This window comes from Brachyistius frenatus, unplaced genomic scaffold, assembly GCF_029030835.1.
Source record: "Brachyistius frenatus isolate BFR_SWC_R1_liver_20210118 unplaced genomic scaffold, ASM2903083v1 Contig_132, whole genome shotgun sequence".
NCBI classification, from domain to species: Eukaryota; Metazoa; Chordata; class Actinopteri; family Embiotocidae; genus Brachyistius; species Brachyistius frenatus.
In genome coordinates this window covers 372,364-659,218 of record NW_027210731.1, presented here as the reverse complement: position 1 = coordinate 659,218, position 286,855 = coordinate 372,364, and the positions used below count along the sequence as shown (strand labels likewise).

The 286,855-nt window shown below is 42.4% G+C and overlaps 14 protein-coding genes, 1 long non-coding RNA gene and 1 pseudogene across 26 annotated transcripts in view; 8 read left to right on the top strand and 8 right to left on the bottom strand.

Moving 5' to 3' along the window:
- The window catches only part of xpnpep1 (X-prolyl aminopeptidase (aminopeptidase P) 1, soluble), an 11,677-nt gene extending 834 nt beyond the window's left edge, over positions 1-10,843 (top strand). The window contains exons 1-20 of one of the 2 annotated variants that reach the window (XM_069714611.1): positions 1-354; positions 681-805; positions 1,156-1,219; positions 1,672-1,776; positions 2,222-2,314; positions 2,728-2,871; positions 4,365-4,460; positions 5,233-5,314; positions 5,869-6,079; positions 6,822-6,911; positions 7,010-7,060; positions 7,387-7,445; positions 8,164-8,241; positions 8,355-8,426; positions 8,623-8,683; positions 8,823-8,892; positions 9,536-9,709; positions 9,921-9,997; positions 10,204-10,302; positions 10,555-10,843. The exon at positions 1-354 is cut by the window's left edge and continues 458 nt beyond it. In XM_069714611.1, the coding sequence (XP_069570712.1) occupies positions 689-805; positions 1,156-1,219; positions 1,672-1,776; positions 2,222-2,314; positions 2,728-2,871; positions 4,365-4,460; positions 5,233-5,314; positions 5,869-6,079; positions 6,822-6,911; positions 7,010-7,060; positions 7,387-7,445; positions 8,164-8,241; positions 8,355-8,426; positions 8,623-8,683; positions 8,823-8,892; positions 9,536-9,709; positions 9,921-9,997; positions 10,204-10,302; positions 10,555-10,674 (1,863 nt within the window). In that variant the 5' untranslated portion in view covers positions 1-354; positions 681-688 and the 3' untranslated portion in view covers positions 10,675-10,843. The remainder of the gene's footprint in view (positions 355-680; positions 806-1,155; positions 1,220-1,671; positions 1,777-2,221; positions 2,315-2,727; positions 2,872-4,364; positions 4,461-5,232; positions 5,315-5,868; positions 6,080-6,821; positions 6,912-7,009; positions 7,061-7,386; positions 7,446-8,163; positions 8,242-8,354; positions 8,427-8,622; positions 8,684-8,822; positions 8,893-9,535; positions 9,710-9,920; positions 9,998-10,203; positions 10,303-10,554) is intronic. The other variant, XM_069714612.1, reaches the window with a different exon arrangement.
- Positions 10,844-11,258: 415 nt separating this feature from the next.
- Positions 11,259-13,569, bottom strand: LOC138630351 (uncharacterized). 2 transcript variants are annotated; one of them, XM_069714619.1, is made up of 3 exons: positions 13,414-13,569; positions 13,217-13,313; positions 11,259-12,500 (listed from the first exon to the last, which is right to left on the bottom strand). In XM_069714619.1, exons 1-3 carry the CDS (start codon positions 13,517-13,519, stop codon positions 12,155-12,157), a joined length of 549 nt encoding a protein of 182 aa, XP_069570720.1. In that variant the 5' UTR covers positions 13,520-13,569; the 3' UTR covers positions 11,259-12,154. The 2 variants fall into 2 exon arrangements, with proteins under 2 accessions (XP_069570720.1, XP_069570722.1); XM_069714621.1 differs by having other exon boundaries at positions 11,259-12,380.
- A 57,210-nt stretch (positions 13,570-70,779) lies between these two features.
- Positions 70,780-85,108, top strand: cxcl12b (chemokine (C-X-C motif) ligand 12b (stromal cell-derived factor 1)). Its single transcript, XM_069714622.1, has 4 exons — positions 70,780-70,965; positions 73,520-73,637; positions 79,832-79,915; positions 81,987-85,108. Exons 1-4 carry the CDS (start codon positions 70,899-70,901, stop codon positions 82,024-82,026), a joined length of 309 nt encoding a protein of 102 aa, XP_069570723.1. The 5' UTR covers positions 70,780-70,898; the 3' UTR covers positions 82,027-85,108.
- A 28,198-nt stretch (positions 85,109-113,306) lies between these two features.
- Positions 113,307-117,055, top strand: hmox2a (heme oxygenase 2a). Its single transcript, XM_069714587.1, has 7 exons — positions 113,307-113,356; positions 114,238-114,355; positions 114,436-114,553; positions 114,940-115,107; positions 115,294-115,617; positions 115,745-115,877; positions 116,369-117,055. The coding sequence occupies exons 2-7, from the start codon at positions 114,264-114,266 to the stop codon at positions 116,494-116,496; spliced, it is 963 nt and encodes a 320-aa protein (XP_069570688.1). The 5' UTR covers positions 113,307-113,356; positions 114,238-114,263; the 3' UTR covers positions 116,497-117,055.
- Positions 117,056-119,615: 2,560 nt separating this feature from the next.
- Positions 119,616-121,439, bottom strand: tmem186 (transmembrane protein 186). Of its 2 annotated transcripts, none has more exons than XM_069714553.1 (2): positions 121,352-121,439; positions 119,616-120,483 (listed from the first exon to the last, which is right to left on the bottom strand). In XM_069714553.1, exons 1-2 carry the CDS (start codon positions 121,358-121,360, stop codon positions 119,830-119,832), a joined length of 663 nt encoding a protein of 220 aa, XP_069570654.1. In that variant the 5' UTR covers positions 121,361-121,439; the 3' UTR covers positions 119,616-119,829. The 2 variants fall into 2 exon arrangements, with proteins under 2 accessions (XP_069570654.1, XP_069570655.1); XM_069714554.1 differs by lacking the exon at positions 121,352-121,439 and adding an exon at positions 121,087-121,223.
- A 242-nt stretch (positions 121,440-121,681) lies between these two features.
- gde1 (glycerophosphodiester phosphodiesterase 1) lies at positions 121,682-128,387 on the top strand. 2 transcript variants are annotated; one of them, XR_011311631.1, is made up of 6 exons: positions 121,682-121,951; positions 122,880-123,055; positions 124,108-124,213; positions 124,979-125,071; positions 126,608-126,881; positions 127,092-127,180. XR_011311631.1 is itself a non-coding variant. In XM_069714552.1 (6 exons), the coding sequence occupies exons 1-6, from the start codon at positions 121,682-121,684 to the stop codon at positions 127,237-127,239; spliced, it is 1,005 nt and encodes a 334-aa protein (XP_069570653.1). In that variant the 3' UTR covers positions 127,240-128,387. The 2 variants fall into 2 exon arrangements, 1 of the variants encoding a protein (XP_069570653.1); XM_069714552.1 differs by having other exon boundaries at positions 126,608-126,819; positions 127,092-128,387.
- A 2,613-nt stretch (positions 128,388-131,000) lies between these two features.
- Positions 131,001-137,038, top strand: mcrip2 (MAPK regulated corepressor interacting protein 2). Of its 2 annotated transcripts, XM_069714584.1 has the most exons (6): positions 131,001-131,300; positions 131,455-131,624; positions 131,791-131,860; positions 133,385-133,518; positions 135,146-135,253; positions 136,750-137,038. In XM_069714584.1, exons 2-6 carry the CDS (start codon positions 131,570-131,572, stop codon positions 136,818-136,820), a joined length of 438 nt encoding a protein of 145 aa, XP_069570685.1. In that variant the 5' UTR covers positions 131,001-131,300; positions 131,455-131,569; the 3' UTR covers positions 136,821-137,038. The 2 variants fall into 2 exon arrangements, with proteins under 2 accessions (XP_069570685.1, XP_069570684.1); XM_069714583.1 differs by having other exon boundaries at positions 131,001-131,624.
- A 675-nt stretch (positions 137,039-137,713) lies between these two features.
- On the bottom strand, positions 137,714-151,304 carry slx4 (SLX4 structure-specific endonuclease subunit homolog (S. cerevisiae)). The gene is given in 16 exon segments (XM_069714600.1): positions 137,714-138,095; positions 138,876-139,181; positions 139,728-139,827; positions 140,330-140,990; positions 140,993-142,622; positions 143,446-143,615; positions 143,913-144,059; positions 144,573-144,772; positions 145,887-146,121; positions 147,178-147,473; positions 148,065-148,288; positions 148,821-149,051; positions 149,217-149,424; positions 150,444-150,480; positions 150,482-150,965; positions 151,285-151,304. Coding segments are annotated over 15 exon segments (5,211 nt in total). The 5' UTR covers positions 150,878-150,965; positions 151,285-151,304; the 3' UTR covers positions 137,714-137,725.
- Positions 151,305-152,491: 1,187 nt separating this feature from the next.
- On the bottom strand, positions 152,492-190,580 carry crebbpa (CREB binding protein a). Of its 4 annotated transcripts, none has more exons than XM_069714638.1 (31): positions 189,577-190,580; positions 177,915-178,621; positions 173,585-173,764; positions 172,700-172,967; positions 170,209-170,322; positions 168,590-168,865; positions 168,227-168,326; positions 167,936-168,070; positions 167,698-167,815; positions 167,384-167,555; positions 166,995-167,057; positions 166,349-166,470; positions 165,760-165,972; positions 165,046-165,375; positions 164,571-164,750; positions 163,994-164,165; positions 163,298-163,416; positions 162,936-163,175; positions 162,534-162,622; positions 161,454-161,534; positions 160,934-160,990; positions 160,322-160,399; positions 160,139-160,206; positions 159,026-159,176; positions 158,118-158,264; positions 157,896-158,009; positions 157,605-157,770; positions 157,274-157,441; positions 156,907-157,068; positions 156,350-156,628; positions 152,492-156,132 (listed from the first exon to the last, which is right to left on the bottom strand). In XM_069714638.1, exons 1-31 carry the CDS (start codon positions 189,662-189,664, stop codon positions 153,880-153,882), a joined length of 7,410 nt encoding a protein of 2,469 aa, XP_069570739.1. In that variant the 5' UTR covers positions 189,665-190,580; the 3' UTR covers positions 152,492-153,879. The 4 variants fall into 4 exon arrangements, with proteins under 4 accessions (XP_069570739.1, XP_069570742.1, XP_069570740.1 ...); XM_069714641.1 differs by having other exon boundaries at positions 165,046-165,372; XM_069714639.1 differs by having other exon boundaries at positions 172,700-172,964.
- Positions 190,581-191,500: 920 nt separating this feature from the next.
- Positions 191,501-224,556, bottom strand: adcy9 (adenylate cyclase 9). The gene is made up of 11 exons (XM_069714601.1): positions 222,646-224,556; positions 205,883-206,082; positions 205,354-205,461; positions 204,902-205,176; positions 204,058-204,160; positions 202,669-202,886; positions 201,847-202,006; positions 199,390-199,532; positions 198,988-199,017; positions 197,428-197,704; positions 191,501-196,992 (listed from the first exon to the last, which is right to left on the bottom strand). Exons 1-11 carry the CDS (start codon positions 224,537-224,539, stop codon positions 195,964-195,966), a joined length of 4,437 nt encoding a protein of 1,478 aa, XP_069570702.1. The 5' UTR covers positions 224,540-224,556; the 3' UTR covers positions 191,501-195,963.
- Positions 224,557-224,663: 107 nt separating this feature from the next.
- LOC138630348 (transcription factor AP-4-like) lies at positions 224,664-258,256 on the bottom strand. 2 transcript variants are annotated; one of them, XM_069714616.1, is made up of 8 exons: positions 257,789-258,256; positions 254,840-255,005; positions 254,523-254,621; positions 253,638-253,808; positions 252,791-252,937; positions 252,425-252,595; positions 251,461-251,658; positions 224,664-224,682 (listed from the first exon to the last, which is right to left on the bottom strand). In XM_069714616.1, the coding sequence occupies exons 1-7, from the start codon at positions 257,875-257,877 to the stop codon at positions 251,503-251,505; spliced, it is 999 nt and encodes a 332-aa protein (XP_069570717.1). In that variant the 5' UTR covers positions 257,878-258,256; the 3' UTR covers positions 224,664-224,682; positions 251,461-251,502. The 2 variants fall into 2 exon arrangements, with proteins under 2 accessions (XP_069570717.1, XP_069570716.1); XM_069714615.1 differs by lacking the exon at positions 224,664-224,682 and having other exon boundaries at positions 248,656-251,658.
- LOC138630321 (sarcalumenin-like) lies at positions 231,401-247,437 on the bottom strand. Its single transcript, XM_069714578.1, has 8 exons — positions 247,373-247,437; positions 239,793-240,881; positions 238,287-238,379; positions 237,362-237,457; positions 236,137-236,253; positions 235,127-235,360; positions 234,070-234,419; positions 231,401-233,003 (listed from the first exon to the last, which is right to left on the bottom strand). Exons 1-8 carry the CDS (start codon positions 247,428-247,430, stop codon positions 232,503-232,505), a joined length of 2,538 nt encoding a protein of 845 aa, XP_069570679.1. The 5' UTR covers positions 247,431-247,437; the 3' UTR covers positions 231,401-232,502.
- Positions 258,257-259,447: 1,191 nt separating the features above from the next.
- mvb12a (multivesicular body subunit 12A) lies at positions 259,448-265,900 on the bottom strand. 3 transcript variants are annotated; one of them, XM_069714580.1, is made up of 11 exons: positions 265,812-265,900; positions 265,430-265,529; positions 263,657-263,746; positions 262,522-262,605; positions 262,285-262,384; positions 262,061-262,190; positions 261,166-261,306; positions 260,885-260,991; positions 260,718-260,776; positions 260,538-260,582; positions 259,448-260,456 (listed from the first exon to the last, which is right to left on the bottom strand). In XM_069714580.1, exons 3-11 carry the CDS (start codon positions 263,744-263,746, stop codon positions 260,379-260,381), a joined length of 834 nt encoding a protein of 277 aa, XP_069570681.1. In that variant the 5' UTR covers positions 265,430-265,529; positions 265,812-265,900; the 3' UTR covers positions 259,448-260,378. The 3 variants fall into 3 exon arrangements, with proteins under 3 accessions (XP_069570681.1, XP_069570683.1, XP_069570682.1); XM_069714582.1 differs by lacking the exon at positions 265,430-265,529; XM_069714581.1 differs by lacking the exon at positions 265,812-265,900 and having other exon boundaries at positions 265,430-265,714.
- A 5,143-nt stretch (positions 265,901-271,043) lies between these two features.
- On the top strand, positions 271,044-271,736 carry LOC138630337 (uncharacterized). The gene is made up of 3 exons (XR_011311634.1): positions 271,044-271,264; positions 271,377-271,512; positions 271,596-271,736. It is a non-coding gene; the product is annotated as an uncharacterized lncRNA (long non-coding RNA).
- A 2,701-nt stretch (positions 271,737-274,437) lies between these two features.
- On the top strand, positions 274,438-277,119 carry LOC138630329 (pre-B-cell leukemia transcription factor 1-like; annotated as a pseudogene).
- A 1,748-nt stretch (positions 277,120-278,867) lies between these two features.
- LOC138630336 (basement membrane-specific heparan sulfate proteoglycan core protein-like) lies at positions 278,868-283,233 on the top strand. Its single transcript, XM_069714596.1, has 8 exons — positions 278,868-279,020; positions 279,726-279,872; positions 279,963-280,097; positions 280,843-281,015; positions 281,101-281,287; positions 281,370-281,549; positions 281,635-281,901; positions 282,025-283,233. Exons 1-8 carry the CDS (start codon positions 278,972-278,974, stop codon positions 282,027-282,029), a joined length of 1,143 nt encoding a protein of 380 aa, XP_069570697.1. The 5' UTR covers positions 278,868-278,971; the 3' UTR covers positions 282,030-283,233.
- Positions 283,234-286,855: the final 3,622 nt, after the last annotated feature.

The following is a 286,855-nucleotide window of genomic DNA, read 5'->3' as shown; positions in this document are numbered from 1 at the left end:
CTGATTCATCAGCACCAACTTGTAAACAACAATCGCATGCCGAGAGTGTAAGCCAATAGGGGAGCTCATCGATGGACAATACTGCGACCTGATTGGTCGGTTTGTTGAAGCGTTTTCCATCGGAGGATTGCCGCCGTGCGGTGAACGTGGGCAGTGGCAGTGAATCCACCGCTGCTCTCGCCGGCCTTTGTGTGACCCATTTCCGCTGCAATAACCTCCTAAAACAAGTGCGGACTCTAACCAGTTCGACTTCTCTTTTAATATTTAACCCTGACAGTCGCTTAATCAGCATATTATAGCAGGTTAAAGATCCAGGTGTGGACCGTGACTCTTGAACTCCACGTGAATAGTCAGGTAGGCTGCAGTCACTGTCCAGCTCTAGTAATCATTTGTCAGCATGGCTGCCCAAAAGTCAGGTAATCTAGGCGTGATCTGTGAGCGACTTTAAACACCTGTGCATGACGGCATGTCTGGGTGCTTTCTGATTAAACGGGAAGACTTTCAGCTTTTGAGATCTGTGTTTTTTGGAGTTTAAATAGATTTCTTTCATATCACGTAACGCAGAGCTATGACGCTGTCCTCATCTGAAACTTTTTCAGATTCTCCCTATTGTACGCGTTATGAAGTCTATTTGAACTTTGGATATTTTTTTAAATATTGAATATTGTTTTTCCATTCAGACACAGCCATGTCTCCAAAGATCACTGGAGAGCTGCTCAGGCAGCTTCGCCAGGCGATGAAGAACTGCAAGTATTTCTCTGAGCCGATACAAGCCTACATCGTCCCATCTGGAGACGCACACCAGGTGAGTCAATCATACACACGAGGAATATACATTTACTGAAACTTCATTTACTGACTGAAGCCGCAGCTAAACACGAACTAAGACACGCATGCTCAGTCTCGCAGAAGTGCAGCTGCTACACCGGCCTTTTTTTTTTTTTTTTTTAACTTCACATGCGTTTCACCCCCCGATCGTCTCGTCTGACCTTCATAATTAATTGTAGCCCTTTGCCCGCTGCTCCTCCCTTTTTCCCTCTCATTGCACAAGGTGGCTTTTAAAATGTCTGACGGGTTGATGGCCACTTCACGCTGATTATTAATGAAGCTGATCTCTCCCTCCCTGTGTGTCTCTGTCCTTTGTGTGTCTTTCAGAGTGAATACATTGCACCGTGTGACCGCAGACGTGAATTCATCTGCGGGTTCAACGGCTCTGCAGGTACGTTTTCTGTTCGTTGGACAGACCAGAAACTAAGTGTCTCATTTCCACCGTGGAAAAACTGGGAAAACGTGATAAACAATCATGTAGCGACATCCAACTCGGTGCTTCTCCTCTCATGTTCAACTTGTTCAGTTCAGTCGATGACGGTAGGTTTTTATTATGTTAAAGGCACTTTCAAGCAAGGTGGCTCTGCCTTCCAGTCTGACATGAGCAGAATCTGACAGCTCAGTCATCCGCAGATAGTTTATTCACTGTTGTTATTTCAGCGGTATAAACTGTATATTTTGCTTCTTGGAACAAAGCCAGCGTCTTACTTTAAAAACAACCCACAAGCACGCAGACAATAGTAGACTGACATTTTTTGCATACTTAGACATTCATTCATTGTACAAACTCGATCCAGCAAGCGTCGGCGTTTTGAAACGTTAAATCCGCTTTGTGCCGTGTAGGTACGGCCATCGTCACAGAGCAGCATGCTGCAATGTGGACTGACGGGCGCTACTTCCTGCAGGCCAGCCAGCAGATGGACAACAACTGGACCCTCATGAAGATGGGTAATGTGCCGTTTCAGTTGTACATGATCAAAATAATAACCGCCTCTCTCATTTTACATAAGCCATGAACACAAACACTGATCGTGTCTCAGTTGTGGTTATTTTTGAATGTGTTTCTTAAAGTGTAAGATTTGCAACGCAACTTCTCTAATGTAGTCTGTATTCAGAGGCAGCACAAACAGTAACATTTACATTAAACACTCATAATAAGCCATAAATCATAGCTAGTTTGTAAATCATAATTTCTTTTACCTAAATTGAGAATGGGGAACAAAAGGCTAAAAAAAAAAAAAATCTATGTTTAGACTGGCAAGACTGTCCTATTTATGTCTTTAAGACAAATATAGAAATTCATACTTTTGTTCCAGAGTGCTATGAGTCAGGCCGAGAGCACATCTGCACGTCTTTTAAGGTGTGATAGACTGTTTTCAATGATCATCTGTAGGGCTGAAGGAGACCCCCTCACAGGAGGACTGGCTGATCAGCATCCTGCCAGATAACTCCAGAGTGGGAGTAGATCCGTGGATCATTGCTGCTGGTAGGTGACCGTATTATTTTCCTGTCAGTTTTGACAAGGAACATTGGTGGAAACAGCAGAAAATGTGCTGAGGTTAACAGAAATAAAATATTACAAATTACTAAAAGACAAAACCATTTCCTGCGTATTGAGTGTGTATTTAAACCCTGCATGTAACATGATTCAGGTGTATTCCCCTGAGATTGGAAATAAATATGATCATCTTGCGCAATAAGTGAAAAATTCCTCAGCTTTCAGACATGCGCACTTTTGCTCAGTGCTGTTTTTGCATCCTGCAGAGTTCTGTTGTTAATAAAAAATAGTTTCTCACGTGTGTGTGTGTGTGTGTATATATATGTACATATATGTATGTATATATATATATCTCAACAGCTGGACCTTTGTGCCTGAACCCTCTTAATGTTGTGTTTCAGACCAGTGGAAGAACATGTCCAAGGCGCTGACCAGTGCTGGCCACTCGCTGGTAGCGTTGCAGGACAACCTGATCGACGCCGTCTGGATCGACCGCCCAGAACGACCCAGCACACAACTCCGCACCTTGGGTTTAAAGTACACAGGTCGGTGCCTGACTGCATTAACGCCATTACTGGATAAACTGTTGTTATTTTAGTCGCTGATTAGTGTTTAGTTTGAGAAAAGTACAGTGCATCCGGAAAGTATTCACAGCGCTTCACTTTTTACACATTTTGTTATATTACAGCCTTATTCCAAAATGGATTAAATTCATTTTTTTCCCTCAAAATTCTACACGCAATATCCCATAATGACAACGTGAAATACATTTTTTTGACATTTTTGCAAATCTATTAAAAATCAAAAACGAAAAAAATCACATGTTCATAAGTATTCACAGCCTTTGCCATTACACTCAAAACTGAGCAAGAACCAAGAACCCGATGGTCACTCTGACAGAGCTCCAACGTTGCTCTGTGAAGAGAGGAGAACCTTCCAGAAGGACAACCATCTCTGCAGCACTCCACCAAGCAGGCCTGTATGGTAGAGTGACCAGACGGAAGCCACTCCTCAGTAAAAGGCACATGACAGCCCACCTGGAGTTTACCAAAAGGCACCTGAAGGACTGTCAGACCATGAGAAACTAAATTCTCTGGTCTGATGAAACAAAGATTGAACTCTTTGGCCTGAATGCCAAGCGTCATGTTTGGAGGAAACCAGGCACCGCTCATCGCCTGGCCAATACCATCTCTACGGTGAAGCATGGTGGTGGCAGCATCATGCTGTGGGGATGTTTTTCAGCAGCAGGAACTGGGAGACTAGTCAGGATGGAGGGAAAGATGAATGCAGTAATGTACAGAGACATCCTTGATGAAAACCTTCTCCAGAGATCTCTGGACCTCAAACTGGGGCGAAGGTTCATCTTCCAACAGGACAACAACCCGAAGCACACAGCCAAGATAACAAAGGAATGGCTTTGGGACTACTCTGAATGTCTTTGAGAGGCACAGGCAGAACCCAGACTTGAACCCCATTGAACATCTCTGGAGAGATCTGAAAATGGCTGTGCACCGACGCTCCCCATCCAACCTGATGGAGCTTGAGAGGTCCTGCAAAGAAGAATGGGAGAAACTGCCCAAGAATAGGTGTGCCAAGCTTGTAGCATCATACTCAAAAATACTTGAGGCTGTAATTTCTGCCAAAGGTGCTTCAACAAAGTATTGAGCAAAGGCTGTGAATACTTATGTACGTGTTATATTTTCGTTCTTTATTTTTAATAGATTTGCAAAAATTTTCAACAAACTATTTTCACTTTGTCATTATGGGATATTGCGTGTAGAATTTTGAGGAAAAAAATGAATTTAATCCATTTTGGAATAAGGCTGTAACATAACAAAATGTGTAAAAAAGTGAAGCGCTGTGAATACTTTCCGGATGCACTGTATGAAGGAGTCATGAAATCTTTTTAGGCAGCACATGGGCTTTCTATACAGCAAAAAGTTCCACTTTCCTATATTTTGTAGACATTTACTGCAAGTAGCTACTCGGGTGTTTGAGGACATTAATCTGATGACGTGTTGATGTTGTCTACCTGCAGGTATTTCCTGGCAAGATAAGATCACCGCTCTGCGAGCCAAGATGACGGAGAGGAAAATCAGCTGGTTTGTGGCCACAGCGTTGGATGAGATCGCATGTACGCTGTCTTTCTTCAAAATACAGAGTGCAGCTTGTTAAAAGCTTTGTTTTGTGTGTGTGTGTGTGTGTGTGTGTGTGTGTGTGTGTGTGTAGGACATTCCACAGGCTCCGCATGTGATTCATGTCAGCGGTGTGGCATTCTAAGCCCTCACATTACAACCCTCGAGTGAACTCCGATTGAAAAGTCTTCTTGTCGAAACATAGATTTGGTCTCATTCGGGTTTTTTTTTTAGCACTTTTTTTTTTTACTCACGACCGTGTAAAACGATCAGCAGCTATAACCAAGCCGACATCACTTCTGTTACATAAGTCAGTTCTGATACACGATCACGATCCAAGGACCCTGGGATGCACGGGTGTCCCACTAGATGCCATTTGGAGCACCTCGTTCACCGTGCCTAATGAGCTCTTGTTTCTGATTGGTCGGTCTGAGAGTTTGTGTTAATTAGAGTAATGCTGATTTTGATTGCCGTCAGGTAGCATTTAGTGAAGATGGCTTAATGGGCAGATTTATAATTGAAGGGGATTCGCTTCGGCATCCACACAGGATGAATGACAGTTCAATAAAAACACTGATATTTAACACCAACCGACTTGTACTAAGGTTTCAGAAGAGACATGCAGTGTTCAAAATGGATTTTAAACTAATTATACGGTTCATTGTTAGTTCCATGGATCAGAATAAAATGAATGTCATTTTTGTTATTTCTTAAAAAAAAAAAAAATTCAAATTTTAATATTAAATAAAATATTCTGTTTTCTTTTCTCAGGGATTTTCAACCTCCGTGCTGCAGACATCGAGTACAACCCAGTTTTCTTTGCATACACCATTGTGGGGATGAACACAATAAGGTAACCACACATCATGATGCAGCAGAATACTGGTTTGATTTGTGCCATTTTTAATTACCTTGATGCTACTGATAGATGTAGAGGTTGATGAATTAGGAGACAACATTACAAACACATTTTTTTTTTTACCTCACACAGAGTCCTCATGTAATCTGTCAGATAAATATCACGTCAACACACTTTGATCACAGTCTTCAATAAATCCTGTGAAGCGGGTAATTGCCGGCAGCATTAAAGATTTGAGAAGAAAAAAGTTTGAGTGGCCACTTCAAAATTTGTACCATGTAGCACATTTCTTTCCCGGATCAAGTATAAATTCGCTATATACCGTGACCTTTGTGTACTTTTCTAATTTACATCAACACGAAGCAACCGAATTTTACATTTGCAATTGTTCGAGATTTTCTGGAATATCTGAAATATGCCCAACTTCATTCATCTTTAGAGGTGCGCATCGTTCGAAAACATTAAAACCACCAAAGTCGGAGCGGCACGGATTTCTCCGGCGCTTACCCGTCTGACTCCTTCGCTCCGCGACCCCTCCCTCTCCGCAGGCTTTTTGTGGACCTAAAGCGTCTCTCCGAGCCGGCGCTGCGAGCCCACCTGCAGCTGGACTCCCCCAGCAAACCCGAGCTGAGCGTCCAGTCGTTCCCGTACGAGTCGGTGTACACGGAGATCCAGGCCGTCTGCGCTGCCCTCGGCCCCAAGGACAAAGTGTGGATCTGTGACAAGGCCAGCTGTGCTCTCACACAAGTCATCCCGAAGGTGAGAGAACGCCACCGTACCCAACAAATATCTAACGTTGAGAAGAGGGACCATTTGTGGTGCTCGGAGCGGAAGATTCAAAGGATTGTGTCCTGACTTCATTGCGCTGCTCTTTAAAGTGAGAAAAGCTGTTGCCCGTTGGACCTCGTCATGTGACTCCTCGCGTCTGTCTGATGACACATTTGGAGGTTGTTGTAGTTGTTTCAAATCATGCTCATTCTCACAAACAACCAGTGCTGCAGGTTGTTAGTTTTCTGTGGGAGCAGGCAGCCCAGACTCAGCACTGTGTTTTTTTTTAACAAAACTAACTTCTACTTATGTTTAATTAAACCAGATATATTCTGTTTTTGTTATTCAGTTAAACCGAGACATCCTTTGATGAGAAGATTCAACCAACAGTTCATATACTGGCTCGTTAACCGAGGCAGCCGCATATTGAGCTCACTGGCAATAATTCTCTTTGCTGATGTTATTTTAATTCTATTTTTTTCTAAAGTATTATTTGCTGCTCCTCATGTGTTGTTTTGGCTTAATATTGATTTTAATTTCTTTAACTTTGTTTTAATTGTTTATTTTGTATTTACTGGCAATTCAGTAATATTTATTTTTGATACTGTGCAGCACTTTCGTCCCCGTATATTGTATTTTAAATGTGCTATATGAATAAAACTGAATTGATTTATTTTGAAGGTGACATCTGCAGCTTTTCAAACTGTAAATGTTTCCTCTTTGTTTATTTCAGGCCCACAGGACTCCGATTCCCTACACTCCCCTCTGCCTCGCCAAGGCTGTGAAGAATGCCACCGAAATTCAAGGAATGAAAATGGCCCACGTAAGAACCTCTGGATCTTCAAATCTGTAGCGCATGTCAAACTGTTTCTATAACCCTCACAAAAGATTAAAGTACATCTCGTGTACTTTTATCACCAGATCAAGGATGCAGTTGCCCTTTGTGAGCTTTTCGCTTGTTTGGAAAAGGAGGTATTTTCATAATTCTTTTCAAATTCTTCACTTTGTGATCACAGAGTTCCCACTGAACTTAAAAGGAAAATTAAACAAGGCTGTAAATTTTTTTTTACTGCATTTTATGTGCCCAGTTATACATTGATTGTCATTTGAATCCTTTAAATTACAGCTTTTGTTATTTTGACTAACCCTCCAGTTCCTTATGATTTGGAAAGACATGTGATGTTTTGTGCCAATGTGAGTTTTGGAAACTCTGTGTTCAGATGGAGGCTGTTACATAACTGAACTGCCAGCAACCCATGACTTGCTTTTTTTAAATTTTTAATTTTTTTTTTTTATAGATACCAAAAGGCACCGTGACTGAGATCTCTGCTGCTGATAAGGCGGAAGAATTGCGCAGGTGCATTTTGATTTTCCAAACAACTTCTGTTTTCATTGTTTGGTTGACGAGCTCATCCAGCTTAACTTCGAAAGCTTCCTGCTTAAAAGGCTGAAAGTTAAAGATGCTGTCTGAACTAATCTGGAGTTATCACCAGCTAGCCCCATCTAGTGGACATGGAAGTCAAACAAACTGTCTTCTGAAGGCCTAAAATGAATATGATAGGATCTGTTTGACCTACACAGCGTGTTGCCTTCAAATCTTTATCCCTCTAAAAGTGGAAAACATTAGACTAAAGTTTGGACACACCTACATATTAAAGTTTTATATATATATATATATATATATATATATATAATTTTTACTGTTTTCTATAATATAGATATATTTTTCATTTTAGGTTCCTCAAAGTAGCCACTTTTTGCTTTGTTCCCTCATACTCTGCGGAACAATACATTCCATTGATTCAATGATTGTTAAGACCAGGTTATCTGATGCAACAATCAACTTCTTGATCAAACAGCCCTTTATACATCAGAGGTGTGTTTAGGCTCATTGTTCTCCTGGAAAAATAAATAAATAAATAAATGAATTCCTCCTGTTAGTTTCCCTCAGTAGTGGTTTCTTTGCAGTAGTTTGGCCAGTTTAAACAGGGTCCTCTGAACAGTTGAGAAGGAGTTAAATGAGACTCTTGGCTGTATAACCACACAACACGACTGATGTATTGTTTCTCTTTCAGTCAACAGAAAGATTTCGTGGGCCTCAGTTTCCCCACAATCTCCAGCGTTGGGCCAAACGGCGCGATCATACATTACAGGTCAGAAAACTAATCACGCGTGTGGGTACTGTATTTGTGTAATTTGCTTCTTTTAGGTTACTTTTTATCTGTATTTTTTTTTCTTCTTCTTCTTCTTCTTCTTCTTCTTGTAGACCACTGCCTGAAACCAACAGAACCCTCAGCGTGAATGAAGTTTATCTGATCGACTCCGGAGCTCAATACATGTAAACAAGATTAATATGATGTAACAATGGCATTGGGATAACCAGCCATGTCATGCCACGTATTGATATGACTTCTCTATCTGAATATGGATGGTCATCACCTCCCATGTCTGTTAATACCATCAACACAGAAACGGTGAATGTTTATTATGCTTTACACGCATGTATATTAACATCCGTGTTCTGTCTTTGTCAGTGATGGAACCACAGACGTCACGCGTACCGTTCACTTTGGGACACCATCTGCTTTTGAGAAGGTAAATTGGGATATTTGTAAAAAAAAACGGTCTTATCTCAGGTTTAGCGTTATTCACTAAAACTATTTGAATTAGTTTTGACTGAAATGTATCCAAACCCTGACTTTATTTCTTTGTTTTTATGTTTTTCTTCCTCTAGGAATGCTTTACCTACGTACTGAAGGGACACATAGCTGTCAGCGCTGCCATTTTCCCCAACGGAACAAAAGGTGCTGTTTTCAATTCTGTCATAAAGGATACCCCTTATTAAATTGCATAAAGCATACCCGTTTTAATTCTTCCATTTTTACCTTGAAATGTTTTGATGTTGTTAAATGGTAAGGCTCAAATGATAGTTCTAGAGTATTTCTTGGATATTTCATCTGTCTTTTTTAGGAGAAAAGATCTTTTATTGTTACTCTAAAACAATAGATCAGAAGTAAACAGTCAGCATATGAAGGCAAATCAGTAACTTATCTTGTGCAGTTGGAAATTTAAGAGAAAGACCAATTACACTACAGAGACCTTCAAGCATTGAATAACTGAGATCAGTCCATTTTTAAGATCAAAATACAGCATGTCACAACGTGTCAGTTAAATCTGAGAAATAGATTCTGAGATATCACATCTGATGGAGAGAAAGTTTACTTTGTCATATATTCATTTTTACTTTTTCAGCATGTTTGGGATAAATGGAGGATCTGGGACAGTTTGTCAGGCTGGCACAGTGCATGCTAACACACAAATAAAATCGCTTAGTTTGACATTTCGGGAAAACGCTTTTCAATCGTTCAAATATTTCTGTGCAAAAGTCCATTTAAGAGCTTTTTTTTAAGTCAGATCTCTGACTCTAAACCTCCATTTCCTTCTCAGGCCACCTCTTGGACTCGTTTGCCCGTGCAGCTCTGTGGGAGTCGGGGCTCGACTACCTTCACGGTACGGGTCACGGCGTGGGCTGCTTCCTCAACGTCCACGAGGGGCCCTGCGGCATCAGCTACAAAACCTTCGCCGATGAACCCCTGGAGGCCGGCATGATCGTCAGTGATGGTACGGGACGGTTACTGTAGCTGGACTTAGAAATGTCTTAGTCTATGTGATGGACAATCAAAATACAGAGAGCAGCAAAGGTGCTTTAAGCAAAGCTAAGTTGAGTTGAGTCTTCTCGTCCAAGCTACATGCAAGCCTGAAGAGGAACCTGTCGTCTTCGCAGGGATTGAAAACAACATAAATACAAAGTTCAGTTATTTCTCCTTTCTAGAACCTGGGTACTACGAAGATGGATCTTTCGGCATTCGCATTGAAAACGTGGTCCTTGTTGTTCCAGCCAAGCCCAAAGTAGGTCGTAGAACAGAACCAGAACAAATGAATATTCCAAAATATACAGCCGAATATTTTTTACTCATTCTACATGTACTCATAACCAGTATTTAATGGCATGATACTCATTAAGATGGTTTTTTTGTGTGTTTTTTTTTTACTCTGTTATATAAGTTATCTGTATAGTTTGGGAATTTTTGTTTATTTCTCTTGTATGTGTGCAGTACAACTACAGGAACAGGGGAAGTCTGACATTTGAGCCTCTCACTCTGGTTCCCATCCAAGTCAAAATGATGAACACAGAGCTGCTCACTCAAAAGGAGGTAAGAAATTCAGCAAGACGACGTCTAATATTTTTCAATAATCAGAAACAAATTCACCCTTGTGAAATGTATCCCAACAATTTTTTTTTATTGTTAATGTGATAATCACTCGAAACACATCGAATGTAATCTACTTTATATAATCTGTAGGAACAATTCATCTGAATCCCAGATGTTCCTATTACATAAACACAGTTTAAACGGTGTCCTCGTGGTGCGACGGCTCCTGACCCTCTTTTCTCTGTCCTGCAGAGGGACTGGGTGAACGAGTACCACAGGAAGTGCCGGGAGGTGGTCGGGGCCGAGCTGGAGAGGCAGGGCAGGAAGGAGGCACTGGAGTGGCTGATCAGAGAGACCCAGCCAATCGTCTGAGGGACTCGCCCTTTAGCGACCCAATCACTGTTGCCCAGGAGCGCTGTTGATTGCTCTGCAGTGATAATCGTTTGTATTTGTCGCATTTTTCTGTCTCGCACTCGGCTTCTTTTGTAAAAGCATATCGCATCAGCAGTTTTAATAAAGATCATTCAAAAATAAAGAAAAACTTTCTGACTTTTACTGTTTGTGCCTCAAAATCAATCGGCTTTTAAAAACTGTTATAGGATCATGTGGTTTGACTTTATCCAGTGAGGTTTTTTTTTTAAACCTTACCTATTGTCCTTTACCTATGAAGATTGCAAATATATATATTGCACACACGCGCACACACACACACACACCCTCATACACTAACTGCCACTATGGTCACCTTGAGTAGAATTCATAGGCACTGGTCATGTTTATGTGTGGTGTATTAATATGTTGGTTTCAAGTTTTATATATATATATATATACATATATATATATATATATATATATATATATATATATATATATATATATATATATATATATATATATATATATATATATATATATATATATATATATATATATATATATATATATATATATATATATATTATTATACATTATCCTATACAGCTGCATACTCAAAGGTGTAGGGCCTCTTGAGCATCTTTTAAATCTGAATAAAAATCTTGCTTTCTGTTGGTCAATCCTTCAATGCACTTCTGATGTCAAGGCTTCATTTTTCTATAAGCAGCTTTTGTTTTGCACTTTCAAAGTGTAAATTAGGCAGCCGCAGTATTAAAACGGTTTCACTCTACACTTACTTGCAAGCATGCATAAATTCTGAAGTTGTTGTATAAAGGGTAATTATGTAATTTGATATTGTACTTTTATAAAGTTGGAGATTCACGAGAGTCAGATTCAAAAAAAAGAAAAACGACAGCCAATACATTCTGCTGTCCGTAGTACGGGTCAAGCTTTTAAAACACTGGGTTTCGCATAATGCGATTGTTAGCCTGCCTGCCCGTTGCTCACCTTGATTATAGTCTGGAAACCAGGTTTGCATGAAGGTTTCCTCAGTCGTCACAACCAGTGACCAGTAGAGGTGGCTAAGTGTGAACACATTAAAATCAAGTGTTTCGAAATTCACTCGAGGTCTCCGTCCATTAGGATGCTTTGACTGGAAATGATTTCCAGTGGAGCTCGGCCAAGACCCATATATTCATGTAGCGAAACCTTGTTTACCGTGACCGGGAAATGCCCACATCTTTCCACCTTCATGACCCCCGTTCGCAGAGCCAAACGAGACATACAACTTCTTTCACAAGACTGAGTAATGCTACCAAAGGTGAAGTCAACTGAATTTAAAGTTGTAAAATGGGTGGGCTGGTCTTTACTGGCCAGTACACGGCGATAACCTGGAGAGGTCAAACCTCAGACCTTTTCAGACTCAAGAAGACAAGTGTCTCTAGCTAACGTTGTTACAGCTCCTCCCTCCCACCCTTTAAAGCTGCATGTAGAACATCGGAGGGTCCAGGACGACGCCACTGCCGGGGTCGTTTGCGTACTCTTGAAAGGACAGAGGCGGTGACGGGCCAGTTTGCTCCTGTAGTCCCCGGCGGGCTTTACTGGCCCTATCCTCCTCCGCTTCCTCCTCCTTCGCTCCTACAGGCAGCGGGTTAGTGTAGATGTAATAGATCTTTGAGTTGACCTTTGTTGCCTCTTGTTTCCTGAAAAAGGCGAGAGGGTTGATGAAGCTGGTCGACCTCTTCACTGCTTTAACTGCCACGGGCTCCACCAGCTCGCCGCGGGTCACTGCACTCTCATATATGTGGGCTCTCTTTGACTGCCTGGTGAAGAAAGCAGCAGTGCACTAATGACTTTTAATTTAGGTTAAATTACATGCATCCCATATTCTACACCTTTCCTGTGTTTTAGTTGCCGTCTTGATATCCATTACGAGATATTCGGAGATTCTCTCTGGAGCTCTAATTAAGATTTTGGTTGTTTTGTGTTTATGTGTTTAAGATTCATTGAGCTCAATAACCCTCTCTTCTGATTGGCTGAATCTTTTCTGAGTGACAAGCACCCAAACCAACCCCGGGTTTGTTTTGACCCTGTAAATCGCTCCGTCCACGAGGGAATGATGGCTTTACGTTTACTTCTGCATAAAAGGTTAAAAAACAGGCGATTCTAAGGGCGAACATTTTATATTGGGAATTTGTGACATCACAAAGTCTGAACGGCACAGCTGTTGAATAAGTGCTGTGAGCATCGCTCTGTGGACACCTTCACAGTATCCACATAGTTTTTTAAAACTGCTTGGAATTATATTTTTGTGGACAGTACGGGACCTTTAAAAAAAAAAAAAAAATGCTGTCATTTTTTTAACGCGAGTAAAACAAGCATTTTGTTGGACACGATTTGATGTAACTATTCTATACATTCTCAAACAAGGAGCTACACGTACGAAGAAAAACCTCCGCAGGTCCCAGTAAAAGTTATCATCCGCAGCCATTTACAGTCATCACAGGAAATCAGAGCATGAGTGACGTGTGATCCTCACCTGCTGCGGTTGTAGCAGGCGATGATGCAGTACAGACCGGCGGCGGTAAGGGTGCACAAGGCCGAGGCAATGATGACAATGTTGAACACTTTGTATTCTGGGTAGCAGAAAAACGCAGAGTACAAAGAAGCAGTGAAACATCATTCACTCGGTCGAAGAGTGTGGTTGCAGCACCGATATGGAAAAGTATTACACACCAAACAGAGCCGTGTTCATCGCCTCGTCTTGCAGTCCCAAAGCTGTGGTCCCGTTCAGATGGAGGCCGTCTGCCATCAGCGCTCGGTCCTGTCGGGCTCCACTCATGATGCTGCCATTGGCATCCCAAACATGAACTAAAGGCTTCGCCTCTCCTCACTGGTTTCAAGAGAAACCCCGAGCCATGTGACTCAAACAGCTTGACTCAGTCGCCGTGGAGACACCCCCCTCCACCCTCCCCCCCCCCCACCCGGCCCCCTTTCTTTTGTCAACCCTCAGTTCAAGTTGGACACCCCCCCCTCTTCTGCCTCTCTGCTACTCCCCTTGTTTACTGTTCACTATTCTGTTCAGCTTTTGGGGGGTACGCTGAGGGGAAGGAGATGTTGGGCCTTTTATTCTGTTCGTTGTTTGCATGCTTCCAGCTTCCAGCACCAAAAAAAGCGAGAGAGCAAGCAAAGAGGAATTTATTTACAGTTTACCGGAAATATGTTGCTCAATGTAAATCGAAGTCTTCTGATGTCAGATGCACTCATGACACGAAGAAAAGAAGTATCGGTGCCATGTGTACTGTATATTAGTATTCAAAAGTTTGTGTACCTTTTGTACTTTTAATACAGACCGTATGGAATTCAAATGATATTGACTGTTTTCAAATAAACTTTATGTTTTTAGTGTAAAAACTTGGGGCCACTAGTTTGCTCATCACATGTTTGTTATGTTTTTACACCTGTCGTCAGTGTCCACGGGCCACTGGGTCCAAAGAGCTGTCGGAGCCAAGGACCGCAAACAAAGGCGGCATTCTCCGCGCTCCTTATGGTTCACTTCACCACGCAGCACTATGGGAGATATTGTGCAATTAGTTGAGCGTCTAATTAGATGAGTTTTTGTTTCTCTGTTTGAACAGATGAGCTGCCGCACAAAGAGAACTTGGAGAGAATTTGACATCTCTGAATGACCCTCGTGTCAACTCGCTTGTGTGTTATCGTCCTTATAGATACAGTGACGTGCAGTTTAATGTGTCCGCATTATGTTCAAACAAATGACTTATTTTGTTTCAATGAAATATCTCAATTTGACAAATGGTGCATGGCTTTGATTGGAAACAGTAACTCCATGGAAACAGTGAAGAAGTCTCTGAGTTTTAGTGTTCAGCATCATCAGAACTGCTGACGCTGCTCATCCATAAGATGCAGTGATGATTACTTAAAGTTGAAACCTGAGCTGACACCATGTACTTGATCTCAAGCAGTCATGTTTTCATAGTGTTGTTTACTTCTCTCTTTTTGCACCTGATAAAAAAAACTCTTATTGTCTCAGACTTTTGGAATTCGTTCAAGAAATGAGTGAGTGATTGGATAAGCTGCTGTACGTCACAGTCAGAAACTTCCCCAGTAAACAGCACCAACAAAGGTTAAGACCGTAGTCTTACAAATACAACCAAAATGTTGAGAGATTAGAACATATTTTTTGAGTCCATATTCTTTTAAAGATTATAAGGATGTGCTAAAAGGTAGTCTCTGAACTTATTTCCTACGGTCTGCTTCCTTTGTCATCCATCCGGCTTTATTTATGATGTGTTTGTAAGAGAAAGACAACGTTTACTTTTAGAAAAAAAACAAACACCAACAAAAAAACAAAGCAGAGAAATGTTGATCCTGACAAACTGCCACTGATGCTCGACAGAAAGCCGGTCCAGATGTTCATGAAAACATCTATCACCTTTCACACATCACTGTGGCGGATAGTCACGATACTCAGAGGCTTCAATTATAAATCTCATGTATTTTTTTGGTGAAGTTCCTCCACTAGGTGTCAGACCTCGCCTGCACGTCTGTCCCTCAGTCTCCAATAAAACATCCCGGTGGTATTCATCAGTCAGTCTGGTAGTTTGGGGTTTGAGTGACAGCTGGAGTCTTTATATTTCAAGTGAGAGTACTGGTAAAAGAAAAACAAAGCCAGAGTTATTCTGACTGATTAGGTAATCAGCCGTGACACAGGGGTTGATATATCTGCGTATTAGCCTCCTAAATGTCTTTTAAGTCTGTTTAATTCTAACATCCATCCTGGCTCTCTGCAGAGTTACTGGCACCCACATGCCCCCTTAAATCAAAACAGCTTAAGTTGGTATGGTTTATTTGAGCAGGGCGGTATGTATAAACCAACTGTGTCTGTGGCATCTATCCTGGGAAAGAGAGCGGGAATATTCCAACTGAGTGTTTCCCAGTTTCACCCTGAACTAAAATATTAACGGTGGAGGATATTACTACTTTGACCGTGGTGGTGGGAGTCGATAACTTTTACTCTTCTTGTTTGTTTTCCTTTTCTTTTTACTCAGGTTTTTATTGAGGGGACTTTCCAAGAGTATTTTAGTTTTGTTAGCAAAGGGGTAAATAAATGTCTTTGTACCTTCATCACTAACTGATGATGCTATTTAGAGCTGCGGTTTTATACTATAAAAGATGTATCTACAGTATTAAACCCTAATATTTTAAGCCTGCACATTGGACTTGATTATGAGAGGGAATTAATTTTGAAATACCGGCTGACAGGAAATGAATAAAGTGAAAAGTTTGATCCTGATCCCTCCGTGTGCTTGGTCTGACTTTGACCAAAAGTGACCTTCAGTGTTGGAAAAACCTCTCTTTACAAACAAACAAGGCTCAGTAGTCTAAACGAGATGAGAGTCATCTGCTGTAGCTCTGTGCATTTTATTAAATTGATTTTCAATTAAAATATTCTAGTTTGAACTCCTGGCCTCTTGTCCTTTTAGAGGGGGTGAAAAAACAATAACAATGTTCCTCTTTCTAAAAAGTTAGTCTGACTACACTGTACTTTTTAGACTAACTGAGTTTTACGGTGTTTCTGGTAAAATATGACAAAAGTATTTATGTACATACAACTTCATTTAACCAGGAAACGGCAAACATTGAGATGAATTAACAATGGATCACAAAACAGATGAGATCAGTACAATAAGGCCAGACAGTTGAAAGAACGGCAATGCATATGCCAATACAAAGAATATAAAACTTATTCTTAAAAATAAATACATTAAATGGAAAGATCATAATGTATCCTCTGTGTGAACCAAATAAACAGTTCGGAAATGCTGTAAACTGGATTTGCTCACAGCTAATTCAATAAACGTGACTTTTACATCGTGCAAGGAGATCGTTCCCAAAGTCGCATTTCATTATAAAAGAACATGGTGTATAAACGTATGTTATATTGGGAGGAGGGGAAGTATCTGAAAGGATGTCAGCCTTAGGAAGCGCAGAGGAGAAAAATTTGAATAGCGTTGTTAATGATCACTCGTTTTTACAGCCGATCCACAATCATCAGTGCAGCACAGTGTTCACACACTAAGAACCGTTACGCACTCAAAGTCCTCCTTTACTAACCGGCATCAGCGTTTTTTACAATTAACTTTTAGGTGTTTTTATTCACAGCATCTGACGGAGACTGAGCAGGTGACGTCTTGTTGAATGACTCAGGACTTGTTAGTCTTGTGCTCAGCGTCCTCATGATAAGTAACTATCCTCTTTTTTCAGATTTCTTTTTCTTCCTCTTGTTCCCATGCTAGTCATCCTCTTTTCACTCTAACATGATCATTCTTTTTGAAAAGTTTGATAAGGCCTGGGTTGACCGTAACATTTTACGTGGAGGAGCTCCTCAATAGAATCCTTTAGTTCCCATTTTCTTTGACTCATAAAATGCAGTTAAGTCAAATCAATCATCTCTCCTATAATCTTCCCTCCCGACTCTCTCCGACTGGCCGCTGAATTCCTGGCCATCCCTCATCGCCCGGCCTCACCCCTCCTCACCCTCGGGTCCACTCTGCTGCTCTGCCTCCCCCTCTGTGTGTTTATACAGAGGCTGGTGGGGAATTAGCGTTCTGGTGCGATCCATTTGTTCTGATGTGGTTCAGCGGGAAGGTCCTGCCTTGATTTATTACGCTTGTCAGTTAAACTTCAGGAGGTGCACTTTAACACACAAAGGCTGGGTAACCTGTGGTGGTTGCATTTTGGATTTTTATACCAGTGATCACCCAGATATGGCGACTTCTACACATGATGAAAGACTCACTGTTGATGGAGGCTCGATATATACAGTTTATAGAAAATATGAGAAAGATATACACTATGGAGGGAAATGCAATTACTATAAGGGCTCATTTTGTTAATTTAGCTTTTTTTTTCTTTCAAATGTATCATCACAGGTTGAGAAATGTCCCATATCATGTTTAAAACAAATAGCTTAAAAACATAATAGGAACCTACATTTATTTTTGGAATGATTTATAACTATATTTGGATGAAAATACTGTATAAATTTGACTGGGATCTTTTAAATGACAAACACTGCAAATTATTGTTGAATTTGCAACAATTTTAACAATTGATTGTTATTTTTTTCACAAGAATAACTTAAAATTGACTTAAAATAACTTAAGCATGAGTGAGCTTATAACCGAGATAAGATCCCTCAGATCATAACAACCCGTGCTTCAAGGAAAATGTAGTTCATAAATTAGTAATTGAGGAATAGTGGACGCTTGACTCTTCTCATTTATAACTGCACAAATACATTTTTAATTACAGTGTTTATCCACTCTTTGCACTCAGAAAGTCACGGGGCATTTCAAATAATAATATCATTATTAATATTAATGTCCATTCCGTTTATTATTTACCAGTTCAGTCAGTATCAGTACTGTTTACCAGGAAGTCCTCCGTCCATCCATTACAAACTACCAACACATTAAACAGTCGGTTGTCAAAACATTGACATCTATTTCTGACAACGCCTGAAACCAAGGAAACACCGGGGAGATTGTTTTTCTTCTTCTGTTTTGAATTTAAGACCAAATTGCTTCTTGTGATAAATGTTAAAATAATTTCCTCTCTTGGCAACGCGAAGCTGAAACCTATTTTGACAAAGAAGTCATGTTGGATTTATGTAATCTGTGAAAAGTCGTACGCTGCATATATACGTGTGATTTAATGATTCCTGCTGTCATCGCTGTTCCGTCCTATTACAAGTGAACACTGATACTGGTTTCCCTCAGTGGACGTCTGTGAAACCTGAACAAGGAGTATCAGAAAGGAGGCTCGTACATGAACCATAAAACATGCTGATCCGCTACTTCCTTGGCCCTGTCTGACCCGGAGCTTGGTACTATACCACACAGGAAACGTGCTGTGAGCCAAATCAAGTTCAGCTTATTTACAAATAGCTAAAAAAATAAAAAATAAACACAGAGGCATTAAGGAAGACGAGAAAGTTTATAGAAATGAACACCAAGAAGAACACGATGCCAGACTCTTTTAGAGTTTATATTACAGTCCATTAAAGTTCTATGGACTCAGCACAACAGAGATTTAATCTTCATTATTTAATTTCCCTTTAAAAAAAACCAAAAAAAACAAGCCTTGGTCATAAAACAATATGTAATCTCTTAATATCTAACAACATGTAGGGGTTCCAAGAATGCCCATTTTAAATCAGGGATGGCTGTATAGCTTCTGGTGCGGTTAAAGGTTTGCTGATGACCCAGTAACTCAGTATGAAGAGGAGAATGAGCAAACACTAGGAAATGGTCTGTTTCTACATATTCCTCATTATGTTAACAAGTATGTTTTTTTATATCAAAATTATGAAAACTATTAAGAAAAGGATGCTTATATTCTCAACCGGTTTTATATTCATATATAATTAGGTGTGCTCGCAGCAAAGGAGCGGCACTCGCCTACTATTGGCTCCCGGCCCGCCCTCGTTTATTAGTTTAATATTTGTGACATTATTGAAGTTTTCAGTTATTCTGGCTAATTGTGTGCGCAGGATGGAGCTATGCTGGTTGTGACACAGGTCTCGACATTCGGCACGCAAAAAGTTAATCTGTGTTCAGATCAAATGCAAAGTGATTGTTGGTTGCCGCTTGATTGCACACAAAGTGAAAAGAGAGCATGACAGCATGTCCACACGAGGTGAAAATCGTTCAGGAAATTAAACGACAAATTTGCACAAATCCCAGGCAGTTATAAATGTGCCTCATAAACGCTCACAGACCAAAAAAAAAAAAACACACGAAAAGTCTATTGGAAAGTAACAGAGAGAACGACAGCCTCTTGGTACACTGGCTGTTCGGGATGAGTAATGAGCGCACTGGCCAAATTGGTGTGAAGCATGCGAGGTGGAAATGTGCTTCGCTTTCTGTCGAGAGAGCTGTAATCCAGCAGACAATTGAAAACACCTGCGAGCGCCATACTGCCTGAAAGCCCAGAAGAAATACGAAAAGGGGTCGCTCATTGAAATCACAAAGAATTACACCCACTTACTCTTCTGGCTCACACTTGTCAAGTGTACGAGTCCTTCTCGTTTGGCCCGAGTTAACTAAACACGCTCTGATCAACTCAAATTGAACTTTCGAGACTACAAAAGCCAAATAAAGTCAGAGACTACAAAATACTCTACAACTTCCAACAATACTGTCTCATTCAGCATTGCTTCTTATTTAGAACAGAACATGAGTTGTGTGCTTGGTAGAATTAGACAATGAGGACATGAGCATCATCCGCAGTCGCTGAGTCCAGATGTTGTTAGTTAAGAAATAACAAATGGCAGCTCATAAAACCGTCCTGTTGCTATGTGTCTATTCAGGTACAGACTAACTGCTCTTTTATTGTCTTTGATTTACTGTAAGCCAGGCTACTCTTCACAGACCTGCACCACATGTACACTGATGAATAGCAAATATCATATTTCCCAAAATGACACACCGTTTCTTAAGAAAGCAATAAGATAAAATGAATTATCGATAAGTTTAATTGATCTGTAAAAACGAACTTTCCACCATCTGGAGTACCATTTACATATGTGGGAGGTAAACTGACATCCTCATTACACTGTTTAAGTCCCACAGGAGTCGCCCTTAAACTGCCACCTGCATTTTTATTCTATTGCTCAAATCCCAATGTTCATCAAACCACACTTTAATAACTCAGTATCACAGAGCTGCATCCCCCGCGCCTCATTGCTCAGCCTCATCCAGCTCTGTGCACTGTTGGCTGGTCACCAGGAGCCCGCTGCATCCCTAATCATATCCAGGCCTAATCGTCTGCCTGCCAGTAGTAAATACTGTTTGGCAAATGGGCCTCGGAGGCTGTGTGTGAGAACTGCAACACACTTGCTGTTGGTTTTTGAAAGCTCTGAGCAAATTCTGCGTCTGGGGTTTATTTTAGGCCGGGATGGTCGTCTGCGAGGGATTGCTGATGGAGGGAATTTAGCGTTTAAACGTAACAGGAGATTTATCCAAATTTAGTTATTAGGGTGAATGAATTTAAGTATCGACCACTTAGGGGAAGGAGAGGCCAGCTAATGTTTGTAAAGCTCTGTTTCTGTGAGAGGAGCAAGAGCAAGAGGAGCTGAGGAGGAACTGTGCAGATCTCGAGGGAGGTGGAAAATAAAACTGGCGCAAAAGGATCAAGGTTGCAAGACTCTTTACAGAAGCCCCAAAGGAAAACACCTGGTCGGTGCAAATTATGCTTATAGTACAATATTTAGCAAAAATCAAAAGATGTGCAACAATTTTTTTTAAATAGTAAAAAAAAAATAATAATAATAACAAAGTTGTATATTAGAGAATTTGTTTGGAAGGAAATCTGCAACATTTAGTGCAGAAGCCTTGATACATATGATGATAAAAGTCCTGCTGTTCATCCAAGTTTGTCAAAACTGTGCCCTTAAAAAGTCACTAAAGAAGGAATTCACATTAAATGTTTTTCTGCTCGAGTACATTTGACCCCCAACGTCCAGTTTGTTTGACAGGTGAGGTCGCTGTCTACTGTTCCCACACACACACAACTTAAACATGACATTGCTGTCCAATCCAACAAACATCTTCTGTCACTGCTTGGATCGAAAACCTTTCAGTTCGTTACTGACAGGTCCGCTTCTCACTCTGTCGGTGATTGAGAATTAATAGTCGTCAAGTAAATCTGCAAAACTCCTCCCTTGATTTCAGCAGCCTCCATAAAAATCTTCTTATACGCGCAGCATTTATTGACTCAAAAATAGCTCACCAACTGCATTTTTCTGAGCGTTTTGTTTGTCTCAGCATTTTTCTTTGGCACAAAAAGTCACATCGGGGAGTCATGAGCGCACTCAGACCCGACACATACGATACAATGTGAGCTCAGGCCAGCTGTAGAGTTGGGGAGGAAGAGGGTGGGGGCGGGTGGGGGCAGCCTAAGGGGGGGTGCATGCTTGCAAAACCGCTGGAGCATTCGGTTCAACGTCACGTACTGTATGTAGTCATCACGTCACCTCGAAGTAGATCAATTTCTTTAACTAAAGTGTAAATGAACATCAGACTAATGGAAACTGAAATAAAGTCCTCTTAGCTGCAGCTCTCACTAAAATTTTTTTTTTTTTTTTTTTTTTTTAAAAGTCAACAATTATCCACCACTTCAATTTACTGTAAGGTCTGAGGGAGGCTTACCCGTCTGCTCACCCGGAACTGAAGAGCGGGGCAGAGTTGGTTTGCAGATCGTTTTATTCATGCGGTCCCTCATCACATCATGCCCCTCGCTCTGATTCGGCCACGTTTAAAACCAGCAAAAACACGAGACCTTCCCATGAACTCCGGCCACCTGCCGTCTCTGCGCGCCTCTCTACAGCACAGTGGGAAAAAGGATTGCAACGTCCCTTCACTTCAGCCTCCATAACAACATTACAATATAAATATCCTGTCAGTTTAACAGACTGAGGTTAAAGGTGATGAGGTGACTGATAATTGTTGGGGTCGGGGGGAGGGTGGGGCTCAGTGGCTAAATCATAACTTTCAACTGGGTGCTTAACAAAATGCCGGCTTATGGATTCATTAACAAAAATGGAAGCGTTATAAAAATAAAAAAAAAATCCAATATGCATGTAAATAAAAGTTAGACAAAATCTAATTCCATAAAACTTTGCGTAATTATGTAAATCTACATGGTTTACATCTTTTTTTTTTTCTTTTTTTTTTCAAACTAATGCAGTTGCTCAAAGTTGTCAAACAAGAGAAAGTGCTGCTACCTAATTAGGGCAACATTTTTATTATTTAGAAACCTACTTTACATTTGTAAGTTCTTATAACGATAGAATCGTAATTTTTATAGTCAGAAAAGGTGACACATTTGCATCACTCATATCGAACCAAAAGAGGTGACGGTTTAATCAGTTTATCTGGATGAACGAAGTGTTTGTGTGGTCTTTGGCAGCTCCGACATGCAAGTCACACACACACACACACACACACACACACACACACACACACACACACACACACACACACACACACACACACACACACACACACACACACACACACACACACTCACACACACAATGTGGTTTTACTTAGTGTGAATCTGTCTCCTCGTGGACCGGACACCCACTCACTCACTTGTGTGTACTCTGTGTGTGTGTGTGTGTGTGTGTGTGTGTGTGTGTGTGTGTGTGTGTGTGTGTGTGTGTGTGTGTGTGTGTGTGTGTGTGTGTGTGTGTGTGTGTGTGTGTGTGTGTGTGTGTGTGTGGGGGGGGGGGGGGGGGGGGGGGGGGGGGGGGGGGGGGGGGGGGGGGGGGGGGGGGGGGGGACGGTCCCAGAGAGTCAATTCTGTTATCTGAACAAAGCCCATCAGACATCTATTTATCTTGGTATGTGTGACAAAGCAGAAAGGGGAGTGTAGTCAAACAGTTTCCTCAAAACAAACTCCTTCGGACAAAGCTGGTGCTGGATGGAGGAAGCCGGAGCCGGAGTCGCTGCCGAGGCCAAAGAGGCGGAGAGGAGAGGAGTGAAGAGAAAACACAAGACAAATATTGAACTAATGTAGATACATCAGTATTAGTGTGTTACATTTATATACGTTACCACGGCAGAAAAAGAGATGTGGCATGCGTGGCGAAGGATGGGAATATTTCCCGCTTCTCTCTTTCCTTTTTCTTTTTCGTTCCTTCTGCCTCAATTCATCCTCTCCTCCACGACAGCTGACAGCAGCAGATTCATCCATCCCGCGGGCAGAGGCCGCCTCCGTCGTGACCATCAACCTCTAATTTTTCCGTACTGACCTCTGGACGTGATAACACAGCTACTATCTGCAGTCCAATCAAGTCTAACTAGGTTCCTCGTTCTGAGTCTGCCTGACGAGATAAGGAAACGTTGTGCAGGAAAATGTACAGCGATGGTGTCACTCCATGAGGTAGCGATCTGAATTACACTGCGCAATGTATTTAGATTAACGAGCTATTTATCATGAATCTGAAGAAAGATGAATGGGCAGTGCACTTTGAGAGGTAAAATGTCATCAGATGAATTTTACTGTCGACCTTTCAGCAACCTGTTTAATGTCTAGGAGGAGAAAAAGTGTCTTTCGGAGGTTAAATAAAATGTGGCCCCGTAGATTACAAAAATCAAGATAGATTTTCGGACTACAGAAAGGCAGCATGTGTTTTGGCATGGATGCTCATGCAACACATTTTGATAACCTTTCATAATGTAGGTGTTGCTTTTCATAAGTCACTATAAAGTTAATTGGCCTCGGTTAATTTTGCCTGCGGTCAGACAAGTTGTACATAAAAAGCCTTTGAAAAAAAAATGATGAATGGCATTTCATACTTGTTTTACTACGCCAACATAAAGTCATCGAGCGCACCCTGGTTTACATGTTTCCAACCATTTTGCTTATAAAATAGAAACAATTATAGACAACGGTTACATCTTTTAATAGAAGTATTAGCTTGATGAAATGACTTCACTTGCAGTCTTATCATGGTGGAGATGTCTGGTTTTTACATGGCTGATCATCAATCCACAGCATAAACGTGGTTTGGCAGTCTGCCGAGATCAGGATTATACATTAGCAGGTCATTACAAGAACACTTATCTTCGCCCTCTCACCTCACTGTGATGCCTCGGAATAATGTCCAAACTGTGTGTTTTTTTTAAGGGACATTTTCCTATTATTTTATTATTATTTCCTCTATATAAGATTCACTATTATGTCTTGTATTTGTCGAGAAAAAGTGCCGGGAATAAACGCACGCATGTGCATGACGTCTCTCATTCCCTCTGCATCACATACTGACTGTTGCTTTGGACGTTGCTCAGGTGCCTCCCGCAACAGCAGCATGTACAAGCTGCCGCCAGCAGAGTTAAATGTTCCCCTCCATGTACACGTTAGAGTAACTGCATTGACCGAGATCAGCGGGAAAACCCCAGACTTCTCTGTATTTCTACAGACTACATCAATGTCAGGCCTGCGTGCTTTCGACACTCAGCAGAGGTCAATGCCACTTGACCCACCTAAGCTCCATTCAGGTAACCAACTCGTTCTCCCAATGTGGATTCCGTGGCTCCAGTTACTGACAAAAATGGCAGTGAGTGATAAACCCAACTTCACACCATTTTGCAGGAAACTTATGAGTGCCAACAAGTAAAGAAAGAAACTCGTGCTTGTAAATTCTCTAACCGGTTTGTTTGTGAAACAAGCGTAAGGATCTAAAAAAAAAAAAAAAGAAGAAAGGTAGGCAGCTTTTTAAGAAGTGGATTTAGCTTTTTACAACATTTGGACTCTACGTCAGTATATACGCATATAAACACATGACTGTGTGAGAGGAATACAAAAAAAAGGTGACAAACAGGATATACAGGATCTAAGAATGATTTCATCATGAAACGTAATGAAGCAAGAATACAAACAATACATTGTTGTCACCCGCACATAAGATAAGAAGAAGATAAAAACGTAAGAAGGAGCTGACATTTCTTTCGTAGCCAGTGGAAAAACACGTCAGCTCGTGGCCTCTTTGAGGTTTCCTCTGGCGCGACCGACGGCTCCTGGTAGAATCAAAGGTTTTTGTTCGTCACTCCACTGTGACAAGGCGACGAGCGGGCCAGACACAGACGCGCTGGATTCCAGAGTGTTCCCGTGATTATAGAGAGCAGAAACCTCTGTAAAACGATCTATTAAAGTGAACCGGATCATTCAATCAAGTCAAAATCGTTTCCACGTTGCCTTCCACGGTGCAGCGCGAAGATTCATGACCGGGACCTCCGGCTTCGTCGGGACTAAAGGCTCAAACTGTCTAAAGAAGCTATTACAATCAGATTTAATGGCACACAGGGATTAAAAGGTTTGTGAATTTGTGGAAGGAATCTACTGTATCACTGACAGGAGGACACACTTCTGGTCAGATAACACGCTCATAAAACTGCTTGTTAGATTAGATTAGCAGGAGGAGGAGACAAGATGACTAGCACCGTGTTTTTTATCTCTTTGCTGGCTTCAGCTAGAAATCGCTTACTGAACTTTGTTCACATGGAAATGATGACATGTTACAGTAAATAAGGTCACTGATTGATTGGTTTTTAGATGTCTTCTCCTGACAGGTGCTTTCTACTTGATGAATGACTGGGTGTGAATAACGAAAGTAATGAAACCATATTTTACTCAGACACTTCCCTCTGTGTTCTGTACAGTGTCGTCGTTGTTCTTTCTTGTGCAACATCTTTCTCATCTGAAAACTATTTCTATGAATCCAATTAATCACTGGAGAGAACAACATGTCACTTAACGATGACAATAAGCAGCAGGTTAACTTTTGAGGCTAATGTTAGTTTAATAAGCGGTCAACAAGGTGAGTTTTTTTTTTTTTTTTTTTACATTTTGGTAGATCTACATTATAATTGTAACATAAATTCATGTATGACTGTATGATCGAAAGAACATTTTACTCGCGTTTTTTTTTTTTTTTTTTTAAGTCTTTTCCATTTACCATTAAAAGCCATGAAAAAAATGTTCAAGATAAAATCATCTCTCATATGGTGGACTTTTTTGTCTTGCCAGCTACACGTCAGCTCCCTTTTCGTTTTGTGCCGAGGATTTTCTTAAAAGAACTTGGCATCCAGTTCTTTTGACTCAAGGCTAAAACTCATCATCCGAGAGTTCAAGTACAGCGAGGAAAAATGATCTTTGACTCACTGACAGGCTCAGAAACATCCTAGTTAGGAATGATGCGTAAATCTGTCCACCACGCACCTGAGAGAATGTACCATGAAGCTCACTTTACTGGAAGCATGTGGACAGTGTGTTTGGTCGATCTAAGATTGTTTATGTGGGTCTGTCACTTGTTCTGTTCAATGGTCCGGCTATTCGTACATCTATGACAGAAGGAGTGCGTGTCTGCTTTTAAGCGCAATTAAAATGGAGTCGTGCCCTTTTTTATTCAGCGAAGAAAAAAAGGTTTTGGCAGCAGCACCAGGAAAGATATGTGAACTATGAGGACGGAAGAAGTCAGATGAATTTTCTCAGCACTGCGGGGAGCTTCCCCTCATCTGATGTTTGAAGGTACTGTATGCAGGTGGCATTTCATTTAAAAAAAAAAAATGTTTTATCTGATTTTGTAACAGTATGAAATACCCCTAAAACAATATCAGATTCAAATCAAAGTGAACTCACAGTAGAGATTGTGGAGCCACACTGAGGACATCGAATATCCCTCCACCACAACTTCTAACTGTGTGTGTTATGTGTCGCCATTAATTGACACTCTGTGCGGAGCTGGCTGATCGCCCGATCCGGCGCTGTTGCTAAATACTCTGTGCGGCCTTCTGACCGTCATTGATCTTCCTGTTCGGCCTTCTTGTTATAAAAAAAAAAAACCAAAAAAACCGCTCTGGTGCTTTGAGCTAAATTCTAATATAGGTCATGCTAATATTACATTACATTTCATTTAGCTGACGCTTTTATCCAAAGCGACTTCGAATAGGTGCATTTCAACCATGAGGGAACAGACCCAGAACAACAAGAATCAAGAAAGTACAATTTTCTTCAAGAAAGCCAAACGACCAAGTGCTATAAGCAAGTGCCATTTTAAGCGCTACTAAAGTGCTACCTATTCAAGGTAAAGTCGGAAGATGTGTAATATGCTGCTAATATACAGGTCTAATATTTACAAATTTTGGCAGAGTTTGTGAGTGCCTTAGCATGCTGAAGTTAGCTATTTAGTACCAAATACTTTTGACTTCTTTTCAGATATGTTTTTTTTGAATGCGTTTAACCTCAAAAATAAATTCCACTCGCCATCATTGTACTGACTGGGCAGCAGAAGTCTAACCACAAATGTCAGTAAAACTGTAATTCCAACTATCTACATGACAAATAATGCAAACTCAGCACAGCAGGTTCAAACTCAGAACTTTCTTGATGTGAGGTGACATCACCACTGTGCTGCTCAATTCTCCTTTGTTCAAGCAGCTAATGCAAAACATGCATCCCATTTTTTTTTTTTAAACTGTTCATATGTTGCGGACAGTACTGACACTTCTATAATGTTTTGCAGCAGAAAACATGGCTACTAGGTCTGACATCATTTGTCATTGGGTTTGGAAAAGAACAGAAGATTTTAATGGAGAAGATCCAGACCTGGTTGCATTCTGGGAAACCTTCCACCGCCCTCCACTGGAGGGGATTTAGAGTGACGAACTATCTGACGAACATCAAATCAAAATGATTTAAAATGACATTTTTATTTGTAACTGCAGTGGAAATCTAAAATGAGCCCAGGTTTAATGCCTTAATGTAAACGATATTTTTTTCCACAATTAAAGACGTAATTCTGATTTAGTAAGGGAGTCATATTGCAGCCTATCTTAGGCCGAAAATACATTGCTAAATTTTGAGTAAGGAAACTGGCTGTTTCTTGCCATCACATGCTGAATCCCTCTGATTTATGACTTGGCTATGTGTGTCTGGTGGTTTTCTCACCAATCCTTGGCAAACCTTTTCTCTGGGAACCACAAACTTGATCTGAGAGTGACTGTGACAAATAAAGACGACCCAAGACGCATGTATTCAGAGATTGCTGGGAAAAAGATGCCGCAAGGCACTCCAGGGGGAATCATGCATGTGTGGGACACGGGAGCAGTTGCCCGAAAATAGATAAAAATAGACTTCTTGTGTGTAGATGGTCGGAGGAATGCAGCGCTCCAGGTCAACTGGTTTTCACAGGATAAACACGGGAAAGGGTCAAAGATCATGCAGAGGCACCGACCAATCTCATCATTTATACGCAGTTTTGTAAAAATTTTTTTTTTTCTTCAGGCCTCCTCCATGGAGAATGAAAGTGTCTCTGCTTTTGGCAGTCACAAATCAATGTGGTTTTTTTTTTTTTTTTTTTTAAATGAATTAATCATCCAAGGAAAGAGCGTAATAAAACCTCCTTACAAACAAGCTGCAAATGTTCAATGAAGCATCTCAATAAAAGAATGTGTTGCTTCATCATATGCTCAGATTTTCAGAAACCAACAAGCCAAACATCTGATGACTAAACACGTTGCCATGACGACCAATCAACAGTTTTTTTTCTGTTTTACCTCAGGCATTTAAAACCTCTTATATTTTACACAATGATCGAACACTGGCTACAGTCCAGCTGCCATTGATCACATGATCAGTTCAAGTCCAGGCCGTAGTGGTCAACGATAGTATAAAAAGAATTTGTAGTAAACACACAAAAAACACCTGTGTGTTGCCTTACGAGTTTGGACTAAAGTCCTCATGAACAAAGACTCTGAGTGGATCCATTTACAGGCATGACTTCAGCGCTGCATTCACCGAAGTCAGCTGTGGAATTAAAAATAACCACAAGCAGCAAATGACACAAGGCCACTGAAATGTCTCAGCACAAAAGTGATTGTCATGAACTATTTCTCTATTGTGCCAGAATACACAATGCACGGCTGCATCAAACACAGCAGACACTTTGGAAAATAGTTTGTCTTTCCCCTCGTAGACCAGCCGGCTGCTCCTGAAGACGGAGCGGGCAGCCAACTCAAACAGTGAAATCACACACTCTGCGGCTCACGGTACAGTGAGCGTACTAGTCCAAGCGTTGAGAGAAGGGAGCGAAGGACGTATCAGGTTCTCCTCCCCAGAGGTCGGACGCACCAGAGGCACTCTGCTTGTAAGGCCTCCGCCAGCTGTGCTGGGATGTGTGACGGAGCTCCTCCCCCTCTGAGATCCAGCTGCTGGCTGAAACGCTGAGGGGGGTGGAGGGGGCGGCTCCATTAAATATGAGATACCCACTATATCTTTTAACCAGCACAAATTGACTAAAATTAAGTGCAACAATAAGTTGTGCCTTATTGTAAAATTTCACCAAGTATTATTACATCATAATGTTAATAATTACATTAATTGTGCCGCCTCAACTAAATACACATGGTAAACTGGATGTTTTTAAGCCATGCGTTGAGCAGTGCATTTTAAACCTCCAGCCGTGATGGCATTTGGATGTTTTTGTGACAATTTTTTTTTTTTTTTTTTTTTTTTTTATGTGTTAGGAAAGCTGCTGATGAAACTATTAAAATGAGTAAAGCAATGCTTAATTGTTTTAAAGTTTTAAATGGTAAAATTTATTGTAGTGGAGTTGAATAAAAAAACAAACACGTTGTATTTGGTTTTGTTTTTCTAATTTGTATTATTATCAAACTACTAATTTGTTTTTATATTGGTATAGTAAGAAAAACACATCTTTAAAATAGTAGGAATGACAGTTACATACAACACGCATATCTAGAGAGAACAGACTGACACGCGACCAGAAAACTTCCCACGTGAAAGCTTGTACCCGCAAGAATGCTTTTGATTATTGGCATTAGAGGTGAAACTTGGCTTCGTAAGTTGTTAGTAAGTTGTTTTGAGGGATATTATATTTACGTTCTCAGCCTCATGCTGTGTTTTTTTTTAAAGTGGTGAAGGCCTTAGTTTTGGTTCATTTCACCAAAATGACATGGGAACACCAGAATTCAATTTGATGGTTGGTTTGTTACAATGCACAATTATATTCTGCTCCCTTCAGGTCCAGGTGCAGGTTGTCACAGTGACATTTGGCCAATGATGACGAATTACACTGTCAACTGCAGGAGAGAATGTCTCTAATAGATGCATGTTTATTCTTTTGAGTGGAAAAACAGTGATCTTTAGATCTTAATGTACTTTCTAACAACTGTACCGTCACATCCTTCAAGAATCATTCACTCAGTTATTTTCTTCTTCGTCATTAAGGGGCCTTTAACAAAGCGATAGTCGAAGCACGTATAACATTTCACGGCACTGAGCGTTTCTAATCATCACAGGACTCTAACAAGACACTTGTGATAAGACCTTTAAATCTGATCACAATCAGAGATGAAATACTGCAGCCCAAGTACGCATTTGTCTTCGTGGTGAATTTTCCACCGCTCTGCACTGAACTACTGTGACGATGAAACATGCAGCAGTGTTTGCAGAGTGCAGGTAATTGTTTTTATATTGTAGTCCAAACACGTATGCATTAATAAACATGATCATAATGCAGTCTGCCAATGTTTAAAGAATTACACATGTATCACAACATTGACTAATATTGCTAAAGCATTAAAAGGTAAGCAGAATTTTAATGAGGCTAATCTGTACTATGATATACTTGATATCCAGTTGAGTTGTTATACAAATATTTGAAATGACCCATACCTTGTTTTAAATGTAAAATCCTAATCTACAAACTGTCCAATAAGTGTAATGGAGTTAAAAGTGTACAGTATGTCCATCCAATATGCAGTGAAGCATAAACATACAAAATATTGAGGTACCTCAGGACATTACTCGAGATTAATGCGCTTGGAAGAAATGAGAATTGAACTCTTAACCTTCGTGTTGTCCTCGGGTCAAAATGACCCGCAGCTGTGTTCAACCAAGTTCTATTTTATTTTCATATTTTTTGGGATCATTGGTGACAAGGAGGCTGTGATGGTTTCTTTAAAGAATGATGACCAATGATCCCAAAAAATATGAAAATAAAATAGAACTTGGTTGAACACAACTGCGGGTCATTTTGACCCAAGGACAACACAAGGGTTAATATAACTTGTGACCTGGGGGAAACAGTGTATAAGTGTACGAGTCCCTATTGCATCCTTTTATAAGCTGTGCATTCCTGCCAACTGGCCTACAGCCACATTGTAATTCTGCACATAATTGTCAACTATAAGCAGCGTATTATAGCAACAGAGAGAGAGGACACTGTTGGTAGTCAAAGACGTCTTTTTGTTACTTTGCCAAAATGTTAAACAACAAGCTTAATGTGGTCACAGAAATTCTTTATGACTAATTGTTTAAGTGGAAGAAATACTTTGTACACAGTATGTCAGATCATTTGGCCTATGGCTTTTACTAAATGGTTTGGGCACTTTAAACAGATTTATCTGTGGTTAATGTGATCATAAATTTGCAGCCTCAGTTGGGGTGGTTTGGTTTGGCCATGACTGCTCTCCTTTCACGCTCAACTGAAACAACAAGTGCAGAGCTGCTGCAGACCCAAATGATGACTTAACTCCACTTAGAGGATTTGTTTTGAAAAGCTAAGGTCAAAGAAGGTTGTAAAAACTAAATTCCACTATGAGTTCATAGTAAGACAGGCCAAACATATCTGAAAATAAAGTTCGGGCATGAATCCACGTCACCATATTGTCAGAGGAGATGAGAGGAGCATCTATAAAATGTATCTCAAATATTTACAAATGGCTGTAGATAGAAGGAAGGGATGACGAGAGATGATTTAACTCTGGACAAGTAGGCAATCGTACAGCTCCTCACCTCCGCTGAACACAATGAGGCCTACACAAGCAGGTTTTGGGGCGAACATAAAACAGAAGTGACCCTGTGCCTTTGAGGGCTGCACTCCCACCACATCTTTCAGGCACAAGCGCACCACTCAAAACACACTCGCGCTGGAAAAACAAGGACTCTAGCAACGGGCGCTTTGAGAGTCTGGTGACGGTACGCCTCAGAAGTGCAAAGTGTTACCCCCCCAAAAAAATGTCAGCGTCGTGCCGAATGCCGTGATCAGCTTGTCAAATGTGGAGACCCGGGCTGTGTTAGTTTTATCACACACGCAGACGCACTTGGCCGAAATTGTGAACCCGGGGAGAGTTTATTATTTCTACTCAATTAACGCTCAACCCGATACTCCGAAGGGCACCTAAATGCCTCCCCTTGAATTCCACATTTTGGTGAAGTGGCTTGTTAATTATTTCCTTATCAGAGTAATTGAAGATGGCATTCGAGGGACGGTTAGCCTGGTGAGCTGTTAGCCATTCTCACTGGGGAACATCAGCCCAGCAGCTTCTGCAGTGGCCCACCACACGCGCTTCACGTTGTCTCGTAGGTAACAATTACATCGATGAATCACAGCATCAAACGTAATCTCCAATGTGTCGTGAAAGCGAAGAACATCTTGAAGTCCTCCAGACGTGCAATATCCCAGTCCCCGCGCAGCCTTTAACATTTTGGAAGAAAGCAACACGGCCATTAACTATCTCGGTATTTGGTCATGAGGTATTGATTTCACCGCGCTGTGCAGTATTTTGGGTTCAAACACAAAAGAAAATGACAGAAAAATGGAAACCAGCTGAGCTCCTCGCCCAGTTGGCATTGTAAAGCTTGTGTAAACCTTTTGCTGATGCTCGTAAGTTGAGCAGCGATAATTATACGAGGTGTAGTTGTGATCTGTGGCTTCTCATTGAAAACAATTAATGGACCTCAAGGTTTGATGAAAGCTAAATAAAGTCGTAATTACACTGACGAAGCTGCTAAGTCTTTAGACTCCAAATAAATGCAACCCATCCTGACTCGTGATGGTTAATGAGCTATTAGAGACAGTGACATAAGCAGCTGTGGTTGTGGTGCTACGGTTTACACTTTAAACCTGGATTAAGTTAGCTAAAGAGAACTAAACGCACTCTTCTATATGTTCTATCCAGTATTTTAGCTATCCCAGCTGTTTTCTCAATCCTTTTTTACTTATTTCAACTATTTATCATTTTCAACTATTTCAAGTACTGTGCTCACGTGCCAACTGGGTTTGTTGCAGTTGTAATGGCAGCATGTTGCTCATGTTGTTGCAAATAACTCAAGCTGCTGGTTAGTATGGTCAGCTTGCAATTTTGTAAAATTCCCACGATTTTCTTGCAAAAAAAAAATATATAATTAGCAGAAGGGCTGCTGAGGTACTACAGAACAAAGTAGCCTTTCCAAACAAAACTTGCTTTGTTAAGAAAAATAACTCATTTATAACCTCTCACCATCAAAACAAACTGCATGGTAGCGACCAGAAACAAACAGTACAACTGAATTACAAAAAAAACCACCAAAAAAAACACGAAATCCTCGAGGATCTGACTTTTATATCATTAAAAAAAATCAAATTAAACCAATCACGGACTTCAGATGGTTAAGCTAACTGAACTCATCTTTTCTATTAACACATTTGTTCCATAGTGTGACCTCATGCTACACTCGCTCTGACGGAGCCACCATAACAAATCTGACACTGAATGACTTTAATCTAAAAGGTAATGGAGGCCTGAAGACAGTCGACGTCCACTGAGATCGTGTCCAACCGATCTTAGCCTGCGGGACTGCAGTATGAGGGTAGATTAGGTTCCACTTACCAAATATCAGTCTGTAGATCATATCATGGCAAAACAGTCATACCAACGCTGCAGACAGACAATGGGGGCATTGATAGAAAGGGGACCCGAGGGAACTTTCTCTTTTCTTTCTCATTTTACATTCATCAAATTCACATCAATAAAGTTGCAGTGACATACTTTTTGTCTTATCTAATTTGCTTCACAGAATTACACATTTTCAAAATAAAGCTGAGATGAAAGTGTGAAAATTGGCTGAGACACTGAAATAAGCCACTGGGCTTCTCTCATTGCCCCGGTTACATTTCCTGCAGTGTTAACTATACTAGATAAACTCGAGCCAATGTTTGTCCTGCTGACCTCATTCTACTGAAAACGGGCCACACGCGCAGACTCAAACTCACATTCATAAACACGCACACACACAAGTCCAATCACGCGAACATGCAAACACGTATAGGGTCTCTTACATCAACACCCTCATGCATTCAATGCAAACACACCCAGAACAGCCTGCGTGACCGCAGTAAGGAAATAAAACATCCAGCGAATCAGAGCGGTCTCAAAGTATTAGTTTGATTGAGTCGATAAACATTTTTAAGTTCTGAATGCGGACCCGGCGGACTCTGCTTCGGGGGACAGTTGCTCTTTGGGGCCAGTTGGTTTCCATCTCACTCTTTTTCAGGATGCAGTGCACATACTGTAAACCTCAACGTGTTCCGACCCCGAGCGAGCAAAGATCGAATTTGGGGGTTGCTTAGTTTTCTTTTGTTGCTCCTTTCAAATACCACTCTTTCCAAGAGTGCAACACAACCCAGAGACCTCCTCTTCAACTTGGGATACAGTGTCCCGATGTCTCTGCCCTTTTGATAAATGACAGTCTGGAGCAGGTCACCACTCTGCAGACTGTCCTCTTGATTACCACCCAGCAGCAGCCGGCCCTGGCTCACAGAAATCCTGTTTGGGTTAATTGTTGCAAAAAAACGTAAGATCAATATGAGCGAACTCTTGGATCTCAACAGCTTGACCCATTTAGAGTCCTACAGCGAGATTTGGCAGAAATGTTTGTTTGTCCACAAATAGTGTCTTAATAAACATCCAGACAGGAAGCAGTAACAATGGACAAGAGGCCTGTTTGCTGTTCAGTCGGGACATTTTTTTGTGAGTTGATACAGCCTTTATCCCGTTTCTGTTTCCATTTAGTTGCACTTTACATCCATGTTTGTCCTGACTCATAATAGTAGTAAAGACTTTGAAGGATTGTCTACTGTCAATCAGCTTTATGCACGCGAACGCACAAGAACTCCTTTAAATATAGATGTCGCTGCAAAGAAGCTGCACATTCTTAAACATGGATGCTTCACACACCTGATAGCACAGAACATCTGCACAATCACCACAGTTTCAAGGTGGACACCCGAGGTTAGTGTCAGCAATGCAGTATCTGACAAATGTGTTAAAGCGTTCAATAATGGCCACCAAAGCGTTTTTGCAGGATGTTTTGATGTCACGGTGAAGTTGAACTTTGACCTTTTGGATAAAAAAAAACCCCCAAAAAACAGTATTATCACTTCTCCATTTTATCCTGTTTGACACTTAGGAAATTTTGTCACAATAAGTGCATGAACTATGGCCACAAATGTGTTTTATGAGGTCATTGGCCACTGAAATCTTTTCAGTTCATCCTTGAGGAAGTGTTTGAGGAAATTTCCTGAATGCGTTTGAGATAATGCGTTAATGAGAATGGGACATCCGGACGAAAAACATAATGCCTCAAGCTACGGCTGTCACTGCTGTGGATGCATACAAAAATATTAAAACCCATCTTCTTTTTTTTTTTTTTTATAGTTGCTATTCCTATTATTAGATTTAAAAAGGTTCAGTGTAAAGGATTTAGGAGATGGCAGAATAGCACACGGTCAAAAGCTATAAAAAAAAAAATCTCGGCACCCGCAGAACAAGAGAAACATTGAATTTGCACGTTTGGAGGACTTTACATTTTATTGCGAGAAACCAAAACAAAACAACAACAAAAAATCTGCAGGTGAGTGAGAGTTTAGTGCAAAAAAAAAAAAAATAATAATAATAAAAATAATAATAATAAAAAAAGCCCTCAACCGGCTGACCAGAGGTCTGACAGGGGAGCAGCGCTGTGGCAGACACGATGAGATCTACATCATGAATCAGACCAAACAGAGCCAGGAGAGGTGGAGCTCTCCCTCTGCCCAGAGTAAATAGACAAACCTGAACTTCAGGGTGGGTTTTAATGCTGCTGATTATTTAGTTTATGGTCAGCGCTCCAGGGAATGTAAAACTCACAGATTGTAATCTTGTTGTGGTATATGCTTAATCTGAATCTACGCCGCCACAGATCAGTCATCTATTTGTCTTCTGAATCAAAGAGCGGGAACTATTGTAAGTGCACTCCACTTCACCAGTGTGTTATTTTTTTGCTGGAGGCGATGATGACATGGCTGTGTTATGGTTATTATAGCTTGAGGAAATAAATATAACAGTATGTCTTTATATCGATCCAAGTGTGAGTCATTTCAGCCTGGCAGGGATTTTTAATTTTTAATTTTTAGTCTTTTTTTTGGAACATTTTGGATTTCAAACATTTTTGGAATGAATGACATTAAATCATTTTTTTGTGTTTTATAATCTCCTGATTATGTCATACAGTAGGTTTGCTCTCAAGATCAATGGCAAAAGATTAATATTGTTAAATGAGTTTCAGGATGTTTCAATTCTTTAAAGTTTTCAGCCAGTAAAACCTTTGTGATAATCCCAGCTCTAAAATACATAATGGCAGCAATGTGCTCACTTAGTAGCCATTTCCAGGACTTTAATGTCATCTCTAAAATTGAAATCTGCTAAATAAATCTTTATAGATTTTTCTTCATCCTAGAAACTTTGAAAAGACCCAAGAGCCCGTCTGACCCAAGAAGGACTATCTGACATCCATCAGAGGCCATAAATCATGATAAGTGGAATTGTTGCCTCCTAAACAGAAAAAGATTGTCCTGGCTGAGTCAAACACTTCCATATGAAATACTGTATGCATTTTTCTCTCTTTCACACACACACACACACACACACACACACACACACACACACACACACACACACACACACACACACACACACACACACAAAGAGAGTGCATGCATGAATTAGTGCACAATGTTCTACACACACTTTCACATATAAGCCACACACATGTCAGCCATCGGTGCTACGTGGGGGGGTTCTCATACCTGGCCGGGGTTCAGGCTGAACTCATAGTGTTTGATTTTGTCAGATGATTAATTGTTCATCACTGGACAATCACGCTTCATCAAACTGTCCACATCTCTGTTTGAATCAAAGATAGCTGCTTTTTATTCATCACCCATTTATCAGATCAGGACTACCATCTGTCATCTGCTGATTTTCTGACATCTTACTTGTCCGATCTCTCGTTTTCATTAAAACATTAAAACAGGGAGCGATGTGTGTCCAGGAAGCCGTTTTGGATGGATTTTCTTCTATATAAAACGTTTTCCAAGTCATCAATAGTAGGTTTTGGCACGCTTCTCTGCTGTGTTTAAATCAGCTTTAAGTTTGCGGCGTAGGTCGTAGATTTTTTTTGGGGGGGAGGGGGGAACTTGGCCCAGAACTTTATTAGATTATGTTCTGGCAGTCTTCTTGATCAACCAAGAAATGAATGTATTCTTATCACTATCCTGGGAGAATAAGGAAATTTGCCTCCCTGAACAGATGATAGATTCGTCCATGAACACACATTCACATTCACAGATGCTGGAGTGTGTCCAGTGTGTGTCTCTGGCTATATTGAATCTTAATACGGTGCTTCAGGCTGGTGCTGAATGGATCTGGGCTCATGTTTTTCAGGAGGACCCCCTTGGATTTTCCACAAAGACTTAATATTGCTTCATTAAGATGGTTATTGTTCTCTGTTTTAGAAGCTTATGGATAGGCAATACAACAACAAGCTGAATCTCTAGCTCAGTCTTTAGAGAAAATTAAAGTAACATATCGTAAATATGTGGGATAAAACCACGATAAAATGAAGACACGCATTTATTTCCAAGCTACTCCTTCATAGCTTTGTGAGCTAGTGTGTCAAATAAGCACCTTTAAAGAGCTCAGTCTGGTATGTCTTCTTTACAAGAGCAACTCACGAGTACATCCTACACGTCCCCATGAGCACCTCTTCTCTCCACCGCGAGAGCACTTCAGTCATGACATCATCCTCCATAGCAGCTCCGCTCCACTTTCTGCTCCCAAACGCACTTTAGGTTGAAATGACTTTGAGTACCAGTGGGAGAAACGGGACATTGTCATTGGCTCGGATATACACAGAGACGTGATTGGCAGCTCCACGGGAGAGCTTTCCATTTAAGTGAGCTATATTTGACCTCCGACCCCACAGGAACTACATATATCCCCAATTGACCCCAACTATCAGAGGAGCTAAAAGCTAGATCAGTAAACAGTCACGCCGGCCACACAGTGGGGGGTGAGGGGAGAGATCAGGGGTGAAAGGAAATGTGCTATTGACCAAGATCTCAGACCATACATGGTGTTTCCTGTCAGCGTTGCGGAATCAGCCAAACCCTGTGATTTTGTGCATTAAAAACAGTCTCTGTCGCATTATCATCTTCATCAACAGTATTATGTTCAACATCAAAGGAAGTCAGAAAAATTTGCAGACTCAACTGGTTTCTTAACCAGGGACTTAAGTGTCAGTCGTTGCTTAAAACGATGGTTTAGAGACAGGAAGTTCACATTTTAGCTGTCCAGTTTTATTCAAATACGTTGATAAAAAAAAATTAAATAAATTGCAAAGTAGGCAACTCATTTTGCTATCAAAATTAATATTCTTTTAAAATATGCATTTACAGTTACAGTTTTCTCTTTAGTCTTATATGTATCCAACATATTTTTAAAAGGTGTAAAAATACAGATATAGCAGAAAGCACTGCTTTAAATTTTCGGTCATGGATCAATAGATCGTTGTGTGCATGTGAATCTCCTGGTGTGACTCTATCACCCTTTAAAAACACTGGCATCCTTTGACAAGTGACACCTTGTACAAAAGATGTGTGAATTAATGGCTTTTATTAATGGGTAATAGTCGCCACCAGTGGGCCGAGATGGGTGTGATACCACAGCTGGCCATCTGGTGCCCGCCGACTTGCTCATGTGGATTTAACAGGACAATAAACAGCCTGTTGCTCCATTTCCACCGAGGAGCAATCTATGATGTGACATCAACACCACGAGAGGTGATAAAACATCCGACTTTTGCACTGACTATAAGATATTACAAGTTTGCAGCGGGGTATCTCAGTTGTTGGAGACACTCCTCCTTGTCAGAGAGCATGGCATCCAGTCCATTTGATGTCTGTGAACAGCTCAGCTCTGTTCTCACTGAATCAATGAAACTCTCACAGCTCTTTGCGTCACTGCTGGTAGAGCCAAAAGATGCATTTTCCTTCTGCATTCATATTCTAACCATTATATAGAAGAATAAACAAACCATTAACTGAAGTAAATCCTTTAATAATGTACTGTAAGAGATAAAAGATCAGACTTAAAAAAAAAACTATGGATATAAAACTAGGAAATATTACTGCAAGTGACCGTTTTTCTGTCCACGAATTAACAGGCGAATTGAAAATGAAAACTCTTTTTAAAAATAATTTTCAGGATTTGGCTTGTGACTGTACACCCCCCTCCTCCCTCTCCCCACACACACACACACACACACACACACACACACACACACACACACACACACACACACACACACACACACACACACACACACACACACACACACACACACACACACACCTCCACCCCCATATCCCACCCATCCCTGCCACCCTGATCAACCTCCATCACTGATCGTCTCACATGAACTTAAAGAATCATATTTTATGTGGCTCCACTCCATTTCCCTCTTGCTGTATGTTCGGGTCTATGTATTCCTTGTCATTTGAAACAGTATTGGGACCATGTTTTATTGTGATTTTACACTTTATATAGAAATTGATTTGACTTTTCTAACTTTTTTTTTTAAAGTCCTGACATAATTTTTAATGCCATTTTTTATCCTGTCTGTGAAACAGCTTCTAAACTTTGAGGGATAAACCAACTTTTTTTCATGAATAGATGTGGAAATGTTCTGGCCCAAGAAAAAAAAATAAAAAAAAAAAAATCAATTTTTCCTCCAATGATCTGCACTCTGCTATTTTCTGGAGTGACCTCTGATCTTTATCAATGATACAAGAATGCAATGGCTGTAAGTGGTCTTTCTGAATAAGAGCAGACATTGTTTCATTCTGTGTATCAGGTTTCCTCTCAGTACAGTCTTTCTGCGCGCACACGCACACGCACACACACACACACACACACACACACACACACACACACACACACACACACACGGTAGTAGCAGTAGCAGTTTCTGCACAGGGAAATTAATCATTTTCATAATGTAGTGCAGTTGCTTTTGTATTACGATGGCACTTCAAAATTATCACTTCAAAAAAGGCTCCACTCTATTTCTGTTTCAAATGACAAATGTAATCTTGTTACGGTATCAAACAAAATTTTAAAATGAAAACTGGTTTTCTACCATTGTAGGATTCACTTCTTTTTTTTATGTTCTGGGTCTTTTTTTGGAGTTCAGTGTCTGCAGTGAACTGTGAACTGAGAGTTTGGCATCGGCCCGAGTGAGAGATTGATAAATGAGCGCCGTGTGGATTAATGCGCTAAATGACTCCGAGATGACAGTTTGAAAAACAGTCGCCATGGCCGGTCTCCCACACACAGTATCACACACGGATCATCTAGATAACAGATCCATTACGATCACTTTGATATTATATTATTTCCTTCTTTCATTGAGGAGAGAAGTTTAATGTGAACTGCAACAGAAGAAAAACAAAGTTGAGTCAACATCTGGGTGCTGAGGTGATGACCAGTAAATGTAAACACAAAGAGGATGAATTTGGCTTCTCTGCTCATTAGACACTCAAATATTCAGAGACGGATTTTAAGCTCCAAGTTTACCACAAAATGAAGACAATCATTTATTGTACTACAAGTGATATGAACATTTATAGCCGTGTTTGTTTTCCAAAACAACATGCTGTGGGAGAGCTTGACTGTTTAATTTGCAGGACGTTTTGACCGCTCTGGACTGGCTGACAATGTTGTGCAGCCATGTGTGGAGGTAAACACACAGAGCCTCTTCCTCTCGGTGTTCTCGACTCCATCCAGACACCCCCCCCACCCCCCCCACCCCCTCACCTCTCCCTCTCCAGTTCTCTTTGGGTCGACGCAGAGAAGCATTGATCCCACTTGTTCTGGTTCACTAAGGCCTGGAATTCCCTGTTCAGATCAACAGGAAAGGAATCCTCTCTGTCCTCCCGAGACAGCTAAAAGCCTGTCTACTTTAAAGAGGGTTGGGGGTCTCATAAACCCGTCGGACCCGACGGTGTCCTTTTACCTACCTAGCTTCAGTCTCAGCACAAGAGAATTCCCGGACGCTCTTAAATGGCGGTTTATTGGCAACCTGTGAGCCCCGGGATCATCAGAGGTTTTTTACGGGTGACTAATGAAAACGTTGCTGTGGTTCGGAAGCTCCCCCACTCATCTCTCCTCACTCTTCCTTTCACCAGAGATTAGGAGACCCCAATAAACTCTCCACCCTTTCCTCACTGCTACTCCATTTGCCTCCTGCGTTCATCTCCCATGTTATCCAAGCCCAGATCAGAGTTTACAGAGGGACAACTTCAAAACATGGCCTGGTTATTTAATCAAAGCTGCCCTGTTAACTTAAACAATAATCTGAGGCTTATTGAGTGTGAGCGGTTTGGAGCCAGAAGTGACCATATTTGGACGGGCTGGGGAGGAGCGAGCGGTGGATCTGACTGATCTGATTGGAAACCCGACGACGTTACGTCCCGCCCACCGAAAGCAGAAAGCAGTGACGCTGGGAAGCCGTGTGCAACGTATGTTTGGCGTTCAAGTGGCGACGGCGTAAAAACACTTGCTAGGCAATGGCAACGTGGATCGCGTTAAAAGCTACGCAGGGTAATAATTTAGCAAGCTAACAGGCAGATAACGTAATGCAGGGAATGGAAAAGGCACAGAGGGTAAAGATGGGGCGGTTAGGAAGATGAACATTTTCATCAGACGTTGGCTGTTATTCAAGTTATGAAGACAAACTTTACATCACTAAAATTATAATGTATTACCTTAACGTCCAATGAAAAAGGATTTTTTTTTTTTTTTTTTTACTCACAATTGTTATGCTTAACATAACATTTAACCATCACATAATGAAAATGAAATGGCGATAATAAAATAATAAAAAAAACATTATCCAGAAGTTAAATGGAACAGATGAGGATCTGTTTCGTCGGATGTTTGCTTTGGATCATGAGACTGATTCAGAGTGACGAATGACACAGCATCTAAACACGGTTTAGTGTGTAGACAAATTTGATTGGATTTCACATTTATTTATTTGGCTTCCTTCCTGTCTTTCCCGGTTTGTCTTTTCCTGCCTTTTCTAAACACATAAAAATGTCTTAAAAAGCATCTTTCCACATGGCAACATGTTATTCTTGGCATTTTCACCATCTATTTTATGTTTTATGTCTTTTGGTGGTCAAACTTTATGACGGCTGACCTGGCGTAGCTCATAATGTCCATCAAAGCAAACTCGCTCCACTGTTTTCTTACCTGCACACACAAATTGGAGGTGACAGTTTTAGATGGGTAGCTAGACGTGGATCAAGGCGGTCCATTAGAGCAGCAGCTGGGGTCAGTACCACAGGTTTTCATCTCTGATTATGGTTTACATGACAGATGGTGCTGTGGCTAAATCGGCATCTATTCTACATGTGGCGTGGGAGGACTCATATTTATTAGTTTTGTCTCAGATGGGTATTTAGAATTGAAGTTTTATTGTCATTTTATCTTTTACTTTTACTGCATTTTTACTTTTGGGCTTGCCGTTGATTTAAATTTTCATTTTATGCGATTTTATTCCAACTTTATTCTATTTAATACAATTCCCAATCACTGTAAAAACAAAAAAATTCAAAATTTTAAGTGTAATTAGGAGTGAGACTATTTCAAAGAATTGTGGTTATTACATTGGTAGGTTTATTGTTATTGAACTAAAATCAAAGACAGGAAAGCAAATGCTCTTTTCTAAAATGTGTTCATGTGTAAAATTTTATTTTTCAGTAATTATATCTTCTGGTTATTTTCACCACTTAAACCTGGAATAATTTATTTTTTATTCGTGAAGCAGCTTTCATTTGGAGACCTTTGTCTGTCCACCTGATTAATATAAGTCCAATATTTACTCTGCTTCTAGTACTGATTTGTTATACTGACTTTTGAGAACAATGTGTGCATCGTTCGCAGTTAGTCGCACTAAGAAGGTAGCAGCTAGCCGCTAAAGTTGATCTGTATATTTTGTGTTTTGGTAACATACGGTGAGTTTAGGTGAACTGTTTCCCCAAAACAAACTGACCACATCTGATAACTACACTGTTGAATGCTTTAAAAGTTCCTGTTTTACCAAAACACTAAAGTTACTGGATGTAAAATCAAAAGAAGGAGCCAAAACCTGCTCATATTTTTTCGAGCTGACAGTAAATGCAAACTTAGGTGGGCAATTCTGTGTTTAACGCCTTTTACATTATAAATTCATTTAATTGTTGAAGAAAATATAGCCACTGTTTGGTGGACATTTATGAATCAATTTTAATATATTTTTTACATTAATTTTGCACCAAAATGTTGTAATTTTATTTTGAATCTTGACACCTGAAGAAACTGATTGACGACCACTGCCACACAGGTGCATCATTTTAGGCTGATTTGCAATCAACAGTATGCTTTCAGGTGCGGAAGAGCTCAGCCAGTTTGTGCTTTGGTGAATTACACTTTCACTGGATTTTTCTACATTGTTTCTCCTGAGACATAAAATTGTCTCACACGGAAGAAACACACAGGACATTAAAGAAGGATTGAAATATATATACAAAATTCAAATATACAATCTACAAAAATGTGAAAGTCTCATTCTGATTAGATGTGTTTTTTTCGAGTCAAAGAAAAGATGTAAATATTGCACGACATAAGTAACAGATTCTGTCTCAATGAGGATTAAAAGGTTTGGATAATGGCCTGCACACAAGCTTGGAGAAACAAAGCCCAAATGCATTGTGTTGATGTACAGTGGCTCCGTGTGAGGCCTAAAAAGATGGAATGATCTCCAGCTGGTGTTGAAATAGGAAGTCACTCTACCTGTTTTCTTTGCATTACAGAACAACGTAATTCTCTTCACTCTGAATGGCAACGACCTCGTTCGGGGCTTTTAGCTGAACCGTGATTTAATGTTTCGTTGAAGTTATTGCACTCATGCATGTTTCCTTACTCTCTCTGCAGCTGAAAAAATAAGTAGTGGCCTTCACTGGGAGAACATTTATTTCAAATGATATTCATTCTCCCTTGGAAACATAAGGGGAGATTCGATTTTGACAGGCATCCGTACATGTATGCTATTCATTTTGTGTATTTACAGACATACAGTAATGACTGAATTCATTTCACATGAACTCCCAAGTCCAAAGGGAATTTTGATCGGACTAGGATGATACTGTCTCCGTGGGCCTGTTTCCTCCTGTTTAAGCGGTCTCTTTGATGTCTCTGTGGGTGAATAAAATGTGGATGAAGTTAATTCATGGCCAACTCTCCAACCGACAAGCTTCCAGATCCTGTCTGTACGTGAACATCTTTAATTCTCATCCGTGTAATGAAAAAGTACAACAATCCTTTCATTGAAGAAAGATGTGAAACCAAAACACATAACTAAGAGAATTGACATATGATTAAAAGGGCCAAGGTTTAATTTCAACCCCATGAGAGGTCACACTCAAAACTGAAGCCAAACCTAATTATTACCTACTTCAAGGTAAAGTGTAAATGATAGTTGTTACACAGTTTTACACAGACATCATTTACTCTTCAAGGAAGATACACTGTACATGTTTTTATATGCTATTGCCTTCAGTTTCCGTTTGCAGTGTCAAATTGTTCTACCCTCCAAGGGAAAAATGTAATATTTTGGATAAACACATGAAAATATAATGATAATAAAAAATATTTGCTTACAGATTTTCTTTCCTCAGTCAAGTCCATAATTTATCTGTGAAGTCCTTAAATGTAGTCTGGAGTCTTTGTCTGACACACTGATTCTTCAAATACACATTTCAACATTACCTTGTTTATGCAGCAAATTGGGGTAAAATCTCTGCTTCCGTTTTAATGTTTGTTTTTACTGATTACATTACAGTATTTTACTGTTGTTTAACTAATATTTTCTGTTTTTTTAATGATTTTATATGTGTGAAGCGCTTGCTCTTTGACTGACTTGTTCTAAATTTATATCACAGAAGAGGAGAATTGGAAAAACATCTGCGTCTGTGACCGAAGCACCTCAGCGACCTACCTCCAAAGTACATCCGTCCTTAAAACGACCTATCATTTTCAACACTTCCATGCGTCTAATTTAGGATATCTGATTTGCTTTTCAACACAATACTTAAAAAAATTAAAAAAAAATACATATCCTGTGCTGCTAATAGGAAAAACTTGAATTTCACCCTGCATGTGGAGGCATGAAAATGCAGCTGCCTCTGGTACCACAGCACCTCAACCGTCTGAATGTAATCCACTCATCCATTCACTAAATCCACGATAAACACATGCCAAGCGCGTAATAACACTTTCTCTAAACGCTTGTGTGTGTCCCAGAGACTGACCCTTTGCTCCCTCTAAGTGGACCATAACTCTCATCTAAAAGTCATCTGGTGTGGTTTACAACCTGTAGGGGGTCAGAAGATGGAGCACCGTTAACTCTACTACTATCTACACCAATCAGAGCTACTCTGTAAAACTTATCAGGTGTGCGGATTAGAAAAAGTGAGAAAAGTAAAGCAAGACAAAAAAAACAACAACCCAGAAAGACAAAATAGAGACAACGGAGGAAGTAAGGGAAGAGAAACTGCAAGTATTTATCAAGCTTTCCTCTTCTAGTGAAGACGCTCAAATGCCACAAAAAAAAAAAAAAGGAAGTCGGCGACGGAATTATGTTGCAGATAAACCACATTTGTTGGTAAAGACCTTTTTCAATTGCTCAGACGTGTGTTTTGACATCATTTTAACTACAGAAACAATATTTCTTAGTGAGACGGAAACATGAATGGAGACACAGGCAGGCATCGCCTTTCCCCAAAGTGAACGCAGGGATCACTGTCAGCAGTGGTGATCTGAGACGGCACTCGGATGGACATGCTGATAGGATAAGACAGAGCTGTTGACCCGCTAGAGACACTGATATATGAACATGGCAGAGAGCTGATGGAGAGAGATTATATGTTTGGGAAGAGAAAATTAAAAATACTGAAAGACAGTTAGGGGAAGAGAGAGTTAAACGGAGGGCTCTGAGAAACATTTGAGAAAAACTGAAAGCTGTTTGAGAACTGAGACGAACTGTTTGGTACGTGAGGTGGTGAGTTGAGGGGATGGTTTGTTTAAACTCTATAAATCTCACATGCAAGAAAGAATTGAATTACATCACTGAGCTGGATCCAGAGCAGATCCAGAGCAAGTTATGCAGACACAAGGCCAGACACATCAAGTCTAATTCAAGGTCTAAACAGATGTGAAGTTTTAATGGTCTATATATTTTTTATAATTAAGAATGTAGGATTTTGATAAATGATTAGCTATTGACGTAGATGTATAATGAAAACTTCTAGTGGCTCCCTGGACTAAAGTGAATATATTAGGCTTTAAACCAAATGACAACCCACTGTGACATCACACAGTGGTCTGTGAACTATTGCTTTGAAGCCTTGAATTGGCCTTTTGGCGGTCGCCATCTTCATTTTGTTTGAGCCAGAAGGGGCCATATTTGGAGAACCTGAGAACACTATGCTGTACACCTTTCTGGGAAACCTGACTACCCTCCAGGCATGTCAATGAAAGCAGGAACTCTCCTAAACATGCCTCTCTTTGAGGCCAAATTTAAAAAAAAAAATGTAGGGAATTATTTTTAGAAGAAACCACCAAAACACTGTTTAGGAGGAGTGACTTTATCGGCATGAGGAAAAATATATGAGACAAGATAATCCTTTTTTGAATGGGAATCTACTGGTGCCAGAGGGTTTTTTGTTTTGTTTTAGCCAGCCCCTCCTGGCTCTCAGTGGTATTGCACTTTAAAGCACTTTTGCATTTGCTTCAATTTTCAGACCCAGAGACTCCATCCATTATGATGCAGTCTATTCTTTTAATCTTACATACAACATTAAAGGCCCAAACAGAGCGAATGATGTGAGTAAGTACAGGACAAAATCTTAAAATAGAGTAGTGGTAGTAGCTAATTCGCTTTTTTTTGCTTGGCATTGTATGAGCGATTGATAACATAGCATAGAGATTGAAAAAAAATGGTTAACGGGTTTAAAAAAAAAAAATCTGAGCATTCATTTCTTTAATCTGTATTAAAACCTACATGGTGTGCAATCAACAGCTACCGGCTCTATTTTCCCTTTTACAACAGAGCTAAAGGACAACTGTGTTTTCATTTGACTAGAAAACAGTCTAATGTTTAGACTTTTTAAGGCAAGGTCTTCATGTTGAATACACATAATGTTCCTCGAGCAAAACAACATCACCGCTCTGTGTGAATAAAGCCAGATATGGGTTTCCAGATTTAGTAAATGAAAGATTAGAAGGAGAAATACGTCCAGTGAAATACCTTTGCTTTACAAAAACTTCAGGGTTTCATACCTCTTCAAGGTTTTTACTGACACGCTCTTTGCCTTGTTGGTGACTGGCTCCAAAGGTATGAAGGAGACACTGTCCTAAAATGCTGCAGCAGATGTGTTACAGAGCTCATTTCCTTAACAGAATCCACACATTGTGGATTTTTACTGCGGTGCAAAGCACACCGTTAATCTTTCATGTTTACCTTTTACAGGAAAGCGGTCACAAAATGACATCTGCGCAACGAAGGCACACTTGTCCGAGTGTTACTTCAAAACCAAGGTATGTTTCGCAGATGGTCGGACGGTGAGTTGCTTTGATTCCAGTTGGCATTTCAACGGTGCAAAACAGAGCGGCTGGTAATGTACACAGAAGGGATGGTAACTATAAAGCTTTATCTTTAAACAGTGAATAGAGGTGGCCTTCACTGGCCTTTGGACCCCGGTGAGGCTAAAGACGTTCTTAATGACATTCATAAAAAGCCTGAACATCACCAAAGGCTCATTCACAGTCTGGTGCTCGAAGGTTGACCACGAACTTAGACAAATGAAAGCTCGCCCTCTTTTTCACATTTTTTTTTTTCTTCAGTGGCAGCTTCTCAGCCTTTGTGGGTCGGCCACTGGAACGAGATGTGTTTTGAATGATGGCTGTTCGTTTTTGTGAAGTGAAAATGTGCAATGAAAAGAAGGTCAAAAAAGGAATCTGCTCGCAATTTGGCTGGAGACTTCACAAAACTAACATCCTATAGAGTGGTTTCTATAGACGCCAGTGTTTTTGTCTCTGGAAGGCATGAGGTCAGACAAACTCTGGACCAACTTGGACTCCATTTGGTGGTTCTGTGTGAAGTGGTCCATGCTGACTCGTGTGTGTGTGTGTGTGTGTGTGTGTGTGTGTGTGTGTGTGTCAGGAATTAGTGAAAACTATCCTTTATAACTAACTAACTGTGCAATGAAAACTTGTGTGTTGTCTTGTAGTAATTATATGACAACATAAAACTCAATTGTCTCACATTAACTTTTCTAATACCTTTTTCTTGACACCATTTTGTCCCTACATTGGTTGCCCACCAGTCGGCCCTCAGTTCGTCACAGCCTCGACAGTTTGATCGACTTCTGTGTATTCTTGTCCTTTTTTTTAGTTTATGTTATGGCTTGCTTAACTCCTTTTTTTTTGTCTTTTCGTTTTTTTTTAGCAAGACCATAATTCCAATAAAACAGACACATATTTTCTATACATTTAGGATGTTTTTCAGTACGGTTTTTCGTAGTTTCTTGCCGGGAGTGGGTGGTGCTTGTGGTGGTGATGATGATGGTGACTTGTACTTTAGCTATAGTTGAGTTTAAAGTTTAATTCAGAGAAGAAAGTGGAGGACTTCGGTTTGTCCATTGGACTGGGGGCAGACTGGACGTCACAGCAACTCACTATCGCCTCTTGAGGTAGACAGTTGTATTACAAGATGGAGGGGGATGGGGCTAGCTGGTTAGCATGCTAATTTCAAAAAAAGGTGTTTTTGACATAACAAAAAAAAAATAGTTTTTCACATTCTGTTGAAAATTTAATTACTTGCATATAAAATGTGTAATGTCTTATTATGCAGGGGCGTGTCTACAAAACTTAGACGTTTAAGTGATGTAGAAACATTTCTTTTGTATGTTTTTTTATTGAGAAAACCAACTTCCATTTAACTCATTTCATAAACTCCAACCAGACTGGAGCTTCACTGTCATTGTCTAACTCGGCCTGCTTCTCTCTTTTCCCTCTTCCGAACCCTTCATCTTCGACTTTTTACTTTTTCTTCATTACTTTTTGAAATGAGAAATCCTAGCATAACAAAATACAGATGCAAATATTTGATGTTTTTTTTCAAAAATGTCCACAACTTTAGCCTGAAGGACATTTACAGTTTTTCTTGGCAGTTTTGTCCACTTATCAGAGAGAAATACCGGCAGCGAAGGGGTAACAGTGGATATCGGAGAGCAACGGAGGAGGCTCATGATGAGGGGATTTCAGCTCCGGGCAAACTGGCCTTTATTGAGGTGTAAAAAAGGAGCGTATAGAAGACTATAGGAGTGCAGAGCCTGTATGCCAACAGACCCCTTAATCCTCAGACATGGAGACATGACAAGACTCCCAACACTCTAAGTCTAAACTCCAGCAGATTGACAGACTGATTGAGACGTTTAGATTTGGTTCTTGTGTTTGGGCGTGTGTTTTCCCTCCAGGTTGGCGGGTACGACCTGTTTTAGGTGTAAATTCTGTGTTCAAGTGTGCCCTGTGTGCCCCGGGGGGAGTTGTCTTGGAACAAAGATTTTTCAAGAGTTCATTTCCAAAACACTGGATATCCCTTTGAGAAAATGTGTGCAGGTTCTCATTCAGCGTCTTAAAAACCACTCCCGACTGCTACCATATTCATCTTTGAATTGTTTTTTCACCTTGGAACAGTTAATATCTCGTATTGTATAGCATATATTTTAATTATCTCTCCTTTAGAACAGCTTGAAACAATACAGATCTGTTGATGTTTCAAATGATCCCTAAAACAACTTGGACCAGTTAAAGATCCAGCTGAAGGTTTTCAGTTTAAGTTAATCACAGAGGAAAGATTTTGGCACAGCAGCAAGATTAAATAAATCATTTTGGACACATAAAAATCCACAGTGAATCAACATTTTTATCACGATACTGTATCTATCTGCGGTGCAGCTGGCGCGTAAATGTAATAATCCCCAAGCAGCATCTGAATGCCTATCACTGAGCACCTCTGCTGATTAAAGCAAACATTAGAGAAAGTTAGAAATCTACTTGTTGCTGTAGAAACTGCCACATCAGTCTTGAACTGAATCGGCGAATGAAACAGATGTTCGACTACATGATTGTTCGAGATTGTACTCTTCAAAATAGGGGGAACTATTCTTTTTTTTTTTATATTTCTGGTCTCTTTTCAGTGTGAAGGATCCAATTTAATATCATTTTTGATTTTCCACCTGCCAGGTGGTTACTGGAAATACACTTTGTCAATTGTTTTGATAAGTCATCATTTGAGAAAAAGTACAGGCTGGAAAACTTGATCAGATATTACGATGAAAAGCATGCAGGGCTCTTATATTTAATCCCGCTCATGAAGTTCGGGTGAAAGAGGAAGTGAAGAGGAAGTGATGGGGGAGAGACTGGTGCTAAGTGGATTGACCCCAGTCGTCATGATTAAAGCCATAAAGATGGTTCTCCTCAGAGGTTATTAAAGGATTATAAAGGGCTGTAAAGGGTTATAAAGGACAGGTCTGGAGAAGATTAACCAACGCTGCTGCTTGAATCAACACCGGTCCACATTCCACACCACTTATTTACACACCAGATAGAGATGGAGTCGGTTTAGCTGACTCTCGAATTCAACCCAACAAGACAGTTACTTGGGAGGTTGATCTTTTGGTACTATCTGCGTCAGGAGAGAACGTTTATTTTCCAAATTTGTTCATCCAAATTGTTTTGGATTTGCATTTTCCTCGCAAAGGAAATGCCTGTTTGAAATGAGAAAAGCAGATTATGTACAAATACTCTGAAATTTTCACCCTTCATCAGATTAGCCTGGGAACTCTTATACTGTTCACAATCGGGCTTTAATTTCCATTACATATGAATGTTGCTGTCATAGTATACTGTTTGCTTTTTACACTTTTTATAGCTTTTTAATTACTTTAATTGTATTTGGCTTGATATTTGGTTTTCCTCCGTGAAATATGAAACACAAATTACCAGAAGTAACCTATTGATTATGCTTCACCTCTCTCCAGAACAACTTGCAAAGATAAATGCGGTCATGGCTCATTTTATTTTCCATTGTTAAGTTATTACAAAAGATTTTCAATAATCACTGCCCTGGACCATGAAACAAACGGAAAATCCAGAATTTGATTTAGGTCTTGGACACGTGTCACGTCTCTTTTCACACAACAAAGAAGTGCCTAAAGCCACAGATTTATCATTGTTTTTTTTTAATATAAAATAAAGCAAATTGTGTTTTATTCTAACTCATTAAATCTCTAAAATAACAGGGAAAATGTGTTTGTTTCTTTTTGGTAGGAATTTGGAATCTTCTGTGTTTCAACACAAACAGTAAAACAGAAAGTTATCAGTGTGAGAATTCCTAAAGAAAAATATGAGGGAAAGATTGCCAGAGGTAATTTTCTCCAGCTATCCCTGGAACTGCTAGCAGCGTGAGTTTCTAAAAAAAAATAATGGTAATGGAAGGAGCAATTCTCCTTACCTCCAAGTCTCATAAAAACACAAAGATATTTGTAATATAATAAATGTGGTTTCGAGAGGAGATTTAGGAGACAACCTTTAGATGAATCCTTAAATCCACCCCTGCCTACAGCATCATCCCGTGCACCAGACATGTCCAGAAGCATGAACTGAGGTAATGGGAACCAGACCTTCCTGAGCTAATCATACAAAGCTACCAGTGAAGACACAGCAGCACCATCACTCTCCCTATGTGTCACTCTCTCTTTCCTCTCCTCGTATGACAGAGGTCTGAATTTAGTCCCAGCTTTTCTCTTTTTGTGTCACTCTCACTTTCGCGCGCGCGCACACACACACACACACACACACACACACACACACACACACACACACACACACACACACACACACACACACACACACACACACACACACACACACACACACACACACACACACACACAGATTTTTGTTTTAGCCATTCATCAGTAGTTAATCTCAGTTGTCTGCTTTGAGGTGTTTTGGGGCCACGTGCTCATAATGAGAAATAGCTCCTGAGCAAACTGAAAAACAGACCACTGTGTGTGTGTGTGTGTGTGTGTGTGTGTGTGTGTGTGTGTGTGTGTGTGTGTGTGTGTGTGTGTGTGTGTGTGTGTGTGTGTGTGTGTGTGTGTGTGTGTGTGTGTGTGTGTGTGTGTGTGTGTTTGTGCGTGTGCGTGTGTGTGTGTGTGTGTGTGTGTTGGTTGGTTTCCTCGCTAGTGACCAGAGGTCTGACTTACATAAATATTTGGTCCCATAAAGGCCGTTAGTGCCGTCTTATGAATCATAAAGCTCGTTAAACAGGAGTGTAAATAAACAGTAAAGTGAGTCCTGGCGCCCCGCCGAGCTGCCTCTCCTTCCATAACTCAGTCTGAGCACCGCCCGCCGTGGACGGATAAATTAAGCCCACCACCTGAGCGACAGGTCCCACTGTGTGGCTCTCTAACCTGTTCAGCTTCAGTCAAACAGAAAACAGTAAATTATCAGAGGGCTGTTGCTCCGGTGTAAAAGTGTATAACAGCTCGTTGGAGGCTAATCTTCCGGACTTGTTTGGAAAAAAAAATTCTGACACTTGTTTTCGCAGAGGGGATTTCTTTTACAAGGTTTGTCGTTCGGAAGGAATCAAAGTTTATGATGCGTGGATGATTTGGTCATAACACAGGCCAGACGGCCACAGTGAGTGTTTGAGTGTGTGTGTATTCTAGAACGGTTTTGAAGCGCTGGTATTTATTGGAATAGTTCTATGTTTGTATAAAGAATTTACTCTTCTTTTGACCGGAGCAGTTTCTTGTAGTTGTGCCGATTAAGATCATGATTATGTGACATTTCGAGGGAATTACTTTAAATGTATTGAGTATTTCACACCCTGGCATTTCATTCATTTCTTGATTGTTTTGCTCACCTTTCAGGCCACAGAGCACCAAGCATGCTAACATGAGATGCCAATATTGCTTTTTCATTCCACAGAAACACCACAGGCTTCAGAGGTCTCTGTTACTTCAGTGATTGAGGTCTCTCTCTTTTTTTAAAATTCGGAGTTAAAAGTCATCCAAAATTCAAACAATCAATTCATGAGGAACTTTTAACGAGTCTCTGCGCCTGTTGGATGAAAATGTTGAAGAAGTACTTTTATTTGGCATCTTCAATTTAACAAAATGGGGTAATTTAAGTTTAAACTACGGAGATTTTGGAGCCTCTGGAGTCACACATCATATCCTCTTCCTCGACACGCACTGATAGACTTTGTCTCAACAAAGCACTCTCAAGTCTTCCCATCAGATCTTCTTTCTTTTCCCAGAATATCTAGTTGGAATATTTTGTTTGGCACTTTGGCACTTAGATACTTTTTCCTACAGTGCTGCTAATCAAGAAATTTAAGTTACTTTCACACATTTATAATAATAAAAAGATTTGATTAAATAAAAGGCGAAACATGTAGATATGCTGCAGTTCAGTATGAACCCATAAGACTGTTCTGGTCTTTCCATTCAGTGTCAACTGTTTCCTGCAGTGAATAACAGAGCGTTACTTTATTGATCCCAAAAGGTAAATTATTTTTTTTACTTGGTCACGTTCAGAAAGTTCAGACCACAGGGTCGGCCATTGAGCAGCACCTCTGGTACCGGAGGGGAACACAGGGTCTCGCTGAGGAACACTTCACACTTCAGCATGTCTTCTACTGGCTTAAACAAGACTACTGTGCATGAAGATTCAGCTTTTTATTTAGTCCTGTCCCCCAGAAATGATGTTTACGTCCTAATAATTGCAGCGTTAAAGGAACCGTAATGCTGTTCAGGATGCTCTTTAGGGATTTCAGGTAAAGCAATGTTGATCTGTCAGTTGGTTGGTCGGTTTAGTTCTTTGAAAAGGTTGCAATTAAAATGTTTACATGATGATGATGATGCCCCTAAGGCAAGTCGTACTATTTTGGTGATTCCCTGGATGTGTTAACACTTATGGATTGATAGAAAGCTATATGGATTGATAGAAAATTCTGTACAGACGTTCGTGGATCCCAGAGGATGAAATATTCAGTGACCCACTGACTTTTCCACTTTATATCACCAAGAGGTTGTTTTTAAGAAATATGTCTCAAAAACAATTAGATTGATTGCCATGAAACTGAAACACTCAACACCGTATTATGTTTGACGCTGCATCAATATAATACAGACGCGTCGATTTTCCTATCTGCCTGTCTTTATTGGTTTAATATGCTTTTAAGAGTTTCAAATGGTTATTTTTAGGTAACTCAAAGGGGTTGGTTACGGTTATGGAAAGACTGCAGTCTTCTGCACTTCATCCCCTGAGAAAAAACGTTCATTCTAAAAATAATCCTGGCTGCTGTTACTTTTGTAAATTGGCAAAAACAAAGTAAAACACAAATGTAAATTTAGAAGGCACCAGTTGATTCCACTGCCAAGGAACAGCGACTATTGAACTAGGAAAGCAGCCATGTTCCTTCATTGGTCAATCGACTGTATGTGATTCTAGCAAAACTCATAAAGTGTAAAAAAAAAAAAAAAAGTGTCTCTCGTTGATAAGTGAATAGTCAAGTTTATAGTCATTCATAATTCATATTTTATGATTGAATGTAAGAAACGGTTAGATTCTGGCCAGTCACTGTCATCTGGTGAAAATAAAATGACAAGCTGAGAACTTGCACTTAGGGATCTTAAAACAACAAGAGGTAGTTTGACGCCCAGGGTGCAAACACACTTTCAGCTGGACCGTGTAATCCAGGCAGCTATTTTCTTTTGCCATTCAGCGGGCATCTGTGTAAGTGGTGTCTTCGAGGCTACCGGCTCCCGTGTTAACCTCCGACATGCTCTCCTTTTGTTTGCTGCTGCACGGTTGATGAGGTGACCTCGTGAACCCTGCAGTGATTGTCTCACGCGGTTAAGTGGCTCCTGATTGTGAGCAGAGATGGGTGGTGATAATGTCTACCAGATTCTGCTGCTGTCACACACGCCGTGCATACATGCAATAGCACATAGGCACGTATTTCTACACACACACACACACACACACACACACACACACACACACACACACACACACACACACACACACACACACACACACACACACACACACACACAGACACACAGACACACTCTTTGGTCTCTATCCCAACAGTAAACAGTTTAGTGATTCACCGATGCTTCAAAATGTTTCCTGATGGCGAAGCGAGCCGCGTCAGTGATGTTGAAACACGTCAAGTGTTTTCTGGTGTGTTTATTTTGGCAGCTGCATGGAGGAAACTCATCCTCCAACGTGCATGATTTTCTGTAAATGTCCAAGACACTAACCTGAACCTCCCCTTTGCTTTGTGATCCCTGCCATTCGCAGCTTTAATATCACACTTTCAATAATTTTAGACTTTTATTTTGTTTTGTTTACGATGATGGAGGATGAGTCCTTGTACGCACGACGAGAGCGTGTTGACCAAGTCCGCAAAATAAAGCGTGTACACATGCCATCACACACTCACACACATAAAGTCCCTCACCCGTCTTCCTTCTCTCACCTCTGTATTTTTTTAATTTTATACACTTTATTAATCCCCGAGGGGAAATTTCTTCACTACAGCAGGGGGGCTCTCAGGGGGGAGATGCTGCAGCAGGCTGCCACTAGCGCGGCGCCAGGTAACCTGACCTGAGGTGCATGTTTTTGGATGATGGGAGGAAGCCGGAGAACCCGGAGAGAACCCACGCAAGCACAGGGAGAACATGCAAACTCCGCACAGAAAGGCCCAGGACCGGATTCGAACCCGGAACATTTTTTTTGCTGTGAGGTGACAGTGCTAACCACTGCAGCACCTCTGTAACCTCAGGCTCCACTATAGTGACTAGAGCTGTCAACAAACGGCTGATCCCACATGGTGAGTGTTGATTCAGTCAAAGATGTGAAAACAAACCAGGTTTCCACTCTCCTCCTCTCCTCTGTTCTCTCTCACCCTACTTTCCTATAAATCTAAATCAGTGGAGTCAAGGAAGACATGAAAGCCCGCTGCACCATGAACACAGGCTGCGATGAAAAAACAATACAATTTCTCAGTTTCAACATTCAATATGTTGTCTTTGTTCTACGTTTAATTAAATATGGGTTTACAAGATTTGCAAAATATCTAATTCTGTTATTTACATTTTACACAACCTCCCAACTTTTTGGGAAATGGGGTTGAATATAATTAAAACAACAAAGATTTTTCTGTTTTTTGGAGCTGTCAAAGGTAGGATGTAATGCAACCAAAAACAAAGGTATCAATGCTCAAACATTAGCCACTTGAAGAATTGGTACTCGGTATCTCCAGGTGCTGGAGGTATGGAGGCATCTCAAATTTCAAAGCCTGATTTCAACCGGTTTTGATCGTTCTCATGTTGTTATTGCTGCACTGGACAACTATGTTGGTACCAGACCTTTCTGGTTTGAGTTTTGAAATACTTAATTTCACCGAGAACAAATACATTCAGTGTCACCCTTTTCTTTGTCTTTACGTCATCCAATAAACCAACCAGACCAAACAGCACATTATTCAAGTTTGCAGGTATCTTTATTTTGTCTTCATCTTGCCTCTATCAAGAACATGGAAAATGATTTTGGTGCACTAACTTGCTGCAGAAATTATGTTTTAACTTAATCAACAAAAAACACAGATTTCCCATGATGATTGCCGTGGAAACTTTGTACCAATAGGCAGATCCAAGGTCAGCGCTGGACACTATTTTAGGCACATTTTATCATCTGAGGCATAGCTCAGCACTCTGGGGCTTAACAATCACAAATTGAATGGAAACTTGGTTTGGGGGGGTCTGTTTATAGAAGCTGCTGAGAAGAAAGAACAAAGACAAGGCAAGGGAATCGTCTGCGTGTCCTTTTTGACATGAAACATTATTGTGGAAATGCTTCAGAGGATTTGAAAGTACCTCTCCATTAGACCTGCTTACATTTTTCTGGTAATATGTTGTCTGTCTTTTACAATTGAGACAAGGCTCTGTCTCTAGAAAACACTGTCATTAAGGAAACATAAAAAGTGTCACAGCTCATATTGAGTCAGCATGTGTTCTGTGAAATCTCAAATCTACAAACTTAGAGATACAACAGTAGCTCTGAGTCGGCTCTGTGTATCTTGTGCCCTGAATCTGATAAGTGATGAAAACCATAGAGGCAGATGTTTTATGCAGTTGGCGGTTCAGCGATACACACAGAAACAGATTTGTTTTAGATGTGTGTGTGTGTGTGTGTGTGTGTGTGTGTGTGTGTGTGTGTGTGTGTGTGTGTGTGTGTGTGTGTGTGTGTGTGTGTGTGTGTGTGTGTGTGTGTGTGTGTGTGTGTGTGTGTGTGTGTGTGTGTGTGTGTGTGTGTGTGTGTGTGTGTGTGTGGCCTGCAGTCGTAGCTGTGGGAATTCCTGCATACTGCCTAAACAGGGAGCTAATGAAATAGACTGATACTCGCGACTGAAAAGACTGAGCGGCACAAACACGTAAAAGCATTGAAAATACAGAAACTTGGAAGAAACCTGCCCACACACACACACACACACACACACACACACACACACACACACACACACACACACACACACACACACACACACACACACACACACACACACACACACACACACACACACACACACACACACACACAGTTTCTCCCTTTCCATTGAAGCCACCTTTTGGACCATCTGCTCCTTTATTCAGCGGGGTCTCTGGCCCCGGGCCCGGCAGCGGAGGTCACCGTGTGTGCATGTGTGTCAGTGGACAATGATCCAGCTGGACAACCCCCCAAACACACTTCAAACACAGCTCGCTGAGACCTTACACCTCCACCAGACCATCGCCATCTTTCAAGACGGGTGTTAGGTGCACCGAAAGCTGAGAGAGGAGGATGGAATTTGTGTGTGTGAGATTCAGCGAATGGTAAGTGTGTGTGTCTTTGTCTCACTCACGTCACCATATCCATCCATCATTTTTTTCATACACAAGAGGATGAGGTCCTTAATAGCAGCACAGATGAGCGACTGGTCGATATAAACAGTCCTGGACTGTTAATGCCTGCTCGTCTCCCCAGAAGAACTCTAGGCTTTAATCTTATTGATTTCTGAGGGAGAAATCTGTCTGGGTGGCAGAGCTGAAAAAAACACTTACGGTTTTATTCTGTGTGTGTGTGTGTGTGTGTGTGTGTGTGTGTGTGTGTGTGTGTGTGTGTGTGTGTGTGTGTGTGTGTGTGTGTGTGTGTGTGTGTGTGTGTGTGTGTGTGTGTGTGTGTGTGTGTGTGTGTTCCTTCATGGCTCATTAATGGACAATTCCACCGTTGCCAGAACAATTGTGAAGGATTTATACCATTTCTGCCAACAGATTCTCTAAATCCTACACACTAAACAAAATGCAAACAAGATGAATAGACATCTACGGCATATATACAAGCTAACAGCGGAGATGAACCACTACTTAAACTACAAGCTACATTTCTGACTTGGATCCCTTTGCGTGCACTCATGGGCTGCTTGATGCAGTGGATAAATGGCTCCACATAGTTTATATTCTGGTATTTCAGTTGAAAGCATAAAGAGATTTATAACAAACAATTATGAAATCTTCTGTCTTAATAGCGTGAGAACTTTTAAATGGAGAGTCAGCTTAAAAACAGATATTAAAACCGCCGCATTATGTTTCCTGACTCAAAGTGAATAAATACACTCCCAAGTGAGCTGATGACATATTTGATAAAGTGGCTAATGTGTAATGTGTTCATATCATGTGTTGAGCTGAAGAGAATTTGTGTTGGACATATAGATGTATGTTTCTCTCTTGGATATCTGTTCATGTGACAGTCCACATCTGGAAGAACCGCTGTAATGTCCCTCATATTTGACCTCCTGAGGGAATGTGAGAAAGGCTTTGATTCAGCACAGGGATCAAGAGGAAACCTATGACCAACCTGTGCCACCGTTTGTAGAGGAAGGCGACACGAGGACTTTGATCTGTCACCTCACATCTAGTGTGAGGATTTATAACTTTCTTCCATCTGGGAACTATCTTACTGAGACTTCAATGGGCGGGTAAAGCTCTCTGCTTGTTATCCCTTTGTCCAGGGAGAAGAGGGAGGAGAAGGAGACCCCTGTCATGTTTTCACAGACGGGTCATAAATTGGCAATACTGAGAGGAGGGGACTCATAATAGCAGTTAATGGGTCTGCAGTAAAACGCTGAGTGGACAAAACGACCTGAGTGGCAGCAAGGTTTTAGTCTCGAAATGAAACTCAACCTGATACTGATTATAAAAATATTTAGTGTAGTAGATAATGTGATTAGGATAAACGGTAAGATTAAAAAGGGGGGATGTTTACACCAAAGCATGTCAGAAGTCTTTATATTTATTATAGAAGGCTTGTTTTGAAGTTCAGGACCTTAGAGCTATAATGGAACCAGTTTTGCCACATTATTCTTTCTTATTTCTAAAGTCTGAATATATATGGCCTACACTCAAAACATTTGCTGATTAATGTTTGATCCTTTCACCGATACTGTATTTTAGTTGGTCTGTATTTTTACAACAGTTTATCATTAATAAAAAATTTAAAAAAAAATCCCGTCATCAAACAGCACATCCCATGAGAACCACTGCTCGAGGCAAGGCATTTGTGTTTCTTCCTCTGTCTAATTTCACTCTGATGCAGCCCTTGTGTATTTAAAATAAACATGTTGTTTTCAGTTAATCACGCATTGTAGATGATGGTATGAGGAAGAAATGTGAAGCTTCAATAAACCCCTCCTTTGAAAAAAAAAAAAATGATTTCAAACTAACAACTTCAAGTTGAAATTAACTGATGTGCATGTGGTATTAAGAGTGACATTATTTAAAGGTTAGTCAAGGGGGCATATGGTGATTTTTTTTTTTTTTTTTTTTTACTCCTTCCTAAACGTAAAACCTAACAGTGAAAGTAAAAGGAATGGATTAAACTATGTTTTTTGTCTCCTTCAAAGTAAGACACAAAGGCTCTGAGCTCGCCTCGTTATTTTACTACCAATTATTAATGGAACCTCAAGTGGGGATGGGGCTACTTTGGGACCTTGGCTGGGACTGGGGCCTTTCTGTGTGGAGTTTGCATGTTCTCCGGGTACTTCAGCTTCCTCCCACAGTCCAAAGGCGTGCATGTTAGGTGCATTGGTGATCCTAAATTGCCCGTAGGTGTGAATGAATGGTTGTCTGTCATCTGTTTGTCATTCTGTGTTGACCCTGTGACGGACTGACGACCTGTCCAGGTGTACCTAGCTCATGGTGGTGGTGCATGTGTCTTCAACATTAATATCGTACTTTGCCCACAGTGACATAATATAATATTCCTTTTTGGAAAATAATGAATAACCAATATATTTCCGAAACAGAGCAGCTGGACAGATGATTCGCTAATAAATACTTCCATACGTGAACCTGCGTGAATGGTTGTACTTCTACGCATGTGGTTCGGCAGTTTGGCTGAATATGTCGAAAGGACAGCTGCTGACTTCTAGATCCTATCAACCGCTGAGTTTTCTCTGCTGACGGTGTGAACAAGCACTAATGGTGTGAAAACAAGCCCGGTGTGGTTTAAAGACGGATAGAATAAATGACTGGTAACATTAGAGGTGGCAAAGAAGGTGACAAAAAAGAAAACATTGAGTGAGATGGAGGAGTGGAGAGTGAAGACAGGGAAAATGACCAAATTACAGGGTGAAGGAGAAAACTGACAAGTGAAACAGTTTTGAAATGGAAAACAAAAAGGAAGAAACGATTCAGAGTATCCTGAATGTCTCAGATAATAGACTTCTAGATCGCACAGATTATCACCTGAGGGAAATGTTTGACACAAATGTATTTCAAGAAAAAGTTTCTTAAAAACTATCATTGCTATTTGTCACATACATGCTAGATTTGTCAGTTAAATTATGCAGACACCTGTTTGGTGAAGGTGGGTGTTATTCGCATTTCAAGAGGGGATGAACATCACTGTCCACGACCAAAGGTGGTCAGAGGTGCACCGAGTTGGGTTTTCTTTGACATTGGCGGGGCGGTGCAACGTGGATTTTTCCCTCAGGGTCAGACTGTCAACAAAGAGTTCTACTGTCAGCTTCTTAGGCATCTAAACATGAAAGGCAAACCTGAATTGTGGTGCAATGGCAACTAGGTTCTCCAACATGACCACACACACACACACACACACACACGCTTCTCGCCCGCAACAACCTGAATCCTGAATCAGTATTGGCTTTTGTTAATATTTAACCTTGGCAACAGCCTAACCCTAATTCTAACCAAGCAACCTACCACAACAACGTAACCATATCAACCACTTGTTTGGCGAGCCTTGTGTTGGCTGTGGAACAGTGTCCGCTGTTGTAGCTTTTAACAGTTTAAAAAGAGAAAGTACTGCCTGCCTCCCACTTCCCAGAGGGTGAGGTCGGGCCAGATGGGGAGCAGTGAGGAGGACTCACACTGATGCTGGCTGTCCAATCTGCCAGGGTCATGACCTCAGCCACATCTCAGCACACTGTAGATGTCCTCCCTGCCTGGCCTCGGCTCTGGCCTGGTACCACAGCGCTGCGCGGCTTGTTTGTTGTGCATCAGTCAAAAGATGCAGAGAAGCCAGCTCTGAAAAATGTGTGGATGTATTGTATCTGGTGTTTGAATTGAAGTTATGCGTGTGTGCCAAAGACAACACATTTGCTCCTGAGGTGCCAGACATACATCCCATTAAGCCCTCAGAGACCATAAGTAATTTACATCACAAAAACAGCACCCAGTCTCATTTGACTGAGCAGGTTCTGAGTTATTTCAGAGCACAACAAACTGCAGATTGAGCAAAGAGTGGGCTCAACAAAACGCTGCTGTTTGCAGAAATGTTACTATCAAAGCTGGAGCTGGAAGACGTGTGCAAGCCAAGTCAACTTTAATTTGCCAAGGCTGAACAGCTCAGCAGAGGAAAATGTTCTCTAAGACTCTGCCATGCAACCTGGTGTTTTCAATTTATCCCCTTTTTAACCCCCGAGTCCTCTTGGCCTCCATCAGCTTGAGCTTCAGACAAACAGGGAAATTAAACTTGTCAATCTGAAACAGAGCCATCAATCAGCCATCGTCATGGGATTGTTGGAGGAGGAGGGGCGAACAGATGCTACTATTAGTGTGTCTTTTCTATCAAAAATCACAGTTGTGATGTCATGAAAACTGTCACGTCCAGAAGAAGCCTTCACGGGCTGTCAGTGAGATGCGTGATAACGTTGATCATTATTGCAAAAACCATATGACTTTTGATAAATAAATATTGAAGTGTGCATATTAGCTGTAGTTCCCATGTGTTTTTGCTTTAATAGGTACACAGCTAACACATTTCAAACTTGGTTTTATTGAAATTGCACTTAAATATCCAACCAAGTAAACAGAACATCAATGACATGGTTGTTATGTCCAGGGCTACAGCTGATGGGTTAAATGTTTGCATGCTGAGTGTTAATACAAGGCTGTGTAAAAAAAAAAAAAAATAAAATAAAATTCTTATTCATCGTGTTTCAGTCTGTTTTTTGATCATTATATATGAACATGCAATCAAAACACAGTCAGCACTAGATTTCAAAACTTTGTACTTGTTACCCGGTTCACATCACGTCATAGACTGCATATAAAAAAAAACTATGTGAAAGTGCCTTAAAGTGCAATACCACCAAGGGCAATTAGGTGCTGGCCACAAAAAAACTTCTGCTCCAATAGACTCCTATTAAAAAAGCGTCACCGTCTCTCATGAAATACAAAGTCAATGCATTTTTTTCCACATGTCATCATGGTGTCGTGAGCTTAATTCACTCTTTCTGATCAGTGCTCTGGTGGTTCTTCTGAGAACAACTCCATAGTTAATTAGATATCAGCCATCAAAAAGTGATATGTTTGGTTTATTTGAAATGCCTGGGGTGCAGTCCGGTTGTTGGAATAAGTGGGCGGGCGTAGTGCCCTCGTGTTCTCCATCAGATCTACCCCTCGCTCCTGCCCAGATCTTCCAAATATGGTCGCTTCTGGCTCCAAAAATCCAAGATGCAAAACTCAAGGTTTCAAGAATCACAAATCAATGGGTGATGTCATGTTGGCTTGCCACTTGGTTCACATGCATGTATCTGCAAACAACTGCAGACACTTATGCATGAAATAATACAAATGCATCACATAGTAGCCACTATTTATTCAATTTATATTGCTAAAATTTCTTATATTTAACATTTTATAAAAATTTTGATCTTCTTTTTGCACTCCTGGAAACTGAAGCTGTTGATTGCGTTATTTTGGGTAATTTGTTTGAGGTCAATAATTTCTCACACTGTAAGCCAAAGTTTTTCTCAACTTCATGCTGATTGCTGAACAGAAACGTCAGTTCTCCATTCCTGGACCCTACAAATGACAACCTCATTGTACTGAATGATAAGTATGATTAATAAAATATGAATGGGACAAATTCCAAAGGTCATATTTACTCTTTATTTAAGAATTCATTGGTATTTTTCCCCAAGAATTTCGTCTTTTCTCATTCCGGTCTATAAAAAGCAAACTTAACATACAACAGACATACTAACTCATTCACAGAACTACACTCGTGCGGTTCGACCACACGTCTGTGGTCACTGAGCGTTCACGGTACATCCCATCCAATTACAGCTCGAGTTGTGATGACCATCCCTTTATATGGCCTCCAGCTCTCAGCAGTTCCCTGAGACGAGGAGCAGACAACTGCCCAGCATTAAAAAACACACCGTCTCACACTTGAATGTGGCACCAAAGGGCACAAGCACTCCAGTCCGCCCTCTCCTTTCTCAGCATCCCATAATATATACAGTAAACACATGTCCTGTCCCATACAGGAGCTGAAGCTATGGCAACAAGGTCACATACAAACCATGCTCTTGACAAATATATGAAAGACGAGACGGATTCAATGTGCTTGTCAAGCAGGAAACGAGGAGCGAGGAGGCGAGCAGAGGAGGGGCAGACATTTTTTTTTTTTTTTTTTGCCTTTGTTTGGGAAAGCATCTATTGAGTGGCATTTGGTGTCATGCCAGATTCTCTCCTCCCCAGACGGGCACAAAGTAAACTGGATTAGTCATTGAGAGGCCTTTCTCCCATAAATGACAGCCAAAGAGAGCTGAAAACTTCAAACGCATTCAGGACGTTTTATACCTAAAAAGCAGTCGCTTATTCACATGGAAATGTCTTTATCATCACTCTCTGCAGGCGTGCACAGCTTCCTGACTGTATGTGCTGTACATGTGGATGGGAAATGTGGGATTGAAATGCTCAAGAGTTGGATTCAATGAGGAGCTTTCCCCATGTTTTGTTCAGCCAAGACCTCTTTGGTCTTTAATCATTGTTTCTTCGAGTCTATTAGACTTCTGCCAACTAAGTTCCCACAAAGTGTTGTACTATTATTTGTATTTTACTCATTTAAACGATTGTACGGCGCTGCCTGCAACATTTTGTGTGTTTTGTAGACGGTGATTGTTGATTCAGGGATTAAAACCGTTAACTGGTTTCAATGCTATCAAAGCTAATGTGCTTCATTATTATTCAGTGAATGTTGTCTCAAGTTGTTTAACTGTTTTATACTTAATCATTATATTGTATGCAATGAATGTTTGACATTCCTAATTACTTTTGAAATGTCTCATTTATTTTAGAAATTGATTGTTCTACACGTGTATATTATCAGAGTATAATTTATGTTTGATTTCGACTGTAAATCTTTCAGATATGGCATGATTTACTTTAGCGTTTCTGTATTGTACTGAAGTACTGAAAGAGTAAGTACTTGCTAAAGTACTGACAAAGAAGCTGATGATAAACAGTCATGCTAACAGCTGTATGAGGTTGAACTCGGACACAGCCGTGATTTGAGCTCCAGATTTTACATTTTTTTAAGCCATCGTTGTGCACTGAGCCACTAATAATAAAAAAAGATCATTATTGCAGCCACCAACGAGAATAATTGAGCCACTACGGATTGATGGAAACCTCATTTTGGCTAATTAATTGAAACAAGAGGTGTGCGTGTGCGTGTGCGTGTGTGTGTGAACATGTTTTTATGTCCAAGTGTGGAACTGAACCTGAATGCGCACCAACCCATAGGGAAAAAAAAAATCTGGTTAAATTTAGGACAAGGTGTGTGTGTGTGTGTGTGTGTGTGTGTGTGTGTGTGTGTGTGTGTGTGTGTGTGTGTGTGTGTGTGTGTGTGTGTGTGTGTGTGTGTGTGTGTGTGTGTGTGTGTGTGTGTGTGTGTGTGTGTGTGTGCGCGTGTGTGTGTGAGAGAGAGTGAGTTCCCCCTGAGGTGCCAGCTGTTGAGGCTCAAGTAAAAAAAAAAAGAAAAGCGGGCCAACTGATAACAAGGACCCCCCCCCAAATAACACATCACACACCCATCCCCCTCTTTTACCGCTCCCACCCCCAAACACACACACCTTACCCCCCCCCAAACCCCTCCCCATTTCATCCTGTTTACAAAACTCGCAGCTTTACATCACCACCATAAACACACACCGATGCAACACACACACATACATATCCAATATATATTCAACTTTCTTCCCTCTCAGGGAGAAACCCAAATCCAATCCAGAGTCATGAGACTGTAAATCTTTTATATACCGTAAACTGGCTAACACACATAGGACTGTTTTTTACTCAACACTTAGCCTTATTACCATCCAGCAGACGATATACTTGGTGCTCTTGAGAATTTCTTCACATGTTGATTAATGCGTGTTTACATGGCACATTTCGAGGCCCTCGTACAGCCCCGGCTGTGATGTTGAACTACTGTTTATCTAAGCCCGGCGGAGGGAAACCTTTCATCTGCTCTGCCACCATAAAATAAAACTCAGCACCAGACCGAAGCTGCTGGACAAACACAATAAACCCCGAACCACAAAGCAATCTTCTCACATGGACCCCGACAGCAGAGTCCGGATCTGCCGTCGCACGGGAGATTACGGCAAGGATTAGTCTGTGTTTATTTGGCTTCATTTTTACACGGAATGGCATAAAAGACATTAATGATGTATTTGTGTGGGCTTGTTTTAAGTGCGATGACACAACTGGTGATGAAAGATGATTAATGAGGTGGACCGAGCTCCATATAAACTCTCTTGTTTTTATGGCCGGAAAAATGTGACTGGATATGCATGTTATCATATTTTGTTTTAATTTACTAGAGAGAGAGAGAGAGAGAGAGAGAGAGAGAGAGAGAGAGAGAGAGATTTTAAGCTGTGTTTTATTTCTGTTTGAATATTTTTCTGTTACTTTCTAATCAGCCAGTCTCACATCCTGTTGAGATCCAGGCTTACAATAATTAAACACATTTATGGTGAAAAAGAAGATGTTTATTGTACCTCATTATCTTTATTTGGGCAATTGCTTCATTTCGAAAGGATGGTGTGTGGTGTGGTGTGGTGTGGTGTGGTGTGGTGTGTGTGTGTGTGTGCGCGTGCGTGTGTGTGTGTGTGTGTGTGTGTGTGTGGACCTGATGCAGACCATCCACCCACACCAAACACTCATCTGCTCTCCATCACTTCCCTCATCACGGCAGTCATTTGTGCAAGCTCGTCTATCAGGGCTGGTCCAGAACAAAGACCTGGCAGCTCTGCTGCCTGTAACCCTATACAGGCACATGAAACACTGACCTTTGACCCCACGTGTGATACAAGTGACAGTGCTGTCCCGCAGGTCATCGGCAAACGTGCCGAGCGCATTCCCGGCCTGCGCTGCAGCAGGGCTCCTGCGGCGTGTTCGCACTCGAGCGGCCAAAACACATCTGACATTTGTTTTTGTGACTCGGTAAATACAAGCGTCGGTGCTGCGACGATGAGACGGACAAGGTTTTATGCAGTTTGAGGGTTTACCTGAGATAATTTGTAAATGTTAGTGTTTGCTCGAAACATGATACGGACTTATTTTGCGTCGGCATTATAGAAACAAAATAACAAAATTGTTACACCCTGCATGGATTCTATGAATTTGTAGGAAAACCAAACATGCATGTTGGAGATGCAGAGGGCACAAGTGAGCTGAGCTTTACTGTGACGGACTGTGTTTAATCAAATTAGACCTTAGAAACCCGCATCATCTATTCTATGGAGGTAAATGGAATTTGGTTTGAGGTGTTGTGAAAAATTACATTTGAATACTTTATAAGCGAAGAATGTTCTGTTAAATTTTGAGCAATAGATTTTTTTTTTTTCCCTACATGCAATAAATTCGTTTTTGCATTTCACAGCCTTTTCTACTTTTTTGTCACTGGCATTATTTTCTGATGAAATATGAACGTTGATTTTCAAAAAGCCTGGATTCAAGAGAACAAATCATTTCTCCACTCTTAATAAGTAAAAAAGTAAATTACGATTATCATTCTGTAAATCGTCCAGATTAACCAGGCCCTTGTTTCTAAAAATCATTGTTGCTGATGATTTATATATACTTTTTTTTAAATGTTTCAATAGTGTAAACACGCACTCAAAGAAAGCCGAGTTTTTTATTTTAGGATAGCAGCAAAAATCCCTGAGGCAGGTATTTCAAACTCAATTTTCTATAATTTAGTAAGGGTAGAACATCCACACAAATATAACACAGAACATCTGTCTTCATGACTGTAAACTAGGAACTGGATTGATTTTGTGTTGCCACTTGCTTGGGTCATAAAAATGCATTGTTTGCGTAAAAAAAAAAAAAAAAAAGACCAAGTAAATTCCTCAGAAGTAATTATATGTTTGTCTCTTCACAGCTCAGTTACATCTCCCTGCTGTTAATGGCACTTCTATTGAATGACACTCTGGCTAATAGTAAACACCCTCTCAGGTTTACAGCTTCCAGCAGGCCTCAGACCTGCGAGCCCTCTCTCAGCACGCCGCCTGTGAAGGCCTGTAAACTGCAGGGGAGGGATTTCAGTGCATGAACTGACAAGCAGTCCCTTAGCAGTGTATGGTTTTATTACTGGTGGTGATGGTGGTGGAGGTAGAGGGCTGCATGTGGGAGGGTGGGGGTTTGAATCACCCAGGTTGAATCGCCCCCCAACTGCGCCGGCAGAAACGGCGTCAAGTTCTGGCATGACGACCGGTTTCAGTTTACCAGCTGCTGGATTCAATGCAGCAGAACGAAGGGGGAAGGAGACAGAAACATGCATACTCGCATGCATGTCTGCAGACACACACTCGTGCACGTACGGACATGTACACGCATGCATTCGATACCAGCTGCGCAGCAGCACCCACACATCTGCGTCGCCGTAACGCATTTCTCGATTTGTTCCAGACGAAGCTGGAAGTTCTCCATCAGTTAAAACGAAGTGCTTTGTTTGAGGACTCGCATCTGTCTCTTCGAGCTTCTTCCGACTCGTTGCAGCATCGTTTCCGTCTGCGCCGAGTGTTTGTTTCATATCAAATTGAAGCGGGTGGTCACGCACGGTGTGGCTTTGAGATGAATCAAATCGTTGACCTGCAGGTGTTTAAATAACCTACAATTATAATTTGGTAATATATATAATTTGTAAGTCACATTTTAGGTTTTTATATGGAAAAGAAATGAAGTGAGAGCTTTGCTGACTTTGTTTTGTAGATCAGAAAACGATTCAGAATGGAAAATACTGAACTGGAGAACTACTATTGTCCCAAATTGTTTTTATTTTTTACTTTCCCTTCTTTTTTTTTAATCGAATGAAAAATTCTAAAATAAAAATCTGCTTCTATATATTATTGTACGGTGGAAGTGCTTTCAACTTCTAATGATTGATTATTAGTTTACAGCTGACAGTTATCTTACTGTTATTTTACAGTTCCTTCACAGAATCAGACCTACATTTTTCAGCAACTTGTAACAGAACATTTTCCATTTTAAGAAAATCACTGGTGCAACACGTCTCTTCAGACTTCAACTTCCTCTCTTGTTTTATATGTTGTCACTTCATGTATGAGTATAAAAGAAGCAAAAACAATGTTTCTCATATTATAAAACGTCTACGCTGCAAATATTTGTTCCTCGACTTCCTTTTGAAATCGATCTTAAATAAACTGTTAAACTGTGAAAAATCCATTAAGTCTGTATCATCTATGATTTGCCCTGCAGAAGCCTCACTCCCAAACCTAATTTTAAATCATCTTTTGGCCATTACAAAAAGCCTGCAAATTCACATTTTTATTCAGCCCAGCTTTTCTCCCCTTTTTTTTTTTTTCCCAAATTAATGGTACAAATGTGAGGTCTAAATGGTCCTTTAATGATTTCATCACAGAGCAGACAATGAAAGTCCTGTGGAGCCCAATAAAGACATGAACCAGGCGTCATGGATGGGAGCCCAGCCAGAAGACAGGGAGTCAACAAGTGAGAAAACGGGAAAGAGAGACGCAGCTAAAGTGGAGAACACACAGAGAGAGAGAGAGAGAGAGAGAGCAGTGTGTGTCCCAGGAAATAATAACATGACACTCAACTGAATTATACAACAATAAAAGTGCAACAGCAGGAAGCTCTGCCTCTGACAATAGACTGAGGGACTGCTGGTGGGACATAGTGGAAACTGTACATTGTACTCTGTGTGTGTGTGTGTGTGTGTGTGTGTGTGTGTGTGTGTGTGTGTGTGTGTGTGTGTGTGTGTGTGTGTGTGTGTGTGTGTGTGTGTGTGTGTGTGTGTGTGTGTGAGGGATGTGTGTGTGTGTGTGTGTGTGTGTGTGTGTGTGTGTGTGTGTGTGTGTGTGTGTGTGTGTGTGTGTGTGTGTGTGTGTGTGTGTGTGTGCACGTGTGTGCGTGTGTGTAAGATGGCAAGAAGATGCTGAGAGAGTACACCCAAAAATGTAGGAGGAGGAAAGAAAAGGAGAAGAAAGAGGATGAACTCAACATCATGAAGTGATACTGAGGGAGAAAGTGACTGAAAAATGAGAAGAAGAAAAAACAAAAGAGTGAGAGAGAAAGAATAGTTTCTCTCAGACTTTCTCCTCCGCTCCCAGCCAACACATTTACAAATCGAGGAAGTCTCCACCAACTCGCCACTGCTCCCCCCCCCCCCATCCCTTCCCTCCCTCCTTCCTCTCTCCTCCTCTCCTTTCATGCTGTGACCCCCACCACCTCCTCCCTCCCTCCTGAGAAAGTGGGACTCCCTCTCCCTGCTCTCACTCTCTCTCTCACTCGCTCTCTCACTCCCATCTGAAGATTTAACACTGCAGAGCGGAGCTGGCAGCCACAGTCGAGCCCTGGATTGTAACAGAGGAAGGAAGAAAGAGAGAGCGAGAGAGAGAGCGAGAGAGAAGCCCTCCTGCAGCCTGTTAGCCCACCAACCATGGATGTCAAACTGCTGGCACTGATGTCTCTGCTGGCCGTGGCCACACATGTACCAGCCTCCACCGGTGAGTCCAGGAGAGGGATGGGAGACTCCGGGGGGGCACTTTTAAATGGTGTAGAGGGATTTGATCTGTTTTTTGAAGGTTTTGATTGAGGAAATTTGACCAAATAAGCTGTTTTGATGTCTGAGTGCCTAAGCTTCTGAGATGTGGCCTTTTTTTTATTTGTTATTCGCTATATAGGAACTTGCATTTTTCTGGTTTCAGTCTAGATCAGAAAACCAGCTAGAGTGCCTAAATTCAAAGAAAAAGAGTGTCTTAAGTTCTTCGTCCTTACCAAAGCCTGAGTTTTAACATGGTAAGTAGTTCTTTGTCATGTTTTATTGCCCTACATTTTAAAGGGTTTTATGGTTAATCAGTTTCATTTGTTACAGACAAGAAAGACTCTTTTTGACAAATGACTGTTAAACTCCAGCTCTCCAATATCCTGTTTTTTTTCTATTTTGACAGATTCTCACACATGGATTATATTAAGTGAGACTATTCCGTTACTGCAAATCTGAAACTATTTTGAGAATGAATCAATTGCTTAAGGCTTTTTACAAATAAGAAGTGTCAAAGTTTTGCTCTCGTTAAGGAGATTTTTTTGCTCGAGTATCTTTGAGTTTTTAACAGTTTGGATTTGTGAATTTATCAAAATGATTGCGTGAGAAAATACTGGCCTTCAATGAAAAGACATGTTTATTCAATGAAAGACACCGATAGCAGAAGTTGTAGCTAGAGAAAATATTGACAAATCAAAAATCAACAAAAGCAGCTTTTTGTAACATTTTTAAATGAGAAGTATATCGGGTTTTCCAGTGACTGTTTAATATTTTGCCCTAAAATCTTGTACCCGCAGTGGCATGCCTCCTCCACAGTGACCCCGCATTAATCTCCCACGTTAACCTTAGCAGGGGACGAGACAGGGTGTTGAGTCGGCTGGCCTGCCCTATGCTAAGCTTGTTGTTTCAACCCCAGTTAGAGTCCTGATTGCATTTTAAAGAGTAAGGTCTAAATGTGTGTATTTGTGTTTTTGCTTTGTTTTCTTATAATTAGTTTCTAATTAGGGATAATCAATGCGGCGGGGATAGCAGTAGTGCTTCTGGCCCTGGTGCTGCATAATGATCCCTTAGTTTGCATGAGAAAAGACCTTGAATGGGTGTGAATCATTAGGCCAATATTACTGAGGATTTGGCCATTTGTGGCACAACATTTGGTGTCTCTTTCTAAACATGCATGTCAATGGGAATACGTTGAGCCCTGGAGGAAAGGTCTGTTACTTACACCTGATTTCAAGTCATTAGGGTGTTTATCTGCGCAGGAAAAGGCTGACACAAAGAAGGAGTTTTTGCAATTTTGCGTTCTGTGATATTTTATAATTTCTTAAAACACATTGCAGGTTCAGTGTTGCATTTTTCGCGTCAAAGCTGTTAGTCTGGTCTCTTAATTCCGTTACATTTTATTGCAGGTTATTCCTTTTCATCTTTTCACTGATGTTTTACAGCCATCATCATTTCTTTCACTTTAAAAAGGCAGATTAGTACAAAAGTATTGGAGGGTATTAGTGTGAAACTGGGGTCCTCGGGGCCCCCACAAGCTTCCGTGGAGGCACAGGGGTGATTTGTAATCATTTTAAGAATGTACTCGAGGTGATTTCCACAGAGGCTGTTGATGCCGTCTGAGCTGGAGAGGGCTCTTTCATAAAAGAGGCGAATATTGAAAATTGAATGCTGAGGACCCTTCTCCTTCAGAGTGGCCCGGCTGAATGCTCCAGGAGTGAAAAGCTAAAATTCTGCTTGTGTTTGAGAGAGAGAGAGAGAGAAAGAGTGGTCAGAAAGGGCTAATCTCTTTTTAATGAACATGTTGTTCATAGAAATAGCAGGTAAACTCAGACATTCCCATGCTTTGTAAAGATGTGTTACAGTCGATTAAACAGGCTTTTAATCAAACCTCAATTGAATTAGAAGCTACTGTGTTTGAATTTGGATTGTAATTGAAGTTGATGTAAATATTTAAAACCTCACCGGAACTGAAATGACCCCCTTTTTTTTTTTTTTTTGTATTAATAAGCAATGAAATGGCTGGAAGTGTTTGAAAGAAAATTTAGCCACAGTTGCATTTCAGTCATTTTATCTACTTCAACCTTGAGAAAACAATTCGTTTGCTTTCTCAAGTAAACAATATCATCTTTCTTGAATTCTCAGTTCTGCCACATTTGACTGATCTATAAAGTGGGACATAAGATCTGGATGTTAACCTGTTCTCTTGCTCTCAAACTAATATAAAGTGAAGCAGATACAGCTTTGTCTGTCTGGAGTTTGGTTCTTCAAACCATAAAATGAACCAAAGATTTTTTTTTTCTCCAAACTTTATAGAACCTTTAAGACCTTCTTTGTTGCCCCGTTTGAGACATCTGTTTAGCAGTAAGAGCACCGAGAGCCACGAGCTGATCAGCTGAAGTATTACTTAGTTTTCCGTAATGTTGCATAATAGGACCAATCAATACTTTAACATTTTTTTTTTAAAAGTTGACGTTTTCTTGTCCTAATGCTACTCTGTCCTCATTGTGTGTTTGCAGCCAAGCCCATCAGTCTGGTTGAGCGGTGCTGGTGTCGCTCCACTCTCAACACGGTTCCCCAGCGCTCCATCAAAGAGCTCAAGTTTCTCCACACGCCCAACTGCCCCTTCCAAGTCATGTAAGTAAATGAGTCTGTAATTACAGAGGGGGGGAAGGGGGGGATTAACGTGGAAGAAATGTGTTTCCTGGTGTAATTGTCTCGTGGTTGTTTCAACGATTCTGTCATTCATGTGGCTTCTTTAAGTTGATCCTTTTAGATTTCAGCCGAATGTTTGCAGGTGGATTTTACTGACCGTGTTAATTGGAAGCATCAGTGCTGCTTTTATTAGTTGAAGTCAAGCTTCTAAAACCTGCAGTCCTTGATGTGTCGAGAGATGGTTGCTTTTCAGAGGTAAAGGGTTAAAGCAGATAGTCCAACTCGCTACCAAATCAGTTTTACACATTTTAAATACATTTTCACCGGGTCCTCATGTAGGCCATAAAATAATTCACGTTCAGTGCCCCAATATGATGCCCACTATAAGCAGGACTGCAGAGCTTAGCGTTGAGATGAGTTGCAATCTATTAATCCGGAGCAGCAGTAATTGAGCGTGACCATTTTGACAGTAATTCCACGCTATAGTGGTGCTGAGTATTTTATTGACTAAAACAAAATTCAGCTGATCTGATCACGTTTGACGTGTTGGCCGTTGTTGCTCTTGCGAGTGAGTGTTCAAACCTTCTTGACAGTAACATGCAGAGGACAAATGACTTTAATGGGAGTTAGGTGCAGAGAAAGAATATAATAAGTGGTGATGTGACAAATGATAAAGGTTAAACATGCAAAATGTTGATAGATTTACCGAGTTGACAGAAATCGTGAAATATTGCACCAAAAATTACTTCAACATTGATCATGTACAGCTGCCCTGACTTAAACTTCTCAATAAACCGGTATATGATTAGATACTGTGTATGCTGATAAGTTATTATAGCAGCACACTGACACACACACACACACACACACACACACACACACACACACACACACACACACACACACACACACACACACACACACACACACACACACACATCAATAACAGAAGATTTATGGACAGTTGATATCAATCAGTTGTCAGTTTCTCTCCATGAATTGTTAAGGAGAGCTTCTGAACCATTGCTAGGTTAGGTTAGGTTAGGTTAGGTTAGGTTAGGTAGTTACTTTATTAATCCCCGAGGGGAAATTTTTTAAACCATGCGTAAACCTGTGCACCCTGCTGTTGGTTTCATTGCACTTTTTTCCGTGCAAAAACAAGACACCATGGGTAGTGTCAATAGCGTTTCTTGTCTAAGTCAACAGCCTTTCTATTTGGATATAAATCAAATAGATTGTTGATGTGCGACTATGTGTGAGGTATGGTGTTAATGTCCGTCTACTCTTCCCTGATTGAAAGTGCTGAGTTTAAAACAACACTCAAAGAGGAAAGCGGTAACAGCCAGAGCTCGAGGGGACCATTCATGTTTTGCAAAGGAAGCAATAATTAAGGGTCAAAGTGATTACCTTTGTATTCCTGCCGACCCCTGTGTCCCTTATCTACTCTTTTTTTTCCCGCCTGAAATTGCCGGCAACATTGAGTATATTGTCATTGGTCTGGAACACATTAACTAAAAAGCCTCATTCATTTGTCGGCTATGGAAAACTGCAGAAGCCATACAGCCAAAGGGCTTAAAGGCTATGGAGCTTTTACCAACAAAAAGGAAGAGGGGGCGGCTGGTGGCTGTTAGGAGGGGTGACCGAATGGCAAAAGGTCAAAGAGGACAGGCAGCGCTCTGGCTGAGCTACAAACTCTCTCTAACCTCCCTCCAGAAAACTGTCAGAGGAGTCAAGAAGTCATTGAGACGAGGAGCCTGCAGAGCGCTGCTCCCATATCTCTATTGAGGCAGATGAAAGAAAGCCAGTAACACTACACCCACCCACCCCACTCCCCTCCAAACTCCCTGTGTCCCACCGTGAGCCCTCATCCCACCTACCCTCCCACACTCATCCCATCCCAGCATGCTGTTGGTATTAACCTGCTGTGAAGTAATTACTACCTGCTGCCTGTGGAACTCCGGCCCTCAAATTCCAGCCAAGTCAATTAGGGTTTAGGCTCTCTGTTGGTCATCCAGACAAGCAGACAGATAAACAGGATGGAGGGAGACATATCAAAACAGCAGACAGCTTCCGAGCGGATGAGCTGGCAAACCCCCTAATATAATAAAAAAAAAAAAAAAAAAGGAGGGGTAACGAGGGGGGCATCCCTGGAGGATAAGCAAGCACAGATCCAGTTACGGAGCCGTTTGGCCTCCTGACTCGCACGTTCGTTTGAGGGATTCGATGCTTAGATTGATGCTCCTGAACAACTCTTTAAGGTTCACGAAGGCCATTTGCTCATTTGCTCGTGTGTGTGCATCGAAATGGGGTGAGGAATAGGGGAGGTGGCGTACTAAAGGGGGCAGCTGGGGTGGAGGAGCGTGTGTGTGAGGGGGGGTGCACCAAAGTGAATCAGAAGAGGGGAGCGGTTTGAGGCGCAGAGGAATGTGTTTAATTTACAGAGTCGTGTGATAGAGATGGAGGGAGGCGAGAGGGGAGCAGCGAGTCGCGACACCTCCGAGTTGTTAACTCTCATACACGACCTTTTGCCACGGAGGCGTGATATCCACATGTTCGGAGGGAAAAGGACCCCACTGCCTGCCGCCTGCCTACCGCCCGCCCGCCCGCCCGTCCTCTCTCCTCCGTCCCTCCCTCCTCCCCCCGGTCACCCAGATCTGAAACTCGGCCAGCAGCGTCTAAAAAAAGAGCAAATCCTCTCCTAAATATGTGGCTCAGTTGTACATCAACAGGCCAGACATTACAAGAAGACACTCTCTGTGCCTGCTGAGGTCCCCTGCAGGTCTGGCTGTATCCTGATGAGTAAATACAATTCATCAGATGAGTGGAAATATTATCTGTGATGATACAAACTATATTTTCAAATATGGAGACAAACATTTTTTTTTTTTTGCTGGTTTAGAAAACAGAATCACATTTTCGAAAGAAAAGTGTAAAAACATTTTTTTTTAAACATTCCCAGATGTATTTTAGGCAGCAAAAAAAACTTAACTTAGAGAATCAAATGTCAGGTGTATATTTTGATTTCTAGTACTTTAAAGTAAGCTGTCAGGCTCTGGCTTGTCTTAAGTAAATGTTAAATATTTGAAAAGACAATGACAAAAACGTGGTGAAATGTGACTAGTATGAATTAAAAGGAAATGTTTGTGTAAAATTATACTTTTTTTCAAATACAATCCAATCAAAGGTTTCCTCCTGTAAATAACCCAAGTTCCACCATAAATTACATTTTAATGCACCTTTAAATCACGACTAGGAGTCTTTGATTTCTTCTGCTATCAGGCTACTAAACGCTGACAGTGGGCATTTTAAATGACTGACTTGTATTGACTACAACTTACTTTTATCTATAACTATATCTTAACTTAATTTTAGATCATACTGCTCCTTTCCTTGTAACAATCTATGCATGTTGATCTGTTGCCTCCGACATGTGACGATATTACTTTGCCTGTGAGTTTCAAAGTTGTCTGTATGGACTGGGTATGATGTACATGAATTGAACTTTTTGGGATCCATAGTTCCTGTTGTCTGAATCTGAATCTAAATAATCTAAAGAGAGAAAGTGAGAGAGATGTTAAAGCTATATCCACAGCATTCTTTACTTTAACCTGAAAAAAAAAAAAAAAACCTGTTGATAAGCTTGTTTTTTCACCTTCCCAAAAAGAACGGTAGAAAATAATAATGGCCGCAAGTATGGCGAAAAACGCACCTTTTGATTTATACCATAATTCAGGCGACCACTATCGTTAAGTTGTACCTCACGTCAAACCAGTCTGATCAAACCGCTTTCCCGGGTACGATGCTTATGTGCGACTATGTACGAGGATGTTTGGTGTGCCGCGGAGAGACAGCTTTACAAGCCGACCAGTGAAGTGTGATCCGTGATGAGAGCCTCTCTCCCAGCTGTCCCTGAGTGGAAACAGAGACCTGTGATTTTTCACCGCCGGCCGCACGGTGACAGCCTGTTACATCCAGTAATCCTCTGGTTTTCAGCTCGGACGTGTTGTAGGATGTGCGGAGATCTTCAGAGTTTATCTGAGGGGATTTTGAGCTCAGCCTTCATGAACCACACCAGACGATAAATTGACATATTGCGCTCATTTCAGCTCCGAGGTCCTGATTTATTTAACAAGAGTTGGACCATAGTTAGAGCGGACATTTCTATTCCATGCTGTAACGAGCATTAAGAAAGGAATTTATGTTAAATGTTTTTGTAGGAAATACAGGTTATCTGACGTTAGATTAGCAGCTCCACTGTGATTTGATAGCTTGTTAGAAGTACTAATCCTCTGGTTTTAACAGGGATGTGTTGTAAGATGTTCGGGGGATTGCCAAGATTTTCTTGAGCTGTTGTTGAAATGGGCTTTCATGAAAAATAAAACACGAGTTTGATTTACTGGCCAGAAATAAAATCTACCTAGTTCTTAATCTCCAAGCATCTTCGGAGGATCTCTTCAACTTAAAAATCATATCGTACCTGTAAAACCCAGTTTATTAGACTGTTGTTAGACAATTGAACAAGTAGTTATCACACATCTGTCCAATATATTTGTGCTAGTAGGCTCCTACTGAACCTCCTAGTTGGCCCCATTAACAGCACAATATGACTGTTGGACAGCACCAGCGACAACAATGATAAACACGTTTGTTCTGACTTATGCTCCATTTTAAATGGGGTTGTGATTGCTGGGAAGAGTTCATACGAACACCTCCCTCTCGTGGTGTGAACAACATCGGAACATTCTGAAAGTTCAGAGTTCATGAGTTGTGACGTGTTTGCTAACGTATTAGGAAATGGTCTGAGGCCATGTAACTTTATTTTTTTTATTTAATACGTCTGAGGAAATGTATTCTTGCAATTTCTTTATCCCTCGCCTTCTCTCAGTCATTATGCCTTTGCCACTGTGGTTTCCAGAGTTCTCATGACTCGTCCATATGAACGCTCAGCCGACGGCGTAAACCATGAGCCCAGTTCCATTTGAAGGCAGCAACAGTCACAGTGTGGTCAGATTTAGGCATCGCTATTATGTCACGTAATTTACGTGCATCAAATACACTAACACTTATACACTACACTTTGTTATCACACAGGACACAAACAGTGATGTCCTGGGTGAAAGGCTTGTATCTGATCCATCCGACTGACTCTGATCTACAACATTCAAGGACTTTGTCACTCTTTATGCACTTTTGCTGCCGTCATAATTACTCAGACACTGCAGGTACAAATGAATGTAACCATCTGTCCTGTAGGTGCAGGTCGTCCAGTCTGAGCATTGGCTCAATACAATAAATGAGTGATAACACACTGAATCTACCAGTAGACAGGCCCGTATGTTTGGGACAGATGTGTGATGATAAACTCCGATTCAGTAGTCTGATAGCAGTGAAATCCGGCGCTCTCGGAAATATTATGACCTTTATGTTGAAAGTATAAATACTTGTGTCCTCAGAGTTTTAACAGACCATCCAGGTGGTTTGAGTGTTAAGGTTTGAAGAATTTGTTGCGTCTTACTTGGTTTTCCAGATGTCAGTAGGAACTAGAACGAAATTTGTAAGGTTCAAAAACTCTCCAACATTTGATACGACTAAAGAACTACAACTACATCAATGATTTTCACAGTGTGCATCTCGCAGAATAATAATGAACTTGATTTCTCTTTTGATAGGTAGTTATTATGGAAAACATGCACAACAACAAGCACTGTTCCCAAAAACAAGAGAACCAGTGAAGGAACTTGGATGAGCTTCATTGAGGATACGTTAATTAAAATGCCAGTCATGTTTCGTTGAGGTTACTGAGAGGTCTTGTTTCAATTTAGTTGACCGCACAGCCAATAAAGTAGAACTATATCTCGACTGTACACTATCACCGGATGTGGAGCTACAAAAAAGGCCCAGAGGTGAAAATATCCTCCCGTTACATGTCCCTGAATCCGATTTATTACGCGAGGTTGGGTTACACTCAAACATTTTGCTTCCTCTTTGTCTCTGCTGCTCCGGCTTCATGTGAACATTAATTTACTGTTAAGTGTCGAAATTGTGGAGGCAAATGTAAACCCGCATTTTAAAATGGAATAAATCACATCAAATAATCAATGTATTAACCTCCAGTTTTGAAAGTTGGGATACTTTGCAGAAATTCTTCAATTCTTTTATCGTCTTTTCTTCCACAGTGCTAAGCTGAAGAGCAACAGAGAAGTGTGCATCAATCCAGAGACCAAGTGGCTGCAGCAGTACTTAAAGAACGCCATTAACAAGTAAGGAAAAAAACTCCCCCTCTCTCAGGGAATGGCATCAGCCACTAACAAAGACAGAAATGAAATACGGCGCTCTTCTCCTCTGAAAGAAGAAATAAACCACCGTTAAAAATGGCCATTTTTCAGGTTTCCTGCTGACAGGTACTCTCACATACTGTTGATGTAAGCAGCTGAATTATTATCTGTGAAATAATGAGCATCAAGTGAGAATAGATATAAATCCACCACTGGTATGTAAGCATGTCTGCGATCTCAGCAAAGACTACAGGAAAAACTAAACGCGATGTCCAGAATTGTTACCCTCTCGGCTCACACACAGTAATGTATACGTGTTGAGTTTATTTATTAAATTATTCACAAAAGGACATTTTCTACATAAATATCACCACTAATTGCACATCAGCAGCAGAGTCGTCCCGGTTGATGAACGGCATTGTGGGAATAAAGTATCCATAGGCTGAGCTGCGGTAGCTCCTTCAGTTTTTAATGAGCTATGCAGTCTAAATATGTCTTCCTCATAAATTTTGTTCCCAACATGTCTGGTGGTGATTATCCCAAGGCTGCATGTCGTCTCCTTAAAACACCATGAACACTTTAAGTGCACAATGTGAAAACAAACAGTAAAGAAATATCTGAGGAGTTGAGACATTGTTTGTTATTTTAGCAAAGGACTTGTGTAAATCCTGTTGTACATTTTTTTTTAAATGTAATCCTAAAAATGTCAGATGTCAGAGTTCATTGAAGCCGTCGTGTAGCACAGCAGCAAACAGCCCATCAGACACATTAAACACTTCGATATTCGGCCTACTGTACGTGTCTCAGGGAACGTTGAGAGTCGAGTGCACGTCGTAACTTTTAAGCCAAACATGTCCAGAGTGTCAGCTGAAAAATATTTTAAGCTTTTCCGCTGACCTTTCTGAGCCGATAAAAGAGGCTTTACATACAGTGCAGCAACAAATGGGAAAACTGACCAAAACTGCACACAAGCGTTCGGCGTGAGAACTTTGTTAAGTGTACTTTTATTTAGCAAGTTGTCAAAAATCAGAGGCATTAATAAGCAGAGAAACTTTAAAGTCTGTGTTACAAGAGTGGTGTTTAGGAACAAGAAAAATGGCCAACAAAATATGAAGTGTTGCGACAGCACGAAAGCAAACCTATAAGAGCGGCGCATTTCTGAGCATGTGTATAAATCTGTATGTGTTTTTGCCCTCAAATAAAATGATTTCTACTCCTTTTAAACTTTGGTTCACGCAGGGAGGCTTTTCTGGAGAATAGCTGCTCTTTGTCAAGAGTCACATTTTTATGTTCAGTTACACAGAACTTGCATTCACATGCCGATGTTCACCTCTTTATACTGTTTGCCAACACCTGAGGCCCCCGAACACGACCGCCAGCTTGTTCTTTTCACCGGTGCCTCGCTGCACATTCATATCCTCCGTTAGAAAAGATGAATTTCACGTGAATAAGGTCAGATGATGAAACTGGATAACGAGAGACAATATTGTTGCAGAAGTTCCCAAATATAACGCTCGCCTTTATGGCCGTTTCGGTGTGTCGGTCAACATTTCTGTTCTCCTGACAAAAACTCTTTATACCTGCAGAGTGTAACTTTTGTCTGTCCCTTCTGCCAGTGAGAGCAACAACAAAAAACACTGACATGGGATTATGTCATAGGCTCTGCTGCAGTGTCCTCCGCCGCTACTGTTGTGGCTGTAAAGTTGTTTTAAACGTCACGACTCCAGCGAAATACAGATGAATTTATCTGGAGTTGATATTGGCTTAATCAGCATTGTGTGAACTCATTTAACGAGGATTTGAATGTAACGGTTCTTAAATTATATTTAAAAGTCCCATAATATAAGTTTAACCTGAGTCCAGTTAACCATATTTCTAGCAATGTCATTAATGCTATATTTAATACGTTTTAGAGGGAAATGTGTATAAATACTTGCATTAAAAAAAACAAATTCAATTTTGTTTCCCCATCTGGTGCAGCCAATGAAAAGAAATGCTCACCTGATGAAACGAAGCTGTTTCCAGTCTCACAATATCCCTTTCGATCTCTCTCCAGGGTGAAGAAATCCAGAAGACGCAACAACAAGAAGAACTAAAACGCAAGGGGAAGACACGCGTGTCATCGAGCCTGCCATTCCCAGGTCGAACCTCTATACCTCCCCGTCACTGCTATGGATGTATGCAAACACGCTGTATGTACCTGTCCACCTGTCCGGACCGCTTGCAGAACCAGCAGCTTCACCGCCAAACCGTGCCGTCCACTGCGCCACCTCCGGCCGCTGTGGACGTGCGAGCAGTCACCTCCAACTATCCAAGTGCAATTACACGTTGGAATGACGGGACGCAAGTTGATGTCAAATATATGTGTTGAGTGCTGAGTGACTGGCATGAGAGAGAATGTGTGTTTGAATGTGGTGTACATGAACTAACTCCGTTTGTGTGCCTGTTTGTCGTATTTTCTTGCCTCACACCGCTACAAGGAAACAATTTCAGCTTTCCGTCTCATGCAAGGCTTTGTGGGTAATGCCGCCCTCATGACAAGATAAATGTTAAATACAAGCAGTTTTCAAGGAGGAAGTACAGTTGGGACTTTGTTGCCGGGTCCTGCCCTGATATGTCAATTGTAGTTTGGTAACCTGAAGAAGAGTTTAACTCGACAGCGCCAAAGGAAATTGATCATGTCCATGTGATTTTTACTCAATATTATACTTAATGGACATACTATTAAACTAATACTTTGGGATGTGGGTTTTGAAGACATAAATACAAAAAGATACTTCTGATTTGAAGTTGAAGTGGCATTATTTGATTGGACAGACACAGGATCTGGCCAATGGAGTTAACCATCCACAAGCAGTGACTAAGCAGGACAGACCACGCTACCACAAGTCTGGCTTCCTCTTTGAGCTTGTTGCAGGAACAAAAACAGACAGGAAGCTCATGCAAACTGCAAGGAAACAAGCACTGATTACTTATGGTGCTATATATTCAGTATAAAGGGGCCAGAGCCATGGACATAACTGTATTTCACTGTTTATTTTATGCAAGATTTAAGACGGGATGTGGCGACCTCTATAGAACAGCATCTTAAATGAAATGCCATTTTGTATTTACTATTCACTAAAATGTTTGAAGAGCTGTTGATGGAGTCTCGAGTAAAAATGAAATGGAAAGCTGGTGTTAGTAGATATTAAGGCCATACTGTACTTTTTAAGGATATATAAAAAATAAAACACTTATAAAGACAGCTTTTTTTTTGTTGATTGAACATATCGGTAAACGGAGACCAAATATTTATTCCGTAAAACATGCAACGTTAAGAAACGTATAAACCTCAAAAGCATCACTTTCTATTTCCTTTATTGTTAGGTAAAGGAGGTGTTATATTATAATTTAGAACAGTTTATACTTTATCAAAAAGGTGACTTAGTATGATGACAGAGAAACCGATCTGCAGTATTTTTATACCAACACCTGTCCTTGGTAGGAATCAAAAGCTACTAATGATAAATGTCACAAAGGGAATGTTCACGGTGGCAACAAGAAAGTTTTTGATTATACGTTTTTATAAATATATTTGAGCCACTTTATTATCGGATGTGTCTTTTTTTTGTATGTAATTGTTTTATTTTTATATTATGTATAATCTTACTAAATGCTTTTTAATGCAATGTACAGGAGGCAGGAGATACTAAATGAAGGCTGTTCCATAAAGTGCTAAAAACAGTGTTAAACTTCATTTTTAAAAGATTCATGCAATGTTTCACTTGTACGTAATCATTTGTTTGCCAGTATGCAACATAATCCTTTTCCAAACGATTTTTTTAACAATTTGGAAAAATACTGAATGTTCTCCTGGTTTCATGTTCTCTACATATTGTTTCCCTATCGGCTGGTCTCAGATGTAACGAGGGTGAACTGAATAAATTCTGTTTAAGTCCAACATGCAGTGATTGAAAACAAAAGCCAATGTCATCGTGTTACACGAGTCGGGAAACTATCCAGCTCAGCCCACCAGTTACCCCCATCTAACGCTTGATTTGATTTTCTTTTTTTTTTTAATAGTTTTATTTAGGTTGATGTATGATGTGCTAACAAAGCCACTGAGCCAAAACAGAACAAAACATTTAAGCAACCAGCATGTGCTTTCAATCTGGACACTCACAGCATCCCACAGACTTCCTCCTCAGTTTCACTCAACTGCTGCCATGCTGCCAAATTTGGCTTATTTTTCCCCACTAAAATTTTTATAGCAATATAGTTGTGGTCATTGTTAAAGTCTTTGTTTTATAGCCATTTTACTGACTAAGTGCTTATTAGTGATATTATTATCAGTTTGCAGCTAATGGTGCAACGATTCTGTACCTGTAATTCAATCTCCCATTAATGCGATAGAAGTAAATGGCCATTTATTTTATATGTTACTAATCTGTGTAAACACATCACTAAACGAGCTAAAATTGGTCCATTTTCCAAACAGACCGATATGCAAAGATAAATGTCTAATTCCATTCATTGTGAAAGTTCATTGCAAAAGCCCCATCCATGATAAGTTTACTAACTTCATTTAGAAAGAAGATTGTGTCATTCAGTAAAGTTCAAACTTTCACATGTGTAATGTAATGATTCAATAACAGGAAAAAGACATTGTATTACCTGTTGTAAAAGTATTAACAGCACATATGTCCCTCATGATTTATGTTAATACGATTTATGTAATGTAATAAGTCATTAGTTCTATTGAATAGACTTTGAGTGCTGTTACATATAGGGGTAGTCCTCTGGTCCCTGCTCAAACATTTAACCCTTGCTGTATCAGAGCCACTCATTGAACTGTTGCTACAGAGAATATTTAGTGTGGTTAAACTGTGTCAGACACTATTATCATTTTGCAAATATAGAGCTTTTGAAGAGAGTGTGTATTGTAAATGTGTATTATTTAGACCAAATACACATTCAGGTTCACATAAACTTGCAATTAATGTGTTAATGAATTCAAAGTGTGTTTTACTTTGGACCCGAAGACTGTGAAATAACTTTTCTTTTGAGGCAGCTTCTGACCTATTTTTCCACATACATAAGATGTATTCTCTGTATTTTCACTGTTTGTAAACAAAGAGGCAGTATTTTAGCTATGATATCCCTTGCCCATTTTTCAATAAAGTCATATGAACTTGAGATCGGTTTTATGTCTGTATTTTATCTGACAAAATCTAATATCTATTTTTAAATGTGTGATTTTAAGGCAGGTTGAGAAGCAAAGGCAAACTTTACCCAGAAGAAGTGGGTGGAATAAAAAAAAAAAAAAAGATCAGGCAGGAGAACACAATACAGAAAACACGGAGGAGGCAGACACCAATTTTGCAAAGCAACTGACAGGAGACCAGCAATCTGGGAAACCTGCAGCTAAAGCCCAGATAGATTTACTATGTGGCAGCTGAGCAGTGGCAGACTGAGAGTAGATATACGGAGTGGGCTGATTAGCAGAGTGGCTGCAGGTGAGATCGGTGAGGGAGTGATACAAGGAAAAAAACGGAAAGATTGAAGACCAAAACTGACAATATCTTGTATATTTAAAGCTACATTATGTCTTTTCTGACCAGTTTAGGGCAGCACATTTTTTTTTTATAAAAATCTACAGAAACACCCAACTGATTTATCAAAGCTTTACAGCTAATCTGTCAGCAAACAAATGCCTTTAATTAAGTGATATTTAAACATCCAGCAGCCATACGACCATCTCCTGAGCGAAGTATACCTCCCTAGAAACTCAGTTATCTTCTTTTGTCACTGATTTGATCTTCCAGCTCCTGAGAAAAGTATCCAGGTCCTTAAGTTGTTAGATGATGTTTGACTTTCTTCACCAGTCACTACTTTACTTTATTTTGGCGCTTTGCATTCAGTTTGTCTGTAAGCGGTTTTGTTTTCCATCCGTTCTGAAAAAAAAAAGTGGTCTAAAACTTTTGTAGCTTCAGAGGCAGCTGCACAAAATCTGCTAAATGTCCAAATGGGGCATTAGTTGGTACTTCAGACTACAAGTTTAAAGAAGAAAAAGGTGTGAAGTAATACAATAAATGTCGTTTCTAGAAGACAGAGAAGCTTGAAAATCAATTATGGAGCTGAAAAATGAAGTGCAATTCCAGAAAACACGAGTTTGGCTTTGCCTGCCGAGTGCTCACAGCTTCAGTCTTCACTGTGATTATAGTCTGGAAACCCTGTTCACACGAAGGTTTGCTCAGCCACACTGAAGGGCAGACCAATCAGTGACCAGTGAGGGTGGCTATCCAATATGGATGCAACGAATAGAAACAATCTTCAATGGAGCGTAGCCATATACTCAATCAATCAAGTGATACTCAGCAAAGAAAACACATGCAAATAGGCAAAACACACAAACATTTGACAACATTGTCACCAATTTGTCGACACGTGCAGCATTTACAAAAAATGATGCAAAGTGGGGAAAAACAACCAAATACAATTGGATTGTTGTTGTTTGTGTAAGCTGATTATCTGTCAGTACAAAAAAAAATTGATTTTGCATTTGCCTTCATGGCCACCATGAAAAAGGTAAGAAATGCACTGTTGTAGAAATGAAGTGTTGACTCTTTGTGTTACGAGTGAGCCATTTCACATTTGAGCTTTAAATATCACTTAATGCAGCCAGAAGAGGAAAATGTCCAAAAGAAACCCCTGTGCGGGTTGAGAAATTGATCTTTTTCAGGATCTGCCATGATGATTTATTTACTACGTTTGATGGGAATAAGAAATGGCAGCACTACACCTCAGACAGGTGGAGTAAGCTGAACTGCAGACCGCAACTCTTTCAACAGAGTACCGAGACCAGAAATGGAAAAATAAAACTAGAACCTCATGCAAACAACCACGAGAACAACGTTTTCCGGCTCAATGAATAATTCAACTGGACTATCGTTTGACTTTTTCCACGTCAGAAAATGCAAATCTTTTTTTTTTTTTTTGCCCGGTAAAGAGGAAAGGCATATGTAACGCGCATTAGCGTCCCTGTCTGATACTTTAACACCTGAGGTTTCAGAAGTATTCTCATTTTGTGCTTGTTCATTACTCCCACGCAGCTTTATAAAGCTGTCAGCTCTAATAAAGTAGAACCACGTAGAGCGGATTAATTTCACGGTACAGTTCTGTCCTCTGACCTGCGCGCAGATCCATACGAGGAACATGAGACATGATTTGGACGTGGACCAAACAGTTTAGAGGGTCAGAGTTGCGCGTTTGGGCCTTTTGAGCACATTCAGAAATGATTATGGGATTTCTATACTGTGCTTAGTCAGCTGAGACCCAGGCACAATGGAGGTGGCTGACATATGTACAGAATGTTTATTAGGATGTATTTTTTATTTTTTTTTACCGACACATCACTGATCCAGTTCAGCGGAGGAGTTTGGAGGGTTTTTACAACAAGAAAAAATTAAAAATCTATCCAAACACAAAGAGGCCTCTGGTCAGTGCGAGAAATATTTCTAATAAAGCTAGATAAAACATTACAAGCCAGTTGTGACTAATAAAAACTTGTCCGAGGGGCTAATTAGAGTCTGGATCAGACGTGCATCGTCCAAGCGAGAACAATAACAGCAGAAATTGATGAAGAGACATATCAACAGGCGAAGCAGCAGAGTAAATGTTTTTACAAATGGTGCGGGGTGACGTGGACCTCGCACACAGTTCAAGGACGGAGGTGAAGGATATTTGATGGAGTGTCCAAAATATGACACACGTTTTATATTACGCAGTGTAACGGGTCATCCTGTGTGCACTTTCAATCGAGTTTTGAGGTCTCAGGATTTTTATTTTTTTTACCTGTGAAAAGATTTGATAAACCGTCTTCATATCGCTGAGGGGATTTAGAACAACGAGTGGCATTAATAAAATATTCACTGTTTTGACTGTTTGCACTTGACAACCATTTTTCTGATTTGTTTGACATTCACCTGGTTACGCTGATCGTCTGGATCACTGTTCGGCCGAGAAATGTTAACAAATAAAGTGGTGTAACATTTTTAAAATCAAAAGACTTAATAGTTTTAGCTGGTTTTGTCACTTAAAAACATAAAAGCCAGTCAGAAATCAGAAAAATACAGTAAATTTGTATTAAAAACAGTTATTTGTATCTTTTTAAAAACATTTTCTTTTTTTTTTACAGACCTTTAAACTCCAGTGTTTCGGGTAATAAATCAGTCAGATTGTGTCAATAATAGAACCTTGGCTTGCTTGTTTGATATTAATTTTATATTGCTTCCACATGGTAATGTTCTGTTAAACGGCTCCAGTCTTGCATATGTTGAGTTAAATCAGCTGCTCAGTCAGCGACAGTGAACAGAGGTTTGCATCGTCAGGTGCTCTTTGCGCTGAGGGGCTGGATGCTGCCAAGGCTGGGGAGGTTTCATAAAATAGGTCTGCATGAAGTGACATTCTGTCAAATATTGCACGGGGTCGTATGTGGTTTCCGTGATAAATAATAATGTCAGCAGTCAGAAATCAATACTTTGTTTATTGTTTTGTTTGATTTGATCTATTTTACATTTTAAGCTCAACCTAGCTTTTGAGGAGGTGGTACGTTCCAGTCGGGTGAAGCTGATAAAGAAAACTGCCATTCACTGGTAGGAGAGAGGGGTGATAACTTGTGCTTGGGCTGTGAGGTTGTTTTTTGTTGTTTTTTTTGTTTTGTTTTTTTTGGCCTGAGAATTTTGGGCACCGTTTCATTGGAATCTTTTGGATAACCGACCTGCTTCTCCAACATCCCCTTTAAACTTTTCCAGTGCGGAAATCCCAAGGAATTAAAAGCAGACATAAAATATGTAACACAATTTAAACAATACTATATAACTGTAAAACCAAAACTTTATGAATACAAACTAAACCAAAAACTAAATATCCACATGAAGAAAGACTAAAAGCTCAAGTAAAATTTCACATAAACAAATAATTCTGATCACACACATTCACACACATTTTTAAACTGCCTTAATGTGTCCTCTTGTTGTTGGGAGCTCTTTTTCAGGCTGTATGACACAAGTATAGAAACAATTGTAAATGTTCTACTCTAGGACATGAACAACTGGGTGTGTTGATGTTAAAATATTCAATCTTTAATTTCTCTTTTTTTTTTAACGCTGATGTAGAGTCCTATATTCTACTGTTGCCTTTGCATTGAAACACCTCAAATGTAAAGGGAAGTCTCTTGTAAATTTCTTTATCATTAAGCAAACAGTATCCACATGAAAATAACTTGATCCACTCAGCACACAGCAGCCTTCAACTTAAATCACCTGAGACAGAGAACATAAGCAGGTTGGACAACAAATTGCCCGGCTGATTTGGTTTTGGAGGTTGTGGGTAATCCGGTGTGATTTGAGGCTCTTGACTGTACATCTTTGAACAACTTAATACTCACTAGGCCAAACTGAAGTTAATGGGAAACATGTTGGCTGTAAATCCACACAGGTGTGTGTGTGTGTGTGTGTGTGTGTGTGTGTGTGTGTGTGCGTGCGTGCGTGCGTGCGTGCGTGCGTGCGTGCGTGCGTGCGTGCGTGCGTGCGCGCGCGCGCGCTGCCAGAGAAAACGAGAGGCAATGAAGCTTGTGCTGAAAGATCAAGTGATCAGTGACCAGTTAGCATGTATGCTTATAAACTCATGCTAATGCCACTAAATAAAGTTGACCATCAAACTATGTTGATACAAATTATTATTCACTATTCATCAAGGTCACGCCATATTATAATTTGAATTCCATGTTCAAACATGTACTAAATCAATGAGACCTTTTGGTATATATATATATATATATATATATATATATATATATATATATATATATATATATATATATATATATATTATGTTGTTGTTGTTGTTGCCAAAAGTTGTACGCAAAGATCAACACCAGACTCAAGCCGGCGCGCCAAATTACAAAGCTGGTGCCAAGACACAGTTAGCGTATCTTAGCTTTGCTTAGTATGAATAAAAGAAGTGGGGAAATGGCAAATCTGGCTTTGACTGGCTGGACTATGTTTTGGATGGGTGTGGAGACTTCCTGGAGTCCTGCCATCACTTCCAAGTTGCCGGGCAACCAACCGAGACTCAAATGAGCATTAAATTTGCTGCTAGGCCTTTCGGACTGAATCATGCTAGCTGGCCAGAGCAAACAGCCCGTTCCTGTGATCCCCCCCCCCACAAACCTGTGCTCGAGTCCCTCCTCCAACTGGCTGTTTTGACCTCTCCACATACATGCAGGCCCTAGTTACCTCCTAAAGACAATCAACTCCAGGCCGAAACACAAAAATCAACAAACGCCGCCTCAAAAAGACTGACGATGTTTGAGGCTCAGGGCAGTGCCATTGTCGAGGATGAAAGAGTTCACAATTCCTGCCGTCAGAGAAAGCACATGTCCCGCAAGACACTTCTTCGCTATCAAATCGACAGGCATTAAAGTAAACGGCTCCGAGGGGCTTTAGGAATGTCTCAAATCCATCACGGCTGAGTGTTCAGTGTTTCTTTAACCTTGCGGTGGAGAAAAGGGATCACGGGCATCGCTATAGTGGAAACAGGTTGATCACTGTTTCCATCCAGGGACGTCCCTCAAGTCTGAACAAGAGACGAGGCAGAGCGGAGGAGGAAAGAGATGAATTTCATGATTTGTCAGCGATGAGTCACATTTGTTCCACCGCAGAGAAAAGGATGCAATGCATCTTTTGTTTATTCGCATTTTCTGTGAATAGGTCCGAGAGGAAGAGAGGGGTGTCTTCATTCACGGCTCATTTTGGAAGACGTCACGTACAAAGGGTTCGCAATGATCCCCATTTAATGAGTCGTTCCACTGTGATGCCGGACCGGGTGGGCCGTGTCTTTGTTGCCCGGTTATCAGACTCCTCTGATGGCATTCAGCAGACAAGCATCATTAAGTTTTGTGGAGAGTTGACTTCTCAGCTATTTCCTTTTTGTAAGGCAGCCATTGCCCTGCAGGCAATTACTACCGAAGCACTCTGACTCCACTGTAAAAGGAGGCAAGTAATGTTGTCGTTTTTCTTTTCTTTTTATTATTTCACATAAATTAGAAGATTTTAACAATTCTACGCAAAAAAAAAATATAGTATGGGCGCGTATAGAGTTGGTGATAAAATACAAAAAAAAGTCATTCATATTTCAAGCATATAAAACCATTTGTTTGACCCATTTTTAAGGCAACTTGTTGAACCCTGTGATGAATGAGCAGACTGTTTTTCATCTCAAGTCAACGAGTAAAAAAAAGTCGCACTTTTTACTTATAACAAGCAACATGTTACTACTTTTTTACTCCATTAGAATTTATATTTACAGAATATTGCATTTTTACTGTACTACATTTATTTATAGCTTGACTCACCCAGCAGTATAAATATTTAGGTTTTGTACAACGAAGAAAGATCATTTTCCAGATATAATATTTCTTTATCTGTATTTGAAAGAATTTTCAACTTTTTAAGGATTAAAGCAGATAGATATGAGATTAGACCTATTAAACCGCCATATTTTTTTTTACAGTGTAACACCACACACGCACTGAAGAGTCAGGCTCTCTGAAGTCCGAGGAGAGCGGAGTTCAGGCAAATCCGCTGGCGTTTTTCTAAAGCACATCACACTCCGCTCGCTATGTTTTCATGGCCGCTGCTTTCTCTCAGCTCCTCGTTGTTTACCATTACTCTGAGTGTTTTATTGATCTCACTCTGAGTGTTTTATTGATCTCACTCTGCCGTGTCATCTGTTGAGATTTCACTGAAATTTATAACACTTTCTGATGACAGGAGGTGGTGTGAATTTTCTCTTTGGTGCTTCAGGATGCTCTCCATCAGTGGGACACTGTGGAAGAGCAAACATAATGTCGGCCCCACCAAAGGGTCTTATCTTTTTTTCTTTTTCAGAATTACAGATATTTGTTTTCTTCCTGTTAGTGTTATTTTGAAAAACCTGCCTCATTTTTTTAGACTATGTCTTAATATAAATCCTTGGAAGACTAAATACAACATTGAATGTACTGACCCTTCAAAATGGCATTGTTGTTGTGTTGAAACATTTTGTAAATGTAAAATTTATGTTAAGTTAAATGAATGGTAATGTTACCAAATGTGTCAGCTCCTGTAAAACCGGTAACGTGAGCAAAGCAATGACAAGCTTCATTCCCCCTGCACGTTTAAGATGTTGGTCCCAAAGCAGAACACAAAACAAGCACCCAACATTTTTTGTTTTGTTTTTTGTGTGGTTATTGGAGTAAGACATCATATTATATTGGACTGGACTTGTAGGCTGACCTTTGAGAGGTTAAGTGTTTCTCATACCCAGCACGGAGCCCAGATTGTGAACTTGCTCCACTTGGGAAAAGGGCAAAGTGAAATCCTCAAATGTGTTTCATAAGTTTCTGTCTCATATGGCCTCATTTTGTAGGTGTAATGTTAAATACAGAGTATGGACTGCTGCGCAGGACACAAGACACCAAAGGAAGTGACCAGATGTAAACACATATAAAGGAAACTCCCAGTGGAGCTCTTTCTAGGAAACTTAATTATACCAGTTATTTAATCACGTAAATCAAACTTGAAAATAATTCCGCCTTAGACACAGAGTTAAGCTATTTTTTTGCATCTAGAAATCTCATTTATACATGTTGAAACTGCAGAGAAATTCTCATGGCTCAAAACAAGAGGCGAGGTCGCGCTGTGTGTTTGCCAAGACTTCAGAAATGTCACAACCAGTTTTCTCCATTTGAACTTGAACCATAAATACGCAGAAGGTAATGCAAATATTGAGTGAATTCATCTGGTATCACTGCTTTGTTGTGATTTGCAAACAGTATAGCAGCAACATCAAGTTCGGAGATGCAGGCTTGTTCACTGTACGGTCACCAGTTTAAATCTCCAGACTGGCCAAAAAAATGTGGTTGGAAGACATAATGCACTGAAACTTCTCCATTCTGTCATCAACAATACTCTTAACCCCCATCTATTACAGCCGAGCTGAGTGGCCAGTATGCGTTGGAGATGACAGCTTCCAGGTGTGCATGTACTGACAAAATGAAGGCATTAAAAAACATGTCCTCAAGTTTAAGAGGCCCTTTATGTTGGCGATCGTCAGTTGTGTTGCACTAATTGCCATCAATTAAAGGCTTGCTTGGAACCAAGACGGACATGATACCACAAATAGTGTTCGCTATCAAGTACTGTACACAACTTGTACCCAACGGAAAAGCAAGAAACAGCAATAGAGGAAGTAGAAAACGGGCTTACACGCAGAACTGTGGAGCTTAAGCACCCAACACAACAACGAGCTTTAGCATCACTTTAATCCACGCCAGAGCAAATGAGAAAAAGATCGACGGCATCAAATTATAGAAACCTACAATGTCAAACTTTGAAATGAAACAGTGCCACCGTCACTACTTCATTTCAAGCCAAATATGATGTTGAGCCACGATAGGACAGGGGGCTCTCCTTTAACATACATGCGGCCATGGAGAGTAAAACCTCAAAAATATTCGCTGGCAACAATGTTGACTTTTGGCTTCGCAGCAACAATTCAGAGGCACCTCCTTACAAGGCATCCAAGAAATGCTGGCTACAAATCAAGATGAAGCTTCTTTTTTTTTTTTTCCTCTCAGCCATCAGTCATGAGAAACTCTCATGACTGATGACAGGCATTTATACATCGACCACCGGCCCTGTTGGTCAAACTTGATTCATGACATGAAAATCCATCTTCTCATGAGAAAGATCGGTTTACCGCTCAAAATTGCAAACACAGACACTCACTTACACTATATGTGCACACAGAGCAGAGAGTGTGAAGTTTATCAATTTGTAGCCAGTAGACAAATAAGCTGAAGTGCCCACTGTGGAGAGGGCAGTACAATGAAACGCTACAGTGAAAATGAACTGAGCCGTGACACCCCCCCCCCCGTGGTGAGGAAAGTCGCATAATCTGTCAACAAGAGAGGGATGTCACGTAGGTCAGAGGTTGTGGAACTACCTTGGGTGGCATAGTTTTTCTTTTCCCTGCAAAATCCTCCCTCGGGAAGCCACGAGCAGACTTAGAATAGACGCGAACGCGGACAAACGCATGCTGACCTCTCAGTACCCCACAGCGACTTCTAATCTACACACTATTCCCCTGCTGAACATCAGGGTGCACTGGGACAGAGATGGGGAGAGACGATGATTATAATGAATGTACAGATGTAGACCGAGGGACAGACTGCGGCCAAGCAGGGATTTTGTTGGCACGTGCAGTCATGGGAGACTTTCAGAGCACGTTAAAGACTCCAGTCTGTCAAAATTTTTCATCAAGTACTTTATATCCTTCTCTGCTTCTTTTTACTACATTTTTAGTTTTTTGGCAGTCGTTGAAAAAAAAAAAAAAAAATCATTCATTACCCTTACCAGAATGAAGATAAGATGGATGGATGGATGTCCAGCATTCACCACCATTTCAACATTAACGTGGCCTTTGGATCTTAAACTAGTTAAGGTTTCTTTACGTTTAAAGAAACACCTTAGTTTGGGTTACAATAATAATCTCTTGGTTAGGGACCATAATTAAAAGAAACCAGTGTTAACTGTCAAAAAGAAACTGGAAATAAACAGCATTTTTCACTGCATTGTGTTGACCTGTCCATCCACCCCAACCTCTTCCCTGTGTGGACTTTGTGACTCTTCAATAGAGTCACCCAACTCCCTTCTGTGTTCCTTTCAAATCAGGCGAACTCCGTATAACTCTCGGTATATTTTCATCTCCTTATTCAGTAAGACATCTGAACTAAATACCTAAATATCTAAATATCACCACTGCAACCCGATTAATAACAGAAATGACTGTATTCTAACGTCCATCATCTGAACCTCTGCTGAGTACTAACAACTGGCAACCTGTGTATGCAATGTATTTATTGTGTATGTATATGTATATATATATATGTGTGTGTATAATATGTGGATGTGCATGTGTGTGTACGTGTTCAAACACCTACTTAGAAGTGTCTAATGTATTTATAAAGTTCTTTTGACAATGCAGGTAAACAAAATAGTTTTTAGAGAACACCGGACATAAACAGAACAATAATCAAACCATTGCATTCAGATATTGAATAGACATGAAGGGAGGGAGTCTGCAGGCAGGGTAAGGTGGGACTAAAGGGGATTTCAGAGGGCCACAGGAGGCCTGTAAACCAAAATAAAGCCTGCTGGTGTTTCCCCCTGATCCTTCAGCCCTTGTGTAGTCTTTAATAGATTCCCTGATAGTCACTTGTATACAGATGGTAGATTCATAACTCCAATCACAAGTCGTCACTGGGGCTAGACACAGATGGCATTCAATGTTGCCTGCTGCCAGACCACATGAAGCACTTTGATAAATTCAAGGGAGGGCTACATTAATTTGGGAACAGCCAATGGAGATGTAAATCTGAATGAGAAATGAGCGTTAAGGGTCACTGCTGCTGAAGCCATGAAAACACTGGCTTCTTTGTTGGATTGTTGGAAAAAAAGAACTATATTTTGACGACGAGATGCATCGGAGTCAAAAGTAATTGTGTCTGGTGAGCAAAGACAGATCTGGAAGTTCTGAAATCAGACTAGTTGTGGAGTAGCGTCCTCATCTGATTGTAATCATAAATCTTTCACTTCATTCATGTTATAGTGTGCATACTTTTCTCATGATTCTATCAGTTTGCGTTGTCATGCTTGTCACAAGTCAATTATCAAGTGGCCAATGCCTGAATCTTGTATCTGGGAAGCATCAAATTCAGAAGTACTTTGTACCGGCCAAGAATCTGGAGCCCTGGGAGACTAAATGATTCACAGGATATCCAATTTGTCAAAATTTCTGGATTCTACCAGGAGGTGCTGCTGGTCTTCTTCATCTTTGTTTGATGATTCAAATCCGTAAAACTAATCCTATGAGAGCCGTGTTGACTGTGGGAGGTTGTACATGCTTACAGTGGCAATGCTACATAACATGCTGATGATCAGCAGACGTACCGTTTGCCTTGTTTCCATGTGTTAGCATGCTAACATTGGTAATTAGGATTAAACACAAACTAAAGATTAGGCTGATGGGAATGTCATTTGTTTTCCAGGCCTTTTGCAAAATGTTGACTTTTTGTAGTTTTATTTTGCCACTGGCAGCATAAAGCTACGTTGTGTGGTCTGGTTTATATCAAAACTAGACCGCTGACCGGTCAAATTGGAGTTGACGTCCGTGTCTCTCCAGACTCATATGTAGTAAAGACTTTAAAGTAATCTTTGTATGTGTTCAATGGCTTGGACAATTAAACTTATTCTAATAGAACACAAAGTTGTAGCCATGACAGTGGAAAAGGCTTCAAATAGCGATGTTGTGGTACAGAAGCTAAAAATTCTAAAGCACGGAAGATCTTTACAATCACCAGTTTCATGGTGAACAACAAGATGAGTATCACCAATTCAGTATCTGACCATATAAAATATGGTTACAATCTACTCTCCAGTTCCTCAGTTACAAAGCTGAATAAAGCTCAGAAAAGAGTTTTTTTTGGAAAGCAGTTTGATAATTACCTCATTATCTTTGACTTTTTGGACATAAATGTCACCACTTCACTGTTTCATCCTATTAGATATTTATGTGAAATACTGTCATGATTAGTGGATAAACTCCAGTTGTGACCACAAATGTGTTTTGTGAGGCCAAGGTGACCTTTGACCGCCAAATCCTAATCAGTTCATCTTCAAAGGCGCAGTAAACGTTTGTTTCAAATTTGAAAAAAAAACAACAACTTTAAAGCCGTTCCTCACATCTCGCTCATGATAATGTGAAACATTAAAAGCCAACCTAAAACAAATTCCACAGTAGCTTATAACACATCTATTTAAATTAAATCAAAACCGCAATCTGTCTCTTACCAAATTTCTTTTGTTGCCTTTATCTAACCAAAGTCGGCAGTCAGGTTGCAAACCAGCGGCCCTTTCAAGCACAGAACATTGATCTGTCATACATGTTTTGTCCATTGCAGCTTCCCAGGCCAATTACAGTGATTCATGTCTTCAGGCAGTGTTGCGGGGGTGTGGGGTCGGTCTACATGTATGTGTCAGTTATCACCACCAGCATGACAGGGTATTTAGCCATATGTTGGGCGTCTGCTGAGGCTTTGGTGTCTCTGTCAACACGGCTTGATCGTTCACACTGCATTCATATCTGTTGACTGAGGAGGGAGCGATCGCCTCTGAAGAGAAAACCCAGTGTTAAAAAGTCATTAGTCTTAATTAGCCATCTTTGTAATTTGCAACTGCTGACTGCATAAATTACCAATAGTTGAAAAAGCACAGCAAAGTACACGAGGCTGTCTATATTCAAGAAACACACTGCAGTATGAATGGAAGAGCAGTGGGGCAACACGAGTTCAGACTGATGCTAAAATATCTGGTTAGTAGGACTGCAATTCGACAGCAAAGAGTGTCGAGATTCTAATTTGCAACCGGAGCAAAAAAAAAAAAAAAAAAAACAGTACTGAAAATGAGTGAGAGTTTGCTGCGTTTTTGTTGTCATAGCATTTATAGCTTGTCGAGCATTAAGGCGAGAAAAAATATGTCCAGTGGAGGAAGAGGAAAAACAAAGGATGAGATGGCTTTTAGTGACCATAATGGGAACAGTTAAGAAATGTTTTACCGGTTATGACCGTTTCCATGTGTGGGACTATTTAGCCACAAATTTTAAATGCACGTCAGACAAAAGACAGATCAAATTAAAGACCAACGAGCAAAGATCAAAATGAAAATAGACATTAAAATGTCAGTAAAGCACACAAGAATAGAATTCAGTTTATGCCACAGTGCTGTGCCAAAGTAAGTAGGCCCTGCTAACAAAGACATCTCGGATAAATAGTTCAAGAAGCCAATTCAAACCTATTAACATGTTAACAAAATAAATGATCTTATTATTGTTAAATAAAACACAATAAATGTTTAAATAAATTCCTTTCCTTTATATCGTATCAAATATAATTACAAAGACGGAAAGAGTTATGGGATAATTGTTGAATAAACTTTGATGATTAAATAATGTGAGTTTTCTCAGACTGTTTCTGAACAGTTTGGTGCCCTTTTGTCAAACATCCTCAGGGCAGTTACTGTTTTAATTATAAAACTGTAGAACAATTATAATAATTTTGTAATTTATTATTTAATGTAAAAGTTTGCTTATTCATATCTTTGTATAATCCCAATCAAGGTGTAGGTATTATTAGTGTCCGCTTGCTTTATCAGATGAATTCATTTCTACAGTCACTTTGCTAATTTGGTTAAAAGTAGAATTTTGAGAGTGTCCTACCGTCTGGATCTCCTTGAGGAGGTGAGGGTTCCCATCCCGAGTAATGCCAGGAGCTGCAGCAGTTAGTTTCACAACTCACAGTCACTGAGGCTCTCTGATGTGCTGTTTCAGTGTCCTGAGTCTGTCCAGCCTGGGTACTAAAGACACAAACACAGAAAAACATTTAGATTTACAAGAATCCTATAAATCCCTCAGATACACATTTATGTAATGGAGGACAATTTGGGCCTCGGATGACATTTCTGCCCGAGACATCAAATGGTTGGAACAGACTGTCAAGGAAGCAGCGGTTAAGTCAAATGAACCAGCGAGATCTGAAACAAATCACGAGATCATTTCAAAGAGTGAACGTTGTTTTTAAGGAATCTCTAGAATCCCGAAGACTCTTCTACTCATCTGAATTAAGAAAAATATTCTGTCCACTGTATGAGTTTTGTTTTAACCAATAAGCATTGCATACAAGGAAACTGATTAAAAACAAATGTTTTGTTTTTCAACCATCACCAATTAATTAACTTTTAAATGTATGCTAAAGTGACTTGGGCACAAACTGGGGCTCTGTGTCACCTTCACCTAACCGGCATCACCTGGTTCATTTGATCATAACAGGAAGTCCAGCAGCAGTCAAACAATTCTCCTAATTCATGAGGAGCTTTCACTACAATAGAGCTGTGATACAATGCATCATTCGGAACACTTTCCTGCTACAAGAGGTGGATGATTAATAAACCAAAAATTTTGACTGCAATGTTTGGAGTTTGCATGCAAAACAGCACCATGGTCACGCGAGTCACAAACAAATCTCTCTCAAGCCAACAAGTGTCAAAGTCAACTCATAACACAGCGGCTGGCTGATCCTCCCTCTTGAATTTCAAGGTTCACCCAAAATCATGAGTAAATCAAAATGTGCCAAAACCTACATCTATCTAATTTAAAATCAAAATATGCACAAAAAATTTTCAATATACACTTAAATTTACTATATCAACACACTGGAATAATATGCACAATATGGGGCAGTTGAATTTTGCTCTTTAAAATGAATTCAAAATATACAAAGAGCCACTGTAACTTTCCATTTCATGATCTTAAAACAATCTGTCCCAGAAAAAAAAAAAAAAAACAGCCTGCCGACAACAGCAGCCTTTTGTTCCTGTGTCCCCCAGGAGTGCTGCACCCTGCTGTTAATGCAAAACCACTTCATTCAAACAAAGGCTCACATCCACCAACAGCAGATGCATCAAGTTCAGGTCGTTGTCAGCCCAGTCGGGACACTGAGGGAAGAGGTTCTTGGTCAAGCTCCTAGAACTTATATTAGAGCACAAGAAAAGTGCTTTTGTCCTGCTGACAATACGTAACACACGCTCTGCTGAAATGTATATTTGTCTTCAACTATAATTATTGCCCATGTAAGTGATTCATCATGTGTTTGACGTGCATTCGTGTGAGTTGTATTTGTGATTTTTTTTTCCTAATTAAACAGATGTGAGGCTCAGTGCTGAGGAAAAAGTCCTGCTCACTGTCAGCGTCGAGAGAGACCAGCACACAACTTAGTTTACGTCAATGTAAATGGAGCTCATCTTTTATTTAAGGAGTGGTTTTTGTTTTATACTGACAAATGTAAAAGGATGTAACGAACACACACAGGATACACTAAACTACAATCACAACATTCAAAGTTATCACTTAGAACATTTTCACACTTGAAAGTCTGAGGTTCAGCTTTTTGTTACATTATAAACATTTAATCCGGAGATGTTTGGTTACAGGTTTGCAATTTTGCGAACGCACTAAAGAACTTTTTTTTTTTTTTTTTTTACTGCTTTCCCAGTTCTTTTTCTTCTATTGTTTCACGAGTAACGATGCACTGCCTCAATTTCCTGTAATTGGTCTGAAAGTCCAAACCATCCAAAAAGTTGTGTCACATTGCAAACGACCCGATCCGGTTTGATCCGGACAAAACCACCTCATTTGGTTGGACCAGATTTTGGGCCTTTGGTCTGGAATTCTCACACCTGTTTTGGTTTGAACCAAACTGAGCTCTCCACACATACAAAAATTAGTTGCACTCACGCATGCAGGATTTCTTCTTTTTTTTTTCTCTCCCTCCTTGAATTCTATCCATATGATGAGGGCTGTTGAAAACGATCACAATCTGCGTCTCTGATGAGATACTACACCGAGTCATGTCCACTGAAGACCCTTCACAAGGCGCGCACGTCGATGCTCACGCCTGCAGATTACTGACGTCGTAGTAAAACAAACCACCTCATCGTGACTGGAATCTGTCGCTGACTCTTTGCTTCTGTTTGGACACTCACGGCTTGTGCGTCGCGGACTAACAGGCTTTACGTGAGGCTTACGGTGCGTTTCCTTTCCTCATCGTGACCAGATGGTCTCAGCCATTAGCTAAGAACTTGAGCTCAGCTGGAAAACCTTGGGTTTTACGGTCAAAGCCGAGGCCTTACGTGACTTAGCTACCTGCAGTTGATGACAATGCAACACAGATGCTTTTTGACCCGTGTCTAACAGTCATATATTAAAACTGTATGAGGTCAAACATATGACATGCCCTACAGGGTTTATCAGTGTTTTTAATTAGCCTGAGCTTTATTTAGACACACTGAATATACACACACGTGAAAAAATGCCATAGTGGACATAAGCTTTTCGAATTGTGTTTTGTCTTGGATTAATTGTGCGGCAACACTGAGTGATTGTCAAATAAATCTATCTGTTAGGTGAGGGGAAATGAGCCTAATGTGTGTTGAAGGTGTAAAAAAAAAAAAAATGAAACGTGTTAAGGTGGTGGGAAAAACAACAACTTTCAGATGTCAATCAGTATAACATGTGAATCCAGCCGGGACTACTCAGAGTCCAGCAGTCTGCTGCCAGCTGAGCAAATAACACCACAGGAGAGAAGCAGGGTCACAGGACAGAAAATAGAGGAGACGTGGAGGGAGATAAAGGACATTTATCCTCAGTGTTTGCATTCGAAAAACGTGTAAAAGGATGAATGGATGGCTATAATTCCTGCAGGGTTATTATCATGTACAACACGAACACCTGAATGGAGACTTAAACATTACAGGAATATATAATTGTTAAATGTTTAATTTAAAAACCACGGCCGCTCATCTGCTGCTATAACATCCTCCACTTTGTATAGAATGGCTTTCTTCCAACTGGCAAGTCTATAGGAGTCAGAAGCTATCTGGAGCCAACCCCATGTGGCTCTAAATCGTATTGCACTTTAAGCCACTTCAGCATTGGCTTTCCTTTTCAGACCTGGAGCCTACCACTGTTTCTATAAACAGTCTCTGCTTTCCAAAAGATTTTGGAACTTGGTTTGACCTGAATCTCAGCCACGAGAACATTAGTGAGATCGGCGAGGCGCTGATGTTGGGCAATAAAACTTGGCGAGACATCGTAGTTCCAGTTCATCTGAGAGGTGTCTAGTTGGGTTGAAATCAGGGCTCTGTGCAGCTCAGTCAAGTTTTCACACCAAACCGAGAAAACGTTTCCTTATGGACCTGGATTTGGACTCAGGGGTGTCGTCATGTTGAATCAGGAAATGGTGTTCCCTTGACATTTTTTGAAAAATTGCAAACCAATGTACTGACTTTTATATCACTGTATCTGTATGTCCACATACAGTAGTGTACTGCACGTGTAAAGAGAATGATTAAAGGTAGAACTGAGCAAATGAAGTTGCAGCCTCACATAGTTTATGACTTCTGCAACACAGGGCAAAATATTGGTTTCGCAGGAAGACGCACAGTTGATCAATATCAATTTTTCTAAATGGGATATTTTGGCTTTGGTCCAAAGTGACATTTTAAAGCAACACAAGTTTGGCTTTCAGCACGTACATATGTAAATCTTGCAATCTTGCAAATGCAACACTGCAGCATTATACAAGCTAAAATACGATGTACTGAATACATTACTGGAATGTTGTATAAGCTGTCAACAACCAGAAGTGACACCTGCTCCAAGGCCACACACAACACGGTACACTGCGGTTGTATTAGGCAGCTCCCAGATGTGAATCTCAACATGTAGCAGAGTGCTAAAAATAAATAGAACAGAACAAATGTGACTAGTGCACCTTCCTTGAATAAATACACATGTAAAATGTAATTTGTGACATGCAAAATATGCCTATAAAGTTTGAGAGCTTCATGCTGCTGCTGTCATATTGATACAGAGCAGAGATGCAATAATGACCGGCCCTTGACGCTCAATTAACGCAGTTATGAGGATGATTTCTTTGAAAACAATAACTCGTGACCACACAGAATATATAATGGGAGGATAAGGAGAGCATCGGATTTATAAGCCAGAACAAATATCACGGTAATTTGATGTGTAAATTACACCAATTTGTGCTGTCTGTGAAGTGAGAAGACTTTATAAACAAGGTACTCTGAATGCTGCAGAGCTGCCAAGACACAGCGGCTCAGTAAAACCTGTATTTGATAAAAAAAATAAAAAAAATCAGGGCCGGATTTGAACCTAATACTTATAATTCACTACATGCTCATCTAGGCATATATAATGATGAAAGGATATAATAGCTGACCATGAAAAAAACAGAGCTACAGATAAATGTTGGCCCACTGAATGCTGATCTACTGTGGACTCCAAAATATCTTGATGATATGTTTTTTACATATGTAGTTATTTTGAAATCATTGCAGCCCACTACTGTTTTTGCTGACATTTGAAGATCATAGAATATGTTCCAAAAGCCTGGATAATAGATCTGACATATATCATAATACAGCAGAAGAGAGGTGGATTGCAGCCAGCAGCAGAATGATAGATTGTGATGGGATGGATTTGGATAAAAGAGAAAACCGGTGTAGCTGAAATCAAGCAGTGCATTTCAGATTGGAGGCAGCTGAGTTTTATTGAACTGTACTCTGTTCTTCTCTGCTGAACTCAGTGTGCCAGACAGCGAGTCTGTTTACCTGCACAGTGTTTACAAGAAAAACCTGGAATCCCCCTGCTGCACAACAAAAGGTGGACGTGTGCATGTGCGGGTGCACTCCGGCTCGGCAGCCCGTTCTCCGACCGTATCGCTAATTCGTTTAGGTGTGACCAGCTTTGCTTGGAGCCGGGCCTCCTTCTCTCTCCCGGCTCCCCTCCCTCGGTCCGGGCCGCGAGGTCGAGAGAGAAAGAGCCCGGAGCGAGTGAGGGAGCAGCCGTGACCTCCGGCGCTCGCTGCGGAAACAATGGCGACGCACCTCGGGGTGACAGCGGGAGACAGGAACAGGCACAAACACAGGAACCGTCCATTCTGCCACTGAGACAAACCTGCCGAGGCCTGAGAATCTGGAGGAGGAACCGTCTCTCCCCTTTTTCGATATGATTAATATGACCAAAAAAAAGTGATGCACTTGTTGATTGTGTGCTGTTATTAGCCGGTGGCCCCAAAGGGAGAGGCTCCAAGCGCCACAGAGTCGAAGGAGCTGAGGGATATTTTCGGATACAATGATGGTCTCCTTCAGCTCGTGTACCTTGCACAGGAATTCAAAAGCTTCATTACAAAATTCAACAGCTTAACCAAAGAGGTTACAGCCAGATAAATGCAACCACCCGCGTGCTCACGTGCTCAGTGGCTGAGTAACACCCTGATGTTAAGCAGGCTTACGGTGTGACATGTTTACCGCCATAGTTTTAGTGTTTAAGTGTGCTATTTTTTGCTAATTAGCAATAACACTGAGAAACTAGAATTTGCACCTGATTATTATCTTACGCCAGGTCTTCAATTCGGCTTTCGACTTTTAGGAGGCTATAGCACGCCTCACTGCCACGATACGTCATCTAGAGTTCTTGCCTATATTTTTCACGTGTGACACTCTCAGTTCTCAGCAAAAATGATGAAGTGATCACGTGTACTATGAAGCTGTAGCAGGAACCCAATGTAGGCTTTAATTATGTCACGCCAATAATGTAGCGCCTTCTCTCTCCCTCTCTGTACAACAAAGATGAACAAAAATCACATTACTACTTTTTGGCTCCAACCCGTCGGACCTCAAATATTTGAACGCTTGTGGTTATTATCGAAGGAAAACTCTGTAGAAAACTGAGGCTGGCAGTAGCAGCGCCGCAGCAGACCCACCAGCGACGTAGACGCACACATGCCGGCAATCTGCATGGTAGCAGGCGTTCTGTTACTACGTTTCATTTGAACCTGTGTCTGAGGCATCCAAACCTTGGTGTGTACCGAGAGACCCTCAGTCTGCCCTTCGCCTGAAGTATGAATACAGCACGGACCCAAGGATATTTAAATGAACGAAACAGAACTATTTTTCCCCATTTCAGTTCGGCAAAGGCGTCGGAACCGCAATCTCCTTGCAGCATATCATCACTGGTGTGTTCAACGGAGGAACTCCCGTCACCCTTTAGAGTCCAAATACATTTTATAAGTTTTTTGAATTCTCAGCTGGCGAAAATACTGCCACAAAAACACAAAATCCACGAGCGCATTTATATCAAGTTTGGTCACAAAATATGTTATGAAAGCTGTTCAATCAGGCTGTGACCTTATCCATATGGCTTTTGTTTACATCTGTCGGTTTGACGTTAAAAATGTCAGCGTGAACTTCAGTGAAGCAAACCAGGACTGAAATGTCACGATGTATAATTTTCTGCTTATGTCCAGACCAAAAAAAAATAACAAACAACCAACTACAAATATATAAACGCACCCTGAAGGTCGGGCGTCAATCCATTCAGTAAACGTTGAGCTGTTGTTGAGGCTCACCCAAGAGCCATGCTGCTAATCAATAGCAAGTTCTTGACTTCCTGATCTAAATCAAAGGATAGTAAGAAAATGAACTCCGAGGCTGAGAATGAGGTACTATGACTACATTTCCTGCAGTCTAACAATGTGAATGATGAAACTGAACTCAGTGAATTAAAATACAATCCAGTCATTGCAAGGATTTTTTTTGTTGTTTTTTTGTCATAAAGAGCTTTACAGGCACACGGTAAACTGCCTGAAGTCCTTACAGATAACAAAGTACAGAAAACCTCTAGAAAAACAAAAGGTGATATGTGTGTGTGCGTGCGTTGCACATGCGGTGTGCATGCTCGTGTGTGTTTAAAGTGTTTGGGGATGGAAATACATCATAGCAGTTAATAGTTGAGGGTGTGGGCCGTCCTGAACAAATGGGCCACGAGTTTGGACTGAAAGACGAAGATTTTATCCGATTCCTCCTGGAAAACGTATCGAGTTCAGGAAGTCGGGTCTTGAATAGGTCAAAGGAAAACTTTCAACACTAAAAGCACATTTAAAACTGCTGATTATTCATTTATTGATTTTGTCTTTTTTTAGTGCTTCTTAAAGGAGATGCCATGTTTTTTTGTTTTTTTTAAATATGTAATATTAAAATATCTATGCAGTATTATAGGAAAATTGTAAAAGCTCAGGCTCACGTCAGTAATTTGATGGTATTACATTATCTGGAAATTGTTGTCAAATATCTTTTTATTCATAAAACTGCTTTTCTAACCAAGACCATATACACAAAGGTCTTCTCAGATGTGCTAAAAAAAAAAAAATAAAAAAAAAAAGCTCCCAAAAAACCACTACTGATTTGAAAACACACCTACTTTAAATGAGCTATAGCCAATCTTAGCTTAATTCATCACACGCGCAGCTCTATGGTGAGGTATTAAAAGCCTCCATTAATCACTGCTGTATGATCTCTGCATCACCTTGATGTTCTTCCTCCCTGAGGTCGTGGTCATGCAGGGCAGGAGATGTTGAAAAATGAACGTGTACTGAGCTCATTTGTCAGCAGCTTTCTCTGATTTAAAGGGGAACAGGAATAAAAAGCAGTTAAGCTGTTGTCTTAGAAAAATAATAATAATGAGGTGTTCAATGTACACATGAAGGATTCGATTTTTTTTTTTTTTTCACTTGGTCCTTTCAGCAATCAGCTCCAATGTGTCATTAGCAGTGGGTTCTGGGAACGATCAAATGCTTTTGAGGAATTATTTTCCGGCAGAGATTTAAGTTTCTCTCCGAGGATGTCAGATGACCAACAATAAGCAAAAGTGTAAAGTCGTGCGTGAACGCAGTGAAACCAAATAAGCACCTCACATTTATTCCAGTGAATTATTGTTCTGAGGAATAAACGGTGGTGGGTTTTTTGATAATAAAAAGCAGCGAGAACAGTTTAATTCAGTGACAGTGCCGGCAGGATGTTGATAATCCAAACAAAATCGGTCTGACATTTCCTCATAATAATGTCAAAATGTACTAATAAGGTTTATCAGGGGCTGATATTTTATGTTATAACCAGATCTGCTGACTGCATTAGCAACAAGTGGTTTATTTACACAGAGCAACGTTGTGCACAATTTATAACAAGTTGGCTTCACCACCAAAATGCGGTGCCATGTTTATCTGTATTTAATCGCTACTGTTCACAACACAACACTCGGTCTCAGTTCGATTTTGTCTGGCCTAAGCTGCGGGCATTCGAGCATTTGAGCATTCTTTAAAATGTGGGTAAAAATTAAACAATCAATGACCTATTAAAATTCAAAATTGCAGTCTCAGTCCATTTCGGGTAGCTTGCACTGTGGTCCAGACATTAGTTTAACTTGCTGCATGCCCTGATGACATATGAAGATAAGTTTGTTTTCCATCTCTTTACTGTTTTGAGGACTTTGCAACCAGCTGAGGTCGTGCGGCACCACAAATTATTCCAGATGAGGAATGTTAACGGCACATTCTCCACTGAAAATAAGATTTCATGTTTTAATTTACTGTACCAATTCTGTTTGAAAATTTCAAATCAAATGTGTGTGAGAATTTAACTATACAGGACTATACGGCCAACCTTCATGCAGCGTAGACACGAGTGGATCAATGTGTGGCAACTGCAATAACAAACACAGACATATTTCAAGGGGTCAGTTACAGAAACGTATGCTGACAAAATATGCTTTTATTGTTTACAATGTTTGCATACTGGACTTTATTGCCTATTCATCGAAAATAACTCGCAGTCTATTCTCACTGCATATCCATACTATATACTGCATCTCATAAACTGCAGTTTGCACACAATGGAGCTGCTGATAACAGTACAATTAAGCTATAAACCTGCCAACCATTGACATACACCAAAACACGGACTTCCTCTCTGACACAATGTATTGCTGTATTCAAGGTAAGTAATTGAAGCCTCGAGTGGCAGTGCTCCAGTTGCTGACCAGATTACATCACTCGGCACTCAGACGGCACTTCACACCCCACCTCACCCCACCCTCACACACACCCTGCTGCTGCCTCCCTCCCTCATCCAGTAATGTGGCATTGTTCAGTATTGATGAGGCTGACCTTGAGGAAATCCTCCTGAGCTCGAAAGTGGAGACCGTCAGTCTGACGAGTGCAGCCAAGGTAAACAGTCAATCAGCCAACCAGTCGCCTTCATGCCAATCTAACACCTACCTAATGAGGAAGGGGGCCGCTCTTAACCAATCAGCATCTAGGAATGTAAAAACGGGATCGAGCTTGGCACTGGTAATACTGGGGACATAATGTTGGGAGCAGAGTAGTCTACTCCCTCCATCCTGTATTAGTTTCTGAGGCTGAGCTCGAGTCGCTCTTGTCTTTTGAGCAGGAACCCCCCACTGAGTGAGGCTTCGCTTTCAAAGAATTCAAATGTGCGGCGTGGCCCAGAAGGCTTTTCTCTGCAGATCGGGTGTGAGAACCGGGTTCTTCATGCCGGCTTCAATGTGGTTCTTTTTAGTGAGGGAAATTGTAGCGTGTCAAATGGGTGCACACAGTTAACAGTGAACATGTTAACTGTGAACCCAGAAGGCTTTTCTCTGCAGATCGGGTGTGAGAACCGGGTTCTTCATGCCGGCTTTAATGTGGTTTTTTTTAGTGAGGGAAATTGTAGTGTGTCAAATGGGTGCACACAGTTAACAGTGAACATGTTAACCCGTGAACTTTACTGGGCTCCCTGTGAAGCTGTTACAATCCAATGTGTTTAATATATGTCTTCTGTCATGTGTGTTTAGAGCACTTAATTAACCTTATAAGGACAAATGGAGCATACATCCAATCCAGTGCCATTCGGGAATACGAAATCCAAATAGGGTAGAGTGTTTTCTGCTGTGTACACAATTTCCATTTTTCCTTTAGAAAAAAGTCAGTTTTTACATGTCCCCTCAGTGCTGTCTAAATATCCAGTTTCAGAAATAGAACTTTTTTTTGTTTTGGATTCCCTGTGAAAGAATGCTGTGCTGTCCAAGAAAAAAAAAAAAAAAAAAGGCAAAGCAATTTTGGGTCCAACTCAAAGGAGGGAATATTTGGACTCCATGAAATAAACTAGGAGACATTTCACCCCAGAACACAATGGATGTTGTGATGCGGATTACCCATTGTCTATTGTCAGATTCCCTTAGCCTCACCCTGTTACCCCACAACACATCTATTACTGGAAAAAACATAGGGTGAACCAGTGAATCCCTAACTCTTTTTGTTTTCATACACGTCCCTGTAGTGAGAGCTTTGTCTGGCCTTGGCCCGCGTTGCCAGGGTGGTGGGACTCCGCGCCTCGTAAAAACAATTGAAGAGACAGAAGATGGCGTGAAGCGTGTCAAGCAACATGGTTTCCCAAACTAGAGGGGCCGCACAGAGCATGCATCCCATTTGTCCTCCTTTTTACTTCTCTTTTTAAAAGAAAAAAAAAAATCTTTCTTACTTTTCATTAGCTCCGCTGACTGTTTGGAGTTATTTTAAGGCTGGTTTGACACCTTCAGCAGCTAAGAAGTTGATTAGATCTCCATGGCAGCCATTTTTTTCTGTGCAGAGAGGCAGAAAAGAGGAGCAGTTTTGAAGTGTTTAAAGATCTGATAGTTCCTGCATTTACATTGTCCTATTTCTGATCATCATCCTCTGATTTTAGAGGGACATAAGGACGTTTTGCTATTTATAAAAAAAAATTAAAAAAAAAAAAAAAGTGTTTAACTCTATGGTCTTAACATTTTTAAAGACGTATACGTCATGAGTTTAGAATGCTTGACGTCTCCTTGCAAATAAGTGCTCGAGTTTTATTTTTATGTTATTTCAGATGATCCAACTGTCAGATAAGGTTCACTTTATATAAACATAACCCAAGCAGTCTGTGCATATTTGAGTACAGCCAGTAAAACAGATGTACTTATAAAAAAAAAAAAAAAAAAGTGTTGGGTGTACTTTGTATTACCAGGGATCCGTTGGATGTTCTGTTTTTTTGTGGCTCTAAACCATATGTGACTGTTTTCACTTACAAAATAGGATTTCCTTTAGTAATATATAAGGTTTCTAATCAGACTTAAGGTTTGTCCCAACTCCATATGTTTTAGATTTCCTTGGAGACACAGTGGATCAAGATATACAGGGGATCAGTAAATTCCGGGGGTTGAAAAAAAAAAAAAACTATCCCACATTGCAGAGCTCAAAAGAGGAAAATCCTCAAGAACAACTTTCTGGGTTATAAAAAAAAATATATAAAAACAATCACAGTAGCTGTTATTAAAGGTCAAAAATACTCTACACTCATATTCAGTTTTGTTTTTTAAGAATTCTGATCTAAAGAAAGCACTTAAAAAAATTCTAAAACAACTACATTGTTGTCCTGCACTTGACTCACATGTCAACAGCACAGACTCGCTTAGAGGAAATGTAACTCTCCAACGGTCTAATCCCATCGCTGCATGGAGTCAAGCTGCAGCCCTTCGACTGAAGCTTAACCTCATAGCTCATGGATGTCTAATTGAAGCACACAGTAAAAGTATGACTGTTCACTTCCCATGTCTCGTTACTTGGTCTCACAGGCTCCCTCCGTCCTGCTCTCGCATCCACCTGCACATTCTAACGAGGTGATCGCAGCGCTCAAATACCAGACTGTGATCACATCACATGCCTGCCCCATGTGTACACTTTCCTCTCTTTGTTAGTCCACAACCTTGCACACACATGGAGGCCCGGGCCGCTTCCTGCAGGCCAACGCAGGGAGGTGTGTTTCTAATTATAAACCTGATCCCGGGTTAAACACACTCTCTGCTGGCCACCGCAGCCACCAGGATTTATGGTACTCGCGTTCAGGCCCCCCACCCCTGAAACCCACCGGAGAAGCAAAGCTCTGCACTCTATTTGGCTGTAAATCAAATAAGTATGGCCAGTAGCTGCCAGTCTAGCGACCAGATTGTGTTTTATCCTGCAGGTCTGTTGGATAGATTTCACTGTAATGCATCAACCCCGTTGGTTTCTCAAATATTGAACTTAAACTCCCGTCCGTGGCATGCCCAGGTTCTGCATAGTGTGACTGTAACATGACTGAATATCTCAGTATTTGTTTTCAGACGCAGGAGTTTTCACTTGTTGAACATGAGCTCCTGAAGGTCGGTTTATACTCAAGCATAGAATCTGGCGTAGCAAGACACACCTGACTAGAAATGAAAGTACAAATCACACTGTGACTGGTTCGCTTGACAGCATCACATTTCCTCATCCGTTTCTCTCAGTAGCCTTCAGCGTACAAGTATATCATTTTCCAAATAACACTTGAATCTACCGTATTTCGTAAATATGGATACCACTTTTATGTCTGTGCACAAATATGAAGCTTGAGCTGGGAGACAGTTAGTTTAGCTAAGAAGCCACAGAAAACAGTGAGCCTGGCTTTCTCTGTTCAAAACCACCATCTGAATTTTATTGCTGTGTCTTGTTCATTTATTCCCTGCATATGCAGGCATGTAAAAATTATATTTTGGGGGTTTTACAGAGAGCAGAGACTTTTGACATTTTTGTTTGTGTTTGTCATAAACAAAGAAGATTCAGCATAGTTGTTAGTGAGCCTCAGAGATGTAAGTAACCTTCATGCAGACATACATCAAATTACAAGGGATTGTGGATAAAATAAGTCTTTAAGACTGCATGAATGTGTCAGCCTTGAGAGTTAGATATATTTTTAGTTCATATTTGTCAATGAGAAAATAAGCCATCTATTTTGACAGCGATAGACCTGAAACACCAAGGACTGAAGTACAGTTCCCGCATTATTGAGGTCAAATACCAGAAAAATGTCACTAAACACAATACATATAAGGTCACATGCTGTTGCTGCAACGCCCAAATAGTCTAAAATTTGAACCGAGCCAAAGTGAATCCAGCTCTGGATTATTTTAGCCTGCGCCTTTTCATTATTGAAAAGACGAGGAAATCCTGCAGACAGGAAGGTTTCCCTTCTGTGTAATAAAGATCCAAAATATTGTGCCAAAAACAATTTGGAGTGTGGTAAACAATGTGAGGGAACAAACATGACTCTGGCATGGCTGGACAGTTGATCATGGCAGCGTCATGTTAACCCCAGGGACCAGTTTAGTACCGACAGGGAATGATACAAACAAGACAGTGTCCAGGTTGCACTGTGAAGAATGATCCTTGACCCGAACACAAGCAGTCAGGCATACTTAAGAGTATTACACACCAGTTCCTATATATTGTTAATCACTAATGAATCAGAGAAAAACAGCCAAAACACTCAAACACAGGAAATTGTATTCAATATAAAGCAAAAAAAAAAAAAAAAAAAAAAATCACTCGGGGAGGGGGGGCAATGGAGTCAAGGTCAATGTAATATTGTTGATCATAGGAAGCTCGTCTCGGTTATTCACAATGACAAAAACAAACAGAGGTGGGTCCTTGTTTGGGCGTTTTGGAGCAGGACAGCAACAAGTAGAAGTGGGGTTTTCCTACAATCGAGCAGTGCTCTCCAGGGCCCTGCGATACATGAAAGAAGCGCTTGGAGCTGCCAGAATCTCTTTCAATACTTGCAGAGGAAAAAACTGCAATCCCAGTACCTTTGTTCCTTTGTTCTTGTTCTCAAGTATTCTTCTGGAAGCTTATGGGTGAACTGAGGGTGTTTTTTAATCCAGGGTGTGACTGCAACAACACAAAAACAGTCACTGTATAGTGGATTTTTTTTTTTTTTTTTTAATTTTAGGTTGAGTAGATGTATAGATTAAGAGCAATGTAAACAGCAGGCCAAAGGAGGATGTGGCATACAAAAATATGACAGTGACATGTAAACCATACATTTCCAGGGCATTGTCTGTTGCTTCCAAGGCCCGACGTGTATATTTTTTTGCATCCGTGACATCATGGTTAAGAGGTAATGAAAAGCAAACACTGCAGTGATATAATGTAAAGATATACACTCGTATAGATTGGGCTGTGAGTTGCTGCAGAGTTTGGTGAGGTTATAAAGTTACTGGACATTATATTTACATGCAAGACTGTAGTGACTGGCTGGGAAAATAAAAACACCAGTGGCAGCGTTTCAGATGAGTGAATAAATGAGAATGAGTGCTCCATCTGCACTGCAGACCTGAGTTAACTCAGTTTAGCTGACACTAATCAGCTGCTACATGAAATGGTATGATGAGCGCTTATTCATGTGAGGTACATAACATGGAGTCTAGTGACACCTGGTGGTGTAAACAGCACACTACTGAGTGGAAATAAATGTGCGGTATATGTGTTTAAAACTTACAACAGTTCACCTCGTGAACACAACTTCAGGATCTAAACAAACAAATACATTAAATCTTCGCCAATAAAACTTAGAAATACATAGCCTATCTTCATTTTTTTTTGTCTAGGGTTGGTATTAGATTGGATCAGCAGGAGGGACGTTCTGCCTGTGATTGGTTGTAACTTTGTAAAAGGTTTCAAATGGAATTAGGGACCAATTAATTAACAGCCAGGTAACCAATTACAGCAACGTACGGTGTACAACCAATCACAGCAGGGTGCGCTTCCCTCCGGATGATCCAATCTAGCGACACATGATGAATTCCACCACATGCCCCCGCCTCTTTTCTGCAATGAGAAATCTCATTGGTGCAGAGTCTTCAGCCTTAACCAATCAGCAAGCCTTTTCTCCGCAGATACGGATTGATTGGCTTGTTGTCATAGAAACCGCGCCCCCTGCACCTTGTGCGCTGCTGTCTCAGGCCGTGCAGAGAAGGCAGCGTTTGAACAAGGTAAACAAGCCTTTCATTTTGATTTTACGAAAACACTGTCGTTATACACGGTATGTGTTTGTGTTCACAGAGACAGAGAGCTCATTTCCGAAGTCAGTGTGGTCAACAAACTCGTAACTGTCAGCTTCTCGCATAACAGACGACGTGCCGTGTCAGTTTTGTAACCGTCTCCTCAAATGTCAGCTCGGTGCTTCGACCTGTTTCAGGGTCAAAACTGCCAAATACTAATGATAGGGAGAAAAGTATTTTAAAGGAACAATGCCGCAACAGCCTCACAAATAAGCGCAATGTGCACGTGGCTTTTGATCAGCTAACAGTGAATTCATCGTTGTTGCAGACCCTCCTGTGGTGTCAAAATAAAAGCTCTTAAAGTGCTATGTAATCATATAAAAGTCGACTTTTAACAAAACTTATATAGAGGCCATTTAATTTAAGTGATTAACTTAAATGTTATGATGTGGTGAGTGGTTTATCGTCAGCAATAATCTTTTTAGATTTATTTTTCAGTCATTTTTACACTCTTAACTTCAAGCTTTTCTTTTCCACTGTTGTAGTGACCAAAATCAATGTGTCAAAAATATTAGGGCTACTAAAGATTATTGTCATTGATCAATCCGCAAAGTTGTTGTTTTTATTTTTTGATTAATCAATAAGTTGTTTAGTTTTTCAAATGGTGAAAAATCTGTCGTTTTGTCCCAACCGCCAGTCTACAATTAAAGAATATTCAGGTTATTATTATTATTATTATGGCAAATTAAAGAAAGCCAAAAATCTTGATTTAACCAACTGATTCTTCTCTCTGCTGAAATCCCAGTGTCTTATCATAGATCTGTTAGCATTCATTTGATTAAATATCTTTATCTCTCTCCTGCCTTCTGAAGGTGAAAACAGAGCGAGACAACCAGAGATGGAAATGAAAATGACGTCGGAGCCCAAATCCAACGGTGTGGCAAAAGGAGGGGCGAGGATTGTTGTGGACGACGACGATGAAGTTCTCCGGTATAAAGACGTCCCTGATCAGCCGTTCGTTCTGAAACTTGTTCATTGTTCACGTCTGTCCCTCTCCCTGTTCCTCCAAGTCCAACCGACCTGTCCGAGTTGTTGGCCGAGGGAACAAAGGAGTCCCATGACAGAGCCGAGAACTGCCAGTTTGTCAGAGACTTCCTGAGGGGCCGCATCAAAAAGGAGTTGTTTAAGGTTGGCATCCAAAGTATCTTACGCTCGTCTTGCTCACAATAAGATGAACCTCCAAAGATGTCAGCAGAGTCGGCAACGGTAACTTTATTTTTTTAAAAAGTAGTAAATTAACTATTAAAACATGAAACCCGCTTCGCTGCGATTGTTGCTCTGCCGCAAACACAAAACAAGATCAAATTCATGCTTTGGCTTAGGAAACATTTGATAAACAATAGAGCCGAAGAAACTGGCAACATTTCAGCTCTGGAGAACATTGATTCATGCATCAAAACCACAATTCACAAATGACCTGTATGGGATGCGTTGCAGTTTAAAAATTGTTATTTATAGTTGCAATAATCAAAAGACAGAAACACGTTTTCTCCCCCCTCTTCCTCTGTTGTCAGAGAGGTACGGCAGCTCTGTACTTTGTCTACTCGGCCATGGAGGAGGAGATAGAGAAGAACAGGGACCATCTTCACATCGCTCCAATCTATTTCCCTGCAGAGCTGCACCGGCGCGAGGCTCTGGCCCGGGACCTGGAGTATTTCTATGGAGAGGACTGGGAGAGCCAGGTGAGCAGAGAGCACTCACAGGCTGTATGTTATTCTCTGGTTACAAAACGGGACTTCCCACATGGCTGGCCCATTTTATTGGTCGATTTTCCTGATCATATTGTATAATGGATTCGAACTTCTTCACTTGACATCCAATGTGCCTATCGGACGTTTGCAAGTTCCCTGGCTGTGTTCCGTCTCCAGATCAGCCTCTCTGCAGGCACCAAGCCTTACGTGGACCGCATCCACGAGGTGGGGGAGAAGGACCCGGTGTTGTTGGTGGCCCACTCCTACACCCGCTACATGGGCGACCTCTCAGGCGGACAGATCCTCAAGAAAGTGGCCCAGAGGGCCCTGAAGCTCCCCTTCACCGGAGAGGGTCTCAACTTCTACCAGTTCGAGGGAATCCACAGTCAAAAGGGCTTCAAGCAGCTGTACCGAAGCAGGATGAACGAGCTGGAGATGGACGAGGACACCAAACAGATCATTGTGGACGAGTCCAATCGGGCGTTTGGCTTCAACATGATGGTGAGGGAGCACAGAGGACACATGGTGACAAAAATCATCATGAACGCAGGAAAAAAAAATTTACAATACAACATATTGTTTGAATGGTCAGAGATATAACAAACATCTCCTTTTATTCTGGAAACAGGTGTTCACGGAGCTTGAAGAAATTGGAATGACCATCAAAGAGGAAGTCCAAGACGCCGATTTTGGACACAGTCACGCAGAGATCATGGAGGGTGGCGATATCAACAAGTGCCCGTACTATGCAGCTAAAATGGGTATGAAATCATTTTAAGTTTTGAGCATACAGTCATGAAAATAACTTCTACCAGGAAAAAAAAAAAGAAAAGTGTATTTAAAAACGAAAACCACTCAAGTACAAATATCACTCCCACAGATTGTATCTCCGGCGTTATGTTTATGAAATACGTTATCAGTGCATTTAAAATATTATTCTGTAATTAGAGATTTTCAAAAGTTGTCATTTTCTTTGAGACAGTAACAAACAGACTAAACCCTCTGCTAATTAAAGTTGGATTCATGCTAAACCCCAAATACAAGGACTGCTGGAATTATGCACCTCTAATATAGTACATGCAATAGTGCAGTTTACTATATGATAGCTACACTGAAGAGGCTGTAGTCCATGAAATGACTTAAGAGCACAAACAATGTGATGAACCGTCTTCCTGCTTTGTCAGTTCTCATTCGTTCATGTAATCTTTTCACCTGCCCTCCGTCCCTCATCTCCTCCCTCTCCTAAAAACAGCTGCCGGTGGGAACCCCACCTACGCGTGCCAGTTAGCCATGACGCTTCTCAGACATCCACCCTGCCAGGTGGCTCTGGCCGCCTGGGTGGCCTTCCTCGCCGGGTTTACTGCCTGGTACTTTCTGTGACCTCTAACACACTCGATCTGCCATCTGATCATCATATCTGAGCGAAGAAAGGAGGATACCGTAGCATCCCGCCAAAATTTCTCCTCTTCAGTTTGACTGTTACCAACCCGAAAAGGGCAAACAATAAACTGAATGTTTTTTTTTTTTAATTATATTTTGTGCCAAGCATTTGATGCATTTGCTCTGTGAACGTATTTATTCTTATTTGCCCTCATTAATTCCACTCTGTGGGATATACTGCTGCTTTATGCCTGTGAGACTGATAATAGCAGGGAAAGAACTTTTATGATAATGCAGTTGTTGTGTGCAATAAAAAGCCACTTTAGGATGCATGTTACATTGTATGCTGTATTAAATGTCAATACGTATGCACAGTTTATAGATACTTCAGCATGTAAACATTTTTTTTGAATCGCTTACTCTTCCTCCAGGGGATCAACATGAATGTATTCAATATGCAAGTGAATTACACGTCGTCTTGAAAACGTGTGGCCGTCTGGAGGTGCCCTGTACAAATGGTTGTATATTTTGTCAGCCACTAAACAACGGTTAAATCTCACTAAGGCTTCTCTTTAATAACATTTGCATTTTTGTGTCCGTTACCGAACTTGATTGCACCCTACTTGTGGCAAACTAAAGTGATTGGACGGAGGTAAGACACACACACACACATCTATGAAGGTCCCTAAACTCACACAGCATGTGAGACAAAAGTCATGAAGTCCAAAAGTACCAGCCTCCACACCAAGATGGAAACCACTAAAAAAAAAAAAAAAAATCCCCCTTGGGGATTAATAAAGTAACTATCTGTTTATTATCTATCTATCTATCTGTCTAAATGACATGCGGTAAAATGTTTTCTTACAAAATGTATTATAATCGTTGAAAGAAGTTGTCCACTTTGACGAACCTACATACTTTGTCCGTGTAAAGAATAAACATCGCGCAAGAAAACACACAAAATATTGGCTTACGGATAAAACAGCGGCTGGACACTGGCTCATAGGAAAACCAGATTTACGCGACAAAACGATCATCAACATTGTTATTTACTCGCAAACAGCGAGCATACACAAAGTAAACACTGGTATTATATAACAGCAGCTGTGCACTGGCTCTGCCAGATTTACAAAATATCTTGGAGATAAGAACATCGCTGATATTAAAAGCATATTATAAAGTATAGATGTGCTATACAAGTCCCTTAATGCTTCACGTAAAGCACCTTGAATTTGGAAATAAACGCACCTTGCCTTATGAGCAGTACTTGCACGCTGTCCTCGTCGCTATTAGCCGTTAGCTTCACCCGCTCCGTCACCGGTTGTTCGCCGCGGACCTCGCCTGTCATCGTGTGTGCTGCTGCTGCCGCTGCCGCTGTCAGTTGTAGACTCTCACTTGCTCGTTTTTTTGTTGTTGTTGTTGTTGTTGTTGTTGTTGTTGGTGTTGTGGTGGTCTTTTCGGTTGCTTCATAAAGAAATGCGAAAAGTCGCTTTTCGGTCGCCATTTTCGGGGACGTTGCGCTCGTTTGCGTTCGGTGACGTCACCAGTAACCTTTGACCTGGCAGTCTGCCCTCAAAACGTCAGTTCCAACCAGACTGAAAGTTTGGGACCTAAGATGCACTATTAACCCCTTAGTGAAATCAAAATGTCATTAGAAAATTAACAAAACCAACAGAAACGGAAAATAAAAGCCTTGTTCTTCCTTTTTTTTTAATTGTTATTCTCGCTGTGGACGTGCAGGAACTATAGTGTCCGCCAGGGGACGCTGAAGTGTTTTTATAGTGTTTACCAGACTTGTGGGAAGATTCCAGCTGTATAATTTTTTTGTCAATTTATATAAAATAAATATGGATTTTTTTTTTTTTTTTTTTTTTCATGATGTGGGCCAGTTTGGACAATTTTTCTTTGCCATGTACCATATACATGTACCAAGTTTGAAGTAGTCCATATTCTATAAAGTCATTTGACATGCAGTACATATACTGGAGTCAGACGTGGAACCTCAGTGACTCAATATATGAAGTGATTAAAAGTGAATCAAGCGGAATTGAAAACTTAAAAAAAAAAAAACTTGGTTTGGTGTTTGTCTGGTGTCATTGTTGTTGTTGTCGCTGTCAATCAATCAATCAATCTGTCAAACTTTATATATAAAGCCCTTTTCATACATTTCTGTGCAGTTCAAAGTGCTTTACAGATGATTGACAGGTAAATGATAAGACAGACAGTTGTATACCAGAAAAATAAACTAAATTTGGGCACAAATTAAAAACACTTTTTTTTTCAACTATTGTCAAAGGGCAAGTGGGATCGTTTCTCTGCGATGGATGTACTTCCTTTTTCCAAGATTATCCTGCGTAAATTTTCCTATTAGGTACATGTGGCTCGCATTTGGCGAGTGATAGTTGCCATGGACAAAAAGGAGACTTGTATATATGTACAGCGCCATGTTTGATTTGGAGCAAGGTTCTGAAAAGAAACCCGGCAACAGTCATTTTGTTTGCATAACAGCATATATGAAATTATATGTACTCATATGTGTGGTCAATAATTCCCTCATTCTGTAGCTGAGTGTTGGTGAATGTTTTCTATAATGTACTTAATTATATAAATAGTTTTCAGTAAAGGCATCTCAGTGTCTTATTGCTTTATAATTTAGGACAGATACAGGAGATCATTCCTGCCAACCGCAATAAGACTGTACAATAACTCACCTCTGGCAAAATCCATCACATAACAATAACACTGCTGACTGTGTTTCTTGGTTGTTTGTATATAATATATATAGATATATACTGTACTGTATATACTGTGCATTTTATATTTTATATTTATATTTTTTGCTGCTATTTTTCTGCTATTTTATTGCTTTTCTATTATTCTACTATTATCTATCGCTTCTGTATGCTGCTGTAGCAAAAAAAATTCCCCTCAGGGATTAATAAAGTAACTACCTAACCTAACCTAACCTAATTATTTTATTTCATGCAACCAAGCATGTTGACAATCATTGTTTTAAGATGCAACACAACTATTTGCGCATTTAAAATGTGAGGACACTTTTACCAATAATAACTTTAGATTTTATTTTACTTTCACTGCTTCTTACATTAAAATATCTGATTACCGGACAACAGTAATCCTACATATCACCGCAAACTTTATTCACTTGGCATGTTGTGTCACTCTCGAGGCCACAGTCCTGCTGAAGCCTGCAAACATGCAATCTTACTTTAAAAAAAAAAAAAAAACTATTCTGGCTATTGATTGGACGTTTCAGACTTCCACTGTGTAACATTTAAATTTTTAGTAATTTTTTACATTTCGAACAAATAATCATTTTAAACTTCCAAACACCTTCTCAAAACCCTGCCTGTCCACCACACGTCCAAAATGAGTGGAGAAATACAGCGTCTGTGGACTGCTGTATGTCTTAAGTTTCAATATGGTCTCATTTAGGGAGTCCCCTGTATCCCCGATGGTCATAACGTCCGACACAGGCAGGTACACGTCCTGACGTTTGCCCCAGAAGGTGAGGTGGGACACTTTGAGCGTGGTCTGGGACGGGTCCAGGTACATCATCCCCACAATCCTCCTGAAGAGGTGGCTGGCGGCGTACAGCATGCCGCCAGCGAACAGCGCTATCCCCGTTGTGTAGCTGACAAGAAATAAGGGGGCGGCTTCCTGGAAGTAGAGGACGTAGACTGGGGGCAAGATGATCACCGTGATCGCAGTCTGGAGCAGTTTGAGCCGGGACACGGCTCTGAGGAGCTTAATGTGCGGCAGGGTGTAAATCACAGTGTACTTCTGTGCGGATAAGTCTGAGTATCTGACCAGCGCTGTGATTTTAGGTGTGAGGGGTCCACGGCGGCTCTGTTGGACTGATGCGCGACCCGGTGAATGAGGCTGAATCCGACATGCGAGCAGACACGATCCTCTGGTCCCGAACGAGATGCGGGAGGTTAACCTGCGCAGCAGCACCGACTGGATCTGTAAAAAAAAAAAAAAAAAATAAGTAACATCAAACAAGACACATTTAAGACTTCTCCAGAGCCAAAACAACATGCAGATTAATTGACGAGCTGATCGACAGAACATGCGTCTGCAACAATTTTAATATTAAAGTTTGTCGTAGTCTGATGGCAAACTAAACAACTGCTGCTGAGAAAACGAGCAGAGTGAATGATATAATTTGGGCTCCACGAAACTGTGATTTATCTCGCACGTTGTAGATATGTAAAGACCCGAGCGTGGAAAAATAATCAGCAGCACCTGATAATAAATTATAGATAGTAAAGATTCAGTAGGAATCCTCCTTGCAGCCAGCTGTATAACAGTATGGGGAAACTAATATAAACATTCACAACGAGTTCATTTACGGAGGAGTAACCAGCACTAACAATATGCACGTGTTGGCTGTTGTGTTAATTACCCAGAAATAAACAAACCGGAGACACACAAACATGTCCTGACCTACAGTCAGTGCAAAGCAGCAGCTCGTTTATGTGACCAATAATTCAGCTGTCACATGTTTCTGATAGACTGAAGAACAATGATAGCGATATAAGAGCTTGAGGAAATAAAGAGGCTCACCATGATCGGCGACAGGCTGAATACATAGACGATAAAAAACAAAAAAACAACAACAACACAGAAACAATAACAAGAGGAGACCAAAGGGAACCCTTGAGGCAGCTAAATGCTACAAGCTAATACTTATCAACTTTGACCCGGATGTGCTAACGACCACTAACCGTCTTTTTTGTTTATTTATTTTCTCGCGTGCCCCCCCTCCCCTCCCCTCTGCGGCAAATAATCACTTTTATATATATTTAAAGACGACGTCTTATTAATTCACCTGAAACATAAGCTTTTTTTTTTTATTATTATTATTATTTACAACGTGACAGCTTCCGGGGGTTTGCGGAAACGGACACGGAAGTGCAGCGCAGTCACTTCCGCCGCGGAGCTTCCTCACAACAGGTCACTCGACGTCCGTCGGAGTCGCTGGTTTTCTCCCGATGTGAAGTTTATTCCTGGTCGTTTTCAGTTCTGGATGTTGGGTGGATGACAGAAACGTCACACTGACAGACGGCGGGGCTTGTTTTCCATCTGGGTGGAGGAGGAGGAGGAGGGTGGAGGAGAGAGGTGGAGGAGGGAGGAGGGACGACGACGACTTTCGACAACAATGCTGCAGCTGGGAGATGAAGTCAGCCTCTACTCGCTTGTGTTCGCGGTGGTCCTGCTGGGGACCCGCAGCCCGCTGTGGACCACCGCCCTCACCGCCTCCTTCTACCTCTTTGTGGTCATGTTCCGGTTCCCGCAGCTGCCGGCCAGCCGAGCCCGGCAGGTACTGCACCTGGCGAAGGACACGGCGGGCTCCGGCAAGGCGTCGGTGGTCGCCCACCGTGGGGGCGTGCACGACGCACCGGAAAACACGATAGCAGCCATCCGGGAGGTGAGAGGGAGGAGGGAGGGAGGAGGAGGAGGAGGGGGGGGGGGGGCATCTGGGGGGCATTTCTCCTTCACACGTCCTGAGGTGCCCCAGTGGCACACCAACACCGGAGGCTGAAATATGAAAATATGACGTCATTTCATCCCTAAAAAAAAAAAATTTTTAAAAAAATCTCAATTTTCTAATCTAAATTTGGACCATGAATGTAGAAAGAAATATTAGGGCGCGAAGATTTGTCCCAACGCCCTTAATACAGCAGCATACACTATCCACAGTATCTCAGGTGGACCTCCTGTCCGCACGCTGAATGAAGTGTCCTTGGGAAAGACCCTGAACCACATGTTGCTCCTGATGGCAGTCGTCATCGGCGTGTGCGAATGTGTGAACGGGGGCCGCTGAGGCGATGAGGTAGCTACACGAGCGCAGACCATTTACTGTACTGAAAGTCTTGGGTAAACCTACAGAGTTCAGATCAGATCATAGCCACAATCAATACGATAGCGGAAAACATATCCAGATTCAGATCACATGTTAATACCAGGTGTAAATGGGGCGGAAGTGCACTGAGTGGGACATTTGGCAGCTGAAAATGACATCTTCTTTCTAAACCGTGTAATAGACTTTTTTTTTTTTTAAACGGGCGTTTATTCAGCATTTCCGTACCGCCCCTCGTCCTCATTTATGGACCGACACACTCCAGTACAGTTAGACTCTCATTTAAATCCTATTGTTTTGAACGTGGCGTGTCCGCTCTTGTCTGTTTTCACCTCCGGTAGTTTTCTAAACCAGTTTTAGCTTTGGAAATGAAGCTGCAAAGTTCAAGGTCATTTTGTCTTCAGAAAAAAAGATGATCACAGCAGTTGTTTTTTGTTTTTGTTTTTTTTTGGGGGTGGGGGCTGATCTCCAATTTTGTCTGTCTGTTCTGCTGTAGGCCAGTAAGAACGGGGCGACCGGCGTGGAGCTGGACCTGGAGTTCTCAGCAGACGGCTTCCCAATACTGATGCACGATGACACCGTGGACCGGACCACGAACGGGTCGGGCCCGCTCAGCCAGATGAGACTCTCCGATTTGGGCAAACTGGATGCAGCCGCTAAACATCGACTCAGGTAAGAGAGAAGAACATTCTGCAGCACACGGCGCGCACGGAGAGATGCTCGGGATCTAACGACATGCGAGTTTTCCCCGGGCGGGTTGAATATTTCCATATTAAAACTGAAGTTACAGACAAGACAACGTCGTCGTGGCCTTTTCCGCCGAACTGTCGGGATGAAAAACATCGGAAACGGCGTCCGTGGTTGGTCTTTCAATTTAGAATGACATCTCACCAGCTTCTTTATTCGGTCTTTGTTTATGAAGCCCGTTACAGTGAGATAACTACGAGTATTAGTGTTACGGTGCAATGTTAAAAAAAAAAAAAAAAAAAAAAGCAATACAAGTAAAGAAAGAGATCAGACAGAAGCAGTCTCTTTGTAAAATGTCTCTACAGTACCAAACTTGTCAACGCCTCGGAGGGAAGGCAGCAGGAAGGACAAGTCGCGCGTGTTTTCTGGGCCGGTTTGTGGTTGAAAGTATTTTGATACTGTGGGCTACAATATCATTTATGGCTCTGTGATTAATGTTTGTTTGAAAGTGAGCCAGCCGGGCGTCTGGTTTTTGTTTCATGCTATCCAGCTGCGCCGTGTTTTATATCCGCTTATGAAAGTTTGTCTGTAAGAACACATTGAAAACACTGCGGCAAGTTTATGTTATCGTAGCAATAAATACTGATGTCTGTTGACTCGTTTTCATAATTTAGACTAGATTGCGAAGGTATTTTCTTTTGACAGTTATTTGTTCAATGTCATCTTCTGCTTGTTTAGTTTTGGTTAACCAGAGTTTTGTTTAATGTGGGTACGTTTTGTAAATCAGGTAAAACTGTGGGCGCCTTCAGTTATATTGGTAGATTAGGTCCAGCATGCACTGGGGAGGGGGGCCCATGTTTTTTTTTTTTTAAACAAGAGCAGGAGAGGCAGCAGGAACTAGGAGTCCTTTTGTTCTTTAACAAACAATTCACATGGAACAAGGAACATTCGATGCCACTGAAGCACGCAGAGCGCACAATATGACACGCAGAGGTCGGATTTGCGCTTGAGACCTGACGGGTTTCCTTCGTCGCCAGGGACAAGTTCGCTGGAGAGAAGATCCCAACTCTGGAGGAGGCGGTGGAGGAATGCATCAAGCTGCAGCTCAGCATCTACTTCGATGTCAAAGGTCATCCAGATGAGGTGCAGCCACAGAAACTCACACACAAACGGAGGCTTAATGATGTGCGGTGTGTCACTTTCACTTTGTTGATGTTCTTGATTTGTAACCCGGGCAACGTGGCCTGTTTTAGAGATCACGACGGGCCGAAAACATTCACTGTGCCCGAGTGCAAAAGGATCTCCGTATAACTGCAGGAGTCCGATGGAGCCGTTTCACGCGTCGTAGATCTGAAACGGCCCCTCGGTTGCTTCATCGGTCAAGTAACATACAGAGTGGAGAGCATTTCCGTTATTCATTCGCTTTGCGCTCCTTTTCTAAACGGCATACTATAGTGCACCGAGAAACAACACTCATCTTAACCGAATCGCCACATTTTCCCCTCGCGATTCGAGGCCGCGCGTTCGATTCTTTAAACCTCCCTGACGCACAATTGTGCCCTTGTACCATTTTATTCCGCTTCCAGCCGGCGGGTGAGCGGCTCCACACTCAGCACATTTTTAGATGAGCGAGGAATGCCGAGCTGCACTGGTGCATGTTGTTTCAGGCAGGGAAGCTCTGTGGTGTCGTCCCCCCCCCCACCGAACACCGCGTCTGTACACACACAGCTGCTAGTTGCAAGCGGTTGGACACACACACACACACACACACACACACACAACAACAACACAAAGCCCCCAGCACGCTGTAAACGTTTGACTGACCGACAATAACCGCGCGTTTTCTCCTCCTCCTCCTCCTCCTCCTCCTTCCCCTCCTCCTCCTCCTCCTCCTCCTCCGCCGCGCAGACAGCCGCCGCTCTCAAAGACCTGTATAAGAAACACCCAGTCCTCTACAACAGCAGCATCGTCTGCTCCTTCGAGCCCAAAGTCATCTACAGGGTAAGAAAGGGCACCTGGAAGTGCTCTGGAAGTTCACCGCGTCGGAACACGGACGGACGGTCTTTGCGCTCGCCAAAGCAGCTGCTACAGAATTGAAGTTTCAATTTCACGCCAGCACATCGGATAGATTGGATAGATTAGAGAGATTTGACTTTTATCAATCCCGCAGTGGGGAAACTTTAGTCGTCACAGCAGCATAGAAAAGACAAAAAGGCGCGCGCAACATGAAAAGATTTGCAAATACGTATGAGGTATGGGAAATAAGATAGATTTTTTTTTTTTTTTTTTTAAATCATTATTTTAGAAAACAAATAAGAGCAATGAATGAATACACACACACACACACACACACACACACACGGACTATATACACAAAAACAAATCAAATGAAAATAAATAAACACAGCTTGGACGATGAATGGAAAGTGACCGGTGCTGTGCAATGAAATGACCACTGCGACATTATTTTAACTCTTACTTTATGTATTTTTATGGAACTTTAACTCGTACAATTTACACAAGGACACTGAGGAAAACGACTAATATTACATTTCATTTAGCTGACGCTTTTATCCAAAGCGACTTACAACACACCATCGGGAGCTAATTTTTTTTTTTTTTAGGGTTCAGTGTCTTGCTCAAGGACACTTAGGCATGTGGACAGGAGGAGCTGGGGATTGAACCACCAACCTTCTGGATTAGTGTGCGAACCACTCTACCAACTGAGCTATAAAGAGAACGGTTAAGTTTCCGGGGAAGTTCAGGTGATCAGGCCTGCCGATATCACAGCAGAAAAACAACCAAAGAACCCATTTGTCGGCTTCAGCTTGCTTCCGTTCAGCTGACATGAATATTATACGATCACGCGGGGGGGGGGGGGGGGGGTCTGGAACTTTAATATAAACTACAGTTCCTGGTTCTTTGTGACTGAATATGAACATTAACCACTTTGAGACAAAGTTGTTTACATTTTAACTTGCATGATTTAAGTCCGTTTTAGTTTTACATCAGTAGTTGGACACACTCAGCTGATGTCTTTGCTAATAAATCGGCCATATTAACGGTTACCAGACGTTGGTTAAACAATATAAGAGCACTTTTTGGGTTGTTTTTTTTTCTGTCGGTGAAACCGCTGAACTCCCGGTGTTCAGTGCTCGAGCTCCTGTTTCTCATTTTCCGTCACCACATCAATGATCGGTAGAAACTCTTTGACTGAGTAACATATGGCTCAGACTGTCTCAGCGGGACTTACACTTTTGTTTTGCACACACAGACACTAAAGGCAGTTATGAGCCTCGCAGGTCATACTGGGACAAAACAACCCTGTTATATAACAGTTTAGTTTGCGTTGTCTCAGAAAGACTCAAAAAAAAAGGGACAAAAACATTTTGTAACAAAACAGGCGAGCTTTTGTTGCTCCTGTTATCCAACACACACACACACACGCACGCACACACACACACACACACACACACACACTCTCTCATGTCATGTGTCTATTGTTCATCCACACTTTGTGATCCACCTCCTGCCCAGATGAGACAGAGCGACCCCGAGGTGCTCACGGCTTTGACCCACAGGCCGTGGAGCCTGAGTCGCTTAGGAGACGGTGTCCCACGTTTCTCGTCGCCATGGAAACACCACTGGATGACGCTGATGGACGTCTTGTTGGACTGGGCGCACCACCACGTGCTGTGGAAGCTCTGCGGCGTCTCGGCCTTCCTGATACAAAAGAACTTTGTCTCACCGTGAGTCTCTGACAACATACAGTCACGTCGTCTCGGTGTAGCTGGAATCTACAATTTAAGATGTGAGAAATTATCGTCTTTAAAAGGACTTGATTCGATTCTTGAATATGTAATTATTTCGTTGAGAGTGCGTGCGTGAAATTCCTGTTTTGCTTGAAGAACACGTTGAAATTTTCGGAATATATTCTTGTCAAAGGATCAGACTAGTTGCTTTAAAGGTCCTTATCAAGTTGTTCACGCCGGGGAAACCCTCCCCGTCTTCTCGTCCGCAGGGACTACGTGCAGTACTGGAGACAGAGGGGGGTGGAGGTCGTAGCCTGGACCGTCAACACGCAGGTGGAGAAAGAGTATTACCAGGAGCTGCTACATGTCAACTACATCACAGACAGTCTGGTGGAAGACTGCCAGCCTCATTACTGAGAGACACGTCGTCCAGTATGTCCACGGCAGATTTCAGTCGCTTCCGATCAACCGGAAGTGACGTCAGGTGGCTGAATCACTTCAATGAGGCGCTGAATCAGACATGCCGAAGACGTTTTGACACAATATGTTGGTATGGCGTGTCTGTGAGTGTGTTTACGCGTGCTTGCGAAACCTGGAGTTTTTTTTTTTTTCTAGCTGCAGTACTACGATAGAAACCAGCGGGCCCGTTGCATGTTATGCGGCTTTTATGTATACGGGGGTTTCGAATGACCAGGTTTCTCCTGCTCCATGTGGACAACCTGAATAATCCTGAATATAATATGAGATAAAACACGAAAGCAGGATACGGATCTGCATGTAAACCCACTCAACGACACGTAAATCAAATGCACTGTATTCACCAACTCAGGGCTCAGACGATCTTTTTCTTTTATGTTTGTTAATTGCGTCCCTTTAATTGTTTTTCAAGTCTTATGATGCCGAGCTCTGTCTGTGCTTTTTAATCAATAAAGATCATCAGTCAGGAGGAAATTAGCAAGAGATTACTTTTATCCTGCATAACAAATGAATATTAATTTAGAACTAAAAGAAATGAATATCTAATATATTTAAAAGGTGCGCATATAGATCGGAAATATAAATATAGAACAGGTCTTTTTTTTTTTTCTTTTTTTTACTGTTAGAAGTCAATATTGTTATTATAATCAATGTAGTTATGCATTTCACTGTTCATTTTGCTATTTGAAGTTACAAATTACTGAAAACATTTTTTTGTTTCTTGGTCGTGGACTTTTGCATGTCTCCATCTGTAGAATATCAGGGAAACGAATTCTTTTCCAATACTAAAGTGAGAAGAGGTCATTGTCCACAGGGCAAACATCCCTAAAACATATCTAAGTGATGTTAGCGCACTTTTAGAGACATTTTCAGACTAGACATTGCTCAGAAAAGAGTAAATACGAAAACTAAGTAGAAATGCTTGATCGACTTTACATGCATTTGCATTTAATCTATGTTGAATTCAATCTGGGCAGAATTTACTATTTTAAAATCATCAAAAATGTATTAAGGACAATAAAAAAATGAATGATTACAGTTGTCATTTAGATTTTTAAATAAATCCTGAACATTTGCTTGATTATGAATTATGATTGAATATGTTTTTGTGTGACATGGAGCGGGCGAGTGGAGGGGAAATCAGATGGCAACCCAACCATCCGTTGGTTTGTGAACTGCCGTTAGGGAAGCCTCAAGTCTGTCATTTCGGCAAATGCCATCTTTGGTTTTTTGGGAGGCAGAAGTGAGCGTATTTGGACGAGCTGGGAATCGGTGGTAATTGCACATTAAGACACTTCTTAACTGGTTTCACATTTCAGACCCTGGAGTCTACGTCCATCTTCATAAACAGTCTGTGGTGGAAATGTGTATAAAACGTTGGATATCTCATTTTTAAAGTGTAGTTGTCGTTTCTTCAATGGTTTTCTGATTCCCATCCGTTGTCAGCTGATCGTCTGCAGCAAATTATTCAGTAGAAGAAGATCTAGTGGTATTCGCGGACACCCGTGGATACTCATGGTATTTGGAGAACATAAAAACACTTTTGACAGTCATGTTTCCAGCCACTAATGTTTTTTTTGTTTTTTTTTAAATTATTATTTAACCACACAACCTTGAAAATCTGTGCTGCTTGTCTCAAGTCTACTGAACTATTTTTGAACGTCTGCATGGTATAGAACAGATTTTGGATCTCCACATATAGAGGAGCAGTTTTAAAGGTGCTAAATTGGCCACCTTTTGGTGTCTCTGCTGTTAATGCTTAGTCTGTGTGGTGTGGACTGTTGATGATTAGCCACTTGGCCTGGAGACTCAGGTGACTGACCCACATAGTACAGATGAATGGGGGGGCTGAGCGGGAGGCGTAGTGTTGGATATCACCCTGGATAAACCTGTCTGAGCCGCTTCTCGTCCGTCCCCGGCTGATCTTCAGCTGCTCAACACGGACTTCTTCACGCACCGTGCGGAGCGGCTCTGGTGATTTTCACCCGAACGGCAGAGGAAACCTGCCGTAGTAACGTAAGAACCTCAGATAGATGTGATACGAGGAGCCAGGAGAACGATGAGCCTTTACATAGAGCATAGTGGGAGAAGATTTTTTTTTTTTTTTAAATGAATAGGAAGGGTGGAAATAGGAACATCACATTGCTGCTTCAGGGAGATACAGGTTGATAACTAACTAGCGGAGTGTAGTGTGAGATCTGCCTATGTCAGCGAAAATGGAGTACAGAACAAAAGTAACTTTTCATGAATGGACAAAGTAAAACTATGAAGTCAATGAAATATGTCTCCTCTGAACTTTTGCTTTCTGGTATTCCTTGAAGAGTCTCAAAACTGATGCAAGATTGCAACATTTCTTCCTGCAGCATATTTTAAAGCCAAGTGATAAATCATGCAGACGATAAACATGTCGCTTATATCGGACAATAAAATATTATGAGGATGAGATGGAAACCAGATAACAAAAAAATAAAAACATTTAAGGATGTCTGTTGTACTATCAGTCCTTGAAAAAAAACAATCATTCATTCAGAGGTGTTGGTGCTCAGAGGCGATTCATCCAATCACCTCTGAGCACCAACTGTGATTGGATGTCCACGTTTGAACTGTGGGCTCCAAATATCAGTTCAATTGTCCATTTTCGTCTGACATTCTTGGTTATTGTTTAATAAATAATTAGTTAATAATCAAACCAACAAACTGCAGGAAAAAAAAAAAAAAAAAAAAAAACACCATCCGATTAATTTCAGTTGAAGTTGAAGTTCTCTTCATCACCGTGAATGAGCTTTTGGTTTTTAGGTGAAAGGTGATCGCTTCGCTCCTCCTACAAAACCGCATCTGAGGGGCGTTCGGTGACGTCACGGCCGGGGGGCGGGAGGGGTGGCCTGCGGCCATAGATCCGACCAGACGTAAACAGAGGCAACGAGAGCGGAAACTGAGTGGGCATAACTTCAAAATAAGAGCCGCTAAAATTACGAGCCTTTAAAGCCCTCTGAAAATACTCAGTACTTGTAAAGGCAAGTAGAAAGTAGGCAGAGAAATTAGGGTTTGCTGTTCTGTATGGTTTAAGATAAACTTCATTTTATGCATTTCTGCTGCCTATAATGAAGGTAAATACATCTTTTTGGTGGTGCTAAAATCATTACAAAAATAAGAAATTACGGAATATGGAATTTCAATATATTTATTAAAACCTTATCAGTAATAATAGTGCGTTTCCACTTGAATGTATTTCATATTTATGCTGGATAAGGTTGTTCTTATAACTATGTTGGACTGCAGCTCAGTGGATGTATTAAACTGTTAACTATAATTACAAGTGCAAAAGGACAAATGCAATTTATTATTCAGTATGTAGAATAAATGATAGCATACAGCACTGAACACTCCCTATCCGAATCAATCGCACTGAGTTTTCCCCAGTTGCGTTGCTGTTTCATTTACAGGATGTCCGTCAATGCATTGTATTATTGACGGATCTGTGACGTACCGACGCGTGGGGTCCTCTAAGGACCGGACCCCTCCTCGTGTTTGAGGCGGTGCTCAACGATGAGGTCGAATTTGAATTCAAACATCTGGAGAAGAAATTTCGGTCGTTTTTTTTATTTATTTTTATTTTATTTTATTTTGAAAATTTGGATCGGAAGTTCCGATCTCCACTCCGTCCGGCTTGACGCCGGCCGGTCGTGAACGCTTTCCGTCCTGATGAAAATAAAGTGTGCGGTGCCCTTGCAACCTGTCAGACAAGTGAAGGTGTCTCAGTCAGTCTCGGAGCATCAGCGGAGCGCAGAGGACAGAGCGTCCGGTACCGGACCGTCACTCTACTCGGACGTCAGGAAGTGTCCCCCCCCACCACCACCACACCTCCCTCCACCCCCTCTTGAATGAACCCCGGCATGTGGAGCAGCGTTCTCCTTGAATGACCTACACGCCACCTCTCACACCAGCGGAAGACGTTTCGCTCCATATCAGCTGAGCACCTGCTGGTTGGGAACCGCAGCGGGGTGTGTATTCATAATCAGCGGGGCAACAAGTCCAAGGCGAGTGTCTTTGCAGGCTTTTCGGGCCGACTCGCGAGCAGCTGACCCGGGCGACAAAAACCAACACGCCGCTGCGTAATTTTTTTTTTTTTTTTTTTTTTTTCCCCCACCGCGGCAGCGTCCGGAGCGGCGGACAAGAGGGACTCGGAAGCGGCAGACGGACGTCCGATGTTTGAACCTGACCGTTGAAGGAACCAGACAGCACGCGTTTTCTTGAGGTTACCGGCGCTCACATGATGTACACAATCACCAGAGGTCCCAGCAAACTCGTTACACAACGGAGGACAGGTGAGTGTGATGCAACGTCGCGTCGGACTGCTTTTGGGTTGACAACGGGAAACTTTGTTTGGTTTTTGTTTGTTTGTTTGTTTGTTTGTTTATTGCGTCTGCTCGGCCTGCACCGTTTAAAGGGGAAAACTGTGCGGACAACATTAACTCTTGAATTCTGCCTCAGGTCCCACACAACAGATTGAGAGCAAATTCAGCGACTTGAAACTCAAGCCGACATCTTGGCTCACGTCGAAGTAAGTAGCTATTGTCAGTAATCTCCTTTTATTTATTTTGGTCATTTATTTGCGCGTGCTGTATAGTTCCGAGGAGCGTGGGCCCAAAATACTTTGCACGTGCGCCCTTCCGTGCGATCATGTTACGCCACTGTGTGACTTGCGTCCATTATCGGACACAAGTTTTTTTTTTTTTTTTTTTCCCCCCTCCCTCGGTACCCGGGAGTTTCTGAGGCCGAACCGGAGGCCTCAGAAACCTGTGGCGGCATGCTGACTCGTCCGTGAGCCCCTCGGGACCCCCACCTGTTCGGTTTCTGGCTTTCAGAGCAGCAGGAGGCCCGTGGTGCCTTCAGGTGCAGCCCGGAAATGTTTTAATACCAAGCGCCTGCACTTAAAGCTACACTTAATTGACAATTTGGTAAGAGTGAGACTGATGCAGAACCTCTACTCCCACTTAAATAATTTTAATTTTTTTTAAATAAATAAATAAAAAAAAAAAAAAAAAAGGGGGAGAAGGGGAACTACACCTCCATACAATCTACAGTCTCAAAAATTACCGAGAAGACAGAAACATGAACAAAACTTTAAGCAATATGAAGTGCAGGACTGTATACGACTGCGATACTTTTAGCCAGTAAAGTGGTATTTCAGTGTAAATATCGGTGTATTTCCGGTGCAGCTTCAACGGGAGATTAAGAACCAGGTTTTAAGGCTTCCAGACCATAATAAGGCTCAGGAGGAGCACCCACGCTGTTTTAAGGACCACCGTAGCCGTGTGAATCTAAACTTAATGCGGAGAGCATCGAAACTAAATAAATGTGTCTTCCAAGAGCCAGTGGTCGATGTAATTCCCCAGTGGACCCCGTTTGGCAAGTTTTGCCTTCAGTTTTCTTGGGTGTTTATTTGGGCTATCATCAACTCTTAACTTTTCAAAAACATTACAGATGTTATCATAATAATAAATAAAAGAAAAAAAAAGACAGAAATTTTCTTGGGGGAGGGCACTCAAATTTCCCACCAAGAGTCGGACTTTATATCTGAACTATTGTTTCATAAATAACTACACGGTGTTAAATTCATTCTAGAAGAAGCGCTGATAATGATACGTCCCTCTCCTGGTAGTTGTCGAAGTGTTTCTACAGTAGCCCAGAAAGGACAAACCCAACCGACTCCAGAGAGTGCTTTCGGGTTACTCGGGAATTTGGCAGCCAGCGCAGACTGTCTGTCACGCTTGAAAAGGGAGGGTGAGGTGTTCAGTTGCTTGTAATCTGAAAACCTTGAGCTATTGTTTGTTTTGTCTGATAAATATGCTCGAGCTCAAGAACGAACCGTTATGACATAACCTGAGGCCAAAAGCATCCCCGCGTGCATGCTGGGTAATCCGAAGCGAAGTCGGTTTGACCTGCTGCTCGAGCAGGAAGTCGCCTGAAGTCAGCCGGCATCGTTTTATTTTTTTTGTAACCTTGGAAATGTAGCTCCTGTGCTCTTGCGCTGCCGTCGACCGTCCCGTTGACCCCCCCCCCCCCCCCGTCTTGTTCTCTTCAGCTCTCCGCCCCCGAAGATCGTGTTCAACCGTCTCAACGGGAAGCGTTACCACGGCGCCGCCACACAGAAGAGCGAGAGCCCAGCGGAGGGATTCACTCCTGCACATGAGGAGAACGTCAGATTTGTTTATGAAGGTGAGGGGTCACGGGGTCAATCAATGGGAGGAGGATGGCGGGGGGAGGGGGCGGGGTGGGGGGGGGGTCCCAGTGCAAGGTCAGACCTCCACCATCAACCTGGCAGAGAGCTGTCTCTGAAGGTTATGAACGTTGGAGGCCTTGAGGACTGAAAGAGGAGAACACATTTCCTCCTCCAGCTGAGCAGCTGCACTAAAGATTTACAGTTTGGCAAAATCATCGCATTTCTTCACATTTTTTTTGTCATCCCGACGGTCCGATCTGCATTTCGACAACGTCGGTGTCCACGACATCCACGTCTGCAATGTCTGCACATCCTGGAAAAGGGATCCCTGTTAAAATGAACAGGCCGGGTGCTGTACTGTTATTGCTTCGATGCTACCTGGCTTCAGAAAGTGCTTTGTCATGCAGGCTGCATCCTACACCAACATGTTAAAGTAATGCGTTTTCTTTTTCTCGAAATGGATTGCGTATAATTGGCATTAAATAAAACACAGTCCAGGGACAAAGGAAAGGTATTGTTACTCCCTCGTTAAAGGGTGTTTTTTTTCCCCCCAAACGAAGAGGCTTCTGCAAAGAGTGTCAAGTTTTGTCCAAATTGTCAAGCAGATTTTAGTTTTTTATTTTTTTTTTTTTTCAAAATATTGGCATGTATAAATAAAATGTACTTGACAACATCAGCCTCCCAAAAATGAATTGGCACGACTCCCAAGAATTCATCAAACTGTCAACAGTGATTGAGAAGTTGCTTCCAGTCGGTAAAACCTCACAACGATGAGGAATGATTCAACCTGCCTTTACCCAGCATGCCTTCGGGCCACCGGCCAATACTTCCACGGCCTGGTGGAAATGAATGATTCCAGCTGAATCGTGTTACTCTCGGCACGCTGCCAGTAAAGACCTTGGCGTTCTTTTGTGACCACAGAGTTCAGCTCAGGACGCGCTTCGCTTTTTCTTCACTGAAACACGCACATCAGAAGAAAAAAAACAAAACAAAAAAAAAAACCCTCCGTCGGGCCTCGTTCCAGTTAAATGCGTTCACCATCGCGAAATGAAAAAGCTGAAATTACAACAACCGTCGCCTCCGGACTCGTTCGCACGCGGACGACCGCTCTATTGGTGTTTGCTCTTTCTGTTTGACATCCTCGCTGTAGTTGGAAGTCGTACGGGCTGCGCGAACTGAAAGTAAACAACGCGAGGCTGAGCGTTTGCGTCGCAGCTGGAGGTGAAGACCCGTCCGCGGGGAAGGAAACCTTGAGGCTTATCTCGAGGTGAAGGTGGGAAGCCTTCACCTGCAGCTGACGAGCACGGACCGGTCCGGTCCGGTCCTCCCGCGCGGCCGTCGGCCTTCGTTGCCGTTAGTGACGCGATCCGTCGGAGGGGATAGCGCTGTTGAACATTTAGGCCTCGGAGTCAGCTGCTGCTTGGCTTCTTTTTTTTTTTTTTTTTTTTTTTGATGTCTCGAGGATGTTTGAGTAAGTGAAGAAAAAAAAAAAAAAACCAAAAAAATGTGAAACGAATGTCAACTATTTGTAATTTATACGCCTATTTAAAAAAAAAAAAAACATCCAGGTAGCGATGACGACTGGTTTTCCTGTTGACTGAGTGTGCGTGTGATTGTTTACAGTATGGCAGGAGGTGGAGCAGAAGCTGGAGGACAGAGACGGAGGAGACTCGGCTGACAGCCAGGGTCCCGTTCAGTACACCGAGAAGACCCCCAGTGCTGCGATGAAGAGTGAGTACCGCCGCCACCTCTCTCTCTCTCTCTCTCTCATTCAGCTGCTGAAATACTTCAAATAACACAACGAAGTAAATCCGCGCTCCTTAAATCTAATCTCGTTCACGGTTTTACGGCAGCCGGACAGATAACCCTCGTCCCGCTGAACTTTGAACCGTTAATCTCGCCCGTGCATTTATTCATACTGGTTCTCTAAACACACCCACAGAGGGACGAAATGGATGTCCTCTATTTGTTTAGGGTTTTTTTTTTTTTTGCATTCATTGATTAGGAGCCGAGACAAACGGGCGACGTGAGGAAATACAGAAACGTATTGACGCGCAGCGAAGGTTCAACAGGCCGGGAATCGAACTGGCGACTCGCTGCAGACTCGCTGCAGACACCACGCGTCTCCACCGCTCTGCTTTAAAGTCTCCCCGCCTCTCTTTCGCAAGGTTTTTTTTCTTTTTTTTCTGTGGACTGGGCTTTATCTGCACCCGGAGGGCAGCTGTTGTAATAGTCTGCTTTAATTTTTAACTCGTCCTCGGTTTATGAGGACCGTCTTGTTTCGTTGTTTATTGTCGCGCGTCTCGTATCGGTCCCCCCTCTGTGGTTGAAACGGAGCGCAAATCTCCCAATTCTTTCGGATCGTTATTTATTTATTTTGTTTCTTTCAGTTGAAGATCTAAGGCTCTTCGGTCAAGGGAGTTCAAGTGCGGCGATCATGTTGCGCTTTTGGACGGATGCCGAATTGTTGACACGACTCTCGGGCGTCCGTCTCGAACCGGTGCCGTTTGCACAGATCCTCCGTGCCGTCGGGTTGAAGAGGTTTCAGAATTGGTAGCTTTGAGCTCCGTGGGCCAAATTTCTTCAGGGCCTTCACCGCCCGTATGGCACGAGTTGGGACAGGCGTGGAGGCGAGCCTCCGCCCGGACCGGTTGGCAAAGGCTTAACAACGGTCGATGCACCGTTTGTTCCGAGACAACGGCGAAGTGGATTACTTGTGAAAGTTTTAATCTTTCCAACCAAATTCCTGCAAAAAAACCTCTTGACAATCCTATCAGCCACAGATGTCCTTTGTGTTTAGAGCTGGTTGGCAAATGTGGTTAAGGCTCTAAATTATGGCCGAGGAGACTTAAGATTGTTCCCGCTGAATACCGACACATTAGCTTGCCGATGTACGTCTATTCCAAATCTGGGTTGTTTTTTTTTCAGATGTGACATTATGAGAGAAAACGTCCAACCTGCCTTTCATGACGCCAAATTGAAAACAATTGTAAAGTTGTAATAAGTAACCTGGAGTGAGATTATACTTTCATTTGCACAGATTATCATCTCTTCCTTCTTTTTTTTTTCTTTTTTTTTTTAAACGAATTACATTTATTTATTCACGCGACAAAGTTCATTATTAACGGACAAAATGAATCCCACGTTAAAGCTCAGATTAAGGTTTAATCCCGTCTTTGCCCCTGCCACCCTCCCCCACCCCGCCCCTCCCGTCTGTCGCCGTTCAGACTTTGTGCCCATCGACCTGGAGGAGTGGTGGGCTCAGCGCTTCCTCGCCAACATCGCCAACCTGTCATGACTGAATTAAGCATCATGCCAGGACGGGAAGCGCCGCGTTTGCTCTCCAGCGGTGAATCGCCACGAAGGGGCCGAAAGGAGGCGAGTGCGTCGCCGGGATCCGCAGTGTTGTGCGTAATTTTGGAATCCGATTCGAAGCCCTGCGCTTCAATGCTGCTGTAGAGAAATCCGGGTGCACGACACAGAACCCCCCCCCCCCCTTTCCCTTACCCCCCCCTCCCCTCCACACACACACACCTCCCCACCACACCCTCTACCCTCACACACACACACACTGCATCAACAACAGCGTCCTGACTGAACTGCGACAGCACCGAGTTTATGCCGTGCTGCTTCAAAAAGGACCCCGTCCCTCAACTTGAATGACGTACGAGATACGAGCTGAAAGGTTGTTGTTGTTGTTGTTTTTTTTTTTCTTGTTCAAGATCCTGCGTCCTTCCTGAAGCGTGCGTCGTGGCTGATCTTTGGATATAAAGCTACTGAAGAGCAAAACAAAGAAAAACAAAAACAAAAAAAAAGTAAAAAATGTTTTTCAAAAAAACCTCGAGTGATTGATTGATTTATTTATTTTTTGCAGTTAATTACACAATATTTTGTTGTTGTTGCGTCACGCAAACCTGCGAGGTGGCTCGTGCGGTAGAACGAGCTGCAGATGACGCTTTGTTCCATCACAGACGCTGCATGAGGTGACGCATTTCATACAGCCGGTGGTTTTGGGGCAACATTTATATATATGTGTATATATATATATATATATTTTTTTATTATTATTATTTTCACAGTGGGATTTAAAAAAAAAAATAGAAAGCAACATATGTAAAACAAAACATTTAAAATCCACTCTTGTCTTTAAAGACACGTGACGTACATTCACACGTTTCAGTAAAAGCGCTGCGGTAAAAGTTCTTAAATGAGGGCCGTGACGCCTTTTTTCCCGCCCGCCGCTCTCGCCGTCCTCTTACCTCGCCGCCGGCCGGGGGCGGAGTGGCCCGGCTTGGCTGTGGTGAAGGTGATGCACTGAGAGTCCAGGTAGTCCACCAGCTTGGCGGCGCCGAGGCGGATCCCGGCCGCCCTCAGCCGCTCCTGCAGCTGCGACAGGACCAGAGGCCGGTACTCCAGGATCTGACCGTACAGCCCGGCGTCGGACAGGATGAAGGAGCGCACCGCCCGCAGGCGATCCCGGAGGCGGTGCGCTGCCTGAGAGGACGAGATGCCGGCGGCGGCGTCGTCTTCGTCGGAGGAGGAGGAGGAGGAGACGCACAACTCTGGGTTGGACCTGATGAGAAGGAGGTGGTGTTTCAGTGCTACAGCGTGGACTATATTTACGTGACCGCGTATACAAAATAAGGGGCGATAGAGGTTTTACAACTCCCCCCTCCCCCCCCCCTTCCCCACACACACACACACACACACAGTGTGTCAACAGTAAAACACTGATCTTCTCACAAGACTCAAAAACAAAACATTTACTAAATACGAATGAATGCGTCTGCTGAGTGTTTGTTTTTTTTCTCGACCCCGGATGTCGGTGGTGGTTTGTCTCCAAAATGTCTGAAAAATTCGGAGATCTGCCCATCTGACATTATGAAATGTCATTATCATGCATCTTGTTTGGCCTGAGCCACAGACCGAAACTCAAAGACGTTAGATTCAAGAGGATAGAGAACATCAAATAGATATTATATAGTCATTTAAATGTGTTTTGTATTTTTGCTTAAAGTTCGTCTCATCGATGTTGTGAGTATTTCACAGTGACCATATCCCTCAACGTCCGCGAGACAAACTCGTGCGACGGGCGTGTCGGCGAGTCTCGCGACCATCCCTTCATTATTTTATTTTTTTTTTATATTCCAGGTGTATTTCTGCCGAACCTCGTATCTTTGTCTGTATTTCGTGTCAGTTGATTTAATATGAATTAGGAGAGAGACGGTGATTCTGGCCTGAACAAAAGTGAAAAACATAAATAAATAAATAAATGCTGACATGAAAATGGTCGCCACACTCAAGTATATAGTGACGTGACACCGGAGTCGGGCCAGCTGAAGACTCGGCGTACCTCTCGGACTCCTCGCTGGCGGCGGTTGAGGAGGTGTTGGATCCCTGCGAGTTGGACAGCGGCTCCGCCTCCTCCTCTCCGGTGTGTTTCCCGGGCGCCGCCGCCGCCGCTCTCGGCTCTTTAAACTCGGCGCTCCGGGCGCCGGAGACGGGCCTGCTGGGAGGAGGCTTCGTCTGAGCCGCGCGCACCGCAGCCGGTGCCTCCTCCTCCTCCTCCTCCTCCGAGCTGACCAGCTGGTGCGTGTACTGGTGGATCTCCTTCAGTTTGAGGATCATCTGGCGCTTCGGCAAAGGCCGAACTCCAAATCTGGTCAGGGGGAGAAAGTTAAAAGCATTAGCGACGGACAAGACGGACCGACAGATGGACGGGAGGACACGAGCCAAAGGAAAAGAGCACGGAGCTGGACAGACTAAGTTGACAAGTCACATTAGGTGACTAATTTAGGTGATAGGTTAATCACCTTGATTAGAAAAAAAAAAAAAACAAGGCCTTTGTTTAACCTTTCTGCAAAAGGTTCAGTTTGGAGGATTTATTGGCAGAAATAATATATAACAAATATAAAGAAATCAATAACCGCTGCGTTGTCTTTACTTTAGAGAGAGTCCTTTACATCTACATAGAGAGCGGGTCCTCTTCCACTCAGCCAGCCATGCGCCATTATGTTTCTACAGCAGCCCAGAGGGGACAAAAAAGAAAGAAAAAAAAAACCACACCGGCTCTGAAGAGGACAGGCTGACGGGTGAAGCCATGGCTGTTCAGTTGGATGTAATCTGCAGCTTCACCACTAGATGCCACTACATCCTACACGCCGCCGCTTAGAGGTGAGGCAGGGCCGAGAGGGGACGGACTGACCTGTTGAGCCTGTTCTTGAGCTCCGGTGTGTCCATGTCGGAGTAGTGGGGGACGGGGGTGATGGGCACCAAGGTGCGTCGCCTTTTATTGGGTGACGTGGCTGAAGAGACGAAAGCAAGAAGACACGGTTTATATCTGCAGTCGGATTTCTGACCTGGAACGCACTAAATTTGCAGCGGCGACGAATGGTTTCCGAGTTCCTTTAACAGAATCCTCGTCGATCGTTCAGATTGAAAACAGAAATGAAACCCGCACATGTCATTTCCATGAAGTTTGAAGGTATGATGGAGTTCAGCAGTGAAATGTTTTAAAAATGGATTTTTGGGCTTTTTCCAAATCCAAATCGAGCGTCTAAGGACACACGACGTCGTACGCTGGACAGATTGTGAATCCCTCAACCGCGTTACGAGTTGTGATGCTGGTCGATGTAAAATTTATCGGGGATATAACTGTCCGTTAAATCAATCGTGACTTAATGCACCCTAAATTGAATCAATTATATATTAGTTTTTATATATATATATATATATATATATAATATGTAGAGTCACAAAACACTGTGCCAAATCACAAGTACTGTGGTTACAAGTGAAGATACTGACTCGGCGTTTTGAGCTGGGCAGAAGGGTTCACCCTCTGAGAGAGAGGAAGAGCCTCCTCCTCGTCCTCCCAGCTGTCCCATATTTTGGAGTCCAGGAGGTCGTTGTTGATCTCCGGCGTTGTCCGTGAGTCGAGGTCAGGCGGTGACGGGCCTGTGCGCCCTGGCCGTGTCACGTGACCTTCGGGCGGGGGCGGGGTAGTCGCACCTCTGCGGCGAGTCTGTGGTGGAGGCTGAGGGATGGAGGAGGAGGAGGAGGAGGACCTGCCTGTCTCCGGTTGTCCCGGGTTGCGCTCCGGCTGGCTGGACTGTCCGCTGTCCTCCAGCCTCAGACTGAAGCAGCCCGGACCGGCTTGTACGCAGGCGGCGTCGAGACCCCACGAATCGTTGAACGCTATGGGAGGTTCGTCCGTGAAACTCTGTCGGAAGCTGCACTCTGCGACTTCTCCCTCTCCAGTTTCTCCTTTTTCTTCCTCCTGCTCTTCATCACCCGAGTCTTTGCCGTCACAACCGGCCTCTCTTTTCCCTTCCTCCTTTCCGACTCCCCTCCTCGTCGAATCAAGCCCCGCGGTGTCACGGCCGCCGGGCTCAACGGAGCGTCGACTCTGACTGAAGGACTCGCTGCGCCTCCGTGAGCTCTGAAGATGGCGGCGGGGGGGGAGGAGGAGGAGGAGGGGGAGGAGGGCGGATCTGACGGGTCGGACAGAGGGGAGAGACGAAAGCTCCCCAACTCTGTCTTTTCGGGGCTCCCGGAGGGCGCCCTCTCTCTTCTTTGACTCTGGCGCCGGTCGCGGTCAGCGTGGAGCGGCGAGGCAGCGGGACGGTCGGGGGGCCGGTGGAGCTGAGGGTGCAGCGGGGTGCTGCTGTAAGACGGAGGCGGCGGGTGGAGATCCTCCGTGGAGGAAGCTCGGAGGGAGCGAGGACGGGCCTCCGGCTGCGACGGCGGAACGTCGACAACTTCTCTGTCGGAGTTGCTGCGTTTTTTCGGAGACAATTTGGGATCCGAGCCCCGGAGAGCCGCCGCGCTGTCCGCCTTCAACCTGGAGACGCCGTGGGCACAAACGCCGGTCGGACTTTTGGAGACGTGAGGCATGTTCTTAAACGGTAAAGCGGGAGAGGAGAAAACGGAGGACGAGGGCGGGGAGGCAGCAAACAGCTGCGTCCTGCACATGCTGCTTTTGGTCTGCGTGGAGCTGGACCTGCTGCTCCTGGACTGGACCGGTGCAGACGGGGTGAGCCAGGACACCTCGGGAGACCAGTCCGGAGGCTCAGCGGGACGGAACTCCACGCTGCTGGACACCGTGTTCTCCGAAGAGGGTTCTTTCGGTGTTCGGATCTGCCTGGTTTTGACCTCCGTGTAGCTCCGCTGAGGTGAAGGAGTGCCGGAGCTGAGGACATCCACCCGCACCTCCATCTCCGCCTCCTCGCTCGAGTCGGACAAAACGATGAGCTCGGGTTCTATTTTTGTCCGAGGTGAGTCGGGAGAAAGAGGGACACAAATACCGGCAGGTCCTTTGCTTTCTCGCGTCAGAGGCGCTTCGTCTTCAGCATCGTCTTCTCCCTCGTCTCCATCCGGGTGCCCCGCCCGCCCGGGGGACCGACCCGGGACAGGCGGGCTGGATGCGCAGGGCGGAGGGCTGAGGGAAAGGTCTTCCACTGCACTTGCTGACGACTGAAGTAGAGGTCCGCCTGACAGTTCAGATGACGGTTCGTGAGCCCGGTGCTGTTGGACCTGAGGTGGGCGTGTCTCCGGCGGAGCGGAGGCTGAGGAGGAGGGCTCACCTTCCTCGTAGACCCCCCACGGGGCTGAAAAGAGCCGGTCGTAGCTGCAATCCGGGCTGTGGTCCGGTTCAAGCTGAAAGTTGGGCTGCGGGTTTTTTTTGTTTTTGGGTTCTGTCAGTTTCGTGAACACCGTCTCTCCAACTTCCTCCTCCTCCTCCTTTTCTTCGTCCTCCTCCTCCTGCTCCTCCTCCTCCTCCTCCTCGCTGTCTTTCTCCTCCTTCTTTCTCTGTGTGGCGGCAAACTCGTAGATCTCCTCCAGCTCCTCCTCGTTCACATTTTCATCCTGAATCTCTGCCGTGACCTCATCGGCTCGAGGATCCTCCACCAATCGTGTCCCTTCATCCGTTCCTCCATCCGAATACGCCGCGTCGTCGTTTTCATCCTCTTCGTTCCACATGGACTGCAGGAGCTCCATGAAGGCCTGGTCTGTTCGGCTGCTGTTCTCCTCCTGGTTGGTGCGGTCCGCCTCCTCTCGGTGGAGCTGACAAAGCTGCTGCAGCTCCTGCAAGTCAAACCTGAACACACACACACACACACAGAGAGAGAGAGAGAGAGAAGAGAGGAGTTGTCACGACACTCACAAGAATAATTTGATTTCAAGAATGTTTGCGAGATGTTCTATTGGTCCAAAAATTCCAACAACAAAAAATGAACATCTTTCTGTGTTTTATTACTTTCAACTTGAACTGAAAGGGTCGAACAACTTGATCTAACTCAAAACAAGGTCCGACCAAACAGGGCATCCTTCACTTGATTGATTATGGGAAAATAAAAAGAGACCGCAGCAACAGAGTAGATATCATGACAGATCGTGGTTTCTTTACAATTATCATCAACACATCTGTTTAATGTCGAACTGAAAACTCGCAAACCAAACTATGAAAAAGCAGAAGACCAAACGTAACATGTTGGTAGGAAAAATGGTATATATCAGTGGTTATAAACTGGTGAGCGGATGTGATTGTGAAGAAAAAAAAAACATTTTTTTTTCGGGTCTACAGAACTTTTGCACTTTATTTTTTTTATTAAATAAATGTGATGGAGTTTGAAAATACTTTAATGATTGAAAGGAAGAACGAGTCCAGAGGCGACACAAGTTGAGAAGCACTGAACTGCACCACTAGTGCAGCAACAGAAACGTAAAACTGTAACTGTAAAAGACCTCAGGGTGACCTCAGACTGTGTTTGCTTCTAGGTTAGGTAGTTACTTTATTAATCCCCTAGGGGAACTTTTTTTCGCTACAGCAGCATACAGAAGCAACAAGATAATAATAGAACAATAGAAAAGCAATAAAATAGCAGTAAAAATTCTATTTGGAGATGCTTGTTTAAACTAACCTGGATGCCAGCTCCAGTACATGAGGCTGCAGTGATGCCGGGATGGAGCAGCTGGCAGTGTAGAGGTACTGCAGCACAGCGAGCACCGCCTGACCCGGGACGTCGCTAAGCAATACCCTCTGAGCGGCGGGGGCGCCTGCCTCCTGCACCCCGAAACCACTTTCATGCACCTGCGGGAGGAGCAGCAGATGAATGTAGGGTTCAAGTTCTGATGACACATCGGAGCAAATATTTATCTCATAAGTGACATTAAACATTCCCCACCGAAAAAAAAATATATATATTTTTTTTTAAATAAAGTTTTAAAACACCTCAGATTATAATCCCTTCAACTAACCTGAAAACCACTATAAAAACTCTGCCCATCTTAATTAATCTCATTAATGTGCAGTTCTGTCCAATGCAGTGTCCACCCGGCTGAGCAGCGTGTCCTCTGCTTATGAAACGCGCAGTAATAGTTGTTTTACCATTTCGGCCAGCAGGGGGCAGCGAGCGTACACCATGAAGGAGTGAGCAAAGAACACCTCTCCAGCGTCCACCTGGAGCTGCACGTCACTGAGCTGAGGGTTGTTCACCATGCTGCTCAGGTCCGAGGCCAGCCTGGACAGCGCCACCTACAGGGGGAACACCGGCACGACACACTGAGGTCGGGGCACAGGAGGATTATACACTGTAGTACACTGCACGTATCCTCCCAGTAGTCTTTAAGCGGCTCTGTCAGACGGCAGAAAGGTGAAGCTGAACGAAGGACACGGCAGACGAGGCATCAAACACAGCATGACAGTATTGTAGTTTAATTATCTGGGCTTATTACTTTGTCGGTAGCGTGCAGTTATGACACAACTTGTAATCTATACGATAAAAAAATAAAAAAAAATAAAAAATCAACAACTAAGTTATGGAAATTGAATGAGAACGGCGTCACTTTCATTTACATTTATAAACCAATATACAAAAACTTGTTGGGCAAAATCAATATGTTGAAAAAGAAGTGTGTCCGTTTACCTTGTAGGAGTGAAATGAAATGAAAAACCATAAATGTGGTATTTTATCTGTACATTTTCTGGTGGATAAATACTGAGAAGATCCAGATGGAAAACCTTCCATGTCATTAAGTGTCATCTTACTGATTGGTTGCTGCCTCTGCCTCTGCCTCTGCCTCTGTCTCTGTCTCCTCCGTCCGCTCCTGGCTGATCAGACGTCCTCATCGCTTGGCTGCGGGAGTGTGTGTGGGCCGTTTCTGGCAGGAAGCCGCTGACACAGAGGTTTTCCTGCTCCTCTGACTCCTCCTGCACGAAACCGCTCAGGCGAAGGTCGAACTGCTTGTCTGCGGAAACAAGAGACGATCAGGACCAACAACCCCTCCGGGAATTTACAGTTATTCATGCGATCAAAAATTGTGACGCAATTTGCAAAATATAATTGTGTTGTTTTTTTTGTGATCAAATTTGACAAAAATTGCAAGTCCAGGAAAAAAGGTGCAATTCTTGGAACGCTTTTCTAACGAACATCCCATGATAGTAAGCTTAATGCACATCACAGAGGAAGCTCTGAACAAATATAGCATTTTTTTTTTTTTTATATACACTTTATTAATCCCCGAGGGGAAATGTCTTCACTACAGCAGGGGGGCTCTCAGGGGGGAGATGCTGCAGCAGGCTGCCACTAGCGCGGCGCCAGGTAACCTGACCTGAGGTGCATGTTTTTGGATGATGGGAGGAAGCCGGAGAACCCGGAGAGAACCCACGCAAGCACAGGGAGAACATGCAAACTCCGCACAGAAAGGCCCAGGACCGGATTTGAACCCGGAACCTTTTTTGCTGTGAGGTGACAATGCTAACCACTGCACCACCGTGCCGCATATAAAGGATTTATAATATATAATTGAGGCTTGCTGTTCAGTTCGGAACATTTTTGCCCAGATACGACACCAAACCAGATCAGATGACTGCAAAATGATTTTCGCAGATTTCACAAAACACTCAATAATGTAATTTACAATAACTATAGCTCAGAAAATGCCTCTCTTAGAATTTTTTTAATTTTCAAAATAAACACTGATAACGTCATTATTTTTTGAAGGTAAAGAAATTCTAACATGAACCTTTGGTCCTCCAAATACATACGTAATTAAAAACAAAGACAAAAAAATGCTTTTCAGCACAAGACTATTTGAAACCTCAGTGACTGCTCATGTATGTATGTATGTATGTATGTGTACAAACACTTAATGCAAAGTAAACAACTTACAACCACAACAAACAAAGCAACCATTGTATAGAAAGGCAACTAAAATTCACCAAAATACTGAATAAATGTCATTTTCCCCTGCCTGTGCATGCAGCTATATATGATGCCAATAAAGTAGCAGTTTCATAATTTGTGTGTGTGTGTGTGTGTGTGTGTGTGTGTGTGTGTGTGTGTGTGTGTGTGTGTTTTACCTTTGGCAGTGTATCCCCACTGTGTGAGGGTCATGCCGTCTTCAGCCAGATCCATCAGGTCTCGGAGAGCCTGGCTGCCCACCAGGAGCTGCCCCGTACCGGGGCTGGACGGAGCTGTGGAGCAGGAGGCTGTCTTGGGGGAGGATGGCGGGATGGAGGCGCTGGTCCCGGGGACGGGAGTCCCTTCAGTCACCGGTTGGACAGACGACTCGGGCTGGAACGAGGCTGCGTCCGTCTGGAAGTGGAGGAGAACAGAACTTTTTTTTAATTTCTTTAAATCAGCTCTGATTTGATTTCAAGCCTTTGGTTAAATATTCAAAGCAGCATGTCAGCTCACATTATACCCGACATACAATTTGATCTAAACAACAAAATGGAAAACAAATCAATCGTGAAAATAGAAAGTTTTTTTTTTTTTTTTTTTTTAAACAACTGATTACTTGCATTTCTCAACACTGAATTCACTCCTGAAAAGTTAATGTCTCTCTTGTATGTGCTCAAAGGAGGTCGCCAGCCAAGATGCTCATGCAAAATTGTGGCCAAATGCAAAAGTTGTGGCTGACTGTCAAGTCTGTACATCAATATCTGCCCTGCCCAAGTATGTAAAGTTAATATACACTCTAGAGTTAGTTCAGGAGAATAAATCCCACTGAAGCACATTGCAGGGTTGGTGGTGTCGACTGATAGCCTGGATGCGAAGCGCTTGGCGTCAAACGTGGCGTCTGGCGACAATCTGCATGTGAGGCTTTCATGGGACGTCGGTAAATTGTAGCGCCTATCAAAAGCCTACATACGAGACTTGTAGTGAACATCGGTAAGTTTTAAAGTCTCCTGCATGTGAGGCGTTTAGGGGACATCTGTTAATTGTAGCTTCAGACAATAACCTTGATTACACTCTCCCCCTCTAAACTGCATGAAAACGTTGCACCATAATGTGTTAGGTCATTTTCTTTTAATTAAAAATGGATTTTATTAATTGTAATAAAAAAAAAAGTATCATTCAGAAACCAGTATCAAAGTGAAGGTGTTGGTGCCGGTATTAAACATTTTTGAACAATACTCAACCCTGGCGGTTACTGACAGATAACGAAACAAAGCATCTCCCTTTTCACAGCTTCAAACACTTTTTATGTCAACCTGCCCAATGTTCACTTCAAGGTACGGCACAATACTCCCCGTCTCGAGTGGCCTTTAATTAAAGAAATGACCTGAAGTTTAACATTCAGTCCGATTTCGAACATAACAGAGCTAATACAGTAAAGCATACAAACATGTCGTTGGTGTCTCTCACCGTCACTAATTCCACCGCCATGAAAAGCTCTCTGATCTCTGGAGCATAGAAATCAGACAGGCTGGTGGAGCCTCGGTCCTGCAGTGTGCTTTTCTGCCAGAGGGGGGCAGCACCGCTCCTGCCAGGCAGAGCGCTGGGGCTGCGGGTCGGGGTCGGGGGAGAGGGGGCCCGGCTGCGCAGGAGAAGAGCAGAAACCCGTTCCTGCAGCCTCGTCAGGGCCGACTGGGCATCCTGACAGAGGAGGAGTGGAGGAGGACGAGGGGCGGCGCCCTTCTTCCTCTTTCCACGTCCCTTACCTGAGAGGGAGAGGAGAGGAGAGGAGAGGAGAGGAGAGGAGAGGAGAGGAGAGGAGAGGAGAGGAGAGGAGAGGAGAGGAGAGGAGAGGAGAGGAGAGGAGAGGAGGAGAGGAGAGATTATAGGATATTATATATCTGAATATTTAAAGTGTGATCTCTCTTTCGTCTTCTGTAAATTTGAGTTCAACACTGAAAGTAACTGATGAGAGATGAGATGATGAGTTCTAAAACCAGTTATTTAAAGAGTTCCCGCTTTGTATTTGAGTTGTTAAATATTCCAACAAACAGTCGTGTATAAACAGCTTCAGGCCTCACCGAAGGTAACCTACATGCAGACGCACACAAACTGAATTCTAAAATGTTTAGTCCTTGATGACAAAAATCAACATGAGACCTGCCTCCGGGGATAACAAGTGTACACTTCCTTATGACAGTAACACACAACTTAAGAGTCTCAGTGTGAACAAATCTTTACAAAGTCAACTGGGGATGTGTGCTGCAGTCGTTCTGGTATCGGAGTTGCCGTGGATGATCCAAAACACCTCCAGACACCTTTTTGCCTCCACAAACAGTCGTTATCGGTGACGTTACCCGCAACTGCCCTCCGATTCAGAGTCATGGAGCTGTGGGTCTCGGTTTGTAGCCGCCTCAACGCCTCCATCTGTCTCTGCTGCTGCGTCTCCTGTTCCGGCAGGGAGGACGACAGAGCCAGAGCCACCATGGTCTCCTCGTCCACCGGCTCAGTCTTCTTCCTGGGCTTCTTGCTCGCGGGCGGGCCCGGCTTGGTCGGTCCTTTCCTTTTGGTGCCCTGTACGCTGAAGCGAGAGAACAAAATAATAAAGAGACGAGGGCTAGAGTAAGGATCGATTGAACTTAAGTACCCACATGCTGTTAGGTGATGAACATAAATGGGTAAATTCATGCAGATTATTTCTGTAAATACAGGATTGGATTGGACGGTTTGGACTCGGTTGTAATCTCAGGGGTCACAGTGTCCTTGTCTTTAGGTAGGTAGGTAGGTATATACTTTATTAATCCCCGAGGGGAAAAAATTTTCGCCACAGCAGCATACATACAGAAGCAATAATAGAAACAATAGAATAAAATAATAGAATAATATAATATAATAGAAAAGCAATAAAATTAAATAGCAGTAAAAAAATATAAATATAAAATGCACAGTATATACAGTATATATACAGTACATTATATAATCTATTATATATCTATATATATATTATATACAACAAACCATATATATATGTATATATATACATACAGTACAGTATATATCTATATATATAATATACAAGCAACCAAGAAACAAACGTTGTGAAGCTGACTCACTGCGTGTTGGCAGCGGCGGCGCTCTGGTTCTCCTCGGCCTGTCTCTGCAGAACCTGCAGCAGTACAGCCGGAGAGATGCCCATAGCAGAGGAGCAGCGCTTCAGGTGGACCGAGCGACTCTTCTGGGACTTGAACTTCTTGCCACAGATGGGACAGTCAGCGACACCGGAGGGTGCAGGAGGCGGAGGAGGAAGAGGGCCCGGGGCGCTCTCCTCACCATCATCTAGACACCTGCAGAGAGGGATTCATCGCTCATCATTCATCGCCGCAGTTCAGAGAGATTCAATGCATCTTTAGGAGGACCGCGTGTCCACCAGTGTAACGACTGTTAGTCGAGAAGTTCCATCTCCTTCTCCCGTCGAGAGTTACTGTGAGCAAAGCAGAAAACGTCCAGACCTGTTGATGTGCTGCGTGCGTCCCTCAGGCGTCATGTGCGACAAATCTCTGCTGCAGATCTGACAGAAGAAAAGGCCTCGGTCCTCCAGGTCCGCCGTCCGGACCCGCGCCGCTTCGCTGTCCAGCTCCTGCTGCAGCCGCAGGGCGAGAGCCTCGTCGCCGTCCAGCGGCTCGGCGGGGCGATCCGAGCCGAGGGAGTCCGGAGCCTCTGCACGCAGAGAGGGACGGTAACAGGTGCTGCGTTTTCACTGCTTACGCGAAACTGGGTGGAGGACAGACACACTACGGCGCGCTATTTAACGCACGCGGCATCGTTAATTCTAGTGACGGAGCAGGGAGAGAGAGAGGACAGCCTTTTCATGACTTGTCCTCGCCGGATCTAGGAGTAGTATTATTATTATTTAGGATTATTTCTACAGCTCAATCAGGGCTAAACGGAAGCCTTGGTCATTACTGACACTCGGATGAGAGAAACTGAGTTTGAAACAGAAGCACTGGCATCGAATCTTCATAAACTGGTAAAAAAAAAAAAAAATAAAAAAAAAGAAGATGGGAGTCGTCTTTGACTCTGATCTAAGAATGAATGTTTTCATTTGAAGGACATGAGATTGTTTTTCCAGTCGATACGGAGACACGACTGCAATGTCTTGCCACCTTGTCTTAATGAAGAATATATTTCGGCGACAACTGCTTCAAAACTCATCGTGTGTTGACTAAAGGCCGGAGAGAGTGCACATTACACCAAATCTAAAGGTCTATGTCGGACCTATTTGTCAGATTTGCTTCTATTGTATGAACTTTCTGGAGCCCTCAGCTCTTCCAGTAGTGACCTTTTAATTACACCCATATTTCAAGACAAAACCCCACAGCGATGTCTTTTAGTTACCGCGGTCCTCGTCTCTCTGCAACAGGCTCCCTGAGGGCTGCAGGAAGTGTTGATCATTTTTAAAGCGAAGTCAAGAGCTACGTTTTAGGTGGTTTTATGAACTTTTTTTTTTTTATCCAACCTGTGGGTTTTCCTCATCACGTATTACTGTGATTTATGGCTCCCTGAGTTCCTCTGTTTGTGTTTTTATTGAGTAAAATAGTCAATGAATGCTTTGTGCGTGGATAGGGAGGATAAAGAGAAGTGTGTGTGTTTGTGTGTAAAGCACTTTGTGTTTCAGTGAGTTTGTCTGAAAAATCTTAACCCGTGTATTGGAAAGCTTCGCCGTCACATCAGCCCACCTCGTGTTTGTTGCTGTACAAGAGGAGCGCCGTCGTCGTCCGCCGTCCTGGTTCGTGGGTTGGATCTTGTCTTCGTGCACCATCCTTCGCGGACTGGATCTCTTGAACTGTTGCATCCGGAGAAGCACTTTGTCTTTTGCATTTGGACCCCCGTCAGCTCTCGGTCCCGCCGCCGCCGCCGCTGCAACAGATGAGCCGGCGTCCCCCGACTCGTGTCCGCTCCCTGCAGCACTAACAGGCTGAGACCTGGTGACCTTCGACCCGGAGTCCCCACCTCTTTTACAGGGTTTCCTCCTCTTGTCTCCGCCCGGTTGACTGGTGGGCTGATGATGTTCTGCTTTCCTGCTCGGCTGTTTGGGCTCTTCTGGTTTCTTGCGGACTCGTTTCAGCAGCTTCGAGCAGAGATCTACAAAGTCCTGGTCCGAGTCGTCCATGGTCGTGCTCGGTTTCTTACTTTAAAAGGCCTTTGCTGCATGATGTCCCCCCCCCCCTCCCCCTGTTACAACCAGCCTGCAACCACAGCTGCTTCAGGGCACCGACACATGTCCAAAGATGACCAACAAAAAAAAAGAAAGAAAAAAGTACGCGGTTACTGCATAATTCAAGTAAAACAGCTGTTATCAATAAATATAAACTCATATCTTAAACATTGTGTTCTACCTGCAACCGTTTCTTAATCGACCACGTTTGGAAACATCTTGTTTGCGGTGGAGAAAAAAATAAATAAATATATATTTGCGAGACACGAGAGTATGTTGGCCAGCTAGCTGCTCATGCTAACACTTTCTTCTCACCCGGGTTTGAAATCAAATGTTCTTTCAGTCTTTTAAGCTTTCCAAACCTCATCGCTTCAGGGGGTCTCCGACGCGGCTCTTTATCGTGTTTTCTTCTATTGAGCTGATATAAAACAGGCAAAGGACCCGGCGGCGGGTTGTTTTTTTTGTTGTTGTTTGTTTTGTTTTCATTTCAAAAAGCAGTCCGAGACGCTTCGTTTCGAAGTTCCGGTCACGTGACTGTGTGACGCACACGAGCTCGTCGTCTTAACCCTATTTTGTCGACATGTATTTCTGTGGCTGGGATCCGGAGAGAAAGTACGACTAATTCAAAATATCTCAATAAATCAGCGCATGTATACGGAAATACGTATTTTATAGCCACTTCAAAGGCACGGAGCTCATGACTTGAATGAAGAAGAGGGAGGGACTAAATCGTGTTTAAGTGAGCTCTTTGATGCTCTTTAAACATTGTTGATTGTGATACGTGGACATTCTTGTCAATTATATAATGAAAGGTTGAATTCCAGATTCCAGCTAACTTTAGATCTGCAGTAAAAAAATTTGCGCTGGAGACTCGAGCAGAGCTCGCTTTGGGTCATTTAAAAGTTGCTTTAAGCTGGAAGTGAGCGAGTGAAAGCATCTTCTTAACTACAACTCTGATACCAAGGAAGAAAACGACCCATTTCCTGACCCGGATGTATTAATAATGTATAAAGCTCCATCCGAGACATCTGGTTTAACCCTTATAAACCCACCATAGACTCAACTTGTGCCTTTTTTTTTTTTTTTCCATTGGGGAGGGAGGGAGGGGTTAGGGTAGAGGATCTTCAGGAGATCAACAATATCCGAGATGCTGAAGTGGTTCACTTCATCTGAAAGCTGGACATTTGGTTTTTTTTTTCCTCCTTTGGGGGATCGGCGGACCGTTCTTCAGTGGTGGCACAGTGTGGTGCAGATACCGAAGGTCTGGCTACGCGAGACTGAGCTTCTTGGTTTTAAAGTACTGAAAGTCCTAAAAGTAAATATCATCATGCCTTTAAAAAAAAAAAAAAAAAAAAAAAAAAAAAAAAAAAAAGTGACAACAATCTGCTCCAAGTTGAGAATAAAGTTAAAAGACTGTTAAAGAGTCACTCTCGTTGGAAATAAATGTCCTTTTGGTCAGACGTGAAAACACGTGGCTCCCATTCACGTCAGACGAGGACATTTCCTTTCGACCCGAGATGACGACACGCCACTGAGCCGAGACGAATGAACACACACCAACAGGAGGAGTGATGCCTCATTATTGAGTCAACAGAGTACTGGAGTTCTTCTGTTGCACACAGTTTATTTAACAATATGGTATATAAGTAAGAAATGAGTCTTTTACCAGTTTATACAGTGATTTCATTCTCTCTTCCTTATATTTATAGTATTTTGCTTAATAACTTGATTTACAATAGGAGAAAAAGTAAATCCCCCTAATTCAAGTTTTTGTGAGCGGAATGAGGGTTGACGACGTTTAGTTTTCCTCGAGGTGAATCTCCAATGTGCCCTCCATCCCCAGATAGCACACGACTTAGTGTAAAATTTAGAGGACTCTGCGTCATCCGAGATGTTGCCTAACAACCAACCGGTGATCATTCCACCTCAGCTTAGGGGGCTGGTCTCTTTCTCACACTCTCTTTACACTTTACAACATTTGTATGACCCAAAAAAAAAAAATTAAAATTAAAAAAAAAAAAAAATAATGACAAATTCTCCTTAAATGTCAAAGCAAACAACTTTCTACACGCGCAAGACAGATTTTTCCTAATTCCAGACCACTCGGGTGTCGGTCGCAGTCCTTGTCGTCTCGGTTGGCGAAACCTTTCGGAGCCGTGTGTCTCTAAGTGACCGTGAGGGGTTTGTGTCAGTGTCTTCATGTGTGCCTGTATACATGCCCGTGTATACACAACCTGCTGCAGGCCATTTCCTACTTTAATACAACCGAGTGCTCTTCATACACACAAAAAGGAAAGGGATCGGTCTCTGTCCCTGAACGCATCGTCTTGCAGTAATGGTACAACACTAGATTACAATTTGCCAGGAATGACGGCTTGAGAAGAGAACGAAAACCTGGCCCGATTCCCCGACAAAATATTTTACAGTTTTCAACACAAAAATGCTTTACGGTTTTTTTTTCCAAAGGTACAAAATAAAAAGATATGAATAATATAATGCAATTGTACATTTTTCTTTAAAAAAAAAGAAATGAGAAAGGCATGAAACCATACCGAAAAACAAACCAAAAATAAACAAGAGTACTGAACACATTTGGTCTCAACCAAAAAAATATATTCTTTGTGATTTAAATTTCATTTAAGAAGCAACTTGCAAATCCCTCAACATCTTAAGGAAGAAATACCCACCATTTAGGTTTAGGAAACAATTATATTCCTAGAAGTGTTGACTTTTTTTATTTTATTTTTTTTTTTTTCCTCGACCAAATTTTCTCTTTTCTTTTCGCAACAGTTGAAACTTTTTACATATCAGTACAAAAAACCGTTGTCAACCTTAGAAAGAACAAACAAAGCCCTCTAATGGGATAAAGAGTCTGAGGGGAAACGAGGAGGAGGAGGAAGAGGAGGAGTGGGAGGAGGATGGGTCCCTGGGAGTGAGAATGCGTTCCAGCAGAAATGCTACAATCCCTCCACAAACTTCTCCAGAGTGTCTCCTGTAGCATCTCCCACCAACCCCAAGTCACTGCTCAGCCCTCCTCTGTTGGGCGTGTTAAGCTGCGGTAGCATGGCGCTCTGTTCCGGTGTCCCCAAGTGTCCCTGCTCCATGGACTGCAGCGGGCCCCCGAGTCCTGGGCGTGGGGAACCCGAGTGGGGTGGGGGCGCGTGCTGAGGCGAGGGTTGGGGCTGGTTCGGGACCTGCGGCGAGGGACTGGAATGTGGCCGCTGCTGGGGCGGCTGTTGCGAGGGCGGACAAGGGGACTGGACTGGCGCGGGGGAACGGACCTGGTTGCTGAGGGCGTTGGCTAGTGCGGGCTGGCCGGGTAGGTGGGCCCCACCCTGGGGCTGGCCGGCCAGCAGGTGGGTCTGGGGGCTCATGGGGCTCGGCTGTGCGGGGGAGCCCATCTGCTGCTTGAGGACAGCCTGCTGCTGCTGCTGCAGCAAGCGTTGTTGCAGTAATTTGTGGCTGGAGTCCATCCCCTTGCCAGGCTGGGCCATTTGAGCCATGGGGGGGAGCTGACCCATCGGGCCTCCGGCTGCTCCTGCGCCTGCCTGCATGGCTATTTGCTGCTGCTGCTGCTGCTGCATGCGGAGCTGGGAGTACGTAGTTGTACCCGGCGCCTGAGCAGGGAACTGGGCTGGATGGCCCTGAGGCATTACTCCCTGTTGTTGCTGTTGTTGTTGTTGTTGTTGTTGTTGCTGCTGCTGTCTCAATAGCTCCCGACGGTAGAGCTCCTGGATCTGGGGGTTGGTGTTGTGTGCTGCGTTCATCAGCTGCCCTTGAGCTCCTAACTGCGCCATGCCCTGCACAGGCTGCTGGGGGGGCATCCCCGGCCTCTGCACCGCCGCTCCTGGCATAGCCATGGTCTGCATTGTTGGCATACCAGGCTGCTGCTGCTGACCCGCTTGCTGCTGCGGCTGCGGCTGCGGCTGGTTGGCGTGGTACTTGGCTGTTCGCTGTTTGATGAAAGCAGCCATTAGCTGAGGGTTGGATTTGAGGATGTTGAGCACTTGCTGTTGCTGCTGGGGCGAGCTGGGAGACTTGAGGGTGCGGAGGAGGTCCTGCAGGGCGTTGGGGGGTATAGCACCAGGTCTCTGTGGTGTCTGCGGTCGGGCACCGGGCTGCTGTGGTATGAACATCCTCTGTCCCGACTGAGGTTGCATCATGCCTCGTTGCATGGTCATGGCATCCTGCGGGGTCTTGCCAGGGACAAGGCCGGGTTGTTGAGTCTGAGTTGCCTGCATGGGCCCTGCAGCTCCGGGCCATTGTCCAGGGGCCATGCCAGGTTGCATGACCTGCGGGCCCCGGGGCCCCGGCACCATCTGCATGGGTGGCTGCATTGGTCCGGTCATGAGCTGCTGTTGCTGCTGAGGGTTCATGGGCAGACCATTCATGTTGACCCGGTAGTTCTGCTGGTTCTGTTGGGCCTGTGCCATCATCTCGATGTGCCGTGCCATCTTGACTGCAGCAAGCGGAGGCTGCTGTTGTAGCTGCTGAGGTGGCTGCGGGGGCTGGGGCAGCGGGGACGGCTGCTGGTGTACAGGCGAGGCCTGGGGCCCAGGCTTGCCCTGGGACACGGGTGCTTGAGGCTGGCCAGCGCGAGTCGTGTTGGGGAAAGAGGGGGACATGACGCCTGCCGAGTTGGGGGTCTGCGGCTGGTTGGAAAGAGGCTGCTGGGGTGTCTGGGGAGTGCTGGGCTGGGCGTGGGAGGTGGGAGTGCTGGGGGCAGCGGAGGCCGGTGGGGACGGTAGCGGCATGGGTCGGCCTTGCATGCTGGCCATTCTTCTCCTCATCAGCTGGGCCTGCTGGAGCCGGTGCTGCAGCTGCTGCTGGCGAAGCTTGTGCTTGATGTTCAGGCAGAACGGGACCGGACACTTGTTCTCCTGACAGTGCTTCGCGTGGTAACAACACAGAGCGATAAGCTGCTTGCATACGGGGCAGCCACCGTTGGTTTTGCGTTTGCAGCCCTTGGTGTGCTGCACCACGCGCTTCATCTTCTGGCAGGACGGTAGAGAGCAGTTGGCATTGCGACACTGACAAGCGTGGACCAGGGACTGAATGCAGCGTTGAATACTTAAACGGCGGCTCTCCTGCGGGCTCTTGGAGGCCTCTCCACTCTGGCTGTTGTTGTCATCATCCAGGCCAAGACCCCACTTCACCATCTGGTGCTCGTGGCCCTTAATGTTGTAGCAACTAATGCAAAGATCAAAGTCCTGAGAAAACACAGAGAGGGGGACACAGTATTTAACGGGAGTCCAACCGAGGCTGACGAATGTGTTTATCAAAAGTTTCATTCCACGCACATCTTGATGTCTGTCGGAGATCACGCATCTCAAAACCGACAGGCCGCCACATGTTTATTCAGACTTTGTTTCAAACCCTGACACGCGACAAATCTGAGTGTGAACAAGCACGACAATCGCAACTCACCTCGCACACGGTGCAGTGCCAGCGAGTCTCCACGTGGTGCTTGCACTCGTTACAGGTGTAGACGAAGCCCTGTCCCTGGTTGTGCAGCTCAACCAGCATGCACATGGTGCTCCACTTGCACCTCCTCAGAGAGCTGAACTCCCAGTGTTTGTCCCTCGCCAGCGTCAGGAAGGCATCGCGGCCATCCATCAGGTCGCACGAGAGCATGGGGTCGGGGTCGGCGATGGGCGGCAGGGTGTTGGCCATGGGCCCCGAGTGAAGGTGGATCACAAAGAACACCTTCCGCAGAGAAACACGCAGGAGAGAATTAGTTTGAGAAGCGAAAGCAGAGAACGCAACATCTGGTGTGAAACTATCATCATGTCAGCCGGTGGCTTACAGACGTAAAACCGACGCGATGATTCAGTTCTGTGGAATGTTCGGTTATTACAAAAGTTTATATGCATGAAAAACAGTTTGCTGTTGCGCAACCTTTTAATACACAAACATTCATAAAAAGATTGCTGGTTACTAACGGTTACGGGTATCACTTGAGGCGTTATGAAAACAAATCTGACCTCTTTGTGCTTCTCCATGGTGGCGTATAACTTCTGGGACAGATCATTGGCTACATTCGGCATCCCAGGCTTTTTCTTATTGGCTCGGCTCAGGCTGCTCTTGTTTTTGTTGGTCTTCTTGTTGTTCTTCTTCTTCGCGTTTTTGCTGTCACCTGGTGTGCCCTGAGGGATAAGAAGGAAAAAGTCGAGAGCTTATTTACATGATCGTTTAATCATTACATAGCGACTTCTTTTTTCCCATCTTTTTGTCACCTTAACCCTCCTTCTGATCGAAGGTTTTAAGTGCAAAGACGGTAACACGAAACCAAAAAGTGGAGTTATAAATGTACATAGTACATCCTCAAACCAAAAAGAACAATAGTCACACCTCTGGAGTTTCAGATGCAGCTGTGTTCTCCTCCTTCTTCCTCTCCTCCTCTTCCTGCTCCAGTTCCTTGATGCTCTCCTCGAGCACGTTGGGCCAGAAGTCGCCTTCGAAGTACGGCAGCTCGTTGGCGCTGGTCACTCGGTCCTCAGTCGCCTGTTTGAAGATGTCCTGAGAGAAAGAAGAGCTGATTGAAGCCAGCACTAGCTATCCAATGACTTCTTTCATATGCAATGAAAAGGAAACAAACGTGTTCAGTAAAAACGACTCCCACAGAATTCTACCAATACTGACTTTACAGTTTGTTCACCGTTTCTTTCGTTTCTCATTTTACCTTGTAGTCATGCAGGATCCTCTCTGCAAAAGCCTTGTCCAACATCTTCCTGTACCACTCCTGCAGTCTCTTAGGCTTGGGGATCTTCTGGTCGGGAGGATGGCAGTGGAAGATGTAGTCGTCCCCTTCACTGGGAGGACACGCCCAGATGTGGCCCTGGGCGTACCTGTGGACGCGCACACACAGGTTAACACATCTGTTGGACAGTATCTGATCCAATCACAAAGACTCTTGGCCAGTTTTGTACATTTCTAAGAGGTGAGAGTAAGAGGAAAGAGAGATGAGCCGTACCCGAGTTTCTTGACATATTCAAGGTAGCCAATGAGGATCTCGTGGTACACGGCTGTTCGTAGAATCCGAGGTCTGAAGAAGTGAATACTGTCAAGGTATGATATGTAGACCCGTCTGCAGAGGTTCAGAGAAGGAAAACATGGTCAAGTTTCGCAGATAAAAAGAAGCCAACTGAACTGCGTTTCCTTTGCTGCCGTGTACTAAATGAACACGTGTACAGACCTAGTGTTGGGGAAGGCGCACTCAGAGCCGTACTCCTGCACGTGCATGCCAAAGAAGCAAACGTCCACACCGTCAATTTCCTCAAATGCAAAAAGTGCTTTGGTTCTGTAAGGAAAGGTCTCGGGCATCTCGCCCGTGTCCACAAACCTGTTGGGAGGAACAGTAGACGTGTATAAAACTGGGTGATATGACGGGAGATATTAGAACATTTCACGTTATTGGGTTTTGGGTTATTTGCTAATTAAAATAAATGCCATGACAAATGTTTTTTTAGTTTTTTTTTTAACTGTGCATAACAGGTTTATTAACAGTACATAAAGATTGTCCGCGTTTTATTGTGACTTTAAAAGCTTCCAGGAAACAAGTCCTGAGCTGCCCGAGAAGTCGCCGTGTTTGTCAGAACTTTAACAACATTCGAAGGACATAATGGGACAATTCAAGTCAAGCGGCCTCGAGTCAATAAAAGCCAGACAGCCTGAAATCAGTCAAACTGAAGATAACAGGTTCTTGGAAGAGGGACGAGCATCGCAGACTTTGATATTGTGCAACAGTGAACGACACTCTTGAGCTCCTCGGGGAGGGTGTGCACTCCATCTTGTGAAACATGTACGTGCCACAATTACTCTGAGTGGGTATAAAATCTTTATAGAGGGCGTTCAGCTTTGTAAGGCAGGGGGCAATAAACATAAGCTGAAAACAAATACGAACTGCGCTAGTGCGTCTACAAATCAAGGAGGGGGAGATTTATTTGACCCGCCTCTCCTTGATTGTGCAGTTACTTAACAGAGGCGTAGCGTAACAAACATGCATTACTTTTTGGAGACTTTTGATGGGAACACGGTCTCATTTTGAACACCGTCGTCCAGTCGTCCCTCCTCCTCCTCTCCTGTTGTCAGCGATGCTCTTACCTGGTTTTCATGCCTTGTTTAACTTCCACTGTTTTGTCAGAGCTCGCCACCACTCGCACAAACACCTCTCCGGCCTCTGGGTGGTTCTGTCTCTTCAAGTATTTATTCACACGGTCCTCTATGTACATTCCCAATCGTGTCGACTGCAGCCCTACAGTGAACAAACAGATGGGAGAAATATTTCACAGCTGTCCATCCTGGTAATTTTCTCAGTGAACCCCCCCCCCCAAAAAAAGAAATAGAAAGATAAGCAGGGGTTTAAACGGGTCTAAAAACGACTGACGGTTTATGCAAGACCTCAAATCTGTTAGTAATACGTGCCACTGAGGAAAGACATTGGTCCCAGGGGATAAAACAGCAAGGAAAAAAAAAACACCATGAAGACAAACAACAACAAGAATAACAAGGCTGCCACTGCAGTAACGGCCACAGAGAGAGAAACATGTGCAGCCATGTGCTGATGGAGGTGGTCTAAAGCCCCTTTTTCACAGCCAGTATCGGCTCGGCGGGACTCAACCCCCCCCCACACACACACAATCAAGCAAAGGTTGTATATTTTGACCCGGAGCTATTCTTGGTATCACCTTCATCATGATTTCTAGCGAGCCGAGTCGATAATAAAAGGCGACGTGAAAACACTGCAGAACACTAGTTGGTCAGAGAGGACGGCCACCGCGTTCACCACACAGGACATCCTGCACAAACCTACTATTATTAACTAGTCAGGCTACTGAAGCAGACAAATTGTTTTTCTCATTCAATAGACCACTTAAAAAAAATGACAACCCGCAAAACCACACTGTGGTCATTTGAGGGGGTGTCGGGCTACCAACGAAAGGATTCGGTGAGTGAAGATGACGTCACAACAGTTTCCTGCAGCGTCGCTATAGTAACGAGATGGAAAGTATAGTATTCGTGGCTGAAAACGAAATTTCAGGAAAGTGCCTTTGTACCAAAAGCGAGTAGAGCTGGTAACGGCTGGTAACGGCGGCGGAAAAGGAGTCTATGTTGTTATCATCATCTTGTAAGTTAAAACTACAATAATCTGTTGACATTTACGACACAAATCATCACAGGAAAAGCGATTTATGAACACAGAGGAGGAGCACTAACTTTTCGCAGAGAACTTGTTTTCCTTCCGTGTTTTTGCACTTTTCTTTAAACAGTTGTCACAGATGAATCTGAGCACAGACAGAGAGACAAATTAGAACTCATCATTACAATTAACACAAATATACGAACATGAGGAAACATAAGAAAATCAATTATTTAAATCAAAAATATTCAACATCTCACCCAGATGGCCAAATGACCTCGTAGTGTAAGACGCAAATCTGGTGCATCTTCCGTCCACAATCTTTACATTCAACGAACCTGCAGAAAAAAACAACAACACAAACAATATCTGAGACGATCAACATTTAGTTCCTTTTCTCAAAACGGTCCAAGTCATGTTCACGGGGGCCATCATTTGTATGAATGTTGATATCTTAACTGCTCAGGCAGCAAGCCACACAAACGTCTCCATTCAAGTTCATGTTCCTCCGGTCGTTACGCACTTGCAAGCCAGCCAATACAAGAGCGCCTTTGTGGGAGGTTTAGGGAAAGGACCATTTATCTAAAAGTAACCGTGACGATGTAAAAATAAAAATCACTGCCTATCAAAAGCAGGCAGGGTCGGTGTTCTCGAGCCAAAACTGATTGACGCAGACTTCCACACAGCAGGTGGTGCTGCTGAGTTGCATTTGAGCTTTTCTGGGGCCAAAGTGAGTGTTCAGAGTGAAAGTATGCAGCCTGTACACAAAATGAAAGCCATAAGTGGCTTAAGACACAACACGAAGCAATTAAAGAGCTTCCTGTCAGTATTATTTGCTCCCACTGAAGGAGGCGGAGTTCGTGTCGACTTACGGTTCAGGGTCAAGGACGTCGTTCTTCTTCCGTTCAAACTGGTCTTTTGATATCCTCCTGAAGTGTCAGCAAGATGATGGGGAAAAAGAAACGGGAGTAACAGTGAATAAAACTTTATGAAATACATGTGTTGATGAATCTGAAATAAGCTGCATGTTGCCTAATAAGTGTCATTTTTCTGGATTGTTATCACACATGTTAGCAATGAGACGGTTTTAACAGCGGGAGATGTTCTCATTTACTGTTGGAAACTATTGGGTTTTGGCATCATAATTGTAAAGTCAGCTTGTTGTGGCTTTAAAATACAATGAGACATGAGTGAAAACAGTCCACGACTACGAGCTGCTGCTCTGAAGCGGAGCTGGTACTCTGATCTGAAAGCGATTAAGCGGGAAGGGAAACTTTATTGTTTGACAAATTCCAGAAATAATAAAAAAGGGCAGAGAGCTCTTCTCACATCATATTTCTAAGTTTGCAGGACTCGCGCGATGGCAGGTTCATCAGTAGCCCGTTTACTTACGTCTGTGGCTGCGCGGGATCGTCTCCTAACGTCACACTCTCCCCCTGGATCTCATTGAAGCATTTTTCACAGAAATGATACCTGTGAGAGAAAAAAACATTCAACATCATAAATGTAGCTGAACGACAGTTAAAAAGCAGATTGTTGTGCTCTTTCTATTCCCTCCAAGAAAAAATAAATAATATTTGTAATATTTTTGGCAACTTGTGTATGCGTGTCCACTACAACTGTGCACAAAATAACACTTTTTTGTTGTTGTTTTTATGTTTTCTAATAGCGAGCAGGGAATCCCGGCGCTCCCATTGAGAGTGTAAATGGACTGCGCTGCAGGAGCCTCGTGCTGCCTGTCAGGCTGTGCCGTTTCACTGCTGCCGTCGTGCTGCTCGGCTCTCAAAGCGCCCAGTTAAAAAGTGTGTGTGAGGGGGCTGCAGTTCCACCAATAATACAGCAGGGGGTTCAAAGGAGCACCGAGTAAAGCCACGATGTGCTGGATTTCAACAGAGACGAAGAGGCAACGATGGGTAAGGATGTTTGTGGCCTTAACCAAAGCTTTGTATTTTCGTCCGTTGTACAACAGAGGGGGGGGCCGCAACACCGAATACACTCAGCTCCTTGATGGATGCTGAGAAAAAATAAATAAATCAACACACCGCTTTTTTTATTTTTTATTTTTTTACTTCCAGTGTCTATTGATCTTCGGGGTTTGGGGTCTTCAGAGTGTTTCCCCGGTACACATGACGCAGGAAAACCTGGCAGTTAATAGATGTTGTGAGCAAAACCATTTTGTGGTCTCACGCTGTGCCGGGACTGGGAGGCAGAGCCATTAAAGCTGGAGCTGTCAGGGTGACAGTGCTGCCTTGATCTCTAAAGAGATCGCTAGAGGAACTGGACCCAGGCTGCAGGCGACGGGCAATGCGGTTCCAATGGCTGCATTTACTGCCCATCAAAACACGAAATAACTGAGCATTACGATTCAAGTGAGATCGAAATTTCCGCTACTGCAACATTTTTTTTTTTTACCCCAAGATCAAAGCCACCCATTAAAAAACAAAAACAAAACACGTAACGATCCACACATACCTGTTCTGGTAACTGTAGTATGTGCCTCCAGTAGGTATGGTGCAGAGCTGCTTTCCATAGCAGCAGAGGGTTTGAGGGGAGAACTCGTACTGTGAACACAAGCGACAGGACAAAAGAGGTCAATGTATATTTAAAACAAAAACAGTTAAATAAATCAGAAACTGAAACACTAAAATATTGACAATCGCAGTGAGAAGTGAAGCTCCTACTACATCAAACTGTTTCTGCACGTTTTGGCAAACTACATCCAAAAGTGACAGAAAAAGCCAACACAGATTTTTTTTTCGTAAGTCGGCACACATGTCCCAAAAATAATTTCCAACCTAACCGATTTATGCAAGACAAAGAAAACGATAACCCTCAAAAATGAAATCGGCATCGTTAGCGTCCCCTCCATCTCACCTTCCTCCCGCAGCAGTAGCCCAGACCCTGCATGACAGGGTCGATCTCGGACTCGAACACCTCGGCCAGCTTGGAGCAGTACTTGTAGACGCGGGACGTCTTGCGGTTGTAGAGCCAGGCGTTGTTGAACATCAGCCACACGTCGTCCACGTATTGCCAGGGCTCTTGGTACTGGCCCGTGTCGAGCTTGCGCTTTATTGTGGACAGGTCAATCGGGTTCTTAACGATGTCGAAGTAGTCCTAGAGAAACGAGGACAAGTGAACGTTTACACAGCGAACACATTAAACAGTGCAGCTGAATTGTGTGCAGCCGCCATCATTGAAAACTGTGTTTAGGTAGCCAGAACCTGCGTGCAACCTACCGGGATACCCAGAAGCATGGGGTCCACCGGCTGTCTGAAGGGCAGCGACTCGGGGTCCTGCCTGTAAAGAGACTCCAGCGTGGGCATCAGAGCCTGGCGCAACTCCTCCGGCTTAAAGACTGAAAAACAAACAATTTAAAAGGTGCGTTAGGCGGAGAAAGTTGAACAGAAAACTGTGGAAGAAAAAAAAAAAAAAAAGCGAATAGAAAGAGACGGACTGAATCCGTCATGTCGGTTTAAGACAATTTAAATCGGCTTCACAGAGACAACAAACGCCCCGGACAATACAGGAGTACAGCTGCTGGCCTGTTAGCAAAGGACAGTGAAGACTGCAGACCTACACTAATGCCACCTGGTCGAGTGTCAGCCACTAAAACGGCACATTACATGCCTCTATTCATGCCCGTGGGGGAGTTTTCTCCAACGCACTTTGCTCTTTTCCTGCAAATCGATCGTAACTGAAACGTTAAGTGAATATCAATACTTGTTGAGGATATTCTACCAGCAGGAGCTCAGCCTGTTGATTAGAAGACTTACAGGAGTCTGAACATTATTAATCGGTTGCAGACTAATGATGTTGTAATAATGGTCATTGATGAAGGCAATAAACGAAACCCAGTGCTTACTGAGTAGAGTTCGTTTCTATCAGTCATTGACTCTACGCCGATTTCATTCATCCTTTGGCCTCAGACTCACTTTTCCGCCGCGACTGAGAGGGCGACGAGGAGGTCGTGCTGTTAGCTCCACCCTCTTCCTCTTCTTTGGGTTCTATCTTCGTTTCCGGCTTCTTCTCCTCCACCTCCATCGGCTCCGGCTTTTCCTCGGCCTCCTCCTTCTTTACCAACGTTGAAGCGGAGTCGTCCTCAGTCTACGGACAAACAGGCAAACGGCTCATGACACCACAGAAATGCTGTTGGGAATTGTTTCCCTTTTCATTTCAAGTTTACTGTGGGAGAATATGTTTCAAATCAACAAAACAAAAGAGGCATGCAGTATCAATATAATCCAAAGACCATCATGCTCAAGGAGTACATAAATTGATGATCAAAATATGTGGATGGACTATACAAAATTTAGGTGGTAAATTAAGCCATTCTGCTTACATAAGCTTGTCATATAAAAATGAGAGGTGAATGAATAACTGAGGCTTCACTGGTTAGTCGGTATGAGATGTCAGATGGAATCCTTCCAATTCCAACATCCAAAAAAATAAGAACTTCAATGAAAGCATATCGATGGTTTCAGCGTGTCTGAGCATGCGGACGTAGCCCACCTCCATCCTGGGCTCCGTTTTGCCGCCAGCGGCCTCAAACTCCTGTTGGTCATGATGCGTCTCTACGTTGATCTCCTGGACGGGCAGGTCCGCTCCCACATGCTGCGAGTGCAGGTCGGCGCTGGCGGCCGAGGCCGGCGTGGGCACCCGGTTATCCAGACTGGCTCCTGGTTGGGACAGCTGAAACAGAGAAGGGGGGGGGCATATGAGCTATTTGCAACTGCTTCATTGCTTTCTCTGCATGCAGTGATGAAGCTATGGCACGAATGTGTTCATATCATTCGCTCCCCTCGGGCTGAAAGATGTAACATTCCTCTTGTGATGGAGGCTACAAACAGTGGTGAGGATGCAGTTAATCAGAATAAAAAGGTGGATGTGGGTGGGATGGGTTGGTACACAGCAGTCAAGAGGGATGGCGGTTTGCACGGGAGGGAGGGGGTCAAAGTGGAGGGCATGCGGAGGGACTCAGTCTCACCGGCGTGGTAGGGGGCTGAGGCGGGGGCTGCGTCTGTGCTGCTGCCGGGAGCTCCACCTGGGGTTGGGGCTGGGTGGGGCAGGGCGGGGTGGCACCCTGGGCTGGGGCCGGGGCTGGGGCTGGGGCAGGGCCGGGGAGGGTGGGGGTGGAGCTGCGACTGGAGGACTGGGGGTGCGGCAGGTTAGTGGCCCCCCCAGCCGTGGAGGCGGAGGAGGCAGCAGGCGGAGGCGTGGAGTGCAAGGGGGTTTGGGAGGAGGCTAGCTGAGGGCCCAGCGAGGGGCCAAGTGCATTGATGGGGAGGTTAGCGCTCTGCTGCTGCTGCTGCTGCTGCTGGAGAGAAGGACACACAAAGAGCAGGCGGACAAACAGGCGCGCACGGGCGCACACACACACGCACGCGCGTGCGCGCGCACACACACACACACACACACACACACACACACACACACACACACACACACACACACACACACACACACACACACACACACACACACACACACACACACACACACACGAAAAGCAGACAAACACACCACATACAATTTGGGGTTTAGAGAGCCTTGTGATTGGTACAATTAGTGTGCAGTATGATTGGTTAAAGTAGTTGGAGTTTAGTTCCCCGGCAACAAAGTTTGGAATTAGCGCGAGTGTGCAGCGACTCCAGAGGGCGCAGCATCACTTCCACACCCCTTGTCTGTCTTCACGTCTCACCTGCGTGACGGCGGCCTGTGCCGGCGGCTGGCCCATGCCGGGCCCCACAGTGACATTCATGGCACCCGTCGCGGCGACTGCAGCCGATCCCGGAGCGAACTGGGTCTGCGGCAGGAATTGTCCCTGGCTGGCCGTCTGGCCCACCATGTTGTTGCCGCTGTGTGCGGCCATCATGCCCTGAGCCTGGGGCATCCGAGAGGGAGACAGCCCCATCTACGCGGGAGGGAAAGAGGAAGATCCCATGAGCAGAGTGACAGCAGTTTCCTCACAAAAAGGACCGATCACATTACCGGCTGCGTAATAATGAAAGGATGGGGTACAATGGATGTCTTGCATCTACAATAAAGACTTTATACGTGGGTGTCTGTATGTGATGAAGCAGGTGAAGAGTTCCAACAAGGACTTTTAAAAGTGTGTCTAGAGTTCCCTTTCCTTCACAGTTTACCCGGTGATAGCTACAGTAGTGCTGAGGTAATCATTAGAGTAATCAACTCTTGTTTTAAAAGTTTTTAAACCGGGAGTTGGCTCATGTTACTTCTATGCTACTGTGTATGTACTACGCCCTCTTCCTCCTCCTCCTCCTCCTCACCGCTGGGACGGAGCTCATGTTCATTTGTTGCGGGTGGTTCATGGGCGAGGCGGCTCGGGCTCCCATCGGCGCCTGAGACATCTGGGCGTTAGGCAGAGCCATGTGGTTGAACTGGTTGATTCCTGTACAGAAGAGCGGAACGAAATGTTCGGCGACGGACACGCGGCAGAACCGAGTACAGAAAACGTGAAACAAAACCAGGATAGTCGTCAAAAGGTCAGACATCATTTCCTTAAAACTAGTTCAATTTGGAACAGCAGTTGTTGTTTTTTTAGACTTGCGTAGTTATTCTGCAGTATTTAACACAACAGAAACGCAGCACGTTTGCCTTACGCGTTTACATGATTGTGGGTTCGGCTTCACTCACACTTTTCATTATTCCCACTTCCAGTTATTTTTGTTTAGTGTCTCTCATTTTGTCTTCATTATTATTTCTGTTCCTCTTTATGTGCCTTTATTTTCTACAACTTTCCGTTTCTTCCTTTTGTCTCTTGCTCATTATTTCCTGAACCACCTTCACTGTTAAAATGAGACTTCGCATTGTCATAAGAAGCTTAATTGTTTTTGCTCTATTGTCAGTTCTGACTTTCAGCTGTTTCATTTGACTTTTCTATGTAATCGGAAAATACGTAACAAAAGTATTTACCTTGTGAAACCTGCATGCGATTTATGAGCTGATTTGGCATGTTGGGCAGAGGGCCAGGTCCATCTGCGAAACAAAAGGAAAATGTATGGACTGTGCATAAATACATAAATACCAACCCCAGTGGAAATGAAAAAACTTTGGCGCGTCCACTTTCGCGACATCGTTTTCTATTTCAAAGTTACAAATCTATTCTTTATTTTAGAATTTCGGCACAAACTAACTGCAACGGTAGAATTGATGTTATTGAATTAAAATGGATTACACAGGTTTACCATTAAAGTGTTCGCTGGGTGTACACTCAATGACCCTATTTGGGTCCCAAATCAACTCAACAAACTCTGAGATTTTCCCTGAACTCTTATTATTCCGTTACACCATCTTCTACTCACTCTGTGGCCTTGGGCCCAAAGCATTGGGCTGGGGGAGACCCGGTTGCTGCGTTCCCTGTGCAGCCATCGGTGCCTGGTTGATGATCTGCTTCTGTAGCCTTGAGCGCCTCTTCTCCTCCAGCTCCTTTTGGATTTTGTATATTTTCTCAGCCAAGAAGTGATAGTACTCATCCTGGAGGGAAGACGGTTGGAAGTGATGGAAGGAGATAGTAAAGCTGATGAAAACACTAAGGCTACTTTCAAATTTGGAGCTGTGGTAAAAGTTGAGCGATTCCAGTCGGGCCCTCGTGGAGGCGTCTTTTGAGAAAACTCACCCGGCTGTTCGCCGACTCGTACATGTCGCCCTCCACCTTTCTGGCGTAGGCCACCAGGTTTTCCATTCGTCTGTCCTTCAAAGCTGCCGGATCAGGGGTGGGGAATATGGCTTGTACTCTGCCACAGAACAACAGCGACATTTCAAGCAGTTAAAAATCACTTTCTGATCACTTTCTTTGAAACAATAGTCAAAAGGAGACGAAGAGTTACATCCGTCCAGCAGAGGTCGGCACTTACAGTTTGTGTACGAGGTGATTACGCAGGTCCTGAGTGACATGCTCGTGCCAGGCTTTCCTGGAGCCCGCGGCAGAGAGGGGTGTCGAGGAGAGGCTGCCCATCGATCCCACAGCTGACCCGTCTGAAAGCAGCTGACTGGTGGTGGGCGAGAGCAAGGTTAAGAATTTTACACACACAGACAGACAGACACACGCTTTTATATTTACATAATATTCTAAGAGGACACTAAGTTTCCTGTGTTTCAGGTCAACAAATGCAGTGTAACGATTGATGCTCTTGGTGGGGACTGACTTGTTAGTGTTGAGTGTGTTGGGAAGGGAGTCTGTGTGCAGGTTGGTCTGTTCTGAAGTGGTCACACCCATTGCTGCACCTCCAAGAGCCATCTGGTTACCTGTAAAAACAGAAAGCTGTGAGCGAACGGCACCGACTCAATGTAAAAAAAAAGAAGAAAAGAAAATCAAGCTCAGTGCATACAATGTGGTTTCGATGAGTTTTTTTTTATCTTCACAATTTGAAAACAGACATCCGGTGGATGGATCCATTTAGGAGATGATCAGTACGGACACGCGTAAATTTGACCGAGGACAGATAATCATGTTCTAAAAAAACGTTTTACAGGAAATGTAGGAACAACATCAGCTTGTCTGACTTTACCGAGTGCGTTGATGGGTCTCATCTGCTGCGGGAGCTGCTGTTGTTGCTGGGCCTGGGCGTTCTGTGCACCTGCGGTCTGTCCCGGGCCCGGCGCCTGCGTGGCCTGAGTCTGCCCAGTGGCCTGGCTGCTGTAGGGCAGCCCGAGAGCCGCGTAGGCTCTCTGCATGGAGCTGGGGTCTATGGGGGTTGAGGTATTGATGGTGGGAGCGCTGGGCTGGCCCACGCCAACGGAGGACATGGGGTTCTGGAGGCCCGTGTTGGGGGAGCTCAGCATGGCTGTGGAGAGTGATAGCACAGTGAGTCCAAAACACCCACATTCAAAATCACACGGTGTATACCGAGAACAGCTTGCACGGTTGACCATGTTGCTTACTCCAACGCTGCACCGAGTGAATGAACAGAATGCAAATGTTGATCCTGTGTGTCATGCCCAAAAAATATGAAGAGAGCGCGTTTTGGTGAAAACACGGCAGAGAGGTAGAACACTTCAACAAGTAATAAAAAAAAATTAAAATACGCATGCATTTGCATACTTTGACCTTAGGCAAGATTAAGTCATAACATGGCAGCATGATACGGTGAGAACGTAAATGTAAGGCTAAATGCTTTAAAAAGCAAGGGACTGAATAAATGCATGAATCCCTTCGGGGGACAGAGCATTAGCATATTTTTCTAGGTTCAGGATTTGGTCGGGCTGAAAAAGCCCTCGGTTTGCGCAAAGACAAAAATCGGAGGAGGCAGAACAAAGAAATACTGCTCTCTGTTTGCGTTGGCAGCAGCGCAAGCCCCGACATCATGTTCTTCAACATGCGAGCCAAACAGGGACGGACTGAACACTGGAACGCTCCAAGTGATGAATGAAGCTCAACAGGGAGGTGGAGAAAGAAACAAAAAAAAAAAAGCCTGGAAAGCGAGTTTAAATGCAACTACTGCGAGTAATCCGGGAAGTACAACAAAAAAAAAAAGAAAAGAAAAAGAAGGGAGTGCGTAAAAGACGACAGGCTGTGAACCCATAACGACAGTTACACGAGAGACGAAAGAACAAAACGGAAAGAAAAAGCAATTTTAGTGTGAGGCGGAGAGGGTGTCAAACTCGTCTCTGTTCTGGTGCGGAGTCGCAGTAAACAACTCGACAGCCAATCGCTCGGTAGGACTTCTCGAGCACACGCTTCTCTGTTTCCTCTCCTTCAGCCTCCATCGCACTCATATCCCTCCTGTGTGTCAGATAACAAGCCCAGCAGGACTTCACTCTTACTCATCGAGGGCTTTTAGTCAGCGCGGAGGAGCACAAACCAAGAAAATAAATTGCTTGACTGGCTTTGAATGGCGACGTGCACACGTTTCGACACGCAAACACATTTGGCTGGTTTCAGGGAAGGCAAAAAAATCTGAAGCTATTAGAGCTTAATTTACCGACACAATATCCTGTAATGACCGAGATATATATACTGAGGCCTTTGGAAGACAAAAAAACAACAACAAAAAAAAAAAACGGAGCTCGGCTGGTTACTGAACACAGTCAATGGGTAATTCAGCCTTGTGTTTGGTGTCTGAGGTTGCGGTGTGCGACTCGACAACGGCTGAGCGACATCGGGCCAGAGATTGCTGCTTGTACTCACGCTGCTGGGTGCGCTTATCGCTGGCATTCTTCAGCGGCAGGCAGACGGGACAGTCGTGTCGTGTGCAATTTTTCCAGTGGGAGATGATCTGTCTGGACGACGCACAATGAGCCACTGCGAAGGAAAAGAGACGGGCGAGAGAGAGAGAGAGAGAGAGAGAGAGAGACCAGGTTTAAAATCTTCATGCTGAATGTGTCACCAGCAAATACTTGTACAGCGTCACCCGGAAATCACTAGCATAGTTGTGGCATTTACTCCAGTAGTGCCGGTGAAAGCAGAAGCCAAAGAGTTGCCTCACGACCAACATGGCATCTTTTCAGTAACCCGTAAATCCAGCAGCAGTTGCTTCAACGTTTAATCACACTCTCTATCACAGACTGGGCACTCGGGGTGAGTTGCATCACTTCAAACCGGCAGGTTGAATATTTTAACCCTGACTTCCTCTGTTTATAAAGAACAAGAAGAGGATTAAGAAAAAGGATGTGGGCATGCACTGACAGACAGACAGACAGCAGCTTGTTGTCTTTCACATATGATTCATTGTTTTTACTGGTTTCTGTAATTTTTTTTGTTTTTTTTGGTTCATTGTCAAACTAACTTTTACACTGTATTTCCAGAAGTAGCTTTTCATCACGAGTTTCCCGGGAAACTTAGTTTTTCTTAACCCAGCTGAAAACTGGTTATGTGAAAATAATACGCCACACTACAGACTTAAACAAACACTTGCTATAACAACACAAAGAAATGGTGCGTTTACTGGCTCTCTGAGAAAAATACTGAGGAAAAATGGCTATGAAGTAAAACAGATGGACATCAGAAGTAAATGAGAGAAACTATGAATCTGCCAAAAAACTCAAGATTTCAGCTTCAGCTCACTGCACAAATGTTCAATCTTGCGGAAAGGGAACCTAAACCATATTTCATGGTGGGTAACCGACCAAACCGAGGTACTTCATTTCATCTGTGGTCAGGCTGATGCAGCAGCGGCTATTCTGGCAAGAAAATCAGAGCCGGGCTAGAATCAGCTTTGCTAGCTACCTGGCACTTGCAAGTGCTGCTCCATATGCAATCATTGCGTGCCGTCAAGGGCTATGAACAAATAAACACGACTGAATTACGTTATCTTTGTAAGAAAGCCAATAATACTGGCAAAGAATAAAAAAAATAGCCGCGCTATCACGCTGGTATCTTTTTGTAGACTGAGTATGCGCTGATAAAACACAGAAAAGGCCTCAGATTTGAAGTCGTGCAGCAGTCGGAGCAGAACTCGCGCTGGAGACTCTGGGGTTTCTCACGTGAAAATGAACTCAGCCAACAGACATCTGAAACGTTTGAGATAAATGTGCGTTGGGAAACCAAATCTCTCCCTGCTGTAATTTCAGCAGCACTTAGAGGCAAGGATCCCGAGCAGGAGGAAATTAGCTGGCATGCAGAGAGCGGAGAGACGGACTCCTTCACACTTAACACACCTTGGCCTCTTGTGCGTTTGGCTCGCAATCTCACTTTTTTTTTTTTCCGAGCCGAAAAGCAACGCGAAGACATGGAGCCAAATTTAAACGAGAGTTGCTCGGGGGGGTGGGGGGGATTTTTCATCACAGGAATGCCGGGGGCTGACGCAGAAAGGGAGCAGACAGAAACAATCGAGACGCAACGTCACCGATCGGGTGGAGGAAGAAAACAGCAGACCTCACCGCAAACGCGAGCAGGTGGGGGTCAGAGGGTTGTGATTGGATAGAAATCTCCCCGGTGCTAAATCTGGATTAGGCAGAGACGCATCGAGTGACAAACGAGGATTAATAAGTGGACATTGAAGGCACACTACCAACCACGACAATTGAACTTGTGCCACTTGTATCCCGTGAATACAAGTGGCCATTTGAAACGCACCTGATGCAGATTAAAAAAAAAGAAAAAAAGAAAGAAATCCGCCTGTAGCCAGTGAACGAGTTCATTTCAGCAGATCATTAAAATGTTAAGATCATTTTCAGAAAGAAGTTGATTATTGTAAAATTCACACGGCAGGACGAAACGGAACAGAAACCAAGCTGTTAAAATATCATAGCTCAGGCAGGGTTATATAAACTTCTCCAGGATCAGTGTCCTCCATAAAAGTGAAATGAAAGAAGTTGGGAACCACCAGGACTCTTCCTAGAGTCGGCCATCCAGCCAAACCCGGCAGCATCGAGATGGTGCTTCTCATCAGGAGCAGAAAGGGAGACTGGTTAAAACTGACGGAAAGATTAATCTGGCCAAATAGGTGATTGTAAAAAAAATAAATAAAACTGCTCTAAGAAACTGAGACTGGGGCGACTTTCCACCTTTCAGCACAACAATGACCTGAAACATACAGCCAAGACAGCGCTGGACACGTCACAGCAGCAACGTCGCAATCAATAAAAAAGGAAAACTGACTTCTACAAACTTTGCAACATCTGGAAAAATCATTCATTTCCTTTTTATTTTTTCATTGTTTTCAAAGTCTCCAACTCACCCTGGCAGGATTTGCCGGCCTGGCAGTGGGTCATGTGATTAAGGACGTTCTTCATGGTGCGGCAGTGAGGCAGGGCGCAGGCCCTCACCTCCCCGTTGGCCTGCTCCCGTCGCTGGCACTTGTGTGCGTGAAGCAGCAGGACCAGCTGCTGCTGGATCAGCTTGCGCTTCTCGGGGTCGGCGGTGGGGCCTGCCGAAGGCACTGCCACGCCTCCGCCGCCGGCCAGTGGGAGCATCGCTGCCTGCTGCTGAGTCTGCTGCTGGAGCTGCTGCACGGACGGCAGAAGAAGAAGAAAAAAAAAAAAAACAGGCAGACAAATGTCGAAGTTTTGGTGAGTTCAAATAATATCTTCAGTCCTTTTTTTTTTTCTCTCTTTTTTTTGCTTTACAGCACTGAGTGTGAATACAGAAACAGTCTAAGTCTTGTCAAGCGTTTAGGATGAGACAATTCTTCAAACGTACAATGGCTTCAACTGATATTCAAATATAATAACAGTAGTGATAATAATCATCGTGCGGCAAATCAACCTCTGTGTTTATTCGGTGGCATTTATGGTTCCTCTGACTGAAAATGAATAGTTTCACAAATCATCAGGACACGGTGAGTATAATTAGAAATCATTACGATATTTACTCAATAATAAACATTTTATCCCCAAACTTCTGGCCTTCACCTCAGTAATGGATCCATATAATTTGTCCATAAAAGAACAAGTTCAACATCATAACACTCAGATGTCACTGCACTACTACTGTACTAAACTACTGTTTGTAGTTCCATTGGTGTATTGATATGTGAAAAGAAATCCATGTAAAGAAGGAAAAAAAAAAGTAGAGAAACATGTTGTGTTATTATAACGCGTGAATAAGTGTAAAAAGCACTGACCATGTTTGGCACGCTGGTAACAGCGGCCCCTTTGAGCTCATTTGGGAAGGGTGGCAGGCTGTTGGCAAGGGCAGCCTTGTTCTGGAGCTGCTGCTGAGGGTTTAGTTGCTGGCCCGGTCCAGTGGCTCCCTGACCGTAGGGCTGAGCCCCAAACGGACCCCCGTTACTACCCAGGCCCATCTGCAAATACAAACAAATGAAAGAAAAGTTGACATAATAATTAGCCGTGTGCGAGGAGTATTAGTTTCACAGACTTAACAGAACAAGCAGCTTTACAGCCCTCAATCCGCACGGGACAGATTGAGCTTGATCGAAGTATTCATATGTTTAAAATTACTGATTTGATCTGCTTAAAAGTTTACCTGAGCAATTAACATTTGTTTCTCTTGTCGCTTACAGCACCAATGTGCCAACAAAAGGTTCTGCCTCCATTTTAATGCCAATTTGTCAATACAAGACCCCCTCCGCCAATCCAAGCACCATCGCCAGGATAATTGTGCCTGGTTCTGTCTAAACCAGCCAAGTGAAGCTCAGCATGACACCAGCTATTGGCAGGAGAGACCTCTCCCCCCCCTTCTGTACCTTCCTCCCAACGTTTTTTCCTCCTCCTCCTCCTCCATTCTTTTCACAAAGCTCGTCAGAAGTACTTTTTGTAACCAGTAAATCCACAAAACAATACTAACAGTGCGGTGGGTGTGAGGCAGCCACCAGAAAAGGCTTTTCAATGTTGGCTGTTTGACACGTAATTAACTATAAGGCGACAGGCATATTCTCAAAAAAACATTGGGTTGTGGAAAAACTGTCAAATTTTCAGGTAATTACATCTCATTGCTAAACTTGCTACAAAAAAAATAAATCCCCAAAAGGAAGACTATTTATATGAAGAGATTATGCGGGAAAGGCCATTCAGTTCTACTTAATACAGATTTTCAGTAAAATCTTATCATGTCACTATGGGCGGTCTAAAATAATAGTGCCACCAGATAGTATAGCCTAATACAATTCAAGAGTTCATATTAGACTGCACTGCTAGAAATACCTAATAACTTAACCATTAGTGCACGCGTTAAGATGTGTGGCACCGGAGGAACAAAATCCTTGTTACTGCCCCGCTTTACACACTGATTAACTTGCTGCTGCTTTCTCATCCACGGAGCTGCTGGGAGACCAAACCAGACTGTGCCATGCCAGGCCAGGCTGTATCCCTTCAGGCTGTTGACACCGCTCCAACAGACCAGATAAAAAAGACCCAGCTGAGACGACCAGACACTGGCAGCCTTTCAACACAGCTGAGCAGGCGGACACGCACACAGTAACACACGCACACGCGCACACACACACACACACACACACACACACACACACACACACACACACACACACACACCGCCTTCGTTTCACTCTTCCCATTCAGTCCTCCACTCTGCTGACACACTCCACGCATCGGCAGGCGGGCCGGTTGCCAACGATCATCTCACCGCTCTGTTGCCAGGCCAAACTGTTCAGCTGAACTGGACTCCCTCCTTCATCCCGAGTGCACTGCACCCCCCCCTCCCCTTCTCCTGTCATTTTAACTGATTAAGTGGTTTACAATACCTGTCTTATGCTACATCACCGATAGGATAAGCAAGCAACCACCCAATAAGCCAGAGAAAGTGTTCAGGCGTGTACGACAACAAAAGGAGCATGTGGCGGTGAGGAGTAACAGCAGTCTCTCACCAACACAAATGCCCCAACAGATTTACAAGCTGCGATTAAAGCACAATAGAGGAAGCCACACACAATGATTGGGTCTGGTGGTTTTCCCCTCTATAGTCGTTGGTGAAATGGTAATCACAGAAGACCAGCTGAGACGAGAAAACACACACACACACACACACACACACACACACACACTAACAGGCCTTTTCCTGCGAAGGCCGACAGTCTCCTCGCTGATACTTCTACACCAGCTTTTAATCTTTCCTGTGGTTAAAGCATGTCTATTTGAGAAGGAATCTCAAAACACACATTCACTATCTCCCCAAGTCTCTTCTCGCCACCTTCTGTCTGCGTGTTGCGGTTACGTACAGCATCGGTGTCTCGGCTCTGTCACGCAGCCAGTAAAATAGATGGCTTCATACCCATTTCCTGTGAAACCACATTGGTGGCAAACTTGCGTATAAGCCGCTAGTGACACCAACAACTCGTACACACATAATTACGAGTCCCAAGACTAATCTTAACAGTGACAGAGCAGCAGACAGCAGTGTCAATATCAGTTACCTGCCAAAAGTGAGAGGAGAGGTGCCAAGTGCGTTTCATTTCTGAGCGGCGACAACACTGCCAATAAGTGTAGCGAGAGGAAGGAGTGTGCAGATGAACCAACAAGGCAACCAGGAGACTGTAGAGATACAGATGCACTCACCCTACACACATTCAATACAAAAAAAAATTGGGAGTCTGGGAGGCTTCAATTAAGTTCCATATCAATGATCTCAGAAGCTTTAGTGTGTTGCTGTACTGAAGTTATTGGAGGCAAAGTGTGAGTGGTGTTGTGGCCAGTCGTGGAGCATCCCGACTCTCATTATCCAGACAAATTAGAGCTACAAAAAGTTGAGCAGTAGTAATTATCTCGTACTCACAGATGCGTCTCAAAAATAAATCACTGCAAACCGTGACCCCAAACGTAAGATGAGGGATCACGTGAGCGACTGTTGATAATTCGACGTGAACCTGATTTGCCAGGCTGTCATGGTGAAATTTTTGTCAACAATTAATTGTCATACAAATAATTAGCAATTTAATGGTCTCTTTCTGTTCATTTTAGGCCACTATAACAGCATAAGCTTAATAGTAGCTTAATAATGCACACAGAACCTTATGAAGATCATTTATTGCCATTGAAAATTGGAACATAAAACTAGCGCCTTCGACCGCCACCTTTATGCTGCAAATCCAACAAATCCATGCAAAGTTATGGAGCTCCTTTTTTCCATTTGGCTTACACCAAAATGTGCCCTCGGCAGTACCGTGGCGTTTGGCTTTGCAACTAAACTAAACCGTGATTGTACTCTCAATAGATGCTCATCAAAATGCAGTTGGTCGAATATTAGAAGTTATGCGCTTTGAGATAAACAATTGGTGATGCTAATTCTCCACTCATGTGGCCAACAGAAGAAGAAGAACGCGCAACACGGTGACATCATTAAAGCATTTAAACATCAAAGGGTGGAAACAACATGGAAATCGAAATGGAAAAGTACCATTTCTGTTAGTTTCATCCAGCTGTTTCTATACAGACGAGTGGAAACAATTTGAACGATTATGCAAAATGACTGCAATCGGCTCAAATAATCGTGATCAAGTGATGATGTAATGAGTGTGACAGGCCTAATCTGGACTGTTGTCAAAGGCACGGTAACTTGCTCCGAAACAAAAAACACTAACGGTTGACAGGAACCACAGTAAACACACAATGGTTGTAGCAAAGTAGAGTGGGGGGGGGGGGGAGAGAGAAAGAACTGGTGAAACACAAATACAAAACTTAAAAAAAGCCCCCTGTGGATATTATGACAATAAAGGTGCGGCATGTTTGAGAGAGGGGCCCCATATTATTTGCATTGCACAAGGGTAACGCGATACACAAGATTAACAGTATTTTGGCAAAGCTCCCTAAAAGGCTCAATCTGCCAATAAAATTGGAAAACAGGAAGGCAAGTCCACATAAACATTACTGGTTTAATAGGAGCCTTTGGAAAGGTTTTATGAGGTAAAAGAAGCATTAACTTTTTTTTGTTTTGTGTGGCTTTAAAACACACCATATATTTTGGATGAGAAACACTTAACTTCTGCTGTGTCACTGTTGTGGTAGCCGAACATAAAGAAGCAAATTGTGTTTGTTGTTGTTGTTTTTTTAGTTCACTAATGTTGCCTTCAATACAAAACAAGAGTGCAGTTATACAAAGTAATGTCATCCAGGATTAAGGAATTCAGTTCGCCAGAGGAAAGTGAACAAAATCATTTTGACTGACTAAAATGTTCGCCGTGAATAATCGCGTAAAAGAGGAAGAACATGGCCAATACTCAAAAACGAAACATCAATGAACTCATTAATTTTGTCTGCCAGGAGTCTGCACGCTTTCAAATGAATCGCATCCATTTGTATCCAAGAGTAGTTTCCACCCACGACCCGATCCACACATTCAATGAATGACAAATTAATGATTCCATGCAAATGATGAATTACAGTAGGAGACATGTGCCTCGATACACTACCGTCTCAAAAACATCTATGAGCGAGCGCCACAGAAAAAAAACAATGGAGATGACAAATGGGAGTGTGACTCACCTTGTTCATGTTGCCTGCTTGCTGGGCTGCACTGAGGGTGGTGTGAGCTCCCATCTGCTGCCCTCCCTGGGTGAGTGTCTCCGCCAACGCACTCCCTGATCCTCCCGGTCCCGGTGCGGTCCCCTGCATTGTCCCCTGGTACTGCATTCCTGCTACTCCTGCACCCCGTCCTCTCCCGGCTCCAGGTACGAGAGTGCCATTCATCACCTGCCCAGGTTGAGGCTGCCCGCCCTGGGCCAGGATCCCAGCATGGCCCTGGCTATTGTTAATCATGGCCTGGTTGAACCCTGTTGTGTTCAGGCCCATAGTTGCAGTATTATTGTTGTTGTTCTGTCCAGCTACTCCAGTCGGTGTTCCTGCTTTTTGGGCCTGAGGGGACGGGTGGTTGTTGGGGGAGCCCTGGCTTAGGGGGCTCTTACCCAGCTGTGGGCCCATGCCGCCTGGCTGTGGGCTCGCCGAGTTTAGCCCTGCGCCCGTGATACCGGAGGTGCTACCGGCCCGAAGGAGCTCCGAGAGCTGCTTGTGCTTGGCGGCTGCGTCCGGGACGACGCCGCCAAGGCCAGCCGGGGTACCACCTGGCCCACCAGCTCCAGGTGCTGCTCCACCGTTTGAAGGCATCCCACCCATCAGGTTGAGATCACCTCCGTTAGGGATCAACTCATCTGGGAGGTCATTCTCCAAGTCATCCCAGGACAGCGACCCCAGATCTATGAGAGGAAAGAGGACAGAAATGGATGATTAATTTGGTCGGATTTTAAAGAGCTTGACGTTTCACCACTCTAAAAATGCTGCATACAACCATTTCGACAATGTGTGTCAGTAGGGAACATTCGCCTTCCCATTCTTCCATCAAACAGGCCTGTGCAAAAAGCATTTAGTGCCAAGTATGGATATTTTCTCCACATACCAACTTATCCCACGATTCACCCCACACGACAGCAAGTGTTAAAAAAAACCCACATATATTATGTTATTCCTCCGCTGACCCTTCTTCTCAGTTCAAATGTTGTCAAACATTCCCAATCATGGGATATTAACGAGCCGCCACGCTAACTGCTGCTGCACTGCAGCACGAGACGGAAACGAACACGCACGGCGATAATAAGAGCATCGCTACCGGCTGACAAACACAGTGTGACAACGGAGAGAATCCAGCAGCGCTCACACTTCCTGCTGGGCGGAGGAGGAATATTTGTGTCGCACCATCCAGAGGTGTGAGCATAATGCCGAGAGCCAAGGGAGCCAGGATTTGTCTGAGATGAAGTGATTAAGACAGTCATTAAAGATCGGGAGATGTGCTCGCTGTCGTTGGCCAAAAAAACTATATATATATATTTCTGGATTAATTAGCTGAATAAAAAAAGAAAGTATGCTTTTTGTTTTGGATGGTCTTGCTTTTTGCATTTTATAAATAAAAATATACGAGTTTAATGTGTTCGGCAGAGTCTTGACAATTGGTTCGGCCCTAATGCTAATATTTGATTTTGTCCTTATTGCACAGCTCACAAAAAAACAGCGCGAGCAGCAAGCGCTTACTTCAAGAGCTGCCCGAGGTACGCAAACACCCAACATGCAACAAAAACACCCGTCACCTGGACTTCTTCATCTAACCTGACCATCTACGTTTGGGCTTTATTTTTTTTAACTCTCGCATTATTATCACCTCGTAGATTACTCAGTAATGTGAAAAAAGTATTTTTTTAAATGTTTATCTTGTGATTGTGAAGGGAATATTTGTTGCCGTTATAAATTTCCAGACTTGTAAAAAGAACACGACATAGTTTCACTCGGGGATAAAGGGATAAACAAACTAGACTATTTGAATGGCATTTCTCACCAATGCCTCAAGAAACAGACTCCCAACAAAAACACGCCCCCTTGCGTGATATTTGTTGTTTTTGTTCTGAATTCCCCATAAATGCGACATTACGATGCAGAACAAAATCAGTCTAACAGGACTTGAGAAGGGGAAAACAAATGTCTTTATTTTTGTTCGGCATAACTTTGGTTACTTATGAAGTATGTGGCGGAGCGAATTGTTAATCTCCGGTGATTTGTTCATCTGCAACACCAACGGGTCGTCAGGGTTGTCTCTTAATTTCAGACATGATTACGCGCATTACTTGCCAGCGTACGATGAACAAGGCCTTGGTCTAACCGCTACAGAGCGGAGGACAGAACAGAAGAGTCATCTACCGTCTGGATGTCTTCATTGAGATTCAGTCAGGATGCTGCTTTTAATGAGGGCGCTTGGCCCGCACACTTCCCTGAGTAAACACAGCCTCGCTGCACAGATCTGCCGTGCTAGCTCGCTGTCTGTCCCACGGCATCGGGCGTGCAGGTGCTCCATGTGGAGGAAGCTTGTTTGAGGCTGAGAGGGAACATCCGTCCTTCCCTCCCTCGCTCGTCGCGGCCCGTCCTGTTAAAACCAGCGGCCACATGGACGCCCTCAGAGCAGCGGTGTTCACTTCGGGCAACATGCGCGCAGGCCTGGCCCCCGCATTCATTTCTGAATGGGTACGCGCACACACCGTGACCGTGCCCCCCCCCTCCCCCAGGTCACTGGCTGGAGACCAAAAAAAATGCAAAGCAGTGTTTTGGTTCGGTATGGCCCACATGCAGTCGGGGGAACCCTCGACATGTGAGGAGGAGGAGGGGGGACGACGACGACGTGGAGGACTACTATTGTTCTCCTCCAGCAGCCGCAATTTCCTAGTTTTCAACTTTTTCTTTTCATGCTCCTCTACTCAGTCCCCCCCCCCCTAAACTGACTGATCGCCACGCTGCCCGCTATTACTTCCTGTATATCCCCTGTGGCTCCTGACTACGATGTGGTGGCTATAAATATCCGCAAAATCAGTCCCCGCAGCGGTCCTGGACGTGGATGTCGGTCGAGCCAAAAGTGACATTATTACTGCAGTAAAATGGACAAGCTAAAATCACAAGTCTGTGAGCAGGTCCGTCTCCACGATCCATCAATGAAGGAGCTGTCTGAATTCCCAGACTCGGGACAACTCAGACTCAGACTCAGGACGAGAGATTGTTGCAATAGTTTCTGCAGAAAAACACCAAAAAAAATTGCTTTTTGAAGGACAACAAGCAGGTAGATTTTCGTTTTGTGTTACACACACAAACACAGAGAGAGAGAGAGAGAGACTCTCTCGCCGAAAACTGGGGCAGAACAAATGCCATCACACTCACCCGACAAAAGGAAAGTGAAGCACGTCTTAGGCTTCATCTAGTTTTTTTGCTTGTCTAACACAAAACGTACTTCGTCCTGTGAGCGGACATGAGCATGATGCTTCGCTTTCAAAGCGCTAAGCGTAGCTGTGGGGGGACTTAAATGCTTGTTTTTACTGCACCACATTGTCGTATTTATTTATGCATTTATTTTTTTGAAGGCGTGCCACGCAGTACTGTTTGACAGCTGTAGACATCTTTGCATGTTTGTACTGAAGCATCTTATCTCACATCGTCACACGTTTCACGTGACAAACCTCCAGAGCCCGGCAGCAAAATGCTCCTTATCTACTTCTGTTGTTTGATGGCACTTGGTAAACAGCTTTTAGGGTGCATTGCATCCAACCTCCTAAAAGTTTGCCCTTCTGTGGGAGGAAGGATGGGGCAAGATTGTACGGATTCCATTTTTTTTTTTTTTTTTTTTCTGAATCATGGAGACTTTCCCTGAATAAAAGAAACTAACCATGACTTGTGTACTCACAAAAAAAAATTATGATTGACGCATTTTACACAAATCAAGCCTCAGTGAGTCGTGCAGGACTTACATCAATACCTCAACGTGTCAGCTAGGCAGCTTGCGAACCACAACAGCTTTGTTTACGTTCCAGTTAGCGAGTCTATGCCCAGTGTAAACCATCAAACATGAAAAATTAATCAGTGTTGGCTGAATTTAGTGCGCAAGCAGCATCACAATTGTCATTCCAAGCAACAAAAAAATAAACAAATAAATAAATTAAAAAAAGCTATTGCTTTGCAATGATGTTTTTCTTCCCTCTTTTCGAGCAGAACATGAGCTGCTGGGTGAAATCACCAGATACAAAAATTTAGTGATAAAATGATATTTTAAACAAACCTAAATCAATATGCAATTTGTTATTTAAACTGAGCTTCTATAATAACACCTCGCAGATTAATTGTGAGCGCGGGAGCTGGCTGGTTAACCTGCCAGCATCAGGGAGCGCTCTGACTCTTAACGGTTAACTAGCCACAAAAATTTGCAAACAGAAAACTGCTGTTGTCCGACCATCTGTAGTCGAGACGCTTCAAGTTCACAGCAACTACGTCAACTTGATGAGTCGTGTGTTTCAGAATAAAAGCTTTTATTCATTTAATTATAACAGTAGATTATATAACTATTATAACAAAGATATATTTAACTTTACGATTGCAGTACTTTAACTAACAGGTACAGGTAGCATTTCAAATAAGAGATTTTTGTTTGGTTTTTTTTGTTCCCGTGGCTTTGGGGCAGAGCTGAGGGATGATTACCAAAAATGGTGCTGAAGAGATGTCCAGCTTTTTTTTTTTTTATGTACATTTTTGCACAAACACAAAGCTGCTTTTTCTAGGTTGTCTGCAAACGTAAAACACATTTAGCTTTACACTCACTTTTCTTTACTTTACAAAGATGCAACGCTACTTCAACTGGAATCGGCAAAAACCGCAGAACGGAGCAATTGAGACAAAGTCTATTGTAACAAGCCTGAACAAAAAACACGCAGGCGGGCAACGAGAGGCATTAAAAACAAATGAGCAATTAGCACATGATGCATACTAAGCCAGCTAAAAGAAACGCGTAGTTGGGTGGTGACGCACGACCCTGCATTGTCCGCTCCACTGTTCCCGCTTCTCCTCCTCCTGGTTTTTCTGGTTGCCCGCAGACAGAAGCATAAATGGCTCCATTAGTGGCTTTGTCATGAGCTCACCGACGGCCTGACAGGTATTAAAAGTACCGTTTATGCAGCGGTAAGTGAAAATCTGGGTGTCCGGGGGAGGGGATTGAGGGGGGGGGGGCACTGACATGGCTACAGCCGACACACGGAGCAGAACTAAGAGGTAAGGTACAAATCAAACAGTCACTGAGGGTTTTGGTGCACATCTGGCTTTAGTAACGACACAAAGACATGTAGTAGCTATCAGTTTTCCTCGATCTATCAAAATACAGCAGTTCGGAATCTGCAATAACACATTTGCACACATGGAAAAAAATGTAATATCAAAGCCTCTTGATAAAAAAACCTGCGCGTAAAACCAATGGCTTTTTGGGGGGATTGAGGGGAAAGAGGAGCCGAGGGACCCCGCAGGGTGCCAGATGGCCTCTATAGCCAGATGGGGGTCGGGGGGGGGAGCAATGTTTGTTCTGCCACGACAATATATATATATATATATATATATTTTTTTTTTTTAAAAGAACCTCCTTTTGCAGAACAAAGTTAACAGACACTGCGAGCATAAACAAGCACGTTCAACAAAACACAGAAGATGATGCAACATAGTCTGAACTGAATTCACACAGGAGGTGGTCCGTTTGATGTTGAACTTCTCAAAAATGAAACCCATCACACAATTCTTCTATTTTAGTGGTTGCCGGCTGCGGTTTCTTTTCTTCAGTGTGTTTGAGTGGCACAACTTAAGCGCGTGTGGACAGCTGACGTTAGCGTCGGGACTTAATTTTATGATTTTGTCATCATAGGAAATAGTCATTTACAGCCGGTGATGGTTCTATCCAGCGCTGCCCCACTGGGTCCCTTAATCCCAAATGTAACGGGCCAGAACGATAAAGGGGCGGGAAGGTTTACTGATCGATCGCTGCACACACGTGGTGCCGCTGTCATGTGTGATGAGCATTGTGATTTATGATCATGAATGTTGTGACTGTCATTTTTCTTTAAGGGTTGTCCAACTCCTACTTCTTGCAGACCACACAAACAACACAAACTCAATGAAGAACATGTGCCACATGAAGAAAAAACTAAAATATTTAACAGTGGAATGTCTGGCTGTGGCTAAAACATTTAATATTGTTAAGATTTGTTTTAATCTTGATAATGATCATTGTCAAAATATACATGTAATGCCTTTAATATAGAGACAAACAGATTGACACAACACAATGTAAACATACCTCGTTTTTTCTTGAGAAAACTCCCCAAGAAACATTTTATTCTCAAACTCAAGGGATACTTTCAGTTTAAGATCGAATCATTAATAAATCAAATAAAACTAAGCTATGAATGGTTGGAAACTATCCTTTATTTTGAAATCAATAATTTCATCCTCTACTCAGCCAGCACAAGTCTGCCAACCATAACAAGACAACACCAACAATGCTTTTAAATAATCACAGACAAGCATGACTGTGACCAAATATGTTATATTAGAATAAATAAATGAAGTTGCCACTTCATGTGTGAACATACACCTCGAAAATGCTGTGATGGTTCCAACTAATTGGAACACGTCTTTAACCAATGTGATTAACTACACCTGAACTTAAAGTCAACTGACTTTATACATCCACTAAAAATAACCAGTGCAATGATTAATTACAAGCAACGACAAGAATGGTAAAAAAAAAAAAATGTTGGGAGTGATCGTGGAGAAAAAGTCAATTATTATTTGTTTTTAATCTATTAACATGAACAACACTAGAAATGAAATCGAGTATAAGGACAGAAAGAGAGTGATACGTTGGGAACCTTAAACTCAATGAGTAAGACAGCCGGGATTCAATTTGCAAAAACACACACGGCAAGGCGGCAGCTTTGGAATAATCGGATGTTTCTAAATTCAGCTGACATGAACCTGAGATTAGAAAGTGTCACAAGAACTTTGGCACCAAATCGACACCAAAACTCTGAAATTGTCGCAGGATTCATTTTTCTGTAATACCGACAATACGTTGACCGTTTCCAGTTCCTGAACTACACTTTCAAGAAGAATTCTACCAAGTCCTTTATTAAGGAAAAGAAAATTACAATACCGTGCAAATCTGTCATTTTTGTCCCGGTGAGAGATTTACTTACCGAAGTCAAACTAAGTGATTTTATCTGCCTACGCTGTTGTAGAGCCATTAAGGATTTGTGTGGTAAAAACACTGTGGCTCACTGATGCTGATAAGATTTACAACGACATAAACGCAGCACGAGTTATAAAAATCAATTTGTATTAGTGCGGATGTAGTCTGGGTATCGAAGTTTCGCAACGGATGACAAACAATGTTTTCAGACAGACACGGTGTCGAAGCAAGTTTAATACACAGCTTGAGTGTTACTGGTACAGCAACAAGTCTGCTGCATGGAAGAAGAAGAAGAAAGAAAAAAACAGACCCAGAGTGGAGGCATTTTGACAATATTTTGTGTTCGAGTCATCGAGTATACTCGATGTATCGCGGTTTATTCTACGTGGGATGTATTAAAAGACTATATCGCTAACATTGAGTACAAATTAAACCTCCGCCGCCGGCACGAGAAACGCCCCGACTTCACGCTTCTCTCGCTCCATCCGGCTGTGTGCCTCGGTCACACACACACACACACACACACACACACACACACACACACACACACACACACACACACACACACACACACACACACACACATCAGTGTTTCCCATACATATGATTTACTTGGGCCGCCCAGCTATATTTGGGGAGCCGTTTCAGCATTGTTATTTTTTTTTTTTAATTGATTTGTCCGACAGGACTGCGCCATGATCTTTGTTGGAACCTCTGAGCGAGCGGAGGAGGAACGGCTGTCGGTCCGTAACACACACACACACACACACACACACACACACACACACACACACACACACACACACACACACACACACACACACACACACACACACACAGAGACCCGCCTGCTCTGACGGACAGCGGCGGCGAGAATAAACACACAAAAGTGCGGTCGCTTTTAACTACAGTGGATGTTAACAGTCATTTTGCATGAAAGGGCTGCAAGACCAGCAATCTGTGGAGAAATCCAGAAAGTTCGTCCCACAGATGTTTAAGTTTCCCAACAAACTCGAAGTTCATATGCCGGCACTAAAGTATGAAAGCTGCCTGCAGCCACACACAGAGTCGACTGAATAAGAACACGGGTTAACAATGAAAATCCACCATTAAGCGGCTGATAGTTTATGGGCGCGTTCGATGAACTCGGCCCTGAAATGGTCAGAGCGTCATCTGAACTGTCGGTCAGAAAGTCACAGTTTCAGTTTCATATCACTCAGAGCCGGGCCGGTTCATTCATGCAGTGAATGAATGAGTGGGGGTGCAGGTAAACTACTGCTTCGTAAAAATACTGTCAAAGAAAAAGTCCTGTTTAAAATAATGCTGCTGCACTCGGCTATTAAGAATGTTGATTTATATACAGTTCATGTTGTGGTGTTTTTTTCTCTTAAAAAAAACTAAAGAACCAATTGGATTTCCATTTCCATTAAATATTTAATCAATAGGCAGAAAAGGATTGATACTATTTTTTTAAACACCAATAAATATATACAATAATGGTTGAATGCAGACATATGTTGCAGGGACGACCAGAATCATCATACATCTGATATTTGAACACATCTAAGGCTTAAATCAAGCATTTCTCAAGTGCTTTAGAGAATATGTCAAAATATTGCGATATAGGCTTAAAATATTATTAAATATTAAAATATTTTATTTTTAAGCCGTATCACCCAGCCCTGTGGTAAACTTTAACATTTAATGTCCTGTAACGTTTCAATTAATATTTTCAAAGGGCGACGGCTGGCATCTGTTGTAGCAATGCTCCACACACCCACGGTTCACAAACACTAGCATGATCTCGTTTAGGCAATCGTAGCAATAGCTCACTGTATTGAGAGTGTATATATATAGTAAAGCCTGGAGGAGGGAACATCAAAGCTTGGGGCTTTTTTTTTTTTTTCTTGCAATGATGTAAGTGAACTTGTATCTACCAATGGAATCATAAACTTTGACTCTGATGAGATGCCAAAAAGGTATAAAAAAAAAAAAAAAAGAAAGAAAGAAAAAAGTCAGCTTGTCAAAACTGTGGACCGACAGCTCTGCTGGCTAAAACACTCCTTTCACCACAGCTGTTGAATGAAGTCACGACTGGATGTCTAAACACTTTTTTATCTTCATTTTGAACAAATATAATTTGTATTGACGTCATGTTAGTGACTGCGGTTTCCCCAGACCTTTAATTTTTCTTCCAGATTATTTTTTTCCCCCCCACATTTTTGGAAAAGCCATTTGTGAAAAGGCTGTGGAATGAAGCCACGACTGGATGTCTAAACACTTTTTTTTTTTTATCTTCATTTTGAACACCTTTTGGATACCTTTTGGTATTCACACCACCATACGAGAACAAAAAATTGAAGTGTTAAGTCTCTGTGATTTCAGTCCATTTTTAATATCAAACACATTGAGCGATGCAGATTTCACAGATCAGCGTACTACGGGTTTATTATACCTTTATTTTTCTCTGCTAATAAATTTGGATCCAGAAGTATTTCCCGGGACTGTAAATCAGTTCCAACAGTGTCTTGTAGGCCTGTTGGCCTACAGGAGATGTCTGCTAGCTAATCTTACATATCTTGCTGCCACTAAAGAAATAAATTCCTAACAAACTTCTTTACCTCAATAATAAACAAGACAGTCATGGCAAGTAGCAAAAAAAACCCCCAAAAAATGGTGTCGCGGACTATAATCCAGTGTAACGGTGAAAGGAAATGCGCAATTTACTATTAAAACCCGCAGCGTAATTTCAGCTTTAGAATTGCTCAAATAATGCCGACTTTCTTTTATTAGTGGGATATCAATTTAAATATAAATATAAACAAATGTTAAATACCTCATTGGGACCAAACTAACAAGGATATCATATCGTGATTTCATTCAGTCTGAGCTGCATGTGGTGGCCGGTTGATTGATCCATACAACGTGAACGAGTTTCTGGCCTTGCAGGTAGGCCAGTTAAAATGTGTGGAGATGTCACGTCGTGCACATTATTGTTGTAAAGGCTAAAACTAACGAGCATGATATTGCAAACAATTACCAGAGTTCTGCAAAAACACCCCCAGATGGAGTCGTGGAAGATTTGTACAGGGAGACATAAAACTGACTTTTCGGAGAGTCATCGGTTGGATTGCAATGAGCATTGAATCTTGAGGGAGGTCTTACTCCGAATCGATCATCAGGTACCAAACTACTTGGGTGAATAAAACCCTATAGCGACGCAGTTTACAACTCTCACCGCACTGCTAATGTCCTCAATTAAAAACATCACACTTTATTGTTATCGCTTCGTCCCTCCCAAACGGTTTACTCTAAATTATATGTCACATATAAGGTGCATAACTCTGCGTAACTTGTTCAAGTCTTTTTTTTTTTTTTTTTTTTTGTATCTTGGAACTGTATTATTTCTGAAACAGCAGTCCCAAAATGGTAATTGTTTTATAATCAGGATTTTTCTTGGTCCAAGGCCAAAATTCATGTCTCATATCATACCTCCTTATAAACTAAAACTCATGTGATTGAGATGCAAGACAGACAAAAATGTAAAAAAAAATTTGCTGTATGATCAAAGGTGGCTTTGGGTCTGTCTGTATGCTTGCTTATGGGTGCTGTGGCCAAGGAGATGACCGAGTTTCTGTTAATTAATGTTATAGTTGGTAGATGAACTGTGCATTCGTGTCAAACTGTCTTTTTTTCCTCTCTCCTTGTCTCTTAACAGGTAACTACCACTTTAAATACCACACTACACAGACCTCAACACAGTACAGAAAATTAAATCCTTCTTCAAATACCGCGTGGATACATCATGAGCTACAGGATGCCCTGAAGTGACATCTGACTTCACAACAAGGTGAGATTTTTGGAACAAACTTTGCATTATTATTTGAACGTACCAGGTAAACTAATCACAGACATCACCGCGTTTCCAACATTTCGTCATCGCCTGCTGTTAATGCATTTTGCCTGACAACAATCATGGACACCAGTCTGCTGTTCAACCTGATGGGGGTGAATTATTTCACACGTGAAAACTTTCAAATGTAAGGTTTCAGAGCCATATGCGCATGAAGGAAAAGCTCTTTGCCAACACATGCGTGAACTAAGTTGCCGTTGGGGGCACAGTTTACTATAAGTAGGTAAGCTTACAGAAACAGCATTGCAGGAAAATCAAAATCTCATTCAGGCAAAAAAAAAAAAAAAAAACTGTTCCAATTTTCTGATGAAACTTCAGAGGCATCGCTTTCCGCTTTGATCGTGCGGTCGCTTACTTAAACAGGCTGCAGGTTGTAGTGCTGCTAAATTTACACTGCGTTGTACCTCATGGAGGGAAGGTTTGCTGCAGGACTGTAATAAGACTGCATTAGCACAAGGTAATAAACTTAGCATTTGCGTGTGCAGGGGTTTAGGGGGGGCAGTCACAAACCAACGAATCCAACAACACTGCAGTGAAGCCACAGCAACTACAACCAACACGCAGCGAAGTACATCAAACTGCCTGCGCGGGTGGCCGGAGGATGTATTAACCAACAGCACAAGGGGGAGAGAGAGAGAGAGAGAGGGGGCAATGTTGAGTGTAAATGTGACCGATGTAGGTGTTTACATGTGCAGCGTTGAGGCCTTTACCTTGTGCATCTGACGCTGACAGGGCAGGTGAATTCAGCTTCGGCCGCTTTGAGCTGGGAGGTCCGACGTCCAGCAGGTTTTCAGCCATAACTGTTTTCTCGCCTTGGCCGTTTCGCTCAAGTTGACAATTACGATTACCTTCCGACGGGGAAGCGGTTGTATCAGCCCAAAACCTCCCCGGTTAGCACATCAAGCAAGCTGGGCAGCCCGCTTAACGTGAGCTAACTGGCTAATAGCTAGCTAATTGCCCGCTACCAGCTAAGTTAACTGTTAGCTTACTCCTCGCCGTGAGAGTCCAAGTCTTTCAAAAGAGATGCAATAGCGCCCCGCTTCGCCACCGCCATTCACCCCATGATAATCCAACACCCAACACCCACATTATCGTCGTTAAATGACCCAAAATAAAATATCCGCCATGTAAAAATCGAGTTTCAAAATGACAATCCGGATAAATTAGGAGGATTGCTGCAATCCGAGGGAGAAGTCGTAATTTCTAGACGTTCAAAGTACCCATTTTGCGTGACGTCAAATTTCTTCATGCAAAAAAAAAAAAAAAAAAAAAAAAAATCGCGCGAAGCTCCACGAAAATGCACAATTGCATAAAAATGCAGTAATTTTTTTTTTTTTTTTTTTGCAAAAAAAAAAACCTTTCGAAAGTCACGAGCTGGTCTCCGCTCTGCCCACCGTAAACAATGCTGCTCCCGAACAGGGGCGCTGAATCGCCGCACACTCCGAAGGGGAAATCAGATCTACGGAGCGTTTCTGCCCGACGACCGCCGATCCGATTCCGTTTTTTTCGCGATAAATGTCTCCGAGACGACGTTACGATTTCGTTTTCCGCAGAAGGACGTTGTCGTAGCGCGGTAAGGATGCTCGATTTCCACGTAAAACCCAGTGTTGGACCGAAATCCTAATTCCGAGCCACGACAAGATGGCGGCTGTTGATTCCTTCGATACAAAAAAGTTTTTTTTTTCTTTTCCAGATCGGCTGTGGAGGGGGAGGGGCCGCGCAATCACGCCCTACGTGAAAACTCCGCCCCTGACAACCGCTGGGGGCGCTGCAGCACCGCCAGAGACACACGCAGGCAATTTACAAGCCGTTAATTTTACAACCACACCAGTTACATTTATATGAACTATTATATATTAAAAAATAATATATATATATATATCAATATTGATATTAAAGTATTGAATGTTATGTTAAATATTTCAACATATTTTTTTTATTTTAGTATTACTCGGTTCGATATTAAATTCAGTACAGCTTTGTCACACTAGTACAATTCCACAATAGCTGTAAGCTTACCATTCTTTTAATGTAAATAGCACAAAAAGTTTGAAAAAGAAAATTCTTTATAAATTCATAATATAATTATATAATAATATTCATAACTTACAGCCATGTGACTGTACGCTCCAGGCTAATAATGCATTTCATTATGTTTTATTTATTTTAAATGATAGGATTTTCTGCATCACAAAAGTATGGCAGTTTATGCTTTGCAGATGGAAATACAAATGTTCCTTTCATTTAATAGCAAGTCTTTGATTGTGTGCTTTTATTGTTCTGACTTTGCTTATTAATGAGTACAGATGTCAAAAATGAATTATTAAAATTATTTAGATTTTAGTAGTGAATATATTTCATAAATTACACTGTCATTGGCCCAATTTCAGTCATCAGCTGGCTGATGATAAAAACCTTGACGGTGCTGAGAGTTTTGTGACCTTGTGGATATCAGTAATCATAAAATCAAAAAATTGGTCACCTTGTGATGTAGCCTGTTTCCAGACCCGAGTTGTTGACCACAGCAATGAAAAATACACAAAACAAAATGGCAATAGTCTGACTATCAGAGAGCATGTGCTTAAAATATATGGCTTAAAATCTTTACTTTATACTTCACAGTACGCTCAACAGTTTTCTGCTTGGAGATTTATTTCTCTCATACTGAAAAAAAGAGGAATAAAATCATATAATTCACACGAATAGACACACATTAAATCAATCTGATAATAGGTGTCTCTTTTTCATTGTTTTCTGACAAAATCTGACACATGCACATGTATAAAAAAAAAAAATCATATGTGACAAAATAACTGCATATGTACAAACACTGAGTGCTTTGTGCAAATGTGTACAGATTACGATCATGTGTTGATAAATGATACATGGGTAATGTGCACAAAACATACATAATACATCTCATTCATGAACATAGAACAAATACACTTGAAATCAAACAATGCTGTCTAAGTTTTGTCCCAGTGTAATTAAGAACACATACGGGTTGAATTTACCAGCAAATCATAATGAAAAGACGTGGAGCGGTCACTTTTTAAGTGAGTGATTAGGTAATGATTTTAAACAAGTGCTGACACTGTATGCCTTTATTTTACTGTCACAAAGCAGAATCAACCAGAAGGGATCGCTGGATGCCTTTAACGTAACCTCATTGAACTCTGCTGATTTTTTTTTTCTTTAAACTGGAGCACAACCTTCTTAGGACACGTTCCTTCTGCCAAAACTAAAACCAATCCTCTCACACACACATCATCTATCAATACACAGTCAGAGAAGGACAAAACCAAAGCAAACGAGCAAAGCTTAGCGATTTGAATTTCTTGCATGTGAGGAACAAATGCTCAACGTGGATTCAGAAAGAATGACACTGAAATAAAGTAAAAGGGTGATGCTATAGTGCGGAAACAAAACAAAACAAAAATGTAGGGTGTCTCGCAAAGAGGAACGCTGCTCACATGCAAACAGGATCACACACAAAGAGCCAGCAGCGTTCACTTGAATATTTTATTTTTTGCATGTGTAAAGATGTGCGCTACTGGACAGGTGGTGTGCCCATCAACCTGTGAAGTCCTACTGACACCTCAGATCTACTGTGGGTAGTTTTGGTTGCTGCTGTGCATTGCAGGGCTGCAGCCTCAAAATCACAGATCATCGAACAACATAAGGCAGGACGGTAATCTGGAAAATGTAGAGGGTAGGGGGGAGGGACTTTCCTTCACAATCGATGCCTGATATTCCCATCTGCTCCACGCACTTTGTCTGCTATTGGTTCACAAACATGAGCACGCCGAGAACAAGCAGCAGAATAGCACACCAAATGAGAACATATCTTAAAAGCAATGATTTGGGCCAACAAAGCGAACATAACTACCTCCACGTCTCAATCTACACCGACCACCTCTGGACAAACTTCTTTGAATTTTCTGGGTATTTTTGCTACTAGGGTTACAGTATATTATCTCATAAAAATAATCACAGTACACACACGCTGATTGAACATATTCCACATTGAAAAGGCACTGGTTGTTGTGTGTTTGGAGTGCACAACGTCGGAGGTGGCTACATAAATAAAGATGGTTCCTTCTTTTTCATGGCGTTTCTGAATCTGTACATTGTCAAAGAAGAGATGCTTTCACCCAAATTCTACAAAAATGTGGCGGTAATAAATGTTTGCGGGATCGATATACAGATTTCAAACTTCAGGCCGTTTCTTTTTTCCATTTCAAACAATAAATCTACAGACGAGGCAGCGGCAACAAAAAAGAGCTCAACAGCGGCCAAGCTGACGGATTTTCCTTTTGCATCTTTTCCGTGTTATTGATTTGGAGGGAAACTTTACATATCTCACACAAACGCACAAAAGTACGAGAGAGAAACAAGTGCTAAACAAGTGCTTTCAGGAGAAGATATGAAGCATGAGGTGATTTAGGAACAAAGAGAGCTACAGAGCCAGCGATTGGATGGGAGCACCACCACACTGTTCCAGACGACTGCTTAATGTCAGAATGAAAGAACTGGAAAGGAGCAAAAAAAATTAAAATAAAGATGGAATTTGTCAAAAAAAAAAAAAAAAAAAAAGAAATTGCAGGAAAACCTGCACAACGAGCATATTTTTCCTCAAACATACAATCATAATCTATACTCATTGTGACAACAGCATGATAAAAAAAAAAACTTTCTGAAAACCAAAATACAAAAAAACAAAAATAGTCATACTTTTAGGCACCACAAAACAATCAGCTAGTTTAGGTTGCACTGCACCTAGAAATCACTCAATTAAAGTGGCACAATTATATAGATACAGTAGAGGGCCCCCTCTCGAAGAGGCTGACAGGATCAAAGTTAAAAGTCCCAACCTTTCAACAGCAAAATCACACAGCTAAAGGCAGACAGCACGGAACCGTTGAAGAACTCTAAAGCGATGGACCGACCAAATGTTCCTTTTTCTCTTGCGGCAATGAAGGCAACGTCACAAAATCTGAGTCTGAGGTTTTACACGCCATGCTGTCGAAATTGCTGTTGAAGCCAACAGCACGTGGTCCAACCCATCATCTACCAGGAACTACACAGTGATTGTCCCTCACAGTCCCACTTAAAGTTACACTCCACCCGAAATCGTTTGAGTATGAAACTCTCACCCCACTGCAGCCTTGAAAGGAAAAGTCTGGTGACATTCTGTATTTGTCTTATTGTGTCCAATGAGAAGACGACAACCAGCAATTAACCCATCTATGGCCTTTATATCTAAAGCTTGATGTAACTTAATCTTTGGAGCTTCATTGTGGCCCAAAAATGATTAAAAAGACATCATCATGCCGCACGTTTCACTGATTCACATGTTCGTTCTGCCATGAATGCTCACTAATGTACCAACTCCCCAGCAAATGCTCTATTTACTCCTGTTTGAGTAATATTTGATTGGGGCATTGTGCTGGCCTATGGGTTAAGGTGCGACCATTAAAGGTTTGTGTATTGCCTAAATTGGATGTCACTTCCCATCTCCGTCTCTGCTTGTGGAGTCATTACTCTACTCTGCTTTAAGGGGGAAACAAAGACATAAAAAGCCCCACAAAAATTACAAAAAAACAAGGAACAGCTGTTTTCAGAAGTTATCGTGCCTTTTTTTTTTCTTCTTCTTCTTTTTCCTTTTTTTTTTTTATCAAATGATATATTTATGAGCTGTTTGGATTTAAAATTAATTAGACTATGGCTGAGTGCCATGACAAGGTAGGTCACTATCACACTGTTGGTTTTGGTCTTTTCATTTCATTAATTTGTTTATATAAAATATTGCTAGGTAAACAAACAGGGTTGTTACTTTGTTTTGTAAGCAGCACAGTGCCTCTCAGTTTACCCAATAGGAGCACTCCAATGGAGTAGTTCTGACAAATGAAAAGGCAGACTTCGTTATGCAAGACTGCAGCTGAAAAAAAAACCCACTTAGTGGAAATATGACTGAAGCTACTGAGCACACAGTTGGACAGCAGCAGAGAAGTGATCATGCAACATCAGTTCTTCCTTGTGTTCCTGTTAGGATCAAACACATAACTTTTTTTTGTAGCCATCTTTCAGGTCTACAGGAGGTGAGCCTTACATACCAAACAGACAGATCTCAGTATCACATTAAGAACATTTAAAGTTCCTTCTGGCTTTTATGATGGTCTCACTTTAAAAACAAACAAAAAAAAAAAAAAACACCTTTCATCCATTTTTGTTATTCCCTTATGTGATTATAGTTTGTGCTTTTGATTGTAAGGACTCAGTTTCATCTTTCTTAAAAGCTATTTAACGACAATATCTACCAAATACAAGTGGTCGAAAAAGAAAAAAAAAAAAAACACTGTGCAAGACCTGTGCTTAAAAATGTGCATTTAGCTGCTAAACTAAAATCTATGCAGCCTTATTTGTAGCATGTCTCCTTTAGAGTGAGACTCTGGCACAAATGAATACTGTATTAAGCCCTCATGTCAAAGCAGAATACATAAATTAACACTGCTTCATGTGATTCCCTCATTCTTCCCATAGTTTCCTGCTCAGCCCATCATGCTGCACTGGCACTTATATAGAATCTGAAATTATTTTCCCTTACGTAAGGTCAAGAGTTTGATCAAGTTCAAAAATATTGATATGGCACAACAATAATGATTTAAGAAAAAGAAATACTTGCATTTCAAAATAAAAGCATGGAGTAAGAAACCACAGCATGTTCCGTAGTCTACGATTGTTAAAACTTGTTCAGTATTCATATTTGTTTGTTCACTGTTCTAGTCCTGAAGGCACTTAAATCACAAGAATTAATAAGAAAAAAATAACAGAACAACACCAACAAAACTTCCCTTCCCCTTTCAGCCTTTTCTCTTTCATAAACTTCTGTGCTCAACACAGGTCTAACCCACCCCAGCACTCAGGCAGCACTCCCATGAAAGATGTCATTAGCCATTTTACAGCCACTGCAGCCACCGTTTGTGTTGAAGTGACCAGTTCCCTCTTCAAGACACTTGCCTGAAGGAAAGGACATGCTGCCCACATCTGTCCGTGGAGAGGCAGCTGCTGGGGAACAGAGGACAGGAGAGGAGGGATCAGAGACGAGCATAGAACTCCTCGTTGAGTTTCGTTAGCTCATTGGCCGCCTCCTTTTCGTCCTCCTCCTCATGCAGTGCGAGAAGAGCGGGCGGCTCCTCAGAGAGCACTTGTGCAGCACTGGGCTCGGGGCCTAGTTCAGAACAGGGAGGGGTGTGAATGTCTGTGGCGGGATGCTTCCCGGCGAGGTGTGCAGCGTCCCTATATCCTTCCTCCCTCTCTTCTGTGGACTCAGCTGAGATGGGCCCCGCTCCTGGAAGCCTGACAGCGCTTTGGGGTTGAGGAGAGAGTGTGGAAAGAGAGGAGGGAGGAAGAGCCACTGCCTGGGCAACAGATCCTGAAGCTTTGTTGGCAGGTAACGCCCCAGATGAGGGCTGGACTCTGCCGCCCAGGTCCATTTGATCCTGGCGTATACTTTCCCCACTTTTGGGGGAGAGAAAGGTCCTCATTTGACCTTTGCCCTTAACATTCACTGTACCTCTATAGTCAAACTCTAAGCCCATGGCGTTGAGCACAGCGTGGCTTTCCTCGCTCACCTGCACCCGACACTCCACGCCGGTGGAGTCCATGCGACTGGCAATGTTGACTGTGTCTCCCCAGATGTCATAGAGCAGCTTGGTGGTGCCGATCACCCCCGCCGTCAGGGGCCCGTGGTTAAACCCAATACGCAGCTTGAACCCGAAGCCGAGCAAATTCTTGTTGAAATCATCCAGGACGCCCATCATCTCGAGGGCGAAGTTGAAAAGTGCCCTCAGGTGAGCGTGCGGAGAATCGTCTTCATTCTCAGCCATCTGTCGCACGTTCAGGCCCGACGCTGCCATGTAGGTGGCGCCGATCGTCTTGATTTTTTCCACGCTTTTGAATTCAGGTTCGCGAAGGAGTTCGTCGAAGTCTCCGATTAACTCGTTCAGCACGCGGTAGCACTCTTTTCCTCCCTCATAGCTCTCTTCATAGAACTCACTGAAGTTGACAATGCTGGCAAAGATCACACCCACACTGTCGTGGTTCTTGGAGTAACTCTGAGTCACCTGAAACAACAATGAGAGAAGATGGACATATTACAATAAGCTCATATTAAGAGGGAAATATGTTCAAATATTGTGACCACTTGTGTAAATACACAAGATTCAGAGAGTATTCACATCATCCTTTCACTTTGCACATTTTATTATATTGTAAATTTAATTTTAATTGGATAAATTTGTCATTTCTTTTCAAAATATTTGTAAATTTACTGAAAATCAAAAACAGAAATAACTGAAGCAAGAAACTGAAAGAGCTGTTTCTTATTTTTCTTCATCATAACTAAATGGTAATGCAGAGTGATGTCCCATTTAATAAAGACTAATACTGGGGAGGCTATCTTTTAATTTAAATACATTACACAACAAGAAAAAAGTCTATTTACTTAATTATTCAAATAAACTTAATTAAGTCTGATATGTTTAAACAGCATCAAAAACCTTGAGCTGGTCAGCGACATGGATGGGGATGATGTTGCCCAGTAACCACTCAGCCTGGTCTCTCAACGTCTGGATGTTGGAGCGGTGCTTGTCAGCCTCCACGTTGCCATGGTAATGGAGACGGTAGCTGACCTCAAACTCACGGTTGAGGAACCAGACCAGCAGAAGGAGCAAGAAGAAGGCCAGGATGGCCTCTGGGACCAAAAGATCAAAAAGTCGCTGGGGAGGGGCGGCGGCGGATTCTGAAGCACCGTCACTCGATGTGGAGATGTTCAGTCTGAGAGAGGAAATAGAGGCAGAATAAGACACCTTCATAAAGTGTAAAAAAAACCAAAACATTGCAATTCTAGACCCAATTTGTTGAGAGTAATCTTAACGACATAACCACATGGTGGAAAATTTCCATCCCAATGTCTGGAGAGTGTGATTTTAGACTTTTACCCTGTTCAGATGTATCTTAGAGCCGGTCGTTATGCTTCCACTGGCCTCAATAAATCACACACAATCATTAGGTGACTGCCCAGCTACAATTACATGCCCATGTGTCTAGCTTCCACTGAAAACAACATGTTTATCCTGTGTCTCTGGGGTTGTTGTCGACATTCAGGGAAATGTGGGAAATTAAACAGAGAAAGTAGTTGAGCGATGACATTATAATGTTTCACCCACCAAAAAACTCTTGGTATGCAGACTACTACTTCAGATCCATTTCAAAGCTAAATTGTTTGTGTTCATTTTCATGTTCTTCATTTACAAGAAGTATAAGAAAATACAGTTTTTTATGTCAGTTCAATTTCTTATCTGAAGATGTACTATAAACTAGACACTGTAATGAAAATATAACCTTAGCCGAATCATTTTAGCATTCCTAATTAGCACAATAATACATATAAGCAAACGGAATGTAAAGACCAGTTCAGACCAAAGATTAGCGATGCAGGGAAAAGTTGCAGCCGTGTGAACCAGGTCGTCTCAGCTCAGGTCTTCTAGCTGAAACTTTGACAACAACTTCCTGATGTATAATTTTCTATCATTTAACTAGTTGATTTAATTAGTTTATCACATTATTAATTATTGGTGTGCTAACTGTGTCATAGTTTCCAGGCACTGAAGCTGTGGCCTCACTGATCGCTCACCATGTCCGTTTCAGTTTGGTTTTTGAATTCATGTGATACAATTAAAATAAAACATCTCACTGTATCTACTGACAGCTGTCGCATTCTGAAAGCCATGAGAAAGAACTAGAAGAAAGACACTCTGCTATAGTCTCCTTCTCCTCACTTATGTGCTCGATTAAGGCTTTAGTTGTGTCTTGAATACAAAATTCACGCCAGCACGGGCTGTGTGAGTCATTTCCACCGCTAGCACCACTTAGCAGCCATTACTGCTGCAGCACACAGGGAGAGACGGATGGGGGAATAAAGAGCAGGAAGGCGTGAGAACGACTAAAAGCCAGTAAGAGCTGTAGTTATGAAAAATATAAGCGAGAGCTGTCGCTCCTCTTGACCCTTCAAATGTCAGTTATCGATCAAACCCCTCTGTTTCCACGGAAACACTCACCCATGAACTGGCAAGCTGTTATTACCAGAGCTGAAAAAGACAGGAGTGGTGTCAGTGAGGAGAAAGGGGCCGGTCCCATATATGCACACAGACACACACAATACACACATGATATATAGAGTATAATACAATACAGATCAAATCTTTTTCACCACCACAGGAGCAGACAGAGGTATGTAGTATGGAACCAAGTTACTTAAAAATAAATTTTAAAGTATACATCTGAAAGAATTGGTTGGAATATTAGTTATAAATCTATATATGGAGCCCAAAAAAAAAAAATCACTTGCGTGCTGCTTATAAATTACGACTATGGCCGACATGGATTTTTTTTTTACACTTGAGAATCGTACATTTGCATTTGGTATTTGTGTGTACGTGCAGATAAGTGCTCAACTGTACCTGTGCAAGGGACTGTACAGCAGCAGCAGCAGAGCGACCCCTGTCGCTGTGGCAAGAACTGAACGCATCCAAAAACTCAGCTGACAGAAGTTGCAATAGTGGATGATGGCCAGGATGGTGGCACAGCACAGGAACATGGTCACCTGTAGGACAAAAAGCCTGTCAATCAAGTGACTTAAAGACAACAATAAACAGGGCTCTCTGTGTGGGTTACTGAAGCTTTCTCATCTCGAAAATAATTTTATTAATCAAAAACAACAATATAAATGTCCTTCATGTGTCCAGTTGTGACTTCTGCTGGATAAAAAAGACTTGATAAGCACAAGCAACTGTACTTCTGAGCATCAAGTTGTTTTGTGAGAAAAGGAAGTTATATCTGAGTGTCTTCTTCCACCTGTGCAATTCTGTCAAAATGAGGAACATCGTCTCTCAGAGCAATACTGAAAAACTAGTCCATGTGTTACCCTCAGGCTGGACTATAGTAGTTCATTTTCATTAAGAGTACCGAAACAACTCTCAAAAATCTTTCAGTTGATCCAAAACGTTGCAGCAGGAGTACTAACGGGATTAAGCAAGAGAGATCATATTTCATTAAGAGAAATCTTATTTGGCATCCTGGAAAAAGGAAGAATACAATTCAAAATCCTTCTCCTTACATAGAACTTACATAATGACCAAGCTCCATCATATCTTTAAGACTTCACAGTACCATATTTTCCGTGCAGACTAACTTGTGCTTCCTAGAGTTTCTAAAAGTAAAATCCGGCTCCTCTCCAGTGGAACCAGTTCCCAGTTCGGGTTCAGTGGGCAGACACCTTCTCTACTTTTAAGATCAGCTTAAAACTTTTCTTTTCGATACACCTCTGAGTTGGTTTCTTCCTGTTAAATGGGAGTTTTTCCTCCCTGCTGTCATCAAAATAGGAGTTTACAATCTTTCAGTATTGTCACAATGTAGATGCAAAAACATTGAGCAAATTTTTTGAATGAATCTGAAAAGGTTCTCCAATATAATGGAGTGAAATGAACTTCAGAGGACAACACGGTTGTAGTGGCCACAGCTTGACCTACATTTTTTTAACATTGGGCACTTATGGATAAGCAACATAGAATTAACAAGCAAGGGTGATATAGCGCTAACATTAAAAGTCAAGTTATTTCAGTTGTTTCTTGTGTGTTTGTTTAGTTTTTTTCTTGCTAACTGATTGAAATTCTTTATTTCATTAGTGATAATATCACAGATCACTATGTACTATGTGTGCAACATAAAGCAAACATTAAGAGCAATTTTATAACATCAGAAAAGGGAAAATGGTCCAAAACATCCTGATATTGCCTCTCAGAAATATACAGCGCTCCATTCATGCAAACAGACAGCAGTAGTAATTTAAGGACAGTCACAGGTTGTTAATGATTACATTGACAGGATAACATCATTTTTTTTCCCTGTCATCCTTCCATGCTCTCCCTCTCTGCCTGTCATGCCCCCTTCTCCCCCAACCCACCCCTCCCCCCAGCACTGTTATTGGGTCTTAATATCATCAAAGGCATTACAGTCCAGAAAAGTGCATGTCTAATTAACAACTCTCCCCGAGGCTACCGCTTTGATCTGCATGCCCGAAGAAATGGAGGGAGCAGAGGGATGAGACAGAGCAGGGTGGGAGGGAAATGGATAGAAAAATCGGGTGTTGAAAAGCAAGATATCATAACACCACACATCTTGCGAGCAGCCGCTGGCTCAAAGCTGGAAGTCTGGAGTCAGACTTACACAGAGCGCGAGATGGCCTTGACTCAAAACTGCACAAAAAAGCAGCAAAGTATGGTCGTTCTCAATCTCCACACATGCATGACTCGGAGTAGAAGAAATGTCAACATTTCTAGTGCCAAGGTCCACAGGCAAAGACTCCTCAAGCTACAGTTCCTATCAGGGCTACAGCCAGCTAATGAATCAGAGCAACATAGGCAAACCGGCCGACCCGTCTCTGCTTACATTGGCGTAGAGATATCAGTGAGGGCAAACCAATAAAGCTTGGAAATCACAAGTACAACCACTACCGCAGTCAGTAGCAGCCTCTGTATCAGCAGAGGTACAGTAAATGCACTGAGAAAGCATGAGCAGGAGTTAAATCAGTTGCAGTACAAACACCAATAGTGCCAATGATGGCAGCTTTAGTGGTGGCGCTGTCAGCAACTGTAACAGCAATCTAAAGTGACATCTATAGAGCGGTAAGTGTTTGCACTTTTACTTGAAACCTGTCTTTGTGCCCACTTAAGATAGGGTTACAAAATATGTCAAATGTGTTGAGGCTGTGATTCAGCAAATGTTAGATATTTTTAGAATCTGTAATAATTAGCTCTGGATTTTATTCAGCTTTCTGCTGAGATGAAGACATGCTTTATGATCAACTGTAATCAAATGTTCTGTCTCTCAATCTGCACACCCAGATGCACTTTATTTACCTGGAGGGGCAGATGGACACAGCAAGTGAGGTGGGACAGGACAGAGATGGCCGGGAGGGAGACCAACACGGCCCCGATCACGTGGCGAGAGACCCAGCCGGACACCACCAGGAGCAGGGAATGAGTGCAGTTCATCACCTCCTCCAAATAGAAGGCCATACTGCAAGAGAAGAGGAGAGGAAGAGGGGAGAGGGAGAGATAAAAAATATACAACTAAATCAAAATCACTACGTTAAAAAAAAAATCTTATTTTCTCTTCTTCGGTTTCTCTTTTCTGTCCTCTCTCTTCTCAGTCAGGAAAAAAACTGCAGAAGACTCATTAGTGCACAATTAAGATTCATTATTAAAACACAACAATGCTGTCCAAGTAGAAGATGAAGATTTATTGCCCATTTATGCCTGGCAATAAATGAATATGAATTCATCTTTAAAGATTCTCCATGCACACTCACAAACCAAAGCTCAAATCTAATAAAACACATCTTCAGCTCTTTGAGTTCTGGAAAATCCAAGCAGCAGGTTTTAAAATTTTTAGAATTACACCTGTTATCAGTATGTCATTGCAGCAGTTTCTGAGCCAGTGCTGGTGTTTGACTAAATTAAATGGACACAAGTCAGTCAGATCTGACCAGGGAAATTAATCCATTGTGGCTTTTGGAGTCCAATAAAACAATATAAAATAATGTATGCTGGTTTCAGTGGAGAGTTTTACACGGTGGTCTATCAGACTGAGGCCCATGAGATATAGACTTTAATTCTAAAACAATGGCGACGTGTACGCACACAAAATCACACACAGTCCATCTGTCTACACTTCATTACCGTATGGAGAGCACAAGCGAGGCCAGCTCCAGGAGACCGGCCAGGGGAGCCAGGGCCACGGCAGCGGGGGCTGGAGAGCCAACGGTGGCTGGGCTCACCAGAGGCGGAAGGAAACAGGCCAGCGTCAGGGCCAGGAAGACAAAACAGCTCAGGAAAACATCCAGGAAGGAGCTGAAGGTGGAACTCGCAAATGTCTGCACCTGAACCTGGTTCTTCACCTGGAGGGAAGACAAATGTGAAACTGAGTGGTTTGCTCCCATAATTCCCACTCTGATCTTAAAACTAGACATACACGGATGTTTTATCCTCACGCTTCTCTCAGGGCTGAATGAATGTATTCAACAACTGAAAACAAATCCCCCAAAAGTTTCACTTCTGTTCCACTTTTTTAGACATTTAGCTATATCTATTGGTGTGTTACAGCAGTTTGTTTGTGGTCTGTCTTGTCTCACACTCTGGTTTAAAGTCAAAACAAGTAAGCAAACAAAAGAAAAAAACAGTAGTTATCAATGTTATTACAGTAAACTTCTATGATGATAAGAGAATGAAACATGTTTTATCTTAGTTTCAGAAAACATAAATGAGTATTTTCATCCTAAAAGAATCAGAACCACTGGGATAATAAGTATATACAAGTGTAATGGTTATGTGAGGGTGAGAAAATTACAGTTAATATCCATTCACTATAAGCCTTGTTTTACTACTTTTACTGTGGGAAAAGTACAGACTGTGGTTTTATAATTCATATTGTAAATATTTGTATAATAAATAAATATTCACAACCATGTACAAACTCTGACAATCACTGCAGAGATTTTGCATGAAATGAACGTTCAGTGTTTTGTAGCTCTGTAGTGACACTGTTTTAACAGCAGGGGGCTACAAGACTGTGAGGTCAACGCAGGCCATCTGGAACCAGTCCTGAGTGTGTCAGAGTGTGTGGCATAAAATTTCAGAAACATTGGGGGGGTAAAAGGAAAAGTTACAACAATCTCATCCCTTCAAAAGCACATGCACACACAGATATATAACATGCGCTGTCCCCAGATACAAGAGATGAAATATAACATGAATGTTCATCACTGCCCTTTTTGGTAAGTTTTTACACCTGAGATTTAGCTGTGGTTTTTTTTTTTACTATCCACATACTAGACAAACATCCTCAGTGGGGTTTAAAAAAAAAAGAAAAAGAAAAGAAAAAGCCTCTAAAGTCACATTTCACCAGTCTTCTCTTTTTGCCAGGAATTGATTTCAGGTTAGCATAAAGTAAGGCAGCGATGAGGGTTATCACAGTCACAGGTCGGGTATGAAAAAAGTCAACACAAAGTTCTTATTGGTAGGTCAATATAGAAGAAAAGGGTGCACATGTGTTTGTGTGTGTGTTTGTACCTCCTCCTTGTAGCTGCTGCGATAGGCCTTTTCCAGAGGTTTCTCCAGAAAGTTAAGGCTGATCTTGTTGATGGGTGGCTTGAAAAAGTAGTCGTTCATCAGACTGGAGGGGCGTAGGGAAACAAGGGGTAAAAAAATAAAATTAAAAAAATAAAAAAAGTAAGAATGGGCCAAAAGGTGAATTAAAATATCAGAAAAAAAAAACCATTCTCTGAAATGTAAAAAACTACTAGAAATTTCTAAGAGTTACTTTTGGATCGATATTAGATTACAGTAAATTCCCCTTTGGAACGATCTATTAGGGCAGATGTGAACACAACACTCGTACACGTGGCTTTCAGTGATGCGTTGTGGTTGAGTTATTTTTTTATGTGTGTGACAAAAAACTGAACCAATGAGAAAATGCAACAAGCAAACGAAGTTGTACACTGATTCAGACCAGAGCAAACAAACAATAAGTCTGAAAACTTCTATACTGTAGATATCTACATATGAGTAATCAGGTTATCATACAAAAATAAGTGCAGCAATTTATCTATTTCTAAGAGCATCTGTATGACTTTCTACATGTGTGTTCCTGTCTGTGCCACCCATCACTAGGTTTAGATGTGCTCCAGCTCTGTGATGCCAAAAATGATAAGCGCCTGATGAAAGTGATTAGATGGATGGAAACACACACCCTGAGTACAAAGGTTAAATCATAAAATAGATGCTTACTGATTTAGAAAATTATAAAAACATGACATGTTACTCACGACTCACTCTGTCAACCAATCATGCAAAATCAGTCGTTCCCGAGTGACATAACCAGTTCATAAATTCCACCTTTAACGTCTTTGCTCACCTGTCCTCCCTGATAACATCCACAAAGTGGGCGTCGCTCTTCTGTCTGAAGTTCTTGGCACGCAGTTGGATGAGGGCGGAGTGATCCATGCCTGTACCTGCTGCCCCCACGCCTCCGGCCATCCCCAGACTGGTGCCCGTTCCCGTGCTCGTGCTGGTCTTCTTTTCTTTCTCCTGGAGCATGTCACAGAGCGAATTCTGGCTGGCCCGCACCGGGTCCTCCAGCGGGGGACTCAGGAGACCGTTGGCTGCCCTGGGGCTGTGACCTGGGATGAACTGGACGGAGGAGACACAGGTTGACGAAGGAGATGGAGATGGTGAGAGGGAAAAGCGAAGGGCACGAGGATTGAAAGTCACGGGTGGTGATTGTGGAGTAGTTTGAAGTGCCACATCCTTAAAGGGGTGCTTGACAAGTGCACTGGCGTCGTCGCTGGTCGTGCGTGTGTGCTGTACCTTGGCACTGCTGGTTTTGTACTCTTCCTGGCAGCCGTTCAGCACAGCCACATCATCGCCCTGCTCTGCCACCGGAGACAAGACCACACTGTGGAACACACAGGGAGGCTGGAGGGAGAAAAGGACAGCGGGGGGGGGGGGACTGACAAATTAAAACATGCCATAGAGAGGCAGTTTGTGCTATAACAACATCCCATTATACAGTGTATGACTGATTGAGCAGTTATGTGTTGACAAGTTAAAGGACAAGCTGCAGTCAAATGCAATCTCTCATTACGTTTCCTATAATTAAGACCCAGAAAAAGCTGAGTTTCCCTCCATCTATGACTGACTGCGGAGAAGTAGCAGAACATTTGAACGACAGGTTACAAAAACTATTTTCTTCAGCAAACTTTTTGCACCAGAAAGTACAAAAGTTTAGTACTTTACTTTAAGTGTCAGTCATGCTAAGCGCACAAAGAGTGAATGCTAATGTGAGTTGTGGTTTTAGCGACACAGAAAGTGCAAACTAACGCAACAGTCGTCTTACCCCAGTCCTGTCCGGTGTTTGGTGGGGCAGCATGGGCTCCGCAGCCTGCGCCCCTCCAGGGATGAGGTCTGGTGTGCAGGCCTGAGGACAGGATGACAGGTTCACCCCGACAAAATCCCCACCTGGTAGTCCAACCTGAGAACAGCCACACTGCACATCATGATCCGGCTTCCTCCCGGAGATCAAGTAGGTCTCCATCCCTGAAACAAAAACAGAACATTTCCTCTGTTTTTAGTACTTCAGTGTTGTGACTTTCGCTTTCACTTTTCTCGGTTGGACTTGACAGGAAAATAAAAAAAGGAGTGAAATGTAGCACACAAAACAGACTTCAGCATTTTGTCGTCATTCATCAAATGAGTGGCAAATAATAGTGAGATGTTCATAAAACACATCATTCTTGACAGTGACAGCACCAACACACGAGGACGATACCCCAGAATTTGTAAATATCAGTCATCGGAGCTCAAACAAAGCTAACTTTCTCCCATATCTATATTCGATGTTAAACTCCCAAAGACCCTGATGCTCACTGGACTCCTGCTTCATTTCACCCGGCAACAGCAAACGTTTTAACCGTTCTGTATCCACCGTTTGCCACGGGATAGATCTTACATAAGTTTATCACTCGCAGGTGAACTACACAGGTAAAACAGAGTCGGTTTGAATCCGAGCATCACTGATGAACATGTTAAATGGGAACCACTAAATAACTGCGTTTATTTAGTCAGATGGTTGTTAGAGGAAAGGTCTAGAGGAAGACTTGGACTCTCGGGTTTGTAGCTGATTTGCCACTAAATTGAATAAATACAGAAAATACAGAGAAATATGTCGCCTTTCCTAATGTTTTTTTTTTTTTTTTCCAAAACCTGCACATATAAACAGTGTGTAAGCTCATGTAGATACAAACAGGAGCAGCACAGACGCACCCACATTTCCCAGATCAGCACAACATCGAATACCGACCTTCAGCGGCATTTAGTGAGAAAACTCTCCTCGTGTGAAAATAGTGGTCAGTTGCAGAGATTCACTCATCAGCCAATCATCACTGCCGTGTTGTTGATGCACACAGGCTGACGAGCAGACAGTAATGCAATACTACGTGTTTCACCAACTATGTTTGCACATCAGCCCAGGGCTCTGGCCTGTTCACACTGCTGTAGAGCCAAAGAGGCAATACACAAACAGTGGATTAGAGAGGTGGCCCGTAGCCAGCCGCTATCAGCCTGTCCAAACACACAGTGACCTGGCTAGCCGGCCTCATTCTTCAAACAGCTAACAATGCTAACCTCGTTAGCATGGAGACGACCGGAGGAGCAACTGTGGGCCACGAAGAGATCTGGCTGGGGAGGATTGTCGGCCTCAAACTGACTGAAAATTTTACATTTCATAGTTGTGAAGCCAGTTTTTAATTTCAGTGTTTTCGTAGGAATTCCAGTGCAGCTCCTTCCTGCATCAGTGATCTTTCAAGCATGTGACATAAGGGCTTCTTGGCACGTTTACTGTGTTAATGCAACGCCTATTAGTCAAGTTTTTTTGTAATTTCAAATTTACCTTGAAGCTCAAAGAATATTTTGGAAACCTAAACATGGAAAGAGGTCACAACTTATCCCTTTATAAAATGCAACTTCCTTTAATTCAGTTCCATTTTATGAACGGTAGTGTCCACACTGGAATTGTTTAACTATTTGCTAAATGATCAAATGACAGAGTGTGCTCAATGTGCGGAACAAAACCGAATTTAATATCAAAAAGACATTAAATAAGCAGGAAAGGGGAACAATATGACACACTTATACAGGCTGACACTGTACAAGTGTGACTGATGAGCCTCCGACCTATATGTGAAAGCATGTGCATCAGTAACTTGCTACTCCTTCTTCTTCTACTCTCCAATCTTTACACTTTTGAGTGAGTCTGTGTAATACAAATCTAATGTAACAATAGAGCGACTACTTCAATAAAACACTAGATACAAATAGACAGCTGCAGTAGTACAACCGCTACCGTCACCAAGGTTTCAATCTTGGTAAAAACCTGTCCAGCTTTTCCAACCTGCTACTCATAGCGACTGTCAAAAGGGAACCTTAAATAAGGTTAAATGACAATCTGCTTTAAACATATCAAATTGCATCACATTACTGACAGAACTAAAGTCGATATCTATGATTTGGAGTGTGATTGTTCCACGAACGCAGTTTAATTTGCCGTGAGCTGCAAACACAATAAAAGACACTTAAGTCCAAGTCGATCACTGAGGAACCAAAAGGCATGGGGTTGTTTTCTTTGAATGAATTTTGTGGTTTTCTTTTTTGTCTGTAAATGCCAGAAAATACAAGCCAGAGACATATAAGTGGATGATGGCACTTATTTCGTGATCTGCCTTTTTACTGCGGCATGCTGACAAGTCAAAGACACAAACAGAGATGAGATAGCGGAAACAGGCAGCGGCAAACGGCACAGAGATGGTAAAGGAGAGGGTGAGACCCAGAGTACTCCGAAGGCCATCGAGTTGTGGCACGCCGCCCATAACCTTACCTAACACGCATTCCTTGTCTACTTCCATTTCAGCTTTCTAACTTTATCAACAGCCTGCCTGAAACTCTAAAACAAACCTTGAATTGTGAGTGTGTTTAGAGGCCTGACATAACAGACGGTGAGAAGTTGTAGTTTTCCGACAGTAAGTACACAGGAAGTTAGTGTGTGTGTGTGTGTGTGTGTGTGTGTGTGTGTGTGTGTGTGTGTGAGTCTAAAGGTATGACTGCTTTCCAGATTCAGTACATTACCGCGTCTTTTGTATTTGACCAAGCTTTATGGTATAACAAAGCTAATCCCTTTGTGTGTGTGTGTGTGTGTGTGTGTGTGTGTGTGTGTGTGTGTGTGTGTGTGTGTGTGTGTGTGTGTGTGTGTGTGTGTGTGTGTGTGTGTGTGTGTGTATTGATCTTCTCCAGGCTCAGTGAGTGCCGCACTCGGGGAAAGAAACTGACACCAGCACTCTAAAGTCTCGATGCTCAGCTCAGTGGGCTTTATTGATTTATTCAGGCCAGCTGGCGGGAGCAGATAGGGTTCAGCTGGGGACACCGACTATTACAACAACACACACACACACACACACACACACACACACACACACACACACACACACACACACACACACACACACACACACACACACACACACACACACACACACACACACACACACACACACACACACACACACACACACACACATACATACATACATACACATACAGAGACACCACACTGTATGCATGAACAAGCAGCCATATACACACGAGCAGACTGGAGAACTTGCCAAACCTAAACTTTGTGAGAACACGAGCAAAACGAGGAAATTACTGACTTCAAGTTTGCGCTTGTAAGTCTTGTTTGCCATTTAATTTTTCCAGAGTGAAAGCATCTTCACTTTTGTTTATTAATAGACTTTTTATACTTTTTACATGTTTTGCTGGGAGAGAAACTTCAATCGTATGATACACTAAAAACTCCTAACAAAAACCTTTTAATGATAAAAAAAAAAACCACTTCTATTAATATTATGTCTTCTATGACAACAGTTGTTTTTAGAATGCACATTTACTGAAATTAGGATCAAAAATATATCGATATTATTGCAATGTCATTATATGAGACTGAAATTAAAGAGAAGTGATGTCATTTCCTCCACTTACCAGACTGTTCTTTTGTTATATTATTTGCTTTTATCTTTAGTCATTCGAATCACAGTACTGATGAATGTATATTAAATATGGCATCGTGTAAATGTTTAGGATTCAAATCATGAAACAGCAGATCTGTGTTAGAGGGCGTCACTGAAATACATGATTGCCTGATAAAAAAATTAAAAAAAACTCACAATACATCTCACAACACATCTCATAATTTTCTAGACCAGTTTCTTTTATAAGGTAAATGAAGTTTAAGAACATCAACCAAAATCCTCGTCCCTATAAAGCCTTCTAAAGTCCAGGTTAAACCTAAACTTGCATTGAACCCGGGTTGGAAGCAGGGCGGCAATAAATGAGTGTGAAACAGGTGAGTCAAACACGTGAGGTCCCAGCAGGCTGTAATACAGACACGCGTTCCATATATACATGTGCAACAAGACATTGCAAACCCTCATTTCACAGTGAAGGAGGAAGGAGAAACAAAGCTCAGCGTAGCCGACACTAACTTGGGCTTTAACTCGCACTTTAATGCTGGACACATTTGCTCATCACATCTGTGACAACTATAAAGGTGGTGACTGATTCTGAAGTGCCACATTTGACCTCCACATCTGGGAATCCAGTAGATTTAATGTGTGCTATTCAGTACAATGAGCTCAGTCTATAATCTAAATCCAAAACCCTGCAGGTGTCCGATAGGGTTGGCGACTGTGAAGGCCACAGGAAAGGATAAATATAATTTTCCTACTGACCAAACGACTCTGTGAGCCCTTGTCTCCTGTGTGAAAGCATCAGATTGAGTTGCTGTACCGAGACTCATTTGTTTAGGTTTTTCTCTGACTTATCACACGTCTTTCAGGGCGAGGAAACAAACACGGTAATCTACAGAATAATAAACTGTTTTCCTTGTTATTGTCTCTTTGCTCATTTTCATGAAAACGTTCCTACACATACGTGTGCTTAATAAAAAAATTAAACAAGAAACATCTGTACAGCGAAAAGCAAAGACCTCGTTCATCTTTTTCAGACTATTTTGTATTTGTGTGTCGAGTTCGTTCACCATAACCTCGAAGAAGACTCCCCTTTTCAGGAAATATGCAGCATCTGCCTGTCTGAGACATTAACTGGGAGATCTGAGCGCGCACACACACACACACACACAAACCTGGCATTTCCTGTGTGTATGACTCATCTACGGTAGTGCACTGCAGCATGATCCTCATATATTATAGAACACCCCCATTTTGGAAACATACCCTCACATGCACGGTCACATCCATGAGACCAAATACACAGACATGGATCGATCAATCAGTCAGTGAACACAGGGATGAATGGAGAGGAAGCGTAGCTGAGTCGTCACATTCCACATGTACACTTGAAGATTATACACATCGTGGACACACACATACGCACACATACGTGCACACACTCCCAACTCCCTGACACTGACACACATTCACATTCAAACACATTTCGGCGTGTTTAGAAGTCATTAACAATAAAATAATCACAAACATTTTAATAATAAAAGTCATTATTTTTCATGCAAAGAAGTATTTTCTTTTTTCTGCAAGGATTTGCTGCTTTTCTCGTGTAAACTGAATATTGTATATTTGAAGTTTTAAGACAAAGCAGTCAGTTTGAAAGTATCTTTTAGGGTCTTGAGAAATCAAGATGGATTCATCCCTTCACATCGTTCTGAACACACAATTAGCTGCTCGACGGTTAAAAAAAAAAAAACCCGACAGACGTTCTACATTGCGCACCAGCTCTTACATAATATCGTACTCACAAATACAGGTGAATGATTGCACGGCTTTGCATACCTCAATACTCACTCTTACCCTTCATAAACACACACTCACAAACTCTTGGTTCAGTGACTTGTGCACAAACTAATTGATGAATGAACACATAAATCCCCTATAAATATGAGTAAAAGTGTGCACGTGTGAGCACCCGGACCGCCCTGGGAAGTTCTCCCGGTGGAGAGTCTGGGTGAACGTTTCGAACTACAACCGACCATCCCCAGAGGACCGTCCCAGCCCGGGCTCCGTACTTCCTGACAAACGACCTTTGACCTTATGGCAGCTTTTCCAACCACATGAGCAAAACCATCCCCAGTGACCCAAAGGTCGCCGGCTTCCCTCTGGTCCCACACACAGAAATATGACCACGCATATGAATATGAAGAGAAAGAAAGGAGACACTTCAACGTTTACTCAAACCAAAAGCAAATGAAGGTCGTCGCCTCTCTTTGAGCTTCATCTGACGTTGTTCTCCCGTTCTTCACTTTCATCTTGGAAAAGTCCGAAAATAAAAAACTCTAAGAATAGACTTCAACTTGTTTTTCCTTTTTACAAACTTGGCCTTCTAACTTTAGACATTGCGCCGACCTTCACCTTCTTCTGTTTTCTCCCGCCAAACCTCACATCTCACACCACCTCTCACGGCCTATCTTTACAGCTGCTCTGTCTTGCGTCTGCTGTCTTTCTCTTTCAGTTTTTGCAGCCATCTGCCTTTCACTTAAACTTTCTCCCAGCGCTCACTCTTTTTTTTTTTTTTTTTTGGTCCTTTCTTTTTTTTCTCTGCCCCCTCCCTTCTCCTACCCTCCTGTTTTCTCCCTGGTCGGTGGCGGGTCTTGAGAACGGGGATCGACAATAGCAGAAGCCTCCATATTTGGACACGCCGATGGAACCGAGGGACGAGGCTCTCACACGATCCTCCTCCAAATACCCTCCCATTCCTCCCTCGCTTCCATCCATCCCTCCTCCCTTCCCTCTTTTGTGGCATCCTTTTAGTCCAGGGAGTTCCTCACTCTCTTCCTCTTCTCCTTTTTTTCCCCTCTCCACCCCCCTTTATCTCTATTTTTAAATTACCCTGCCGGGGTTTAATAAAGCATCTGTGGGGAGCCTGGTGGATCCGTGACTTCTTCGGTTTGAGGTCAAACCCAAGCCCTTTGTCACATCCCGCCGAGGGTACGGTGAAGTATGTGGAAATCTAGTTTTAGAACTGGAACGAGTTCTAAAAGTCAGAAGCGAATTAGAAACAAGGATTCATGGGCGCCTAAAATCCGCTAAAAGTAAAAATGTCTTCTGATTAATACATATTTTGGTTTAATTTTGTGCTCAAAATAACATGAGATATATTGCCGTCGGGTCCTTTTGATTTCCATCAGCATAGCACTGCCAAAGGGGCAAACGAACACATGAATCCCCTTTTAATCATTCGCCATGTGTTTATCAGTGACTCTTCACTCAATGGGCCCTGCGAGTGAGTGTGTGTCTATGGCGTGTAGTGCTGCGGGTTGACAGGAACAGTGACGCACTCCGACTGCCACTGCGTCACTCTGATAAACACACAAACACGCACACACAGCTGTTTAAAGACGTTTTAGTGTCTCACTTCACAGACTGTCGGGGTTCCTCTCGGGGAGGCTGCTGCTCGGCGGCAGAGGACACAGTCCTTGAGGAAGAAATGACCAACCTTGGTCTTCGCTGCAAAGATAATAGTGATGACCACCGGCACGTCACTTTGTTTCATGCACGGGCGCACACTTGGCCGCATATGAATTCAAACACGCCAGCAGGTTCACAAGTAGTAAAACGTAACGTAAAAGCAGCACGGTGACGGTTATTATCCTGATGAGGCCAAATCTGCATGTGACATTTTTAGTTAAAAAAAAATTTAAAAAAAATTGCATCGTCAAATTTGAGTCATACATTTGTTGCAGGGGGTGAATCATTCTGCTATATGCCATGGATTCATCAATCACACACACACACACACACACACACACACACACACACACACACACACACACACACACACACACACACACACACACACACACACACACACACACACACACACACACACACACACACACACACACACACACACACACACTTCCCTCGCTGCCCAAAGCTAGACTGTGGGAAATCCTTGGGAAAGGGTGAGGACGAGAAAATATGGTGCCTCTTCTCCCTCTCTCATCTCTTCTTCCCTCTGATGTCGCACAACTCTCTCTTTCCACAGACCACCTAGGGACAGCCTTTCACATGCTGTTTATAGGAAGACTTAACTGATACAGGTTTTAAAAGACCAGTGAGAAGATATCCGACTTACACCAAGTGCTATTGCCACTCTGTTCAGTGGTATATTCTTTTAAACCAAAATATGTCCGATTTTTGGTTTACAATATTCAGAAATTGACATAAATTACCCAAACAATGTGAATAAATAACAGTGCTGACATCACAGTATGTCAAAGATGTGTTTCTATTGTGTTGCACAGATGTCTACTGAAGCTAGCATGCTAACCCGCTAGTCCTGGCCTGTCCCGCCTCGTAATACCATCCTCAAGAGGTGATAGTGAGTCACTGTCCAGTCGGCCCTCAAGTCCAACATGAGAGGAAGAAGAAGTAGCGTATTCTGAAGTCTTGTTAGAATGAAAACAAACAGTAAACACATCGATGGCTCAAACTGTCGTCAGAATCAAATCAAAACGAGTTGTCAGCTTCATGTGTTTACACAAAATGACTCATTTCTCTATCAGACTTTGTTCCATTCAATCAGTTAACAAGAGTGAATTATTTAATCTCTATTCAAGCATATCGGGCTAAACCAGAAGTTAACCAGCCTCTGTTGAGCACGTTTTGCCCACAGAGCATGCCCAGCATGCATTCATCCAGGGATTAATCAGTTTTGTGTCGGGTAGGGCTTGAATGTAACAGATAGTAATTTATATGTAAAAGTTCTGCACTAAAGTTTCCATCCTTGAAAATTGGTTCAGACATTTAGGATAAATTACAATCACTTATATTATTCTGACTTTTTCTTTAGTACTATCATGAGGTTTAAACTATCATTTGTCAAATACTAATCTTAAAAATGATCCTAAACTTATTTTGACTTACTTTAGAAAATATGACTTTTGGGAGAAATTGAAAATCTCTTGAGACAAAAAGGTGTGTTTATCTAACAGTTAATGAATGTACATACGTCAAATGATCTTGCATTTCCTCTTGAGTTCTCTGACAAGCCATTAAAAGGATGATTCTGTTTGTGAGTGCATTTAAATGGTGTAGGTCAATATGATCGATCGCTTTGTGGATGTAATGGATGTTTCTTAAACATAACAGGAGGATGAAAGGGACAATGGACTCGAATATAATTGAAGAAGGAAATACACACATTAAACTGCAAAAAATGTACCTGAATACCTTCCAGACTTTTTTCTTTGCAGCTGAACATTTACTGCACCATAAATTACACCCCCTCCCCCCCAACACCTTGTTTTATAATGTTCCATTCAAACATCTGAGCGCAGTTATTAATGCCAGTGACTCAGTTTGTCTCCTGTTCTTTGCTCATACCTTGATGCATGCTTGGTGCCAGATCGGAGCAGCCGGAGGGACGCACTTTAAACTCTACGCTGCTGTGATCGATTGTCTCACAGACACCCCGTCCCTAACCATAATCCCAACCCTCACCTTAACCCTGCCACGACGTAGTAACCGATCACAGGCAGAGCATCCCTCCAGCTGATCCAATCCAACACCAGCGTTGACATATCGGGTTTACGATTGCCTAAATCTCATCCTGATAGTTCCCCGAAGAGGCTATGCACTGTCTTTCTCTCCCTCTCATGAGCACTTCAGCTATAAAAACCAGTGCAAAGGAAGCTCATGGATTTTTTAACAGGCTTGAGGCTGCACACCATATCTATTATTCAGAACAGCCGTTTAACTCCAGCAAACTGTAGCTGGCATGGCCATGGATTCATCAATCACACACACACACACACACACACACACACACACACACACACACACACACACACACACACACACACACACACACACACACACACACACACACACACACTTGAAGCGGTAGACGACCACGATGTTGCCACAGTGACACACAAAGCTGTTGTGAATGTGGAATTTTAAACAGCTGTAATATTACACACAATATACAGAGTGATTAGCCGGTAAATGGGACATATTGATGGGCTGTGGACAAGTTTAATTTCATCCTTGAACTCTGATATTCTGACAGTCATACAATCTGTATGAGCTGGTTAATTAATAACAGTACGGCAGGCCTTTGTCCCCAGAAAGTGAATTATTAAGACAATTCCAGCATTTTATGACCAGTAGGAGAAATGGAGGACCATGACAAGGCATAGTTCAGCAGCTTTTTTTTTTTTTTTTTTTTTCTTTTCTCTCAAAATAACAGCAGCGCAAATGGTTTTAAAAACCCACTTATGGCGGCCGGATGGTTGGAGCTGCTGCTTACCACACAACCACAATGTCCGTGGTTTGAACCTGGTCGAAGTCTGTGACTCTGTCTGCTCCCACATTTTCTGTCTTTCTTGGCACTGAGAAATGAATTAAAAGGAATACTGCCCAAAAAACAAACAACCAACTAGATCATTATTATAGGTTCCGCATGATTTTTGTGTTTATGCAAGTCGGCTTCATCAATATCTACCTAATGTTGAAATATTCACTGGCTGCTATGTACAGTGCAGAGAGGCATGTCTGCAAATCCATGTGTAATAAAGTAGCCAATGATTGCAGGTTGTGAGTGAATCTACCTGTAACATGTCACCTCCCGTAAACCATTAAAATAATACTTCAGTGTCTGTTGAAAACACATATGTATAGATAATGTAATGTGTTACAATAATTGCATGCTTAATGAGAACTCACATACAAACATAAGCATAAGCAACCGTTGCTTTCTATCTCACACACACACACACACACACACACACACACACACACACACACACACACACACACACACACACACACACACACACACACACACACACACACACACACACACACACACACACACACACACGCTGGATATACTGGACAGACCTGTCAAAAAGACTAAATATAATATGAGCAGGTGACTCATATGTTTGGGATTCAGTTAATTACAGAAATTAACTTCTTCCAAATATAGCAAAGTGTATTACATGGAAAGTAAACTGCCAGGAAAGCCTCGTCAAAGATTAGCTGTGTGTGTGTATGTGTGTGTGTGTGTGTGTGTACTTGTATGGCTATTTTTGTGAGGACCAGTTGCAGTTTCAGACCTTGGCCGTGAGGACATTTTGGAAAAGTGAGGACATTTTTCTGAGGCCCCTTCAAAAGGGCTGTTAGAGGGTTTAAGACTTGGTTTTATATTTCAGGTTTGAATTCGGTTTATATTATATCATCATCATAATGTTTAACTAATAGGCATCCTCACAAAAGCGGGAGCACAAACTTTTATGGTTGCCACATATCTGCAACCAGGCTGAGACAGGGCTGGGCACGCTTATCAACACCGAACACACAGACACACAGACACACAGACACACACACACACACACACACACACACACACACACACACACACACACACACACACACACACACACACACACACACACACACACACACACACACACACACACACACACACACACACAGAGCAATAATGATAATGGAATCAGGATAATATGATATTGTGAAAGACCATTTTGTTTGTTGTTTCACTCCTGTACAATATTTGTAGCACTGGAGGGTCAGTCAGATCTGCACTGGTAATGGTTTTCCATCTTTGAATGTCTTTAAACATTGTTAAACTTCATAAAACTTCTATCTTTGTCAGCTAAATTACTTTTTTGGGGGAAATTAGTTTATTACAAGATCCCTTTGTCTGCGAGCAGTTTGACATGTCAAAATTTTGAAGGAGCTAATTTATAAAACAAACCCTTTAAATGAAAAGTATCCAGCCGTAAATAAGTGAGAAATTAAATAGCATTAGTTTCTAAATGTGCAATAGACTTTGTAATAATGCATTAAGAGGAATAATTGTTTGTATGACTAAAAATTTTAATGTTGCTTAAATTTAGTGATCAATCAAACATTTGGCCAAGTAACAACAGTTGAAAATGACAGGAAAATTTACAGTCATTAAAAAATTAAATGAAAAATTCCCAAAATAAAAGCTTTTCTGAACAGGGTATGGGAGGACTATCAGTAAGACTTGCCCACAATAACGGATACGGTCGATATTTTTTATTTGTTTTTAAACGAAGAGAATTATTATTATTTTTGAACGGACAAAGAAAAGTGCTCAATACCAAACTTTTACTGACAGCTAAGTTTTCTATATACAGTATAGTGTACATCGTTCTGTATTGAACTGCTTAAGTTTTATCTCAGCAGGCACAGACTCCTAAATTTGACTCCTAATATAAATAAATTAAAGAATGAAATTATATTGACATATCTTGCTTTACCAAGTGGCCTTACAGGTAGCAAGAGACTGCTGCTGGCTTGGATGTTGGTGAAGAGGAACTTGACAGGCAGCTGGATGAATTTCAGAACTGTTTTTCAGCACCGTGAAGCTCGGTTGGGACAGGATGAGTGAGTGATGAAACACGAACCCTTCTGCTAAAACAACAGAAACAACAATGTAAATGATTACTAAAAAAGAAATCCCATTCATCTCTCCTTTCTGCGTCACTCGCAGGTAATTTCCTGCCTGGTCTTTGCTCTGCTTTCTCATGTTCAGATACTGTACAGCAAAAGCTTCACAGACAGAGAGGACTTTTACTGGGCTCAACCTCCAAAAAAAATGCGAATCAAGAGGACTCTTTATAGTCCTGAAGAGAATTGTGGTTTGTAATGATATGAATTAATTTTTCACATTCAACGACTCAGCCAGCCTGTGAGATTTGAGATTTAAATGCTGAAGCTGTTTGAGAAGTGAGCCCCTTACCTTTACCTTCAGGGAACAGTGGTTGAAGCCAAATTCAGATTAGAACAACAAAGCCTCATGACACACTGGGGCTGGCCTGGATATGGTTAAGGAGCTGCCATTTGCAACTGCATATTTCGGTGACATGTTTGATTTAGCACAGACTAACCCGCCGGAGGGCACGGACTCCCCACTGCAACTCACTGCGAGCATAGGATGGACTCAGTTTGTACATGTGTGTATATCTGCACGGACAGACAGAAAGAAAAGACAGATGCCTGCATCTTACACGTATGCACGTGCACACACACATACAGCATGATACCATGAGATCAGGTCAAGGTCTAAACCTTGAGTCTTGCAGATGCATAACATGATGCTATAGTGTGCTATAAAGTAAAAACTGAGACAGACTCATGCACGCACGCACACACACACACACACACACACACACACACACACGTCATTTCCACAGCTAAACGGCATTAACGCAGTAGATAAAGGGAGGACATAAAGACCAGCTAAACAAGAATCCAGGGCATAAATCTGCAGTCCTCACCACCTGCAGTGAAATATGAGTGTGTTTGTGTGCTGCGAGCTAAAAGAGACACAGCAGGACTGGATTAGAGGACAGAGGAGACTCCAAGCAACCGGTGGGACGAGTGAAGCAAAGGCGGAAAATTGAGGATGTAAAAATCATCTCGCTGGAAATTAAAATCTGTGTGCAGAAAAGTGAAAACTGACAACAGAGTTATTGTGAGACAAACTGATGTAGAAAAAGAAACCTACAAGTCCTACAATCTCTGCTCCACACCACACCTCCTCACCGGACTTCAGATGGCTGCAACTTCTTTCTGTTCTCCAAAAAAATGTATGTACGAAATTTGATGTCCACTCTCTGGGTCACGTTCCAGTTCCGTGGGGAAATCTCCAATGTGCACATACCACTTGTCACAAAAACATGTGTGACGAAGGTGCTGATGTTAATATGCGATATACTTTGAAATACCACCTGCTCCCTGCACATCACTGTGCTGTGTCCGTTCGCACGCAGCAGGAACAGTCTCGGTTAATATAGTCTTGACACAGTCACTGCGATGGGAGATCCTTTTACAGCTCCATCACCCCTCACAATCCATTTCATAGACACTGTATCTCTGACACAGCTACTGATAAACTACTGGAACTGGCAAATTCATGGTCAAACAATAGCCTGGTTGGCTCCATTTTTGATGCTTAAGGCAGAGCGGGTATTTAGGGACTAATAGAGAGCACACTATCTGAGGCGACTCATTCGGCCTGCTGGGGGACTCATAGCGAAGCCTTGACTAAGGAGAAGACAGACAGCACTAAAAAGCAGTGTTACACAACAGACCACATGTGCAGGCCTGGGTGACAGGTGGGAGACTGAGGCAATGAATGTGATAACGCAGCGAGGATGAGAAAAAGCAGAGGGAGCGATGTGGAGCGGGGAAGGTGAAAGAGATGCTGAAACAAACCGGCGTGAAGGGCAGAGACACAGTGGTGCTAACAGACAGAGGGTATTAAAAAAAAAAAAAAAAAAAAAAATTATTACATTTATCACTCATGGTGGATTGGACACAGAGTAAATGTAGTGGGGATAATAAAGAACTGCGTATTTTCAAACCAAATAGCTGAATAGGTACAAACTGTTGTTTGTGTGTACGATATAGAAGGAAAGAGAATAGAAAATGATAGAGAAATGGGATAGCTCAATTTGCATTTGACAGTATAAGTCAAGAAGTACGGTAATAGAAACGGGTGGTTAATGACAGCGGGGCCGGTGACAAACACAAGTGGAGAGAACATCCTCGGAGAAGCTGCAGCTTCACAGTAAATTGACAAAAATGTCCAACTGGCAACACTCGGCTACAACAGATGCAAACTGCAGCAAAAACGGATTTTGTCTTCAGAGGCAAAGATGTCATAAATGGAAAAAACACACTGTGTTCTGGCAGCGAGACAGATCTCTGGCAAATGGATCAATTCAAATTCAGCAAACCAACACTGTGAACACCTCTAAAAACTTGTTTTTTCACTGATTTGGACCATTTCTAACTTACCTCTCCAGACATAAATGTCTCCAGTCTCACAGTCTCCTACGAAAAGCAATAGTTAGATCATTAAATATGATTTTGAAATATTGGCCTCTCTCCACAAAAAGTGGCAAGTTGACTTAATTCCCTCCAAATGAAATTGTCAATTTCCCTTCAAAAAGCCCGTGTCAGCCCCCGTTTCTCTCTGCGACAGAAGCAAGCTGTTATTGTCATCCCTTTCCTCTGAGCAGGAAACTGTGGGTCTCTGTTTCAGATGCCACTCTCCCCTTTTCTCTCCCTCAACAAAAGCTGCTAGTCAATATCTCACTCTGCCGCTGCTCGCCAGTCTGGAAATAGAGAGTGATGGCACCATTTAGAGCCAAGTGTGAATACACTCTGACATAATGCCTGACAATAGAACAGTCAGTCTCTTTTCACAAGCGACCTAAGATTAGACGGCCCACGATGAATTCCCTGCTGGGGAGATTAGTTTCATTGATGCTGCTTTCTGTACTGAGTCACACAGCAAGTGTGTGTGTTGTGTGTGTGTGTGTGTGTGTGTGTGTGTGTGTGTGTGTGTGTGTGTGTGTGTGTGTGTGTGTGTGTGTGTGTGTGTGTGTGTGTGTGTGTGTGTCTGTGCGCAAGGTAAATCCAGTGATCATTCCATAAAAGTATGACGGAGGTCCATCATGTTACGGAGCTCCGAAAGAAGCAGTCTCAACTTAATCTAACAAGCAGCAGAGAAAAGCAAGCAAATCTTGTCATTTAATAAGCTGTAAACATCAAAATGTTTGTTTTTTACCCAATAAATGGCCGAGCTATCTATTGCACCCCCCTGAAATGAAGTGTCCTGCTGTTTATGCCTTTTAAGTCCACCATGAAGTACACAGGACTATGTTAGTCGCCAAGAGATTCCTGAACTTCAAAACCTAACCAAAACAAATTCCTATATATTTTTTTCACGGAGCAAATATTATGATTCGTTCATCTCTGTGCATGGACTTAACAACCTGTAAACGCTGGATGGGCCGCAAACTGGCAAGTTAATTTCTTTCCGTCCTTTTGATCCTCTGTCTGGTGTCTGTCTAGTCTCAGTGGGAAGGCCTCCCACAACTTCTCCAGCTCATTTCGCCCGACCACAACAACAAGCCTCAAACAGAGTCAGAGATATGAACGCAGCGCTGCACTGATGGAGAGCTCCAGCAGAGGAAAACAGCCCGTGGAAGGTACTTACTGGATAAAACTGATTTCAGTACAGTTTAAAACTGTGTTTAATCCAACAAGGGGGCTGATCTGTGCAGCGAACACTGAACTCGTTTGACTTCATCTAAACCCCAGAGATCAAATATAGCAGCTTTCTGTGTCAGTAACAGTCACATACCCATCTCCGCTGTACATACCAAGCGTATACTCATCCCGCCATCCTTGTGCCGCAAGGAGCCATTAATATTGTTATTATGCAAGGCGTTTGTCTGTAGCGAGGATTTCACATCCATTTGTTGAATTTGGAGATTAAAGGTTTCTAATCTGAGTGACACAAGCCTCTGTCATTCAAAAATAAATCTGTAGAGATCTGCTCTAAAATAACACATCTATAAATTTCACAAATTCCTACAAAACCACGACTGGCGTCATTACGGTTTTCACAAAGAGGGTAATATATCTCCTTGAGCAACAAAATGACATTAAATGTATGAACTGAACTGATGGCTCCATATGTCACAGATTTTTAATGACTTAAATCAAATGTTCTGCAGGTCGTGACAATGTATTAAGAGATTGATGTGAAATTTGAAGGTGATCCAAATGATATAAACCACAAACACATGTCTCTCCCTGGTGCTCTAATCTTTTGGTTTTGTAACCTGAACGCCCACTCCTGCTACAGACCGTTTGAACAGGAATAACAGGTCAGATAAGATATTTTAGTGCTGTCTAGGCCTGCAGTGACCCCATCTCGTTAATGATGACCTAATGTGTCGAGGTAAACGAGTTCAGTCGGGTTCCAAACTTTATTCTGTAAATGTGTGACTTTTTCGGAATGCAAAGACCTCCTCTTAGTGGATCTCGTCGTGGATTTCTAGCCTCGGTTGGCACATTCAGCTTTTTATCCCATTTTCATGGCTCAGCATGCTCAATGAATCTCAGTGATTCTCTCTCTGAGATTGTGTTGGGTTTCTCTTACACATTTTCATTTCATGCAAACAACTCGTATGGAAATCAGAGGTGAGACGCCACTTACCCTTCAGCTTCTCCATCACACTCTGCCCGGCTCTCTCCGCCACCTGCCCGTCCTCCCTCTGGTAACGGTCATCCAGGAATCGGGCAGTGGCTTCGGATAGGTGGACCTTGCCCGCCACGCCCAGCTGCTCCATCAAGTTAGCCAGATTGACGTCATTTGACCAAACATCAAACTTGAAGCGCTTCATTCCCAGGATCCCACACAGGACCGTGCCTGTATGGACACCGACACGCATGTTGACAGTCTCACACGTCTCCTGGCAGAACTGCTCGATGGCCTGGATCATGCCCAAGCCCATCTCTACGCAGCAGTAGGCGTGGTCCGGTCTGGGCTCGGGGCATCCCGCCACACAGTAGTAGCAGTCTCCCAGAGTGCTGATCTTCTCACAACAGGTTAGTTCGCAGAGCCGGTCGAAGCGTCCAAATAAGTCGTTCAGAAGGCCGACCAACGCTGGTGCCGACTTATTGGCAGACATCCTGGTGAAACCCACGATGTCTGCAAAGAGGATGCTGACAGGCTCCATGCGTTTCATGTTGAAAGGCCTGAATATGATCTGCCCGCGGGGGATCGAGGTCTTTTTGCGTTTGTGATTGAAGTGAGGGTTGTTCTTGGAGTTTGTGACACTTTGGGCTTGTGAAGGTCCACCGCTTCCTCCGCCACCCACTGAAACGGCCGAGGCAGAGCAGGCGCCAGAAGAATATCGTTTGCCAGAGTTCTCACCACCACCCTCATCATCCCCCTGCTTCATCAGCTCATCGGCAACCCGCCGCGGCATGACGGAGTGGATCATTCGCTCTTTCAGCGCCTTCTCCACCTCTAGGTCTTTGCCATGCATGATAGCCTGACCCACCTTGAGAAAGGTGCTGCGGGAACGCACCTCTGACATGATGAACAGGTGGATGCCAATGACATGGGCGCACAAGTGGAGTAGAGCTTTGGCTGGGCCCAGCCAGCGGAGTGTGTCCTCTTCTCTATCAGAACCTGAACCTTCTAACCCAGACACCTGTCCCGTGGTGTCATAACTCCGTTGAAGCAATGGCAGCCATCCTAATGCCTCAAATAAAATAGAATACAGGAGCCCCAGCATCACTGAGGCGTACAGACGGACATGGAGGACACTGTATAACAACAACAGAACCTCCATGCACAGGGAAAAGGTTCCCACGGGGGAGATGCATGGGGTCGGAGGTTGTGCTATTTTGTCCAGTGAGAGATACGAGGCGTTCCCACCACCAGCCCACTCCAGCTCGGTGTAGCAGGCCGTTTGTATCTGTGGCGCCAACGTGATGGCGAAGGTAACCGCTATCAGGAGCAAGGAGGTTTGGTTGTACAGCCAAGTGTACGGTTGGGTGAAGGTGAACAGAAACAGGAGCACTAGTAAGACCAAAAAGGAGGCTGTGGGGGCCAGGAAGGTCACGGGGTCGCAACGGTCACTGTTGACCCCAAAGTACACCCCCCACAGCGCAGCCGCAACTGCCAGGTAGAAGAGGACATAGCGGAAGCGCCGCTGTGTCTGAGGAAAGCATCTCTCTTGGCACGCCTCCTCCAGGATGGGAGAGTCAAACTTTGGGTCCCAGCACTGGGCGGCCGAGCGTTCGAACAGCGGCGGCGCCTTCCTTCGCATCCTGGAGGAAGAGTTCCCGGCCGGCCTGGAGTCTGCCGAGCTGCAGGTGGAGGAGATGCTGTACTTGTGGAGGTTAGGGTTAATTTTATTCACAGCCCCGCAGCCTCCAGGTCCTGCTGCTCCACTGTTGGCAGCCCTCAGTGGCTCATGTTGATGCACGTGTGGCGCGCTGTTGGTAATCCGCACGGTTACGGCGCCATCCCCGCTGGAGTCGCAGCTCACTTCCGTGCCGTGCATAAGAAGCTGCCGGTGGTGTTGCAGAGTGGCCATATTGACTGGTAGGAATGCGGAAGTGAGAGGGTGTGAGAGAGGTGTTAAATATTGATAATATTTTCTGATGGCGCTCAGGCAACTAGATGCGGTGCGTGGGCGCCGTGTGTGCACATGTGGCACGGGGAGGAGGGAGGAGGGAGGTGTTGGCGATGGAGTGACAAACAGGCAGACGGAGAGAGAGAGCGCAAAGGTGTTTGTTGGAATAATCACGCTGCATAAATGGTGAGCACGACACAGACGTATTTTGTACGCACGCAGCAGCCTGCACACTCACTCTCACAAGACGCGCCGTTCCAGTTTCTTGAGCAGTCCATTATCCGACCCCTGGTTTGCGTCAGCACTCACATTACATGTATCCTTCTCCAAAGAGGCTCTGGGTCTGAGCCCGGCTTTCTCTCCAGCTGCGGTAAAAACACTGTCATCACTCTTTCTGCCTCCTGAATTGAACATCCTTCTCGGAAAGGACTGCTCAGTGATGCAACGGGGATTTTTTTTTTTTTTTTTAAATTATTATTCCTTCATCAAGTCAGCCCTGACGTTACATGACTGGAAATGACCTCTTCTGAACGTGTGCAATATTTTGATCCTGCTGAAATTACAAGGAAAAATGCCCAGGTTTTTTTTTTTCTCATTCCAAAATAACGTCGTTTGCGTGGAAGGAAAAAAAAACAAAAAACAATCAGCGTTCAAGTCCAAGGTTTCATTCAGCAAATGGAGGCTGTCAACAGTTGGCGTTGTGCACAGCGAGTGGCTACAAAAGTTGCACTGTCCCTCTTATCTCCTCAGTAAATGGTCCATTTACACTCCCTTTACCTTAAAAAAACAACAACAACAACACCGAAATCTTGTAGTCACTACCGGATAGCAATGATAAAGATGAAGAATGATGTCATTATAAAGCAGCAAAAGTATCAGATTATTCTTTTCTTTTTTTAAATGGTAATAGTTCTCTTGTGCTTTCTCGTTTAACACAACTTTCTATGCAGTGAACGTTTTACCAAAAAACAAAGAAATTAAATACAAAATAAATGTAGGAAATTTCCGTTAATTCAAAAAAGTGGCTGATCTGTAATTTATGCAGATTTACCTTCCACTATATCCATTCTCATGCATGGCTCAGCGTGCTACGGATTTGCATCTCAAAATTTCCATGCATTCTCCTTCCATCCTTATTCCAGCGGGCCCTTGCAAAAATATCCCAGAACCGAGTTCTTCTGGAGCCCTGTCCAGTCCAAGACCCAGATCATGAGAGGCCTGTCAGGCAGGCCTATTCCCACGGATCCAGCCCCGTCCTTTCCTGAACTCCCTCTCCGGATCTCCACCGTTTATTCCCCCTCTGCCTTCCAAAGAGGGGCTCGGGGAGGGGTATGCGCTATTCAGAGACGCATGATCAGAAAAGAGAAGAGCAGAAAATACCATCCACTGGCCCGGATTAGCGTAGGTTTGCCTCTGCTGGGAGTGTCTGCAACTTGTTGCGCGCAGTTGGCAAAACATACAGCTATGAGGAACAGCCTCAGTCGGAACAGGCTATAAATAGTGATGATCAAAACTCTTGCAAATAACAACACCAACGGCGTGTAATATTTGAATGCTTTTCTTCAACCTGTTCTGTCAAATAACAACAGGAGCGCTTAAAACGCAGACAAATCAAGTCGTAAAACGCTTTGCAAAGCGTCAGCGATAGGCCCCCCTCTCGTTTCCAAAAGCTCCCAAACTTTTTTCCCAGGCCGTATTTCCTGCGTTTAGAGAGAGGAGACCCAGTTAGGACTCTCTGGTTATTTGGAGCTGAGGCTGGATTTCCTCCCCTCGCATTCCCGCAGAGCGAAGACGGATAAAATCCTCCAGAAGCAGTACAGGAAACCCCTCGGATCTCCTCCGTGGGATTATCCTAAAAAAAAAAAAAAAAAAAAATTAAAAAAACAAAACAAACAAAAAAAAACGCCCCACTAACAGCGACGTCTCCTTATCTCAACCAATTCCTTAGGTCTGGATAGCGCTAGTTTTCGCTGGCATGCATGTGTCCAACAAACACAACACTGTGCGCTCTGGCTGTGGTGCGTCCTCTTCCGTCCGTCGCTGGTTGCCACCCTTTCCCCCCTCCTCTCCCCCTCTGATCTGCTGGAGTTAGGGGCTCAATAAAAACATGGACAGCGGGAATTTAGCAGCTGTTTTCTTCTTTTTTTCCCCCAGTTTTTCCGGGTGAACGTAAGATATCCACTCCTGAAGCTGCCACCATCTTCGCTGCGACTGGGTCGGAAATCCTCCCCCAGCTGTTGTGGCGGTGCGGGTTGGTGATACCAGGCAGTCTGTGAAGCAAACCGCAGTTCAAAAAAACACTGCTTCCGGTTGAACATTTCAAGAAGGCCAACGAGTTAAATGCTTCCACTCTTTTCGGTTTTTTTTGTGTTTTTTTTAAATTCCCTCGCATTGGATTGTCCTCACATTGGCAATTATATATAGATAGGTATTATTTAGGAGTTAGACAATCAAAGGATATACGTTGAACAAGCTACAGTAAAGTTCCAAAAGGCTTTAAACTGTAATTTCTAGGTTGAAGAAAAAAAAAATATTTAAAGCTAAGGGGAAAGCAGGAGGCTCATTTAATATAAGCCAAATGTGAATAATTGAAGAAAAATTACAGTTGCAGTTACAATGTGGGTCAAAGTATAATAAAAATGCTTAATTAATAAATAGATTTTATTAATGAATAAACAAATTCTTATTAAATTGATCAAATTGTATTCAATCAGCTCAGGAAGCAAACTTTCACGTCCCTGGATATGTAAAGTAGAATAATAGGCCTAATCTATTTCATTCTATAGGAACTAAATTTGGTGAACGCTATGGTACTAAATCAATGACAAACAATGGGGTGCTTTTATTTTGAAGGCAGACAGTGACATCCGGTGACTCCCCTGTTGTTTTGATCTAACTTCACGGTTGGTGGTGGACGTATGCAGTGTGGAGCTCTGCTGCATGCAGTCACATGTGAATAACCGCCTTGACGTCCACACTGGTGATACCTGCCTGATGTTGTGCTGCTACTGTAAATGTTCATCACACTCTTCACAATAAAGTGAGCCAGTTATTGGCCACTGAACAGTTTAAAGACGCCTGGTTAAATACACTGGAGGAGTTGTTTTAATTAAGGCCTCCCATAAATAGGCTTTGTTGACATCACAGTAAAGTTTAGGATATCCTTTTGAGACATGTAGAAAAAGGTTGTAAAACTTGACTAAAGTCTTTTAAAAATGTTAAGTGCAATACTCTGCTTTCACTTTTCAGTGATTTCTCATTAATGGGAGCAGACTGGGCTCAGTTTGCCTTTCTGTGCTTGACCAGGTCAGGCACATGGTATTTCCAGCGTCTGTCTTGCACTGAAACATCAACTCACTATGAAGTATGCAGCTGAGGTGAATTTTGTGGGTCTTCATTTTCTGAGGTTCATTTGAGGGTCCATATGCATCTTCCCTATGCTGTTGATAAGTCGTGCACTCAATTCACGTCCATATCTGCAGTGTAGTGAGTCAATTACACAGCCCTATCTGATCTGTAAGGGGAATGTAAAATATAATACTTTTTATTAGTTTATAATATTTCTGCATATGATGTCAATAAAAGTTTGTTGACTGTATTTACAGTGGGGTCAGTTTTGTTGGTAAATCTGTTTCAGGCTATCTGTTTTATCTCGCGATAAAAACAGATGGAACAAAACCTTCTAGAGAGGAAACAAAGTTCAAGCATAAATTATGTTTAGGTTGTTGTTTTTTTTGGTTTGTTTTTTTTGACAAGAAGCTAAATATTTGATGGGAAATGTGGTTTTCATGTTAAGAACAACAAAGCCAGAGGAAGATGGTTCCAAATTTCCCTGACTACTCTTAGTTTTTCCTTGTATTATGATGAATATTATTGTTTTAAAAACAATATGTGTTTTAAGAAGCAATTTGTGTCACTGTTCATATTTTCTGGGAGTTGGAAGTATAAGCTACCATTGTCAAATAGGTTAAATAGTGTATGTAAGTATGCAAATCATGCACACAGGTGGGGTTTTTTTCTAGAGAGCTCAAATTTACATGTCCATAATGCAGAATGAATACATAATGGTAAATAAGACTTACAAAATAGAATTTGATAGTTTGAAAACTGTGCTGTGACTTTTTGCACTTTAAAAATGATCCTTGGCAATTTTTTTGCAGAACAACCAGACGAGCATTGTTATCTATGTCTAAAGCACTTTGACTGTCAAATATCCAAGCTGGTGTGGTTATTGTTGGCGTTACCATGCTGGAGATAGTGAAGTGATGAGATTCGGAACAGCAGGTGAAATACAAAGAAGATAAAGAAGGTAATAAAGTTATATAGTGTTTAAACTTTGAATTCAACAAAGCAAGTAACCCTCTGTGCATTGTTCAAATTAGTGTGTGTGTGCCTACATGTGTGTGGTGTGTGTGTGTGTGTGTGTGTGTGTGTGTGTGTGTGTGTGTGTGTGTGTGTGTGTGTGTGTGTGTGTGTGTGTGTGTGTGTGTGTGTGTGTGTGTGTGTGTGTGTGTGTGTGTGTGTGTGCTTATGTTCGAGAGCTTACAAGAGAGGCCTGTTTGAAGAGTTGATAAAGCTGATTAGTCTGGCGGGGCTCTGCCTAACAACTTAGCAAATACACATTATACACAGAACATGAGCTCAAACACATATCTGAATGTGTCACATGTATTGCAGAGGAACAGGTGTGGCCATGACTTTGCCTGAGCTCAATGTTAGCGAAAGGACAGTTGCAAATTTGTTTTTCCAGGTATTTTAGAAAAGCAACCGTCAGAATAATTTTTTTTTTTTTTTTTTTTTTGGTGGATCTGCACAACAAACTGCTAAAAAACTGTGGTGACAAACAACAAACTCCAGAGGGTTTCTCCTGAAATGCATTCTACCTTTGAAAAGCACGTGCAATTAAGACATTTTCAGTTTTGGCAAAGATAGTTCACTGGTCTGTTTGTCAGTCAGTCGTACCACCGCTTTGAAATGTCTCCACAACTACTGGATTGTTATGACATTTTTTACTGACATTTGTGGTGCCCGGATGATGAATCATGACCACTTTGGTGATCCGCTGACATTTGGCTGATTATCACGAGGTCAAAATCTTAATTTTGTTCAGTTTGGGTAATTATAATTATTTTAATAAACAAATATTCCACCTGCTTCAGTCGTACACTGTGTTTAGTGCTGATTAGTGAATGTTTACATGCTAAACCAACACAATGAACATGATAAACATTATACCATCTTAACATCACCATGGTAGCATTGTCATGTTGACATGCTGACATTAGCCTTTAGCAAAAAGCTCTGCTAAGTACAACTTTACTTTATTCAAACAAGTAATATTAAAACACATAGATGAACTAACTAGTTGGTTGTAGCATAAATCATAATTACAGACTGTTTTTTTAGTTTTTTTTTTTTACTATCAATTCCACAAGTAACTAACTTTCCAATGTCTCCATCTTCACTAAACTTTTAACCAAATATGCAAAAAGGACAATTATCTGTCAATATCTAGAAGCACTGGGGCAAAAATAAATGAATGAATATGTGTCAGAGGCTTCTATGTGAGACTGACAGTTATGAGGGCCTTGAAGAGTGTTTTCAGATAAATACAGCCTATTAAATTTATCTGTTACAAAATATGTTCACAATGTGCCTTTTGCACTGCACTTATTCATATATGGAAACTAGTTTTAACTTTAGAATTGAATGGTTCATTATATTCCATTTGAACATTTTATTATTTGCCTTCGCCTACTGCTCTCACGACAATCTGCTTTATTTGCATCTTTGTTTAATTTCATTCATTTCATTTGAATTACTGAACGAATTTGAGATGTGGGCAGCGATGGACTGCGAGGGACCGTGCTAATTGTGCATCAAATGACTGCATGCTTTGCACAGCTTCAAATAAACATGTTTACAAAGTGCTGACAAGCCTGAATTTTTAGATTCTGTACAAAGAGTATCATACAATAGGGATCATGTACATGTACTTTATTAAATCTGAATGCTTCTCAGAGAGTTGGCTCTGTAATGTCTCCTGGGATCTGATTGTTGTGGGATCCTGTCAAAAGAGTGTTTTTTTGTTTGCAATACAAAACTAACTTCAGACAGATTTAAACTCTAACAGGCATCTTGGCAAACAAACAGAAAAGACTGTTTTCAGTGAGCTACGTAATGAAACAACAGACATTAGACCAACATGAAGACAAAGCAGACATGGGTTTTAAGAACACACATATGCAACCTAGATGGATTCCACTTACTGGCTTCAATGAAAATCTGCATCTTTTTTTTCTTTGTAAAGGGGGATTTCTGATTTGGAAGTTTTTCTGCATTAAAAGCTAAATTTGAACACCTTAAAACATAAATAAAACGTCTTTTCCTGCTACCATTCTGTTCAGTCGTCAGTCTGATTAACACATTGAGTGGAAGCGCCACCTGGTGTCGGTTTTCAGTCACTGCAGGGGATAATTAACCAGCAGCCATTAAAAACATGCATTTATATTTTACTGCTAATTGGACTTTGGGCTGATGTGTGTTCACCCAGCTGTTACACATTTAATGTTTCAAATCCATACAGAGCTCTTACGCACGAATGAGTCTGCAGTCTTTTACTTTGAATTCCGCAGTATCTCCCATGCAAAAGCTGTGTCGTGACAACTGAAGCTTTTAGCTCATGTATATCCCACATTTCCCAAATCGCATTCCAGCTGTATTTTGCTGCTAAACAACCAAATGATATGAATTATATATTGTTTCAGTGGAAGAGATTTTAGCTGTGACATTGAGGCCTCACACAGAAAAACAGGCTAGACATTTTCACTTTTTTTTGTTTGTTTACTCAAAAGGCATCACACAAAACAATGACAATTAAAAACAGACCTAAAGTAAAGAGGAAAAGATTACATGTGGGAGGAAATGCCTGTGTGATATGCAGCCATGTTGAGGTAAAACTAGCACAGTTCAGAGGCCTGAAAAAGGCCACACTTGCAGCGAATAAATAAAAAACTACAATTATATTTTGAGGAGTGCACAATGTTGTATTCACTCAATTCAGTTCCAATGCACAAGAAATGTTATAATAAAAACTATGTCAATAATGAACATAACATGGTACAATACAGAGACAGATTGCAGTACAGTCAGTAGCACAATCAAAAAAAAATCTGTTAAACGTGGTTGAAAAACACCTAAAAACCACAACAAAAGCAGCTTTCTCTCCGTTTTATTGTACTAATATCAACCTCCACTGGTTTTAGGACATTCACCTGGTGACAGTAAAAACACAGCACAGCAGATTTGACTGAATCCTCAGACTTTCCATGCGGAACCAATAAGAATGGCAGCATTTTCCTATCTCTGGAGAGGTATAGTCGCTGCCAGCTTGTTTCTCTGATGAAAAAAAAAAAAAAATCAATAAATAATGTAAAAACAGGGAGAAATGAAAAAAAAAACCCAATGATTCTCAGACTTCATTCGCATATCATGAGAGATTATATAAAAATTTCTCACGATGAGTGGAAGTGTTGTTCTACTGCAGACATTAGCAAAGTTTTTAGACAGCAGTTGCGACAGATGGAGATATGACTTCACCCCTCTAAAGCTACACCCTGTCCAATTGTTTTAATAGATGTCTTAAACCGTCATATAAAAGTATTTGAAATGCAGTTGGGCACATATTTAGTCCGTTTCCTAAATCATGCAGATACATACAAGCACTAAGAAAAATTCTTAAGTACTCTCTGACTCGGGTCTGCTTGGTACTGTAGATCTTTTTCTATTCTCCTTCTCTCATTCTTCCCTCCTTGCTCAGTCTCCCACGTAGCCAGTCCCGAAATTCACATCTGGGGGCATCATCTCAGGAAACCCTCCGGCAGCTATCGCCATCTGCCTCCACCCTCCGCCCTTCTCCTCCATCTCACTGCCTCCTCCAGCGGTTCTTGGGTTTCTCCTCGCAGTCGGGACCCTCGCAGGTTCCGGGGAGTGGGGGCGGGGGGCTCGGCGCCGGCTTCGCCGGGGCAGGTGTGTCTGCGCTCTTGCTGACGCGGCTGAGCAGAACCGGGAGCTCGTGTGAGATGGCTCTCTCTATCTTCTCCAGCAGGCAGCCGCTAGTCCAGCTGCAGTGGGAGGAGAGCTGCTTGAAGTTGGACACCGGGTTCACCCCGAAGAAGTCCTGGTAGGCCTCCTTGCCGGGCAGGTCGAACTTGCTCACATTGGTCTTGGCCAGAATGGACTTGAAGATGTAATACTTGTCCGGGTCGTTGACAATGTCTTGGAAGACTTCGTAGGGGTCACTAAACCAGCCCAGCTTGTCGGAGTAGGTCTGCAGGTAGCGGTCCACCAGGAGGGCGTGGATGCGCACACGGATGCCGTGCTGGCGGATGAATGCGATCTTGTTTTCCATCTGATTCTCAATCACCTGTCAGGGTGAAGAGGGAGAAATGAGAAGGGACAGAGATAACAGCACTAAACAGAAAGTCTGAATTACAGAAATACAAAGAGAAATAGTCTTTCCACTGCACCGACAGTAAAACAGCTATAAAGGGCTTGAGTGCATTTTTTTTATGTCAAAAATTGCTTACTCAAGAACAAACAGGAAAAAGTAGATTTTTAGTCACAAATGAAGCAAAGCCCAGAAGCCAATTCCTCTCATATCAAACTCATCTTTGCCATCAAGGTGGTGTATTTAAGGCGGATTCTTCTGTGTTTCGACACCGCTCACCCAAAAGCTATGCTGCTGCTTTCTGGCCTTAGTGTTTCAAAAGTCCCACTCGACCACCAGTATGTAGGCTTACTCTAATTTCCTCCTCTTGCTCAGCTCAGCTTAATGCTTTCTTGTGGGGGACAATGAGGACAGAGTCTATACACCAAACATTCACAGAAACATCTCTTTCAGGTGAGTCTATTAAGCTTCTTTTCCACTGCTGGTTCCAGCCCGGCTCGACGCTACTGTTTTGCTTCCTGCAGGCCACTGATTGGTCAGAGAGAATCATCACAATCACTGCATCGCTGCGTGCGCGACACACAACATCCTGTACAAATACACAATTGTTGGCTTAGTTTCTAGCCAAGCTACTGTAGTGGCTGCAATTTTTTTTTCGTCCACTTGAATCCTTGATTAATGGCAACCCTAAAACCATGCCATGCTCAATTTGAGGAGGTGCAGACGTTCCTCTCTTTGGCATCCAACGAAAGGATCCAGCGTGTGTCGCACTGAAGATACATTTCCCAGCAGTTTTATTTGGCACTGCTACGACGACCAGCTTACACTGAAGGTGCACTTTCTGCAAGTGGAAAACGAAATCCCGAAAAGTACCTGGCACCAAAAGCGAGTCGAGTTAAATAGAGTAGCTCTGGCACGGGCAGTGAAAAAGAGGTTTTAGAGAACCTAGGAGTGGATTGAACTCTTTAAAATGTGACTTAATGTCGCTACCACCAAGTCTGAGCTCAAAAATCATGTCGTAAACGAAAATCCGGAGTCGAACCTGGTTGAGGTCCTCCATCAGAGAGATCTCCTCCTTCATGAAGAGCTCTCGGTTGGTGTCTGCAGCGTAGTCCTGAGGCCAGAAGGAGCTGACGTACACTCGGGGGGGCTCTGTGACATTGACCAGCGGCGCCATGCTCCAGAACAGGGCTCCGTAGACCCTCATCAGGTCCTGGGTGGTGAGGCTGTCGGCCTTGTTGAGGATGAGGCGGATCTGGGACTCGCGGCCCTTCATCTGCCTGAAGAGCATCTCCAGCTCTCCCCCCACATCCAGCTTGGTGGGGTCGAACACCAGGAAGATCAGATCGGCTCGATCGATGAACCACTGGCACACCTCGTTGTACGGGTAACCTGAGGAAGAGGAGCACAGGTAAAAGATGGAAAAATAACGTGATGGACACAAGACACAGCATTTTACTTATGAGAAGCTCTCTTTCCATGTTCGTAGCTTAAAATGTGTTACTGTAATGACACGTATATATATATATTTTTTAAATACAGTGGGAAAAAAACCGAGAAAGGAAATGTAGCTTTTCCAAAACTGTGAACACGTCTCAAACTCAGACCTGTACTTTGTATGTTTTAGCTCAAGGAAACCTTTAAATTCAGCATTATTGAGACGTGATTCACACACTTTTTAATCATTCTCCTGCCTTGTTTTATGGATAAAGCATAGAAGTGAAGTCCACCATAAATTAACATAAGGCACAAAGTGAGAGACTTATTAGACTGCCGGCTGCCTGCTTGTAACTGTGCTGGTGCATTTTTTTGCTGGACCAAATCTACCTACACTGAAAACAGACTCTACTGATCTGTCATTATGCAGACTGATGGATGGGGTTTCCACCTTCACCAAAACTAGATAAGTGTCTGTACAAGGCTGTGTTGAAATGTTTCGAAGTCATTCTTTCACCCGTCAGTTCACATATTTCAGTGGGAAACTGCAGTAATAGATGTTGTGTTTAAAGACTTTTAATCAAAACACTAATAATCATGAAAATAAAGCCAACTAAAGACATTCAAGATCTCACTATCTGTTGCCCCCTAGTAACGGTCACCTCTCTCCTGCTGCTTGCGGTTTTCAATGATGCCCGGCGTGTCGACAAAGGTGACACTCTCCAGCAGCTTGTGGGGCATCTCGATGCCGACCAGCCGCTCCAGGAAGCCCTGGCCGAACTTCTCCAGAGGGGAGAAGGACCGCGAGCTGTCTGCTGCCATGACGATGCCCTCGATGGTCCGCAACTTCTCACCGTGCATTATGACAGTGTACTCGGAGGTGGTGGGTTCAGCACCTGTAGGAGGGATGAAGAGGGAAGGATTTCAAATAATCTTAGCTTATTTGTTGGTTGGTAAAAATTTTACCTGATACAGAGTGTGTTGGTATACGTATCACATATCAGGTATAATATACTTCACTTTAAAAAAAAAAAATAATTGCATCAATTATCATGTATTACTGTTGAAATGTGCTTATTTAATGCTAAATAATCAGATAATTAAGCATTAAATAGGACAACACCGCCACATTTCTTAAATATTAGGAACGGATGTTTAGCTAATGTTGAATCACTATTAACTGTCTTTACATAAACACATAATCAATAATATTTAATGCCCCAGATTCTTTTGTTAAATTCATTCTTGAAAAAGTTTAAAATTTCTTGCCTATTCCATCATTACATTCACTGCAGTCGAAACGCTTTTAAAGTAACTTTTGAAACAACAGATAACATGTTCCTTGAATTAATCAATAACTAAATACACAATAGTTCAATTCAAAGCACTCCACAGTTTTATTGCTGCAGCTTTAATCTGTTATGACCAAAGTCTATGATGAGTAATGTGAGCAAATTTAAGATAAATACTGCTGAGTCATTTTGGTGGTGTTAAGACTCTTCTCTAATTGGAGTTTATAGTTATATAGATTGATTGATTGATTGCAATCATTTTTTATTACCATAAATTAGTATAATAATAATAATAATAATAATAATAATAATATGATGTATGACAAGTACAGTTTAATTCTGAATCTTGCTACCAACAATCAGGTTTAATGTGTGTGGACCTGTGTAGAGTTCCTGGGAGGAGCCGTGGAGACCCAGCAGGTAGTTGATCATGGACGATTTGCCGACACTCCAGGGACCCAGAAACAGAACCATGGGCTTGGAGGTGATCTCACCATCTGAATGTTTGTGCGTCAGAGACAGATGGAAAGAGAAGGATTGAGAGGAAGGGAACAAATATTTATAAAAAAAAAAAAATAGCTTTAGACCAAAAAGAAGACACTGCTTATTAAGTGTCTTTTCTGGATTCTGACCTCAAACATAACCTTATATTATGCTGTTGAACACGAGGCTCTTGGTTCCTTTACACTTCATGTTCAAGGTAAATTCATTTTGTTCACTGATTGTTGCTATTTTAGCTATTTAGAGTAAAAACTTCCACTTGTACACAGATATTATACCCCTGCTCTCCTGTAGCACCATCCTCAAGCCAAAGTGTCATATTAGCTCACACAGTATCTCCTAAAATATGAGGCTTTAATGACAGGGAACATCCTAAATTCAATCATGCACTTCCATTCAGCACCACAAGGTGGCCCAGAGTCACATGGCCCACTGTGAAGCCTTCATCCTGCTCATGAGCATAAATAATCCTCCCTGCCCTCAAGTGCTATGGAACAAAGTTGTAGAGCTCCTGGCCCGCACAATGTTCCCTTTTGATTTCAGCAGACAGACTCCTTATTGTGCTTCTCTGTGTGCCTGGTTTGAATAATGTCGGGTCCTGGCTCCTTATTCAGTCCTAATGATTATTTTACTCCTTATATTCACAGTTTCTGTGCAGATACGTTTGACATGAACCATGTACTGTATGAATCAAACACCGAGGTGAGGGGAGATGGTGTGTTGCTCACGGATTTCCAATGAATCATGTCAGCTGGAAGCACAGTCACGGCTTTATACATGACAGTTAACTGTTGTAAAAGTAATCTGTTGAAGTTAAACCGATTAATTGTTAAACAGTAGCTAGAGTATTAATATTTGCATATTTTTTTGTTATATTTGGCTCGTTGCCAGAGCTCACGCGACTCACTTTCAGAATAAAATGATGTATTCCAGTTGCAGACATGCGTTTTAAAAAAAAAAAAATTATTGCTCTGTAATGTATAGTTTACTTTATATTATAAGAACTGAATTACAGTTATAAACTGACATATTCTGGTGAGATATTTGCCTGTACAAACAAACTGCTTAATCATGCTGTCTAATCTCCACAGGAAGCCGAGTTACCTGTGACTTCATGCTGCCTGAGCTCATTGTACTTGAAGGCTTCTTCCATTGGCTTGATGGCCTTGTGGTAGATGTCCATCAGCGCCTTCATCGCATCTACAGAGAGAACAAGAAAGAGAAGTTGTGTTGTGATAATTGGGACATAATGTCGAGAAGGCTTTTGGAACAGGAGTATTACTAATGCTCTTGCCACCATTCCTGATGACAACAATTGCTTCTTCTGTACGTGATGAGTTGCCCTCATAAAATTGATTAAACGGAGCTGATGGGCTTCGCTGCAGCTCTTCGGCTTCTCTCAAATAAACAAATCTGGCTCAGCAGAACAGAAAGAGCTTTCATAGCTGCGGACAGAGTTACACATTTGCACTGATTAATCACCTGCCTCAAGACACGTCTGTCTGCGCGCGCGCGCACACACACACACACACACACACACACACACACACACACACACACACACACACACACACACACACACACACACACACACACACACACACACACACACACACACACACACACACACACACATTCATAAAGTACACACACTCACACATCAAGGCCTCCGGACCTAGACATCATGAAGCAATTTGCAGAATAGTTTCAGCAGAAAAGCCCCCAAAATTGTTTCAGACTTCCTTTCATTTGCATGCAAACACATCTGTTTTTCTTCTCCACCGACAAAGTAGCTGTAAACATTCTGCTGCGTTTTTATTTTAATACACCACTGCAGGCATTTCCGCAGCAAAAGTCTGAGACCCATTTGAAACGGTGGGCAGCAGAGCAACGTGATCACTGAAGAACCAACATTTGAGCAAGAGGATTTGTTTTTACTGTGTCGGATGTCAGTTGCACATGTTTCTGTGCATACTTTAGGAGCTTTATGTTATGTTTCGTGTCATTTTGGGATGTAGTTGTTCCTCACTTGAGAACTCTACTGAGCGTTCAGCGGTTGCCAGTCGCAACGTGTCCTCGATGTGGGCGCGGTCCCTCTTGGCCGGGCCGGACAGCTCACCCTCTGCGTGATGTGGAAGAACAGACTGTCAGGCAACTGTTAAAGGTCAAACACATGCACTTACCTGTGATTGCAGGTAATTAGTAGCACTTCGCCTTGAAAAAAATAAAATAACTATTTGTATGGCACAAAATGAAGCACATTTTGTCATCCATGAGTAAAAAAAACCAACCTCTGCTGACGTAATTCCCGAATAAATATGCTGCGCCAGGTGAGTGACCGGGCCATCTGCGCTGAGCACAGGTCCAACTCTTATATCATGCTGTTGTCCATTTTCGATCTATTCCTGTCCACTGCTATTCCAGTCTGTTTATCTCTGTACCAGAGGTTGTGAATAATTTCTCTTTAGTGACACTCGGTGTCATATTCCAAAGAGAGAAAGAGAGGGCCAAAGGAAGTCAGACCTTTGCTGTCATTTCACGACCGGTCTCAGTTAAATGCCGTTAAGTGACGCAACAATTGAATTGCCATATGGAGTATTTCTCATAAGACATACTTTATTTACAGTCTGGCTTCCATGTTAGTGGCCTTAATACATTTTCGTGAGCTTTATAGAGCAACTTCGAGCAACTTTTGTGTTGCCAGATTGGTTTGTTCTTGTGAATAGGTCATTTATATTTTGTATGCCACACAACTAAACTCCAGAGGGCAGGTAATTAAATGTTCCAGTAAGTGGGATATTTCAGATAAATTAAAGGACCAGTTTGACATTTTTGGAAACTATATATTTTTTTGCTTTCTTGCTTACAGCTATATGAGAAGGTCCTAGCACAAAAATGGGAAATGGGAAAAACCAATCCTTGCTTTATATTAAAAAAAAAATCTGCCTACCACAATGCCTCCAGTGTAAAACTGACACGTCGTTCAATCAATTCCTCCAACCGCACACATTACCAAACCACAATGTTTTGCTTTGACAGTTTGTTCCGAAGCAGTTGATTTCCTACATTTCCACTCTTTACGCTGAGTTAAACTAAGCTCACCATCTCCCGTCTATATAACTTTATATTTTGCGTACATACATGAGAGTGGTTCATTGCAACAGGGCAAATAAGCATATTTTTTGGGTTGAAAAGAACAGTCCCACCGATGTAATGAAATGATAAATGATGTGGGATCATACTCAGAGATGGGAAGCTCTTTTCAGACTTTGACGTTGTTTTTTTATAGCAGGTGTCAACACCCAGACACCAGATAATGACATGCCTCCTTAATTACAGAAGCACCAGCTGGATGGGGACAGATTTACTGTCACAGGATCCCTCCTAGTCTACTTGTAGCTGAGAGAGAAGACAAGGCACAAACCTCTGGTGTCAGTGAAAAGATTTAAGTCAGGAAATAAACATGAATGCAATCTCCATAAAGGTTCGACATATTGTAATTCAACTGATAAATCCAAGTGTTATCTTTTTGTACCTTTTGCCGGAGACTGTGGAGGCTCCTCTGCAGTCACCTCCTCCACTGTCACTTCCTCAACAGGTGCCTCTTCAACCACAGGAGCTGCCTCTACTGCGGTTTCCACGGCTACAACCTCCTCAACAGATTCCAGTGTGACCTCCTCTACAAGAGGTTCTGGCTCTGGTTCAGAAACCATTTTAACCTCAGGCTCTGCAATCAGCTCTGGTTCTGGCTCTGGTTCTGAAACAACTTCCATCTCAGGTTCTGCAATCACTTCAGGTTCTGGTTCAGGCTCTGAAACCACCTCTGGTTCTGATTCTGTCACAGCATCTGATAGTGCTATTGGTTCTTTTGTCACTTCTGGTTCTTCAGGTTCGGTTTCAGGAAGTGCTGCTGGTTCTGATTGTGGTTCTGAATCAGTCACTCCGGCGTCCTCCTCAGCTGTTTCCTCAGCAACCGTAGCCTCCTGTAGGACAGTTTCCACGGTAACCTGCTCCTCGGCTACCTCCTCTGTTTCCTCCTGTGTGTCTTCAGCTTCTGGTTCCTCAGCAACATCTTCAACTGCTTCCTCTGCTTCAGCCTCCTGAGGTTCATTCACTTCTTCCTCCTCCTGGGGTAATTCCTCCTTTACTTCTTCCTCAGTGTTCTCCTCCTCTTCCTCAGCCTCAGCCAATGTCTCCTCCTCTTCCTCTTGTAATGCAACCTCTTCAGCTACTTCCTCCTCATCCATACTTTGGTCCTCCAGGGACTCCTCCTCGGGCTCTGCCTGAGCTTCTTCCTCAGTTGCCACCTCTTCTTCTTCCTCCTCCTGCTCCTCTCCTTCACTTTCTACCTCCCCAGCGGAAGAGTCCTCCCCAGGTGGAGGCACTTCCTCCTCCTCTTCATGCTCTGAAGGGGAGGCTGCCTCTTCTTCAGTGTCTGAAGCTGATGGGGGTTTGCAGGGCTGGCACATGGCCCTCTCTGGGGCCGGGGTGTCGTTGGAGGAGCTCTGGCTGGCATGTTCCTCCGTTGTGTCACATCCACAGGAGAAAACGTCTCCTTCTGGCTGCTGGAGCTGCAGATGCATGAGAGGCTCCTCATCGTGGATTGAGGACTCTGCCGGGAGATCTGAGAGGGGAGGAATAGGATTCAACAAGCTTCCTCTGTTTGATGTTTTTCACATAACATTTCAGCTTATGAATACATTTTGGCTAGACATGGAAGTCTTTGTTGTGTTTTACATCATCAGATAAATCCACCAAATGTATCAGCTTTTTTTTAGGGAAAAAAATGACAATCTTCAGTGACCATTTCTGAAGTCATACAGTCATTGCACACTTTATGCTTTACTCTGCTGATGGGCAGAGTGATCATGTGGCCCATTACTTAATTTACTTCAGCTGGACGTCTGCAGACGAGTCACCTTTGCGTGTTACGTAAGCACCTGACCTGCACTGTGCATGAACAGAGCGGATGACGTGTTCAGCACCAACAGATTTCAGACTCAGATTTCAGCTCCTTGACTGACGACACTAAGTAGTGGACTATTTAAGGTGGACAAACAGTGGACAGTTGTGTCGGGAATCTAAAAGAAAACCGCTGAGTGGACAGCTTGGAGGAATGCATTAGTGTCATGATGCAGCTTTGTTACTGTCGTGATGCTTTAAGTAATAGGAATTTTTCAGCTACTTGACTGAATCGATTTTTGCTGTGCACATATGTGAGCTTGGCATTCTTATCTTCTCCATTGTTAACCAAAATTATATTTTTGAAATAAGGAAAAACTTACTGTATACACTGGTCGTTTTAGAACCACTTCATCCACACTGAATGTAAATCAGTAACTCAAGAAATGGGATTTTATGAAGGCCAATACTTCTGATCTGGTTTCACCCTAAATTGATGATCTCATCCTTAATATTACTTTATTGCACCAAAAACAAAAGTATTCATTGTTTCCCTCCAGAACTGTATTAGTTTATTACACATTCTAACATAAAACATATCTATGTGTTGCATGTATACATGTGTTTCAGGGCAATGTCTATGACGCATCTATAAACAGGGGACTCCATCTCTCTTTTCTTAAATCCTTTTTAACTCCAACTATTTAACTCATATTCTGTATGTGTGCACTGACAATGTTTGAACATTTATCTATACGTGTTATAAGTTACTAAGAAAGGAAACTGTTATTTTGATTTAGTTTTTGGAGTTATGTTTTTTTTTTTAAATCAAGTTTTCAGCCGACACTTGAATAAGTAGCTTGCAACCAAAGTCCAGAGCACATTCAGGTAAACGGACATCAGCGCTGCTCAGCATCATGCAGCTGATTACAGTTACTTCTTGTATCTATTATCTCGCATCTATAGTCAGGGGACTGCCTTGCTGTGACTCTGCATGCTTGTGCATCGGACTCCCTTCACAACTGCAGCGCACAAAGAGCACAAGGCCGTGACCTCTATTTAATTATAACTGCGTGTGAGGAGGAACACACGGTGGTACACAGTGTGACATGGGACCTTTAAATGTATGTCGGCAGTTCATGTTACAAGATGGACTCAGTGGAAGGGATGTGCTTTAGATAAGCTGTTAAGTATTCTTCATCATGCGATACGGGAGAAACACCCAGAGAACCACTAGATAGTAAACACAGTTTACTCATTTACCCAAGCCAGTCCTGAGTCTTTCCAGGCCTTTTACACCCACACAGGTCTTTTCACTCACTCTAGTAATTAGATGTCTAGTCAGGTTAGTTGAGCTCTGCTGGAATTACATAATGGAAAATATGCAAATAATATGTTAACAATCACAGGCAGATCTTTTGGCATATTGTAGCAGGAAAAGCACAGATATAACTGATAACACTAAAAACCATTCCAGTTCCAGGGTCCTGGTATTGTGCACGCTGTGTCACAGTCACAGCTCACTGGGTCACACGCTACAACTGAGCTAACAAAACTTTCCCGCTATGGCAAGTAAAGATGGCTGCTTTGAATAAAATTTTAAAAAAAAAACCTCTACGAAAGTCCCATTAAAAACGACAAAAATAAGAATCCGCTGAGGATGCATCACACGACTCATCTGAGATGGGTTTTCTGTGTGTTTCTGGGTAAAGACTGTCTGGTTCCAAACTTCTGAATCAGCGGCCACAGCTCTGATTGAAACCAGACAGTAATTCAGTCCAGTCATCAGGCTCCTTTCATCGCAATGCTGTGACAAGGTGCCAAACGGTTTCCCCTTCAATGTCCGTGGAAGTTGCACAAAGAGTATAAAGATGTGTCGATCAGCTGCTTTCTGTTTTAAATGTGGATGTGGAAGTAAGTGTAAAGCCTGGGCTGCCTCTGAGTTAAGAGGATGGAAGACTTAACGCTCATCAGTGCCGTCCTAAATGATGCTAGCGGGACTCGATGTACTCGACTGTTCCCGCGCCGTTATCCCCGACGCTTTCTTTCCTCTATTTTAAGGCCCTGAATCACACATCAAACAATTTTGCTCTCATGATGTAGCTTGTCACCTCTTGTATGTAGAAGCTTTGTTAGCTTATCACCTCCTGAGGGGGCTCTCAGCATCAGTGACCAGAGAGCACCAAGTTTACGATCCCGAAGCATCTTCACTGTGTGTAAAGTAGGAAGACCGAGTGTTTTTTTGTTTTTTTTTTGCATCGGGATGTTGGCACGGTTTTGTACCTGCATTTTACGAGCCATCATAATCAAATAGCCTTTTTCTGAGTCGAAGCAAAAGCCAAAGAAAGAATCCGGTCATGGAAGCCAAGTGAAACCAATGAATTTGAGGCTCGAGTCTAAGTCCCAAAATCAAAACCATCAAAGAGATCACAAATAAAATACGTGGCACATAAATCGCCTCTGCAGAAATTTGCTGCGTAAACCTCGAGCGATGTTTATCACGAGTGGACGTGAGGAAGTTACAGCAGACAGTCACATATCCACAGTCAGATTCTGAAGCACGTCTGTCCCGGCCTCAGAAAATGTGTCTCGGCCAGACTTAAGTGTACCGTAGGTGTCGGTAATTGAGTGAATCGAATGAGAGGGAGATTAGTGAGGGGAAACCCGAGGAGGGGTGCTCGGACACTGTCCTGATCGAGCCGTTACGGAGGTTTGGATGGTGTCCAGAGACACGCTGCTACAGCATCGTCTGCATAGTAACATGAACAGCGGCAGCAGCCAAGATCCTGAAATGAGTCGCTGAACGTCGGTTTCCAAAGTTATGTGACTTTACATAACAAGGTCAGTCCTTAATGACCCTTCACCTATTTGTTTATGTTACAAAGAACACTTTTAAAGTGCTGTGTGATGTTGTTTTCTGATGTATTTTATGTGAAAGCAGATATTTGACATCATCACTAAGAGGTGAGCTCTCTGTCTCGCTAACTTCTGAAAAAGCTTCAAGTTTGAAACCTTCTCACACAAGCTGAATTTAGTTTCCAGGCTTTTCTCCACATTGCATGCTTCTAGATCTCTATGAAGATAAACCACAAGGATCCTTTTCTGCTGTGCTGGTTGGCAGCAGCTGCCAAATCAAATCAAAGTTAACATAATTAGAAAGATGAGAACGATGTGCCGGGAGGGGGAAGAAAATATGAGACAAAATGCATGTGAAAATAACACGGTGGGGTTTCTGAGCCTTTAATATAATGAAGCAGCAAACCAAATAATCAATTTTCTGTTTTTGTTACAAAACCGACACGGCTCTGGGGATGAATCACTTTGGTCCAGACTGAAATAGATCAACAACTATTGAATGGATTGCCATGGAATTTTGTACAGATGTTCATATCCCTCTCAGCATGAATTCAAACTTTGGTTATCCCTTTGCTTTTTTTTTTTTTTTTAATCTAACCGTCCACTGTCATCATCAGGTCCAATGTTTAATTTGTCTAATACCTGTTTGTATGCTGGCAGTTAGCTTTGCAGGTTGACATGGTCAGTGTTACACCTGGAAATCCTGCACGTAAAAAGCTGCCATTGTGATATTAGCATGCTGACGTTCATAGTTAGGTGCAGCCTCCTTCAACGTGTTAGCTTCCATGTAAACATTATACTCATTGACCCTGTGTGAGTCAAACCAGACGGGATGGTCACTACCTGTCAGCAACATACTCTGCAGAGAAAGCCTATAAACAGGGCAGAGAAGGAGGCAATAAGTCCAGTAATTTATTTAGCATAACTGTAGAGAAATGATACGTAGTTATGGATGCAGGAAGATGGCTGTAATTCAAATATGCTGAATGAGTACTTTAAATCATTTAAATCTATGTTCTTTATTGACTTGGTGAAAAATTACAGTGCAAACTTTTGTTTTGTTTTCTTTTGAATACTGAAATCCACGACATGTTGACACAAAATAGCCAAACTCAGGAAGCAGAGCCATAAAATGATTTTTTTTTTTTTCACTTTTACTGTATTTTTTTTGGCTGCAAGTTGTTATCTAATCGATCATTAATATAAAAACATTGATGAATGCAGCTTTAAAATGTGCTCTTCAGCAGTGCTTTCCTTATATTTAAATTATTTCGTTCATACATGAATTGCAAATAAGTCACATTTTTCAGCACAGCATTAATAATGAAGTTACTGTTGCTGTGTGCAGATCTTTTTTTCTTTCACTATCACAGTGTAACATGCCTCTCAGGCGTTCCTTTGTCCCAGCACCCCAGTGCTGCGACAGTGAAGCCTGGGCCGAGCGCAGTGTTGCGGGGACGGAGTGGGACAGGTGCGTGGGTGCTGCATGGTACATCTTGGAGACAGAAATAGCCCCACAATGAGTCAGAGGGTGAAAAGAAGGAGGGATAATTCCACTCCTATTTTCAGGAAGTGTGACGCTCTTCTCCCTGTGATTGTCATGAGGCCCGGTCTGCAGCTCCGCTGCATCATTGCTCACAGTCGCTGCAACAGTGTGCAACTGTGCGTGACTCAGAACCTTTTCAAAGACCTGAACAATAAATGCGTCAACACTTGGTTTGATGACATGCGCCCGGCGGCACAATAGCCACAGTGAAAGATGGTGTTAAATCCATTAAATGTGATGTATTTCAGGCAACAGTGCCTAAAACAAAAACCCCTCAGGAGCACAAACATGAAGCCAGCAGCTGTTCAGCAGCTCTGACATTCATCAGCATCCATCCTGATTAATTAGGACCGTTTAGACCTAAAGTAGGTGGTGTGCCTTCTGTTACCAGCTCTTATTCACTTCACTTTATTTCCATCTACCTCGACCTTTAATAGCATGTGATTATCTCGCTCTGTAACTTTTGCCGGGCTACTGTACTCTGGTCCTCCATGCTGAGCCCTCTCGTGCCCGTTTTAGCCGGGACATCCCCTGGACGTGGACGGCGCTGACTGGAATGACAGATTAGCAGTTCTGCGCAGAGCTGATCAGGAATGATGACGACATTAAATGCATCACACAGACTTTACCCGCAGACACAGAGTCTATGTGTGTTCATATGTGACTTCATCACTGTGTTGTAACGTGGAGCAGGTGTACCTGACACAGTCTTTGTGCGGGAACATGATGTGTGTCGTAAATTCCTGAGAGCTTTTGGAGATGCGTAATCAGCCCACGGCTTCGGGGACGACAGTATCTGATGACGACTTTGTCTGACTGATGCCTGACACCTGACTACAGCAGCCTGCAGGGGCCAAAATGAACCAGAGCAAGGACAGACAAGGGTACTCCCTGCCTCCACATTAATACAGAAGGACAAGTCAATTAACAGCCTCGAAAACTTGTGGAAAACAAGCAGAGCAACAAATAAGAAGTCCAGACCCCCAACGAATGCTTACTTCATTCATTCATTTGAAATGGACAGAAAGGTACTGCAGTGGCTGCACAATGCCAAAGTCCTCCCATGAGCACTGTCTGCTGCTGTGAAGAGACAATCAAACCGAAATGAGACCCAGTGGAGGGAAAACAAATCATTTCAGCTAGCTTTGTCTTTTGGCTGCAGCAGAGACTGTGACCCTTTGTAGTGAGTCCAAGTCAGTCTGTCAGTGCTGTCGCTGCGTCTCTCTCCGGGGCAGAACAGAATAAGCAGCAGGCGGGACAGTTTCCATCAGCTGGTGTCACACCTCAGCCCTGACATTTCCAATTCTGCACCACGGAAACATACAGCACACGTCATTTTTCCTGTCCCGTCAGATTACTTACAGTTTACCGCGGCGTGTATAGACGTCGATCAAAAACACAACTCTTATAAAGCCACACACTGCTCGCACTTAAAAGACACGAACCAGTGCTCAACGCTCTCACCTTGACCCCATTTTTCTTACAACCTCACACTGGTAGGAATCGTAAAATCAATCCAAAGGTAGAAGAATTTAACTTATTTCACTGCAAATTAAGTCTTTAAATCCAAGAAATAAAAGAAAAAACAACAACATATATCTTTAAAAAGTTCATTCATCGATGACCTACACAATCGCCGCAACTCTCAGCAAGACATGGAACGCTGAAGACACCAGGCCAAGTCCATCCAACTGCAGTGGATTTCACACATTTCACACAGCACACCTGCTTGAAAAACTCCCGACTGCGTCCCATAAGCAGTATTACACGTCGGAAATATTTCTCCCGCACTTCGTCACCCTCCACCGTACCTGCAGCACAGAGGACCAGAAGAGGCAGCAAGCAGCAGGCAGACACCAGAGACTTCATTTTGGCTGCCAGGGGCCTCCCGCTTGTCTCCCCCCCGCTATATATACCGCTCTGCTTGAAGGTCAGAGGGCACGGCGGCGGAGGCGGAGGCGGAGGCGGGGTGCAGCAGCAGCAGCGGCGGCAGCAGCTGCAGCCGGATCAGCCGCCGTGTGTCAGAGCAGCTGCCTGGTCCGATCGAGAAGGTTGAGAGAGGATGAAACAGGAAGACGAGGGCTGAGTTGTCATTTTAGGATTGTTGTATAAGGCCCTTAGCTACGAGCCATCGGAAGCCTCAGAGTGTGATTAACATATGTGGGTACGTTTTTAGTCACATTAACACGGCAATCCCTTTGGTCCAGATTTAACATCTCAACGACTATTGCCATGAAATTTTGCACAGATATTGACAGTCTCCAGAGGAAAAATCCGTGATCTTAGTTTGTGTGGTTTTTTTTTGTTATTTTTTGTATCAAAACCTGGTATCATGTCAAAGCATCATAATCAAGGACAATAACACCTGTCGGTCCATTGCGGCACAGAGTCAGTGTCACGTTGTGCCTCGCCTTGGCGTAAAAAGCCTCATGGTTAGTGTCAGGAAAAAATACACATGGTTAGGTTTAAGAAAAAAGTACTTGTTTGGGGTTGAGAATGAAAACCACATTGGCACAAAATGTACTTGGTTAGGAAAAGACTTTTTTTTTTTTTTTTAAAAGGAATCCACGTTGGTTTCTCACAGACTTGAATCCTAATCTCCTGGGATGAAGTCCTAGGTTTGAGCCATCCAACCACCCCCAACCTACTGTCCTTCTCAGACTTTTGCTGTTTTTGTACTTCATCACATGACCTCTTTGTTAGACCCAGGTCATGTGTGCATAAACTTTTCATGCCTAGGTGAAGCAAAACCTGACCCTGACACGATATCCTCAAGTGGAGGCGTACTAGACACTTTGGCGTGATATTGGGCAGCTTCCTATCATATTTTGAGATCTTCTAATTACCATTTATCACTGAATTCATTACCTTTTTCAAAAACAAAATTCTAAGAACAACTTTGTTTCCTCTGTAAAGTGTCACAGCTGATCGATTGTACTATTCCACCTAAAAAAAGGATTTGAATGAGTCCCGTTGGGCCACTAGTTTCTCAGTAACGTGAACTCCTCTCTGCTGCGCCACGTGAACTCACTGTCACCACCTGGTGGACAGACAGCGTCATTATGTACAATTAAACTCAAGCAAACACTGAAAGTGTAATAAAAAAGTACAAATTTTATTTTTTTCATCTTTACAAAGGCCTGTTTACCCAAGGTTTTTTTTTTTTTTTTTTATAAACAAAATATAACAGCTTCTCATCGACCTGGACTGATGAAAAAAAAAACAACAAAAAACAACAAACAAAATATAAAAAGGCTTGTCACTGAAAAATGAAAAGCAGGACTATAAAGACAAATGAAAAGACAGAAGAGCAGAACACCATAGACAGTTAAATTGTGTCACAGCAAAGAGCTTACAAAAAATAAATGGCAAAAAAAAAGAACAAAATCTTTCTCAATTGATTCAGGCAGTACAGAACAGCAAGTGCTTCATATTGAATATCTGAAATTCCACCAAAAGACAGCAGAACTGCAACACAATGTACAGAAACATCTGGGGGTCAAGTGTTTGTCTGACCAATAACAAACCGCAGCTTCAACTCAGGCTGCGGATTAACATCTGTCAGCACAACAGCGAACCCTTTTAACAAAGCTTCACAAACAAAACAGGAAGATTCCCCCCCCCCACCCCCCCGATGTTTGGCATGAAAATACTAATCTAACCAAAACTGATGACAGAGAGTGGTTAGTGTCCACCCATCTCACAAGACAATGTCAGTGAACGCATCAGTCACATGTTCATAGAAAAAAGAAAAAGGAAACCCACAAAAAAAACAAAACATGTCATAACAAAAGCCTGCTTCAGACAAGAGAAAAACAGCAATTAGTAATATGCATTCAGTTGGCAACAGAACATACGAGAGATCAAAAGACAGATACAAATCCAAATAAAAGGAATGTTTACAGCGTCAAGTCAGCGCATCCAAACGAGTATGACGGGAGAGGCTCGCCGCGGAGGGTTTCCAGTCAAAGTCCCGAGAGAGAAAGAGAAGCAGTGGAACATGAGGTGGACAGACTTGGTGCAGTTACAGAGAGACAACGAGACGAGAGGGATTGTGGGAGATCTGCGATTCAATTCAGTGCTTATCGTTTTAGCTTCAGTCTCGGCAAACGCTGATTCGGCTCTTTTTGTGGCGGACGGCGATGCAGCGAAGATCTACCATCACGTGCCTAAAGCTCCTTCGGTTATCTTCCTAAAGTTTTGCGAACATTACGTTTTAGCGTTGATTTTCACGACGACACAACCCCGCCGTGTTCTGAGGGGTGTTTTCCTTTTCCTTTTCCTCCGCCCTCTCGTTCTCCCGAGCGATCCTAACATGACAAATATCACTTGTGACAAAAAAAATAAAAAAATTCAGGTACGAGACGTTGACCGACTGGGAAGATACACGGAGGGTTTGGGCCTCGTCAGCGGAGCACCGGGTTGACAACGAGCACCTTGCGAGTAGAGACTACATTCTTTGATACGAGCACGTCAAGATTCACACATATACTGTAGGTGCGACGCGCACACCTATCGACGGTGCATAGAGAACTTCACCTCGTAAAGGACACCAACAAAATGCACAGAAGATGGAATTGCATAAATACCAAAAAACGCTAGTGCATAGTCACTGAAATCAACAAACCGAGACCAGGAGATAGACCCAAGTCTCTGGAGGAACACCACCGGCAGCCTTCATGCCGTGTTAGCATGGGAATCGTTCCAATTTAAATGTTGCATATTTTCATATGCAAAGCTCAAGTCTGATTCAAATTGTCTGAAAGTGCTCTTAAACACCAGACATTAACAAAATGCTGGTAAATGTTCTAGGCGATGAACCAACATTTGGTTCTTTTTTTTTTTTTTTTTTCCTTTTCTTATTTTTTTTTTTTTTTCTTTTTTTAAAAGCTTTCTAATTTAAAAATAAATCGACCGCTGTCAGCATTAGATAATCGACGAAGGGGATGGTTCAAAACCGAAATCCGACTTTTATAAAAGATTGATCTCAGGGCCTCCAGTTCTTTGTGAAAACCTGACAAACCTCCAATTTGTTAATCTCAACCGAACAAAGTGTTCGCCTTCAGCATTCAGTAACCCTGACACAAAGTAAATGTCTACAAAAATGACTAATGGAAACTGTCTGCACGAGCTTATTTTCTTGTCTTTTTTTTTTTTTTTTTAAGGGCTTATTTCGACATCAAAAGCAACATTTCTTTTCAAGTACATCAGACAGAAATTCCTTGAACATGTAACCACGAATTAAAAGCTGAAATTAAGAGAACTTTTCCCAAATTTGGTGAAATTTAGTGCTGACTTCAGCTGGAGTTTAAGTTCATGGCCACTGGCGCTAAAATAAAATAAAAAGTACAACTGGGGAAGAAACTGCAGCTCCGTTTCAGAATGAAGAGCTGCTGGCTTATTGCGTTGTTACATTCAACTCTCTTTATACTGACTCCATCAGTTTGTAGCACAAGTAATACTGTCGGTGCGCCAGTGACGACGGACGACCTAACTTTGATACTGCGACACATGAACACACGTGATGGAGCGGGCAGATGCTGAGAGCTTTTTTTTTTTTTTTTTTTTTTACAGGAGAAGACCCTCAAGTTTTCAAGTAGCCACAGGCCGGCTCCGTCACTAAAAAATACGGCCTCTAGAAATCCCACAGGGCCTCCTCTGCGCGCTGACCATCCTATGTTTCAATATTCAGAGATTTTACAGTACACGATGGACACAGAGCTTAACCACTGGATTTAGGAGTTTGGATAATGCCGAAGAAAGATTTTCTTTTTTCTTTTTTTCTTTTTTTAAAAGTAGTCGAACTCCTGGAGGGAATCTTACAGTGAACGGGTGTTTTAAGTGTTTGTGTGTGTACGTGTGAGTTCATGGGGGAGGGGGGGAGGGAGGGGAGGGGGAGTCGAGGGGCGTTAAAGGGGATGGGGATGGGGATGGGGAGGGATCAGTTCATTGAGCAGTCTTCTCCCTCTGTGTCCGTGTCGGTGTCCGAGCAGGCGGTGTCCATGGCGACGTGGGCGGGGCTAACGATGACGGCTCGTCTCTGCTCCTCCTCGGCGCTGGCTCTCCTCTCCTGAGTGCGTTCGATGTGCTGGATGGCCTGCGAGATCAGGAAACAATCAAAATAAAAGAAGTATTTTCACAATAAAACGATCAGGCCTGAATATGTGATCAGTTACAGCGTCGGGTACCGATCGAATGATACTTTCAAGGCGACCACCAAATCGCTTCGATACAATCTCATGTCAAAAAAAAAAAAAAAAAAGCTTTGTCACACGGTAGCGAATTTCGGTTGCTAGGCAACAACCACACACGTTTTCATTTTTAAAACGCATATCGGTGAGTAGATCTCGCCAGCGTCGGTGACCCACGGCGTTCGCTATTTGTGGCCTCTCCTTCGGTTTCAAATTTTAACCTTTTATCTCACTCTTTTCAAACTCATTTTGGCCACATGGCTGTCGGCGTTAACTGCAGGCAGCAGGGCAAGTCAGCGTGGACAGATAACGTGTGAGGCGTTTAGGAACCATCGGTAAATTGCAGCGTTTAGTAATGGCATGCATGTGAGGCGTGAAGAAGATTTACTAGTTGTGAATCGTAGCTCCAGAAAATCACCTCGGTTAAACCTTCCCTCGCTAAACTGAAATAAAATCAAAGCTTTCTAAAGCAATGTGTTGTGTAATTTTCTTTTTGTTAAACTAGATTTGATAAAACTGTAACCAAAAAAAGCATCCTTCAGGATGCTGTATCAAATTCAAGGTTATTGGTACAGGAGTTTTTTTTTTTTTTTTTTTTAATGCTGCCCAGTCCTAATCACTTATTCTAGTGTTTGATGAATTTATTTTGTTTCCATCCAGAGGAAAACAAACCTGCACAATGGTGTCCAGGTTCTGTCTGGATGTGGACACCGTGCTGGTGTGGACAGACGGGCTCATGGTCACCACGGTGACGTGATGATGGGGGTGCTGGGTGAGTGCTGGGGCTGGGACGATGACCGTGGGGTGGTGGGTGGGAGCAGGGGGAGTGGGCGGAGCCAGCACCTGGAGGACAGACAAAATATGAATAAAATGAAAAAGTGTCTCATTACTACGCATGAGATACTTCGTGTATTTACACATGACGGAGCTAAACTGAACTGCAGCAGAGGCTCCAACTGTCTTTTGAGTGTGTGTGTGTGTGTGTGTGTGTGTGTGTGTGTGTGTGTGTGTGTGTGTGTGTGTGCGTGCGTTTCTGACCTGTGGGCTGTGTGTTTGTCGGTCAGCGGCGTGGATCTGCTGGAGCCGTAGCAGCGTCTGGCTCTGGATGAGTGCCTGCTCCTCCTCCACCTGCTGGGTGATCACCTTCAGACGCTCCGGGTGCAGCTGGGTGTCCAGGGAGCGCACCTACGAACACACGCGTGTACATGTGCGAAATTCACACGTTAAAACATTAAAGTAAAGCACTGGGACAATACAAACAATACACGGACTGAAAAAAAAAAAACCAAAACATTCACGTCCGTTGGGTTTGGTAAAAATCCTTCATTCATTATTTTTGTGAGCTGTATTTTCTTTTCTTTTAAGGCTTCATTAAAACTGAACTACTGACAGGTTGGTTTCAGGTGCTGTGGAAATGTCGTGCCCCTCATGTTTACTTTGCGCTCGTAAGAGCTTGTTTAAGCTTCTGTTTGTCTTCGCCACCTGTTCTCCCTCCTTTGTCCGAAACCTGCTGGTCAGGTGGATCCCGGGGTGTCGCTTTATGAGGAACTGGCTGACGTGCTGGTTCGTCTGTCAGCACCACAAGCTACCCTCCGTTTGTTTAAAGGATTCGCTCTGATCAGAAGTTAAAAAGGTAAAACTGAAAAAAACCGGTCCAGGAATTTGGGTATTTGTTACCTCTAGGTGAGGCAGGTTTGTAACCTGAAGACGTGGCCTTCAGTAATCCGCACCGTGTGGGATAAACTAACAGCCCGTGAGGTACCCTTTCTTTTGAATTGCTGCTTCAAACACAATCCCGTGACTCACTGAAAAAAAAAAAGGTGAAATCTTTTGATCGCGCTGAGACGGGTAAAAAGGACACCTTGACCTCCTGCCGTCAGCTCACCTGCTCCTCCAGCTGCATTCGAGCCGAGCGCTCCTTGTCCAGTTGCTGCCGCAGCTCCAACATCTCCCTCCGCAGCTCTTCCACTTTCTCTTCCTCCAGCGTGTCGGGAGACCCGATCCCTTCATCCTTCTCCTCCGCTCGCCTCCTCTTAGGCGATGAGCCGCTAAACTCCTGCGGTGACACGGAAACCACGTGTAAAGTAAAACGGTAAAAACAGAATAATAAAAAAAATTAAAATCAGGTTCGTTGGACTTTCCCCCCCCCCATTGACAACAACACGTGCTGCCTGTGTTAAACTGAACAGGCCGGTGTGGCGAGAAAAAGAAACAAAACAACAACAAAAAACAAGTGAACCAACAGCATGGTTTAAAAAAAAAAAAAAAAAGTTAAAACATATCCGTCACAAGCCATGACAGACGACAGATGGTGCACTGTCTTCGCCAAATTTGACCAGCTGTTCAAATGTGAAATATAAGTTCGGTTGTAATGAGAAGAGCACAGGAAATTCGAGCCCTTCAAAAGCAGGCCGCGACGTCCATCAATAACGCTCTCGTTCAGACGTTGTAGCTCGCTGACAGTACAGTCTCGAGTCTAACAAACTCCCTCCAAACTATTTTTGCTGATTTGCTGCGATCACTTGGGACGTTCAAACACAATTGAAAGCGATCAGCTGACGCCGTCGGACGTACTCTCATCTAAACAAAGGCAAACCTGCGGCTGCCTGAAAGATACGACGCCACACGAGACCGTTCAGTTGGAAGGTTTTTTTTTTTTTTTATAAAGTGGGATAACAACGACCGCCATTTTCGTTTAGGAAAACCCGGCTTCATCCAAAACAACCCTTTTCGTGGTGGGAAAAAAAAAACGTCGGCACGGGCCGTTTACCTGGATGAAGCGCTTGAGCTGGTTGTTCTGTGCCAGGAGCTGCGTCTTTTCCTGCTCCAAGGTGAAGATGTAGTCCGATGTCTGCTGCAAGATGGCCGCCTGCCAGGGACGAAACAAGAAGGTGAATTTCGGAAGAGGATAAAGAGAAACGCGTTCGTGCGACTGCTGGAGGTAGACTGAAACGTGAAATGGGGAGGCCTGGATGTCAAAATTTCAAATGTGATTTCCCGCCGCGGACATTTGCACCCGGTCGTTTACGGCCTCGTGAACTTCGCGAGCTACGTCATGCGAGTCGGGTGTCTGCGTGCCGGCGGCACCTTGCTGAGCTTCTCCCCGTCCGTGTGCGGCAGGAGTGTTTTGAGCGACTGGAATCCGGCGTTGATGCTCTGCATGCGCCGGCGCTCGTTGCTGTTGGCGATTTCACGGCGGATCCGCCTCTCCTGGTCCTGGGCCGTCTCCGGGCTGAGCGGGATGTTGGCCAGGCTGAAGGAGAGACACCAGAGGAGGGAGAAGGATCATGATTCTGTCCGTGGAGACACTCGCGTCCAGTGAGAAGTTTAAAGCTCCTCTCTGATGCAGTTTAACCTTTAAGTTTTGGGGTAAAACCTGCTGCAAAGCTTCTTCACTTGGTTTATTTAAACATAGTATGAACAATAACAGGAAATGCGGCTACAAGAAAGAGAGAACTTTCAGCTGACGCGCACACACACACACACACACACACACACACACACACCTCAGACAAATCAGGATTTCTGGATTAAAATCACAGCAACAACAAAATCTGCTAGTGGCTGACGTCTCCGACAACGAGGCTTTAAGCCTCCGAGCAGACACGGTTACTCCCGTTTTCTTTACATTCCTCAGCCGAGCTGCAGGAGGGTCTTTGAGTATGGATGAACTCGGTGCCCCCCGACGACCCTCCTCCGCCCCACGAGGTTGGATTTCCCCGGTGGCAAAACCTTCTCCGTCATATTTACTCCAGGGTGAAAGCGAGGTACGAAATTAAATTGTCCGAATTTACTTCAATCTGTCCGTTTACAAGCCGAGCGGAGTATAGAAAACATGCCTCAAAAAGAACATTTAAGATATTCTATTCTTATATGATGCAAGTCCACAGATTGATTTTGTGTTTTCATTTTTTTTTTTATCTTACTTTGAAAGCTTCGGTACAGCTCACTAAAATAACATACTTGTGCCGGTTAAACCCGTGAACAACATTTAGAGATTAGTTTTGTATTTTAGGATTAAACCGTTCATCCCTGGAATGCAAACGTACTGCAAACATGCCCATTTCATGACACGTTCACCAAACTTTAAGGGATAGTTTGTTACATATGTGACTTGGTGTATAATCACACGTGGCTAACAGCAAAAAAAAAAAAAAAAAAGGCTGCCCGAGTGCCACAACCTCCTCGTGGACCGTCCGAATCCCCCAACGACCTCAAAGAAAACAAAACCAGCCCTGAGATGATATATATAAATAAAAGACAGCATTACGGTAATGAATCTCGAAGCGAATTACTAAAGAAAAAAAAAAAAAGGGACTAATGTTATTTGGCTCGATTCCAACAGAGACTGCATTGATGCAGTCAGTGCCAGCTTACACCTGATGACACAGTGGAACATCTCCATGGCAACGACTCCCTGCATGTCTGTGTTAACTACTGGCTTTTAAAAATAAATAAATTTATACCTCTGTATACAGCTCATATACATTATATAATTCAATGTGTTTAATCAGTGACTTATGCGGTGATAATCAAACATCGTATTTGTTCCCCGGTGGTCTTCTTCTTCAGCAAGTTTGGTCTTCAGACTCTCTGGATATTGTTTATTATCTGCTTTATTATTATTATTATTATTATTATTATTATTATAATATAAAAAAAATGGGGAGAGGGGGTTCACACAAGTATGGTAATAATAATAATAATGTTACAAAAAAAAAATGATGCACAAAATTCAGCACCGAGTTAATACGACTCGTTGAACACAAATCTGTAAAGATCCCTGATTGGAAACGGCGCATTAAAAAAAAAACCCCACAAAAAACACCAACAACGACGGCATCTGTCCTCCACACTTTGAAACACGTTCATTGATGAAACCCGTTGTTGTGAGCTGCGGAGCTCCAGCGTGGCCGCCGGGGGGCGCGTCGGTCTGCAGCGGTGAAATGTGACTCCGCCGCCAGCAGCAGCAGCAGCAGCAAGGCCCCCCTTTGGCATCGTGGAAGAACAATGTGCTTCCTATGATTAGCGCCGAGCTAACACTCGGTTATTTTACCTGCTACCAACCAAAAAAACAAACAAACAAACAAAACAAACAACAACACCGCCAACACTCACTAGACGACGTGTTTCCACTTTAACACGTGATTTAAAAAAAAAAAAAAAAAAAAAAATAGTGCGCAGTGGTGGCTAACCAGTGAAGCTAAGCTAAGCTACCATTTTTTTTTTTTTTTTTAATATTTATTTATTATTAATTTTTTTTTAGCACACGACACAACGACGGCTGCTCCGCGGGAGTGGCGTTTAAAACACGCGTTCACCCGCGGGGCCGAAACGCACTTTTTTTATTATTTATTTTTTTTACGTCGGCCCAATTTAACGTATCGCGAAATCCACTTCGAGTTACTCCTTAAAAAAACAACAACAACAACAACAAAAACAGGCAAAAGGTTGTGACAAACATGTGGTGTTTTTTTTTTTTTTTTTGGTGTGTGTTTTGTTGGCGTGTAGCAGCTGAAGGAGGAGGTGGAGGTGGTGGAGGAGGAGGAGGGGAACACGTTAACTACCACGTGGTGGGTGTTCATCGGGACGCCAGTGTTGTCGATTTCACATATTTCTGAACCCAAAACGGGTACAAACACGCTTTTTTTTGTTGTTTTGTTTGTTGTTGTTTTTTTTTTTTTAACACCAGCGCGCAAAGTAAACCCGCCGACGACGCGGGGCTTTGCGGGGAGCCGGCGGAGGAGAAACATGGCACCGGAGGAAGCGGCGCGGCTAGTTTCTCCGAAAAAAAAAAAACCACGCTGCCCAAAAAGACACGGGGCTTAGCGTTAGCATGCTAACACGAAGTCAAAAGACTTGCAACCGCGTGTACACACACACACACACACACACACACACGCGTTACAGCCACATGCACACATACAATAAAAAAAAAAAAATTAAAAAAAAAATTAATAATAATAATAAAAAATGGTTTGTGCACCCCTCGTTTTAGTATCAAACACACAAAAACAGCGAGCTCCCGCGACGCACCTGCAGAGACCTCCGATAACGTCCTTCTCCGTCTTCTTGAACTGCTGTAAGGACGGTATCTTCTCTGTCGGCATCATGAAATATTCCATGCTTTCGAAGCCACCTTCTTGTAGTCCGTGGTTTCTGTTTTCCTCTCTCTGTCTCTCTGGTCTCCGCGGCTCTTAATTCTTAAAATATTAAGAGGTTACCGCAGTTTTTTTTTTGGGGGGGGTGTTTTTCTTCTTCTCTCCCTGCGCTCCTCAGTGACGCATTTCTAAAATACCTCTCTCCGATCGGTAAAATCTGAAGAATAGCATTAAGACAAATAAAAGTCAATTCAAGCTGTGTTGCTCTCCACAGCTGATGGGGTTCCCTCCAGTGTGTGTGTGTGTGTGTGTGGCTTCCTGCCTCCGCCTACTACGAGTGTGTGTGTGTGTGTGTGTGTGTGTGCAGCTGATCTGTGTGAGGCGGGAAACAGCTGGTTGGAATCAGAGCTTGTTTTCCGGAAAGGAGAACAAACAAGAGCAGCGAGACTCGCCGTTGTAACTGCATTGCTGCAAATCTGACAAGCAAGTGAACAAAACGCTCATAAAACCGAGACGATAACTTACAAATTCTCAAGAGAATCGAAACAAGAGTCGGTGAGATCATTCCGAATCTAGTCTTGCTTTCCTTAATGCACATTTCTATTTCATGACAGCTGTTTTAATCCTGGTTTTCAAGCAGTGTCTGACTTGATTATTGCAACCAAAGAGAATTCTAATTTTTAATTAAAAAAACAACAACAAAAACGTGTAGGCCATGAAAAAACGAGGGCGATATGGTGGAAGAAGTGCTCATTTCCTTTTACCCCAGGAAAATTACCACAATAATAATAATAATAATAAAAAAGGGACATCAATATCTAATGTATAATCGAAATAACACTGATCAACAAAGATTTTATTCCATAATAAAATTGCCTGTTTCTTGAGTATTTTTGCACGAAGAATTTCTTCATTATTTAAAGTTTTTTGTTGTTGTTTTTTTTTTCTTCCAGTATGGACATAGAAAAGCAGAACCAAGGAAAGTGGAGCCCTTTCTGTGTTTGCTGGACACAGAGGAGGGATGTTCCCGAGGCCAAATAAAGGTGAAAATCCTTCTCTTGAACATTTCAGAAGAAGGGCCTACATGTTTAACCAGACATAAAAACAGTTTTCGCCCACATGCCTTCACTGTGTTGAAGAATTATCACAATACACGGCGCAAATGATAATAATTTTACCGTTGTTTAGCTGTATATCGGTCTATTTATGTCTGTTTCTGTGTATGTGCATTGAGAGCGTTTTTCAAACCGGAGTCAGATTCCTTGTAGGTGTAAACATACCTGGCCAATAAAGCAGCGTCTGGTCCTGATGTTGATGACTATAAACAGAAGGTCCTCAGCGTAAACATCCCTGTTTAGTACAGCAGGTGGCAGTATTGTACCAGAATGTTCTTAACCACCAGAAAAAAAACCTGCAACTTGAGTTTATTTTATGGAGAATAAACAGAAACGAGTTGTTGTGAATAGATGATTCCCAGACTGTCCAGCTCTCATAGATTTCCTTCAGTCTTAAAGCTTAACTTCTCAAATATGCAGGACAGTTTTTTTTTTTTTTTTTCCCTTAAGCTACAGCTCATAAAAGCAAGACCCCTGAATTATTTCTTTCGGTTTTTATTTTTTTTTCCATGCGGTAAGAGCTTCTTCTACAGAAGATAAAAACAAAAATTTTACATTGATAAATATTTGGTCCTTACTCAGCCTTACTTTAAAAAAGAAAAGAAAAAGATATTCCCCTTGATCCCGTAACACAAATATACAACTTTCCTCCATTCATCTTAAAATAAGATATATTATTTTTTTGGGAATAATATAAATCCGTAGTAGGTTATTCTTCATACAATAAATGCACTAAGTTCTACATTTAGATATGTTAGTGTATCTACTGAGACATCATCTGCAGCAAAGTTCATCCACCAAAACCGAATGTCACAGCTCTGCTTGAGAAACACCTTCCTGATTCTTACAGTTAAAGACGTGTGACAGCGTCAGGTGACATAAGAAGGACAAATCCTGAATGGCAAAGTGCATCTTCATTTTTAGACTCGGAGCGTGTAGAAGTGATGAAACTGAACTTAACGCTGCAGACGAACAGCAGACACTCTACAGATCCATCGATTTACTACATCTTTAACCTTGCAATGCCGTTGAAGGTCGAAGGATCTCTTTAAACAAAAACAAAAACAAAAAAAACCACCTTTTCTTTGGCAAACAGAAGCTCAGAATACTGGAAGAAGGTAACTCTAACATGATGCACTAAATGGCTTTAAAGTGTGGTAGTCTGTCTCGTGTGCGGTAGCGTCCAGAGCTGAGCATTTAATGGTCCCAGTTGTGATCAATTTTTTTTTTTTTTTTTTTTTTTTACATCTAAAGCCATTTTTAAAGCTTCATACAAGCGAACATATGAACCTAAATGTAGGCATGATTATCCTTCGTCTGTACCATAACTTGAGGCGTTACCCCGGAGACCGCCTCTGGACAGAATAAAACACCGGTGACAGAACTGGTGGCTTTGGCAAAGTGAGAAGATCACTGAGAGGATGTGGCGCCCCCTGTTGGTCTGATCCTCTTGGCAGCATATTCCTCCACAGCGAACGTGTAGCTATACTGAAGAAGGTAAAAACAAAAACAGAGTGAGTCTATTATCAGAACGAGGTGGTTCGAATTGAGGATCACACGTGAGCTCACCTCATTCTCGATGTCACGGAGAGACTTTATACGAATGTTGTTCAGCTGAGGAGTCCAAGAGAAATGTGTTCACATTAGAGAGTTGGGGCGAAAAAGGACAGAATGAAAAATAAAGTGAGGCAAAACGAGAGCCACATTTGGCCATCGATACCGTCGCTTTGTTGAAAATATGCAACCTACCGTCCCATTTTCCTGGATATCAAATTTCGGGTGCAGGCTAAAGGGAACTCCATCTAGAGCTGCAGAGAGTGAAGGTGGGTACAGTGGGAGGTAAGTGGATCCCTGCAGTGAGAAATAGTAACAAGTCGATAATGGCGTTTCTGTGTGAGAGGAAAGATTTGGAGTACCTGTTATTCCCTGGATACTGCTGTCAGCAGGTTTGTCCAGGTTGTCCTTGCTGTGGAGGCTGCTGCGTCTGTTACTGAGCCTGCTGTTGGGCAGAGGAGGGGGGTTGCTGCGGAAACAAACGGGGTAAGATATTAACGGCAGCAGTAAAACACGTCCAGGATACAATTATTGATCTGTGTTTTTTTTTAAATTTATTTTATTTTTTTAAATATTTTTGAAAGAAGAGACATAAATGACCAAATCTCCACATTAGATGCCAAACAGACGAGCTGTACTGTACCTCGGTCGGAGGGGCAGAAGAGCAGACGGCTGCTCCAAGGAGAGGCTGCGGACGTCCAGGCTGACACTGCGAGGCTTCGCTTGGGGCACGGGGCTCGAAAAATGCCCCTTTCTGCACCACAGCACGTAGCCGTGGATGTCTCTGGAGAAGAGGCACATTTGAATGACAAATTAAGAACCGTATAATTATCAATGAAGTGCTGAATGCCCCCTTGCAAGTGGTATTTAAATATCTTACATCTGAATACTAATCACTCTTTTTGTGGGATTATGCAAGACATGTTTTGTTGAGCCGTTTTACTTTTTGTTTCTGTCATTAATTCCTCATTATTGGGGAGTTTATACAGTCATTTAAAAACAGTAAAAAAAAAAAAAATATATATATATATATATATATATGATAGCAGTGATAAAACATGAACAAAAAGTTTTGCTCTTTATGTAATTTCCCCTCGGGGATTAATAAAGTAACTACCTAACCTAACCTAACCTAACCTAACCTAACCTAACCTAACCTAACCTAACCTAAGGGTTTATTTGAATGTAGCGCGTAAACGGGTCACATGACCAGAGTTTATTTAAAGGCGTCTAAGATGTGCCCACGGTAACGGCCTTTCTTTTCTTTTCTATTTGTGCATCATGTTTGTTTACGTGTCTTTACGCGGACAACGTGATGCATTTTCAGTCATTTAAACTAACATGAATGGACATTGCCACGAGAGGACTTAAAAAAAATAAAAATGACATAGTTGTGTATTTTAAACCTTCGTGTTTTATGTTCTTGTAGTTGTCACGATGTCTGCTGACGAAAGAGCGAGAGAGACTAAATAGATCTCGGGAAATCGTGCGTACGAGCGCGCGGCTACTATCTCGCTGCCGACGTGAATGCTACCAACCCCACGTATGTGTAATGCTGCAGCATCATTTTGCTTTTGGCGGTCAGTTTGATATCCAACACGGCCGTTTCCACGCTGCCCACCGGGGCGATGCGCACGCACACTCGTTTCTTCTTCCAAACGGAGGTCTCTGGACACGGGGGGAAAAAAAAAAAAAAATCAGTCAGCGCTGAATAGCTACTCCGAGAATCTGTGTAAAAACCTTTGAAAGCGCGCGCGCTCACTTGGCTCGAGGTGCTCCGCTATGTAGCAGTAGCCGTGAGGAATCGAGTCCTTTTCTGAGATCACCTGAATGTCCGTCACCACCATCCCGCCCGTCAGCGCCTGCGGACAAGAGACGGGGGTTCAGTCCATTCGCGGCCGACGGGAGTGCAAGAGAAGCGAAAAGCCGGGTGGGAAAACGTGCACGGCGGACTGCGGTAACGCACGTGAAACTTTGATGACGTAACGGAAGTGCCCACCTTGCTGTAACACAGGTAATACCCAGACTTCATGGCGAAGCTGCGTGTGAAGTTGGCCACCGCTCCGTCCTCCGTGATGCTGATCTGCGGAGGGCAGAGAGATTCAGAGGAAACGGGCCGAACTGTGACATCACGAAGGACTGAGTCCAAACAGGCGGATAATACGGCGAGGCGCGGCACGAAGAGAGCCGGCCCCGTGCTGGTGACGGCTTTGGCCGGCTTTTGACTCGAGCAGAAGCTGTGTTAAATGTTGACTTCATATTCGGAGCTTGTTGATGCTGATCGTTAAGAGCGTTCGAGTCGTGAAAACAGACTTTTACGCAACATCCTTTTTTTTTTTTCCTTCTTTTTTTTTTGGTCGGGACCTTCAGCGACGTTAGTTTACAGTCAGTTGGTGTCATTTTAAACAGTCTCCGTTTCTGAAGGTCATTTTTTTCCCCTGACAAATCAAAACACTCAAACTGTCCTACTTTATATTTCCAACCACATCTGGCGGAACTCTGACGCTGTTTTCGTAGTTGTGGATCTTGATGAGACACTTTATACCGTCGCATATCCATCCATTGGTGATATTGTGTGTGTGTGTTTTTTTTTTTTTGCATCGTTGATACGGGCTTAATTTGTCGTGCGAATTCTTATTTCAATTTCAGAATGCAAACATCAAAATGTTTCTCTGTTTGCAAAATATTGCAGAACGCTGTGTAACAAGCCGATTAGACTTTTGTAATCTTCTTCCCCCTTTCTGTCAGAATTGATCTGTAATTTCTTACAACTGAGTGCAGCTGATCAATAAATACAAGCGCTCCCATATTCACCGAGGTTAAAGAGCATACCGCTCTTGTCGTAGCTCCTCTGGTTAAATTCCAAGACGTTACTCTTTAAGCGGAGATTGGCTGAGGCTGCACGGCACATCGCAGCACAGAGAGGAGAGTCCGTCTCTCGGCATGTCAGTTACTAAAGCTAGGACAGCAAGATTTGACAAATCAAAACACTCAAACTGTCCTACTTTATATTTCCAACCACATCTGGCGGTTAGTGTGATTCCCACATGAACTGTTTTGAGTTCACTGTTTGAGTGAAACGTTCCTCCTCTACCTTTCGTTCCTCTACATCAACCTTTTATCTCTGTTCCTACCAGGACGAAGTCCCTGGGGCAGGTGCTGCTGTTGGAGGACCAGGCCACCGCAGTCACCGGGCGGACCGTCCCGTGATCCATCAAGGACATCTGAGCAAGAGACAGAGAAAAGTAGAATAACACAAGGAAGGTAAAGGACTTCTGGAGTGGAGGACAGCAATGCAAACGTGTTCTTTAATACGTAAATGACGGAATAAAACGCAAGTCAAGTTTTCTCATTGCCAGAGGATGTTTTAATTTACGTTGTGGTCGTTCAAGTGAAACCTTAAAAGCCATTCATGTTTACACTATCACAGAGGTAAGAGATAATGTAAGAGATAGAGGCGGGGACTATTTGCATATTCAAAGATCTGTGAATACTAAATGAGGGCAAAGGTGTCGGTGTTTGACCATGCAGGGCTCTATATGCGAGGACAAGAGCCTTAAAATGAAGCCTAAACCTGATGGGAAAGCCATGTAAAGACGATGAGGTTGGTTTAATGCAAACAGCTTCGGTGGACCTGGTTAACAAACGACCATTTACAGACAGTCCAGGGATTACTTACTGAGGCGGGATGATATAAAAACACGGATGATCATCTCTAGCTCTGGTCGTGACAAGAAAAAGAAAAGTGTAGCAATATTTTTCAAATTCATATTTTTTTTTTTTTTATGAGGCCCAGATTTAAAAGTTTCCACTGTACCATTGGAGAAAGGTAAGTAACATTAGAATATATTGTGCTGTGAAGCAGTAATAAGGACTCAAGTCTTCTCTGTGTGTTTAGCTTTAAAATGTTGTAAGTCCTTTAACATACAACTGTGCACAAAACAGACAGTTTGTCAGTGTTATCAGGTTTGAAGGAGACATTCAGCTCCACATCATCAGCATAACAGTGATATGAAATACCTTGAAATTACTGGAAACTCTCGGAAGTAAATGGGGTCCTTATTGGTCGAAGAGTTCATGTTGTCCCATTGTTTGAGACAGAAACATCCTATTTAGTCTGAATGGTGATGTAATCAGGATATTTAAGAGCAGAATGAGACTATTCAGTGTCTCAATTCAGTTATCCTTAGTCCAGACAGGAACATCTGCTGAGGTGGCCAGTAATAACAAGGACAGATACAGGAGATCATTCCTGCCCACTGCCATAAGACTTTACAATAACTCACCTCTGGCAAAATCCATCACAGTACAAAAACACTGTTGACTGTGTTTCTTGGTTGCTTGTATATTATATGTATATTATATATATAGATATATACCGTACCGTATGTATATATATATATATATATGTTGACTGTGTTTATTGGTTTGTTGTATATAATATATATAGATATTTAATGTACTGTATATATACTGTATGTACTGTGCATTTTATATTTTATATTTATATTTTATTGCTTTTCTATTATATTATTCTATTCTATTATTATTTTATTCTACTGTTTCTATTATTGCTCCTGTATGTATGCTGCTGTGGCGAAAAAATTTCCCCTCGGGGATTAATAAAGTATATACCTACCTACCTACCTAATCTTTTTGGTATGTGACCCAGATGCAACAATATGTAGTCTATTTATATATATATATGGTATATCTACATATAATATGGTTAATATTTTTTCCCCAATAATGAAAAACCCCTCTATTCCAAGCCGTATATTTGACAAATTATCACATTTCGAAATGAAATTTAAATTAATAAAAAAAAAAAAAAAAAAAATACAGACAGAAAAAGTTGTTAGTGTGAAATGTGAGGTGATTTCTGGGAGATTTACTTCTTTGGTTACCTGCTTGTACTTCCTGAGGTCACTGCTTGCTGTTGTTGTGTCAGTCTATTGTGTGAACGGTGGAAGGTCAGTCACAGCTGGCTGAGTTTGAACTGCAACTCTTCACACCAGAATTATTAAAGTTTTACATTACAGAACAAATTCACGTGTATTGAAATTGAGATATTGCTAAATAACGTGTGATGAAATTACAAATAAAGACTGCTTTGGAGTCATATCCCACGTACTCAATACAAGCTGAATTTACCTTTGCGATTCTTCCGTTGACAAAAAAAAAACTTCGCTGCTTCTTGTTAAAAAATGAGCTAAAAGCGAATTAATTCACGAACCGACTCAAGTAGTGATTAAAAAAAATAAAAAATAAATAAAAATACACACTTACTCTGGTTCTGTGTTTACTTCTGTCCCTCCGAGGTGTTGTTCTTTGGAGGGCTTGTCAACTTCTTAGCTATCAGCCGAAACCTCTTGGTCGTCTACCTCTTCGAAGCAGGAAGTGGTGAATCCATTGCGACTCCAATTCCCGTGAAGCCCCGCGGCATTACGTCACAATAGACGCAATATATGCAAACTCGAGTCTGAACGCAGGATGGCAGCAGAGGCCTGAAAATAAAGTGTGATTTTCACAGCTGCCACCAAAATAGCTTTTTCTTTTGAAATCGTTTATGTTAATATGATATATTTTGGGGTTTTTATCAGCAACAATCAGAGAGATAAATATTTTAACATATCTAGCCCCTTTGCATGGCTTTATAGGTCTGCAGCATACAGCATGCTAAAGGTGGACGATGTTGGGTGTACAGAGAGGTGCTGAAAGGATCGATTCTCATTTACAGGAAAATAAGGGTGAACAGAGCAGACTGAGGTGAAAGAAGAAAGAGGAGGATAATGGAAAAGGGGTGACAGGTGTGTGTGATGGAGAGAAGAGTGAGAATACGAGATATAAAAGGGCTGAAATGGAAGGAGCACATTAAGAGATGTGTTTCTTAGGTTATTGAGACCCTTAATTCTACTGACATGTACAATGCTGTACACATGAAGGCAAAGCCTGCTACTGTTTAGTCTTCTGTGCCACAATCCTGTTTGGCAAAACTGAAATATATTTGAGCCACATGGTTGCACCGGGTGACACGTTCTGTTATTAACATTACCATGTGCACAACATTAATCTGAATCAACCACATTGCCTATACTGTGCTTCCATGCAAATAAGCATCAACTGATGTGAAAATACCCTCCAAGAAATACATAATTTATTTACCCCTGGTATGATTTTTGAAGAATATTGTTGAACCTTTTTAACAAAGTAAAAACAAATAAAAAAAATAAATTGACCTACGTGTTAAGCAGGAGGCATAAAGCTGAGTGCCAGAAAAAGAGAAGGAAAGACAGAGAGGCAAACTGTTGGTTTTAATTTCTTTCATGATTAACTGACAGTAAAGAAAATATAGAATGTAACTAACTTCATTCTTGAAATAGTGTGAACACATTGTGGCTCGACGCAACTTCTGTAACAGCAGCAGAGTGGTCTAATGTTTAATTTATGACAGTTTATTGTGGCCTAAAGCTTCAGATTTTTGCTTGTTTTGAGTAAGTGACTGAGCACAAGGAAAGTGAACAACCCAGTGAAAAATACCCAAATACAGAAAGAGAAGTCACAATTAAGCTTTACTTAAAACTTCTATCTATTGAACACAGGGGCAGCTGCACACAGCACACATAAAGAATTCAAAGGAAACAAAACGCAGACACTCCTTTTCATCAGCTTTAATGTTACGTGCATGTCTGAAATTGAGAAAAAGATGCTTGATTGCAGCATCCAGAGGCACTCAGGTCCCTGTTGGCATGGCAACATGCAGAGCAGACCATAGGTAGTGGTTGTAGGGGTGTTGGAGCAGGTGGACTGTTCCATCTAGATGAAAGAAGGAAGAAATCTGTGTTTATTCAGAGCGCTTATAGCTTCATTGGCTGATTGGCCGATTAATGAGAAAGAGTCGACTGTAATCTGTTGAGACTAAAACTAGGAGGAGACGTGGCAAATTGCCAGCGAGTGCATCTGTGCGTCTCTGAACGGCTGCACATCTGTGTGTCTGTGTTTTTGGGGTGCATGCAGCAGCCTGCGTGTGATGAACAGAGTGAGAGAGTCTAGACTGTTGCTTCCTGCTGGGAGATTCATTCATCTCTTCCATCAGGTCAGTTTGGGATATCTCACTGAATAAAAATAATGACCACCACACATACAGACACACACACAAAGACGGGTTCCCCACTGTTTCCCTACTGATGAAGGAGGTGACGGGGTCCATTATGGCTGTTGTGAAGGGAGATAATGTTCCACCTCACCAAAACAATGAAATGAGCACAGTTATTGGAGTTATCACCAGACACTTGGGCGACCAGGTGCCCCACTTTGTGTGGGACTGCAGAGCATTTTTTATCATTCGTCCTGTGTCCCCACATATTGAGACGATATCCCACACGTTGGTTGGCTCCAGTTCTTAAAAGTCAACACTGCAGGACAGTTGCCTTTCTAAAATTTGCAAATGCGCCAACAACAAAAACATTCCCACTGAAACCCAGAGATGAAACAGATGAGGAAACAGCAGCTCCAATAACCTGCGTTGGCCACAATGTGCAGCACTCGCAATCATACAGGTCAGTAGACTGTAAACTGGCACCACTTAAGGCCGTTCATGCTCACTGTTACTCAGTCTGACAGTTTGCAAAGTTGCAAATGAATATATCTGTTTAAGGTCTTCACATGTTAGAATATATATATATATATTTATATATATATATTTTTAAAGTTGGATAGGAATATAAACATTTGAAAGTAGTCCTATACCTCAGCAGTGGTAACGTGTCCCACATTGTCCCACACTGTCCAATACAAACACTATTTACCCTACATTTGATTTTTGGGATTCTGGTCACCCCACCAGTAAAAACATACAATTTGCTGTATGAAACATTACAAAGTGATGTCCAGTTATATTTTTGTGCTTTTCCTCTATCCAATATTACTTATCATCCTGCTTCTTCTCTTCTCTTCTCTTCTCTTCTCTTCTCTTCTCTTCTCTTCTCTTCTCTTCTCTTCTCTTCTCTTCTCTTCTCTTCTCTTCTCTTCTCTTCTCTTCTCTTCTCTTCTCTTCTCTTCTCTTCTCTTCTCTTCTTTCTTTCTTTCTTTCTTTCTTTCTTTCTTTCTTTCTTTCTTTCTTTCTTTCTTTCTTTCTTTCTTTCTTTCTTTCTTTCTTTCTTTCTTTCTTTCTTTCTTTCTTTAATTCAGACTTCAGCTATGTGCTCAGACCTGTTTTAAATCAAAGACTCGAACAGGCCTGGTTACACACTCATTCATCTGAAGCCTGTGACATGTATTTAGTCTAGCCCGTAAGCATTTGGACTATTATGCAGTATTTTGTTCTTCAGTGTCTGTACCTCAGGCACTTTTAATATGAAATAAAATAATGAGTCTCAGCTTTCATTTGAGTATATTCACATCAATATTAAAAGAACTGTACATGATATGCATCGCTTTCAACACAAAGTGTCCAAATTACAAGGGTCTAAGTAATTGGACACTAAGTGTTAATAGACTGTGTTAAAAAAATAAATAAATCTATATCTGTCATTCAGCTCTTTCAATATGGATGTAAACCAATGAAAGTTGATGTAATATCCATTATTTTTTTGTGCTGAAGCACTGAGCCCTCAGAACAAACTATGTATTACTGTCTTAGCTCTCTATCTCTGAGATATATTGTTCATGGATGTCAGTGCCCATAATCTATAGATTGTAAAGTAACAAAGAATTGTTTGTAATTCACAATCTGTGTCTCTCTGTCTCCATAAAAGGAAACATGCTTTAAATTGCCACACAATGAAGGCTGTGCTCTTCAGTGTCCTGTGAGAGCTCAAAGAAAAGAAAGGTATGCCCACCATTCGTTTCGTCACTTTCCTCTTATATATTTTACATCAGGCAGTACAGAAAATTAATTACATGCTGAAAAGGTGAAGCATTTTTACTCTTTCTGTTAATTATTGATTGTAGTTAAGGTTATATATATACAGTGGGTATGGAAAGTATTCAGACCCCTTTAAATTTTTCACTCTTTGTTTCATTGCAGCCATTTGCTAAAATCAAAAAAGTTCATTTTATTTCTCATTAATGTACACTCAGCACCCCATCTTGGCAGAAAAAAACAGAATTGTAGAAATTTGTGCAAATTTATTAAAAAAGAACAACTGAAATATCACATGGTCATAAGTATTCAGACCCTTTTGCTCAGTATTGAGTAGAAGCACCCTTTTGAGCTAGTACAGCCATGAGTCTTCTTGGGAATGATGCAACAAGCTTTTCACACCTGGATTTGGGGATCCTCTGCCATTCTTCCTTGCAGATCCTCTCCAGTTCCGTCAGGTTGGATGGTGAACGTTGGTGGACAGCCATTTTCAGGTCTCTCCAGAGATGCTCAATTGGGTTTAGGTCAGGGCTCTGGCTGGGCCGGTCAAGAATGGTCACAGAGTTGTTCCGAAGCCACTCCTTTGTTATTTTAGCTGTGTGCTTAGGGTCATTGTCTTGTTGGAAGGTGAACCTTCGGCCCAGTCTGAGGTCCAGAGCACTCTGGAAGAGGTTTTCTTCCAGGATATCTCTGTACTTGGCCGCATTCATCTTTCCTTCAATTGCAACCAGTCGTCCTGTCCCTGCAGCTGAAAAACACCCCCATAGCATGATGCTGCCACCACCATGTTTCACTGTTGGGATTGTATTGGGCAGGTGATGAGCAGTGCCTGGTTTTCTCCACACATACCGCTTAGAATTAACACCAAAAAGTTCAATCTTGGTCTCATCAGACCAGAGAATCTTATTTCTCATAGTCTGGGAGTCCTTCATGTGTTTTTTGGCAAACTCTATGCGGGCTTTCATATGTCTTGCACTGAGGAGAGGCTTCCGTCGGGCCACTCGGCCATAAAGCCCCGACTGGTGGAGGGCTGCAGTGATAGTTGACTTTGTGGAACTTTCTCCCATCTCCCTACTGCATCTCTGGAGCTCAGCCACAGTGATCTTTGGGTTCTTCTTTACTTCTCTCAACAAGGCTCTTCTCCCACGATTGCTCCGTTTGGCTGGGCGGCCAGGTCTAGGAAGAGTTCTGGTCGTCCCAAACTTCTTCCATTTAAGTAGTGATGTTACGAGATGTGCCGACGCTTCGAAGCGTGTGTCAAGTAATGGAGGGGGCGTTTCCTCAAAGTGCATGTCGAGGCTTGCTTCATTTAGGGGAGGAGCCAAAAATGATGACGTCCGAAGCCTCGCTGCCCGGCTGTACCACGTGACTGCTTCGGGAAGTGGTTCAGATTTTGCCAGGAGGTTTGACAGCAATATAAACCCCTCAGGCTCCATTCAAAATGTGGGTTGTTGGTGGAGAGTTGCGGTCAGTTGAGAGTTTGGATAGTTTGGATAGCGTTTATATAGTTTGGAGAGTTTAGAGAGAGAGAGATAGTTTGGAGAAGTTAGAGAGAGAGAGATAGTTTGGAGATTTAGGAGAGTGAGGAGAGAAGGATAGGTGATAAGATGGAGCCAGCTAAGAAGAGGAGGATTTCCCCTGTGTGAGAACACTTTGATTTGATAACTCCTAATAAGGTAAGCTAAATCTAACTCTATTTCAGACACATTAGGTTTGCTTATCAAGAACTGTATTTTTCACAGTTTCTTATTTTATTCAAAGGTGAGGTGTTTATTGTGCTCCAAGGAGTTGGGGTACAATAACAACACCTCATCCATGCTGAGGCATTACCGTGCCTTGCATGAGAATAAGGAGGAAACTGGAGCTTCACCCAGCCAAGGTAAGTCATTACAATATTACAAATGCACCATCACAATTTTTCCCTGTTCACTTTTGTTTACTGTGCAAATAAAGACAGGTAACAGACACTGTATTTATTCTCTTTTAACCAGCCACCAGAAAACAAGAGCTGGATGAAGCCCTCGTCTCCATGATAGTGAAGGACACACAGCCCTTCAGTATTGTGGATGATGTTGGATTCAGGGCATTTGTGTCCAAACTGGATCCTAATTATGTTCTCCCTACAAGGTAGGTATGTATGGGTGCATGCATGAAACAAATGAGTACTTTATTGTGTCTCACAGTTCAGCACTATATATTTTTTCCTTTAGGCTCTGAAGGCCATGGTGGAGGCCAAGTATGAGTCAGCTAAGGAGAAGGCTAAGGCTAAAGTGGAAAAGGTGGCTGCTGTTAGCCTTACTTCTGACATGTGGACATCCACAAAACCAAAAACTGTTGAGAAACTGTTATTTCTGAATAAAAGTGAATAAAATGTCCCCTGTCCTGTACATCATTGTCCAAGTTAAACAAGCATATTCAGTCCCCTCTTCCTAGTTCCACAAGCACTTTCACTGTCCTCTGCCTGCTTAAGCCCATGCCATTTTCCTAAAGTGACAGAAAAACATTATTACACAACCTGCCATATCATATGATACTACCATTTTGGGAAAATTTACACACACAGAATACATTCAAAAGATATTTTATTATGCACATATGTGATAATTTATGTACAGAAATTATTTGGTCATACATTTTTGTAATTCATAGTCATTCCCAACAGCCATAACAGACACAAAAATTCAATGCATCACATGTGGTTCAGATACAGCTGCCTGTCATTATACACTTGGCCAGTAGGTGGTTTCGTGTGCACATGAAGCTTCGAGAAATGAACCCTTTCTCGAACCAATTGGCTGAAGTGGTTCGATGCCTCATGAGGCTTCATCTCACCATCACTACATTTAAGGATTATGGAGGCCACTGTGCTTTTAGGAACCTTGAGTGCTGCAGAAATTATTTTGTAACCTTGGCCAGATCTGTGCCTTGCCACAATTCTGTCTCTGAGCTCCTTGGACAGTTCCTTCGACCTCATGATTCTCATTTGCTCTGACATGCACTGTGAGCTGTAAGGTCTTATATAGACAGGTGTGTGCCTTTCCTAATCAAGTCCAATCAGTTTAATTAAACACAGCTGGACTCCAATGAAGGAGTAGAACCATCTCAAGGAGGATCAGAAGAAATGGACAGCATGTGAGCTAAATATGAGTGTCACAGCAAAGGGTCTGAATACTTATGACCATGTGATATTTCAGTTTTTCTTCTTTAATAAATTTGCACAAATTTCTACATTTCTGTTTTTTTCTGTCAACATGGGGTGCTGAGTGTACATTAATGAGAAATAAAATGAACTTTTTTGATTTTAGCTGCAATGAAACAAAGAGTGAAAAATGTAAAGGGGTCTTAATACTTTCTGTACCCACTGTACATAGCTGAAATAGATTGACTCTGTGATTCTTTGATATTCTTATTGTGATTCTTAATCGTTCTTATTGATATTCTTATTATCTTGTTTTATTGAATTTGCTGTGGGATTTTTATAAAAACTCATCCTCTGCTGGCTGCCTTGGTGATATTTGGTGAGGCTCTCCTCCAACTGCTCAGATGGTGAAAAGGCTAGAAGTGCTACTGCAGGTGGAGCGTCATAACAGGAGACGCTTTGGACTGACAAATTCATGGGAGCAACAGTATCGTCTAATCTGGGTGATTAACATCAGGAATCTGTGCCAGCAGTTAAAATGGTGCAATGTTTATGTCGCAGTAATTGTTTGTGATTTACGTGGATGAACTGCACATCAACAGGATGGTTGATACAGGCTTTTATACCTAAAAATGACATCCTGCATAACTTAACCTCATTCATTCACACCTTAATAATACAAAGCTCTGATTTTAAATTCACAAAAAAAATGCCCGTAAAATTTGAACGGGCAGGAAATCATCTTTACATCACTTTTGAGTGGAGAACTCCTTCCACACAAAGTACAGAGTGGTGTGAGTCACACAGCAGTCCTTTTTCATTGACTTACCCTGGAAACAGGAAGCCTGAGGTTGGCAGCAGAAGGATTCAGAGTTACCAAGGCAACTAGTTGTCTCACCGACTTGCCGTCATTTAGCTTTTACCCTCAGAACAGCCCCAATTTACAGAAAGGATAATGTGGGGAAAAAGAGAAGGGCGGCAAAGGAGATGTAAGTGAACTTGTAAAATAAACTCAGCAGAGAGGAATTTTGAGGCATGAATAGGGAAAACTGTAAAGATAGAAGAGTGACCAGATGATTCTTTGACCACCTTTCTTTAACAATCGAAGGAACCTGTTCGGCTGAGATTGGTAGTTCTCACATCACAGGATCACAAAAGACTCTTTGAATGGGTCTGCACGTGCTACCTGGTCTTACATGGGTTTTTTGCACTTCAATCCGTGCTCGTCTTTTATCTTGAAACATGGATTTCGGTCATAAATCCTCTTTATCAGTTTAACATCAACAAATCCCAGGAAACGCTGAAAACCAACATTTAGTCCCTTTCACAGCATTTTCTGACATCCCCGTCTTGGCTGTTGAATGCAGCCCTGAGGGTATTTGTTTCTACTGGAGTTGTACATTTTTTGAAACAAGTCACAAATGTGGAGTTTTACTCTTAAAAAGTAAGTTCCTAAAACATCCAGGAAGTGTAGGTTTTATCACACACATCTGGGCAGAATGACCCTGTTGGCTGCCTCTGACCAGGAGACCTTTTTTCACCACAGACATTTAGACTTGTCACAGAAGGTAATCCACAGGTGTATTAATGATGGCTCAGCTCCAATAAGTGCCCCAGTAAACCACGACAGTGTACTAACATGGACCATGAATGCAGCCATCACCTGTGCTTTCCCAACAACAACAACAAGTCAACATATCTGCAGTTAAAAATGTCTTTTGTATTGTGCTGATTCCTGACCTTATTTTAAAATATTGGATTAATATGCTTCTAACTACAACTAATTACAACAAATTACACTGCCTACCGTCTACAGTTGCTTTGAGTGTATTTGAGTGTGTTTGTGTGTGTGAAACTATTTAAAACATCATTGCATAAATGCTGATGCACTGCAGTAATTTCCCTACACTAACATGGTTTGGGACATCGACGGTGTGTTTGACAGACTCAGTTAGTGTTGAAAGGTGTCTGTGTGTGTTTCTTGTGGAGGTTAGCCAGATGATAGCGCTGGCATTGCCCTTGTTGTGGATGATGAATGGGAGACCCTACCAGGAACTACCTTCTAATTGCCACCTAATCTGCATAACGGTGCAAATTAACGATCTCTCAAATGAGCGTTCATCTTTCATGGAGTCTTGAGTCGCTGCTTGAGAGCCGGCGTTAATTAACGGTTGTGTGTGTGTATGTGTGTGTACAAGGATGCTTGTGCATGTGTTTGGTATACGTGTGTTTCTCTTTGGGCATGCCGAGGAACACTGGCATCACTTCCATAGAAACAGAGATTTTATGTTAACCTCCCTCCTGTCAGGTTTTTTTGTCGTCTGTACTTCCTGTTTTCTCTCGCTTCAGTAGCGTCCAGTGTACACAATAACAGACTCTACTTAAGATCGGTTTACTGCCTCTAACAAATACAGCTGCAGTAAGAGAGCTGTTACTGACGTTTTCTTATGTCGTCCAGTGTTTATAGTGTCGACTCTTCTGGCACTATTAAGCTAGCTTTCCCTGAAGTCCAGTTCTGCTCTGCTTGGACTGTTTATTTGAACCAGTGGAGTGTTTTTCTCATACTGTATGGCCGGCTTGTGCTGTAATGTAATGTATTGTAATGTTTCACTGTCATTACCGCGTCAAAGCTATTTGGCGAAGAAGAGACTGAGTCAAGTCCAGTGTCTGGGCCATGTGGGACTAAACTCTTCTTTTTTTCAGTGTCAAGCAGATAATAATATATTTATATAAATATTTTCATGCCTTTAGTTTTGGTACACTGATTTGAGGTATGTTTGGACAAAATTGAACTAAGGGACAAAATGAAAGAGCTTGTAAATATTGTGATAATCCTGTATGTGTGTTGGTCTTGTGAGATTTGCTGGGTAATAAGAAAACCCCAGTTGTGCTCAGAAAGACAAACTCCATCAAATCCCTCAGTTATCCACAGTTGTTGAGCAGCTGTTAAAGTATCTATAAATCCATTAAATGGGACACAATGGCGACTGATCTACAGGAAATATAATGTTTTGAAGTAGCTTAAAAGTGTGAATGTCAGTGGCGTTGTGTGTAGTGTGCATCCTGGTTGTCTAGTTTTACATCAGTGGAGCCAGAAGTTCTGAATGACAAGTGTTACATAAGCAGGAAACTCAAGTGTTTTTCTGCTCCCCATTTTTTTTTTATCTCTTTTCAACCAGATGTCCAAATTTTTTAATTCTTTCTACTGCCTTTGATTAAAAGATGCTTCACATTTTCAACATATAAAACGGTGAACTCTGAATGGTTCAAGTATTCAATTTCAATACCTCCCGGCAATATATCCAAAAATGTTAAGTCTGTCTGTCAAAAGCCTCTCAAAACCAAAAGAAAAAAAGAGATGGGAATTTAGAGGAGTGAAGCAGTAGGTGAGTAAGTGAACATGGTGTTATGTAGTAAATACATTATTTTGATTTTGAACATCTGCCCTACTAACATGTCTTGAACTTGACTTGATTACTTTATTGGTCTGATGTGGCCTTGACAGTTTCTGTCCCTCTCCACAACCCTCCGTATCCAAGGCGACCAAGAAGACCAACCCCCTGACCCTTCAGATCATGCGACTGGATGACATGTTGTAAGCTGTAAGGGGTTGCTAAAGGGGTAATTAAATAAGTGACATGCTGCTGAATGAATGCGAGTGTGTTTGAGTTATTTTTTCTGAGCCTCACCTGAACTCTTTGCCCTTCGTCTCACGCAAGCATGCAATGAATTCACCAACCATGTGATGAACCTGCTGAGGGAGCAGTCCCGAACACGACCCATCTCCCCCAAAGAGATCGAGCAAATGGTGGCGATCATCCACCGCAAGTTCAGCGCCATCCAGATGCAGCTGAAGCAGAGCACACGTGAGGCTGTCATGATCCTACGCTCCAGGTTCCTGGATGCCAGGTTGGATTTTACATGTTTTTTTTCTGCCTCCTCTTAAAATGAGCCTTTCAGTGTGTGCCGGTGTATTTACAGCATCGTGAAGAATAGTATTTGCTGTTTTTCGGACATTTAAAATGTGCAATTTTCCTTTTTCTGTCAGTGGTAAATGAAAAAACTTCAGCAAACAGGGCAACACAGATTTTGAAGGGATATTTTTACTCCCATCTGGCAAACCCCTGCCCTAATGAGGAGATTAAGAAGAGCTGGTGAAGAAGTGCTCCATCGCTGCTGCTCAAGTCAGGCTGTCAAAGACAGAGGAGGAAAAATAGATTTTCAAACATAAAAAAAAAAGATGCATTTTTTTGGCCTCTTTCATTCTCTCAGGTAGCCAACTGGTTTGGAAACAAGAGGATTTAGTACAAGAAGAACACTGCAAAGTTCGACCTTTACATGATGAAGACAGCTGTGGACGCTGAGAGCGTATCTTCATTTGCCAGCCAAGACAATTCCCCAGCTACACCAAACTCGGGTATACACACACGACTTAATCCCAATGAATATTGTGGATTTTACGGATTTGTTGAATATTTTTTAAGCTAATTTAAAATGCATGTCAGAACAACAAATCCTGAAGGCCAAACATGTAAGTCTATTGTCAGCTAGATCATGACTAAGAGATTTTGTACACAGATCCTCTAGATCAGTGAATTTGTCTCTATTTGTCTTTATAATCAAATAGTGTTTATCTCATATTGATTTTAGATGAGGACAATACACATCATTGTCAAATCACTATCATCTCTTATTAAACGATTGGCTGTACACTGCTTAAAATTGTTAACGCAATTACAGCTGCTTCTTGAATGAGGTTAGAAAAGTTAAATTTTTTATTGCCGGCCTGTTATTATTAGTTATAGTCTCTTGGGACGTGCATGCTGGGAGGGTTCCCAACACATCTATCTCATATTAATGCTGATCATGGTTAGCTCATTTTACTTTATCTCAAAAGAAGAATTATTAAAGATAACTTGAGCTCTGGTTAACAAATCAATCCTCAACCTGTGTTTAAAGAAGCAAATTAGTCGGAAGAGAAAAAACTGGAATATTATTGCTTCATAGTCACCTGAGTTAGTTTAACAACATTTGAAGGGGATTCAAATCTAACTGATTAAGTTAAATATTAGTCAGATATGAATGTCGTTTGTATACTAGAAGAGGTTGGACGATTGTTATGGAGTAACTGATGATGCATTGAGTGCTACACTGTGTTAGCTTATTAGTATGATAAAATGCCATTCAAAGTCAATGGATGGCTCTTCAGTTCAAAAATGTAAACAAACCTTATGTTTGCTGAAAAAAATGAAACACATTACATCTATACAACTAGATGTAACGTGTTTCATTTTGTTAATTTTATAGTTATCAATTGTTAAATATCCTTTAAAATGTTCAGCAATGAAAATAATTGTACTTCTATGAGAACAGGGGTTAACTTCATTGATTGGTTCATGCTAAAGGCCAAATAATGAGAGTTTTATAAAAGAACAGTGATAGAAGATAATCAGATTAAGATGAGAAACAGTTACAACTGTTATAAGTGATTTCTGGTGATTTTGATTTTGCTTTAAATAAAAAAATAAAAAAATAAAAAATAAAAAATTATCCATTATTTTTGAGTATTCTCCAGCTTTACAGCAGATGATTCTCCATCCATCCATTATCTATACCCGCTTTATCCTGAATACGATCACGGGGGGATCCCAGCTCACTTTAGGTGAAGGCAGGGTACACCCTGGACAGGTCGCCAGTCCATCACAGAGCCCAGATGATTCTCTTTATCCCCAAAACAAGGACAAAAACAAGGACAACTGTGTTCCTTATAATTCAGTCTAATCAGCCACTACGTCTGCAGGCTCACATCAATACAGACACACGTGTGAGTGTTTGGGTGGAGGAGTGATCGTTTTCTTGAAAAGCAGAATAATGCTCTGAAGAGTAAAGTGATAAAATTCCAGTCTTCCTGTAGTTAGTTACAGATCTTTGCAAGTCACAAAATCTGGTTTTTGTGCTTTTCACCAGAATATTTCCTGCAAGTTCTTTGCATGTCACATCAGTGACATGATTAACCCTTGTGTTGTCCTTGGGTCAAAATGACCCGCAGCTGTGTTCAACCAAGTTCTATTTTATTTTCATATTTTTTGGGATCATTGGTGACAAGGAGGCTGTGAGGGTTTCTTTAAAGAATGATGACCAATGATCCCAAAAAATATTAAAATATAGAACTTGGTTGAACACAGCTGCGGGTCATTTTGACCCAAGGCCAACACGAGGGTTAACATATTTAGCCAAGTCTAAAGTCTTTTGCATCAGACAATTATTAGCTCAAAGGAGTGCAAAAATATAATAGTCAATGCTTCATACGTGACTGGCAGTTAGAGACAATATTTGAGTAGAGGAAGGGGTTGGTGAAGGGTTAAAGGTTGACAGTGATAAGGGACAGAGAGAGACACACAGAGAGGTCTTGCACAGCAGAGAAACTGGGACTGTTGTGTGTTCATCATGGATTTGTCACCCGGGGCTCTGATCCTCTGTTCCCTGTTATGTTCAGGTAATGAATCTGATTGAATTTTAACAACAGAATTACATTTGCTGTGACACAGACTTAGTGGATGTTTCTGCCATCCTGACAGCTTCTCTGTTACTTTGTGTGACTGTTGAGATGTAACTGTATTTTATTTAATAAGGGTCAGATTGAGCAAAATTGAAGCCTAAACTCAAATTTAAATTAGTTTGTTGGGTCCTGATTATTCTGGATTATTCATAGACCACTGTAACGTGTCTCTATGGAAGTAATCCCCCCTCCCAATGAAAACTACTGAAATAATTTTTTTGACAGACAAGTTGCTCTTGAATTGTTGTAACATCATTTTTCTTTTATATAAGCATCATAAATATATATATATATATTTTTCCCTCCAATGTGCTTGTATGAGGGCAGAAATCACTGCAACAGCTATTTCAAAATCTGGGCAAATCAAGCCAAACATGTGATTTAGGTGAATCATCAATTTAATGTAATAAGATAAGATAGAGCTGTCTTTAAATTACATTTTCTTTGTGGAAAAATCGCTTCATTTGTTATTTTTTGTCCATTTTAAATTTTTTTGCTTCGTCAGCAGGCAGCATTTCTATGTATTTACTCTGGCTGTTTGCTTGGTGTTTGTTGACGGACCTGTCTAAAGGTTCAGGGAGTTGATTTGTGCATGCATGTGTGTTGTTGCATTTGTGTATTAACAAGTGTCTCTGCGTGCAGTGGCAGCTCAGGGTCCTGTCGTAACAGTGGAGCCCCAGGCTGCCACTGTGCGACAAGGAGAGTCTGTCAGCTTTAGGTGCCAAGTGGGGGGCAGCGCTCAGCCAGTCCAACTGGAGTGGAGGAGAGCCAATAACCAAGCATTACCAGGTGAGGAGTCATAACATGTTTGCATAGTCACAGTTTTTAAACACTATCACAGTCTGTGAGGTTTGTCTGAATTGTCCTCTTTCCTTCCAGACAACGTAAAGGTCGGTCCTGATGGCTCTGTGCTGACGGTTGCAAGCGTCCGACCTGGAAACCAGGGACAGTACCGCTGTGTGGCTGTCGGCTCCGCCGGACGCGGCACTGCCAGTGCTGTGCTTAATGTCAAACGTGAGCTTGTCTTCACTGTTCACTGTGTGTGCAAAAGCAAAGCTAGAAAACCTAAAATTATACCTGGGCTCACGTCAACCAAAAATAAAATAATCAAACTAGAATTTGGGGGGGGGGGCTTTCCTCGCCCCTGCATAACTTACCTCCAGCTGTGATTCCCTGGCATTTCTACAAACTTTTACCAACTGGTGATTGTGAATGTGTGAGTACATCAGGTATCATTTTAGAGGAGTTGGTTTATGTTTTATTCTGTATTATGTGTCACAATGTGAAAACAAGATGACAATGTGAAGGCGTCACTCATGAACCTGCTGAGAATTGCGAACTGAATCTGCAACTCTACGGAGTTCTTACGGAGCTTTATAGTGAGTGTCACCTCATTGTTTAGCTGTCCAGCCCACAACTTTACTGTTTGTTTCAATGTCACTGCACTGCAACATTTTTGGCCCCGGCAGGCAGTAAGAAAACCCAAACAGCAGACAAACACTGGTGGCAACAGGCTGGTGAACATAGTGGAGCCTCACAGAACTTGGTAGAGACCAAAAACAGAGCAAAAAGAGAGTGAATCTTTGACATAATAAGAAATGAATGGTGTTGCTCCAGAATTTTTGGATCTGTAAATAAGCAGCTGTTTGCTTGGATGTTTACCAAATCAGCTAAACTGTCACGTCATTGTTGTGTTAGCTTTTCCCCTCTGTCCGCAAGCAGCCAAAAATAATAATAAGCGACTTACTGTTTCTCTCAGATGCTCCTAAAGTACAACTGACACCGGCGGGGCCTGTGCGGGCCAGGATCGGCGATTTGGTGTCCGTGGAGTGTCGTGCCACAGGCAGGCCACGCCCCAAACTGGCCTGGAAACGCCAAGGCTCCACCCTGCAGCTGGTTACCAAGGAGATAAATGATGTCAACACCATAGAGGTGAAATATAAAATCATGTGCGTGCTATTCTTTCATTTGTTTTTACATTGCAAGATGTCAAACACAGAGTATGTGGTTTTCTCAGTGGCCTGTAGCTCGTCCAGAGGACTCAGGACTTTATATTTGCCAGGCTGAAAACAACGAGGGGGTGACAGAGGTCAAAGTTCAGGTCATTGTCGAGGGCGGTCCTGGAGCACCAGTGGCCTCGGTGAGCACTGCGGAGATGACAGGGGTGGAGGGACATACGGTCACAATGGAGTGTCAGGCCAGCGGTAAGATGTCTTTATACATATCTCTCAGTTGTTCTGCTCTGACTTCTCAGTTTGAACTTTGTCCTCTCTGCTCTTCCTGCAGGTTCCCCATCTCCTCTCATCACCTGGTCCAAGCTGCGAGCACCTTTGCCATGGAAACACACGGTGGTCGGTGGAGTTTTGACTCTGACCAGTGTGGGGCGCCAAGACTCAGGACAGTACATCTGCAATGCAACTAACATACACGGCTACAGTGAGGCGTACACGCAGATGGAGGTGGAGAGTGAGTGCACAACACAGATATTAACCCTGTACCTCCAGATCCTTTTTCACTGTTTGTGCTAAGAGTATTATTCTTCTTCACACAGGCCCTCCGTACGCCACCTGCCTGCCGGACCAGGTGAGGCTGCATCCCGGAGATGCGTTGCGCGTGCAGTGCCTCGCCCACGGCTCTCATCCCATTCAGTTCACATGGAGCCGGGTGGGCCGGGCGAGGCTATCTGCAGGAGCGGAGGTCACGAGGGACGGGAAGCTGCTTATAGCTCATGTTAAACAGAGTGACAGCGGAACGTACAAATGTGTGGCCACCAACCACATCGGCTCGAGTGAGGCGCTGGCCAAAGTTATCATAAAAGGTGAGCTGGTGTTCATGTTTTCTTACTCAAAGTCTATTAAATTACACGATCTGATGTTTTCTTGAGTTTTATTTTTTTTTTTTGCTCTCTAATCATGTCTGTTTCTCTTCTTTATTTTTACAGCTTAAACTATCCGATCACATTGTGTTCCATTGAAAAAACCTTTACGCAGTACTTACAACTTCTGCAAGCCTGGGTTGTATCCATCAAGACAGTCAAATACTGACAAACCAGAGAAAATTATACTTAATAGACTCATATATCATTTGATATATGAAGGTGAAAGATATCACGCTGATGTCATTTAAACGTTTGGTATTATTGTGCTTATGGGGTTAATTTTTTTACTTTTGTACCCTCTCTACTGTTATTGCCGTCATATTGTCCCTTGGGGAGCTTTTACTGGAACTCTGCATCGACTGACATCCATCAGTATTTGTGTGGGAGTTTTTTCTTCGGGCGGAATGTCTCTGCCTCCCTCCCTTCACGTCATCGGCTAAATCCACACTCGATGCACTGTCAAAATTAAAAGGATGGCAGGAAATGAACCACAAAATAACCACATCTAATATAAGAACCTTTATTATGCCATTAAATTTCAATTTCATGAATGAAATTAATGATGAAAAAAATTGTTTTTATGTGTAATGAAAAATTATGCTGTCATTTAAAATGTTTTCCAAAATGTTTTTTTCTGAAATGTACTCATTAGGAACAGTTACTTAAAAATGTAAATTATAATAATTATCATAAAAATACAGCTTAACATTCACATGGACTCAACGATGAACTGATTAGATATTTGTGGTCAAAAGTTAAAGGTCGAGGTCACTGTGATCTCATACCTGTCCCATTCTTCTGATTACGATATCTCAGGAACACCGTGAGGGAATTTCTTCAGATGTGGCACAAACGTTGTCTTGGACTCAATCATGTACGAAGTAGAATGTGAGGGTCAAAGGTCACTGTGACCTCACCAAACACATTTGTGGCCATAACTCAAGAATCCGTTCACCAATTATGACAAAGTTTAATTTCATTTATTTGGAAAAAAGAATGAAGTGGTTAAATTTTATACCTAAAAGGTCAAAGGTCAACTTCACTGTGACAAGGGGAGATTTTGACAATATTTCACATTTGATACTGAATTGGTGACGCTAACCTTGGCCAAGCATGTGAACACATATTAGGATTCCTTCAAATTCAGATGTTATATGAATCTAGGCAGACATGGCTGTAAACTGCAGGTTGGTGGAAGGATTCAAACACGAGGCCGTAATTCTAGTTTTTGTCTCTTTGTGAACCTTTAATAAAGATTATTTTGTCACAGTACTGTTTGTATGGTTAGTATGGTTGATATGGCTGAATCAAAGTATCATCACCAGATCAATTGTAAATAGTCCTTCCATCCTCTGGAGATTGGACACCCGAGTTTCACTTATAATCATCACTTGCCCATTAGTGAAGCCAATGAGGTCAAATTAAACCCATATTTAACATTGCTTTTCCAAAGTAGCAAATTTATTTTGTTTGTCCCTTTTTGTATTTAATCACATTTCTGGATTTGGAGTTTCCCCCAATGTTTGTGCTTTCACTCTTGTGTGTATGTTCGGGGACACTTAAAAAAAAAACCCGTGAAACATGAAGTTCAGTAATTTTCATACGTATTCCTGATTATTTCGAATATGTTGTCGTTTAGTCATTCGACTGCTATATGACTGACTATAAATCCGAGTGTCAGTCCACAATCATGTCTTTAACCACATTGTGGCAATATGTAGCTTTAAGTTACACACATACAATGGGTACGGAAAGTATTCAGACCCCTTTACATTTTTCACTCTTTGTTTCATTGCAGCCATTTGCTAAAATCAAAAAAGTTCATTTTTATTTCTCATTAATGTACACTAAGCACCCCATGTTGACAGAAAAAAAATAGAAATGTAGAAATTTGTGCAAATTTATTAAAAAAGAAAAAACTGAAATATCACATGGTCATAAGTATTCAGACCCTTTGCTCAGTATTGAGTAGAAGCACCCTTTTGAGCTAGTACAGCCATGAGTCTTCTTGGGAATGATGCAACAAGCTTTTCACACCTGGATTTGGGGATCCTCTGCCATTCTTCCTTGCAGATCCTCTCCAGTTCCGTCAGGTTGGATGGTGAACGTTGGTGGACAGCCATTTTCAGGTCTCTCCAGAGATGCTCAATTGGGTTTAGGTCAGGGCTCTGGCTGGGCCAGTCAAGAATGGTCACAGAGTTGTTCCGAAGCCACACCTTTGTTATTTTAGCTGTGTGCTTAGGGTCATTGTCTTGTTGGAAGGTGAACCTTCGGCCCAGTCTGAGGTCCAGAGCACTCTGGAAGAGGTTTTCTTCCAGGATATCTCTGTACTTGGCCGCATTCATCTTTCCTTCAATTGCAACCAGTCGTCCTGTCCCTGCAGCTGAAAAGCACCCCCATAGCATGATGCTGTCACCACCATGTTTCACTGTTGGGATTGTATTGGGCAGGTGATGAGCAGTGCTTGGTTTTCTCCACACATACCGCTTAGAATTAACGCCAAAAAGTTCAATCTTGGTCTCATCAGACCAGAGAATCTTATTTCTCATAGTCTGGGAGTCCTTCATGTGTTTTTTGGCAAACTCTATGCGGGCTTTCATATGTCTTGCACTGAGGAGAGGCTTCCGTCGGGCCACTCGGCCATAAAGCCCCGACTGGTGGAGGGCTGCAGTGATAGTTGACTTTGTGGAACTTTCTCCCATCTCCCTACTGCATCTCTGGAGCTCAGCCACATTGATCTTTGGGTTCTTCTTTACTTCTCTCACCAAGGCTCTTCTCCCACGATTGCTCAGTTTGGCTGGGCGGCCAAGTCTAGGAAGAGTTCTGGTCGTCCCAAACTTCTTCCATTTAAGGATTATGGAGGCCACTGTGCTCTTAGGAACCTTGAGTGCTGCAGAAATTATTTTGTAACCTTGGCCAGATCTGTGCCTTGCCATAATTCTGTCTCTGAGCTCCTTGGACAGTTCCTTCGACCTCATGATTCTCATTTGCTCTGACATGCACTGTGAGCTGTAAGGTCTTATATAGACAGGTATGTGCCTTTCCTAATCAAGTCCAATCAGTTTAATTAAACACAGCTGGACTCCAATGAAGGAGTAGAACCATCTCAAGGAGGATCAGAAGAAATGGACAGCATGTGAGTTAAATATGAGTGTCACAGCAAAGGGTCTGAATACTTATGACCATGTGATATTTCAGTTTTTCTTCTTTAATAAATTTGCACAAATTTCTACATTTCTGTTTTTTTCTGTTAACATGGGGTGCTGAGTGTACATTAATGAGAAATAAAATGAACTTTTTTGATTTTAGCTGCAATAAAACAAAGAGTGAAAAATTTAAAGGGGTCTGAATACTTTCCGTACCCACTGTACATTGTGTCCAGGCCAAAGAAGAGCAATCTGAGTCCTCCCACTCTTAACAAATGGAGTGACAGATGCAGCACAGAGTCAAGGTTTAGTTCACCACATGACTGTATGTCATCACTACGTTTAAAAAAGACAGAAACCTTCGGCTGATCACTGCAGCTGTCTGTGTACATATGGACAACAAACTCCCTCTGAACAGACAAACCCCTGTTTGATCAGACAAATGTGTTGGACAGTGATGTGCCAGCTGTGACACATAATTTAAAGCAGCTCTGCCTAAATTAAGTGCTAGATCTATATTTAGGGTTTGCGGCTGCAGCAGGAGATTGAACAGTGAGCTACCATTTCCAAGACGGCTACCAGAGTGGAGCCGCTATCGGCAGCATGTGATTGTGGCCTCCCTCGTTAAATAAAATAAAAAATCCCAACCTCCATGGACAAGCAGGCTTTACCCTTTCCACTAGTCCTCCTTCCATATTTACAAGCATCTTCAAAGCTGGGGAGGAAACATCTGCCCTCTGTCACCTCATTCCACCCCCTCACTTCACAGACAGGGCACGGGTGGGAGGAAGGGAGACGAAATAAACTCACGACAGAGTAGTTGAGTGAGGAAATCCACATACATTTATAATTATAATGAGCTATTTAGGTGTAAAACAGAGAAAGAATATCAGTGACAGAGAGGAAATTAATTCTTAAATCGGCCCCCCCTCCTCTCTGTTTGCCTTTGTATACATATTAACTAGACATGGACATGTGCTCTCTAATGGAGTCTGATATAAACAGAGACTCACAGGACTCCGGATGAAGTCCCAGGAAAGGGATGTGCGCACGCACTCACAAACCATTTGTCTCCGTTTCAGAAGTATTACATTTGTTTATATTACAGAAGGAGTCGACTGCAGTTCAGCGTTTACACTGGACCACTCGTTGCTTATGTAAGGCTTAAGAGTTGAGGAAAGAGTAAAAAAAAACAGCCACCGGGGTTCAGAGCGCGAGCAGAGTATAATAAAAAATATTAATTTCCATTCATACCATATATTTCAGTATTCATTGAGAAGTGTTACTAGTTCTGAATTAAGACCAGTGCGAGCAGTAGTAATATGAGGCGAGAGCTTTCTCAGGAAGTGATAGGTGGAAGGGTGCGGTGGAGGGGCCGCCTGTCAAGTCTGTTGCTATGGGTTTCCACCTGGTGAACTCATAAACTGTGGCAGTGTGTGGAAACAACGGGGGGTTTCTTCAGGACGGAGGAAGGCAGGCAAACGGTGGGATAATGAGTGGAAGTCCTGTATTGTGTTGGCTGCGAAGCTGAATATCAGAGTGCAGAATATCACACGCTGCTTGATCTCACATTGTGTCAATAAAATGTTTCTGCTTTTAACTTGTGCCACAGGAAGCCAACATAATATATCCTGCATGCTGATCTAAATAAATAATTTCATATAAATGAGTTGAAATGATGACAGAGGAAGAGTCAATAATCCCTGCTGAGAGAAAGAAGGGAAATGTACTGCAGGCTGCATATTATT

Bases quoted from the DNA above. Each gene is read 5' to 3' on its own strand.
- LOC138630351 (XM_069714619.1), bottom strand. From the start codon at position 13,519: ATGAGTGGAGCCCGACAGGACCGAGCGCTGATGGCAGACGGCCTCCAT. The intron at 13,314-13,413 runs GTGTGTAATACT...TCTGCTACCCAG, and splicing joins GATGAACACGGCTCTGTTTG to AATACAAAGTGTTCAACATT. The intron at 12,501-13,216 runs GTGAGGATCACA...TTTCTTCACCAG, and splicing joins GCCTGCTACAACCGCAGCAG to GCAGTCAAAGAGAGCCCACA.
- cxcl12b (XM_069714622.1), top strand. From the start codon at position 70,899: ATGGATGTCAAACTGCTGGCACTGATGTCTCTGCTGGCCGTGGCCACA. The intron at 73,638-79,831 runs GTAAGTAAATGA...TTTCTTCCACAG, and splicing joins AACTGCCCCTTCCAAGTCAT to TGCTAAGCTGAAGAGCAACA. The intron at 79,916-81,986 runs GTAAGGAAAAAA...ATCTCTCTCCAG, and splicing joins TTAAAGAACGCCATTAACAA to GGTGAAGAAATCCAGAAGAC.
- hmox2a (XM_069714587.1), top strand. From the start codon at position 114,264: ATGGAAATGAAAATGACGTCGGAGCCCAAATCCAACGGTGTGGCAAAA. The intron at 115,618-115,744 runs GTGAGGGAGCAC...TTCTGGAAACAG, and splicing joins CGTTTGGCTTCAACATGATG to GTGTTCACGGAGCTTGAAGA. The intron at 115,878-116,368 runs GTATGAAATCAT...TCCTAAAAACAG, and splicing joins GTACTATGCAGCTAAAATGG to CTGCCGGTGGGAACCCCACC.
- gde1 (XM_069714552.1), top strand. From the start codon at position 121,682: ATGCTGCAGCTGGGAGATGAAGTCAGCCTCTACTCGCTTGTGTTCGCG. The intron at 123,056-124,107 runs GTAAGAGAGAAG...CTTCGTCGCCAG, and splicing joins GCCGCTAAACATCGACTCAG to GGACAAGTTCGCTGGAGAGA. The intron at 125,072-126,607 runs GTAAGAAAGGGC...CCTCCTGCCCAG, and splicing joins AGCCCAAAGTCATCTACAGG to ATGAGACAGAGCGACCCCGA.
- mcrip2 (XM_069714584.1), top strand. From the start codon at position 131,570: ATGATGTACACAATCACCAGAGGTCCCAGCAAACTCGTTACACAACGG. The intron at 131,625-131,790 runs GTGAGTGTGATG...ATTCTGCCTCAG, and splicing joins CGTTACACAACGGAGGACAG to GTCCCACACAACAGATTGAG. The intron at 131,861-133,384 runs GTAAGTAGCTAT...TGTTCTCTTCAG, and splicing joins ACATCTTGGCTCACGTCGAA to CTCTCCGCCCCCGAAGATCG.
- crebbpa (XM_069714638.1), bottom strand. From the start codon at position 189,664: ATGGCTGAAAACCTGCTGGACGTCGGACCTCCCAGCTCAAAGCGGCCG. The intron at 164,751-165,045 runs GTGAGACTGAGT...TCTCTGTTTCAG, and splicing joins CTCAGCCCCCTACCACGCCG to CTGTCCCAACCAGGAGCCAG. The intron at 160,400-160,933 runs GTAAGTCGACAC...TTTTTTCTGCAG, and splicing joins GACGTCCTTGACCCTGAACC to GTTCGTTGAATGTAAAGATT.
- adcy9 (XM_069714601.1), bottom strand. From the start codon at position 224,539: ATGGCCACTCTGCAACACCACCGGCAGCTTCTTATGCACGGCACGGAA. The intron at 204,161-204,901 runs GTGAGCAAAGAC...ACGCCCCTCCAG, and splicing joins GATGTTATCAGGGAGGACAG to TCTGATGAACGACTACTTTT. The intron at 202,887-204,057 runs GTACAAACACAC...TCTTCCCTCCAG, and splicing joins GCAGCAGCTACAAGGAGGAG to GTGAAGAACCAGGTTCAGGT.
- LOC138630321 (XM_069714578.1), bottom strand. From the start codon at position 247,430: ATGAAGTCTCTGGTGTCTGCCTGCTGCTTGCTGCCTCTTCTGGTCCTC. The intron at 236,254-237,361 runs GTAACTCGGCTT...ACAAACATTCAG, and splicing joins CAGGCAGCATGAAGTCACAG to ATGGTGAGATCACCTCCAAG. The intron at 233,004-234,069 runs GTTCGACTCCGG...TCACCCTGACAG, and splicing joins TGATGGAGGACCTCAACCAG to GTGATTGAGAATCAGATGGA.
- LOC138630348 (XM_069714616.1), bottom strand. From the start codon at position 257,877: ATGGAATATTTCATGATGCCGACAGAGAAGATACCGTCCTTACAGCAG. The intron at 252,596-252,790 runs GTCAGAAACGCA...TCTGTCCTCCAG, and splicing joins GACAAACACACAGCCCACAG to GTGCTGGCTCCGCCCACTCC. The intron at 251,659-252,424 runs GTTTGTTTTCCT...CTGATCTCGCAG, and splicing joins ACCTGGACACCATTGTGCAG to GCCATCCAGCACATCGAACG.
- mvb12a (XM_069714580.1), bottom strand. From the start codon at position 263,746: ATGTCCTTGATGGATCACGGGACGGTCCGCCCGGTGACTGCGGTGGCC. The intron at 261,307-262,060 runs GTTGGTAGCATT...CCTCTTCTCCAG, and splicing joins CAGCATTACACATACGTGGG to AGACATCCACGGCTACGTGC. The intron at 260,777-260,884 runs GTACTCCAAATC...CACTCTCTGCAG, and splicing joins CAGTATCCAGGGAATAACAG to CTCTAGATGGAGTTCCCTTT.
- LOC138630336 (XM_069714596.1), top strand. From the start codon at position 278,972: ATGGATTTGTCACCCGGGGCTCTGATCCTCTGTTCCCTGTTATGTTCA. The intron at 279,873-279,962 runs GTGAGGAGTCAT...CTTTCCTTCCAG, and splicing joins CAATAACCAAGCATTACCAG to ACAACGTAAAGGTCGGTCCT. The intron at 281,016-281,100 runs GTGAAATATAAA...TGGTTTTCTCAG, and splicing joins ATGATGTCAACACCATAGAG to TGGCCTGTAGCTCGTCCAGA.